Source organism: Monodelphis domestica, chromosome 1 (genome assembly GCF_027887165.1).
Source record: "Monodelphis domestica isolate mMonDom1 chromosome 1, mMonDom1.pri, whole genome shotgun sequence".
In the NCBI taxonomy this organism is placed as follows: domain Eukaryota; kingdom Metazoa; phylum Chordata; class Mammalia; order Didelphimorphia; family Didelphidae; genus Monodelphis; species Monodelphis domestica.
The window spans coordinates 281957030-282207273 of record NC_077227.1 but is presented as its reverse complement, the minus strand read 5'-3'; the positions used below and the strand labels follow the sequence as shown (position 1 = coordinate 282207273).

Below are 250244 nucleotides of genomic sequence, written 5' to 3'. Positions count from 1 at the left end.
ACCAAGCATTATGATAAGATAGGTATATTATAGACAGATGGAAGGTGAAGTAGATAGGATCTGGAATCAAGGAAACCTGAATTCAAATCCAGCCTCAGACAGTAGCTGTATGACCCTGGGCAAGTCATTTAATTTCTATTTGCCTTAGCTCTTTAAAACGAGGATAGTAATAATGCTTTACCTCCTAAAGTTGTTGTGAGAAACAAAAGAGAAAATAATTTTAAATTACTTAGCATATAGTAAGTGCTATATAAATGATAACTATTATGATTTGCTATACCCAGCAAGTATCTGATACATAGTAGTTACTTAACAAATGTAATATTACATGAATATGATGTGGAAATATAACAAGACTGAAAAGGAGGAAGGGGAAAAGTTTGCAAATAGTTTTTAATGCCAAACATAAAGATTTTATGATTTCAAAGGTAGCCACTGAAGTTTATTGAAGGGGTGGGGCAGGAGAGGAGGAGAAATTATATGATCTAACTTGCATTTAGCAACATCACTTGACAACAGAGGGAACGATGAACTGGAGTGAGGACAGATTTGAAGCAGACAGACCCACCAGCAGGCTAATGCAATAACCCAGGCATGAGGTGGTAAAGACCTGTGCCAGAGTGGTGGCAGTGTCAGAGGAGAGAGTTGGCCAAGTGCCAAAGCACTCCTGAACCATCAGGCAAGAGAGAAGAGATGAGCAAGGGGGAAGTCTACTTCAGGCACATCTGATTGGTTTTGATGTCATAAGAAAGCAGTTGCTTCATCCTCGCATTTGCTTCAGTATGGTGAGAGCATAGACTTTTCCAACTGTAGGAGTTAAATTTTGGGTTGAAACTGAATGTAAAATTATTGGTCACCAAGGATTTAATTTCTTAAATCCCAAATGAAACACTCAAGTCAGAATGGAACTTTATGGTAATTTAATTACAATAGGAGGAAGAAATTAAGAAAGAGAGAGAGCACGAGAGGGAAAGAGTTAAATTAAACTACTCCAGCTCAGGCTGAGCCAAGCAGGAGTTCAAGGCTTTGACCAAGGGGGCCTCCCCTGGGAGTCAAGGGAAAAGGGAGTCAATCTTATCACTCACCACGTGACCATCTCAAGGAAGCTGTCTGAGGGAGCTCCTCCAGGCTCGAGTTTCAGGATCGAACTGGCACCCAGTCCTCTCCACGGGAAGTCACAAGAACTCCAAAGGCAGTTCTCTACATCGCTTCCTGTGTCTTACATGTGCCAATGGTGGCTCAAACTTGGCTTAGGACAGCCCAGGGGTCAGTCAGTTGTTTCTGATTTGTCATTTGCTAGCACATGTCAGTGTAGTGTGGGTGTGTACATTCTTGGATGCTAGACTAAGCAAGATGGGGAAAATCTAAAAATCACAATCCTCCCTGATGATGATTGGGGAACTAGTCTCCCCAATTAATCACTAAACATAAGCATCCTGCACCCCCAAAATTTCTAACTGCAGGTGTATACAAAATTTACTTTCTAAGAGGAAAACTACAATAGTTAGAGATAAGAGAGAAATAGAAGAGAGAGAGAGACAGCAAAACCAATGTTTTCCTGGGCGCATTGACAAAAACCAATTAGGGGGAAGTCCCCTTTTGGCATAAGAGTATACATTCAAAATAAATGTTCAATCAACTTTCAGTTCAATCAACTGCACCCCAAGGTTCATTCTGGATCTTCCTGTAGTGTAAGGGTTTTGGTATCTTTCTGCAAACAGTTCATTCTCTGGATTTTAGGAGTTAGCAAACTTCTTCCCTGAAGATCTTTCTCGAACAAAAAATTTAAATATTGGATTTTATGAAAATACAATCCCCCCTGAAGAAGGTATTGAGAAATACCCAGTTCAGTTCAGGATGCAAGGTTTAGTTATGAGGCGTATGAGTCAATTATCAAAAGAATAAACAAAAAAAATGGAAGAAAAATTAAAAAAAATTTTTAAGAAAGAATTCAAAATCAGTATCAAAATATCAAAAATATATGTATACAAAATTTTGAGTAAGCAAGAATAAATTTCTAACAGGCCCTTGAATTAAGGTCCAATTAAAGTATTTTCTAATCCCACAAGTCTGAGGACAGAATGCAGTAATATTTCACTTACCCATTTGCAGCCAAGGCTACAGGAAGTTGCCATACTATAGGAGAGAAAAAAGGACCAGATTTTTATTTTAATATGGAAGTGTCATTCCCTGGTCTGATTTTACCTTCATTCTCAGGGATAGAGGGAACCAGGATGATAGCCAAACTTTGGTACTTGTCTGTAAGTATTTTCACAAAGACTGTGGATACAAGGAAGGCCTACATCTTAACATATGTCAAGTGTCGCAACCTCTAGTCTCACGCTAGGTTCAAGTCCTTTGTATTGACTTAGAAGTGCATTAATCCTACCTGGATTGGTTTCTTTCCTTTTTTGACCTGTGTGCTCTTTTTGGCACTATTCAGGTTAAGTCTATGCTCCTTTTTGATCCCGTTTCCTAGAATTAGACACAAACATTAATCACAGTCACATAACAATTATCAATAAATGGCAGGTTCCCACAGTCTAAAGCTGTTTGGGTATGCATTAATATTATAGCAAGTATATATATTTTTAAAACTTATATTATTGTAGAATAAAAATTAATATTGATTGTATGTACCTTAAGTACAAGAAATGAGAAAAGGGAAAAATCAAATATTCTAGTCAAAATAAAAGAAAAGCAATAATAAAATAAGGAAAAAGAGAAAAGAGAAGGAAAAATATTCAGGAATTCAATGTGTTAAAAAAAAAGGCATCCACTTGTCAATGGATTATTATCTCCAATGCATGTATAGGATACAGTCAGTCAGTTTCAATAGAAGATGCTCTCTTTACATGTGAACAATGAATCTAAGAGTCCTTCTCTCCAATTTTTATATATGTTGGAGTAGTTAACAATATTTGGAATGACCCTTCCCAGGAAGGCTGAGTTGCTCCAGTACGCTGGAAGTTCTTTATATACACCCTGTCTCTTGGGTTCAGATCATGAAGTGAGAAGTCTAGTGGTCCAGCTTCTACTGCAATTCTGCATTCATGGAATTCACACAGTTCCTGTATATAGGAAGCAATAGCAGTATCTCCCCTCAATAGTGATGTATATGCCAGGGAGAAAGGCTTAGCCTGTATAGGCAGATGTCCAAAAAGCATCTCAAATGGTGAGAAGTGTAGGTCTCCCCTGGGCCTGCTTCTAAGATAAAATAGGGCCGGAGGGAGAATTTCAGGCCATTTGAAATGTGTCTTAGTGTATAATTTGCCAATCATACTTTTAAGTTCTCTGTTTATTCTTTCAACTTGGCCTGAGCTCTCGGGATGATATTGAACATGGAATTTGGGAATTATCCCCAAGCAAGAATATATATGATTTAGAACAGAACCAGTAAAATGACTTCCTCTATCTGAATCAATCCGTGCTGGCAGGCCAAAGCAAGGAATTAGTAGTAGTCTCTCAGTAACCGAGGATGACGATTGTCTTTGTGTGCTTTCATCTGTGATGTAGATGAGTGTGCACAAAAAACACTTGTGCGTGAAGGAGATTTAAGTGGAAAAGTCAATGCACAGAGACAGTCCCACTCTCGGCGTTGGAAGCCTGGGTCCATTGGCACAAAAAATCGTTACACCTGGAGACTTTCTCAGCTGCATTGGATGGCCTTGTTGTCTTTTGTGCTCCAACACGCCCTAAGCACTCCACAGTGCTTTGCTGTGTCGCCCTCTTAGCCGTTGAACCTTCTTATTGGTTTCTTCCATCTGTTCGGCCGAAGCAGTCTTCACATGCTGGGTTAGCAAGGCCCTGGTTCACCAGAGGTCTACGACCCGATGGCTACCCTCACAAGGTTTAGCCAGCCTGTCGAAGCCTTTGCCCAGGGTGTGGCTGCTGCCCCATGCTAGGAGCTACTAGGAGCCACAAGTGAGAGCTGGGTGTCAGGTGAGGGTCAGAGGTTGGAGAGCTGCCCTAGAGGGTACAACAAGCCCTCCATACCAGAGATACTACTCCTCCCTGATCACCCCATACACCCCATCCTATATTAGGCTTTACTTTAAGTGCCATTCTGGTGACTGACATTTTTCTGTTGTGTGAGTATGAGAGAGGATCACAAATACCAGTAGCCCTCATTCTATGTGGCCCTCTTGTATTTCTGCAATAATGGTGATCGAGTGATAAAGAAAAGAACAGAGATTGTTAAGAATCTCCATTTCTAGACCATACATAAATGCTAATTTAGCTATTAGTACTTTGAGTGCAAGATCCTTGTATAATAAGAGAATTATGTCAGTCTTAACATTCTTGCTTTAAATGAAACCAGAAGATAATAAAAAAAAGTTGCAGTAAAATGGAAAGATGCCTCAGAGCTTCCCTTTAGAGAATAAATAATTCATTTATCTCCCAAGGAACTGACACAGTTGACCTTATCACTCACTTACCTACAGGCAACAAGAAACATTCCTTCATGAGATGTTTGGTCATCTCTTACTGTAGTGCTAATGAATGGCAAATTATTTGTAAAAGACTTAAATACTGTGAGTGTATGCACTAGTATTAATTTCCATTGCAGAGGAGAAAGAAAATTTCTGTGAAGTTTGATAGACTCTCCAAATTAAATCAACATATACTTTAACATGGTAATTTTACTCAAATATCATGGTAAAAGACATTTAAAATATGTTGGAAAATTTGGTTCAGGAATCCAAATGTCCACAGATTACATAATCCACATCATGAATTTTTAAGAAAATTCTTGGAAGATGCTAGACATTACAAATATTAAATAAGAACAAAAAATTATAATACTAAATTAATTTAATTGTTCAGTGCTCTATCAATCAAAGTACCAAAGGAATATTTTGTAGTTAGAACCAAAAATAGTGAAAATATAGTAAATAGTGGAGAGCAACCAAGAATCTTAAGACCAAGTAAATTAAATTTCACTCTTCTCCCAGTGTTCTCTGGTAACCTTAAGGGAATTGCCAATACCTCTAGCCTCCAGCAATGGTATTCCCTCAGTTGTAAGGGGTGGTATCCTGTGCCCTTGTTACATTTAAGTACTAATAGATTTGCTTTTACAAAGAAATATTTACCTCAAAAGGTATAATCACAATATATAAACTTACTCTCTTCCCCCACCACAGGAGGCACCACCACCAATTGCTGAGGAAAATCTTCAGAGCATTAGATATGATATGCTCCAATATTCTAAATAATACTTCAAAGATACTCCTTAGTATCTGGCTGAGGATTTGTATTTTTGTATTTCATATGATCAAAATTATATTCCTTAGAATCTGGCTAAAAAAATCCTTGTCTTTTCTTGTGGACAAAATAGAAAGGTGTTGAATGAGTAGACCTTAAAAGAGGTAGTCCACGTCAACTTGAAGTGAAGTCTGAAATGGAGTAGCCCTTGGACCTATATTATTTAAAACTGTTGTCAATTGTTATCCAGTGAATAAAGCTACAGATACTACACATGCCTTAACTTAATACTATTGAAGGTCATCTACAATAGATACCTCCCTCCACTTTCACTCCTCTCACTCTCTTAATTCCTTATAATCTGGATTCTGACATTATCATTCCACTGAAAGTGCTTTCTCCAATATTCCTAATGATCTCTTAGTTGCCAAATTATTTTCCTTGGTCTCTCTTTCATACTATTGATCACTCTCTTCTTGATACTCCCTTCTCTCAAAGTTTTCAGAATACATCACTTTCCTGGTTCTCTTCCTACCTACCTGACTACTCTTTCTCTGTCCCTTTGCTGGATCCTCCTCTGCATCATACCATACATGTCCTTCAGGGTTCTGCCCTGGGCCCTTTTTTTCACTTTGGTGATCTTATCAACTCTATGCTGATGATCCTCAATAGATTTGAGGATTTCCTTTCTTTTCTACTTTTCTACCTTTTTATCTGTTGCTTTCCCCTAAGCATTCTGCTCACCTCCAATTTCACATCTTTAGTTGCTTTCCAGACATCTCAAACTGAATATCCAATAGACATCTTAAACTCACTAAGTTCAAAACAGAATCTCTCCCCCTCCTCACTTCCTTGTTACTTCAGAGAACAACTCCATCCTCCTAGTCATTCAGGTTCACAACTTGGGAGTCATCCTGGATTCCCCACTATCTCTCAACTCCTCTTATACAAACTGCCAATTTCATCTTTGCAGCATTTTTCATATATGGCCCCTTGTCTCCTCTGATACTATCAATGCAACTCTCAGTCCTTCACACCTTCATTTTTGCAATAGTCTCCTGGTGGGCCTGTCTACCTCAAATTTCTCCTCACTCCATTCAGCCACTAAAATGATTTTCCTAAAGTGCTGGTCCAATCATGCCACCCCCTCTACTCAGTAAACACCAGTCCCTCCCTATTTCCTCAAGAAGCAAATACAGAATGCTGTTTGGCATTCAGAGCCCTTTATAACCTCCTATCTTTCCATTCTTCTTACACCTTATTGCCCCAAACATACTTTTTGATCTGATGACACTGACTTGACTGTTCCATAAACAGGACACCCAATCTCTCCACTGCAGGTTTGCTCTCTGTCTCCAATTTTTAGAATGCTCTCCCTCCTCTGCTTAGACTACAGATCAATGGACTTCTCTACTAGCAGGACAATTTTGAAGGATTTATGAGAAAGAACAGTCCACATCCAGAGAAAGAACTGTGGGAGTAGAAACCCAGAAGAAAAACAACTGCCTGATCACATGGGCTGATGGGGATATGATTGGGGATGTCAACTCTAAAGGATCATCCTAGTGCAAATATCAGTAATATGGAAATAGGTCTTGATCAATGATACATGTAAAACCCAGTGGAATTGCTTTGGGAGGAGGTTCGGAGGAGGAGAGGGAAAGAACATGAATCTTGTAACCATGGGGAAATATTCTAAATTAATTAAATAAAATTTCCCAAATTAAAAAAAAAAAAAAGACTATAGATCACCCTACCTTCCTTTAAATCCCAACCAAAATCCTATCTTCTACAGAAAGCATTCCTCAGCCCCTCTTAATTACAGTGCTTTCCCTCTACTAATTATTTTTTATTTATTCTGAATATAGCTTGCTTTTTCAATATTTGTGCATGTTTTACTCTTCCATTAGATTGTAAGCTCCTGGAGAGCATCATGGACTGTCTCCCCATCCCCTACTTTTTTTTTTGTATACCCAGCACTTAATCCAATCCCTGACACGTAGTAGATGCTTAATAAATGTTAAATGATTGATTGATTGCTTCTGAATTTGCCTGATTTAGATGACTTCAGAAAAAGCTGAGACATGAGCTGGCAGAGTGAAATAAGCAGAACCAGGAGAAAATTATACATAGTAACTGCAATGTTATAGAATGATCAAATGTGATAGACTTTACTACTAACACAATGATCCAGAACAATTCTAAGGGACTTATGAAAAAGAATGCTATCCACCTCCAGAGAAGGAAGTGTTGGAGTAGAAATGCAGATGAAAACACATGATTTATCACTTGTTTATTTGGTATATTTTTTTGGGGGGGGTTGATCTTATAAGATTATTTACTTACAAAAATGAATAATGTGGAAATGTGTTTTGCATTGATAATACATGTATAACCCAGATTGAATTGCTTGTCAGCTCTGGGAGTGGGGAGGGAAGAAAAGAGGGAGACAATATGGATCATATAACTTTGGAAAACTTAGGTGGAAATTTGTTATTAAAAAATAAATAGATGAATTTGCCTCATTTTTATATAGCTCACCTGATTACCCAGACTCCCTCTGTTCTGGAATTCTGAGTGATGGCCGTTCCATGAGGTTATTTCTTGAATCTTTCCTTGAACCTTAAAGACAATGCTCAAGATATAATTCCCCTACTATCATTAGTATTTAACATTTTGTAAGCACCCTATTCCCCTTATATCCTTATGGTCAGCTAAAAGAGAAGGAATAGGTCCTAGCAAGCAGATAGGATTTCAAGGTGTTGGTGGAGGAGTCCCTATACCAGTGATGGCAAATGTTTTAGAGACTGTATGCCTTGCCCCACCCTACCCCCTCCTTACCCCACACAGGGGTGGGAGAAAGTACTCCCATTGAGCTTCTGGGAAGAGGGGTAGGTAAAGTGAGGAATATCCTCAGCATGGGTGGAGAGGGAAAGGGGAGTATGCCTTTCCATTGAGCTGCTGGGCAGAGGGGCTAGTGATGTGAAAAAATGTTATCAGAGAGCAGCTCCACCAAAGTCCCTCTGCCTTCCTAATAACAAACTCTGGGGTAAGGGGGGGTGCAGCTGTGGGAGGTTTATTCATATGGAAAGCCTACCAGCACTGGAGGGGCATCACCTCAGAAGGAGTAGAGGAGGAGTAAGACAATAATAAAGAATTGGCTCCAATGAAACTATGGCCATCACCATTATCATTGGAACAATGTCCAGTCCTTGGAATTGACTGTGAATGGGTAAGTGACAAAGCATAAAGGAAACAAATAATTCCTACTCTCCATACCCCAAAATTTCCCTTTCTAACTAATTTATTTGGAGAGCAGATGAGTAGAGAATAAGATTAGGGAGAAACTAGCACTGGATTTGTATCAAAATGGGTTTTTAGCACATGCCCATAGAGAGTGCAGAAGAGAAGAGAGGGCAGAACCATGCCATCTTTGGCACATGTGCCATAGGTTCATCAAAATTCCCTAGTCTATGGAAGGATATAAATTAGAAATATTAGGAAAATTAGAGGATACAAATAGATAGTAGTCACTGCACCTTCAACAGCTAGAGCATAAAAGGTTTCTTTGCTAAATGCATAACAGAAAGCTTTGCCCTGAGATATGATCTCTAGTTTCTTCTGAACTTATAAAAAATAGCTATAGACCCAAAGCAAATTCTGGGAGGGTTCTTAGACCTGAGGGATTCTCTACTCCATGCAGCCACTATTTGAGTGTTGTCTCTCTGGAGAAAAAGGGAGACAATAAAATGTCTTAGGACTCAATTCTATTGAATTGCACTGAACCAGACACAAGATATATCCTTGCCATTTGTTTGACAAGTTTATTCTTACAAGGTAAGTAAACCTATTCTTGTATGATCCCATTTCTTCTGTTAGGTTGGTTATATACATCATCCTGGTACTTTAGGTTAGGATGACTGCCAGAAGTCTGAGCAGTAAAATCCTCCATTATTCTTCCCACCTCAGGACAAAAAAGGAAGGTAAAATAACATATTAATGACTTCTATAATAATGGGAAGGAACCAGAAAGACTCAATTTATACAATTTATAAATTGAGGAGGCTAAACAAAGGAACTTTGAGATTCAAAACGGGTCTTAGCACCACCTTGCTATAATTGTTATGTGAAAGACAAATATAGACATAAAACCTACATTTATTCATTTCTATTTAATGGCCATTAATAAATAATGAACTTCAAAGGGATGAAGGCTTTGGACTTTAAACTCTAATACCCTCTGCCACTTTGGGCAAATTATTTTCTTTCTTACCAAATCTACAGAGGAGAACTGGGAATCTGATCTTATCTCCCAAGTTGTGTTAGTGAGTAGCATGTATTAAGCTCCTATCATATGCCAAATACTGTGCTAAGCCCTGTTGATACAAAGAAAAGCAAAAACACAGTTCCCTATTCTCAAGTAACTCAAAGTTTAAGAGGGGGGACAATAGGTATAATTATATGCAAACAAGATATATAGAGGTTAAATTGGAAATAATTAACAGAAGGAAAGCATTCATATTAAGGAAGACTAGGAAATGCTTTTCATAGGAGGGTGGGACTTTAGCTGGTATCTGAGGCAAGCCAAGTTGGCCAGGAGGAAGGAGAACATTCTAGTGTGAGAGACAGCCAGGGAAAATGTTATACATGACATACATGGAAGGGAGTAAAGGCATAAGATTGAAAAGTAGAAAGAAGCCAGATTATGAAGAGTTTAGAAGCAGATATTTGATCCTAAAGATAATAGAAACTGCTCAAATTAACTGAATAAAAGTTATATAATCAGACCTACATTTTAGAAAGATCAATTTGAATGCTGAGTGGAGAATAGATAGGAATGGAGAGAATCTGGAGGCATGAGGACTAACCAGAAGGGTATTGCAGTATTTCAGGCATGAGGAGATGTAGGCCTATGCCAAGATTTTGGCAGTGTCAGAGGAAAGAATAAGGCAAAGAAGAGATATAAAGATTGAAATGATTGTACTTGACTACTGATTGGATTTTAGAGTGAGAAGTTGAGAATGACAGCTAGGTTTTGAGCCTGAAGGTTGTTATTGTTGTTGTTTATCCTTTGCTTTTGAAGAGGACCAGTGATATCACAGGGTCATGTCTTGATATGCACATGAGTTGGATTTAAGTGAGTTGGAGCAGCACAAAATCATCAGCCTTACTTTCTTTTCTAGTCATCAAAATCTAATAGCAAGACCAAAAATCAAGACAACTGGTCTCCTGGAGCACAGTGAATGAATTTTGGCATCTTCAATATCTGACCAAGCTCTAAGCATTCCATGGCACCTGCTTATAGTTGCTTTTGTGACCATTGGAATAAATTGTTCTTATCCATCCATTCCACAAGGAAGGTCTTCACATGCTTAGGGTAGATATGTCCCTAACTCATCAACATCCCTAACTGTTAGCTACCCTCAACCTGGTTTAGCCTGCCTCCTGGGACATTTTTATAAGATGTGGCCTTCTTCATATGCTATGACTACTTGGAGTCATGGGTGAGTGTTGGGTGATAAATGAACAGCAAAAGGTGGATGAGCAGTTGTGAAAAGGGCTCAGCAAGCCCTCATATCAGAGGTGCTAGTCCTCTCTGAAAACTCATATACTTCTGTGGGTACTCTCAATCAGGCAGTACATAAACATTTATAAAGTAGACTATGTGCTAAGTCCTGGGTATACTAAAAAAAGACAAAAGCCAGTCTCTGTTCCCAAGGTGCTCTGGAGAGTGATAGGAAAGTTTGGAAGAAGGGATAGTTTGAGGAAAAGAAAATGGACTCAGCTTAAGACATCCTGAGCCTGAAATGTCTATGGGACATCTAGTTATAAATGTCTTAAAGAACATTGGAGATTTGAGACTGAAATTTAGGGCTAAAAAAGTAGATCTGAGTGATTAGCATAGAAATGATAATTGAAATCCAGGAAACTAATGAGATCTCCAAGTAAAAGAGAAAAGAATAAAGTCCAGGACAGACCTAAGGCCTTGGTATACCCAAAAGAGTGGTTGAAGTTATAGCAAAGGAGAAAGGGGAGCAGTCACGTAGGAAAGAAACCAGGAGGAAATGGTATCACCAAAATCACTATCAAGAAAAGAGAATCATAGAGAAGAAGGTGATCAATAGTCCACAGGTCAAAAAGGATGAGGATCAAGAAAAAGGCAGTAAATTTGGCAATTAAGAGATCATTATGGGGCAGCTAAGTAATACAGTTTAGAGTGCCAGGCCTAGCTGTATGATCCTGGGCAAATAATTTAACACCAATTGCCTCACCCTTACCAATTTTCTGCCTTAGAATCCATATTTAGTATCTATTTTAAGAAGAAAGGTGATGGTTGGGCAGGGTGGAGTAGGGGAAGAAATCTTTACTAAATTTAGAGCAGTTCTCAGAAACTTCCTAGCTGTTTGACCTTGGGCAAGTCACTTAACTCCTGTTTGCCATGTGATAAAGAAATGGCAAACCACTCCAGTATTTTTGCTAAGAAAATCGCCAGAACAGTATGGTCCATGAGGTCATGAAGAGGCAGACAACCGAACAACTTTAGAGAGAGCAATATTAGTTAAATAATAGAATCAGAAGCCAGACAACAGTAAGAGAATGAGAAGAAATTGGAGGCTACTATTGTAGATACCCTTCTTAAGAAGTTTAGCCAGAAGGGAAGCAACAAATTGGGAAACAATCTTCATAACAAAAACCTCTGACAAAGGTTTAATCATTCAAATTTACAAAGAGCTAAATCAATTGTACAAAAAATCGAGACATTCTCCAATTGATAAATGGGCAAGGGACATGAATAGGCAGTTTTCAGTTAAAGAAATCAAAACTATTAATAAGCACATGAAAAAGTATTCTGAATCTCTGATAATCAGAGAGATGCAAATCAAAACAACTCTGAGGTACCACCTCACACCTAGCAGATTGGCTAACATGACAGCAAAGGAAAGTAATGAATGCTGGAGGGGATGTGGCAAAGTTGGGACATTAATTCATTGCTGGTGGAGTTGTGGATTGATCCAAGCATTCTGGAGGGCAATTTGGAACTATGCCCAAAGGGCTCTAAAAGACAGCCTACCTTTTGACCCAGCCATAGCACTGCTGGGTTGGTACCCCAAAGAGATAATAAGGAAAACGACTTGTATAAGAATATTCATAGCTGCACTCTTTGTGGTGGCAAAAAATTGGAAAATGAGGGGATGCCCTTCAATTGGGGAATGGCTGAACAAATTATGGTATATGTTGGTGATGAAATACTATTGTGCTCAAAGGAATAATAAAGTAGATGAATTCCATAGAGATTGGAACAACCTCCAGGAAGTGATACAGAGGGAAAGGAGCAGAACCAGGAAACCATTGTACACAGAGATTGATACACTGTGGTACAATCGAATGTAATGGACTTCCCCATTAGTGTCAATGCATTGTCCCTGAAAGGCAACTGCTTGACTACAGGGGCCAAGGGGATATGATTGGGGATGTAGACTTTAAATGAACATCCCAGTGCAAAAGGACACATGTGATACCCAGTGGAATTGTGCATTGGCTATGGGAGGCGTGGTGGGAGGGGAGGGAGGAAAAGAAAATTATTTTTGTATTCAATGAATAATGTTTGAAATTGACCAAATAAAAATAATGTTTAAAATAAAAAAAAAAGTTTAGCCATAAAAGAGAGGAGAGATAAAGGTAGTGTAGGTAGATAGTGTGTGTAGACAGATGAAGTGAGAGATTTTTGAAAACAGGATAGACATCGGCACATTTGTGGGCTTCATGTAAGCAGCCACCAGAAGAGATTTAAAAATGGGAGAGTAGAGATGATAGAAGGACCAGTTTGCTGGAGAAGATGGGATGGAATGGGATCACTTGTACGTGCAGAAGGTTAGCTTTGGCAAGAAGGGCTTGGTGACAGAAGGATTTGTGTGATGCAAAATGAAGAGAAGTTAGAGGGAACTTTGGGCAAATAGTTTCAGTTCTTTCAGTGAAGTATAAGGCAAGATTCTCAAGTGAGAAGGTGGAAGATTAAGAGATTTGAGGAGGGATAAAAAGATTTAGAAAAGCCTTTGTGGTGAATGAGAGATAGAATTCATTAAAGTGTATGGATTATTTTGCCATAGTGACTAGGGTCCGGTTGAGATTATGTAACATCAATTTGTAATGGCCAAAGTCAGCACACTTTCTTGATTTTCCTCATCTTTATTCAGCAGCATGTGTGTGGGGGAGAAAAGTAGAGCATGGAGGGTATAACCCAAGACAGGGTTTGGAAAGGCAAGGTCTTCAATAGTATTAAGGGGCAAATGAGAGAAGACTGTTATGGTGTTGAACAGGTTGAGCAGAGTGGCATCAAGTTAGGGAAGGGAAGAGAATGTAGCCAGTGCAGGGGTGATGATCTGGGAAAGTACTGAGGGTTGGAATGATTAGAGAGGGTAGTAAAGATGAAGAACAGGTTTTGGAATTGCAAGACAGAGGGAGAGGTAGAATGACAACAGATAATAATCAGATAGTAAATTTCAGAGTTCATGAACGTGTGGAATCCTTGTGGGTGATATCAAGATCAAGGGTATAACCATCTTCATGTGTAACTAAGGTAGAATAAAAGCAACTGTTTTTATAGGGAAATGACTAAGTCGAGGGCTTGGGAGGTTATGTTATTTGAGGGACTGTCAGTCATATGTTGAAGTTCCATAGTAGGAGATCCAGAGTTGGGGCCTGGGGAAAAACTATGAATGAGGCACTAAACTCATTGAGGAAGAAAGATCAGAGTCCTAGAGATCTATCCTGAAGGTGGGGTCTTGAAGACATCAAACACCAGAATCTTATTGGACTTTAAATCTGGATTGAATTAACCTCAAAGGAAGAGTTTAGTGGGTGATGGTGGTAGACAGAAAGCTTAGAAGCAACATTCACATAGTTTAACAACACCCAGTTATAATTAGCTCAGTTTAAGCCTAGGGTTTGATATAATGGCTCCTAATGTCCACAAGGTTCCATCTTCTTTAGGTTTTAGGGAATTTACTTTCGATGAAAAGTTATGAGTTCTGTCAGTCACAATCACTCTGAATTCAAACACTCAGTTCCTAACATTCAGGCATAGTTGAGAATTTTTATCAGTCTTTAAAACTGCCTCAAATTAGCTAGCACCTTTTCTCTGTGGATGAGGCAAAATTATTTCCTGGGAAAATCTGGGTAATGAAAGGGCAGATTACATGATTGTGTCTGAGGATGAATAGGAAAGTTGGGGAAAGAGTCATTTTGGTGTTCTTTGAAATGCTTGTAGGGCCAAAGATTCTCCTTGATACCTCTCTGATAGAGCTCCATCATACCTTTGCTTTCCAGGGGCAGGAGTTGGGGTGCTAGAAAGTCATCCTTGCTCCAACTCTTCAGCTTCCAAATCCTTAGGGTGCTGCTTTGAGAGAGTTCATTTCTTTGATACAGATTCCTAAGAGCATGACTAAGTTTCTCAAACAATGACTTTGATTGATTTAGGAAAGGATTAACCCTTCTCCCCCACCCCCAGGCTCCTACTTTACAAAGTACTTATTTTTAATGTTATTGGGATAATCAATAGAGCCTGAATTTCAAATCTGCCTCAAATACTTATTAGCTGTGTGACCCTGGGCTAGTACTGAACTTCTCTTAGCCCCAGTTTTGTCATCTATAAAGTGGGGATAAGAATAGAACTTCTCTCCTTTGTTACTGGGAGGATCAAATGAAATGATGTTTGTAAGATACTATGTAAGCCTTAATGAGGATAGATTAACTCTACCTCTACCCTGGCATATATGAACATATGTGACTTTTGATTAAGATTTTAAGGTTAGATTTGTGTTTTGGGAATATTACTTTGGCCTTTGTGTGAAGATAAATTGAAGAGGGGAAAAACTGGAGTCAGAGCAACCAATTAAGGGGCCATTGTTCAGGCTAGAGACATTTACATTCATATATTGCATATATGTATATAGACACATAATACAAATCTTAATAGATACACACAAGTATATATTCTGACTGTCACAGCCTCATCTGGTTTTTAAAGGCCACCCCCCTCCCCCATCTGAACACACCTGAGTCTTACTATTCTTTGGAAACTTTTCATTCTATTCAGACTGATAGTGTTTGCCAACTGCTTCTAGTATATGAGATTTCATCTTCTAATTCTGTATCTTTGAACAAATGCACCCTACATTTTAAATATACTTTCTTCTCATCTCTACCTCACAGAATCCCTGGCTTCCTTTAAAGCACAACTCCTACATTAAATTTTTGCTGATTCCCTACAGTTATTGACACTATCTCCCTTTTGAAATTAGTTCACATATATTTTGTATTTACTTGTCTACAGGTAGCATTCCTCCATGAGAATATAGGTTTCTTGAAAGGATTTCTTTTTTGTTTTTATATCCCTAGTGCCTAGTACATTGTCTTGAATACAGTTGGCACTTAATGTTTGTTGAATGGATTGTAATAAAAAATATAAATGCATTTTTAGAAAAGCATTGCACGTTTTTACTGTATAGACACTTTCTGAATATAATTCTTCCCCTTTTACTATAGAGGAAATCATCTCTCTTTACAAAGATTAAAAAAGAAATAGTAAAAAAAAACAATTTGACAAAATATGTAGACTTTTCTAACAAAGTTTTATTGCCATCTTTACTTAGAAGGACAATAGTCCACTAAAAACAGGATCTCTAGGATTTGGTGGGTTTCTGTAAAGTTTAGCCCTTTACATTTGCTGTAATTGCATGCAGAAAGTAGTAGACATTGATGCTGGACCAGTGAGATTATACAAAAGATCTATTATTTGGTACAAAGTGGAATAAACTATGAGAAAACTAGTCAAGACAAACGATTTTGTGAAACAGAGAGGGTATTTTCTATTTTAGTCTTATATTTGTATCATCAGTGTTAGTTATAGTCACCATCAATTAAATAATCTCTTCCAGGATGTAAGCTGTGACTAAATGCTATACAGCAACAGGCTTCCACTGATTCAGAACCTTAATAAGAACTTAAAAAGAGTATCAAACTAAGGGCCCTATCCTAAGGAAGGATAGGTCTTATGGCCTGCAAAAAAACAGCTATTAATTATAAGGAATATATTGTCTATTTTTCAGGAGAGCTTATCTCTGCTTTTGTAGGGTGTTTGATACGTCATTGATTTTATTTTTTATATACCTCTGGGACCACCAGATTCAGAGATTCATTATTGTTTATGATGGATAAATGAAAAGGGGTGAGAGAATTAAGAATATATTTGGGGAAGGCAGGTAGGAGAGAGGTATGTTAATTCACTTAAGTAAAGTTGTAGAGCATCTCTCCCTTGGATCCCAGATTCAAGAAGTTTGAGCAACTTTTATAATTAAAACAATTTTTTTTTTGTCGATATGGAAGTCCACAGGCTGCCCCCAGCTTCATCTACATTCGAAGGGGGGGGAGGGGCCGTGGAGCAGACCCTCTCGGTTCAAATTCTTGAGCCTGGGAATCGGCTTAAGAATCGAACCTGTCATTGTGCTTGATCTTGAGTTTGTAATGCTTTGCTGTTAAACGTATTCTCTCAGGTTCAGAGAGCAAGGCAAGCAAATACTTGGGGGCAGAAAAACCAGAGGACCTTTTATTGTTACGTAAGTCCAACTTCACAAAGTGTGGAGGACCCGCGGCGAGAAGCTGGGAGCAGCAAGATCCAGGGGCATCCTCTGGGTCCAGCTCCTTCGAGTTTGGGGTTTGGGAGGTAGGAGGTGAAATATTAAAAGGCTTTCCTGGAACCCGGATCCCGGAAGGACCTAGATGCTATTTCTTTTCGCTCCAAAACACGTACCAGTTCAGCTAGAAACCTCTCCTTTGACAGAGGCAGACGGAACCCCTCTTCTCTTGCAACCCCGAGAGGCGGCCAATCTAGGGATACAGGAGATATAGAAAAAACCCACAGCCCTAGAAGACTGAGGCAGGAAGGCGTGGACTGAGAACCCGGAAATCCTGGGTTCAAGTTCCCGCTGGATGGCCCCGGGCAAACCACTTGAACCCTCCCAGCACTCTAGGCAACTCTCTCTGGGGTAGTAAGTGGCCGAGAAAGGGGCACTGGGAGGGGGCGCTTCCTCATCCGGGAGATCCCTATCCTGATGAAATCACAGGTCCAGCCTCCAAAGATGGGAGTTTGGGGAAGAAGGGGGGTGGGGTGGGAGGAGTAGAAGTAGGGTGGAAAGAGGGAGAAAAAGGTAAAAGAGGAGGAAGAAGAGACGGAGGGGGAGGGCAAAAGAGGAAGAGGAGAAGGAGGGGAGGGAAGGTAGGTATTGCCGTCACCAAGACGCCACCAGGAAAAGCGGTGTGTTCAGGAAGCCCGGCTGCAGCTGAAGATCAGCTGCTGAAGGAGGCGGGGATCCAAGGAGGGTGGAGCTTGGGCCGGTGGAGGGGGGAGGAGGAGGAGAAGAAGGAGGAGGAGGAGGAGGAGGAGGAGGAGGGAGACAAGATCAGGAAGCAGCGAATGCATCGCAGCGTCCAAACCCCCCTCCCCTCGCTGTCTCTCTGTCTGCCATGGCTGGTTAAGAAAAAGTCATCATAATCATAACCAAGAGAGGGGGAGGTGGGGGTGAGGGCTTGGGTGGAGAAAAACAGAGGAGGCAGCGAGGCCGGGCCAGGCCGGGGCGGCGAGTGGAGGGAGCAGCGGCGGTGGCGGCGGCGGCAGCGGGAGAAGCGGGAGGAGCAGCAGGAGCAGCCGCAGCAGCAGCAGCAGCAGCAGCAGCTTCAGCCTCCTCCGCAGCCGCCGCCGCCGCCGCCGCCGCCGCGGGCAGGAGCAGCGGGGCCGCAGCATGAAGAAGAGAGCTGGCCCAGGGGGCAGCAGCATGAGGTCCGTAGTGGGCTTCTTGTCGCAACGGGGCTTGCAAGGGGACCCGCTGCTCACTCAGGACTTCCAGAGGAGACGCCTGCGGGGCTGCAGAAACCTCTACAAGAAGGACCTGCTCGGCCACTTCGGCTGTGTCAATGCCATTGAGTTCTCCAACAATGGAGGCCAGTGGCTGGTCTCAGGTAAAAGCCGACCTTATCGCTTCCCACCCCCTTCCTCGGGGCTCCCTTTTCCTCTTTCTCCTTCTCTAGCCTGGGCGCGGAGAGGGGAGGGGAGTCCCGCCAAAGCTGGGGCCGGGCTCGGGGAGGGGGGGGGAGCACCCGCGGGGGCGGGGAGGCGATGCCTGGTCAAAAAAAGATCTAAAATGGTTGACAGCTCCCGAGCTCGGCCCCCTTGGGCGCCGGGAGACTGGGGGACGGCGCAGCCGGCAGGACCACGGGACCAGGGCCGCTGTCTGGTCCCTGACAAAGTTTGAAGGGAAACTCTTCCTTTCGCTACTTGCCCAGGTGCACTCGGGGACCCTGCGGCTGTCGAGGCCGGGCAGGCCCGGGGCCCAGGCTGTAGCTAGGGCAGAGGAGGAGGCCGGGTTCAAGGCTCAGCTGGGCCGGACCGGGCCGGACCTGGGCGGCAGCTTGCATCTCTACCCCGCTCCCCTTCCATTCTAGACCCAGGCCCTGCCCCACGCCCCCTCGGTCTCTTCCGTCTCTGTAGGGGTGGAAGGCTGCCATTGCAGGTGGACCCTCTAACCTTACGGGCTTCACTTCCACCCACCCCCAGTTGTGGCTCGCGCTCCCCTCCTTTTCACATCACCCTCCTCTACCACACCCCTTTTCAGCCGGGGGTTACCCCTCGGGTTTAGGGGAAAATGGTGAAATCGAGGCCGGGGAAGTGTAGGCCTCGCTCTCCTGGGGCTCCTAGCGACAGGCTACTGAATCGATAGCCTATTGCACCAGGGAGGCCCCGGCCTGGCTCGCGCTGGACGCCCGCCCGCCTAGTCCTTGATCAGCCCGGGGGTGGGGGGTGGAGAGGTGTCCGTATTTTTATGGGGGGATGGGAGGGAAGGGCTTCACTGTCTCCACCTCTGTCCCTGGTCGCCCCCCACCCCCCACCCCAGGCCAAAGTAGGGGGCAGGTGAGTGGGTGGGGGCACTGGGAGTAAATGAAGGTTGGGGGATCCGGTGTCTTCCGACTGCCAGCCTGCCTTGACCTGGATCAGCCTCTGGAATAGGGGTTGGTGGGGGGGGAGGAGATGCATCGAGCAAGGTGGGTGTTGGACCCAGCCGCCCTTTCTTAATGCCATCTTTCCCTATAAGTGGTATCCGAATCATTGTTTATGGCCTTTATTATGACCAATCCTTGGCAAGAAACTGGCCTGACATGGCAGTCCATGCACGGATGACCAGTGACAGATCTAAATTTGCAGGGAGCCTCTGCCAGGGTCATGTTTGGACACTCCCCACAGTCCAGTGTCAGAACTTAGATCTAGGCGGGGGTGGGGGGGACAGGTTGGAGGGTGGTGAAAGATATTTTGGGGTGTTGCAGAAATAGCCGTTTTTTAAACTTTTGACTCCAGCTGTTTTGAGATGTTCACTAAAAATGGAACTGATCTTACTCTTGTTCTTTGTGAAATATGAGGTGTTAAACTGAGTGGTTTTGTACCTAAACTGAGTGGTCTTGTATCTACCTTACCCAAGAACAACTCCCAGTTTTTCAGATAGATTAGCTGCTTCATTTCATCACCCAACAGTTAAGATTTCTTCTTCACAGACTGAATGAATTTGTGACCTTTCACCTAAGTTTCACACCACAGTGTCTTGCAAGTCCTAGGGTGCTTAATAAATGTTTTGGATTGATTTGAATTCTTTTCCTCACTCTGTCCTTTGCAACCTGGCACAGTTGATTTAAAAGCACTAGTATGAGAGAATTTTAGGATACCAGCCATACTTGTGGGGCAATATTACAAGCATAGCCTTATGTTAATTAACTTAATCAACTTAATTTAAACTTAAAATATTACACTACCTTCCTGATCTTCCCTGTCCTCACTCCCCCTTTTCCGTTTGCAGGCTTGCTGGGGCCCCAGGTTCATCCCTTTTTTGGCTTCTGGTTACAACAGCTGTCTTAGCAGCCACCTGCCTCAACAATTCAGCTAGTATGTTATGCCCATAGGAGAATCTCTGACTTTCTCCTGGTGTTAGTCACTTAGACCCTATTCACATTCCATGATTGGGAAAGGAATTCTCCATCCTTACTTCCTGGGTTTTCTTTTCCTCTTCAGCTGTGTTCTTCCTGTTTTCAGTCAACTCCTCCCCTTGTTCTTAAGTCTTCTCTAGCAGGTTCTTTTGCAGCTCTGCCACTCCTAATTTTAACTGCGTTGATTTTGTTTGTGTAAAAATTGAATACTTTCATCCTGGCACTCATCATTTTTTCCAGACCTGGTGTTTCATTAAAAAGCCTTTTTAGATTTTTGTTGCTTTATTCTGTTGGTCTAGATCTTTCCTTCTGCTAAGGGATTCTGAAAACTTATTACAATGCAGAAGACCAGCTTTTATCTTCATTGATTCTCCTTATACATTTTAAAACATGCAAACCATCTTTTGAAAGAACTTAGTTTGGTGAGAATGCCATTTTTATAATTACATTTTTATCACTTTACAAATAGTAAGGAAGACAGTGCCCTGGTTTAAGGTGGTTGAGAAACTAGCTTTAAGGGATCCATTATGCATTTAGAATTGTATTTTGTGTTAAAGTCTTCTCTTTGCTAGAATCCAGATGCTAATTTGCCATTTTCTGTGCCTGACTTAAGTCATTTGCCACATTCTTTTACAACTTGTTTGGGGGCTTTATCTTGGAATCTAAGAAAATAATTGAATGTTGATTTCCTTTGGCTTAGGTACTGTGCTAAGTAGTGTAAGACTTCTTTAAGAGTTAAGATATTGCCATTCATTTGGGTGAAGAAGTAAAAGGGGTTCTGGACAAAGGGGAGTAGTAGTTAGTAGCTTTGTATATTATCTCAGGAACTGCATGGGGGGGGCAGAGGGAGCATGATAGAGTGGAGGTCAAAGGAGGAAAATTCCAGTGCCTTTTTTTGCCATTAGAGTACCAAACAGCACCTTGGGGGGTGGGGGGTGGGGGGAGGAAATAGATTAGTTAAGGAAACATCACGAGCCTGGCCCTAAACCATAATTATACTTCATCTGTTCCTAAGGTTGGCATTCTTTCTCTTTGTCAAAAGTAAAGCAACTAAAACTTATTGTCTTGCCTTGGTAAAAATTTCATTCTTCAAAAGGTGGAATAATTAATAAAGAGAAATTCTGTACCTGAATGCTGGAGTGTAAATGATAAGAACTTTATAAGGAAGTGACCACTTAATACAGAATTTGTGATAGAGAAAGAGAAGAAATTCAGGCATGTTTTGAAATGTACCTTAGTTTTTTGGAAAGCATATTTCAGAAGGTTCAGAGGAGGGACTGGATCCCATGAAGTAAAATGCTTCAGGGGAAGGCAGGTCAAGAAGGATGGGAGATTGTAAATAGAAAATTTTAGAGCCACAAAGTGAATCAATTCCAGTGAGGAAAAAACATGGAATTGTTCTGAAGATGCCAATATAGTTAGATGCCCGAGGAACTCATCAGCCAAGTCAGATTTTAAAAAGAAATGGTTGGAAGGTGGAAACAAAAGAGAATAAGAACATGGCAGTAGATTCAGGAGTGCCAAAGCTCATAATGAGTTTTAATAATGGGGAGAAAAAGTAGGATTATGAAGGAATAGGACCTTTTCTTGCCCTGATTAAGGGAATGATATCTGCCAAGAGAGAGAAGGCAAGGTTGTTTGTTCTAACTTTGTTTCTGTTTTATCTGCAAAGGAAAATGAGTTTTACATTGGAAATTATAAAATAAAAGTGACTACCAGGCAAGTGATGCTCAATATATATAAGGAGATTTTAAGAGTTTATTTGATTATTTGAACTGCCCTTGATGAAGTTACTTGGCCCCAGGAGAACTATATCCTTGGGTCTTCAAATAATTGGCAAATATGATTGACAGTTATTGACAGTTGAAAGATCATGGAAAACAGGAGATGAGATATCACAAAATTAGAGAAATGCAAGTGTCCTGATTTAAAAAAACACACACAAGTACCCAGAAGAGAACAGTCTGCAAATTATAGATTAGTAAGCTTAATTTGACTCCTGGAGAAATTTTAAAATGAATCATTAAAGAGATGATTGTTGAATATATTGTAAATGGTGATTAGGAAGAGTTAGCATGGCTTCATTAAGAACAAGTCTTGCCAGACCCCATTTATTTTTTTTTTGACAGGATTCTTTAAAAAATAGATAATAATTGATAAAGTAATTTATACTGTTTGAAGAGATGAGGGTTAGATTTCTGTCATTCCATGGTTGAATGTTATACTCAGAGTAGTTAATGATTCCATGTTAACAAGATAAGGGACTTCAGGGGCCTATTCTAGGGATCTTTGCTTGACCTTGGGCTGCTTCCATTTTTTTTTTTAATCAGTGACTTGAATAAAAGCTTAGGTGACATGCTTATCAAATTTTAAGAGAACACAAAGCAGGAAAGGGAGGGTTAGCTAACTCAGATGACACAATCAGGATCCAAAACAATCTTAACAAACTTGAACATTGTTTTGAATCTAATATGAAGAAATTCAGAAGGGATAAATGTCAAGTCTTCAGAAATATCAATTTCACAAATTTAATATGGGGGGGAGAGGGATCATGGATAGACAAGCATTTGTTTAGGAAACAGTCCAGGATTTTAGTGGAGTGCAAGCTTTTAATATGCTTCAATTGCATGATGTGCAGCCAAAAAACCAAATTCAATCTTGGACTATCTGGAAAAAAAGGTGTGGTAGTCACTCTTTACCCACATCGAACCTTATTTGTAGTATTGTGCTTGGTCCTGGATACCATGGTTTAAGGACGCTGATAAATTGGAGAGTATCCAGAGATTGTCAGCAAGGATAGTCTGAAGGGCCTTGACTCTATGTCATATGAAGATCAGTAGAAGGAACTGGAGATACTTAGCATGGAGAGGAGAGAAGAGCAGCTCTCCACAAATATTTGAAGAGTTCTCATGTGGAGGAGAGATTAAGATTCTGTTTGGTTCCCAATGGTAGAAGTTGTGGAGAGATAGATTTAGAATTTATAGCAAGAAAAACTTCCTAAAAATTAGAGCAATACAAAAGTGAAATGAATTACCTTTGGAGAGTGTGGGTCTCTTTTCTTATGTATCGGGTATGTCATAGTGAGGATTCTTTTCATTTATGGGTTGGAATAGTTGGTTGCTATAGTTCTAAGATTAAAATTCCATGATGATGCGTTTTAGTATCTTACCCAGTACTTTAAGGTGCTTAGAGGACTTTATCAAATTTCATTTTCACCTCACAATAATCCTGTGATATATTTATGATCCCTATTTTACAAATGAGGAAATAGGCATAAAGAGGTTAGGTTACTTGCCTGTGGTTGCATAGTAATATGGGAACTAGAATTTGAATCTTAAGTCCTCCTGATTCCAAGTCCCACATGTTTTTTAAAGCTTACAAGGCACTTGTCTCATAATAACCATGTGGGCTAGATATTTCTACATTTTACAAAAAGGAACCTGATGTTAAGAAAGGGTTTACATAGAGCTTCTTAAAGTGGAAACAATTCAAACCCTACTCCCTAATAACAAATGCTCTTTCCATGATACCCTGCTTCCATGCCACCTTCAGTGACAACTGAGAATGTGGACTTAATGGAACATTATACTATTATAATTAGTATCTACAGCTGGAAAATGAAATAGTTGGTGATAGTAACAAGTGGTGATTATTTTGAGACTTTAAAAGTAGGTTAAACTCCTTTATCTTAAAATATTTTCTCAGCTTTAAAAAATATATATTTTATTGATAAATTTTATTTTTGCATCACCTAAATATTTCCTTGTATCTTTCCTTGTTTCTCCTTCCAGAGAGCCATCTCTTAGAAAAAAAAAGTTTTAATTTTCTTTGTGTCATGGATCTCTTTGGCAGTTTGGTGAAACCTATGGGCCCCTTTTCAGATTGAAGTTTTTGAATGTATAAAACACAATACATAGCTTTCAGTGGAAACCAGTTATGTTGAAATACAATTATCAGGTATTTAAAAAGTTTCACATTCTCTAGGTTTAAAACTGTAAGAATTTAAAATTTAGGTTTTATGCTAACTATAAAAGTTCTAAAATAATATTGTGGTTACAGATTTAAAAATATTATAGCTTAAGTCAAAATGACAGCTTTATTTACAAATAGGTGGAAAGAGTGTAATTGGAAAAATGTAAGAAAAAGGTAGAGAATAGTCTTAATTTACCATCCAAAGTGCTGCCCTGGTGTCTGGCTCAGCCTGGGTAATCTTCAACCAGAGGACCTAGTGGTGTTTTCAGCAAGGGTTCCACCAACCTTCACTCGAATATAATAACAATTGAATATTAGACTTCTCTTTTAGTTCCAAGTTATATATTAAAACTTATCGTCCTCCCCCCCTCCCCCTTTCCTTCCCTCTTCCCATGCTGGCAATTTGATTCAATCTGGGTTATACATGTATTATATAAAATATTTCCATATTCATTTTTTAAGAGAATAGTCATAAAATCAAAACCCCAAGATAAAAAACCAAATAAATTAAAGTGAAAAATAGTATGCTTTCTTCTGCATTCTGGCTCCCAGGAGTTCTTTCCGTGGAGATGGATCACATTCTTTGTCATAAGCCCCTTAGGATTGTCCTGGATCATTGTATTGCTGAGAGGAGCTAAGTCTTTCACAGTTGATCATCTGACAATATTGCTCTCACTGTGTACAATGTTCTCCTGGTTCTGTTCATTTTACTCTGCATCAGTTCTTATAGGTATTTACAGTCCTGTTCATCATTTCTTATAGCACAGTATTCCATCCATATACCACAATTTGTTCAGCCATTCTCCAATTGATGCGTATTCCTTTAATTTCCAATTCTTTGTCACCACAAAAAGAGTAGCTATAAATATTTTTGTACAAATAAGACCTTTCTGTGTTTGTTTTTTAAATCTCTCTGGGATGCAGATGTAGTAGTGGTATTACTGCATCAAAAGGTATGCAGTGTTTTGTAGCCCTTTAGGCATAATTCCAAATTGCCCTCCAGAATGTTTCTGGTCTATTTTTTTTTTTTACTAAAAAAAGTTTTGATCGTACATTTCTGAAAAGATATATTTTGCTACATCTTTTCAAAGTTTTTAATTTGTTATGTTATAGCCTATATATCTACAATATGCTTTAATATGATCTCCTATGTGTTACTCATTTAAATTCTGAAGATTGTAGTGTTTCATATCTTGTAGTCTTACTGCAACACAGATATTAAAAAAGGTGGACGTAGGCTTCTGGAAGAAATTTGGGGATAATTAAAGGAGTTGTGCCATTTCCTGAACGCAGGTGTAAATTGTTTTTTGAAAAGAGATTAACTCATGTTTATATAGTACTTTTCAGTTTTGCTAAGCGCTTTTCCTCACAGCAGCCCTGTTAAGTAGGTACTACAAGTATCACCTCCATTTTTCAAATGAGAGAACTGGACTAAAGAGAGAAAGTGTTTTGCTCAGTGACATAATTAGTTGATAGGAGAACCAGAACTAGAAAGATGCTAGTATGGTAAAGCACAAGCCTCTCTAAATATATAGCTCACTCAGTATATGTTGTGACATACTTTGTGTTTTATTTAACACTTTAACATAAAAAATTCATGTCTGAATCCTACAATAAAATGAACTCAGGGTACCAACATAAATGAAGGAGCCAATGGAAGAAACTAAGAAAGGTCCTTATTAAACAAAGATATCTACTCTTAAGTATGCTTAATTAGCTTATCCCCAATATTAGATTTTAGTATTCAGTATCTTTCTGTGTTTCCGTATAATAATTATTAATTAAGGGTTTCTTCCTACTTCATTTTTTGTTGTTTAAGTCATATGCTACTCTTCCATGATCCCATTTGGGGTTTTCTTGGCAAAGATAATGGAATGCTTTGCCAATTCCATCTTCAGATGATTTTACAGATTAGGAAACTGAGGCAAACAGTACATGACTTGCCGAGGTCATATAGCTAGTAAGTGTCTGAGTCAGATTTTAACTCAGGAAGAGGATTCTTGCAGACTCCAGGCCTGGCATTCTCTTCTGCACTCTCTTCTGCACCCATTTGCAAGTCATTTGCAATTTTATGGAATGGGTACTTGGTATGTATAACAACAACTAAATTTTCTATAGGCAAGATATTCTGCTTATATGTAGAAGTCAGCTAGAAACTTCTGGTTAAACCTTGCTAGAAAAGTTTATTAAAATCCCCCAATTCCTTTTGTCTTAATGCCATTTTTTCTTTTAGTTTGTTAATAGAAAATATAACTAAATGGGGGCAATGAAGAGGATCCTGGGTTCAAATGTGGTCTCCTAGCTGTGTGCCCTGGGCAAGTTAATCCCATTTATCTAGACCTAAATGGCAAATAAGGAGTTAATGTAAAAAAAAAAAAAGAAAGCTTAAGGGAACTAAAGAGAAGAGCCAAATCCCTTTTTAAAATTCAAAATATTTAAATTTTTAGGAAAAAAGTGGACCCTGGAAATTGTTTTTTTTGGATACCCTTCTGGGTTTGAGGAAGACATTATATACTTTTTTCTCTTCTGTAATTTTCACTATTATGGGATAATATACTCATAGTTTTCCTTCTTCCCTCAAATGTTTTATAGCGGAATTCTTTATTGGTTAGAAATAATGTAATCTTATTTACAGGTATAAAGGATCCTTGAGGTCATCTATCATTTTACAGATAAGCAGCCCAAACTCAAAGATTGTGGTTGATTTATTTATTTTAAGTGTAGAGTTAAGGTGCAGTTTGCCTTTGTCATTGCTCTTTTAGGAATTTGTGAGAGTTGGGGCAGATCATCATGTTGGAATTCAAGGAAGCCATAAGACTGCTATTGTATATTTGACTTACCTGATCCATTACCCCACAGCTTATTCAAGTCAGCATGTTTTAAAAAATGTAGTTGAAGGTTCAAATGCGACCTCAGACAATTTTCCCAGCTGTGAGATACCCAGCAAGTCACTTAACCCCTAAGGTAAGACTTTAAAAAAAAATGTAGTCCTGCTTCGTAGCTCTCAGATTTCTTAAGGACAAGAAGTTATTGGAACCCAAGAAAGTGATAAATTGTTATTTGTAATTGTTTGATTTTAAAATTTTAGTCTATGAATATTCTCATGTTATCTTTGCTCTCCTGAATTTGTTTCCTAATCTATAAAAATGAAAGGGTTGATCTGAAATGAACCCTTATTACTTTAATACACTATGATTCTGACATGAACCCTCAACACCTTCAACTTCTATTTTCACCCTATAGCTCCTTCTCTTTTATCTGCAACCTATCTTTTAACCTTATAATCTGTGCTATTCCCCAAATACATGACATTATTTAGCCTCTACCTTTTAGACTGCCCAGCCTCATTGCTACTCACTATACTTATTTTCTTTTGCCAGCTGAAATCACATCTTACTTCAAATCCTAGTTCTTTTTTTTTTTTAATTTTATTTATTCAATTTAGAACATCATTCCTTGGTTACAGGAATCATACTCCTTCGCTCCCTCTCCTCCCCCCAACCCTTTCTGCAGCTGACTCGCAATTTTACTGGGTTTTACATGTGTCCCTGATCAGAACCTATTTCCATGTTGTTGATGTTTGCACTAGGATGGTCATTTAGAGTCTATATCTCCAACCATATCCCCTCGACCCATGCAATCAAGCAGTTGCTTTTTTTCCGGTGTTTCTACTCCCACAGTCCTTCCTCTGAATGTGGATAGTGTTCTTTTTCCTAAATCTCTCTGAGTTGTTCAGGATCATTGCATTGCCACTAATGGAGAAGTCCATTACATTCGATTGTACCATAGTGTAATTATCTCTGTATGTAATGTTCTCCTGGTTCTGCTCCTTTCACTTTGCATCGATTCCTGGAGATCATTCCAGTTCCCATGGAATTCCTCCACTTTATTATTCCTTTGAGCACAATAGTATTCCATCAACATATTCCACAATTTGTTCAGTCACTCCCCAATTGAAGGGCATCCCCTCGTTTTCCAATTTTTTTGCTACCACAAAGAATGCAGCTATAAATATTCTTGTGCATGTCTTTTTCCTTATGATCTCTTTGGGGTACAAACCCAGCAGTGCTATGACTGGATCAAAGGGCAGACAGTCTTTTAGTAACCTTTGGGCATAGTTCCAAATTGCCCTCCAGAATGGTTGGATTGATTCACAACTCCACCAGCAATGCATTAATGTTCCAACTTTGCCACATCCCCTCAGCATTCATTACTTTCTTTTGCTGTCATGTTAGCCAGTCTGCTAGGTGTGAGGTGATACCTCAGAGTTGTTTTGATTTGCATCTCTGACTATCAGAGATTTAGAACACTTTTTCATGTGCTTATTAATAGTTTTTATTTCTTTATCTGAAAACTGCCTATCCATGTCCCTTGCCCATTTATCAATTGGAGAATGGCTTGATTTTTTGTACAATTCTCAAATTCTAGTTCTGATGTCAATCATCTATGAAACCTTCACTGAATCACCTGGAATTTTTCATTTCTGTGAACTTTTATCTGATTTTTAAATTTTATTTTATTTTAAAGTTTTATTTAATTAGTCAATGTGGAATATTTTCCCTTCATTACAAGAATCATGTTCTGTCCCTCCCTTCCCTTTCCCTACCCTTCCTGTAGCCGACACACAATTCCACATGTGTCCTTGATCAGAACCTATTTCCATGTTGTTGATGTTTGTACTGGGATGTTCATTTAGAGTCTATATTCCAAATCGTATCCCCTCAACCCATGTAATCAAGCAGTTGTTTTTCTTCAGGGTTTCGACTCCCACAATTTTTCCTCTGAATGTGGATAGTGTTCTTTTTCGTAGATACCTTCGGGTTGTCACTGCATTGGCACTAATGGAGACGTCCATTACATTCAATTGTACAACAGTATATCAGTCTCTGTGTACAATGTTCTCCTGGTTCTGTTCCTTTCACTCTGCATCAATTCCTGGAGGTCATTCCAGTTCCCATGGAATTCCTCCACTTTATTATTCCTTTGAGCACAATAATATTCCATCACCAACATATACCACAATTTGTTCAGCCATTCCCCAATTGAAGGGCATCCCCTCATTTTCCAATTTATTGCCACCACAAAGAACGCAGCTATGAATATTTTTGTATATGTTTTTTCCTTATTATCTTTTTGGGGTACAAACCCAGCAGTACTATGGCTGGATCAAAGGGCAGACAGTCTTTTATTGCCCTTTGGGCATAGTTCCAAATTGTCCTCCAGAATGTTGGATCAATTCACAACTCCATCAACAATGCATTGATGTTCCAACTTTGCCACATCCCCTCCAACATTCATTACTTTTATTTGCTGTCATGTTAGCCAATCTGCTAGGTGTGAGGTGATACCTCAGAGTTGTTTTGATTTTCATTTCTCTGAATATAAGAGATTTAGAACACTTTTTCATGTGCTTATTAATGGTTTTGATTTCCTTAACTGAAAGTTGCCTATTCATGTCCCTTGCCCATTTATCAATTGGAGAATGGCTTGATTTTTTTGTACAATTGGTTTAGTTCTTTATAAATTTGAGTAATTAGACTTTTGTCAGAGGTTTTTGTTATAAAGATTTTTTCCCAATTTGTTGGTTCCCTTCTAATTTTGGATGCATTAGTTTTGTTTGTACAAAAACTTTTTAATTTGATGTAATCAAAATTATTGATTTTACATTTTGTGATTCTTTCTAGCTCTTGTTTGGTTTTAAAGTCTTTCTTTTCCCAAAGATCTACATGTATACTATTCTGTGTTCACATAATTTACTTATAGTTTCCTTCTTTATGTTCAAGTCATTCACCCATTCTGAGTTTATCTTGGCATAGGGTGTGAGGTGTTGATCCAAGCCTAATCTCTCCCATGCTGTCTTTCAATTTTCCCAGCAGTTTTTATCAAATAATGGATTTTTGTCCTAAAAGCTGGGGTCTTTGGGTTTGTCATAAACTGTCTTGCTGAGATCATTTACGCCAAGTCTATTCCACTGATCCTCCTTTCTGTCTCTTAGCCAGTACCAAATTGTTTTGATGACCACTGCTTCATAGTATAGTTTGAGATCTGGGATTGCAAGTCCTCCTTCCTTTGCATTTTTTTTTCATGATTTCCCTGGATATCCTTGGTCTTTTGTTCTTCCAAATGAACTTTGTTATGTTTTTTTTCTAGTTCAATGGGTATGGCGCTAAATAAGTAAATTAACTTGGGCAGAATTGTCATTTTTATTATGTTAGCTTGTCCTACCCATGAGTAATCAATGTTTCTCCAATTGTTTAGATCTAGTTTTAATTGTGTGGAGAGTATTTTGTAGTTGTGTTCATATAGTTCCTCTGTTTGTCTTGGCAGATAGATTCCCAAGTGTTTTATGTTGTCTAGGATGATTTTAAATGGAATTTCTCATTTCTAATTCTTGCTGCTGAGATGTGTTGGAGATATATAGAAATGCTGATGACTTATGTGTGTTTATTTTGTATCCTGCAACTTTGCTAAAGATGTTGATTATTTCTTTTTTTTTTTAAACCCTTACCTTCTGTCTTGGAATCAATACTGTGTATTGGCTCCAAGGTAGAAGAGTGGTAAGGGCTAGGCAATGGGGGTCAAGTGACTTGCCCAGGGTCACACAGCTGGGAAGTGTCTGAGGTCACATTTGAACCTAGGACCTCCCATCTCTAGGGCTGGCTCTCAATCCACTGAGCTACCCAGCTGCCCCCAATGTTGATTATTTCTATAAGCTTTTTGGTTGATTCTCTAGGACTGATTTGTTCTTTAACCAATTTTGGAGAGTCGTATTGTTTAATTTCCAATTAATTTTTGATTTGCTTCTCCATGTACCCTTACTAATTATTATTTTCATTGCATTGTGATCTGAGAAGGTTGCATTTATTATTTCTTCTCTTTTTCACTTGTTTGAAATGTTTTTATGCCTTAGTACATGGTCAATCTTTGTGAATGTACCATATTCTGCTGAAAAGAAGGTGTATTCCTTTTTGTCTCTTATTTATTTTTCTCCACATGTCTACTAACTCTAATTTTTCTAAGATATCATTCCCTTCTCTTACCTCTTATTTATTTTTTGTTTTGATTTATCTAGTTCTGATAGAAGAAGGTTCAGGTCTCCCACTAGTATAGTTTTTCTATCTATTTCATCCTTGAGCTCCACTAGTTTCTCCTTTAGAAATTTGGATGCTATGCCATTTGGTGCATACATGTTGAATACTGATATTTCCTTATTGTCTATGCTGCCTTTTATCAGGATGTAATCATCTTCCCTATCTCTTTTTGACTAGATCTATTTTTACTTTGTCTTTGTCAGATATCATGATTGTAACTCCTGCCTTCTTTTTATCAATTGATGCCCAATAGATTTGGCCCCATCCTCTTACTTTCACCCTATGTGTGTCTACCTTCCTCATGTGTGTTTCTTGTAGACAACATATGATAGGGTTTTGGTTTCTAATACGCTCTGCTATTTGGTTGCATTTTATGGGTGAGTTCATTCCATTCACATTCAGAGTTATGATTACCAGCTGTGTATTTCCCAGCATTTTGATTTCCACTCATAGTCCTGCCCTTTCTTCTTTCACTATATCCTTCTACACCAGTGTTTTGTTTTTAATCGATCCCCCTAATTCCCACCCTTATTTTACTTCCCTTTCTACCCCCCTCCCTTCTTATTCCCCTCTTATTTTCTTTACAATCTTTTTAAACTTCAACCCCACCCTCTCCCTCCCTTGTATTGCTTTCCTCCCTACCAGTTTGTTTGTTACCCTTCTACTTCCCTATAGGGCACAAATCAATTCTCTGCCCCAATGTATTTGATTGTTCTTCCCTCTTTGAGTCAATTTCAATGCACATAAGAGCTGAGTATTTCCTATCTCCAACCTCTTTACCCTTACAGTGTATTGATGTTCTCCCCTCTCCTATCATGCGCTTCTTTGTAATATATAAATTTATCCCATTTTGTTTCTTTTCCCATTTCTCTAAATATTAACCTCTTTTTAAAATCTCTATTTATATATATATATATATATACACACACATATATATTTATGCATACATATATCTATATATTTATGTCTTCCCATTTCATCCTATACAGTTTGTCACTGTTCCTTCTCAGTATAATTCTTCTAGCTTCCCAGGTGATAACAACAATTTTTAAGAGTTATCAATGTCCTCTTTTCTTATTGGGATACATATCATTTTAACTTATTGGGTCTCTTAAAAAAAATGTTGTGGGTTTTTTGTTTTTGTTTTTTTCCCCCTTTCTTAATTATTTACCTTTTGATAATGCTCTTGAGTTCTGTGTTTGGGCATCAAATTTTCTGTTCAGGTCTGGTCTTTTCTTTATAAATGCTTTGAATTCTTCTATTTTATTAGATGATCATACTTTCCCCTATAAGAATATATTCAGTTTTTCTGGGTAGTTGATTCTTAGTTGTAGATCTAGCTCTCTTGCTTTCTGGAATATCATATTCTATGCCTTTCAGTCCTTTAGTGTAGATGCAGCCAGATCCTGTGTTATCCTCACTGTATTTCTATTGTATCTGAATGACTTCTTCTTGGCAGCTTGTAATATTTCAAGGATCTACAGTGATTGTTATGTTGACCCTTTGAGATTGTCCCATAGAAGAGAAATTTGATTTTATTAGATCCCTTTTATTTTTTATTATTTTTGTTATTTTAAGAGCCTTGATACCTTTGGCTATTATATAAATGAAAAGGAACGATTTGATTGGGTCGCTAGGTGGTGAAGTGGATAGAGCATCAGATCTCTGGAGTCAGGCAGACTTGAGTTCAAATCCAACCTCAGACACTAGCTGTGTAATTCTTTTTTTTTTCAGATTTGAATTGGCAGTTTATTTTTATTTTTTTAACATTATTTTATTTGGTCATTTCCAAACATTATTCATTGGAAACAAAGATCATTTTCTTTTCTTCCCTTCCCCCTCCCCCCCACCTCTCTCATAGATGGCGTGCGATTCCACTGGGTATCACATGTGTTCTTTATTCGACCCCATTTCCATGTTGTTGGTATTTGCATTAGAGTGTTCATTTAGAGTCTCTCCAAAGTCATATCCCCTCCACCCCTGTAGTCAAGCAGTTGGTTTTCCTTCGTGTTTTTACTCCCATGGTTTATCCTCTGCTTGTGGATAGTGTTTTTTAGATCTCTGCAGATTGTTCAGGGACATTGCATTGACACTAATGGAGAAGTCCATTACCTTCGATTGTACCACAGTGTATCAGTCTCTGTGTACAATGTTTTCCTGGTTCTGCTCCTCTCATTCTGCATCACTTCCTGGAGGTTGTTCCAGTCCCCATGGAATTCCTCCACTTTATTATTCCTTTTAGCACAATAGTATTCCATCACCAACATATACCACAAATTGTTCAGCCATTCCCCAATTGAAGGGCATCCCCTCATTTTCCATTTTTTTGCCACCAGAGAGAGGGCAGCTATGAATATTCTTGTACAAGTCTTTTTCCTTATTCTCTCTTTGGGGTACAAACCCAGCAGTGCTATGGCTGGATCATAGGGCAGACAGTCTTTTATCACCCTTTGGGCATAGTTCCAAATTGCCCTCCAGAATGGTTGGATCAATTCACAACTCCACCAGCAATGAATTAGTGTCCCTACTTTCCAACTAGCTGTGTAATTCTGAGTAAGTCACTTAACCCTTTTAGTCTTCATTGTCTCCACATGTAAAATGAACTGGAGAAGGAAATGGCAAACCATTCCAGTATCTTTGTCCAAAAAGCCCCAAGTGGAATCACAAAGAGTTAGATATGACTGAAATACTGACCAACAGCAAAATAATTTGATTGAAGAGCAGCTTTGGGGGGGAGTAAGGTATAAGAATACTTGAAAAGGAGGAGAAAGTAAGGTTGTGAAGGCCTTTGAATGCCAAATAAAGCATTTTGTATTTGATCCTGGAGCAGTAGGATTTTATTGAGTTGTGGATTATCTGTGTGTCAAGATCGGATATGTACTTTAGGAAAATCCTTTCAGTGCCTGAATGGAGGATGGATTGAAGTGGAAAGAGACTTGAGGCAGGCTGACCTACTAGTAGACTATTGTAGTAATTCAGGTGTGAGGTGATAATAATTTGCACTAGAATATGAACAGTGTCAGGGGAGAGAAGGGGGCATATTTGAAAGGCAAATTGATAGGCTTCTGCAACAGATTGTTTTTTTTTTTTGGGGGGTGGTGGTGTTGTGAGATAGTGTGGTATTCAGGATGACTCCTAGGTTGTGAGCCTGAACTGAAGGGCTGGGAGAATGATATTGCTTTCTACAGTAATAAGGAAGGTCAGAGTAAGGGAGGATTTAGGGAGAAAGATAATGTGTTCTATTTTGGACATGTTGAATTTAAGATGATACCAATTTGAGATGTCTAAAAGGCAGATATGTAAGTTTAGAGCTGAGCAGAGAGTTTGAGGCAGGGTAGATACATTAGAGAATCATTTGCATAGAGATTATAATTAAATTACTGTGGTCAAGCAGAACAAATCTTTGCATTGACCCATGTCCAGAAATATATGTCTCATTCTCCATCTGGAGTCTGTCACCTCACCATCAGGAGATGATTAGCATGGCATATCATCCAATTTCATTGATTATTTCAGTGATTAGATTTATTTCACTGATTAGAACTCTTAAATTCAAAAGTGCATTCATTTATGTTACTGTTTTTGAATAAATTTTTGGTTCTGCTCTCTTTATTCTACATCAGTTCATATGTATTACCAGTTTTCTTTAAAATTATTCCTTTTTAGTCATTTCTTATAATTATTCCATAATTTTTTAACAATTTCTTGATTGTTAGACATTCCCTGAGTTTCCAGTTATTTGCTTCTACTAAAAAGAACTACTATAAATATTGTATATATGGGTCATTTTTCTATGATCCCTGTGGGAAGGTGTCTAGTATTGGTACAAGGGGGTGTACACATTTTGGTGAGTTTTTGGGCAGAGGCCTAAAATGGTTTTTTAGAATGGTGGGAACAATTCACAGCTCCATCAGCAGTATCTTTTTTTTTTTTAATCCCTTACCTTTCATCTTGGAGTCAATACTGTGTATTGGCTCCAAGGCAGAAGAGTGGTATGAGCTAGGCAATGGGGGTCAAGTGACTTGCCCAGGGTCACACAGCTGGGAAGTGTCTGAGGCCATATTTGAACCCAGGACCTCCCATCTCTAGGCCTGACTCTCAGTCCACTGAGCCACCCAGCTGCCCCCTCCATCAGCAGTATCTTAATGTGCTTGTTTTCCCACAGCCCCTCCAACATTTATCATTTTCCTTTTATTGTCCTTTTTTTAAGCTGATGGGTGTGAGATAGAACCTCAGAGTTACTTTCTCTATTATGCATTTAAATAGAGCATTTTTTTCAAATGACTGTTATTAGTTTGAATTTCTTCTTTAAAACTGCCTTTTCAGGGGCAGCTAGGTAGTTCAGTGGATTGAGAGTCAGGCCCAGAGATAGGAGGTCCCGGGTTCAAATATGGCCTCAGACACTTCCCAGCTGTGTGACCCTGGGCAAGTCACTTGACCCCCATTGCCTAGCCCTTACCACTCTTCTTTCTTGGAATCAATACACAGTATTGACTCGAAGACAGAAGGTAAGGGTTTAAAAAAAAAGCAAAAACAAAAAACTGCCTTTTCATATCCTTTGACCATTTGTTAGTTGGAGAATGATAATTCATTATTTTTCCTTTAACCTCACTGTTCTTCCAAATTTCCTAATTGTGGCAAAGGCACCAGCATTCTCTCAGACTCTGAGGTTTCTAACCTTGTCATCATCCTCAACTTCTTACTCTTCCTTAGCCATGTATGCAGTCATTTGCCAGTCTCAGTACATAACATGTCTTGCTTCTGGTCTTTTTCTACCTTCGTTCAGGTGTTTCCCACCTAAACTGTTGCAACTGTTTGAAGTCCCTTTCTACCTAGGGTACATTATCAAAACTCCTGCTGTAATATTAATAAATATCATTTCCATGGCATTTTTTATCCTCATAAAGACCTTGGGAGGTAGGCTCTAAGATTATCTTCATTTTACAGAAGAGAAATCTGAGGAGACGGAGGTGAAGCGACTTTCCCAGTTACCATGGGAGCTGAGTGGTCTGCTGCCTATTTAAGGTGGCTATCTTAGTAGAAAGTCTGTATTTGTGAATACTCTCTACTTCCTCAGAGTGTGTTGATCTAAGCAAATTTGTTTTGATTCAAATTATAAAAGCAAGTTTCTTGGGGGCTCAGTGGATTGAGAGCCAGGCCTAGAGATGGGAGGTCCTACATTCAAATCTGGCCTCAGACAGTTCCCAGCTATGTGACCCTGGGCAAGTCACTTGACCCCCATTGCCTAACCCTTACTACTCTTCTGCCTTGGAACCAATACACAGTATTGATTCCAAGATGAAAGGTAAAGGTTTTAAGGCTTTAAGATGACTTATGCTTTTTGTTTCAGTATAGGTAATTAAAATTTGGACAGTAAAGTGCCTTGAGCTTTTTCTTTCTTTTCTTTTTTTTTTAAACCTATACTTTCCTTCTTGGAATCAATACTGTGTATTGGTTCCAAGGCAGAAGAGTGGTAAGGGTTAGGCAATGGGGGTTAAATGACTTGTCCAGGGTCACACAGCTGGGGAAGTATCTGAGGTCAGATTTGACCCATCTCAATGCCTGGCTCTCAACCCACTGAGCTACCCAGTTGCCTCCTTGAGCTTTTTCAAAGAAGGTATTAAGTAATACAGTCCTTATAGGGAGATTGTGTTCCAAAAGTTTTTAATTTTACTTTTGAAATTCTGAGAGCATTTTTCTATAGAAGCTTTTATTGTTTAAAGGCAAAACTTTCTAAAGCCTTTTATGATTATTTTTTATTGTATATATGAATATAATTTCCCTTTCAATGGCATCTCATTTTAGGGGTATAAGCTATATTCCAACCAATGAGGTAGATAATCGTGGGCAATATTAACTGAACTTTAACATGTTCTTTATCTACATATAACACATTTAAAGTTATTGAATTTCCTAAGTATTTGGAATTTCCAAATATTTTCCCCTATGGAATCCCAGGCTAGAATTTCTGAAATCAGACTTTTTTCTGCCTTATTTTTCTTTAGGATCATTTATAAATTTAAATATTTGCAATTCTGGGATTGCTTTATTAGATTAAATAAAAGCTTTTTAGATTTCTCTTGAGTTAATGATCCTCTTTATCTAGAACCTCTGTGCAACTAAGAGTTTGCGTTTATAATTCAATTTCCAGAATGTGTGCATTCCAATCAATTTGATCATAAAGTCCTATAAACTGAATTTATTTTCCCATTCCTTAAAAGTTGATACATATAGTCCAGAGGACTGGAATGCATGGTAGCCAAGAGTAAATAGGGTCTGGGTAGAAAAACTAGGATCTGATAGAGTTGAAGTTATAGTAGTGGATATAGAGAGCTTCTGTTTCTTTCATTCTGCCATAGGTGCTTAGTTCATCTCAGTTGCAGTGGTGCCAAGGCAAAGGAGTGTCTCAAGGCAATAGGTATCTCTTAGGGTTAAGTTCATATGCGTCCTTACTACCTTCAAGACCTGACCATGCTGCCCACTTACTCAGGGTAAAAAATGAAAATTGAGTCCCATTTGACCCATTTTTTCTTACTGCTACATTGAAAATTAATATTTCTAATGTTAAAAGTATTCTCTCTAATTTTAATTGACTTGTCAGTTTTAGGCCCATAGATGAGTAGTAGAATTTGTAGGTGTATTATTTGTCTCCATGAAAAGAAAAAGATCTACGTTATCAAGAAAATTTCTAGGACCAAAGTCTATGCCTTCAGAGGTCAAGTATCTTTTCCTTGCTATTTACATCTTCTTACTTTGTTGTGTCCTTCTTCCCCCCTAAAATAAAAAACCAAACAGCTCGGGAATTAATATTGAAGGCTGTCACTTCTAAAGTAATATATCTATATATATATATATAGAGAGAGAGAGAGAGCCTGGCACAGAGTTGGCACTTAATGAATGAATATTGATTAATTTATGTGTTTCTTCCCCTATTCAAGGGTTTTTTTTTTTTAATGAAAAGTAGATATCCAGTTGGTATCAAAATTATGTTCAGCTATTTTGTTACTTAGAGTATCCACATGATACTCAAAATGTATCTAGAATAAAAGAATGTTCAGTGCCACAACAATATTAATTAAGTGCCTACTGTGTAAAAGGCACTGTGATGCTTAGGATCCCTCCTCTCAAGGAGCTTTGGTTTGCCCTGAAAAGGGCTTATAAAAGTTGTGGTTTCCCAAGAGTAAAGCTAGGCTGGATTAGGTCTATAATTTTATTCTATAAAGTGGTGAGACATAATTGCTGGACTGTCTAAATACCTTGATTCCCATTGTTTAATTTTAGACTTCTGACATCCTTGGAAAAATAAGCAAATATTTATATCATGTACTTTGCATAAACACTATACTACTGTTTTGTGGGAGCAGAGAACTAGAAAAAGTAGATGACTATGTTGAAGACTGATGTAATTTTTAAAATTATGAGGCTGTAGCTTAATAACTTTATTGAATCAAAAGTAATAGTAGTAGTAGTAAAGAGAGTAGAAAAGTAGGAGAGAGGAAGAGAGATGATACTTAGCTTTCTAATCTATTGGCTGCCATAATGGTCCTGTAGCTACAATCCAGCCAGGGTCTCCTCTGCTTCTTCATGTGCATACAGACCAAGACTCTCTCCTGGTCTGAACTTAAAAGCTTTTTTCTCCACCCATTAGCTCTCACACATCATATCTCAGGAACCAATCATAGTTTATTAATTTGTCTGGGCTGCCCAGGGGGCCAGTGCCTGTGGAATCAGTTTTCTGTCTCATTTGTTCCTTGGTTCTTTAACTTCCTCTTGTGAGGCTCATCTGTACCTGAATTTACTCAGTGGTATTTGACCTCCAGGTCCCTGAGAAATGATGTCAAAAAAAGCCACATTGGAGAGAGAATTTTGCTTCAGACACTGACTATTGCTGTCTGTAAGAAAGACAGAAATATTGGAAGATTTATATGAACTGATTAATAAAGTAAATAGAACCAGGAAACAATCTATATAATGAATACAACAATAGAAATGAAACTGAAAGTCCTGAAGAAGAGTTGAGAAAATCCATTTCTATCTTTGCATGAGTGTGAAATCCTGTGTACCTTTGTTATTATTGGTAGATATGTCAATTGTTTTTCTTGAACTTTTTTTCTTTTGAATTGTTGTTAAAAGGGAAAACTCAATGGAAGGAAGATAGGGGACATATTTGAAAAGAAAGGTAATATAAAAACAAAAGTATTAATCTAGGAGAATAGTAGTGTTAGGGGCTGTGGTAGAACAAGTTAAGTAAGATATAATAGTTCCTGCTTTCTAAGAAGCTTACATTCTAGTAGGGGAGGTAAGCAATATGTTTCAATGATTATAATAAAAAAAGTTCATAGAAAACAGATGTCATTTCTAGCTGAGGTGACTAGGGGTTGAATGAGATTTTAAAGATAAGCAGGGTTTCAACCAATGAAGGAGCTGGCTCTAGATAGGAGCTGAGGCAGGAGAGCAAACCTAGAAAGTACCATGCCACATATATGTAGAAGAGTATAGGCCAGAAAATTGGGAAGATAGATTCCAAAGAGGAAGAAGTTTTTGTTGAAGTCATAAAAGTTTGAGGATTTGTGTCAAAATTCTGGAAAGTTCATGTTTAGATGGGATCATTTTAGTCCAGTGATAAAAATTTGCCAGATGAAGAAACAGATTCATAGGCAGACATGGATTAGATTTCATATCCTAAAGTCCAGTCATGGTTTTGTTTTAGTTCGTTGAGCCCATCATTAATCTCTTTTTATCTTGGAAAATGAATGAATGGAAAAGCACTTAGTTTTTGCCAAACACTGTTTTAAGCATTTGGTACACAAATAGAAAAATAAAACTTGTCCCTTCCCACAATGGACTTAACATTCTGATTGATTTGGGGTAGGGTGGGGTGGGAGACAACTACATAGAAGAGCCCTTTGGAAGGGAAGTAGACTGATGTACTCTTTCCAAGAACAGTGGAAAAGTTTATTTGACTGTGGTCCAAAATTAGGGATGGGGCGGGGGGAGGATATGAGGTGGTAGGGCTAGGGGTAGGCTGTGCTGAGCTGGCTAACTAGATTGTAAATGAGATGACTGGGGAATAGATGGATGAAGGGAAGCATGGCTTGAATGTTCCTGAAATAACCAGGTGTGGCATTCACTAGTTAGGTCACTGGGGCCCCAGAATGGAAGTATTAGTTAAAAGCTATTGTGAACATGGTCAGAGAGTAGGAAATGAAAATCCGTTCTTCCTGCCAAGAATATCTGGAAGAAGGAATTCTTTGTAGGTCTAAATGCTAGAGACCTAAGTTCCAGTTGTGTACTCTTTAAGTTCTTGTCTACTCTGCCACTTAAGGGCAAGTGATTGCCCAAAGCCTCAGGGATTGTTTGACACTTTATGATTGTCCAATCCAGGTGTCTGTAATCATTTATAAATCTAGACAGTCTGGGGCATATGGTTACTTTAGATTTACTATTGAAAAGTGGCTGAAATCCTGATGATTTGCAGCCAGCTTCAATTCCTTGGGTTCATCTCTCTACAATATGTCCACCTCTGCAGAGATACTAAGTGGCCTAGTATGTGCAATCAGGCATGACATGGATTCCTACCAGAGAAGACAATTTTATATTATTTGACATCTGGAAACAGAGAACTGTGTTGTACTATAGCTTATTTCATGAAACTTTTCAAAACAAGCTATGTATGTCTACACATAGGGGAAATTTATGGCTCAAAGGCCATATTTCCTGCTGTAGAAAGTGTATCCCTTTGTCATATAGGATAAAAGACTGGGGATTAAGATGTTCACCAGTGACGAGACATCTCCTTATTCACTTTACCCATGTTCCTTTTAATGTCTTGCTGCTGTTGGGGATCAGGAAATTGCTTCCTAGTATCCTGTTAATTCTCCCTAGCCCCTATTCAAAATTTCATATTTGAGGTCTTCCTAGTCCCATGATACACCATGTTCAGAAAGTCTATTAATCACATAAACTGCTAGTTGTCATTAGAGGATTCTGTTTTATTACTTCTATAATACTTCCTAAAGGTACTCTGTCTCTTCAGTCCAGATGTCAGTCTACAAGAAGGCAAGAGAAGAAAACTGTCTCTGAAGAGCCAGAACCTCATTCTGTGTGAAAACAAAAAACAAAAAACCAGCCCTTTTTCCTATGAAGGAGAGCAGATAGTTTCAAATTTTAACACGTGGTAAGGTGATTTGTTTTGCCATTTATGGATGGTGTTGGACTACATAATAATAATAGCTAGCTAGCATTTATATTGCCTTTTAAGGTTTGCAAAACTCTTTATGTGTTAATTTATTTGTTATAGACTAGAAGACCATGTGTATTTTCTAAGCATTTCTGATTTTCCCCCAACCTCACTACTTCCCCAGTACAGTCTAGCATAATTCACTGAAGGCTAGCCTTGGAACCAAAAATATCTCAAGCACTACTTCTGATATATACTAGCTGTGTGACTGTAGAGTGCCCTAGGCATCCTTAAGAATCTTGTTCATCTTTATTGTAGAGGGAGTTTCCACACCACAGTTCTCTACATCAGTGAAATAATAGATCTAGGAGAAAAATTATATTCAAGAAGTATAGATGTTTTCTGTTTGAGCACAGTTAAAGGTATTTTAATGGGGTTGTAACAAAGCAAGGCTTCTAACACTCAAAACTGATTAGGGAAGTTTTCTTCAAACATCAGGTCCCTTTGGGTTCATACATTTTTTCTACTTTCTCTTCTCTAATGGATTTTCTACTCTGTCCAGTGTACCAGAGCTTGAATGATGGATTTAATTGTACAACTTTACTACAATACACTGTGAAGGAATTTCAGGGTACAAATGATAGACAGCTGAAATATATCACACAGAGACTTATGTTATTTTAATGCATTAAAGACTCTCTCCCAGATGTCTCTTATTTTTCTCCCTTTTTGTTCTATCAGTTCCATTGTCCAACTTGGGATTTTGAATTTTGCCAATTTATCTTACTTTCTGTTTCCCAAAGCCAAATTTATTTTCCTGATTCTCCTTTTGATCTCTGGAGGAAAAAAGTCCATCCTTTACTGTCTGAGTAGTATTAGATCCTCCTCACTGCTATTTTGGTTTCTACCAAAAACTGTTGTTCTAATAATTGCCTACCTCATCAGTTTAGCCAGTGTTGTAGTCCGTGGGAACATTTGACTAGACCCTTCTGGTGATGGCCACTCACTCATTGTGCCTGAAATTGTGCTAATCAATTCTTACAGATTATAGTGTCACTAGCTATGTTCTTTTTTATCTTATTTTCCCTGTGTTCTGTTCTTGATCTTATGCCTGGAATGAACTCATCTGGATTTTTAACCTCCTTTAACTCAATTTTTCTAAACAGTTCTCTTTATAAATAACTCTGTTCCAAATTGCAGAGCTTTGCTCCCTTACTTAGCATGGCTTTTACTTAATGCCTTAGGTCTGTTTGGCAAACCTATGGCACACATGCCAGAGGTGGGGGGAGCACTCAGAGCCCTCTCTGTGGGCACGCCCACCATTGCCCCTGCACAGAGCCCACCAAAGTTCAATACTAGAAAGCCAGAGGGACATAGGTCGGGGTTGTTCCCTTTCCCTTCTTGCAGTTTGCAGTTCTAAAAGGTTCACCATCACTTTCATAGGCCATCCCTTTATTTAAGATGCTCCAATAACTGCCCTTAGAACAACATATAGACTCCTTTGTTTTGCATTTAAAGCTTCTCACAATCTGGTTCCCATCCATCTTCTAGACTGATTTCACATTTGTTTTCTCCCCTTCATAGACTTCTAACCTATTTGCTTTCTCTCTCTCTGATCTTGAACCTCTTGACTTTATTCTTAAATCACTAGCTTCTTTCAAGAGGTGCTACTTCCATGAGACTTTTCTTGATTCATGCTTTAGGTACTATTACTGTCTTCCCACTCCAACATTATTTTGCATTTATCAATGTTTTATATTTATTGGTGCACATGTTGTTTACCTTCAATAATATGAGTTCCTTGGTGGTAGAAAGTGTTTTCCCAAATTAACAGAATGTTTTTAGTGGATGCCTGTAGTATCATAGAAGATGTATTACATAAAATCCAAGCAAAAAGAGGATTCCTTATTAATTGGCAAGGTTCTCTGAATCTTCATAGTCACAGATGACAAGGCTCTAACAGTATAGAGACCCAGAACACTACATAGACTCCTTGGTGAAATCCACAGGATTGTGAAAAGAGTTGATTTAACCATTATCTTGAAAAAGTACAGTAGACAAAAAGTACATCTTGCTCAGATTGACATGTAGTTGAATGGACAGTGCATCAAATTATTTATTTATTTTCAAATGTGGTTTATTTTTGTGTTTGTGGGGGGGAAAATCCATTTTGTATCCCTTCCACAACCTGGAAAAAGAAAGATAAAAATAAAACTCTTGTAACTAATGCATAGCCAAGTAAAATAAATTATTGTATTGGTCTTGTTCAAAAACTATGTCTCATTCTGCACACTGAGCCCATCACTCTATCAGGAGTTCACTAACATACTTTATCATAAGTCATATGAAATAAATTGATTGCATTGTATTGATCAAAGTTCTTAAGTTTTTCAAAGTTGTTTGCTTTTATGACGGTTTGTGTCACCCTGATTCTGCTCACTTCATTTTGTATCAGTTCATACAAGTCTTTTCAGCTTCAATTTGTTTATCTTGTATAAGCGTTTAGGTTGTTGTGCTTAAGGATGTTGTTTCTGATCCAGAAAAAGGATCTGATAATTTTCATAGACTACTTACTGTTTGAAGCCTCAGCTCAATGTGAAAAACAAATTTTTTTTGACCTCTCTATCAAACTGTGGTAGTCCCATACTTAAGAAGGACAAAAAATTATGTAGAAAATACTAGAACTTGAGAGATGGAAGGGACTTGAATATGAGTAAAAGGATAGATGGTTCTTATAAGAGAAGCAAAAGATCTTTTTTCCCTGTGGTCTAGTAGCTAAAGAATTTGTTCCTCTAGGGCAGTTTTGCATCCAAGTGCTCATTGAAGAGTATAGAGCAAAGCCTTTTTTATTCTATGTGCCTTAGTTTTAATTTTCTGTAAAATGGAGAGGCTGTCTCTTACTAAGAGTAGTATTCCTCAGGACTTTGCTAGCAGTTCTTTTTGGTTTTGAGTCCTTTGATAAATAGAGTTGTAGCAAAAACAATTTTAGAGTGTGTACTTTTTGGCACAAACAAAACCAATATTAATATTAGAAGAGAAACAGTTAAGGTGAGGGAGTGGATCTTTGTAGCAAGTTTCTCTGATGAAGATTTCATATCTAAGATATAGGGGGAACTGATTCAACTTTATATGAATAACATCCATTCCCCCATAGATAAATGGCCAAAGAGTAGAAATAGGCAGTTTTCACAAGAAGAAATCTGAGCTATCAATAACTGTGTGAAAAATGGGTTGGGAGTGGGGGAGGGGTAAGGTGTGAGAAGACTTACAGGAAAGCTAGTATGACAGGCTTTGAATGCCAAACAGAGAATTTCGTATTTGATCTTGAAAGTGATAGGAAACCACTTGGATTTATTGAGGGGAACAGTGTGCTAACATGGTTGGCTCTCCAACTAAGTAAGTGGATGAGTATTTGTGAAAACAAGAACAATATTCCTAGTATTAGAAAATAAACTGAACAAGCAGTTCCCAAAGGTGGGAAAATCCCAGAACTTAATATATTTTCAAGCAAATTCTATCATACATACAAAGAGCAATTAATTCCAATATTACATAAACCATTTATAAAAATAGGAAAGTATGAGACCCATCTAAACTCTTTCTTTGATACAAATGTTCTTAATATCTAAATCAAAATAAAAGGTTCAAAAAGAAAAAGTAGACTATTATTCTTAATGAACATCAACACAAAAGTATTAAATAAAATATTAGCAAAACTTTTACAACATTTAAAAAGATCATACAAAGTTGGATTTATAGTAAGAATTCAGTGTTCAATATAAGGAAAACCATAAATATAACACCATATTAATATCAGAAATAATAAAAAACATCTGGTTATATCAATAGATTGTGAAAATGCTTGTGACCAAATGCAACACTTCCTGTTAAAACTATCAAAAAACACAAGAATAAATGGACTTTTTCTCAGGATGGTAAATAATACTCATTTTAAACCACTAGCTAACATTATATGTAAAGAGGAAAAGCAAAAGACCTTTCCATCAAGATCAGAATAAAGCAAAAATGTGAATTATCACTACTACTATTTATCATGTTGTACAGAAATGACAGTTACAACAATAAGAAAAAAAGAAATTGCAGGAATAGACGTTTACATAGAAAATCCTAAAAAGGCAACTAAAAAGTATTTTTTTCAAAATGAGGGGATCAGCTGGGTGGCTCAGTTGATTGAGAGTCAGATCTGTAGGTTGGAGGTCCTGGGTTCAAATTTGGCCTCGGCTACTTCCTAGATGTATGACCCTGTGCAAGTCACTTAATTCCCATTGCCTCTTCCTTACTGTTCTTCTGCCTTGGGACCAATATACAGAATTGATTCTAATATGGAAGGTAAGAGTGTAAAAAAAAATTCAGCAACATTACAAAATAAATCAAAATAAATTATTAGCATTTTAGTAATAAAAGCCTGCAAGAAGAAATAGAAAAGTTCAATTCATAATAAATATAGAATTTATAAAATATTTATGAATCCTTTACAGAAATATCAAGATACACAAGGAACAATGAGAATATAACTACAAAAACAATCTTTATAGAAATAAGGAGAATTAAAATAATTGAAGAAAAATTAATTGTTCACGGGGGACTGGACCAAATTTAAAAAATTACTGTTAACTAAATTAATTTACTTAGTCTGTACTAGTCAATTTACCAAAGAATTACTTTATATGGTGAGATAAAGATAAGATTCATGTAGAGAAATAAATATTCAAGAATCTTAAGAAAAAAAATTATAGTAAGGAAAAAGGAATCTTATCAGTATCAGATCACAAACTATCCTACAAAGCAATTATAGTCAGAATCTTTTGGTACTAGTTAAAAAATAGAGGTTGATTAGTGGAATAGAATAGGTAGTCAATATACATAAGTAAGGTAACAAAATGTTTATAAACACAAAGACCCAAACTGGTAAGAATGCACTATTTGACAAAAACTTCATGGAGAACAATCTGGCAAAAAATATGTGTAGACCAACATTTCATACCATATGCCAAGATAAACCTCAAATGGATATATTATTAAATGTAAAAGGTCACACCATAAATTAAAGGAGTAAGGAAGAAATTGCTTCCACAAATAGGGAAAGAGTTCATGACAAAATGAGGAATAGAGAAGGTGACAACAGATAAAATGAATGATTTTAATTACATAGCATTATAAGTTTTGGCATAAACAAAACCAATACTATTATCAGAGGAGTAGTTAAAAAAAGAAAAATTCTTTGCAGGAAGTTTCTCTGTTGAAGGTTTCATATCTAAGATATGTAAACCATAAATTCAAATAGCAGTCATTGTTGAATAAATAAATGACTGAAGGATATGAACAGGTAGTCTTCAAAGAAAGGCATCCAAGACATCAAGAATCACATGAAAAAAGCTTCAAATCAATAATAATTAAAGAAACAGTAATGTGAATTATTCTAATGCTTCTGAAAAGTAATGTGAAACTGTTTTTCAAAACTCACTAAATTGTTTATATCTTGTACATCCAGTTTTTTTTTTTGGCATAATTGTCTCCAAAATTAGAAAGTAAACTTTTTAAAAGCCAGGGACCACATTTTTGCCTTACTGTATTCCCTAGTTCTTGGCAGAGTGCCTGGTACATTGTAATCACTCAACAAATGCCTGTTAACCAAATGACTGACTTTATGCCTTTTAACCCAGCAATACTTCTGCTAGGCTTGTACCCCAAAGAGATCACAGAGAGAAACTCACTGTACAACATTATTTATAGTAGCTCTTTGGCAAAGAACTGGCTGTATTATAGGAATTGAAAAATTGTGAAAACTGGGAAGAGTTGTATGAACTAATGTCAAGTAAAATGAGCAGAAACAGGAGAACAATATATTTAACATGTTAAATTTATGGTTGGACTGAATAATATTTTAGTTGGTTGCCAGGGATTTAATTATTAAATTCCAAATGAATTAGTAAAGTCAAAATGGAATTTATGGTAGTTTATTTTACAATAAAGAGTGAAGATATTAAGGAAGAGTGAAAGAAGAAAAAGAGATTCTCTTCAGCCTGGCAGGAGTTCAGAGGTTCCTGCCAAGGGAAAGGACTCTCAAGATGATGGGCCTTTCCGGAGGCTGGTGCCTCCAGAAAGGCCAAGGGAAAGGGAGTCAGCCTTGCACTCACCAGAAAGCCAAGGAAAGGGGATCACCAGGAAACAGGTCCAGCCAGCACTCTTCTGAATGAAGAAATGTAGAACTGCCAGGAGAACTTCAGTAGAACTCTTACTCACAGGAGGTTCTACTCCAAGTGAGAGAACCAAGTTCAGGCCCTTGTCTTTCTTTTAAAGACCTTTTTTCTTGTGTCACTTCCCTTAATCTTTATGTCTACCCATCACAGCTGATGCTCCACTCTAGGACTGCCCAGAAGGCTGTCAGTTGATTCTGATTCGTCACCCACTCTTTCACACATGGGCCACAGACCTCTCACTTAGCGTGTGAGATAGTTGTTTGTACTTTTTTTGGTTAAATCCCAAAATGGGTAGATCTCCATACTTAACTTTTAAGTACTGTGTTTACATTTATGGGGATTAAATCTAAAAATAGATAAGGGATAATAATTTAATCTTCACAATCAGGGAAGAGCCAAGTACCATTATTGTTACAATCAGGGGAGAGCCAACTCCAATCTTCACACATAATAAAGAAAAAAAACCAAACATTGAAAGACTGATCAATGTGGAATGACCAACCATGATTCCAGAGGACTCATGATAAAGCATACTGCCCATTTCTCAACAGAAGGAGTATGATGGACTCTGCAGAATGAGACATATATTTTCCTATTCATCATTCCTTATAGCACAATAATATTCTATCACCATCATATACCACATCTTGTTCAGTCATTCCCCAATTGAGGTACATCTCTTTAGTTTCCAATTCTTTGCCACCATAAAAAGTGTAGCTATAAATATTTGTGTACAAACAGGTCCTTTCATGTTTTTGTTTTTGTTTTTTAAGACCTCTTTGGGATACAGACCTAGTAGTGGTATTGCTGGATCAAAAGGCATGCATTCTTTTAAAGCCCGTTGGGCATAATTCAAAATTGCCTTCTAGAATGGTTGGATCAACTCTCACAACTCCACCAGCAATGCATTAGTGTAAGACACATTGTCAAATATGATCAATGTGGAATTTGTTTGACTCTGCATATTTGTAACTAGAACTTTCCTTTTTCTTTTGACTTTTCAATTTGGGGAAATAGGCAGGGAGCAGAGGGCCACTACAGATAGAGAAGTCAAAAAAAAGAAAAGAATGGCATTGAAACATGTTTTAAAATGCACCGAATTGAGGGAATCTAGGTGGCACGATGTACTGAGAGCTAGGCCTAGAGATGGGGAGATCCTGTGTTCAAATTTGGCCCCAGACACTTCCTAGCTATGTGACCCTGGGCAAGTCACTTACCTCTTGTCACCTAGCCCTTAATACTTTTTGCCTTAGAATCAGTACATGGTATATATATATATATATATATATATATTTGTTTAAAATAAGTAAAAATGCACAGAATGAACAGAAGGCCAGAAAGAATCAGACAAGTAAAACATCTTTGAAAATTACGAGATGAATTTTTTATATATTTAAAAAACTATTTGGGATCCACAGTTCATGCACAAGATTCTTTTTCTGTTCTGTTACATGTATGGAAATATGTGTTTTATTTGGTGTTTGTTATATTCAAAATACAATTAATTTTTTAAAGATATTTTGTTTTCCCAATTAAAATTTTCACATATGTTTTCTGAAATAAGACCCAAATTATCTCCCTTTCCTTCCCTCTCCCTTTCCTGAGATGGTAAGCAATTTGATCTGGGTTATACAAGTATTATCATGCCAAACATACTTCCATATTGGTTATTGTTATAAGAAAATACTCATATAAAGCCAAAACCCTAAAATAAAAACACAAACTAAAGTGAAAAAACAGGATGCTTTGACCTGCATTCTGACTCCTGCAGTTTTTTCTCTGGAGGTGGATAGCGTTCTTTGATGTAAGTCCTACAGAATTGTCCTACATCATTGTATTGCTTTGAGAGTAGCTAAGTCTTTCAAAGTTGATCATCATACATTATTGCTGTTGCTGTGTACAATGTTTTTCTCTTGGTTCTTATTTTACTCTGCATCAGTTCATGTGATCTTTCTTGCTTTTTCTGAAATCATCCTATTCATAATTTCCTATAATACAATAGCATTCCATCATCATTATATACCTCAGTTTGTTCAGTCATTCCCTTGATGGACATCCCCTTAGGTTCCAATTCTTTGCCATCACAAAAGAACTGTTGCCAATATTTTTGTATAAGTTGGTCCTTCCCTTCCCCCCCCCCCTTCTTTTCTTTCTTTTGATGGACTGTTGGTATCATGTAGGAATGCTGATTTTTGTGTTTATTTTTTATCCTACAACTTTGCTAAAGTTATTATTTCAACTAGTTTTTTTTAGTTGATTCTCTAGGATTTTCTAAGTGTATCATCATATCATCTGCAAAGAGTGATAGTTTACTTTCCTCATTGCCTGTTTTAATTCCTTCAATTTCTTTTTCTTCTCAATTCCTAAAGCTAACATTTCTTGGAAAATATTGAATAGTGATGGTGATAATGGGCATTCTTGATCTTATTGGGAAGAGTTCTATTATCCTCATTGTAGATGATATTTGTTGATGGTTTTAGATAGATACTACTTAACATTCTATAAAAATTAACTTTTGAAAAAATATAAGAAAAAATTACTTTTTGAAAACTGTCTAAGATAAAATCAACACAAAAGGCTTAGAATAAATTGGTTTTGCCTTATATTGCTCCCTGAATACTTAGCTACTACCTATAGCTTACTTTGAAAAGGTGATGCAGAGATCTAGTGTTCTAGTGCACACCTAGGAGGCTATCTTGATGAAGTCATATCTTAATCTCTGCCCATTGGGAAATATATATATATATATATATATATATATTCTAGCACAGGCTACAAGCTTTCCCAATTAGACTACCTGTTTGATTGTAGCATTCACTGGAGTTGAATGCTATGGGACAAATAGTTTATCCTTATGCAATTAGAGACTTGAACCTGTTTTGTTCTTTAGTTGCTTCAGTTGTGACTCCATTTGTGATTTTTTTTTGACAGTTACTGGAGTGGTTTGCCATTTCCTTTTCCAGCTCATTTTTTAGATGAGGAACCTGAAGCAAACAGGATTAAGTCATTTGCCCAGGGTCTGAAGTCAAATTTGAACTCAGGTCTTTCTGATTCCACTACACCACCTAGTTGCCTCCTTGAATTCATACTTTAATGAATTTGCTAGCCGAATTGCTGGGGAACAATAGGACTTGGAAATATCCAACCTTCCTCCTGTTTTACAGTTGACCTTTTTAAACTTTGTTCATATTCCTAGATAGTATCGTTCTGTTCCTGCTTCTAGGTTTGAAACAACACAGCATGGAGAACAGCTTTTCACTTCCCTATGAGAATGAGGGTTAGAAAAGTATTTAGGGTTAGGGTTAGGGTTTGGGTTTGGGTTAGGGTTAGAAACGTATTTAGGGTTAGGTCTGACAAGAAAAATTTTGTGTCAGATACTCCTTATATTCATTGCATCCTATTCAAACGTGTTCTACTGAATCAGGCTTTTCCTTCCTTAAGGGAATGTGGAAAAGAAATTATTCTCCTGGTTCTGCTCATTTTATTACACAGTTCACACAACTCTTCCCAGGTTTCACTAAAACAATCCCTTTCATTATTTCCTACAATACATTTCAGTTCTTTGCACTAAAAAAGAGCTGCTATAAATATTATTGTTCAGTGAGCCCTTTTACTCTCTGGTTGTTTTCTTGAGGTATTGGCCTAACAGTGGTGTTGCTGGGTTAAAGGGCATAAAGTCAGTCACTTGATTATCAAGCAATTGTTGAGTGGTTACTCGATGCCTTGGAGGCATAGCAGAAACAGATCCTGCCAGAGGAATACCTGATTCTTCAGGTGTTGTAGTCTTGATCCAGACTGTCTTCAACATGCTCAATATTTACAACTTTTGATTTCCTTCAATTCTAGGACACTTTATGAGACCCTCACTTTGAAAAATTAAATCAACTTAAGAATGAATGGCTAGTATACAAGATAGATGATGCAACCAGGGACTAGGCAAGGCCAGTGCAAGTCTATAGCACATCTATGGAGTTTCCTTTGTTCTAAATTAGACTTTTGCAAAGCTTCCCTTAAACTTCTTTGACTTTCATTCCCCGCCTTTAAATAAAGGTAATACTTGGAATGCTTTCTCAATTGTGAGGAAAGTATTAAGTAAACATGAATAATTATTGTTGTTAGTATCATCTACCTTCATCCTATATTTGTGTTCTGTGTGATTTAGATATTTTACAGGTCAAGGAATTATATTTTAGGCTCTCAGTCATATTGAACCCCCCCCCACCCCCCAATTACTTCACTTTAAATATACATTTTTTTTTGTTCTTGGATATAAATGAAACAAAAACTAGAGTCTTCACTTAGACCTCTTTAGGATTGAAATAGGCCAAAATGCAAATAAAGAAGGAAAAGAAACACTTTAAGGGAAAGATCAAGGTTAGTCTTCTGGACAAATAATTGGAATTTGACAGTGAGAAGCCAAAGAATGAACTAGAGGCTGGACAACATTTTTCTAGATGTGGGGAATAAAGGTCTTCTTCAGTTATATAAGAAGGAAAGAGAGGGTAAAATGTAACCTAGATGTGAAAAGATACATGAAAAATCATTTCCCACTGTATGATGAAGGTTTAAGCAAGAGTGGCCCAATGGACAGATGTCATAGCAAGTATAAATTCTAGTCTCAGCCCTAGGCATAGTCCCTAGCATTGGCAAGCAACTAGGACTTGCTACCTCTGCTCTCTTTATTTCACCAAGAGGCACTTGGAATCTCTAGGAATCTACAAGGGGACTCATTTAGCGTAGTTTTGTTTATCCTATTCATCTTGCATGATGTGTATTCTTACTATAATACTATACCCCTGTTTTTTTCCCCCAGGAGGTGATGACCGCAGGGTTCTGCTGTGGCACATGGAACAAGCCATCCACTCCAGGGTCAAACCTATACAGTTGAAAGGAGAGCATCATTCTAACATCTTCTGCTTGGCTTTCAACAGTGGGAACACAAAAGTGTTTTCTGGAGGTAAGAGGAAGTGCTATTCCTCTTATTGCTATTGTGGCCACGGTCCTGAAGTGGGACAGTTCAGTGAAGACCTTTTTAGCTTCCTGTTACCATGTTAGGAAATTACTAACTGCTTAAAGAATTTCTCCTGAGTAAAGGTGACTGTTATACATTTGTGTTTACTGGAAGAGGTAAATGGAAATCACTCCCATCCTTCCCTGATTATCTCATTCTTAGGTGAATTAGAGTAGTTGATTCAGCTTTGCTTCCTAGTTGCTGCCAATACTAGGGGCCATGACTAGGGTTGAGACCAGAATTTATACTTGCTATAACATCTGTCCATTGGGCCATTCTTGCTTAAACCTTCATCATAGACTGGGAAATGATTTATTATGTTTCTTTTCACATTAATTCTTAATTCTTCAAAAGCTGAATTTCATGCAAAAAAGATTCACTAAATATTTTTATTTTAGTGCAGTATTCTCAGGTCTTTTGATAGAAGGAAGAAATGGAATTTGCAAATGGAAAAACTTAGATCTAATGTTGCCATATATTTAGAAAGAGAAATGTTCTTTTTATTTTTAAAATAAACATTAGATTACATTGAGAACGTTATTTTGTCATTCTTATTTGCCATTGACCTTTTTTTACACAATATAACATTCCTATCCCGCCTCCAAATTTATTTTTTAAAACTTTTCCAGTTAACTATTCTAATTAAGATCAAAGTAGTTGATTTTTACAAGAAATTTTTATTGCGTGCTAACTGAAAATGTGCATGGAGATATCTTCAGTTATTAGCCATTTGTTTTTCTTCCTTATAGGAAATGATGAACAAGTTATCCTCCATGATGTTGAAAGGTAAATAGGTTGTTTGTGTGTGAAGGTGATTGATTGCTTTTATAATGCTGAGGCAGATTTCTTGGGCCAAAATAATGCTCTCTAAAAAAATTAAAGCTACAAAATTCCTCTTCTAAAGAAGGAACATATTATAGTTTTATGATTTTTATATTGTTTTGATCAAAATGATTAACAGTCACCATAATATTCTTTTTAGGAAAAAACTTAAAAGGGTGAAGGAGGAACCATTTGTAAAATCAATTTCTAGCATATTTTTTTTTAAACCCTCAATCACAATCAGATATGACAATTTCAAGGCCTTCCATCCTTATAGGATCCCAGAAAGTAAAAGTCAGATTGGTCTGTTGAATGATTGCTCAATTAATAGGAAATACAAACGAACAATATTATTGTATATTTAAAATGTTGAATTTTTAAGAATTAAAAAAATTTGGGCAGGGGTATTTTGGGGGGAACATCACTGTGACTTGACAGTGATTCTGTACCTTCTCTTTGTTCAACAAATAAATACAAGTAAACAAAACAAATGAGTACATTGTTAAGGTTTGAAATTGTATGCCTCGCTTTGTACCTTTTTGTCCATTATCTCTCTTAAATGGGGCCAGGCACACTTATCTTTGGTTACATCCTTGATCAGCATCCTGGAGTCTTTCAGTGTTCTTTTTGTCATTCTTGTGGTAGTTGTATAAACTGTTCTCCTAGTTCTACTTTGCTCTTCATCAGTTCATTCAGTTTTTTCCAAGTGTACCTGAATCTTCATATTTGTCATTTCTTATTGATAAAATTACATATTTCTTAGAAAAAAGGAGACCAATACTATCTATGTGGCCCCTGGGCAAATCTTACCTCTCAGTATGTCAGATGGCCTTCTGAGACCTTAAAACTGTCAGAGATTTGGATTGATAGTTTACTTTGGGGGAATTTACTCACTAATGAAATAATAAGTGTAGTCCAAAGGAAAAGTGGTTAATTGTCATATAATTACACAATCCCCCACCCCCCAACAAAACATGTATACTCTCAGAAGGGTGGAAGTCTGCGTATGTGTGTGTCTCTCTCTTTCTTCTGCTCTGTCTCTCAGCAGCGAGACCTTGGATGTATTTGCCCATGAAGATGCCGTGTATGGCCTTTCTGTGAGTCCTGTGAATGATAATGTTTTTGCCAGCTCATCGGATGATGGACGAGTTCTCATCTGGGACATACGGGAATCTCCGCATGGAGGTGAGTGTTGTGGCTGAAGACTTTTTAGTTCTTTGAAAACCCTTTTTTTGTCAGTGGTAGACTTCAGAGGTAGTAATGTTGATGACAGAAAGACAAAAGATTTCCTCATGGGGAGTAAGCTAACAAGAGAAGAGTACCAGGCAGTATTTGAGCTGAGAAGTCACAGGGATGAAATGATGGGTAGCCTAGGAACTTACGGTTCCATAAACAATAGCAATACTCCTTTGATTACATTTCCCTGAGCAAAGAGGGAAATGGGAGATGCTAAGCACATATGGCAGCAGGGTGAGCAAAAAGATGACTGGGTGTTCTGGTGATAGCTAAATATTAAAGCCTGCATGAGTTTGACCCGCGCATGTGCTCGTGCACATACACACACACACACACTCGTGCACATCTCCATGGAATATACATGGGGAAGTAGTCAGTTTGAATGACATTCTCTAACAGTCGTTTTGCTCATCTTTTTCTACATATCCACATACCTGCCATATGTAACCTAGCATGTCAGTAAGTCAACAAACATTACTAAGCATGTGTTATGTTTGCCAGGTACTGGGCTAAACGCTGGGGGTACAAAAAAAAAAGGCAGCAGATAACCCTTGCCCTCAAGGAGCTCACAGTCTGTTGGGGGAGACAACAGTCAAACAACGATACAAACAAGATATATACTCAGGACAAACTGGAGATAAAGAAGAGAGAGAAGGCATTAGGATTCAGTGGAATCAGGCAAGGCTTCTTGTAGAAGGTGAGATTTCAGCCAGGCCTTCAGGGAGATCAAGAAGCAGAGAGAAAGGGGGATAGAGTTCTAGGCATTGGGGGATAGCCCCTGAGAATGCATAGAGTCAAGAGATGCATTAGGAATAGCAAGGACAGTGTCCCTAGGCCTCAGGGTGTGCAGGGGTAAGGAGGAGTAGGATGAAAGAAAACTAAGAAGGTAGGAGAGCCAAAATATGAAGAACTTTGAGTCCCAAACACAGAATTTTCTATTTGATCCAAGATATGATGGGGAGCCACTAGAGTTTATTGAATGAAGGATGGGAGTGGGAAGACATGGTCATGACTTTGCTTTAGGAAGATCCTTTTGACAGCAGAGTACAGAGTAGACCCGTGAAGGGGGGAAAGACTTGAAACAAGGAACCAACTAGAAATTATTGTAGTAGGTAAAATGAGGGTATTGAGAGCTTAGAGAAGAGAAGTAAGTCAGTATGAAAGATTCCATAAACATAAAAAGTCAATAGGACTTAACAATATCTTGAATATGAGGGGTAAGAGAAAGTGTGTTCTCTAAATTGTGAGCTTGGGTGACTGAATGATGGTGCCCTTAGCTGCAAAGGGAAGTTTGGAAGAGGGAAAAGATAATGAATTCTAGTTTAGATATGTTGATTTTAAGATGTCTTTTGGACATCTAGTTTAAGATCTCCAGTAAGTAGTTGTAAATGTGAGACTGGAGTTTAGGACTGAATAAATAATAATAGCAATTGCTAGCATTAATATAGTACTTTGAGGATTGCAAAGCACTTTATGAATATTATTTATCTTCACAATAACTCCTGGAGGGAGATGCTATTATCCCCATTTTTATAGGTAAGGAAACTGAAGCAAACAGAAGTTAAGTGATGTGCTCAGAATCACATGAGCTAGGAAATGTTTGAGTCAGAATTTGAACTCACATCTTTCTGAGTCCAGGCCCAAGGTTCTATGTGTATCTAGTAATCATCAGCACAGAAATGATACATTTTAAATAAAAGCATCCTATCACTGAAGTGACAATATTTCTGCCACAGACATTGTGGTGATTCTAATGGGAAAAATCAGTGGCCTCCTCATATCCTAGGTCCGTCTTGGCATACTTATGGCATACATGCCAGAAGGGGCTGCTCCCCTCCCCCTTTCCACAGGCACCTGAGGACATTTCTCACATGACCCACCCCTCTGCCCAGCAGCTCAATGGGAGCACTTCCTCTCTCCCCTGTCTGGGGTAAGGTGCCTGAGGGGGGAGGCGTTCCTATGCTGAGTGAGGGTGTGATGCACACAGAGTGGCTTGTTGAGTCTGTGGTGAAGGTGATTCCTGTGTTGGGGTAGGAGAGGAGCTTGGTTTGAGGGGAGCAGAGCTCACAGTGTGGCCCATAGCTGGAGGGGAGTGGAGTGCTCAGGTCACTCCTCTCCTCTTCTTTACATGTGCCTCTGCCCAGCAGCCCAATGGTAGTGCTTTCTCCCTCCCTTGTTTGGGGTGGGGGGCCCGGAGGCAAGGTATGGAGGGCAGGGCAGGGCATGGCACTTGGTGGAGGAGGGAGGGGCATGGTGTAACACTAAGTCTGGGTGGGGCCTGGCACTCCATCTTTAAAAGGTTTGACATCATTGCCATAGGCCCAAAGGCCTAGATTTTTTGCTTTGCACAAGACCTAGAAGACTTAAGGCTTTTCTGTTTGGAACTTAAAATTTAAAGAGAATTTCAAGGAGTAGCTAGATGGCTCAGTGGATAGAAAGCCAGGCCTTAGAGTCAGAAAAACCTGAGTTCAAATCTGGCTTCATTTCTAAGCTGTGTGATCTTGGGCAAGTCACTTAACCTAATTTGCCTAGCCCTTCTTAGTACTAAGAAAGTAAGGGTTTAATAATAATAATAATAATAACAACAATAATAATAATGAGAATTATTTCTTTTATTGAGATGGATTACATAGGTATGTATTCCTGGAACCTATCCCTGTGTCTGGCACATGGTAGGTATTTATTAAGTATAGACTTAGCCTTGAAAGAGGTCTCAGAGATCATCTAGTCCAATTCCCTGATTTTTACAGATGAGAAAACTGAGGCCATGAGAGAGAATACCCTAGGATCATAGAGTAAATGGAATGACTAGGATTTGAACCCAGGTTCTCTGACACCTAATACAGCATCTTTTCCATTATTTGTCTACACATAAATCTTTTCTCACTATTTGCTAGTTTAGTAGATAGATTAGTGAAATCTAATTTTTTTCTCTATACTTGGTTAATTTTTATCTAGAATTTGAGGCAAAGATCTATTAGTGTAGAGCAGTCTGACTCTCCTGAAGTTCCTTTAACAAGCTTATTCTTCTTGCAGTACCACCATCTTTCTTACCTTTTAATTAAAATTTAAGGCATATATTTCCTTGTTTTGTTAATTTCCTGTTTTTCAATACTTCTCTATCATCTCTGATCAAGTGTCCTTTTGTAATTATTGTGCTTGTCAGATGAAATATCCTAATGTTTTAATTTCCCTGTTAAATTATAAGCTAGTTGCTAACAGATAAACGGATGAAACTAGATCTCTAAGGTTCCTTGCTGCTTTAAAATCCTATGACCCTAAGACTGTATTGAATTGTGTTCCAAAACACCTGTTATCCTCTCTAGGGTCCTCTCTAGACCCTAAAAGTATTCTGATTGATCCCCCTCCTGAGACATTCTCATTGTTAGACAGGCAAAAGCACTATGACATATAGGGTGAATTTCAGCTCTGGAATTGCCTGATAATTATTTAACAGTGCTCTGTACCTGCCTGGAGTCTTGGACAGTGAAATAGCTTTTACATCCTGTCTAATGGGGTAGCATGAAAACTGTGTTCTCTGAGGTAACAATTTTTTTTTCTTTTTTCCCTACAAGGATCATCATATTTTGAGAGCTACAGGGTTTCATCTAGGTGATGCTTATTTGGAATTGGTTAAATTCAAGATTAGGCATTGGGGGCAGCTGGGTGGGTTGCTCAGTGAACTGAGAGCCAGACCTAGATGTAGGAGGTCCTAGGCTCAAATCAGGCCCCAGACACTTCCTAGCTGTGTGACCCTGGGCAAGTCACTTACTGCTCTCCTACCTTGGAACTAATACACAGTATTGATTCTAAGACAGAAGGTAAGGGTTATAAAAAAAAAAAAAAGATTAGACCTCAAATCCTTTTTTTCTTCCTTGTCTTCTACCTAGAAACTAAATTCTAGTATTTCAGTGTGAGATTTTTTTTTTTCTTCACTAAAGTCCCTTTTTGGGTTGGCAAAAAATTTAAATCAGAAAGGAAAACTTATGAGTTCTTTTCAAGTTATTATTTAATTTGTAATTTTAATAACAAGTTCAAAGTATTTAGAGTTGGAAGGGATTTTTGGAGGTCATCTGGTCCAATAACCTTTTTATACAGATGAGAAAATTGAGACCCAACAAAGTGACTTAACTTTAAGGTCACATGGGTAGTAAATAGCAGGGCTGTGCTTCTGTCCCTGGTCTTTGTAACAGTTAAAATTTAGGGGGAGACTGAGGCAGGTAGAAATTAGTTTCTCTCTGCAAGGAGTATTATATTTTTTTAGAGGTTTATTGAAGATTAAGGATTGAAGAAAATACAGGATAAGAAACACGTGGTGCCTAGGCCACAGAGGCCTAGACAAGACCTCACCTACATTATGGAAAGAACCATGTCTGCCCCAAAACGGAAGTCCAAGAGAGAAAAAGACCCCAAAAGCCTTTGCCATCAGCTTAAATCCTTCCTCGATCTTGGCCCACCTCAGAATTGCGTGAGATTACAAAGCCTTCTAGGGAAGTGGAGCAAGGACTTGTGGGGATTGACGTCCAGAGTTCAAATCTCAATTTTACATCTTCTGACTTTAAATCTGATGGTCTTTTCACAATAGTTGGATCTTTGTGATTATGATTTGCACATTTCTCCCCATCCCCTTCCACTGATTATAGACTTTAATTCTACTCACCAAATTATATAATTATTCTTGCCTTTAGCAGTCATTTTTGTTTTTCTGGGTATCTGAAGATTCAATGCATGTGGCTGTCTAATGTAATTGTTTTAAATTTGAAAAGTATTAAAAAATTTACATATTCGAGAAAATAACATTTAATAATTTAAATTAATATTTTGAAGTATACAAGGGTGATATAAAAACCCCAAATCATCCCTAAGATTGTTAGCCTGAGGGAACTAGATACTTCAGTGAATTGAGAGCCAGGCCTAGAGATAGGAGGTCCTAGGCTGGTCCCAGACACTTAGTTGTATGACCTTGGGTAAGTCACTTAATCCCCATTACCTAACTTTTATCACTCTTCTGGCTTAGAACCAATACACAGTATTGATTCTAAGATGGAAGATAAGGGTTAAAAAAAAAAGGTTATTAGCCATGTTGGAATTTTCACTCAGTGAAGAATTTGTTTTGCCATATGTGGTTTTTTATTCACCTTTGCTTATTTGCCCATGTATTGTCCAAAGGTGCACATAAACTAATTGAACAAAATTCTTTTTCTCCTGCAGAGCCCTTCTGCCTGGCAAACTATCCATCAGCCTTTCATAGTGTCATGTTTAACCCTGTGGAACCCAGGTTATTAGCCACAGCCAACTCAAAGGAAGGAGTAGGACTCTGGGATATTCGGAAACCTCAGAGGTAAGCTGCCTGCCTTCATGAGGCATGAAAACTGTCCTTCCTTTTACTTTCTTGGAAGCAAATGATCATCTTCAGCCAGAAAGCATTTGTGTGAAAATCTCACCAGCCATGATCTCTGCATTCTAGGGCAAAATCTTTGTCATTGAAGCCTTTGGAGTTTTTGTTTTTTAGGAAGAGATAGAAAATGACAGAATTTAAGTCCCTACTTATTGAGTAAGAAACTTAATGTTCTAAATATATTTGCATTTTAAAAGCAATACTTAATAATGGAATAAAATACTTCTGGTAGAATTCAAGACCTTATTGGACAAGATATTTTTGTCTGGGGACTTTTTTGATGTTCCTTATATAAATGACCTGTTATTTCACATAAAGTTGTCCTGATATTCATCTGATATTTAACTATGTCTCATTCAAGTCATGGCCTCTATTTTAGCTCTCTCTTTGAGGGTTTTCTGGATTGCCTTTCAGAAAAGATTAGACACACACAAACACACACTTTCTCTTTGTCTCTGTCTCTTTCTCATTCTCTTTGAATTTATTGGGTTAGTTGGGTTTTGGATGAAATGGGTTTTAGAATACAAAGCACTATTAAGAAATCACTATTTCTTAAAATGTGCTAATTTTCACCATCATAGGTCTATTAAAATAAGCACATGCATTCTCATGCAGTGGTCCCTAGTGTTTGGTATGACCCATTGAGAACCTATTGTAGCCATTCCTACTTATGAGGACGGTGGGGATATTTCCCAGTGACATATAAGCTCTTAGTGATTCTTATCAAGGGAGATGGTTGGAATGAGTATTTCTAAATAAAATAATATATTTGATTAAATGATGAAATTTGAAAAATTCAATTCTGAAAAAATTATTTCATTGGTAAGCTTCAGTATTTTATAAAATTTTATCCATGCCTTTTGTCATCTGGTAAGTTTGCTTCTAGGGAAATTTGATTGGCAGAGTAAAATTATTCTGATTAGTTTGAGTTCTCTGATTCTAAAATGAAAATGACAGTTGGCAAATTGACTACTCTTCTGTAGAAATTAACATGGTGTGGTGAAAAAGGATTTGGAGTATGTACCAGATTTCCGTCCTTTCTGTTGATTGGGCCGGTCTTCTTAAGCATGTCCCTTAGCTTTTCTGGACTTGACTTTCTGTATCTGTGAAATGAGAGGATTGAATGAGATGATCTCTAAGGTCTTTCACAATTTTAAATCTTGGATCCTACAGATTCTTATTTTATCACATATATATGTCTTGAAGGGGAAAAGGGAAGGGAATAAATATTTATATAGTTCCTACTATGTGCCAGGCACTGTGCTTAGCAATTTATAGATTTTATCTCATTTCATCTTTGAGACAGGAAGACTCCCCAAATTCCTGTAGGTGAATAGATAGCTCTTGGCATCAGAAGGATGAAATGAGCAATTAGCAGCTTATAAACCTACTGGCTTTTAAGATTAGAGTAAGAGTAGAGGAAATTGTGGTTCTTTCATCCTCCTCAAATGATATTAAGTTTTGACTGTCTCACCCTTTTACTAGTTCCTCACCTGTATATTATTTATTGTCTTTGGTAATCTATCTTGCAGATCATAGAGAGGACTATTCTAATGTAAAAAGTTTGTTGGAAAACATGATAAATTTCTATTTGAAATAAAAGAGAATATATTCTTAGGAGACTAGAATTTTTTGTCAACTTCTTAAGAAACATGAGAAATTAGGAGCCTTTTATATGATGCTCCTAGGTTTTCTAGATTCAGTATAAGGACACCAATGAAATTTATAAGCTGCTTTCTGCTTCCTAGCTTCTTAGGTACATGAAGTTAAATGGAATGACCAAGGAGGACACTATTCTACTTTTTCTTGTAGAGTTCACCACAGAATTCCACCAGACCACTTGATTTCTTTCTCTTTTATTTTAATTTTTTCTTTTTATTGTTATGATCTCAACACAGATGTGAACAAACATATACATTTTCATACACAAAGATCAGAAAAAGAAGCCAGCATAGAAGAACTGTGAATCTTAACTACATATAGTTTGTTTTAACTTTTGTTTTAATATATTTCAAATTTAACTTGATAGTTTTGACATCAAACATTTCTGTGTCCCATTATGAACTTTGTTCTTTCTCTTTAAAAAAAAATAATTATATGGGGGCAGCTGGGTAGCTCAGTGGATTGAGAGCCAGGCCTAGAGATGGGAGGTCCTAGGTTCAAATCTGGCCTCAGACACTTCCCAGCTTGTGTGATCCTGGGCAAGTCACCTGACCCCCATTGCCTAGCCCTTAACACTCTTCTTCCTTGGAGCCAATACACAGTATTGACTCCATGACGGAAGGTGAGGGTTTAAAAAATAATAATAATTATAGATGAATGAGAACAGTGTCCCATAGAGGTTGAGTAATTTGCTAATAATTGACTAAAGATCCAGTTTAGATAGTAAAATGGAAAGCTAGGATTTGAACCCAAGTTATCAGACTTCAAATCTAACATTCTTTCCACTCTATCATCCTGTCTCTAAATGTAATAATGCAGATGAAATACTTTGTAAACCTTAAAGGTCTATATAAAAATTAGCAATTGGAATTCTTTGAACCAAATTAGATTGCTGTGAAGTATAGTGGAAACCTAAAATTGAATTATCTACCTGAAAGGCCTATCTTACATTCAAAAAAGACCCTTCTTCAGCTGATTCTCTTCTAGGTTCCATCCTCCTGGTCTGTGTTGGTATATTTTTTTTCACTGCAAGGGAAGAAAGGCAATTTTAGTCTTGAATGGTTTAGGGACACCTCCCAACCTGGCAGAGTCTGTTGGTACAAACTATGCCATATTAACTACTTTTAAATGTTGCCACCAAAATAACCTGATTAACAAAAAAGTTTAGAACTTTAAAATTTTAACATTAGAAAGAACCCTATAGTTCATATAATTTGATCTAATTGTACAGACCAATCACCAAAAGATTAAGTTATTTTTCTAATACCACATGAGATTAGAAACCAGATCTTCAGACTCCTGGGCTATTATTCTTTTATTCAGCACCATACTGAGTACTGAGTAAGTAGGGGCAAGTATATAACTAGACCTGAGACTAGTGGGAATTGGGGACATATATACCAAGAAAAGCAAAAACTTGATCCCTTGCCCCAAAGGAACTCACATTCTAATGTGACAGCCACTAAAAGGGACAAAGTTGGGAGAGGGGTGTGTGTGTGTGTGTGTGTGTTTGTGTGTGTGTGTGTGAGAGCAAATAAAGCAGTGTAGCTAGATTATAGAGTGTGTTGTAGAAAATCAGTAAGTATTAAGAAGTCTTGGAAGGGTAGGAAGTAACCAGATTATGAAAGGTTTTAAAAGCCAAGTAGAGCATTTTATTATTATTTGATACTAGAGTTTATTGAGGGAAATCAGAACTATACTTTAGGAAAATCACCTTGGCAACTGAATGGAGTTTGGATTGAAGGAGAGACTTGAGGTAGGGAGGTCAACCAGACGATGGTCATAGTGGTGAGTAGTAGAGAGAAGGAGTGTATATGGGAGATTTTATGAAGATGGAAATTATAAAACTGGGCAACAGATTTTATATATGGGGTGAGTGTAAGTAAGGAATTAAAGATGACTCTGGGAATGTGAGCCTGGATGACTGGGAAGATGATGACAAAAATAGGAAAATTGAGATACCTATCAAACATCCAGGTTGAGATGTCCACCAGGCATTTAGTGGTGTGAAACTAGAGCTCAGCAGAGAGTTTAGGGCTGCATAAATAGATCTAGGAGTCATTTCAGTAAGGTTGATAATTAGGCCCATGGGAGCTCATGAGATCACCAAAGGAGACAGAATGGAGGGAGGGGGAAGAGGAACCGAGCCTTGGAGGACTCTTATTTATAGTTAGTAGGTCTGATCTGAATGAAGGACTAACCAGTGAGCAGTCAGACTGGGAGGAGGAGTACTAGGTAATGTCATGAAAACCTAAGGAGGAGAGAATTTCCAGAAAAAAATGGTAATTTTTAGTGTCATCCCTCACTAATGCTTATCTATTTTACATATTTTGTCCCATTAGAAGGGAAATTCTTTTGAGTCAGGGCCTGTTTTACTTGCTTATAAATTATATTCCGAGTGCTTAGCATATAGTAAGTAATTTAAAACTTTTTTCTCTTTCCCTTCTGCTTTTGAATAGCATTGATTATTGTCTCTCTGCAGCTACCTCTTGTTCCTGAGGACCAAGCAGAGCTAGACCTTTCTCCATATCACATGGGGGCCCTTCAGATACTTAAAGGGCAATTCTGAGCTCTCCTAATTTTTTTCCTCAGGCTATATTATCCCCAGTTTCTCCAACTAATTACTTATATAACATTGTCTGCAGGCCTTTTACCATCCATCCTGGTCAACTTTTTAAATATACTTCTCAATGTCCTTCTTAGAACTGAACATAGTACTACGTATGTACGAAATTTCACAAGTCCTGAATAGAATAGGAATCATTTTCCTTTAACCCAGACTTTATATCTTTCAGTACAACTTAAGATATCATTGGAAGGTCACTCTTATCATATTAAAATGCCTACATCTCACTCACAGAAACTGTAAGAGTGATTTTTTTTTTTAACCTGAGTAAGGCTTGAGATTTAAATAGGGATAACCATAATCTAATTAGATCTGGCCACTCATTATAGCCAATCAAGATCTTTTTGGATCCTGACTGTTATCCACCAAGTTAGCTTTCCTTCCCAGCATTATAGTTATGGCTTTATTTAAGCCCTTGATAGAACATAAAACAATACAGGGTCAAGAACAGATACTAGGATATCCACTCAGTGCCTGTATCCAAGTTGACACGAACACATTAATGGCAGTCAGTTCTTTTGGGGTCTAGCCTTTCAACCACTTGCGAATAGGTATGTTTTGTGTAGTCTACATCTCTACTAAATCTATTGGGCCAGTTACCCAGTCTAATAAAAAAAAATAAGGTTAGTCTGCTATAACTAATGCTCATATAAGCAATTCAGCTTCTAAGACTTCCCTTTCTAAATACTCATAGACCATCTATTTAATAATGTGATTCAGAATTTTGCCAAGAATCAAAGAGAAACTTATTGGCCTATAAACCACCTTTCCCCTCTTTTCTGAGAATAGGAATATTTACTCTATATCAGCTTGTTATATTTCTCCAGTTTGCTTCATCTTCTCAGAATTTACCAACAGTTCTCGGAAAAAAATCAATAACAAATATCTGCTTACTTAAAGAGAGAAAGTGTTTTAGGAAATAAAGAGCTGGTCTTGGAACCAGGGAGAATTAGCTTCAAGTCTTTCCTGTGACCCATACTGGCTGTGTGACCCTGGAGAAGTCATTTGAACTAGGAAACTCTCTAAGACATAGATTGCAAAGAAGCTTCAGTGATAGAGGATATTCTGGGAATTCCCTATACCAATTAAGTTGCAGGTACAGTCCTTTTCATTTACTTAATCCTCCCATAACAAATATGATAAATGTTAGGAGTACAAAAAGAAAAATTAAATAGTCCCTCTCCTCAATGGAAGTTATTTTCTGGGAGGAAATGCAAAATTTAACAGCTAAAGGAATTAAAAGATGCTTTACTTCAGTTGTGTTACTGAGCTGACCCTTAAAGGAAGATAACAGAAACTAAAGAGGAGAAGGAAGTATCATTGAGCTGATGGGATTAGATGAGAAAGAGTCTCTGAAGAGAGGAGAGGATCCAAAACAGAGACTTGGGTGATCCCTGGGCATAGGGAACACAAAACAGTTGATCTAGCAAAGGAAACGTGTGAAAACATGGTTGATAGGTAGAGAACCAGATTGAAGCAGTGTCCAGAATCTGAAGGAGGTGAGAGTAAATAGAGGAGGGGAGACCAAAAGCTTCAGATGAATCAAACAAGTAGAATGAAGACTGAGAAAATTTCCCAACATAACTACCATTTTTTTCAGGACCATGGGAGCTAATTTATCCTGGATTGATGACTTAGAAATCATTGAGAGCAGCTACATGCATAATTACTACCTCTTGACTTATTTGTGAGATTCAGTTGTTATTTAATCATTTTTCCTTACAAATATGAAAATCATGATCCTTGGTAAAGAAAACAGAAGCAGAATAGGCCTGCCGTAAAAAAAACCCCAAAAACTCCCCTAACCTTTTGCCTTAGAATCAATACTAAGTATTGGCAGAAGAGTGGTATGGTCTGGGCACCTTTCTATAAACTCTGAACAGTCTCTTCCAGATCATATCTAAACTGTCTTTCAGGGTTCTGTCCTGGGCCTCACCTCTTCTCCTTTCTGATTCACTTTTGATGATTTCAGCAGCTCCCATAGATTTAATTACCATTTCTCTGCTGATAATTCTCAAATCTTCCTTTCCCTCCCCAATCTGTTTACCGACCTTCAACCTTACATTCCAACTGCCTCTCAGACATCTCAGACTGGATTCCCAGTAGTCGTGTTAAACTCAATTATGTCAAAAATAGATCTCATCTTTCCCCCCTGAACCCTCCCAACCTCCGACCTCCCAATTACTGTAGGAAGCATGACTAGTCTCCTAGTTCTTAGGCTTGAAATCTAGGAGTAATTCTGGACTCCTCGCAATCTCTCGCCTCTCATATCCAGGCTGTTGCTCAAGTCTATCTCAATTTCACCAATACTACATCTTTCTTATATGCTCCTTTCTCTCCTCTGACACTGCTATCACTCTAGTCCAGGCCCTCATCACCTCATGCCTTGATTATTTTTTAATTAAACAGTTTCTTTTTATTTTTTATTTTTTTTCCTTTTTTAAAAATTTTTTAAATTAAAAATTTTTTAATTTGTATTTGGTCATTTCCAAACATTATTCATTGGAAACAATATCATTTTCTTTTCTTCCCTCCCCCCTCCCCCCCACCTCTCTCATAGATGGCGCTCGATTCCACTGGGTATCACATGTGTTCTTTATTCGAACCCATTTCCATGTTGTTGGTATTTGCATTAGAGTGTTCATTTAGAGTCTCTCCTCAGTCATATCCCCTCCACCCCTGTAGTCAAGCAGTTGCTTTTCATCGGTGTTTTTACTCCCACAGTTTATCTTCTGCTTGTGGATAGTGTTTTTTAGATCCCTGCAGATTGTTCAGGGACATTGCATTGCCACTAATGGAGAAGTCCATTACCTTTGATTGTACCACAATGTATCAGTCTCTGTGTACAATGTTTTCCTGGTTCTGCTCCTCTCGCTCTGCATCACTTCCTGGAGGTTGTTCCAGTCTCCATGGAATTCCTCTACTTTATTATTCCTTTTAGCACAATAGTATTCCATCACCAACATATACCACAAATTGTTCAGCCATTCCCCAATTGAAGGACATCCCCTCATTTTCCAATTTTTGGCCACCACAAAGAGTGCAGCGATGAATATTCTTGTACAAGTCTTTTTCCTTATTATCTCTTTGGGGTATAAGCCCAGTAGTGCTATGGCTGGATCAAAGGGCAGACAGTCTTTTATCGCCCTTTGGGCATAGTTCCAAATTGCCCTCCAGAATGGTTGGATTAATCCACAACTCCACCAGCAATGAATTAGTGTCCATACTTTGCCACATCCCCTCCAGCATTCATTACTTTCCATAGCTGTTATGTTAGCCAATCTGCTAGGTGTGAGGTGATACCTCAGAGTTGTTTTGATTTGCATCTCTCTGATTATAAGAGATGTAGAACACTTTTTCATGTGCTTATTAATAGTTTTGATTTCTTTGGCTGAGAACTGCCTGTTCATGTCCCTTGCCCATTTATCAATTGGAGAATGGCTTGATTTTTTGTACAATTGATTTAGCTCTTTGTAAATTTGAGTAATTAAACCTTTGTCAGAGGTTTTTATGAAGATTGTTTCCCAATTTGTTGCTACCCTTCTGATTTTAGTTACATTACTTTTTAATTTGATGTAATCAAAATTATTTGTTTTACATTTTGTGACTCTTTCTAAGTCTTGCTTAGTTTTAAAATCTTTCCCTTCCCAAAGGTCTGACATGTGTACTATTCTGTGTTCACCTAATTTACTTATAGTTTCCTTCTTTATGTTCAAGTCATTCACCCATTCTGAATTTATCTTGGTGTGGTGTGTGAGGTGTTGATCCAAATCTAATCTCTCCCACACTGTCTTCCAATTTTCCCAGCAGTTTTTATCAAATAATGGATTTTTGTCCTAAAAGCTGGGGTCTTTGGGTTTGTCATAAACTGTCTTGCTGAGATCATTTATGCCAAGTCTATTCCACTGATCCTCCTTTCTGTCTCTTAGCCAGTACCAAATTGTTTTGATGACCACTGCTTTATAGTATAGTTTGAGATCTGGGACTGCAAGTCCTCCTTCCTTTGCATTTTTTTTCATGATTTCCCTAGATATCCTTGATCTTTTGTTCTTCCAAATGAAGTTAGTTATGGTTTTTTCTAATTCAGTAAAGAAGTTTTTTTGATAGTTCAATGGGTATGGCACTAAATAAGTAAATTAATTTGGGTAGGATTGTCATTTTTATTATGTTAGCTCGTCCCACCCATGAGCAGTCAATGTTTTTCCAATTGTTTAGATCTAGTTTTAATTGTGTGGAAAGTGTTTTGTAGTTGAGTTCATATAGTTCCTGTGTTTGTCTTGGCAGATAGATTCCCAAGTATTTTATATTGTCTAGGGTGATTTTGAATGGTATTTCGCTTTCTAATTCTTGCTGCTGAAAAGGGTTAGAGATATATAGAAATGCTGATGACTTATGCGGGTTTATTTTGTATCCTGCAACTTTGCTAAAGTTGTTGATTATTTCGAGTAACTCTTTGGTTAATTCTCTAGGATTCCTTAAGTAAACCATCATATCATCTGCAAAGAGTGATAGCTTGGTCTCCTCATTGTCAATTTTAATACCTTCAATTTCTTTTTCTTCTCTAATTGCTACTACTAGTGTTTCTACTACAGTGTTAAATAATAGAGGTGATAATGGGCATCCTTGTTTTACTCCTGGTCTTATTGGAAAGGCTTCTAGTTTATCCCCATTGCAGATGATGTTTGCTGATGGTTTTAGATATATACTGTTTATTATTTTTAGGAAAGGCCCTTCTATTCCTATACTTTCTAGTGTTTTCAATAGGAATGGGTGTTGTATTTTATCAAAGGCTTTTTCTGCATCTATTGATATAATCATGTGATTTTTGTCAGTTTGCTTGTTAATATGGTCAATTATATGGATGATTTTCCTAATATTGAACCATCCTTGCATTCCTGGTATGAATCCTACCTGGTCATAGTGGATGACCCTTGTGATGACTTGCTGGAGTCTTTTTGCTAGTATCCTATTTAAGATTTTTGTATCTATATTCATTAGGGAGATTAGTCTATAGTTTTCTTTCTCTGTTTTTGACCTGCCTGGCTTTGGGATCAGTACCATGTTTGTGTCGTAGAATGAATTTGATAGAACTCCTTCTTGGCCTATTCTGTCAAATAGTTTGTTTAATATTGGGATTAGTTGTTCTTTGAATGTTTGATAGAATTCATTTGTGAATCCATCTGGACCTGGGGATTTTTTCCTAGGGAGTTCTTTGATGGCTTGTTCAATTTCTTTTTCTGAAATGGGGTTGTTAAGGTAATTTATTTCTTCCTCTTTTAGGCTTGGCAATTTATATTTTTGTAAGTATTCAAAGTACCAGCTTCTAGTCTTATTCATTAAATCAATAGTTCTTTGACTTTCAATTTTATTAATTTCTCCTTTGAGTTTTAGGATCTCTAATTTAGTCTTCATCTGAGGATTTTTAATTTGTTCACTTTCTAATTTTTTAATTTGCATGCCCAATTCATTCACCTCTGTCCTTCTTAATTTGTTAATATAGGAACTCAAGGATATAAATTTCCTCCTGAGTACTGCTTTGGCTGCATCCCATAGGGTTTGAAAGGATGTCTCATCATTGTCATTTTCTTCTATGAAGTTATTAATTGTTTCTATGATTTGTTCCTTAACTAACTGGTTTTGGAGAATCGTATTGTTTAATTTCCAATTAATTTTTGATTTACCTCTCCATTTTCCCTTACTAATTATTCTTTTCACTGCATTGTGATCTGAGAAAGTTGCATTTATTATTTCTGCTCTTTTGCACTTGTTTGTAATGTTTTTATTCCCTAATACATGGTCAATTTTTGTGAATGTACCATGTGCTGCAGAAAAGAAGGTATATTCCTTTTTGTCCCTATTTATTTTTCTCCACATGTCTACTAACTCTAATTTTTCTAAGATTTCATTCACTTCTCTTACCTCTTTCTTATTTATTTTTTGGTTTGATTTATCTAGTTTGGATAGAGGAAGGTTCAGGTCTCCCACTAGTATAGTTTTTATATCTATTTTGTCCTTGAGTTCCTCTAGTTTCTCCTTTAGAAATTTGGATGCTATGCCATTTGATGCATACATGTTGAGTACAGATATTTCCTCACTGTCTATACTGCCTTTTATCAGGCTGTAATTACCTTCCCTATCTCTTTTAACTAGATTTATTTTTACTTTGGCTTTGTCAGATATCATGATTGCGACTCCTGCCTTCTTTTTGTCAGTTGATGCCCATTAGATTTGGCTCCACCCTCTTACTTTCACCCTATGTATATCTACCTTTCTCATATGTGTTTCTTGTAGACAGCATATGGTAGGGTTTTGGACTCTAATCCACTCTGGTATTTGCTTGCGTTTTATGAGCGAGTTCATTCCATTCACATTCAGAGTTATGATTAACAGCTGTGTATTTCCCAGCATTTTGATTTCTGCTCCTTTCCCTGCCTTTTCTTCTTTCACTATTTCCTTCTATACCAATGTTTGCTTTTGAACAATCCCCCTAGTTCCCACCCTTATTTTACTTCCCTTTCTACCCTCTCCCTTCCTATCTCCCCCCCTTATTTTCCCTGTAGTCTTTCTATAATTAAGCCCCCGCTCCCTCCCTCTCTTGTACTGCTTTCCTCCCCACCAGACCGTTTGTTACCCTTCTACTCCCTATAGGGTGCAAATCTATTCTCTGCCCCCAATGGATTGGATTGTTTTTCCCTCTTTGAGTCACTTTCAAAGCATGTCAAAGTTGAGTATTTCCTGTCTCTGACCTCTTTACCCTTCCAGTGTATTGATGTTCTCCCCCCTCCCACCATGAGCTTCTTCATGACATATAAATTTACCCCCATTTGTTTCTTTTCCCATTTCTTTTAATATTAACCTATTTTAAGCTCTAGTTATATATATATATATATATATATATATTTGCATACTCATGCATATGTATTTTTGCATGCACATATCTATATACCTATTTATGTCTTGTTCTTTCATCCTATACAGTTTGTTGCTGTTCCCTCTAAGTATACTTCTTTTTGCTGCCCAGCTAATAACAACAGTTTTTAAGAGTTACCAATGACCTCTTTTCTTATAGGGATACATATCATTGTAACTTATTGAGTCTCTTAAAAAAATTTTTTTGTTTTTGTTTTTGTTTTTCCCCCTCTTTTTTAATTACCTTTTAATGATTCTCTTGAGTTCTGTGCTTGGACATCAAATTTTCTGTTCAGGTCTGGTCTTTTCTTTACAAATTCTTGCAATTCTTCTATTTTGTTGAATAACCATAGTTTCCCCTGTAAGAATATAGTCAGTTTTGCTGGGTAGTTGATTCTTGGTTGTAGACCTAGTTCCCTTGCTTTCCGGAATATCGTATTCCATTCCTTTCTTTTTTTTCAGTGTGGATGCAGCCAGATCCCAAGTTATCCTCACTGTGGTTCCTTGGTATCTGAATGACTTCTTTTTGGCAGCTTGTAATATCTTTTCTTTGGTCTGATAGCTCTTGAATTTGGCTATAACATTCCTGGGTGTTGTCAGTTGGGGATTAAGTACAGGAAGTGATCTGTGGATTCTATCAATCTCTACTTTTCCCTCTTGTTCAAGGATTTCAGGGTAGTTTTCTTTAATAATTTCCTGTAATATAATGTCCAGGCTTTTTCTTTTGTCATGGTCTTCTGGTAGGCCAATAATTCTTAAATTGTCTCTCATTGAACGATTTTCCAAATCCTCTGTTTGTGAATAAGATGCTTCATATTTTCCTCAATTTTTTCATTCTTTTGGTTTTGTTTTATAGTGTCCTGTTGCCTTGTGAGGTCGCTCGATTCTAGTTGTTGTATTCTGGTTCTAAAAGACTGGATTTCATCCTTAGTTTTTTGGTCATCCTTTTCCTTTTGGTCGGATTTTCTTTGGAGGTCATCTTTCATTTGCTTTGCCTCATCTTTCATCTCCTTTGCCTCATTTTCCAGCTGGTTGATTTTTGCTTTCAAGACACTATTTTCTGTTTCCAGATGACTTATCTTAGTTTTTAAGTTCTTTTCCCAATTGTCTTCAGACTCTCTTAATTGTGTTTTGAATTGCATTTTCAATTCTTCCAAAGCCTGTATCCAATTCGCTGGGATTTCTTATTTTCCCTTTGCTGGGTCCTCCCCCTCTGTTTCATTCACTCTTTGCTCATTACCTGTGCAGAAGCTGTCTATTGTAATTTCTTTCTTCTTTTTCTGTTGTTTGCTCGAGTTTACCCCTTCTTTTCTCCCTGTATTTGGCTGTGCTCTTGCTCCTCTCATTTTGTTTAGGTTTTGGGGCTGTCAGTCTCCCCTCTTGGAGCTTTGTCAGATCTCTTGGTACAGTCTCTAGGGAAGGAATGTTAGCTTCCCTGTTCTCTGGAGGCTTTTGATTGGATTGAGTTCAACTGGGCTGGGCTGTATGTGGTATGAAACTCTGAGGCTCTGAAGACTCCTGGAAGGCTAGGCCACCCAGGCTCTCTCCAGTTCTCTCCAGCTGCTTCTCTGCTATCCACAAGTGCCTTTGTGAGACTCCCTAAACTCTGAGGAGTTCTGATGGGATTAGATTTAACTGGATTAGTCTGGATGTGCCCCAAGGCAGTGGTGAGACTGGAGCCTAATGGAGGGACCCAGCCACAGCCCATTTCTCCCTGGCTTCCTCCCCACTGTCCAAGTTGGATGCTCTGAGCCCGGCGCCCCGGTGCTCCCAAGGTAGACCCTGCAAACCAGCACCTTTGCCCGCTCAGAGGTTCCCGCTGCTGCTGGGGGCTCAGCCCTCTGGGTTATTGGGGACGCGTCCTGGGACCTACCCTCTGCCTTCCCCATAGCCCTGAGTATTCTCGGATTCAGGCTTTTGGGGGGCGTACCTTTTGATTTGAGTCCAGAAGGAGGGTTCCCCGTTCCTGTCCTGTTGTTCAGATTGAATTTCAGTGTTCTAGGAGCATGCAGTCTGTATTGGTTAAGGAAGGGTCTTCCATGAGGTCTGAACTTTTGCTGCTTGCTAAGCTGCCATCTTGACTCTGCCTCTCAACAGTTTCTTTTTAAATTAAATAAAAAAAATTTCCACATAAAGTTTTCTGAAGTTATATGATCCATATTGTCCTCCCCCCGCCCATTCCCAGAGCTGACAAGCAATTCAATGTGGATTATACATTTAAACATATTTCCATATTATTCATTTTTGTACATATCTTATAAAACCCAAACCTCAGAATATATATCCAAATAAACAAGTGATAGATCATGTTTTCATCTGCATTTCTACTCCAATAGTTCTTTCTCTGGAGGTGGGTAGCATTCTTTTTCATAAATTCTTAGAATTGTCCTGATTTATTGTATTGCTGTTAGTAGCAAAGTCTATCATATTTGCTTATTCTACAACATTGTAGTTACTGTGTATAATATTTTACTGATTCTGCTTATTTCACTCTGCATCAGTTCATGTAGGTCTTTCTAGCTCTTTCTGAAATCATCCTGTTCATCATGTTATAGTACAATAGTATTCTATCACCATCACATACCACAATTTGTTCAACTATTTCCCAATTGAATGCTATTTCTTTAGTTTCTCTTTCTACCTCTTGCTCTGCTGAGTTTCGTTAGAAATGTGGGGAATAGAGAAAGAATGGATTCCTCTCAGGGAAGTACATCTTGTTGATGAGAAAAGAAGTGACTTGTAGAAACTAAAACTTAAAAGGATTATATAACCTTCTCTTCTTCTGATTGATTGAAGAAAATATTAAGCAGGTAAGTTGGATTTAAAATGTGCTTTATTCTAATTGACTAGAACCAAATGAATATTTAGTATCATTAGGTATTGCTGGCCTGTGTTTTCATTATCTAGCTTCCATGTATAAATTGTAACTCTAGTTCAGCCAATGGGGAATATGGGGGAAAGAGTTTTCTTGCATATAAAAAGAAGGCTGTCTTCCTCAACACTTGGAACTCTCATTTGCTGACTAACTCTGGCTCATGAGTACCCATTCTCTGGAGGATGAAATAAAAGAGTCTTTGACACACTATGAGTTCAAGATTCTTTTGAGTAGGTGATTGTTCCTCTCAGAAACATGCAGAAATGTTGATGATTTATGTGTTTATTTTGTATACTGCAACTTTGCTAAAGTTATTATTTCAACTACTTTTTTAGTGGATTCTCTAAGATTACCATCATATTCACAAAGAGTTTTTTAAACTTTTTTAATAGTTTAGTTTCCTTATTGCTTACTTTAATTCCTTTGATTTATTTTTCTTCTCTAATTGCTAAGACTAGTATTTCTAGTGTTATATTAAATAATAATGGTGATAATATCCTTACTTCACTCCTGATCTTATTGGGAAGGCTTCTAACTTATGCCCTTTGCAGATGATACTTGCTCATGGTTTTAAATATATATTACTTATTATTTTAAGGAAAGGCCCATTTTATTCCTATGCTTTCAAGTGTTTTCAACAGAAATGAGTGTTGTATTTTGTCAAAGGTTTTTTGTGCACCTAATAAGATTAATCATGTGATTTCTGTTAGTTTGGTTATTGATATGGTCAATTATGCTAATAGTTTTCCTAATGTTAATCCAACCTTGTATTCCTGTTATAAATCCCACCTGGTCATAGAGAATAATTCTTGTGATATATTGCTATAGTCTCTTTGCTAGTATTTTACTTAAGATTTTTGCATCAGTGTTCATTAAGGAAATTGGTCTCTAATTTTCTTTATTTTTGATTTTCCTGGCTTAGGTGTCAGCACTATATTTGTGTCATAAAAAGAATTTGGTAGGATTCCTTCTCATGTCTTGATCATTATAATAACCTGCTGTTGGGTCAGCCTGTTTAAAGTCTCTCCCCACTCCAATCCATCTTCCATTCAGCCACTAAAATTATTTTCTAAAGTGCTGGTCCAATCATGTCCCCAATCCCCCAATAAACTCCAGTGCCTCTGTATTGCCTCCAGGAGCAAATATAAAATGCTGTGTTTGGTATTCAAAGTCCTTCATAATCCTAGCCCCTCCTGTTTTTTTAGTTTTCTTATGTCTAGTGACAGTGGCCTCTTGGCTGTTCCCTGAACAAGACACTCTGGCCACTGGCTTAGAATGCTCTCCCTCCTGGACTACCTGACTTCCTTTGCTTCTGTGCCTTATTTAATTCCCAACTAAAATACTATCTTCTATCTGAAGCCTTTCCCAAACTCTCCTAATTCTATTGCCTTCCCTCTGTTAATTATTTACTGTTTATCCTGTTTTGTTTCTTTTTGTTTGTATGTTGCCTCCTCCCTCCTTTAGATTTTAAACTCCTGGAAGGGCTAGAACTGTCTTTCCCCTCCTTTTTTTGTATCCCCTAGTACTTAGCACAATGCCTGCCATTTAGTAGGTACTTAATAAATATTTATTGATTGAGGGATTGGTCTCTTTCATCCTTCATCATTTTCTGCTTATCTGCTTATTAACTCCCTCTCCTTCTCTTCCCCCCTTTAAGGAGATTTGGTTCTTTTCCCTTTAAAGGCTCTCTAACACTTTTGCTTCTTTAGCCAAATTTGAGAATATTCAATCTTCACCTGTTGAATGTGTTGCATTTTACCTTATGCCCACATATTCCACATTCCACTCTAGGGATAGCAACTTTGAGGGTGTAAAATTTAAAATTATGAGACTTGCCTTAAATCAGTAAAGTTTATTAGAATTGCATGGATACGTAAAAAATGAGAAATAGAGATTTAAAGGGTACTTTCCTTATTGCTTCATTTAGTTCACTAACCTAAGGACACCATTAAGGGCCCCCTAGACACTCTCACAGGCAAGTCTGGTCAACTCCAAATCATCTAAGTGAAGAAGAGCAAAATTCCCTCTTGCCTCAGTTTATCAATTTTTTTCTCTGCCCCCTAACTCTCACATGTCACGTCTCAGGAGCCAGGCATGGCTTTTTATTTTCCCTGGGCCATCTGGGGGGGGGGGCAGTGCAAGGAGGATATTCTTGATTCCATTGCTCTATATTTTGTTGGCTGCTGATCTACCCTCGTGACTCAATTTACCCAATAATTTTCCTTACATAATCCTTGCTTCTGGTCCGAGTTTCAACTTCATGCCAAGTATATGTAGTGGAAAGGGGAAAGGGTAAGTTTCCTTTTGCACAAGGGCATGTGGCATACTGGCATTGTTTGATGAAAGATTTCTATGAAAAAGAAATAGAATTGGAGCAAGTTGGTGGCTTAGGGATCGAGAGCCAGGTTTGGAGATTGGAGGTTCTAGGTTCCAATTGTGGCCTCAGACACTTAGTTGCTGGACCTCAGCCAATTTACTTAACCCCAATTGCCTAGCCCTTACCTTCAACCTTGGAACTATAAGAATTAAATTTAAGAAACTGACTGTGGATGAATAATTTTATTAAATTAAAAGTAGGAGTAGGAAAAAAGGATGGAAAAAGTAGGTACTTAACTGGCTAATCTGTAGCTGCCATTTTGGGCCTTCTTGCTATACTTGCCATAGCATCATCAGCATGCCACTACTCCTCTTCACCTTTATAAAGTCTTTTCTCTGCCTACTAACTCTCACACATCATATCTCAGGAGCCAACTATAATTTTATAATTTGCTTGAGCCGCCCAGGGGACAGTGCCTGAGAAATCGCTCTGCTGTCTCATGATATTCTTGGCTGCCTTGCTTCATTTTTCTGGGGGCTGTTCTGTCCTTGTGACTAAATTTATTCAATGATTTTCCTCACAGTCCTCAATTCTCGCCTGAGTTAAAAACTCACACTCGGTACCCATAGTCAAAAAGGGGAAAAAAATAAATTCCCTTTTTACAGAACCAGTCAATACTTTAGTATTGATTCTAAGACAGAAGATAAGGGTTTAAAGGAAAATAGAACTACTCTAGTTGGGTGTGGGTAGGATGTAAATCTCTTAACTTCATAGACTAGTGTCATTAATATGTTCCCTGAGACTTTTGAAGAAATATGGCTTTGTGACCTTCCTATTACCTTGATTTGATACTTAGAACTTGTCCTCTCTGTCCCTGGCTGAGTTCATCTTCACTTGAATAGGGTGAGGTCATTCTCTTTCTCCCAACCCTATTGTATAATTACCTAACATTTCTTCTAATTAGATTTGAGCTGCTATTTCCATTACAAATGAGAATATTCCTTGTCTACTGTTAGGAAAGTTTGCTAAACTAATTGAACATCTTAACACTTGATGTGTGGACTTGTCTTTGGGGCATTTGAAGGCTGAAAAAAAGATGAAGTCATCCTCAGTCAGATATAGAAGGTGGTTTAAAGTTCCTTTTATGAATTGTGTTCCTTTTTAATCTTTGTTCCAAACACACTAAAAGCACTAAAATGACACACAAGGCTTTCTGCATACACTTTCATAGTGTGCCTATTTGAGTTATATATAGGGAAAGGGGTAAGAACGTGAATGGGTAAAATGGAAATGAAAATACCTTCTAGGCTGTAATGAGAACTTTTTCTTTATATCTCTTAGAAGATCTCTAGATCTCATTTAAGTCCTACCTGTTTGCTCTTGCTTATAATTTGGAACTTTAGTAAATTTTTGCTTCATGTGGATTTGATATGGTGATGGACCTCAGGTCTGAGGAAGGAGCAGTTTGAGAAACAAAATTCTTCCAGGATGATGAGCGGCAAAGAGATTAGGCATTGTCACTCAGCCTGAAGTGCCTGGGTAACTTTATGGGATCTATCCTTATTGAGTTAGACCATTTAACTCTCAATCAATCATCAAGGGCTTATGATGATTTTTATTCTCTGCCTAAGAAGACTGGCTGTTTTTTGTTTCAGTTTTCTGGGAATTGAATAGCTAGGGCCAGCATTCTTATAGTCAATAAATGATTTGTAAGGCATTTTGCTGGATACTGAGTCAAACAACAAGTAGATATATAGATAAATAAAACATGGCCCCTGCCTTCAACGAAGTTATTTTTTATTTAGCATGGAAATAAAAAAATATAATACATATGGAATAAATGGTAGTTTTTTCTCTCTGAATCTTTTTTCCTGCTGTTATTTTTTTTAAAACTCTTACCTTCTGTCTTGGAGCCAATACACAATATTGACTCCAAGGCAGAAGAGTGGTAAGGGCTAGGCAATGGGGGTCAAGTGACTTGCCCAGGGTCACACAGCTGGGAAGTGCCTGAGGTCAGATTTGAACCTAGGACCTCCTGTCTCTAGGCCTGGTTCGCAATCCACTGAGCTACCCAGTTGCCCCCTCTTGCTGTTATTAAAAGCTATTAAGTGACAATACTTTGCTACAAGTTATACCCCAAATTTATGGAGGAGTAGCGAAAATGTAACTTCCTGAGGTTTCTTCTTTCATTTACTTGTCAATGGGAAATAAGGCTGTCATCTTCTCAGCAGCTTCACACAAAAGAAAGATCAGTGCCCTCTTCTGGCAAAACTGGTGCTATGGTTTGGGCTTCCACAGCAGGAAAGAGTACTCAGGGCTGAGGGAGTTAGAAAAAGATAAGGTCAGGAATCACAGGCATAGATCAAGAAATGATAGTTGGTTGGTCTCCACATAGTGTTAACAGAGCAAGACCAGAAGTTCCTGAACCTGTCATGAGGAGCTGGAACAGAAACTCCAGTGTGAAATAAAAACCTGTGCTTGGCTTGGCCACAGGCAATGCTCAATATAACTTGGTAGGGCGCTGGGGAGACTCCTCACTTCTGTTTGTAATAGGGACTCAAAGGGGAGCAGGAAGAAGATGGCAGAAGAGTGTTGCCACACCCAAGCAACTGTGAAATATAGGTGGCTGGGCACTTCATTCACTGCTGGCACTGCCAAACCTAAGACCACTTTGGGACCAGGTTCTCATGTGCTCTTAGGGTCCACACTTCCTGAAAGATGACAGGGACTATAAGAGACAATAATCCAAATCCTTGAGAGTGAGCTCTAATGAGACATTGAGAAGCTGTAGGAAAATCAGAATTAGAATGGGCTCATATTTTGTGGGTGCTTTTTTAGTTATTTTTACATATAGGTTAATTTATATCGGCAGAGTAGGGGAGACTACAAATTAACTACTAAATTAACACTGACTTTGAATTGGGCTTTAGGAGTTTATATCAATAGTAGGATTTCTATAGGAATCTGTTTTTATAGAGGTGGGTAGGGAGGAAAAGTGTATATTTTCATAAATCATAGCATATTTCATAGCTCCTAAACTCTGTGGATGAGTATATTTAACTTAAACAGTTGGTTTTCAGTTCATTATTGAGCCTGTTGAAACTTAGGCTGTACATACATTAGCTAATTTGCAGATTAGCATATTGTTCTTGCCATGACACTTCTTAATAGTTTGTATAATTATAATTATCTTCATTAGGAGTTCTAATAATATTGAGTGCTATTAGCCTTAGGGATTAAGGTATGAGCACAAACATAATTTATCTCATTGCCAGGCTCAGTGATCAATATTTTGATATGCTAACTGTCCCAAGTGGAAACAATAACTGAGTGTTCAAACACTAAGTAGAGAATAATAGTTTCTTTTTTTTTATTTTGAAAATTTTATTTAATGAGAATTTAGAATATTTTTCTTTGGTTACAAGAATTATGTTCTTTCCCTCCCCTCTCCCAATCCCCTCCCATAGCCAATGTGCAATTCCACTGGGGTGATCATTTAGAGTCTATATCTCCATCGACCCATGTGATCAAGCAGTTGCTTTTCTTCTGGGTTTCTACTCTCACAGTTTTTCCTCTGAATGTGGATAGTGTTATTCCTTGTAAATCCCTCCAAATTGTTCTGGATTATTGCATTGCTACTAATAGAGAAGACCATTACATTCTATATGAAAGATGGCAGGGGGACAGGAGTGGGGGTGAGGAGAGACAGCTGGGTAGCTCAGTGGATTGAGAGCCAGGGCTAGAGACGGAAGGTCCTAGGTTCAAATCTGGCCTCAGCCACTTCCCAGCTGTGTGACCCTGGGCAAGTCACTTAACCCCCATTGCCTAGCCCTTACCACTCTTCTGCCTTGGAACCAATACACAGTATTGGTAAAAGACTAAAGGAAGAGAAGCAAGAAACAATATTAAAAGGATAATACATCCTTATATAAGCAAAACACCTTGACAGTAGGATGTGAATAGATAACTAAAGTGAATAGATAAGACCCCCCTCCCCCAGAAGGATTTTGACAAGCCAAAAAACCTCAACACCATTTTGCAAGAAATAATAGAAGAAAAATGTACTGAATTTAAGAGTACAAAAAACAGAGAGAGTATTCAAAGGGATCACCTCCTCCCCACAAAAAAACACCTTTGTTTCAAATTATACACACATAGTGGTTATATTTAGCAATTCCAGCTATTAAGATTAATTCTATCAGCAATCATGAGAAAAGATCTTTAGAGGAAATTTGAATAAGAATTCTTTTCTGTACCCACCAGAAACTGCAGAAAGAAATAGTTCTGAATTCTGAAAAGTAAAGTATTTTTAAGGTACAACTGGAAATGACTTAGCCTGCAAATCTAAGCCTAATTTCCAATGAAAAAAATATATTCAATAAGAAAGGTATTTGAGGCATTCTTCCAAAACAAATACTAGGTAGGATCTGATTAGATTGTTCAATTGCAAATGACCCCAAATTACTAATAACCATAGGAATAAATGGACCTTTTAATTTTTATTTATTTAAAAATGTTTTTCAGTGTTTACATGATTCACTTTCTTTTCCTTCCCTCTTCCCTTCCCCCTCCCAGAGTTGACAAGCAATTCCACTGGGTTGTACAAATGTTGTAAATGGACCTTTTCTTGATAAATAGTGATGTAAATCTAAAACTTATTGAAGAAATGTTTTCCATTAAGAACAACCATAAAGGAAGAAGGCTATCCATTATCAATACTACTGCTTGATATAGTGTTCTAAATGCTAGTTCTAGAAATCAGTCAAGAAACAGAAATTGATGAAGTAAGTATAGTCAAAGAGAAACAAAATTATTGCTTTTTGCAGTATTTTTTTCTTAGAAAACTCTAATGATTAAACCAAAAAATTGAGACTGACTTCACTGAAGTGGAGGAATATAAAATCAGCCCACACAAATCATCAGCTTTTCTGTATACTACCAACAAAATTCATCAGGAAGAGAAAGAGAAATTCTATTCAAAATAAATATAAAAGATACATAGAATATTTGGGTGTCTACCTGCTAGATACACATAAGAACTCTCAAATACCAAATATTCTTTGGAAATAAAGATTGACCTTAAACCATTGGAGAAATGTTAATAAAAATGCCAGTGCTACCTAAAGTTATTTAATTCAACCCAAACCAGTCAAACAAGCAAAAAATTACTTTATTCGGATGAAAAAAAAATCCTAAAATTTATTTGGAAGATAGTCAAAATTCTTAAAGGAAAAAATCTGGGAAGAAGAAGTCCCAACAATGGTAGGTGTTGTTTGTGATACTTTTCATTAAAACTATTTAATACTGATTAAAATTTTTTAAAGAGCAGTGGGCTTTTCAGGGGGAGTCAGAGGGAGTACCTCCTCCTTTTCCCTCCCCACTTGGCTCCCATGCCTGGCCAATCAGCAATTTAAAGCTTGTGAAGCTGCACAAGATATCACAAAGCTGAGCAAAGTGGTACACTTGCCATCAGTACACAAATAAAATGAATATTAGTTTTTAAAGCCTAATTAATTAAAACAATTCCTGGCCCTTCGTTTCTAAAATGTAGCATGAGATTCCAGTCTGTGCTAGAAAATGGAGACTAAACAAGGGTCAGATAAAGGGAGCAAGGGTGAAGAGGCACAACACAGACTAAGACAGACTACCTGGAATAACAGAGTAAAAGCCAATAGCCTAAATGAGAAGACAAACTGAAGACAAAGAAAACATCTAGAAGAGACACCAAAGATGTTGACCAGAAAGATTAAGCTTTAGGACAAAAATGCCCATATCACATGCCGCCTGTGCAATGGATACCTAATGGAATGTTTGCATAACTTCCATAGAAGTTGCCTGGTAAAGTATTTGGAAGAAAATAACACTTGCCCTATGTGTAGAATTATTAGTCATCCACTGCAATACATTGTTTATGACCAGACAGTGGAAGATATTGTTTACAAATTGGTACCAGGCCTCCAAGAAGCAGAAATGAGGAAACAGGATTCTATCACAAATTAGGCATGGAAGTGCCTGGAGACATCAAAGGAGAGACTTACTATGTAAAGCAACACTTAGACTCACATCAGAATGGTGAAACAAAAGCCAATGACAGTTCCAACAAAGAACCATCTTAAGTTAATGACTGTCACAGAAGTGATGAACAGGTAAGCATCTGCTTGGAATGCAATAGCAACAAATTACAATTCAAATAAAAATGAATCTGTTGCTCAGCATCTAAAGAAGTTCATTGCCAAAAAATGTAATCTTTCATCTTTCAGTGAGCTGGATATATTATGCAATGAAGAAATTCTCAGCAAAGAGTTTGTAGTTGTTACTAGATGGAGATTTAAGCTGTGTGACTGGGTAAATCACTTAATCCCACTTATTGCTCTTCTGCCTTGAAACCAATACTGTACATCAGTGCTAAGACAGAAGATAAGGATTTAAAAAAAGAAAAGCGAATGATAATATATGGGCAAATTAAGTGTTGTACAAGTATACAAAAAAATACTAAAAGAATCAGAGAAAGGTCTTGAGTGAATTGGGTAGATCTTTTATTTGGAAATTTTGAAAACATGTACTTAGCATGGATAAAGTTGCATTCTAGATCACTGAACAGGATCTGTTGATATAATAGAGCCTGGCTCATTAACTCTTTGAAAAACCAACTTAAGAGCAAAATAGTATCGTGTGTGTGTGTGTGTGTGTGTGTGTGTGTGTGTGTGTGTGTAATGAAAATAACCCTGATATTCACACTAGCCATTCAGCAAACAGTTAGCACTCGAATATTGAACATGTGTTGGAGGAAGAGACCAAGACAAATCATAGCTCCTGCCCTCATGAAACATAGCATGTAAGTAAACAGGAAAGATGCAAAAGTCTATCCAAAGCCAGAGGAAATAAGTTTCTTTCTAACTGGAGTTACATTAGGGGTGGCTTCATAAAAAAAACTGGCTTTTAATTTGGATGTTGAAAGGTGTGGAGGTTTTCAACAGGAAGAGATAGGGGAGGTGAAGAGGAAGAGGTCATTTTAGACTTCAAGCTGAGGCAAGAAAATAGGCATGTACAAGGGACAGTGAACAGATTATATCTAGGGAGCTGTTCTATGAGAAGGCTAAAACTAATACATGGCACAAGATTATGGAAGAGACAAGGCCCCTCCATAATTCTATTCTACTGAATTTATTCATTCTGGGGCAGATGAACAACATCAGATCTGTGCATAAAGATTAATCTAGTCGTGGTATGAGAGCCTAAATAGGTCTTGGAAAAGGTTTACTCAGATTAATGAGGAACAGTAATTGGAGTAGGAGCAATGGGAATTGAAAGGGAGGGACATTTGTGGGAGATATCTTAAAATTCAGAAGTACTCCCAGAATATGAGAGGTGAAGGAAGGGTTAGTTTAATGACTGGAAGAAGTGGCAACATTGCTAGAAGAGGTGAAAACAATTAGTTTTTTGGGGGTCAAGGGAAACCTGTTTTTGACACATTGAGTTTGAGGTGCTGAAAGCATATGGGGATGGGGGGGGGTAGTAATCTGACCAACAGCAAGTTAGAAATACACATTTGAAGGTTCTAAGACAGGTCAGAGCCAAAGACAGATTTGGCAATCATTTGTATAGAGGAGCAGGTGAGGTACAGAATCTTAAGGGATATCAATCAATTTGCTTATAAAATTAAATAAGGAATAGAAGTAGAAGGGTTTGTGGATTTTTTTTTTAATTAAAAAAAAATTTAAAACAGGATACAGCACTTGAAAGGGTGGACTCACAAACTAAAGGAAGACAGTAATCTGGGGAGGTGGAAATCAGTATCAAAGGTTGTTAGGGAAGCTGGAGATCACCCCTCCAGTTCTCAGTGACAGATCAGAGTAGTATGTAAGCTGTCAAAGTGCTTTGCTGTAGGTTTCAAGTATCTCCCAAGGCTTAACTTATAAGCCTGTGTATTTAAAAGTGCCACCAGGGGGAAGCAGAAAATCAGTTTTGAACACATACTTACTGGGAGTTTGCTGCTCTTTTATGCTTGGTAAATCCAAGACCCTGAGCTGGTCAGAAGGACCTGGGGTTTGACTCAGGAGGATAATGCTGAAGACTCATCTTGCCCCATACATTTAGGGCTGTGGCTTCTAAGCTCGGTACAAATTATGCAGCAAGGTGTAGATGGAAAGACCCAAATTTTCAGTTTATAACTTGATCTCCTTAAGCAAGTCATTTGAGTTCTGAGCCTTATCTGTGCCTCATGTCTAAAAATGGAAATAATACAGTATCTACACTTTTTTCCCCTTAGAATTGTTAGAGAAACAAAGAAAATGTGAATGTAAAGGTATTTTATAAAATATTATACTAGGGTCTGTGAGATTTAAAATGGTTGAGGTCTTAAACTGTAGTGATTAAAATAGTGGAAGATATAAATTGTGTTAGATATAAGAGAGGGTGAGTAAATTTGACGGCAGAAATATGTTTCACTACAGTGTCTTGGGTTTTAAAATCGCCAGGGAAATATCTCAATTGGGTTTTATAGAGATTTTAATTAACAATACAATGAGTAATCAAAGAAAGAGAGAGAGAGTAAGAAAGGAATAAGTATGAAGGGCCTCAAGACAATATGGCCTGGACCTGAGTCTTAAAAGAGAAATCAGTCAGTTTTTTAACACTCACCACAAGGTCTGACTAAACAAGGATTCTAGTAACACCAGGCCAGTTCCATCTCAGCTGGCTTCACCAGAGAGCCTTCCAGCCAGAGACTGTTCCAAAGGGCCTCTCTCCAGAGCCTCCAGAGGGACAGAGTCCCCTTAGAGGAGCTCCAGGGAGACCTCTTTGGAGATTGTCCTCCAAGAGTTTCCCTTCTCCAGAGCCTCTCTCAAGAGATTCTTCCCAAGCGGTCCTCATCAGAGATCCTCCAAAAGGAATATATCTAACAAGAGATTCTGCTTTTTCTTATATAGGGGTTTTTCTCCCATGTCACCTCCCCTAAGTCCCTACATCTACCAATCACTGTAGACGCTTTCCAAAAGACTGCCCATCTGAATTCCTGCTAAGTCGACAAATCTCTTTAGTAAGTCTGAATCAGAAAAAATGCTGCTGTGTAGACCAAGATCCTCAGTAAGTCTGAAGGAGAGAAAACACAGCTGAGTCAACTACTCTCATCAAGAGAAAACTTGCCCCATCCTTTTAGGTACCTAGCATCCCATTGTATCAATTCTAAAAACAGGCCTGGCTCAAAGAACTCCTTGCCCCACCATAAGCAGGGATCCAAGTACTTTCTTTGTTTAGCAATGAGTTTTCTCCCCTAAAGCAGTCTTAAGTACGGGTGGAGTAGAGGTCCTCCCATTTCTGATCCTGGCGAGTTCTCACATCAAAATGGGGAATGTTTCTCAGTAGGGAATTTGTTCCAATTAAGAATTCCCCGATGGGGAAATTTTTAACATTCACAAGTCTGAGAGATTTCAAGATTTATAGGGCAAATAGGTGGATCAGTAGATTGAAAGCCAGACCTACAGACAGGAAGGAGGTCCTGGGTTCAAATTTGGCCTCTCCTAGATTTGTGATTCTAGGCAAATTACTTAACACTCATTCCAGCCCTTATCACTCTTCTGCCTTGGAACCAATACATAGGATTGACTCCAAGATGGAAGGTAGGGGTTTAAAAATATATAATAATGTATGATGGTATTAGTTGTCAAGAAAAAAGTATTATACTTAAGATTGTAATTTCTTGTTCTCTTGAGAAGTTTCTTTTCATGTTTTTAAATTTTTTTAATTATGAATTTTAAAAACATGATCTTTAACATATGTAAAGAACAGAAAAGGGAGTTCACATCATAAAACTTTTAAAATAGTATTTATTCAATTTGGCGCAGGGATACCAACTTTGCCTTGCTTCTCTGTGTCCCCTTCTTTATTTTTATTTTAATCATTCATATTTTTATTTTATTTTTTGAAACCCTTACACAATATTGTGTATTGGTTCTAAGGCAGAAGAGCAGCAAGGGCTAGGCAGTGGGGGTTAAGGACCACACAGTTAAGAAGTTTCTGAGGTCAGCTTTGAACCTAGGACCTGCCATCTCTAGGCTTGGCTCTCAATCCACTGAGCCATCCAGCTGCCCCCAGGTTATGCGTATTTTTAAAATGTCTCCTGGATAACCCATTTAATTCTTACCTTTTTCTTTTTGATGTTACCCCCTACTCCTCCCTCACTCTTCCTTATAACATCTCCCTCTCTACCCCCAATAAAAATTAAAGTCCTTCCTTATAAGAAACAAAACAGGGGGCAGCTAGGTAGCTCGGTGGATTGAGAGCCAGGCCTAGAGATGGGAAGTCCTGGGTTCAAATCTAGACTCAGACACTTCACAACTGTGTGATCCTGGGCAACTCACTTAACCCCCATTGCTTAGCCCTTACCACCCTTCTGCCTTGGAACCAATACATAGTATTGATTCCAAGACTGGGCTTTAAAAAAAAAAAAAGAAAAGAAACAAACAAACAAACAAAACGGACACATTATTGGCCCTGTCTGAAAATGCATGTTCCAATAATCTTCTGGAGTTCTGATGTCTTTTAAAATTGCTTTTATTTACAATTTTATAATCTTTGGATAATTGTTCTCTTGGTTTTGTTCACTTCATTCTGCTTTGCCATACAAATCTGGCCAGGTTTCTTTGAATTGTTCTTTACATTATTTTCATTAATTATTTAAAGGAAGGTGATATTCCATTATATTCATATACCATAATTTTGATATTCTCACTCATGATGCAAATCATAATTCTTCAATATTCCTGCTAGTCGTGTGACTCTCAACCAGGGTCCTTGTAAGTTTTCTACTCAATTTTCAGGGTATTAGCCTAATGCCCTTTTGATATACAGTTAGTATATCAGTGTGTCATGTAGTGTAATGGGTTATCTATTTAATTATCCCTTGCTCTTCCTACCTGAAAACTCTGTCTTCTTTTTTAAAAAGAACTGTTACCTTCCATCTTGGAATCAATACTAAGTTTTGGTTCCAAGGCAGAAGAATGGTATGGGCTAAGCAGTTGGGGTTAAGTAACTTGCCCTGGGTCATACATCTAGGAAGTATCTGAAGTCAGATTTGAACCCAGGACCCCCTGTCTCTAGGCCTGGCTCTATCCAATGCTAGCTCTCCCTTCCCTATCTTCTATTTAATCATAGATTTCTTAGTTAATCAAAATTTCATTTGTAATTCCTTATTTGAAATGAGTTTCAGACTGCTTGTGCCCAAAATGTGTTCCTCTCCTTCACCATATGGATGATCCTTAACTTCAGTACCATAAATAAAGATCCATGATTGATATTTAGCTGCACATCATCACCAGAAGAATAAAATTTTAAAAACCTTTACTTTCTGTTTTAGTATCAGTTACTTGCCCAGTCACAAAGGTAGGAAGTATCTGAAGTCAAATTCAGACGAGTATTAAAGTGTTAAAAAAGAAGGGTATCTGTTTCAGGCTTGAGGTCTTTAAAACCACTTTAGATTTTCCAAATTCTAGTCTCTTGTTCATTTCTAAGGCCCCAAACAATTAAATTTTTTTGCCCAAGAAACATATGTATAAATTTATATAAAATCAATGGGAAGTAAGCATTCTTTAATTTTTTCCTATGTGTGTATTTGTGTAATTTAGCTTAATTTGTAAGTTATCACATTTAGGAGATGTTATAGCATTCTGGGACCTTAAATAATAAACAGTGTCACCCACAAACAGGCAAAAACCACTCTCTTACCTCATGGATAGTTGGCTAGCTTAAATCTGGCAGGGAGATTGTATAACTATCACAACTAGCATTTATGTAGTACTTTAAGGCTTGCAAAGACTTTTACACACAACAACCCTAGGAGGGAGGTGCTGTTATATTCCCATTTATAACTGGAGAAACTGAGGTAAACAGATTAAAAGATTTGCCTATGCTCATAAGCATATGAGTACAGATTTGAGTTCAGGTCTTCTTGACATCAGTCAAGATGCTGTAGTCTTTGCCATCTACCTACTTCTTGAAATGCTAACTGGAGGGAAAGAAGGGGAGGGATATTAATGATTTTAGAGTAAATCTTTTAATCAGAGAATGCAAATTCCATTTTAGGTTGATAAACACTCTGATTTTTTTTTTTTTGGTCTAAATGTGTGTGGAAAATAGTCTTAGACTTTCAAAGTCATGTGTAGGTATAGTTTTAAATGATGTAGCATTATGAAAGAATAGTTTTATATGTAAGGTTTTATTTGTACAACCATAACAAATTCTTTATAGACCAAAGGAAAAAGGAAGCCATTGCACTTAGCAAATTACCAAAGTGTTTCATTTTGGAGCTTTTTAATCAGAATTTTTTATCCGGTAGTTTTATTATCACATCCCACTTGAAAACAGCCAAGATAATTGCCGCTAAAAGATAAAACTTAGACGTTTGCTGTTTACCTAGGTTGGGGACAATCCTAAATGAAAGATATTTTAAAATCATGTCAATAAATGAAAAAAAGAAAAACAAAAAGCAGGTTTAGGTTATTTAGTCAGAATACAGAATTTGTTGTAGCTGTCCATTCTCATCAGATTGCCATTTAATTATTAATTAGATAAATTTTTATTTATTCTAAGCTCTTGCATCTTGGTATTGACTCCTGAGACAATCAGATAAATGTTAATTACAGTGTTGACCTCAGGAAAATTATTCTCTTTAAGTTCTAAAATTTATTTATGTTCTCTAAAGATATTTTCTCAATTGTGGTTCATTCTTGGTGAATTGAGGTCTGTAAGATCAATTTTCAGTTGTTTTCAGTTTCCTCTATTGTTTTATCTGTTAAATAATCCTCCTATCTTCTTTATAGTCCCATTCTTTCTCTTCTTTGGGACTTTTTAATAAAAATTACTATTTTATTTTTAATGCTGTATTATCAACTTTTTTTCTGGCCTTTTTTCTCTTTGGGATTTCTTTACAAGATTTCCTTAGGTTTTGTTCCTGTTGTTGCTTTTTCTTCAGGCATCATTCCCAATTCCTTGTTATCCATTTCTTTGAGTCCTGCTTCTCAATTCCCAGAGTGCCAGTGCACTTATTTTTTCTTTACCCTCTGCTGCTTCTAGTACCTAACCACTTACCTACACTGCTGCCATCTTCCCTTTTTCCTCTCTTCCCAAGCTTTTGCTTTGTTCCTTCTCCATCTGTCCAATTTCTCCTCTTTCCCTTCTGTGCCCAACAGTGATTTTATTTTATTTTATTTTTTAATTTAATTTTTTTTTGGCTCTCATGGATATATCTTTATTTTATTTTATTTTTGGTTACAATACTCACTTTATTTCCCTCCCTCCCCACCACCCACCCTTCCTGCAGCCGATGCGCAATTTCATTGGGTATTACTTGTCCTTGATCAGAACCTATTTCCATGATGTTTGCACTATGATGTTCATTTAGAGTCTACGTCCCCAACTATATCCCTTTGATCCATGTTTTCAAGCAGTTGTTTTTCTTCTGGTTTGTACTCCCACAGTTCTTCCTCTGAATGTGGATAGTGGTTTTTCTCGTAGATTCCTCCAAGTTGTTCAGGATCACTGCATTGCCACTAATAGAGAAGTCCATTACATTCGATTGTACCACAGTGTATCAGTCTCTGTACAATGTTTTCCTGGTTCTGTTCCTCTTACTCTGCATCAATTCCTGGAGGTTGTTCCAGTCCCCATGGAATTCCTCCACTTTATTATTCCTTTGAGCACAGTAGTATTCCATCACCAACATATACCACAATTTGTTCAGCCATTCTCCAATTTGAAGGTCATCACCTCATTTTTTTTTTCAGTTTTTTTGCCACCACAAAGAATGCAGCTATGAATATTCTTGTACAAGTCTTTTTCCTTATGATCTCGTTGGGTACAAACTCAGCAGTACTATGGCTAGATCAAAGGGTAGACAGTCTTTTAGTGCCCTTTGGGCATAGTTCTAGATTGCCATACAGAATGGTTGGATCAATTCACAACTCCACCAGCAATGCATTAATGTTCCAACTTTGCCATATCCCCTCCAACATTCATTACTTTCCTTTGCTGTCATGTTAGCCAATCTGCTAGGTGTGAGTTGTTTCGATTTGCATTTCTCTGATTATTTGAGATTTAAAGCACTTTTTCATGTGCTTATTAATAGTTTTGATTTCTTTAACTGAAAATTGCCTATTCATTTCCCTTGTCATTTTTCAATTGGAGATTGGCTTGATTTTTTTCGTACAATTGGTTTAGCTCTTTATATATTTGAGTAATTAGGCCTTTGTCAGAGGTTTTTGTAATGAAGATTGTTTTCCAATTTGTTGGTTCCCTTCTAATTTTGGATGCATTAGTTTTGTTTGTACAAAAACTTTTTAATTTGATGTAATAAAAATTATTGATTTTATATTTTGTGTTTTTTTTTCTAGCTCTTGCTTGGTTTTAATGTCTTTCCTTTCCAAGATCTGACAAGTATACTATTCTGTGTTCACCTAATTTGCTTATAGTTTCCTTCTTTATATTCAGGTCATTCACCCATTCTGAATTTATCTTGGTGTAGGGCATGAGATGCAAACCTGATTTTTCCCATACCGTCTTCCAATTTTCGCAGCAGTTTTTATCAAAATAGTGGGGTTTGGTCCCAGAAACTGGGATCTTTGGGCTTATCATACTGTCTTGCTGAGGTCATTTACCCCAAGTCTATTCCCCTGATCCTCCTTTCTGTCTCTTAGCCAGTACCAAATTGTTTTGATGACCACTGCTTCATAGTACAGTTTGAGATCTGGGACTACAAGTCCTCCTTCCTTTGCATTTTTTTTCTTCATGATTTCCCTGGATATCCTTGATCTTTTGTTCTTACAAATGAACTTTGTTACGGTTTTTTTCTAGTTCAATGGGTATGGCATTAAATAAGTAAATTAATTTGGGCAGGATTGTCGTTTTTATTATGTTAGCTCACCCAACCATGAGTAATCAATGTTTCTCCAATTGTTTAGATCTAGTTTTAATTGTGTGGAGAGTGTTTTGTATCTGTGTTCATGTAGTTCCTGTGTTTGTCTCGGCAGATAGATTCCTAAGTATTTTATATTGTTTCGGGTGATTTTAAATGGAATTTCTCTTTCTAATTCTTGCTGCTGAAATGGGCTGAAGATATATAGAAATGCTGATGACTTATGTGGGATTATTTTGTATCCTGCAACTTTGCTAAAGTTTTTGATTATTTCGACTAGTTTTTTGGTTGACTTCTTTAGGATTCTTTAAATAGACCATCATATCATCCTCAAAGAGTAATACCTTGGTCTCCTCATTGCCAATTTTAATGCCTTCAATTTCTTTTTCTTCGCTAATTGCTACTGCTAGAGTTTCTAGTACAATGTTAAATAATAGAGGTGAAAATGGGCTTATCATTAATGGACATCCTTGTTTCACTCCTGATATTATTGGGAAGACTTCTAGTTTATCCCCATTGCAGATGATGTTTGCGGTTTTAGATATATACTGTTTATTACTTTTAGGAAAGGCCCTTATATTCCTATACTTTAAAGTGTTTTCAATAGGAATGGGTGTTGTAGTTTATCAAAGGCCTTTTCTGCATCTATTGAGACAATCATGTGATTTTTGTCAGTTTGCTTGTTAATATGGTCAGTTATGTGGATGGTTTTCCTAATATTGAACCATCCTTGCATTCCTGGTATAAATCCCACCTGATCATAGTGAATAACTCTCATGATCTCTTGCTGGAGTCTTTTTGCTAGTATCCTATATAAGATTTTTGCATTTGTGTTCATTAGGGAAATTGGTCTATAGTTTTCTTTCTGTTTTTTACCTGCCTGATTTTGAGATCAGTAGCATATTTGTGTAGTAAAATGAATTTGGTAGAACTCCTTCTTGGCTTATTCTATCAAATAGTTCATATAATATTAGGATTAGTTGTTCTTTGAATGTTTGATTGAATTCATTTGTGAATCCATCTGGACCTGGGCAATTTTTCTTAGGGAGTTCTTTGATGGCTTGTTCAATTTCTTTTTCTGATATGGGGTTTTTTAGGTAATCTATTTCTTCCTCTGTTAGTCTAGGCAATTTATATTTTTTAAGTGTTCATCCATATCACCTATATTTCCATATTTGTTGCCATATACTTGGGCATAGTAGTTTTTAATGACTGCCTTAATTTCCTCTTCATTAGAGGTGAGGTCTCTTTTTTCATCTTGGATACTGTCAATTTGGTTTATTTCTTTCCTTTTTTTAATTATACTGACTAGTACTTTGTCTATTTTATTTGTTCTTTTCAAAGTACCAGCTTCTAATCTTATTTATTAAATCAATAGTTCTTTGACTTTCAATTTTATTAATTTCTCCTTTGAGTTTTAGGATCTCTAATTTGTTCGCTTTCTAGATTTTTAATTTGTATGCCCAATTCATTGATCTCTGCCTTCCCTAATTTGTTAATATATGAACTTAAGGATATAAATTTCCCCCTGAGTACTGCTTTGGCTGCATCCCATAGATTTTGAAAGGATGTCTCATTATTGTTATTTTCTTCAATGAAATTATTAATTGTGTCTACGGTTTGTTCTTTGATTAACTGGTTTTGGAGAATGGTATTGTTTAATTTCTAATTAATTTTTGATTTACTTCTCCATGTGCCCTTACTAATTATTATTTTCATTGCATTGTTATCTGAGAAGGTTGCATTTATTATTTCTGCTCTTTTGCACTTGTGTGCAATGTTTTTTTTGCCCTAATACATGGTCATTTTTTGTGAATGTAACATGTGCTACTGAAAAGAAGGTATATTCCTTTTTTTCCCTATTTATTTTTCTCCACATATCTACTAACTCTTATTTTTCTAAGATTTCATTTACTTTTCTTACCTCTTTCTTATTTATTTTTTGGTTTGATTTATCTAGTTTGGATAGAGGAAGGTTCAGGTCTCCCACTATTATAGTTTTTCTATCTATTTCATCCTTGAGTTCCTCTAGTTTCTCCTTGAGAAATTTGGATGCTATGCCATTTGGTGCATACATGTTGAGTACTGATATTTCCTCATTGTCTATACTGCCTTTTATCAGGATGTAATTGCCTTCCTTATCTCTTTTAACTAGATTTATTTTTACTTTGGCTTTGTCAGATATCATGATTGCTACTCCTGCCTTCTCTTTATCAGTTGATGCCCAATAGATTTGGCTCTGTCTTACACACCCTATGCATATCTAATCAGAGTTATGATTACTAGCTGTGTATATCCTTCTGCACTTTCTGCACTGTGTATTTCCTTCCTTCACTATTTCCTTCTGCACCAATGTTTGTTTTTAATCAGTCCCCCTAGTTCCCACCCTTATTTTACTTCCTTTTCTACCCTCTCCCTTCTTATCCCCCCCCCCCTTATTTTTCCTGTAGTCTTTTTAAAACTACCCCCCCCCCACCCTCTCTCTCCCTTTTACTGCTTCCCTCCCCACCAGTCCATTTATTACCCTTCTACTCCCCTATAGGGTGCAAATCTATTCTCTGCCCCAATGGAATGGATTGTTCTTCCCTCTCAGGTCATTTTAAATGTGCATAAGAGTTAAGTATTTCCTGTCTCCAACCTCTTTACCCTTCCAATGTATTGATTTTCTCCCCCTTCCCACCATGAGCTTCTTTGTGACATATAAACTTACCCCCTTTTGTTTCTTTTCCCAGTTCTTTTAGTATTAACCTCTTTTTTTTAGCTTTAGTTGTATATATCTGTATATATATACACACGTATATGTATTTATGCATACATATATCTATATACCTGTTTATGTCTTGTTATTTCAACCTATACAGCTTGTCACTGTTTCCTCTAAGTGTAATTCTTCTAGATGCCCAGGTGATAACAACAGTTTTTAAGAATTACCGATGATCTCTTTTCTCATAGGGATACATAACATTTTAACTTACAGAGTCTCTTTAAAAAAGGGAGGGGGTTTGTTTGTTTGTTTTGTTTTGTTTTGTTTTTTCCCTTTTTAAAAAAATTACCTTTTGATGATTCTCATGAGTTCTGTGCTTGGGCATTGAATTTTTGTTTAGGTCTTGTCTTTTCTTTACAAATTCTTGGAATTCTTCTATTTTGTTGAATGACCATACTTTCCCCTGTAAGATATTTCTAGTATTTTTTTTAAAACCCTTACCTTGTGTCTTAGAATCACTACTATGTATTGGTTCTAAGGCAGAAGAGTGGTAATGGCTAGGCGATGGGGGTTAAGTGACTTACCCAGGGTCACACAGCTAGGAAGTATTTTGGGCAAGATTTGAACCCAGGACCTTCTCTCTTTAGGCCTGGCTCTCAATCCACTGAGCCACCCAGCTGCCCCCAGTATATAGTGTACTGTGCTGCTGCCTTGTGATGTCACTTAATTTTAGTTGTTATATTCTGGTTCTTAAAGACTGAATTTCATCTCTGGCTTTTTGGTCATCCTTCTTCTTCTGGTCTGATTTTCTTTGGAGGTCATCTTTCATCTCCTTTGCCTCATTTTCAATCTTGTTGATTTTGGCATTCAAGACACTTTTCTTTTTCCATATGACTTCTCTTAGTTTTTAAGTTCTTTTCCCAATTGTCTTCAGTCTCTCTTAATTGTGTTTTGAATTGCATTTGGAGTTCTTCCAGTCTGTATCCAACTTGCTGGGGTTTCTGATTTATTGTTTGCTGATCACTCCCCCTCTGTTCCATTTACTCTTTGCTCATTGCCTGTACAGAAGCTGTGTATTGTAATTTCTTTCTTCTTTTTCTGTTGTTTGCTCATATTTACCCCTTATTTGCTCGACATATTTGTCTGTGCTCTTGCTCCTCTCATTTTTTTTTTGGTTTTGGGGATTTCTGTCAGTCTCTCCTCTTGGAGCTTTTGAGTGATGTCTCCCTGAAGTGGGGGTAGAATGTTGGAGTTTGAGCTTCCCTGTCCTCTAGTGGCTTTTGACTGGATTAAATTAAAGTCCAGCAGTCTGTGAGGGAGGAGTGTTTGGGCTTCCTTGACTTCTGAAGACTTTTGATGGGATTAAGTTCAGCTGGGTTGGGCTGGATGTGTCCTGAGGCCAAACCCTCCTGGAAGGCTGGAGCAATATGGAGGGTCTCAGCCGCTGTGACCAGGCTGTCTGCTCTATGCTCCCTCTCCAGTTCCTTCCCCACTGCCTGTGTTTGACATTCTGAGCTTGGCCCAGCTCTGCCCGCAAGGTACTCTCTTCAGACCAGCACCTTTGCCCCCCCCAGAGGTTTCCGCTACTGCTGCAGGCTTAGAGTTCTAGGTGTTGGGAGGAAGGGGTCTTGGGACCTTCCTCCTACCTTCCCCTTAAAAATCTAAGTGTTTTCAGATTCTGGATTTTGGGGGGTGTTCGTTTTGGATTGAGTTCAGCAGGAGGGTTCGTTGGCTCTGTTGTTAGGTTTGATTTTCAGTCCCCAAGGAGCATTCAGTTTGTGATTGCTAAGGAAGGGTTTTTCAGAGGTCTGAACTTGTGCTGCTTCTACCCCACCATCTTGACTCCCCCCCCCCCCCCGGTGATTTTATTTGCCCTTTCTCCCTATCAATCTGTTTTCATAATGAGGGATTCTGATTCTGATTCATTGTGATCTCTGAATTGAGTCAGGGCCCCATGATACCTTCAAAGGGCAGGACTCATGGTAGTTTTGATAATAGACTTAGTTGACTACTTGTTATGGCTCTCATTTCTCCCCATCACTTCAAACATTTATTATGTGCTTAATAAGACAAAGGCGGAAAAAAGAGCAAAAGTCTATCCATCACTGAGCTTATGTTCTGAGGAAAACAGGTAAATAGATAATTTCAAGATACATACAGAGTATATATTAAGGTAATAGGAAAAGTGAAGGGTATTAGTAACTGGAGGATCTGGGATTTGAGTTGAGCCTTGAGGAAGGAGTCCTGAAAAATTAAAATGTAATTAAAATGACAGTCAGAACATTCTAAGATAGAAGGTAGCCAGTGCAATGAGAGGAGGAGATGGACTGTCCAACAAGTAAACCAGTGTTGCTGATTTTGGTACATGTGAAAGGGAAAAAGATGGAAAGGGATTAGAAATGTAGAAAGGAAGGGAGTTACCTTGGCAGCTGAGTAGAGAATGGTTTGGAGTGTAAAGATACCCAAGGCCGGGAGACCAGTATGAAAGCTATTACAATAGTCTGGGCATGAGAGGATGAGGGCCTGAGGTAGAGTTGTGGCTGTGTGAGTGGAGAAGTGATATATTAGAGAGATGTTCTGATCGTAACAATGACAGTTTTCCAATGAATTATATACGTGAGGTGAGTGAAAGAGATGTGTGGTACCTATAAGGATGGCGGTTTCTGATAGATATAAGAAAGTTCAGAAAAGGACTGGATTTGGAGGAAAGGATTGTGAATTCTCTTTTGGACATAGTGAATTTGAGATACCTGTGGGACATCTAATTTGAGGTGTTAAAGAAGCCATTGGAGAAGTGTGACTGTATCTCAGCAAAAAGTTCAGGGCTGGTTAAATTGTTCTTGAAATCATTTGCATGGAAATGAACTTTGAACCCAAGGGAGTCAATAAGATCCCCAATTAAGATAATATAGAGTGAAAAGAGTCAGGGATCCAGGACAGAGCCTGGGGGATGCCCAGAGTTGGAGAGTGTGCCTGTGAAGAAGACCCAGCAAAAAAGAAAGCAATCAGATAAGTAGCTTTCGAGAATGATTACCTGAGCAGTCAGGACCCATGAACCAAATGTTTATGTCTGTTCAGATAGTCCAACCCTATGGACTAATAATTTTGGTTCTCTGGAATCCACTAGAATACTCAGATCTCAGCTTCGGTTTGTTGTCTCTGCAACAACAGGGAATGTGGGCCAAGGGAGAAGCTCTAGAGTGGATTAAAATAATAACAGTACCTCTAATAATATAATATTTAGATAATTCTCTACAGTTTGTAAAGTGCTTTGCCTATTTTATCTCATTTGACTGTACGAGATTGGTGCTATTATTATTTTTTAAACCCTTCCCTTCCCTCTTGGAACCAATACTATGTATTGGTTCCAAGGCAGAAGAGTGGTAAGGGCTAGGCAATGGGGGTTAAGAGACTTGCCCAGGGTCACACAGCTGGGAGGTGTCTTGAGGCTATATTTGAACCTAGGACCATCTCTTTTGAGAGCCATCTCTAGGCCTGGCTCTCAATACACTGAGCTACCCAGCTGCCCTCCTATTATTTTTAAATAGTAATGATATTTAAATACTTCCTTGTGGTTTACAAAGCTTATCATACACATTTACTTAGTCAACCAAAAATTATTAATTATGTTTCTACTATGTGCCAGGCAATGTGCTAGGCATTGGGGATACTAAGATAAAAATGAAACAGTTCCTGCCTTCAAGGAGCTTGTATTCTACTTTGTATAGGTCAGTAATGCAAGTATCATCCTCATTACTCAGATGAAGAATTCAAAGATTTAAAGTGGTTTAGTGGTTTATCCAGAGTTACATGATTAGTATTTGGCAGGCAAAATTATCTGTGATAAAACTAGGCATGTAGAGGACAGGAATTTCTTTGACAGTAGAATCTATGCTCATCATAAATCCACACAGATTATAGGATCATGGATTTAGAGCTAGAAGGGATCTTTGAGACCATAGAGTTTAGTACTCTCATCTTATAGATGGAGATTTGAGGCATAAAGCAGAGAAATTATTTCTTCAAGGTCATATAACTCCTAAGTGACTGAGGTGGAATTTGAATCCATCTTTTTTTTTTAAACTCTTTACTTTTTGTCTTAGTAACAACTCTAAGTAGAAGAGTAGTAAGGACTAGGCAGTTGGGATTAAGTGATTTGCCCAGGATCACACAACTAGGAAGTGTCTGGGGTGAGATTTGAATCCCAGTCCTCCTGTCTCTAGACCTAACCACTGTGCACTTAGTTGCCTGAATCCCTATCTTCTTGACTCCAACTCCAGTGTCCTACCATCTAGACTGGTGCCATAATCATACCGATATTAACAAGTCATTTCATTTTCCTATGCTTTGGGTTTACTCTGATGGTGAAATAGTTTGAAGATTAATATAAAGTATTAATAGTATCCTGTTAGCCATCAACCTCGTGTGGCTATGCAATGGACTAAGTCACACTAAACTTAAAGATATTTGGATTTCAATTTTATTCAAGCCCTTTAGCTGATTACAGTCAAGTTTAAACAATAAGGATCATAGAATTTTGTTTCTTCTTTTTTTTTTCTCCCTGGGATGGAAAGGAGGTTACCACATAGTCTATGACTGTGATTATAGTTTCAAAGCCAGAGCAGTAAATCATGCCCTGGGGAAAAGACACTGCATCAGGATTCTTGGAATATCACAAGTCTCCAAATGACTTATTTCCCATAAAGTTTCCATTTTAGGCATGAAGTAGACTACTTCTAGAGAAAACTATCCATCCAAAATGTCTTAACAGATAACTTGGGTCCCCCAGACTCCTGCTCCTTGTCCAGCCCAGTTTAGACCAAATAGTCATGGGAAAACAATGATGCCTTGCATACCAGTGATTTTGTAGTGTGACTCCCAGGCCTTCACTTGATTCATCTTTGACCTCATTTTTTTATCCATTAGTGAAAGCTGGTGTCACTAGTAAGTGTTCTTAACATTTTTTTCTATAATAATAATATCCCTTTATATAGCACTTGAAGGTTTTCAGTATTCCTAAAATCCATATTTAGACCTCCCATTCTTTCCTGGAAACAGTTACAAAACAGAAGATTTGGAATTTTGATATCAAGAGATTTCCCCCCTTTTCCCTCTCTTTAATTTTTGTAGTGCAATTTAATTTTAGTGCAATACCACAGTTAGCTGTTTTATTGAATTAGAATGTGCTGATTTCCCCTACTTTTCTATTTCTCTCCTTGATACATGCAAACAAGCACTTAAGCATTTCACAACCCTTTTAATGAGAAAAGTTTAAAGAAATCCATATTATTTCATTTTGTTTAATCCATTTGGCACTCTTGGATAGTTACTGAGTTACTTAGTCAGAGTCATAGGTATGAGAAGCTAAACTAAATCTAATCCTGACTCTTCCAATTGATTCTCTGCATTGTATTAGATGAGTTCATATTCTCAACTTGTCTTTATTACTTTTCTACGAAAGAGAGAAAAGAGTGGGAGGATTGCTAGGGCAAGTACTTATTAAAAATGTTCTTTTAATGTGTTGATTGCATTAAAGAAAAACACAAAACACCATTTCCTTCCTCCCTGTATTTCCCCCAAATATTGTGAAGAAGGAAGAGTATGAGTTTATGTTTTATTCTTTTTTCAATAACTTTTTTCAATGTGTTATAGAAATAACACTTTGAGATTTATCTGTCTTGTTCTGTGTGAATAAAGATCAGCACTGCCAACGGGATTGGGAGCTTTCATTTTCCTGTTTTCTTCAAATGAAAGAAAAGCTCCTGAGGATACATGGAGGCAGTGTTGTTGAATTATTGTATCTAAGAGGAAACCACAGAGTTTCTTCTCTCCCAAAGGGAGTGTTAAGAAGGGCAGAAAAGAAACGAATTTCAGACATTTGAATTCCATTTCTGGAATTTGAATATGATCTTAATAGGAAACTCTAGTATCTTTGCTACTAAATACAATCTTGAAATCACCTAGAGTTATGAATCTAGAGCTGAAAGGAACCCCAGAGGCCAGCTTAGTCCAATCTGCTCTTTTTACTGATGGGAAACTGAGGAACAGAGGACTTGCCTTGTCATCCACCTGAGATTTTCATTGGACTTCTCTAAATCTTGTACCACCACCCACTCCTCCAAGTTTATCATTATCTTCAGTTTATGACCTAAAGAACAAAAATAAGAAACATTCCACGATAGAGTAGTTTGATGCAAATTACCATTATGTCAGCTGTAGCCAGAAATATCAAAGGAATCTGAATTCAGCAACAGATCACCCTCCATGACAGGGAGAAAATAAGATATCTATCTATTTATCTTATTTTGTGCCTAACTCACTTGGTATTAGTAATCTTGGTATATTGTAGGTGCTTAATAAATATTTGTTTGATTTATTAGGTACCTACTCTGACCTTGAATTGTAGGAATAGCAACTGAAGACCATCTGTCAAGAGAAATAGAGAAGATGAATAGGGTACTTCCCTCTGGTGCCCAGCTGCTTTGCTCTGACAGAAATAGATTTCTCAAATCCAAATATTAGAGTGTTGAATTCAAGTGGTGGGGACTACTCTTCTTTTTGAGACAGTGAGACATAGGCTTGCCAAGAAAAAGATTCCTATAAACTATTTCTGCTTGGGAAGTAGTATGAATTCTTTTTCCTTCTGTGTCAGCAGGAAATAAGAAAAATCCAGAGAGGCCCTTGAAAACCTATAGATATTTGCCAGGTGACCATGGCTGAGCTGAAAATAAAAGAAGAGAATATACAAGAATAGACTTGGACTATAACCATATCATTGTCCTGGCCAAATCTTGGCTCCTCTTTACCTTGCTTCGAATTAAAAGTAGAAGTGCTTATTAACAAATGAAAAGAGTGCCAGTTGCCTTGTCTTTCCTGGAAGGTTAGCCCAACTGAGTTTACTTACGCTGTTTCTGAAGCTAAATTTGTTTTTGTTCTCTCTTATTTCTACCCTGTCTTACACTGGAACCACTGATCCATTCACATGTATGTGATTGATATTATATCGAAAAGCTTGCATTTTTCTTGCTAGCCCTGTATTTGAATAATACCACATGCCATTGCAGTATTAGAATACTGGTTCAGAATATGACTTCTCCAACAGCCCTGCTATTTATCCCCTTCCCATGACTACTGACGGAGTTTGGATAGTCTAGACTGTCGACTGGGTCTATTGGCAGAATATATTTCCACCTTTTCTTTTCAGTCATTTGATAAATAAAAGCAAGTTTAGACAGGGAAAGGAATGACTGTTGCAAAGTGTCTTCTGAGCCTTGTTTTTAGAGCTAGATTCAGCATCCGTGTACTCTTGTCTTCTGCCAAGTGTGAGTCCTTTTAAGGAAGAGATATCTTGCTAGAATCTGGCTTAGGAATTAAAGAGTTTATATTAGCCAGTGGACTTAGGGGAAGCCTTGAATATAGGTAAAATATGTAGATTAGGTTCCTTTTTTGTGGTATATTTTCAGTAGCTCCAGAAAAGGTTCCTCCTGCCCATTTTAAAATGCTTTCCTTAGATTGGTTTATATTGGATTATAAGAATTTAAATTTAAGTTTGATGCTAAATATGAGAATTCTTTTTTTTTTAGCTTAAAAAACAAAAAGAGATTTATTAATTTAGAGAGTAATGTTGAGAGTGGCTAGGAGGATAGCAAGGTAGAACAGCAAGGTGGGGGGCAGTTCCTTGGGAGGACAGCATGAAAGGAAAGGCTGTTCCTCCATGGGGACAGCATGGATGGAGAGGCTGTCCCCCAGACAGTTCTGGGGTTTATATACTCTTTAGATGCTAGGTCCTGGTGTGGACAAGACCAGAGTGAGTGTTAGTCCCTCAGGCATTTGGTGGGGTGGGGTGGTCATCTGACTGGGGTCTTCCTGGAGGCATAAAGATTCATTTCTTTGTCCACTTTAAATCTAGAGGATAAAAGAGGGTAAACATCTCAGGACCCTGGGTGGGATCATTGGGTGTTTCTAGGTTAAGAGTCACAAGGATGCAAGGGCAAAGGAGTTTTCCCTGATAATAGTTGGCCTGGGTTTCTGGGGGTACAGTGCCCATGTCATCTTCCCCCCTCTCCTAATATGTAAGGGGAAAAGGAACGGTGATCTGTCTTCTGTAACTTCTTCAGAGCTGAGAATGTGCGTAGAGAGGTCCTTAGGAGAGAGGGGCATTGACTATAGACAGTGTCCAGAGCATCAGGCTGGGATGGTTGCCCGGATTATGGTGGAATCTGGCATCTGGGTGACTCCCATGAGTGCTTTTACCCTAGAAGCAACTAGAGATGACAAGGTTAGAAGTACGACCTCAGGCCTTGGATAAACCTCAGAGGCACTGAGATCTTGGGCTAGAGGCTTAGGGTTCTCTCCACTTTGGGGGTGCTTCATACAAACCCAACAGTTAGAGGGACCCACTTCGGCTAACGCTTCCCCAAGCTGAATCAAAGAATTATAGGTCCGGCTGGCTGGGTATGCATGATTTGAATCATAGAAGACCCAAATTTTAAGGAAAGAAAGTTATGGCCAGGTAGTTAAAGGCTAAAGTAAAAGGGGTTAAGATAGCAGGGATGGAAAGGCTGTGGGTACAGGATCTTAGGGACATGTCCTCAGTGAGTGCCTGGGTCCTAGGTAGCTGGAAACCTGCTTGGAGATGTGAGGGATGTCCAGCGACTACTTTCCCTAATGGGCAGACAGGTCACAAGGGGAGATTCAGTCCCTAAGATAGAAGTATAGAAACCAGGACTAGGGGGATAGAAACAAGGAAAATTACTACAATAACAATTGGCATTACACATTTGCATTTGGGTATCTTAGCCAACAGACTTCTTCAGAAACCATCTTCTGACAGGAATAGATCCCTTTAGGAAATTGGATTCCTGAGTTGTTTGCAGAGTTGGTATGTGATGTTTCTGTTAAAGAATATCCTTTTGCAAAGTACACATAACTATAACATCTGTAAACACTTGAGTAACAATATTTTACAGATGAATTTCTTTACTCCAGATTCTGGGGAAAATTCAGGAAAACTTCACTTAAGGCTGCAAAATACAAGCCATCAATTAATAAACTTCACCTACTTCTCAAAGTATGTTCCCTAACAATTTGAGAACATTCAATTTTTAACCTACTAGGTTGTTTGGGGAAATGGAAACTTTAATTTTCCAATTTGTATTATGTGCTGATTATGGGGATGTCACAAAGGAAGAAGGTCCAGAAAGGGAAAATATTTCCACATGAGACAAAGGACACAGTGAGTGGCTTCGTGTACCAAGCAAGACTGGCACTGCCTTTGTTGTTTCACTCAAGGATTTGCAGTCTAGATGGTCAGGAAAATTCAGTCCAAGGTGAGCCTTGGGCTGCCTTCTCTATAACCATCCTAGGACTTTTTTCTTCTTAGAGCACTTGCCACTGGATGCCAGAGGCCTTCTTTTCCTTAAAGGACAAGTCTCACTCATTAACAGCTCAGAGAAATTCTGCTTATTAGCAGTCCAAAAACAAATTTCCATACCCTCAAACAAGCTTTTCTGACCATTTGCCCTCTCTTATCTAAGGATTCCTTAAAGCCTATGAGTCTACATAGCAATTATTCTTACATATTTTGGCAATAATTAATTTGTCACAATTTAGTCATAAAACCTAAACAGGAATGTTGAATTCATTAGCTCTACAGTAAATACAAATCAAGGCTAGATCATATCCTGACCTTGATTTTCCAAAACTACATACATCAATCTAGAAATGATCCCTAAGTTAAAGATCCAATTATGAGAGCAAAACATCTGTTTTCTTTCACCTTCTCTCTCTCTCTTTCTCTCTTTCTCTTTCTCTTCAAAACCCTCTGCTTAAAAAGGCAGAACACAACTTCCATTCTTCCTTCACAAATCTACATATTCAAGCTTTATGGACTTTAGAGCAAAGTCCCTCTTTTTTTCTGAATTCAAACCCAACATAACTCTTCACCTTCTCTGACTTGCTTTTACCATCATAAATCAAACAAACATTCTGTTGATATCACTTCAATTGCTAATCGGTAACCCAAAGAATTCTGATTCAAAGGATCATTGAAATACTGTAACTTTAGCATAGTACTCATCAGTTATAAATTTTAGTTCATAGAACAAATTGGTAAACTGAGGTAACCACTGAGTATTGAACAAAATCTATGGTAGAGTCTTACAATGAGCTTTTTGTTTACATCCAAACAATACTTAAAATACATATTTCAACAGCAACTCATATAACATTTTAAAAAAATTTCATAAAGCATTTAGTATTACAGGATCTATTTTAAATTTAGAGATTTGAAACCTTTTAAGGACTGTAAACCTTAAAGCAAGCCTTTTGACAAGCAGGCTGATTAACTATTTTCAAGACCAAGAAGTTAAATGCAATAATAAAGTTATTCCAACTTTAATACCCTGGGATGAAAACCATTGAGAAGAAAACCATTTGATAATTTTAAACAAAAACCCATTTTTGGTAAATTTAAACACTTTAATGAATTTTTCCTTTAAACCTCTTATGATGGAAAGGTGGATAAGGATGGAATGCAGTCTTTTCAAGGCTATACTGCTAAAAACATATTTTACAAAACCAATCTGTGGCTTTTCTATACAAACAAATTTCACTGTCTGACAAAATTAAAATTAGGATGTTATTTTTTTTAAACCCATATAAATACACGATCACAATTTTGAAATAAAATACCAATAAATACCTCTAATAGATTTTAAGCATTACTTCCTTTTGGCTAGCAGACAGGGAAAGGAGATTAATCAGGTCTTCTTATCTCTCCCGGTTTACCTCAAAACAGAAGATAATTAATAGGTTGTTCTACAAGTTGAAAAAAAACCTTAGTTTTAAAAGTGTAAGACATTTTAAAAATCCCCAAAATAGGGGTGTCTCACCAGTTTCTCTGTTCAGAATCAATCCTTCTTCCTCTCTGCAGTAGAGGAGGAAGGAAAATCTGATCAGTGAAATGAAAAAGCTTCCCTGTTCCCTTCCCCTCCATCTTCACCTGGGTTTTTTTTTTAGGTGGGCCTTGGCCTCAAAATCCAAGTGAAGAGTAGGGTTTGGAGAACTGGGTGCCTGGTGAGAGAGTAAAGCTAAAAGGTAAGGAGCTTCTGTCCATAAAATATGTCCAATTGCCACCTGGTGTTGGAATTTAGGGTAACAAAAAGTCAATTTTCTCATCATTTTCATTTTTTTTTGATGTTGCTCAGCTGTTTAACATGAGAGAAAACAAACAAATAGAAAAATCCAACTGAATTTTCTCTCAGGCTCTTAGACTTGATCTCTTCCCAACAGGAGAGGCCTGCAAGCATGCTTCTCCCTTTGTCTTAATTGGGTGGGCTAGTCCCTATCTGGCTTGACCTCAGGCTGAAAAAAAAGAAAAAATTTTGCCACTGATAGGCCATGCCTCTTGTGTATCAAAAATGTATCGTGGCCAGTCAACGTTACAAAAAGAAATTGGTTGCTTTTTCTTTAGTGCCAATTTTTTTTCCCAATTTTTAAGTATACACCCCAAAGGGGAATCTTGGGGTACTCTCTGTCTCTGTCCCATGCAGAACTGGCCAATATTACACAGAGGGTCAACAACTATGCGTCCATAGGTTGCCCGACCAAAAGCACTCAGTTCCAGTACTGAGGCGAGCACTCAGTTGAAAACTGAGGCGGCAAGACTTCCCACACAACTTGGAACCGTCTTCCAGTATAGTGGGGAGCCGACAGATAGACCCCAAACTCCAGTGGCCAGACTGATCTGGGGCCGATGGGAGAGAGAGCACGAAAGAGTTCCTACAGAGATATCACCCAAAAGATGGGGGTTTCAGGAGTCAAAGAAAAGGCTCCTTTCCTACCTGAGAAGCCGTGTCCTCGTGGACGATCTGGGGTACAGGCGTAACTTTCAGGAGAGCCAAAAATCACATTGGGCATCAAAATGTTATGGGCATGGAAGGATACCCTTGGGATTCGGGAAGGATACCTTTTGCAAGCACGCAATGACTCCAAAACTTAGCTTAAAAACAAAAAGAGATTTATTAATTTAGAGAGTAATGTTGAGAGTGTCCAGGAGGATAGCAAGATAGAACAGCAAGATGGGGGGGGCAGTTCCTTGGGAGGACAGCATGAAAGGAAAGGCTGTTCCTCCATGGGGACAGCATCGATGGAGAGGCTGTCCCCCTAAATATGAGAATTCTAAAGTAATATTGTGGTTGCCGATTTAAAACAGCTTAAGACAAAATGACCTTTAGCAGCTTTATTTACAAAGAGATGGAAAGAATGAAAGTGGAAAAATGTAGATAAAGAGACAGATACAAAATATCCTAAGTTTAATCCTGATGTCTCCAGAGGGACAAATGTGAATCTGAAAGTGGATCTCACCGGAATCCAAAGTCCTAATTAGGAAACTGAAATCCAAAGCCAGGAGATGCTGAAAAATTCCCCCAAGAACCTTCAGTGCACACTAGGTGAAGACTGCTAAGAATCTCACTAGAACTTATATTGAAGAGAGCCAATGAGCAGAGAGGGTCTCTTCACCAAAGAATCAATGAAGGAATCCCTCCACTCACCACTGCAAGTTGATGCAGGATCCAGGGAAAGAGTCTCCTTCTCCAGGCTGGCTCACCAACACAGAGAGCATGACTGATTTCTCTAGGTGGCCTTTCTAAAAACTAAGTAGGGTGGAGTAAATCTAAAATTCACACAGACCCTTAGCAAAGTCATTACCATGCTGGAGGGTACAGAGGACAGTAGCAAACAGGCAGTGGGGTTTGGTCAGAGGTTTGGAACCTTTGATTCCAAGTCCTGAGTTCAGCACAGGATTAAGAGAAGAAAATGGACTGAATCCTCCAGAGCTCTCAGACTCCTGAGGTCACAGGAGCCTCTCTGGGCCACTGTCCTCAGGGAGCCAAGAATCTTCCCAGACTCCAAGGGCCCCTGGACGGGCCCAGCTTGTTTACTTCAAATATCTCTTGTTGCCATCTTTGATTCCCCCTCCCTTTTTCTTTTCTTTTTTTTTTGCATATCATTTTATAGCACTTATTACCCCAATTTCTTCCTGTGAATGATTCCTCTAATTACTATAATAATGAATATAACTTTTGAGAGTTACAAATAACATTTTCCCCATATACTAATATAAATAATTTGATCTTATTGAAGCCCTTAAAGAAGAAAGTTTGACTAAAAAAAAAAACCTTTTTCCCCCTTTTCCCTCTCTTTCTTATTTACCTTTTCATGTTTCTCTTGATCGTTGTGTCTGGATATCAAACTTTCCACTTAGTTCTGATCTTTTATTTACAAATACTTGGAAATCTTCTTTTTGTTGAATGCCCATACTTTCCCCTGGAAGTATATAGTCAGTTTTGATGGATAGGTGATCCTTGGTTCAAGACTCAATTCTCTTGCCTTTCTGATTAACATATTCCAAGCCTGGTGGTCCTTTAATGTGGAAGCTGCCAGATCTTGTGTAATCCTGATTGGTGCTCTTTTATATCTGAATTGTCTCTTTGGCTTCTTGTAAATTTTTATCCTTAGCTTGGAAGCTCTTGAATTTGGCAATTACATTCCTGGGAGTTGTGTTTTGAGGATTTAGTGTAGAGGGTGTTCTATGAACTTTTTCCCAATGTCTATTTCTCCCCCTTATTCAAGAAGATCAGGGCAGTTTTCATGGATGATTTCTTGTAGTATGATGTCAAGATTTCTGTTTATTTCTGGCTTTTCAGGTAGACCAATGATTCTCCAATTGTCTCTTTGTGCTCTGTTTTTATGATCTGTCACCTCAGTGAGATGTTTTATGTTTTCTTCTATTTTGTCAGTCTTTTGACTTTGCTTTATTAATTCTTGCTCTTTTGCAAGACCATTGGATTACACTTGCCTAATTCTGGTCTTTCTTTAAGGACTGGTTTTCCTTTTCGGTTTGTTCTATCCTGCTTTTTGTGTCTTCCAGCTGTTTCTCCATTTGGGAGTTCTTGTCCTTTAAACTGTTATTTTCTTTTTAAACTATTTCCCACTTTTCTTGCCAGAAGGCTTCCATCTTTTTGATAAGCTCCAATTTAAATTCTTCAAAAGCTTGTGGACAATTTCCATTTTTTTTTTTTTGGAAAGTTTTGGTGCATTTATTTGTATTTCCTCTAGAGCTTGGGTTTTTCCTCCATAAAAATTATCCAGGGTCAACCCCTTTTTGTTTTTCTTGGTGTTGGGAAGTTGTTGTTCCAGGGCACTGTTTGCCATTACTGTGGTGGTTTTTGCTTCCCTTTTCACTTAGAAATCTGAGTGAGATGGTCAGGCTCTCTGTATATGGAGCTAAGGAACAAGGATTTTGGCTGAGGCCAGCTCTTGAGTCTCTGCAGCTTCTACTGTTTGCTGCCCCACTCTGTGCTCTCTCCCTGCCAGTACCCACGGTCTAAGCTCCTCAGCCTGCTGGGTCCTCAGGTCTAGCTTCTCTCAGGGGTAGGTCCTCTGTGATCTCAGTCAGCTGCCAAGGTCCCAGAGGTGCCCCTTGCTCACTCACTGATTCTAGCATGCTCTGGCTCTGGCTCTGGCTCCATAAGGGGAGGGTGGATCATCTCACATTTTGATGGAAGCTTTTTCACCCCCTTATGGGAAATGCCCAAATCCCACGTACCTTCAATGCTGCACCCTACTGTAGAGTCCCTTAGTTCATATGAGTTTGGGTTTTTTTGTTTTTTTTTTGGTCTTTTTGAGGTAGTTGTTATTGGTAGGTGGTGAGGAGAAGAAGAGTTCTGCTTCTAGATTGCCGCCATGTTTGCCCAGAAGTCCGAGCTGGCCTTTTTAAAGCAGTTTTCTTGATGTCACTTCCTGTTGCTCCCCCACTTTATGGGAACCAATGACAGTCTTTCATTTTGCCTAGCACTGCCCAAGGGAGCCACCAGTGACCTTTATATGTGTGAGCTTACTTTAGTAAGTGACTTACGCTAGTCTCTTACTTAATGTCAAGTAGAGGTACTTTAAGTTCTTGGTAAGTTCTTTTGTTTTGCTTAATAGAAAAGGGGTGAGTTAATTCTATCTTCACAGGATACTTTACCAATATATAGATTTTCTTTTGATCTGAGTTTTTGTTGTTCCTTAAAATAAAGTTAACCTTGGAAAGCAGAGCAAACTTAACCTTTTGCTTAAAATTAAATGACTGAAGTTGATTCTGACAGTAGATTTAGATAGGAAGTAAGAGGGAGAGTTTATATATGAGGTAGTTATACCACTTTCCAGGTCTAGGAGGGGAAAGTATAACCTAAGTTTTCTAAAGATAAACTTTTATTGGGCATGGCAGGGATTTAGGGTAGGCACTAAGATGCTTTTTGGTCACATTTCTATGATTAATAACCATAGTGATGGATTTTCATGAGGGATACTTGATTTTTTTAAACTCTTGCTTTCTGTCTTAGTATCAATTCTGTTCTAGTATCAGTTCTAAGACAAAATAGCTGCAAAAGCTAGGCAGTCAGGGTTAAATGACTTTCCCAGGGTCACACATGTAGCTAGGAAGTGTCTGAGGCTGGATTTGAAACCAGATCCTCCTGATTTCAGGCCTAGTACTATATCCAGGTGCTACATAACTGCCCCTACTTGGGAACACATAATTTTTGAGGTAGAATCTTGGTTTAATTATGATTAGTGATGGGTTTAAAAGTTAGTCTTTTTCTTTTTAATTTAATTTAATTTAAAATTTTTTTTAAATTTCATTTTTCGTGCAAGACTACACATGAAAAACAGGAGGCTGGTAAGAACAGAAAAGAAATAGTGATGTCAGAAGTAGTTTGAGACCAGTTCCCAACTAGACATGTTTTCTCTTGTGTACTACTCTGATCACAGTAGACCATTTGTAAATATTCAGTGTTTCACAAACTGATTAAATACCAAATAGATTTTGACATAGATAGATAGATACACACACATATACATATAGAAACTAAATGCAAAAGAAATGCAAGTTAGTTGGAGAATGAAGAACACTAATCCTTCCTTATAGATCCTTATAGTTCCACAGAGACTGTAGTAATATAGTAGAAGGTAGAACTTGATCTGCACCTTGTTTTCCCCTTAAACATTTGTTGATTAATTTTCCCTGCCTCCCATCTCCTTTCCCCACTAAAAGAAAACAAAAACAACCCTTTTTAGCAAATTCTCACATTGACTGTGTTCTCAATTTGCTCTTAAGCTTTTTGCTAAGAGGAAGTATGCTTTGTCATGAGTCCTCTGGTGTCCTGATTAGTCATTACATTGAAAGAAAGTTCTTAAATCATTCAAAGATGTCGTTACGATATTGTTAATCATACACAGTGTTTTCGTGCTTCAGTTCACTTTGCATCAGTTCATACATGTCTTTCCAGGTTTCTCTGAAACTATATACTAAAAATATTTTTGTCGGGGGGTGTGTGTGTGTATGTATGGTCTTTTTTTTTTTTGGTTTTGTTTTGTTTTCTTTAATCACAACTTAAAGGAAAAGAGGGTTTCTGTAGGATGAAGGCATAGAGGAAGGGCATTCCAGGAATGATAGATATTCATCACAGTGGCCTGGACACAAAGGAAATGGACTGCCATCTTGGAATCTTTTGAAGGACTTTAAAAGCCAGTAACAAACATTTTTATTTCATATTCCCTGGAATAGTACTTGACAGAAATCTTTCACTAGGTGCCTACAGGAACTTCAAAATTTTTGCAGATGATGTAGATGAACCAGTCAGGGCTATAAGCAGTTGGCCCTTTTATTTGGCATGTTTACAGGAAAGCCACATTGGCTCAATTCAAAACACTCTGGGAACATAATACTAGCAACACCCCCAGATCCTTTCAGTAGATTTTGGATAGACACCTCCAAACCAAGGCAGCTCATCAACCTCTTCTGCTGTCTTGAGACTAACCAACACCTCCAAAGTGGAAACGCATAGTTCTGTGATTCAGAGTAGTCATTTGTTTTATAGGTATGAGGAGGTCCTGTTATGCAAGTTCTGAAAGCAAACAACCATGTTTTCTCACCCCTGAAGTCACTCTTAGGGAGATACCAACAATTTAGGAAAATTGGTGACTTCCTGCTGTAAAATCAAAAGATTCTAGATAAGGGGACAAGTTATATCAGAGAAGGCACAAGGTAAAGAAGTGGGGCTACTAGGTTGGAGGATGTAGCATATTTAAGGAATAAATGGCATATTAGACAAAGACTAGATCAGAAAAACAAGGAACTTTTCCACATTGCAAGAGAGCCCTTCTCCTTCATGACACCTTCTGTATAGACACAACTGTCCAACTGGTATAGGCTCTTATTCACTTGGACTACGTAAAGTTTAAAATTAATGGTTGGACGATGACTATATGAAATTATGTGGTCATCAGTATTATATCTTGAGTCAGAAATTTATTTACAAATATTTATAAATAGAGAGGAAACGATAAAGAAGAGAGATGGGGGGGGGGCGGGGGATAGAGATTATCTATCCTATCAACTGCTTAATCCAGGAAGATATTAATTAGCTCTCAACCAGGAAATTTGGTAGTGAGTAACCATGTGGCCTCTTCCAAGATGGAAGCTAGTTTCTCCAGAAGCTAGGAAAGAGGTCAGCCTTTTACTTACCCAAGGAAGTAATCCAAGAGTCATAGTTCAAGTAGGAGGCGAACTTCAAGACCAAGATCTAAGTGTAGTCTCCAGGGAAGCTCCCTTGAATATTATCTAAGACTATCTCCACAAGGTAATCTTTTCAGACTATCTGCCCTGAAGGAGTTTGGAGCTTGCTTTTTATGGTGACTTCTTGTCCCTTCCCCTTTTCACAGGGGCCATTTATAGTTTCCAAATTGTCTAGCACTGCCTAGGGGGCAGTGTCTGTAGGATGGACTTCTTGCCTTGTGAAGATTAAGTTCTCACCAAAGATGCACAGATTCTGAGCTATTGAATTTCTAAGGCTGTGAATTCTCCAGGTACCTTGCTAGCTTCTCATCTAGTACTAAATAGAGTGCTTAATCTTTTGTTAATTCAATTCAAAAGTAGACAAGGGGGAGTTAATCTTATCTTCAGTCTAGAAAGGTACTAAGTAGGGGTACTTAATTTGGTGTTAACTCAGGATAGATTATAGAGTAAAGAATTCTCTTTCACAACTATAACAGCCATCTCATGGGTCTGCCAACCTTAAGTCTCTCTCCAACTTCTATCAATTCTTTACTTACTGGCCAAAGTGATTTTCTGAAGCTTGGTCTGATTATGTCTCTTCCCTCCCCACTAAGCCCATCCCTCTGTATTCAATAAATTCCAGTGGCTAATCTCTACCACTTCCAGGATGAAATAATGAACTCCTTTATTTGACTTTTAAAGATCTTCACAACCAGAACACCTTTCCAGAATTCTTGTATTTGCTTCATTTCATTTATATGCAATAATATACCATTCCACCATATTGGCTTACTTGCTGTTCCTTGCACATAACTTCATCTCCACTCTCTATGCTTTTGCAATGTCTGTTGCTTCTCATGCCTTAAGTGTTCTGCCTCTTAGAATCTCTGACTTCCTTTAGTAAATTCCTCAATTTAGGCCAAGAGTGAAGAGCACTTGGGTTCAAATTTGGCCTCAGACACTTCATAGCAGTGTGAACCTGGGCAAGTCACGTAACCCCAATTGCCTAGCCCTGGCTTTTCTTCTGTTTTAGAATTGATACTAAGATACTGGGTTTAAAAAAAAAAAAGATAATTTAAGTATAACCTTTTACAGGAGCCCTTACAAGTGAATCAGGCTGCTATATTCCATCTACTCTATGTATTTTGTTTCTACCTAATTATTTAAAACTTCCCCCTGCCCCAAGACTCCTTTATACTCTTAAAAATAGCTGGTGATCCCAAAGAGCTTTTATGTTGGTTGTATTTATTGCTATTTACCATATTATCAATGAAAATGATTAGTCAAAAAATTATTTCTTAGTACATTTAAAAATAGTAAAAATAGAATAGACACGAACACAAATATAATTTTTATGAAAAATAATGATTTCCCAAATAAAAATAATTGGTGAGAAGAGTAGCATTTTTTCCATGTTTTTGCAAATTTCCTTAATATCTATCTTATTAGAAGATAGTTGGATTATCATATTAATTTCCACATTTAATTTCATGCTGTGTGTTGTTCTTGTTAAACTATATGTAGAAAATTCAGCTTCATAGACAGGTGGGAAAGGAAGGACTATTTTAATAGGCAAATAATACTTTAGTATAATTTTGACCTCACAGATCCCTTTAAAGGGATTCATGGACCCTTAGATTCCTCAGATCTTACTTTGAGAAATGCAGATTTATCTGTCTCCTCCATTAAATATCATTCTTTGATTCCAAGCACTAATTTTTCTAGCCACTGCCTTTGTTCCTGTATTCATGCTGTTGAACAAAGGTGGAAAAATTCTTTCAACTGTTCTGACAGGGTCCACTACAAATTTGTTATGTAATTTCAATTGGGTCCTAATTACTGTTAAGCAATCCTCCTACCCTTCTCTAATTAACTCATAATCCCACTCTCCACAGCAGCTCTTCCAAACTTTTTCATCTCTCAAACCTCCCATGGCTCTTCTTCCCCCAGCCTCCCAATTGAGAACTTTACTTTATATTTCTCTGAGAGCTCTTTTTTTCTTCCTACTTATATCACTCAGATGCCCTTCTACCACTATCTCCTCCTTCTCTCCTGTCTCACATTAAGAGATGGCCCTTTCTTACCAAGCCTAACCCCTTTACATGTACACATGATCCCATTCTGTCTAGCAGAATGCCCTTTCTATTATCCCCACTCTCATTGATCCTTTCTTTCCCTATCTTCTGGCTATTTCCTTATTGCTTCCAAATATGCCTTGGTATCCCCATCCTGAAACAACTTTAACTTGATCCTTCCATCTCTGCTAACCATGGCCCATATCTTTCCTGCCATTTGTGACTAAGATCCTTGAGAAAGCTATCTCTATTAGTAGATGCCCTTAATTCTCCTCTCAATTAACCTCTTTTCTTAATTCTCTTCTCTTTGCTTTTGACATCATTGTTCAACTGAAACTGTCCTCTCCAAAATTGCTAATGACCTTTTAATCATCCTGTCTCCTGGCCTTTTTATAATCCTCATCTCTCTTGGCCTCTCTGCAGTCCTTTAACGCTGTCACTTATCCTTTTTTTCTTGACATCCTTTTCCTTCAGGGTTCTCAGGAAACTACCCTACTGATTCTTCTTCCTATCTAATCATTCCTTTTTATCATCCAATTCCCACCCAATAGATGTCCCATAGGGTTCTGCACCTGGCCTTCTCCTTCTAGACTGTCATTTCATCAGCTCCCATGGATCCAATTACTTCTATGTTAATGATTTTCAAATCTACTTATGCAGCCCTGGCCATTCTGTTGACCTGCAGTTTTGTATTGTCAACTTCCTATTGGACATCCTCAAACTGGGTGTATTAGACACGTCTAAAATTCAGCGTGTTCCAAACTTGAGATCATTATCTTTTCCCCTACACTCTTCCTTCCTTCCAGATTTCCCTATTGACAATACCTGATGATGCCACCAAACTCCCTGCTCTTCTGGCTTACAGCCTAGTATTCATCTGCTCCTCACTCTTTTTCACCTTGCACCACTCCCAATTCAATCTGTTGCCAGGTCAGTTTCATCTTGCAATATTTCCTGAATATACCCTCCTACTCTCTTCTGTTACTGTCACCCTCTGATGCAGGCCTTCATCTGATCTTTTGCAGTAATCTGATTATGGGTCAGCTTGTCACAAGTCTCTACCCACTGAGCTGCCAGAGTCATTTTCAGGTCTGGCCATGTCATTCTCCTCCTTCAGTAAGCTCCAGTGGCTCCTTATTCTGGGATTAAATGTAGGATAATCAAAGCCTTTCACAACCTAACCCTCCTTCCCTTTCTGAATGCACGTTAAACCTCTGCATTCTCATGTAGTCTTTGATCCAGTGACACTGGTTTCCTTACCATTCTTCAGATGAAACACTTATCTCTTATGGCTCTGGCTGTCCCCCATACCTGGCATGCTCTTCCTGAACCTCACTGAGTTTCAACACTTTAGGTCCCAGCTAAAATCTTACCCTCTATAGGAAGCCTTTCCCAACTTCACTTAATTCTAGTTGCCTCTGTAGAATACGTTTTTTTAATCCTCTTTATAGCTTGTTTGTACATAATTATTTGTGCATTGTCTCTCCCGTTAGATTGTGAACTCCTTGAGAGCAAGGGACTACGTTTTGCTTCTTTTTGTATTTTCAATGCTTGGCACATAAATAGGTGCTTTATAAATATTTCTTGATTGACCTTTCTTTGCATCCTCAATGCTTAGTATATAGTATGCATTTAATGAAAGTTTGTTGATATATGTTTGTATATGAAAAAGCATGAGCAAACATGAAAACAATAAAATGTGATTATTTTTAATGGAGAGTATAATATGGCTTGATCATAATATTTGGAGTGAAATAGTATGAGTTGAAAGGACCAAATTTTTTAGTGGATTAGTAAATGTTTGTAGGTTTGGTTATAAAGATAATAAGCTGTTTTGGACTAGATGAGTTTGAGATGTCTCAGAGACATTGACGTTGAAATAGCCAATAGTCACTTGGTGTTGGGGGATAGAAGCTCAGGGGAAAGATTTGGTTTAGATATACTGACCTGTGAATCATCTTTTTAGAGATGACAAGGATACCATTCAACTGATAGTAGAGAACCAGAGGTAATACAGTTAAAACTGCCTTCTATGATTTTGTTACAATCAAATTCTCCCAGGGAACTGGAGATAATGATGCTTTAAAGAAATACCATCTCTACTCACCACCACTATTGCTCTCAAGCCCCACACTGGTGCTCTAAACAAAGCTAGACATTCACAGTGATGTTACCAAGTATTTAATATAAGTAATGCAGAAATTAACCATATGTCACAGTCCACATATAAACTCCCATATTCTCCCCTGCAGAAAATGGACCATCTTTGAGAAGGGTGGATACATTTTATAAAATTGAGATAGAAACATGACTGAGGAAAATCCACATGCTTAGTGCAACTCATAACTGTAAACTAAAAGTCTTGATGTTATTGATTCATTCAGGAATGTTTTGCATCACATGAAGCCACTTTTCTGTTGGACTGTTCACCACTCTACTCCTGAGTAAATCCATTTCTACTCTCAAATTGATGAAACAGAGACAGTTTTTGTCACTTAACTAACAGTTACCCTTAAAAAGTCATTGAGAAAGTTTTATGCTATTAAGTCTGTTAGCAGTTTCCTTTAAGACAAAGAACTGCCAAGGTTATCAGGCTGATTTTCTGGACAACACAAACAAGCCAATCAGCTTCCAATGAGAATTATCCACTCTTTTTTAAAGGGGGGGGGGGGAAGGGCACAAAATAAAATCAAGGGATAAGAAAGAGGAATACATTGGGAAAGGAGATAAATTGGAAGTATATTATCTCACATGATGAGGCACACAAGAACTAATACAATAGATGGGAAGATGGTAGGCAAAGCGTGTACCTTACTCTCATTGGAATAGCAAAAAGTGGGAATAATATATACCTGCACTTGGCTGTAGAAACCTATCTTACCCTATAGGAAAGTAAAAAGGGATAGGATTTGAGGGAAAGGGTGGTCAGATGAACTTGGTAGTCAGAAACAAAAGTATTTGTGAAGAGGGAAAGGTTGAAAGGAGAGGAAGAGAGAGGAATGGGGGAAATAAGGTGGAGGGAAACACATAGTTAATTATAATTGTGAGTGTGAGCAGGATGAATTAACCCATAAAATGTAAAAGGAGAGCATAGTGGATTAAAAACCCAGATTCCTACAATATACTGTCTATAAGAAACACATTTAAAGCAGGAAGGAATGTCCATTACATGAGGAATGGCTGAAAAAGTAGCATATGATTATAATAGAATACTATTGCACCATAAGAAATGAACAAGATGGGAGGCGGAGTCAAGATGGTGGTTTAGGAGCAGGAAGAGTTCAGACCTCTGAAAACCCTTCCTTACACATCACAAACTAAATGCTTCTAGGGAACTGAAAATAAAACCTAACAACAAGACAGAGCAGGGAAATCCTCCTGCTGGACTCAATTCAAAAGGTACGCCCTTCAGAAGCCGGAATCCGAGAACACGGGATTACGGGGAAGGCAGAGTGAAGGTCCCAGAACCCGGTCCTCCCTCCCATCTAGAGCGCTAAGCCTCCAGCAGCAATGGGAACCTCTGCGCAGGCAAAGGCGCTGGTCTGGAGGGTGTACCTTGCAGGCAGGGCAGTGCCAGGATCAGAACGTCAAACATAGGCAGTGGGGAAGCAGTTGGAGAGGGAGCGAAGGGTTGGCAGCCTGGACAGGGTGGGTGACACCCTCCATATTGCTCCAGCCTTCCAGAAGGTTTTGGCCTCTTGCACATCCAGCCCAACCCAGCTGAAGTTAATCCCACCAAAAGTCTTCAGAGCTCAGGGAAGCCAGGACCCCTCCCCCACCCCACCCAGAGTGCTAAACCTCCAGCAGGAGTGGGAACCTCTGGGTGGGCAAAGGCTCTGATCTAGAGGGTGTACCTTGCAGGCAGGGCTGTGCCAGGCTTAGAACATCCGAACACAGGCGGTGGGGAAGCAGCTGGACAGGGAGCAAAGAGCAGAGAGCTTGGTCAGAATGGCTGACAACCCTCCATATTGCTCCAGCCTTCTAGGAGGTTTTGGCCTCAGGGTACAACCAGCCCAAACCAACTGAACTTAATCCCGTCAAAAGTCTTCAGAGCTCAGGGAAGGCCAAATGCCAACATCCCTCCCTCTCTGACTGCTGGACTTTTATTTAATCCAATCAAAAGCCTCCAGAAGACAGGGAAGCTCAAACTCCAACACTCCTCCCCCATAGACTGCACTGAGAGATTTCACAAAGCTCCAAGAGGGGAGAATGACAGTCCCAAAACCAAAAAATTAGATTTGCAAGAGCACAGACAAATATGGGGAGCAAAGAAGGGGTAAATATGAGCAAACAACAGAAAAAGAAGAAAGAAATTACAATTGACAGCTTCTGTACAGGCAAAGAACCAAGAACAAACAATACAAAGGAGGAGGCAAGTAATAAAATAGAAATCCCAGAGAATTGGATACAGGTTTTGGAAGAACTTAAAATGCAATTCAAAACACAATTAAGAGAGGCTGAAGACAATTGGGAAAAGAATTTAAAAACTAAGATAAGTCATCTGGAAACAGAAAAACTATTTTTTTCAACAAGCTTGAAAATGAGTCAGAGGAGATGAAAGATGAGGCAAAGAAAGTGAAAGATGAGGCAAAAGAGATGAGAGATGAGGTAAAGAGAATGAAAGATGACCTCCAAAGAAAATCAGACCATTAGGAGAAGGATGACCAAAAAGGCAGAGATGAAATCCAGTCCTTAACAACCAGAGTACAACAACTAGAATTAAGTGACCTCACAAGGTAGCAGAACACTATAAAACAGAACCAAAAGAATGAAAAAAATTGAGGAAAATATGAAGCATCTCATTCACAAAACAGAGGATTTAGAAAATCATTTGAGGAGAGACAGTTTAAGAATCATTGGTCTACCAGAAGACCATGACAAAAGAAAAAGCCTGGACTTAATACTACAGGAAATTATTCAAGAAAACTGCCCCGATATTCTAGAACAAAAGGGAAAAGTGGAGATTGAAAGAATCCACAGATCACCTCCTATACTTAATCCCCAACTGACAACACCCAGGAATGTTATAGCCAAATTCAAGAACTATCAGACCAACGAAAAAATATTATAAGCTGCCAAGAAGAAGTCATTCAGATACCACGGAACCACAGTGAGGATAACGAAGGATCTGACTACATCCACACTGAAGGACTAAAAGGCATGGAATATGATATTCCAGAAAGCAAAGGAACTAGGTCTACAACCAAGAATCAACTACCCAGCAAAACTGACTATATTCTTACAGGGGGGAAGTATGGTCATTCAATAAAATAGAATTCCAAGAATTTGTAAAGAAAGGACCAGACCTGAACAGAAAATTTGATGTCCAAGCACAGAACTCAAGAGAATCATCAAAAGGTAATTAGAAAAGAGGGAAAAACAAAAGAGAAAGACAAAACAAAACCATTTTTTTAAGAGACTCAAGTTAAAATGATATGTATCCCTATAAGAAAAGAGGTCATTGGTAACTCTTAAAAACTGTTACTATCACCTGAGCAGCTAGAAGAATTACACTTAGAGGGAACAGTCATAAACTGTATAGGATGAAAGGATAAGACTTAAATAGATATGTAGATATATACATGCATAAATACATATACATATATATATATATGTATATAACTAGAGCTAAAAAAAGAGGTAAATACTAAAAGAAATGGGAAAATAAACAAAAGGGGATAAATTTATGTCACAAAGAAGCTCATGGTGGATGGGGGGGAGAATATCAATACACTGGAAGCATAAAGAGGTTGGAGATAGGAAATACTCAACTCTTACATGCATTGAAATTGACCCAAAGAAGGAAGAACAATCCAGTCCATTGGGGCTGAGAATAGATTCGCGCCCTATAGAGAAGTAGAAGGGTAACAAACAGACTGGTGGGGAGGCAAGCAGTTCAAGGGAGGGAGAAGGTGGGGGGTTGTTTTAGAAAGACTGCAAGGCAAATGGCGGGGAGGGATACGAAGGGAAGGGGGATATAAAGGGAAGTAAAATAAGGGTGGGAACTAGGGGGATTGACCAAAAACAAACATTGGTGTAGAAGGAAATAGTGAAAGAAAAAAAGTCAGGACCAGGAGTAGAAATCAAAATGCTGAGAAATACACAACTGGTAATCATAACTCTGAATGTGAATGGAATAAAATCACCCATAAAACGCAAGCGAATAGCAGAGTAGATTAGAATCCAAAGCCCTACCATATACAGATGAGGAAGGTAGATACGTATAAGGTCAAAGTAAGAGGATGGAGCCAGATCTATTGGGCATCCACTGATAAGAAGAAGGCAGGAGTCAGAATCATGATATATGACGAAGCCAAAGTAAAAATAAAAGAGATAGGGAAAGTATCCTGATAAAAGGCAGTATAGACAATGAGGAAATATAAGTACTCAACATGTATGCACTAAATGGTATCCAAATTTCTAAAGGAGAACCTAGGGGGCTTCAAGGATGAAATAGATAGAAAAATTATAGTAGTGGGAGACCTGAACCTTCCTCTATCTGAACTAGATAAATCAAACCAAAAAGTAAATTAGAAAGAGGTAAGAAAAGTAAATGAAATCTTAGAAAAATTAGAGTAAGTAGATATGTGGAGAAAAATACACAGGGACAAAATGGAATACACCTTTTTTTTAGCAGCACATGGTACATTCACAAAAATTGACCATGTATTAGGACATAAAAATATTGCACAGAAGTGCAAAAGAGCAGAAATAATAAATGCAAATTCTCATATCACAATGCAATGAAAATAATAATTAGTAAGGGCACTTGGAAAAGTAAATCAAAAATTAATTGGAAATTAAATAATACAATTCTCCAAAACCTGTTAATCAAAGAACAAATTATAGAAACAATAATTTCATTGAAGAAAATGACAATGATGAGACATCCTTTCAAAACATATAGGATGCAGCCAAAGCAGTACTCAGGGGGAAACTTATATCCTTGGGTTCATATGTTAACAATTTAGAAGGGCAGAAGTCAGTGGATTGGGCATGCAAATTAAAAAACTGGTAAGCGAACAAATTAAAAATCCTCAGATAAAGACTAAATTAGAGATCCTAAAAATCAAAGGATAAATTAATAAAATTGAAACTCAAAGAACTATTGATTTAATAAATAAGACTATAAGCTGGTACTTTGGAAAAACAAATAAAATAGACATAGTACTGGTATTTGTAATTATAATAAGGAAAGAATAAATCCAAATTGATAGTATACAAGATGAAAAGGGAGACCTCACCTCTAATGAAGAGGAAATTAAGGCAATCATTAAAAATTATTATGTCCAATTATATGGCAACAAATATGGCAAAACAGGTGATATGGATGAACACTTAAAAAAATACAAATTGCCTAGACTAACAGAGGAAGAAATAGATTACCTAAACAACCCCATTTCATAAAAAGAAATTGGACAAGCCATCAAAGAACTCCCTAAGAAAAAATTCCCAGGTCCTAATGGATTCACAAATGAATTCTATCAAAACATTCAAAGAATAACTAATCCCAATATCATACAAAGTATTTGACAGAATAAGCAAAAAGGAGTTCTACCAAATTCATTTTACCACACAAATAAGGTACTAATCCCAAAGTCAGGCAGGTCAAAAACAGAGAAAGAAAGATATAGACCAATCTCCTTAATGAACATAGATGCAATAATCTTAAATAGGATACTAGCAAAAAGACTCCAGCAAGTCATCACGAGGGTTATTCACAATGACCAGGTAGCATTTATACCAGGAATGCAAGGATGGTCCAATATTAGGAAATCCATCCACATAATTGACCATATTAAGAAGTAGACTGACAAAAATCACATGATTATCGCAATAGATGCAGGAAAAGCCTGTGATTAAATTTAACACCCATTCCTATTGAAAACACTAGAAAGTATAGGAATAGAAGGGCCTTTCCTAAAAATAATAAACAGTACACATATCAAACCATCAGCAAACATCATCTGCAATGCGGATAAACTAGAAGCCTTCCCAATAAGATCAGGAGTGAAACACAATGCCCATTATCACCTCTATTATTTAACATTGTATTAGAAACACTAGCAGTAGCGATTAGAGAAGAAAAAGAAATTGAAGGTATTAAAATTGGCAATGAGGAGACCAAGCTCTGACTCTTTGTGAATGATATGATGGTTTACTTAAAGAATCCTAGAGAATCAACCAAAAAGCTGCTCGAAATAATCAAAAACTTTAGCAAAGTCGCAGGATACAAAATAAACCCGCATGAGTCATTAGCATTTCTGTATATCTTCAACCCATTTCAGCAGCAAGATTTAGATAGAGAAATTCCATTTAAAGTTACCGTAGACAATATAAAATGCTTACGAATCTATTTGCTGAGATAAACACAGGAACTCTGTAAACACAATTATAAAACACTCTCCACACAATTAAAACTAGATTTAAACAATTGGAAAACCATTGCTCATAGGTGGGATGAGCTATCATAATAAAAATGATAATCCTATCCAAATTAATTAATTTATTTATTGCTATTTTCATTGAAGTACCAAAAATCTTTTTTAGTGAATTAGAAAAAAACATAACAAAGTTCATTTGGAAGAACAAAAAATCAAGGATATCCAGAGAAATTATGAAAAAAAAATGCAAAGGAAGGAGGACTTGCAGTCTCAGATCTCAAACTATACTATAAAGCAGTGGTCATCAAAACAATTTGGTACTGGCTAGGAACAGAAAGGAAGATCAGTGGAATAGACTTGCGGTAAATTACCTCAGCAAGACAGTCTATGATAAGCCCAAAGATCCCAGCTTTTGGGACCAAAACCCACTATTTGATAAAAACTGCTGGGAAAATTGGAAGACAGTGTCGGAGAGGTTAGGTTGGCATCAACATCTCACACCCTACACCAAGATAAACTCAGAATGGGTGAATGACCTGAATATAAAGAAGGAATGTATAAGCAAATTTGGGGAACACACAATAGTATACTTGTCAGATCTTTGGGAAAGGAAAGACTTTAAATCCAAGCAAGAGCTAGAAAAATCACAAAATGAAAAACCAATAATTTTGATTACATCAAATTAAAAAGTTTTTCTATAAACAAAATGCATCCAAAATCAGAAGGGTAGCAACAAGTTAGGAAACAATCTTCATTACAAAACCTTTGATAAAGGTCGAATTACTCAAATTTATAAAGAGCTAAACCAATCGTTCAAAAAATCAAGCCATTCTCCAATTGATAAATGGGCAAGGGACAGGAATAGGCAATTTTCAGTTAAAAAAATCAAAACTATTAATAAGCACATGAAAAAGTGTTCCAAATCTTTTGTAATCAGAGAAATGCAAAATAAAACAACTCTGACATATCACCTCACATCTAGCAGATTGGTTAACATGACAGTAATGGAAAGTAATGAATACTGGAGGGAGTGTGGCAAAGTAGGGACATTAATTCATTGCTGGTGGAGTTGTGAATTGATCCAACGATTCTGGAGGGTAATTTGGAACTATGCCCAAAGGGCGCTAAAAGACTGTCTTCCCTTTGATCCAGCCATAGCACTGCTGGGTTTGTACCCCTAAAGAGATCATAAGGAAAAAGACATGTACAAAAGTATTCATAGCTGCCCTCTTTGTGGTGGCAAAAAATAGGAAAATGAGGGGATGCCCTTCAATTGGGGAATGGCTGAACAAATTCTGGTATATGTTGGTGATGGAATACTATTGTGCTCAAAGGAATCTTAAAATGGAAGAATTCCATTGGGACTGGAATAACCTCTAGGAATTGATTCAGAGTGAGAGGAGCAGAACCAGGAAAACATTATACACAGAGACTGATACAGTGTGGTACAGTCAAATGTAATGGACATCTCCATTAGTGCCAATGCAGTGATCCTGAACAACTAGGAGGAATCTACCAGAAAAACCACTATCCACATTCAGAGGAATCATTATGGGAGTAAAAACACTGAAGAAAAACAACTGCTTGAATATATGGATCGAAGGGATATGGTTGGGACTGTAGACTAAATGAACATCCTAGTGCAAACATCAACAATATGGAAATAGGTTTTGATCAAATACAGAAGTAATACCCATTGAAATTGCCCGTGGACTGTGAGAAGGGTGGGTGGAGGGGAGGGACGAAATAATGTGATTATTGTAACCATGGAATAATGTTCTAAGTTGACTTCTTATCTAATTCAGATGGGAAAAAAATAATAAAACCCCATCTAATAAAAAAAAAAGAAATGAACAAGATGGTCATAAAAAACCTTGAAAAGGCCTTTATAAATTGATGCAAAGTGAAGGAAGCACAACCAGGAAAATGCTGTACCCAGCAATAAAGTAGAATGACCTAACTTTTATGGATCCAGAAATGCAAGGATCCAAAACAAATTAAGGGAACCTGTGATGAAAAAGAATATTCAGTGCCATGGAAAGAACTGAAAAAGTCTTAAATATATATTGAAGGATGTCATTCTTCACTTTTTTTCCTCCATTTCTCTATTTTAAGAAATATGTTTTCTTTCACAGAATAATGAACATGGAAATATTTGTTGTATATATGTGTGTGTATGTGTATATATGAAATATGTCCTACTAGTTTGCCACCTGGGAATGGTTGGAAAGAATATAGAAAAGTAATCTGAAAATTGTACCAACATAGAATCTGGAAAAAAATTAAAAATTTTAATTAAGTAAAAAAAAAGTCAGCCATTCTCCAGCCAGGCAAGAGCTAGCTACTAGACTTTTCTTGTCTGCTGGATCCTTTCTGATGCTTCTTCCTGCTTCTTATTGACCACTACAGCTTTCCCAGGGTCACATCAGTGCCTTCTGGTACTCAATGACTTACTTTTACATTATGATATAAAAAACTAATGAGCTCCCCTTTCCACCAACAGTTCCTATCTAATCACTCTATATTCTTCAACCCTTTGTTGCTATTTTCTTCGTTTTAGTCTCTGAGGCCTTAACCAATTAGCAATAAATATATTAGTTGAGGGACTATTGTCCAATGTATTTTTCAAACTCATTATCTTAACATTTTGTGTCTCTGAAAACTGAGTTTTTTCACTATTACATTTTATAAGTTTTATTAAATAAAAATCCTCTTCCCTTTTTAGCCACTGAACTCTTCATATACCAAAAGGGTAGAAAAAAGGTGTTCTTTGCAAATAAAGTGTTAATTCTTAAGCTTTTGCTGTGCTTTGCCAACTACTGTGCTACATGGTTGAAGCTAACAGAGGAGACAACATGCAAAAATGTTCATGCAGGATATAAATAGTTTAAGTGGAATGTAACCTTTGAAGGAATGTATTGGGGGAGAGAGAGGGTGGGGTGAGGAGGAGGAGGGGGAGAGAGGAAGAAGTTGGGCTGAATTTTGAAGGTAGCCAGGAATTGGAGGGTAAGGAAACATTCCAGGCATGGAAGTCAGGGACACTCATTACATGGAATATGGAAATGAAATGTCATGTTCAATGAATTGTGAGAAGGCCAGTGTACCTAGATTGTAGAGTATATAATTGGCAGTAAGGTGTAAAAGACTGGAAAGACATGAAGCAACCAGATAAAAAGGCCTTTAAATCCTCAAGGTAATAGAGTTACTGGAGCTTATTAGTTGCCTCCATTTAGGCCTGAGTCTTCATTTTGTAGTACCTGAACCAGTTATTTTTTTTATGTCTGTAAGAAATGAATTTATGATTTCTGACTTTCTATAGTTGTTAGCAATATCCCTGTGTGTACACACACACACACACACACACACACACACACACACACACACGTAAGTGTGCATAATTTATATATTGTAATTAATTAAATGGAAATACAAAATGGATCAGCAGAAAAAAGCAAGCAACTTGGAACTTTGGGAAACTGTCAATCAACTAAGATAGGCTACAGTTCCTGAGGAATCTGGAGGAGAGCAGTTAAGAAAGGTCTAGCTGCTTAAACCTCACTCTTCTTTTCTGACTCTTCTGAAGAAGCTGGAGGCCAGATTTGCTCCTAGTCAGTGATCATTTATCTGACTGAGTACTGAGAAGAATTTTTGGAGCTTAGCTCAGAACTCAGTCAGCCTTTGCTGTCAACCTTTCCCCTAGAGAAAATAAGTTTATTTCCTGAATTGAACCTACTCAATTCTAAATCCTGAATTGAACCTACTGTGAAGTCTCTTATCAAGAGGAAATTATAGTCAGTTAGGAAAACCTATTTCCCTCTCTCCCCCTCCCCCTCTTTACCTCCTCTATCTAAAAGAATAAACCCTTTTAGTTAAAAGATCTAAAATTGTGGGATTAGTTATTGAGGAAACTCTTCAAGCTTACCATTTCTGAGAGAAACACTTGGAGAGGGAACCAGAAGTGGTAGGGGGAGGAGTGTAAGATCTAGCCTTTTTCCTAGCTTATTTCCTGGTGTTACCTCTACAACACCTCCTTGTTACCATAAATCTCCTAATAGTGGCATCTATTACAATTTGGAACCCCAAGAAAATTCTTACCCGTCCCAGGCTGAGAGAAATATAGTAAGGGAAGAAGATAATCTCACAAATAGTTTGTGGAGTGTTAGTATTGACTGTGTTTGCCTGTTATTGGATGTACACCATTTTGTACAGTGCTGTCACTGGTATAATAATGGACAATAGTAGTATAGTAGTAGTCTCTCGGTACCCGAGGATGACAATTGTTTTTGTGCGTTTTTGTGCACAAAGAAATATAGTTTCTGATTCTGTTATTCCAAGTATCTCTATTGTTATTGATCAGGAAATAGCTAAATCAGATGTTCTACAGAATGGTCTGATTAGGGTGGAATAGTTTTGAAATTCACACCATGGCATTCATTCCCAACACAGTGGTATGGCAAATTATAACTCAGGCATATGTATTTGCTCATGTTTGCAATCCAGACTATTACATATATCAAGGACATCATTAAATTCATAACACATAAGAAAGCAGTTCAAATGATTGTGGTAGATACCAACCTTTAACAAATAGTCAGGAAAATGTGTGAAGAATATTTGTAGAAACAAGGACAAGGATAGGCTCATGATGGGAATGGGAAAAAAGACAACAGGGCTGGTGGATAAAGGAAACAAAGATAAGGACAAGAAAGGGGCTGAGGGAAAACCTAAGGAAGTTACAGACACTGAAAAGGTCTTGCCTTTAAGGGATATAGCCAAGATTTCTGAATCAGCTAGTGTGGTGCATTCAAAAATACACAAACAATTCTCCACCTAGGAATTGGATTCCATAAAAAGAAGATTCCCAAAAATTTTAAATGAGCCTTACTGAGCTCTAATGGAGCTGAAAAGGACCTTCAAAATATCTGAGCCCGATTTTCAAGATTCAGATTTTCTTTTGTCCAAATTATTTAGCCCACATGACCACAGGCAATTCATAGAAAAGACCAGGAAGGACCAGTTGGCCCACAGAGGAGGAAAGGGAGGGTTTTGATTTTGCCAATCCCACCATTCTGGTATATCTGAGAAAGTGTAGGGAGGATCTTCTGCAAGCAATAAATCCTTTTGTTCCAAGCCAAATGCTTGGAGCAAATTTGAGAGACTAAACCAGAAAGAAGAGCACCCTGCTAGCTTTATAGACAGACTCTCAAGGACAATGGAATCAATCATGGGTATCAACCAGGATTCTGAAGAATCAGTGGCACATGTTAGGAGGCAATTCTTAAGAGGTTCCAACTCTCATTTGAACATTTTCTTTTAAAAACTATTTTCCTAAATATGATATCTCAATAAATGAGCTTAAGAGATGCAGCCAGTTACTTATGGGACAGTCCAAAGAACAGGAGGAGGAAAAGAAAGATTTAAGACAGAAATTGCAAAATACAGAACAATCTCATACAGAAAAGGAGATTGAACAAATTAAGAATTTACAAACAATGAAAACCTACTCTAGACCCTCATACCAGCAGCAATATACACATATTTTAAATAAGTTTCATTTAGATGTCTTTTAGCTATTGTTTCTCTTGCAATCTGTCTAGTTCAATGTTTTCCCTTAGTTTATCTTTCTTATACTTAACTAAAAGTGAAGAAGGGATATTGAAATCTCCCGTCATTATGTCTCAGATAATTTTCATCCATTTGTCTCTAACAGGTTTTTGAAATAAATTATGATTCTTTTCCCCTCTCCTTTAAATTTAATAGTATGTCACTTCAGTTATTTTAGCTTAATCTTTTTTTTTAAACTCTTATCTTCTGCCTTAGTATTGATTCTAAGATAGAAAAGCAAAGGGCTAGGCAATTGGAGTTGAGTAAGTTGCCCACAGTCACACAGCTAGGAAGTATCTCAGGTTAGATTTGAACTCAGATCCTCCTAACTCCAGGTGTGGCTCTCTCTACTGTATTACACAGCTGCCCTGCTGCTGCTGCTTTTCGATAGAGCTAGATCCTAAAGCTTCGTCCTATACTGAAAACTTCACTGTTCACCAGTCTAGTTCTCTGGTGAAGTGACTTCTAAAGGATAGAATAGACTCCTGTTGAATGCTGGATTCTTTCTCTCAGACTTAATGAGTGCTATATAGCCTCACTCACATAGGTCCTATCCCTATACTTTTCCTCAGTGGGCACAGAACATTGCCTTACTGCTAGTACAACCTGAGAAAATTTCTGCAATTTGGAATTCTTCAATTCGGTTCTCCAAAGCACTGGAGGGTGGTAGAGCCAGGGTGAAGAACGAAGTTATTTTGTAATTGCTATTGGTTAACTTATGTAGTCTTTGCTGGGAGCTTGAATGGTTGCTGAGTTTTTGAGCATTCATTAAGAGTTAGTAAATATTGGTTTTATTTGTTAATAGTTCACCACATTTTTACTTTCTTTGGCTTCTTTATGTCTAAGACCCATGTTGGGGAACCTATGGCACAGGTGCTGGAGGGGGCTGCTCCCCTCCTCTTCTCCATGTGCACCTAAGGACATTTTTCATTTCCTCCACCCCTCTGCTCTGCCGCCCAATGGGAGTGCTTCCTTCCTCCCCTGTCTGGGGCGGGGGGCCTCACATGAGGTGTGAGGGTGCAGTTTGGGTCCCTAGACTCTAAAAGGTTCTTCATCACTATACTAGACCATGGAGGCAGCTGAAACTGCTTTATTTCTCACATATAAAAACTGTTTGGGGGAGATTTGAAAGGTTATAAGGATTAGAGAAAATATCTAGGTCAACTACTTAACCCAGAAATTTCCCACTGAAAAAAGAGAAAGGACCAGTATTTGATATGATCAGACATACTTTTGGGTAGAGTATGGAGTAGGGGTGGGAAGAGATTTGAGGCCAACACATTAAGAAGAAGGCCAGGTGAATGTTGATAGCAACTTGCACCAGACTTGATGGTTGTGTGAGTTGAAAGTAGACATATACAAGAGATATTGTGAAGGTAGAAATGTCAAGAAAACAACAGATTGGTTTTTGGAGTAAGTATGGAGTACAAGTTGAGACCAAGGTTTTGAGCCTAGATAACTAGGAAAGGTCATTGTATCTTCTACAGTAATTGGAAGATTGAAAAGAAAGGAGAGTGTGAGACAGAAATACAAGTTGTATTCTAGAGTTTGGATGAAGAGATTGCAAAGTATCTGCATAGAAATAACTTAACCCTTTTTATTGATGCAAAAATTCTTTTGTGCCTTCTTTTGGAAACTAAACTTCTTATATTCCTTCTAAAAAACTGGGTTTCTTATTGATTTAAGAAATTTTTTTTGATGCAAAGTTTTTTTTTTTTTAATGCTTCTTTTAACCACCAACTGTTCACCTAATGAAATGGGGCATTATCTTACATTCTTCCTAAACTGATTTATTTCTTCACAGAGAAGCACCTTTTCTGTCCTTGTGACAATATCAAGTATTTGCTTTTTTCAGTCTTTATGTGCTGAAAAACATTAACTATGACTGTATCCCATCCATCCAAAATAACAATAAATTCTCAGAAATGCAGTTACCACATATACAGAAAGGTCAAATGATCTAAAGGTGGTGGTGTTATAGAATTATACAATAGTAATTCATGTTCCCAACAATGATATTAATCACTGCAAGACAATAAAGATCCCTTCAGAAATCACTGAAAATTAATTTTTTTTAAAGTCCTTACCTTCCATCTTAGAATCTATACTGGTATTGGTTCTAAGGGAGAAGAGTGGTAAAGACTAGGCAATGGAGGATAAGTGACTTGCTCAGGGTCACACAGCTAGAAAGTGTCTGATGCCAGATTTGAACCCAGGACCTTCCATCTCTGGGCCTGGCTCTCAATCAACTGAACAGTATACTGTAAGGGTTAAAATTATGGCTGAGAATGAATGTGATAATAATTTTTGGTCACCAAGGATTTTGTTTATAAAATCCTAATGAACACCCAAGTCAGCTAGAAATTTTATGTTCATTTAATTGATAGTGGAGGAGATTAAGGAGAAGGAAGAAGGTAAGGAGTAGGTTTTCTCCCCCTGCCTGGCTGGTACCTAGTGAGGAGATTAGGAGATAAGGTTTTTGAGTATGAAGGAGGAAGGAGTCAGGCTTGAACTCCAAAAGGGAAAGGGCTAAGCCAAGATGCCCAAACCTGAAATCAGCTCCCGGGGAAAACTCACCATCAAACCCAGACAATAGCTGCCACCAAGCCAAGATGTCGGAACTCTTAGCACACTGCCAGCCAGTGTCGTCTCTCCAGGGAAAGAGGAAGAGAGGGGAAGTGACATGCCTTATATAGACAATTTTACATCACTTCTCTGCATCTCATCTGTACCAATGATGGCTTAGCTTGACTTAGGACAGCCCAGGAGTCTGTTCTTTTTTCTGCACATGTCTGTTGCCTTTTTCTCAGATACTTACTCTTGGAGTTTGGTGCAGACCTTCCTAATCTTGTTAAACTAAGGAGGGTGGGGAAAATGTGGACTTCCCAAGACCTGATTCTATTATTCCAAGTATCTCTATTGTTATTGACCAGGAAATATCTAAATCAAATCTTCTAAAGAATGGTCTGATTAGGGTGGAATAGTTTTAAAATTCACACTACCTAGCTGCCCCCTGGCAATTAAATTTGTAACAGTTTTCATGTTAATTATATTTTAAAAATGTAAATGCTTACAAAAATAAATAACCTGTATTTTGTATATATGTATGATGTTTATTTATTTAGAACTATAATATATTAACAATCATAAACTTAAAATAATTTGGAATTTATAGAGGCTAATTCTTTTTCATTCAGACTAAATAAGCACTTTGCATAAAAATATAAAGATACACTATGTAACTTAGTATTTTCAAATCTGTTTTGTTCTTAAAATATTAGTGCTTGAAGGGACCTTAGAGGTCACATGTTATGAGCCCCATTGTAAGCAATGCCCTTTACTTCTTTTTTTTTTTAAACCTTTACCTCCCATCTTGGAATCAATACTGTGTATTGACTCCAAGGCAGAAGAGTGGTGAGTGTTTGGTAATGGGGGGTAAGTGACTTGCCCAGGGTCACACAGCTGGGAAAGTGTCTGAGGCCAGATTTGAATCTAGAACCTCCTGTCTCTAGGCCTGACTCTCAATCCACTGAGCCACCCAGCTGCCTCCCCCCCTTTTTTCTGCCCTTTACTTCTAAATCCCATACTCCCCTTTACCTGCTACTCTACCTCAGGATGATGTTCTGAACTTCATTCCCTCATCACCAATTGCCTATTGGATATTTAAAACTAGATATCCTGAAGACATCTCAAAACTCAACACTTCCAAAACTGATCTTTTATCTTTCTTTGAAACCATCCCTCTCCCAAATATATCTATTTCTGCCACAGGTGCCACCATTTTTCTAGTCATCCAGGTACATAATCTTAGCATTGTCCTTAACGCCACACTTTCTCTCACCTCATATCCAGTTACTTGACAAAATCTTGATGTTTCTCTCTCTACGTTTCCCTCATTTGTGACCTTTTTTGGGTAACCTTTGTCACAACTGGCACATTGTTAGTTGAAGCTCTTTCACCTCTCATCTGTAGTATTATAGCAGCCTCTTCATTGATTTCACTACCTGAATTCTCTCACCACTCCGGGGAATCTTCTACCTTCCTGCCAAAATTATTTCCATTAAGTATCCATCTAACCATGTTAATCCTCTATTCATAAAAAGCTCCAGTAGCTTCTTGTTACCTTCAGGATCAAATATAATTTCTGTTTTGCTTTTTTTTTTCAACCCTTACCTTCTGACTTAGAATCAAGAGTGGTTAGGCCTAGGCAATGGGGGGGGGGTGAGGTGAATTGCCCAAGTTCACACAGCTAGGCGTGAGGCCAGATTTGAACCTAGGACCTCCCATCTTTCGGCCTGGCTCTCATTCCACTGAGCCATCTAGCTGCCCCTGGTTTGGTTTTTGAAACCTTTGAAAACCTTGCCCTAACCTGCTTCCTGTCATGATTTTATTCTCCCTCCTGAAATCTGCCTTTCTATTCCTTCTTCCCAGCAGTATATCTCCTGTCTCTGTGCCTTCTCTTGGACTGTGCCCTATGCCTAGAAATGCTCTTCCTGCTTACCTCTTCCTTCGTGAATTCTCCCCCTGTTTCTTTACACAGCTCAAGCACCATCTTCTCCTTGGTCTTCCTTGATCTTTTCTTCTCCAAACTACTTTCCCCCTGCCCCCATGGCTCCTTTGTAGTTAACTTCTTTGCATTTAAAAAAAAAAAAAAATATATATATATATATATATATATATATAAATACTTGAGTTGTTGTTTCTGATTGAAATAGAAACTTGTATAGGAATTGTTTCATTCTTTATCTGTGTTCCCAGGGCCTGAAATTTAGTGTTTAGTAGGCTCTTAATAAATGAATATTGATTAATTGATTCCGTTTTTTAATTTTACTTTTGGTTGAGACCTATGATTTCATCAGCATGGGGAACTCTTCCATATGAAAACTGCTTCCACTGACGAAAATTGGCAACTCTTCTGTAACTCATAGTTCCCTGGGAGCATTGAGAGGGTTAAGGACATCCAGCTATTACAGAACTAGTATATGGAAAAGAGGCAACTTGAACCCAGGGTTCCCAATCCTGAGGTCTCTATTTTTCTTCCATAACAAATATGTTGTTTTCATTTGATAGAGTAAAGGGTATTGTTTTTCAATGATGTTGAATTTCTAATGGCGAGAAAACAAATATATCCATTATTATTAACCAATTAAATTGGACATTGATTATCCCAGTGTCTTTACAAGTATATTCTTTTAGTTAGCTTCAGTAAGTGAGCCTGATCACAAGAGAATTCCTATTCTTCCTGGATGCCAAATTTCCATTTATGTTATTCAGCCCCCAAATATAAAGTGGGAGTTAAGAAGCAAGGCACAGAGCAGTCAGATAGGAATCTAAATTTGGATACCTTGAAGGTCATCTAGCCCAATTCTATAATTTATAGAGTAGGAATCTGGCCCCCTGGAAGGTAAAGTGACTTGCTTAGGGTATTGAGTATCATAGCTGGGATTTGACACCAGTTCTTTTGACTTCAAATCCAGCACTCATTCCACAATGCCACAGTGACTCCCCAAATTTACCAAGGGCAATACAGGAGATATTTTCAACTTCTCCCTAGTCCATCCTATAGAAATAACAATTTTTTATTGAATTTCTTCTTAAGGGTTTCACAAAAAATTATTAGGCATTTGCCATATAGAAGTAATCATGGGTTCTTCCTTAGGCTCCGTTCAACAATGATGAACTCTTTTCCTGTTTTGTTTTCTGTGTTTCAGCTCCCTCTTACGCTACGGTGGCAACCTGTCTCTCCAAAGTGCCATGAGTGTCCGGTTCAACAGCAATGGGACCCAGCTGCTAGCCCTTCGGCGGCGCCTGCCTCCTGTACTATATGATATCCATTCCCGCTTACCTGTGTTCCAGTTTGACAACCAGGGCTACTTCAACTCATGCACCATGAAAAGCTGCTGTTTTGCAGGAGATCGTGACCAGGTAAAGGAAATGCATTTTGTCTCATCAGTCCTAATTCTTTATATTCTCCTGCTTATACATAGGATTGTGGCTGTTTTAGCATCCTGTCTCATCCTGGTTAAGAACACTTTTGAAGAGGGTCCTCTGGGTGGCTCAGTGAGTGGATTGAGAGCCAGGCCTAGAGACAGGAGGCCCTGGGTTCAAATCTGACCTCAGACACTTCCCAGCTGTGTGACCCTGAGCAAGTCACTTAACCCCCATTGCCTAGCCCTTACCACTCTTCTGCTTTGGAACCAATACACAGTATTGATTCTAAGATGGAAGGTAAGGATTAAAAAAAAATAACAACCACTTTTGAAGGAAGAGAAAAAAGTGTGCTCCAGGTATGGTTGGTAGTACCATTGAACATTCTTATTTCACATCATTGTGGACTAGATTATATTCTAAACACAAGAGTGTGCAAGCGCCCTGTTATTAAAATGATTCTGAAGAGATGTAGTTCCAAATTAAAGATAGAAATTGGTATAAAAAATAGCCCACCAACAAGACATTTCTTGAATTAGACAGAAAATGAAATTATGAAATACCCCAAATGCAATCCAAAAAATGTATAACACATGTTAGTGTCCAGTTATTCCATATTAATTTCATTTTCAGGTAATAGATCATCAATTTTTAAAATATAAGAATCCAATAAAAGAATTGACAATAAAAATAAGCTTGAGGGGGCAGCTGGGTGGCTCAGTGGATTGAGAGCCAGGCCTAGAGATGGGAGGTCCAAGGTTCAAATCTGGCCTCAGGCACTTCCCAGCTGTGTGACCCTGGGCAAGTCACTTGACCCCCTGGCCTTTACCACTCTTTTGCCTTGGAGCCAATACACAGTATTGACTCCAAGACAGAAGGTAAGGGTTTAAAAAAAAAACAAACAAAAAACTTGAGTGGTTCTTCAGTCTAAGCAATGTGAATATTCCAGTAGGGCAGATCACAATCCATCCAGGCCTTCTTCTGTGACAAGGAAATCACTTTAAAAGACTGATATATATTAATTTAAGGTCGCCAAGGAATTCAGCTATGTAATTCCTTAATGAAAACTCAAGTCAGCAGTCAACCTTTTATGGAGTTTAATTACAAACAGGAGGAAGAAAGGTATTAGAGAGAGAGAGAGAGAGAGAGAGAGAGAGAGAGAGAGAGAGAGAGAGAGAGAGAGAGAGAGAGAGAGAGAAGGGAATAGGGCTTAAATACCCCCTCTGTTTAGGCTGGGCCAAAAGGCCCAAGCCCTTAGATAGCTGAGGCAAAGAAAAGAGATCAGTTCCTATCACTCACGTGACCAAAATGGAGAAACAGTCTCAGGGGCCTCCACCTCCAGCTTCCTTCAGAGCAAGCTTCTCAGAGCACAACCTCTCAGAGCAAAACCTCTCCGAACAAAACCTCCCCAACCACCTCAGTCCTCAGACCCCGTTATCTTTAAGGAAACCATCCAAGTTCCCTCCCCTCAGTTCTCACATCTACCAATCACTGTCCATGTCTTCCCTGTGCCAATGGTTGCTCTAGCTTAACCCAGGACCGCCCAGAGGTCTGTGGCTTTGCACATGTCTGTTGAAGGTCATATTCTCAAATAATTAAGTCTTGATCCTTTGCTGCAACCCTTCCTAAATCCTGTTACCCTGAGCAGGGTGGAGATTGGAAGTTCCAAGACCTGGTTCTGTCATTCCAAGTATCTCTATTGTATCAATTCTAAAATCAATCATGACTCAAAGAACTTCCTGTTCTGTGCTTAAACATAGGTCCAAGCCCTTTCCATTGTTCAGCAAAAGGTTTCTGTCCTAAAGAAATCTTAAGTAGGGAGGAGAAAGACCCTCCCATGCCAAGGGGGTTAACATTCCAATAGACTATCAGTAGGAAATTTTTCAAGTATGAAATTTCCCAATGGTGAAATTTCCAACATTTTTAAGAAATTTTAAGGTTTACACTTCTCTAGTTGTTTTTGTCTATTTCCTCTCATAATTCCTTTATAAAGGACCTCCCCCCCCCCCCCCGACCCGTGACATAAACTATGAGCACCTTTGATTCAGAATTAATTAGAAACAGGTTCTTCTCTTTACCTGCCAGGAGAAGAATAGAGAACCCCAGCCTGTGAGCTGAGTTGCCAGTTTTGTTAAAAATGAACTGGATGTTCTTTCATTTTTTTTTGACCCTGCCAGTGCCCTACTTTGTGATTTCAGATCATGAAACACACTATAACCTCACAAAGAAACAGAATTACACATAACTCAAAGTAGTGGAAAGACAAATGATTTATATATAGGTTGCACTGGCATCTATACAAGAATTGTTCTAAAATTATACATCTAGGAAATGTTTGCTATAAAAAGAGGTGTTATTGGTCACATAAGATGGATAGCCTCAGTGTGTTAAAAGACTTAGAAAATTTTTTAAAAGTTGCATAGGTCCTTTATCAAGGAATTATGAGAGGACATAGACAAAAACAACATAGTGAAGAAGGCGTGGATGGATTGTGATCTGCCCTACTGGAATATTCACATTGCTTAGACTGAAGAACCACTCAAGCATATTTTTTATTGTCAATTCTTTTATTGGATTCTTATATTTTAAAAATTGATGATCTATTACCTGAAAATGAAATTAATATGGAATAACTGGAACCCAGGACACAAGGTATAAAGCAAGCAAAGCCTCCATTTAGAAGAGGTTTTTAGATACCATATAAACTTATCTAACTAATTAAACAAATGAGAAAAGTGACCGATGTCACAAAACTAGGTATTGTGGTGGAATGAGGATCAGAACTCAGTTCTCCAGACTCTTCCCATTCCATATTCTTTCTGGACTACCAGGGACAGCTTTTTCTTGTTTTTTAATCTGTTCTTCCTATTATGCTTCAATTTTTCTCAGTAAGGGAGTAAGAAAATATGATTTGCTGTAGAGTAGTTTCCTTTCAAGATTCTCCCATGTGACATTACAAGTAGTGATGTTTCATCTGGAGCAGACTTTCTTATTATTGCTTTAAATACGCAATCCCAGAATTGTTCCTATTAGAATTCTTTAATTATTCCAAATTTAATAGCTCTCACCTTCAGATCATTTGATATAAGCAAACTTTTGCTATTGTTCTGGCTCTTCAAGCCAGTGACACTGAACTCTTATGGCTCTTCAGGTAAAAAAAGAAAATATATTACTCTATAAAACTGTATATGACTGTGTGCTCCAAGACACACTTTATTTGTGCTATATAGAGCATTCTTGTTGCTTGTTAAATTTTTTAAAATTGCATTTTTATTGGTGTCTTGTTTTTTAAAATTCTTTAAAAAAATTTATTAGTTTAAAAAATATTTTTCCATGTTTACATGATTCGTTTTTTCCCCTTCCCCTTTCCTCCCTCCCAGAACCAACAAGTTATTCCACTGGGTTGTAAAAACGTTATTATTTGATACCTATTTCCCTATTTTTCCTTTTTGCAATAGACCAATCTTTTAAAGCCCAAACCCCGTCATTTACCCATATAAATTAGTGATAAGTCATATATTTTTCTTTTGCATTTCTACTCCCATAGTTCTTTCTCTCAATGTGAATAGTCCTTCAGGAATGTCCTGGATTATTGTATTGCTACTAGTAGTAAAGTCGATTACATTGGATATTTCCACAGTGTTTCAGTTTCTGTATAGAATGTTTCCTTGGTTCTGCTCATTTCACTCTGCATTAGTTCCTTGAGCTTCTTCCAGTTCATATAGAAATCCTCCAGATCATCATTCCTCATAGCACAATAGTATTCCATCACCATGATACACCACAATTTGTTCAGCCATTCCCCTATTGAGGGATACCCCTTCCATTTTAAATTTTTTTTGCCCCCACAAAGAGTGCAGCTATGAATATTTTTGTATAAATATTTTTCATTATTATCTCTTTGGGATGCAAACCTAGTAGTGGTATTGCTAGATCAAAGTGCATGCAATACCGATATCTTTCGTTATATTTTTTATAATACATTTCCCTTGGTGTCTTTTTTTCCATCCCCTCCCAGGGAAAGGGAGAAAAAATTCAGCAAAACTAACTAAAATTTTTTTCATAAAAATCTATTATTTGTAGTGTATCACACCTATAGCCTAACTCTTCAATGAAATGGGGGAATCGGAGTGGCTGTCATCTTACATCTCTTCTTTGGGGCTAAGCATTGTTATCATAATTTTGTAGTTTTTAGTTTTGATGATGTCGTTATGGTCATTGTATTTCTGGCCTTGCCTACTTCAATTTGTTCACCTTTTCCTTTATCATTCTGTTCTCCATCTCTTAGAGTATAGTAGTAAATCTATTATGAATGTTCTGATCCCCTGTTAGGTCTTCGTCCAAACCTCTTTCCCCATCCCTTACTATCCTATTCCTTATCCCCTTCAACTCACCAACTCCAAAATTCCAACCTATCACCCACCCCTTCCATTATGCCCTCTGGAATGCCTCTTCTATAGATAACAAATTTTCCTTCATCCTAAGTCTTTTTTTCTCCCAGTCTTTCCATCATCTAGCTATTATTGAAGCCAGATCTTTCCCCTAATGACACAGCCTCCCTGGCCACCGTTTCTAGTACAAGCTATACCCTAACTCATTCCCCTTGGCTCATTGGTCAAGGCAGAGGAGTTGGAATTCCCCTTATTTTCTATTGGTACCTCTGCTTGTATCACTCAGTAACTTCTCCTAAGGTTTATGCAATTTATATCTATTACCCAATCAAAATCCTGGTAGCTATTGCCTATAGACCTCCAGGTGTTAGGATAGGAATTTTGATAAGGGAAACAAACACAAAAGGAAAAAAACATATAAAAATCTACTTTATTGTTTTGAAAGGGAAAGGAATAAGGGCTTAGGGATTTACTTATGCTTATTCTTATTTAAAAAACTTACTATGCTTAACTAGGTTACTAAACCAAAACTTAACCAAGTTCCCAAATCTTACTCAGCAGGGGTCCAAAAAACAGTTAGAGCCAACATCTGTTGTTGTTAGATGTCCAAGCAAGTCCTAATGTCCAAGTGAGACTGAATGCTGCCAGCAGCTAGATACAGGAACCTTCCTCAGTTCAACACAGGGAAAATCCTCTTCAGACCTTCCTCTTGACTTCCTCAGGAGACCAGAAGAAAAAGTCCGTTGTCCCAGATCCTCCAGCTCAGGCTCCCATGTGGTCACATGCTACTGTCAGTCATACCGAGGTTTGCACTTTTCAGTTCTTGCACAGTTTTGTAAATTGCAAACCATTCCATCCTTCATCACAATCCCCCCCTATTGCACGAATCAAAATTAGTGTTAGAAACACTATTTTTGAATTTGTACACAATCTAAAATATTTACTAGTTACCTAACCCAAGAAATCTACCCAAAATAACAAGCAACCTACACTCAACTATCTTACTCTAACTTATACTAACCTATTCTGAGGAATTGTAACAAGGGAAAAAGGAAAAGGAAAACAAATTAAATAATGAACAAGAACAAAAGTCAAATAGAAGCCAAATCAGAACAGCAAATAACATCAAACAATTGAACATAACTTCCATGCAAATATCAAACTTAAAACATTCTTAGCTAAAACAGAACAAAGTACTAGAATTGCAGTACATTAACATCAAACTTAGAGAAAAAAATTTGAAAATCACAATAAACACATTGCATAAGTTTTACAATGAAAATTAAACCAAATAATAAACTCACTTCTGCAAATACATGTAACAATGAGCTATGTACATAATTTACATATATAGTACAGATATATAATATATACATGTATGCTATACATATGCACGTGTATACACTTATGTACACTTAATATTTACGCATAGTTTACATATCTACATACACTATAATACAATTAATTTACAATCCTATTATACCCTTTATTTACATATCTATTTACAATTTTGTTTAATATGTGATGTCATATGTTGTTTGTGTTGTGTAATGTATGATGCAGTGTAAATCAGTATCTAATTTTCTTACCTTATCTTACTTAATTTTACCTAACTTCAAAATACTTCTAACTAAATTCCTATACCTAAACTAAATCTAAGTATGTAACTACATTTTGTTAGTAAATAACATATCTATAGCTAATCATAACACTGTTAGTACCCTAACTATATGTTGTTTCACTCATTTAAGTAGTGATTCAGTATAACCTAACCATGTTTATTTTTTGTGTTTATGTTTTATTATGTTGTTACTTTTACTATGTCATGTTGTTTTGCTATTTAAATGTCAATGTTACTGTTATATAAGAGTTATGTTACTGTTGTATGCCACATACTTACCCTACTTCCTCTTGAATATCTTTCTGGCATTCCATAGTAGGAAATATATTTGTGTTTGTATGTGAATAAATACTATGTTATTATTTACTATAATACATTACCCAAAGTATAAAATCATTAGTCCATTTATCTTGTAATCCTCTTTGTTGCAAATTTCATAAAGTCTTTTAAATTTTTAAGTTCTCAGTCTTTCATCAATGTCCATTAATTCTTGAATTCTCCTCTTCTTCTGCATTGTCCTCTTCTATCCTCTTTCGCAGGAATGGTCCTCTCCTTACTAAACTTTTTGACTGCAGACTCAAATTGACTGAAGATTCTATCTTTCTGCAATCTCTTAATTTCCTTCTTCTTTAATGATTTGTACATTTTCATTATTTATACCATGCACTAATTTTATATGTGAACAATGATACCAAGAATCTCTACCCAAAACTTTTACTGAAGATGGAGAAACCAACACAATATTGTAACTTTCCTGTGTTGTTGATTTTTTAGCAAAATTTTTTACATATACCCCATCTCCTGGTTCATAATTATGAAGAGAATAATCCAATGGACCAGTTTGAATTAATACTCCCATTTCATGTAATTCTTTTAGTCTTTGTTGTAAAGCACTTAAGAAGCAAGTTGACAATCTCCTCCTAAGAGAGATGCATAGACTGTCTTACAAGTTTTTGCTTGTAGTGGAGCATGTCCAAAGAGCATTTCATAGCATGATATATGCAAATCTGCTCTTGGCCTCATATGTAAGTAAAACAAAGCTATGGGAGGAATCTGGCCATTTGAGATGCGTTTCAGCACAGATCTTCCCCACCATAGTCTTTATTTCCTTATTCACATGCTGAACTTTGGGCATGATAATGGCGCATGATATTTTGGTGTTATTCATAGATTTTCATAGACTCTTTTCAGGATATCTTGAGGAAAATGGGATCCTTTATCGGTCTATTGTTAATGGTACTCCAAATCTAGGTATAATTTCCTTAATCACTACAAAACTAGCTGAATTTGAACTTGATGGAAAAGGTTCAGGCCATTTAGTTAATCTATCAACAATTACCAGGCAAAACTTGTTTTTATCTTTCAGCTTTTGGCATGCTGATATAATCAATCTGCAGACTCTCAAATGGACAATATGTTAAAGATCTACCACCTAAACCTTTTTGTCTGAATGCTCCTTGATTTAATTTTTGGCAAATAGAACAGCTTGAGCAGATCTTATTTGCTACAGTACTTACTCCCGGAGCAACCCATTGTCTCTTTACAGTGTCAATTACAGCTTGACTACCAAAATGACCTTTTGTGTGAATGGCTTGACACTAATAGGTATACAGGCCTTTTGGTAACAGAGGCTTTCCTGTATCTATTAACCATATACTATGTTCTTTTCTAGCTCCAAACTTCTCTTTCCGTTTTTGTATTTCTGAGTCTACATAAGCTTTTTCTAGACCATCAGATTCTATAGTTGATAAGTACATATACCCTGGAGCATTTCTGGCCTTATATTTTGCCGTTATGTCAGCTCTATGATTTCCTTTAGAAATAGAATCTCATCTATTAGTATGACTTCTACAATGGATTACCGCTAGCTGTTTAGGCTTCAGGATAGCATCCAACAACTCAGTTATTATATCTGCATAAGCAGTTGGTTTTACTGATGCAGTAATAAAACCTCGTTGTTTCCAGATCTTTCCCGTCATATGACAAACAGAAAAAGCATAATGAGAGTCTGTGCAAACATTTACATTTTGCTAGCTGCCAGAAGAAATGCTTGCTTTAAAGTGATTAACTCTGCAGTTTGAGCGCTAAGGTTACTAAGTAATGATCCATACCACAGCATCTCAAATTCTGTGACAACTGCAGCACCTGTATATCTAATTCCATTACACAAATATGAATATCCATCTGTGAATAAAAACAAATCTGAATTTTTGATCAAAGTGTCTTTTAAATCCGTCCTTGGCATATCCACTAGATTTATTACTTCTAAGCATTCATGTAATGGTTCACTGTTCTTTGGCAAATCAGGAAGAAGTATAGCTGGGTTTAATACACTACACCTTTTCAATGTGGTGTTTTCACTACCTAGAAGTATAATTTTATACTTAGATATTCGTTGGTCTGAATATGCTTGAATACTAAATTTCCTCATTAGCGCTTCTATTTGATGCGAACAAAATACTGTCAATGGACACACACACGTATATGCATTTATGCGCACACACATATATGCATTTATGCATGCATAAATCCATATACCTATTTATGTCTTGTCCTTTCATCCTATACAGTTTGTTACTGTTTCCTCTAAGTGTAATTCTTCTAGCTGCCCAGGTGATAACAACAGTTTTTAAGTTACCAATGACCTCTTTTATTTTAGGGATACATAACATTTTAACTTATTGAGTCTCTTTTTTTAAAAAGTGGGGGGTTTGTTTTGTTTTTCTTTTTTCCCTTTTTTTAAAATTACCTTTTGATGATTCTCTTGAGTTTTGTGCATGGGCATTGAATTTTCTGTTCAGGTCTGTTCTTTTCTTTACAAATTCTTGTAATTCTTCTATTTTGTTGAATGACCATACTTTCCCCTGTAAGAATATAGTCACTTTTGCTGGGTAGTTGGTTCTTGGGTGTAGACCTAGTTCCTTTGCTTTCCGGAATATCATATTCCATGCCTTTCGTCCTTCAATGTTGTTGCAGTTAGATCCTGCGTTATCCTCACTGTGGTTCCATGGTATCTGAACAACTTCTTCTTGGCAGCTTATAATATTTTCTTTGGTCTGATAGTTCTTGAATTTGGCTATAACATTCCTGGGTGTTGTCAGTTGGGGATTAAGTACAGGAGGTGATCCATGGATTCTTTCAATCTCTACTCTTCCCTCTTGTTCTAGAATATAGGGGCATTTTTCTTGAATAATTTCCTGTAGTATTGTGTCTAGGATTTTTCTTTTGTCATGGTCTTCTGGTAGACCAATGATTCTTAAACTGTCTCTCCTCAAACGATTTTCTAAATCCTCTGTTTTGTGAATGAGATGCTTCATGTTTTCCTCAATTTTTTCATTCTTTTGGTTCTGTTTTATAGTGTCCTGCTGCCTTGTGAGGTCACTTAATTCTAGTTGTTGTATTCTGGTTCTTAAAGACTGGATTTCATCCCTGGCTTTTTGGTCATCCTTCTTTCTGGTCTGATTTTATGTGGAGGTCATCTTTAATTTTCTTTACCTCATCTTTCATCTCCTTTGCCTCATTTTCCATCTGGTTGACTTTGGCTTTCAATACACTGTTTTCTCATTTTAGTTCAAGTGCCTGTGTTTCCTGATGACGTAACTTAGTTTTTAAGTCCTTTTCCCAATTGTCTTCAGCCTCTCTTAATTATGTTCTTCCAAAGCCTGTATCCAATTTGCTGGAATTTCTGAATTATCATTTGCTGATCCCTCCCCCTCTGTTCCATTTGCTGTATAGAAGCTGCCTACTATAATTTCTTCTTTTTCTGTTGTTTGCTCATATTCACCCCTTCTTTGCTCCCCGTATTTGTCTGTGCTCTTGCTCCTCTAATTTTTTTGGTTTTGGGAGCTTTGACAGAAGATCTCTTGGTGCAATCTGTAGGGGAGGGTTGTTGGGGTTTGAGCTTCCCTGTCCTATGGAGGTTTTTGATTGGATTAAAGTCCAGCAGTCAATGAGGGAGGGGGTGTGGAGCCTGGGCTTTCCTGAATTCTGAAGACTTTTCATGGGATTAAGTTCATTTGGGTTGGGCTGGATGTGTTTATCCTGAGGCCAAAACCTCCAGGAAGGTAGGTGCAAATATGGTGGATCTCCACAGCTCTGGCCAGGCTGTCAACTCTATGCCCCCCCTCTCCAGCTCCTTCCCTGCCATCTGTGTTCATCTCTATGAGCTTGGCATAGCCCTGCCCACATGGTACACCCTCCGGACAAGCACCTTTGCCTGCCCAGAGGAAGTTCCCGCTGCCACTTGTAGGCTCAGTACTCTAGGTGGGTGGGGGAGGTGTCCTGGGACCTTCCTCCTGCCTTCCCTTTAAAACCGAGTGTTCTCAGATTCCGGCTTTGGGGGGGGGGTGTACCTTTTGAATTGAGACCAGCAGGAGGGTTCCTTGGTTCTCTCTTGTTAGGTTTGATTTTCAGACCCCTAAGAGCATTCAATTTGTGATCAGTAAGGAAGGGTATTCAGAGGTCTGTACTTCTGCTCCTTCTAGGCCACCATCTTGACTTCACCTCTTCATGCACAAATAATTGAAAAGGTTTAGTATAGTCTGGGAATCCAAGAGCTGGTGTAGATAAAATCGCTTCCATAAGCTTCCTTAAGGCTTGTAAATGTTCAGGTTTGAGTTTCAGAGGTTCTGGTTCTGTATTCCTAGTTAGATCTGTTAAACATTTAGTAATTTCACTGTATACAGGTATCCATTGTCGACAAAACCTAGATATCCTAAGCTCTGAGTTGCTTCTTGATCTTAGGTGCACTCAGTTTTTGGATATCAGCTATTCTTTTCTTAGTGATACTTCTGGAACCTTCCATGAACACAAAACCAAGATATTCAACCCGTGACAAAACCCACTGATGTTTTGCTTTAGAGATTTTATGTCCACGCTTATATAATTCAATCAAAATATTCTTGCTATCTCTCAAACACACTTTAGCAGATGGAGATGCTAGGAGGATATCATCTACAAAATGCATTACTTTCCTTAAAAGATATTGTTTTAAGATCTCTGTTCAAAATTTGAGAGAATTGACTCAGGCTGTCACAGAATCCCTGTGGACGACGAGTCAACATCTACTGGGCACTGTCCCACATGAAAGCAAAGATCTTTTGAGAATCCTCGTGATTTGGTATCAAGAAAATGCTGAACATAAATCTATCACCATGAAATATCTTGCTTGACTTGGAGTGGAAGATGTTATAGTACCTGGGTTTGGTACTATAGGATGAGTCTTAATTACATGATCATTTACAGCTCTTAAATCCAGTATGAATCTATACATAACTTTGCCATCTTGATCGAGCTTTTGTTTCTTTATTGGCAGTATGGGAGTATTGTAATTTGAAAAACACGGTATTATGATCCTTTGTTGTATTGGGGACTCGATAATCTGTCTTATTCTGTCTATATAGCTTCTTTACTCAAAGGATATTCGGGAACACAAGGAACTGGTCCTTCCTTGGTTCTCACTATCACTTGATCAGCTGATTTCAATAGGCCAACATCTGTGGAAGCCTTTGCCCATAAAACCTTCTGGTATATCTCAGGAATAGGATAGATGGAATTCAACTCATTCTCTGCACTGACTGAATCTAAGAATAGCAATGGAAAGGGTTTCAGAGTTTCTTCTGGGAGTTGTAATGATATATCCCCAGTGTCAGTACATTGAATGGTTGCTCATAATTTACAAAGGAAGTCCTTCCTGAGAAGGTTCATTGGGCATCCAGGCATACATAGAAATGCCTGTTCCACGCTTAATGGACCAAGGGTAATCATTTTAGGTTGTAATTTAGCTACTCTCTCTGGTTTTCCAATAGCTCCAGTCACTTCCATAGTACCACCAGCTCTACAATTTTTAGGAAGACTTTGCAAAACTCATTTACTGGCTCCAGTATCCACCAAAAGATCATATATCTGATCCCCTATAGTTACTGAAACATAGGGTTTAGTGCTATTTGGGGGTTGGAAGGTTTCAAGAATTGGTGCAAGCACAGTAGCATCAGTACAAAGCTCAGTCATTTCTTGTCCATCCAAATCAACATCTGCATGAATTACACGACCTTCCCAGGATTTTGCATCATCAGCTTTTATATTACTCTCATTGGTCTTTAAATTCTCATTGTTCCCATTTACAATTTCCTTATTATTATTTAGATTATATTAATTAATTTCTCTTATCATACATTCATTAGGATTATTTTACAATGTTCTTTCTCTGTACAGTTATTTACACCAACTATATCCTCCTTTGATTCAATTAATTCATTTGTATTACCACCTATATTATTTTCATTACTCCCATTTTCATTTATCCTCAATTCACTTGCATTTATATCACACTCATTCCTTGATTCATTCTCATGTGTTTCCTGGGCAAACCTTCATAAGACAGTATTCTTACTTTGTTCACCCTTTACAACCTGGCTATATTTAGGCCTTGCTCCAGCATTTACCCAAGACTGCATAGTATTTAAATCAGGTACTTGTTGTCCCTGACAACAGGCAATTTTGACATTGATTGGTATACCTTGTTTGATTGTTTTTATTATTTGCATTCCATATATTATTATTATAACTATTACTATTCCAGTTATTGTTTCTATTATACCTATTACTTAATTGTCTCCTAACCTGATTCCCAAAGCGCAGTCTCTGAACAGGTGTCCAATTTGATCACACAGGAACATCTCCTAGGGCCTAATCTCATTACATTTGGTTTGTAAGTATTTTTAGTATACCTTGGCTGTATAGATCTTAATGTAGCCACAGCTTTTATTTTTTTAATTTCACTCTCTCTGGCCTTTGATTCAGCTTCCTTCAATTTTCTCTTTCAAGTCCTCAACCTGTCATCATTCCTTTCTTGTGAGTCTGTAATCAAATATGTTAGGATAGGAATTTGGATAAGGGAAACACAAGAGGAAAAAACATATAAAAATCTACTTTATTGTTTTGGAAGGGAAAGGAATAAGGGCTTAGGGATTTACTTATGCTTATTCTTATTTAAAAAACTTACTAACTATGCTAACTAGGTTATTAAACTAAAACTTAACCAAGTACCCAAATCCTACTCAGCAGGGGTCCAAAAAACAGAGCCAAGATCTGTTGTTGTTAGATGTCCAAGCAAGTCCTGATGTCCAAGTGAGACTGAATGCTTCCAGCAGCTAGCTACAGAAACCCTTCCTCAATTCAACACAGGGAAAATCCTCTTCAGACCTTCCTCTTGACTTCCTCAGGAGACCAGAAGAAAAAGTCCATTGGGACAAGATGGAATCTTCCCAGATCCTCCAGCTCAGTCTCCCATGTGACCCTTGGTCATATGCCATTGTCAGTCATACCTAGGTTTACACTTTTCAGTTCTTCTACAGTATTGCAAATTGCAAGTCTTTTTCTTTCCTTCCTTAATTCCTGTCTCATACTCAGAGATATCAGCATACATAGTGACTCTGCCTCAAATATCCCAAGTCTGTGTTAATGAATCTGTGCCCTGCATGCCAAATGGGGCTGCTACCTTCTCCCTCTCCTTGTGCACCTGAGGACACCCTCCCCTCTGCCCAGCAGCCCAGTAGGAGAACCTCCTCCTTCCCTTGTCTGGCGTAAGCCAGGGGGCTCACATGCAGTGTGAGGTTTGTGGTTTGGGTACTTGGTCTCTAAAAGGTTTACCATCACTGCCCTAAGGCTACTCATTTGCCATGACTTATTCCTCTTATCATCCAAAAAGAAATGGTTAGACCCCTTGACCTTGCCATTATCCACAAATACATCACACTTCATGTTCAAGAATTGACCATAATCTATTGGTTTTCTACTGTTCTCTCTGCCTTTCCTTACTGAAGGCTGCTCTTTGTCCACACTATGGCCTCCTTCGACTCCTTAGTTTTCTCTCAGACCCTTACCCTTACACTAACCACTCTTTTCCTTATTCCAATTAGTAAATCATTTGAACTCCATCCTGTCCTACACCATTCCCTTTTCTTCTCCTTACACTGCCACCTCTATGGTTCAGACCCCCATCCTCTTAGTCCTTTACTATTACAGTAATGTTCCCTCTCTTCCCTCTTCATTCATCTGCCAAAGTCACTTTTCTAAAACTCATGTCACCTCCCTCCTCAATAAACTCCCATGACTCCCTCTTTATAGCCTATAGGATCAAATACAAGATCTTGTTTGGCATTCAGATCCCTTCATAAACTGTCAAACTATCTCTCCAATCCCTTCCAGACTGAGGGAAGATGACAATGCTTAAAATTTAAAAAAGGAGCTGAGAAGTGATAGTCATATGATCAAATCCAGAAAACAAAGATTGACTGTTCCGGCCTTTCTTCAAAATGGGGGATCCTGGAAAAATTCACTGATGGAAAAAGGGGCCTGGTGGAGCCAGTGGTGGAGGCATAATTCACTTTGAACAATTCCAAACTGCTTTTTAGAGTGGACTGACCAGATGACAGCTTTATTAACCATGTATGATTGTCTTCACTTAGTTCTTTGACATTTTCTATTTAACATCTTTTATTATCTTTGACAAAAGAAGTGAAACCTCTGGGTTGTTTTGATTTCTATGTAATTATTAGTGATTTGAAAGGTTCTTTCATGTGATTTTTAATAGTGTATAGTTCTGTTGAGAACTATTTGTCCTATATTCTTTGACTGGTTGTCAGGATATACTGCCTTTGGTCTTTTATAACACACATGTGCATGCACAGATGTAATTATATATGTATTTTTTTACTCAATTGACCATTATTTGACCAAATATCCATCATTTTATCTCTTATAAGTACTTTTCACTTGCTTTGTTAGGAATTCATTCCCTGCCCAGAGCTACAAAAAATTTATGGCTTGCTTCTCTTCTAATTTATTTGTATTATATCTAATATTTTGGTTAGGTATCCATTTTTATTTATTATGGTATATGATGTAAGATACTGGTCTATGCCTAATTTCTTCCAAGACCAACAATTCTTGGAATAATTGGATTAATTGGAATAATTTGTGTCTTAGATTTATTACATATGGAGTTATTGAACTCAGTTATTTCTGATTAAACTTTATCTAGTTTGATCCAGAGGATTCATTTTTCTATTTTGTTGTTGTTGTTGTCTAACTGACTCTTCATGACCCCATTTGGGGTTTTCTGACCCCATTTGGGGTTTTCTTGGCAAAGATTCTAGAGTGGTTTTTCTATTTCTTTCTCAGCTCATTTTAAAGATGAGGAAACTGAGGCAAATAGGGTTAAATGACTTGCCATGGGGTCACAAAGGTACCAAGTCTATGAAGTAGAAGTTGAACTTAGGTCTTCCTGATTCTAAGCCTGGTATTCTATCAACTGTGCCATATAGCTCCCTTTTTCAATTTTTTGACCAGTACTAAATAGTAAAAAGATAGTTATTGCTTATAATAGTATCTACTGAAATCTAGAAATAGTTTCCCCCTGCATTGAGAGAAAGGAATTGAAAAAGCATTTATATAATGCCTATGTGCCAAGTTCTTTTTACAAATATTAATTCATTTGATCCTCACAACACCCTTGAGAGATAGTGCTATTGTTATCTTTATTTTATAGTTGAGGCAACTGCGGAAGGGAGAGTAAATGCCTTGCTCAGAGTCACATAGCTAAGCAAGTGTCTGAGTGGATTTAAATACAAATCTTCCTGATTCCAAACTCTGAGCTGAATCTACTGTGCTGCTAGTTGTATCACTACTGTTTTTTAAGTTATTTCTCTGATATTCTAGATCTCCAAATGAATTTTATTATTATTTTGCCTATCTCTGTCTAGCATATCTTTAGTAGTTTGGTGTAGTATCGAATCTAAATTTTTTTTTATTATAATGACTTTGCCTAGTCACAAACACTGAATATTCCCTCCAGTTATTTAAGTTTTAAAAGTAATAATTTAATTGTATCTGTGAAGGTATTAAGCATGCATTGATAGAAATAAACAAAAAGAATAATTATCCAAATTAGCCAAAGGGTTGACAAGTTATAGTGGATATTATGAGTGGAGGAAAAGAGCCTATGAGAATTAGGGTTGCATCATTGTAGTTGGAAGCAATGTATTGATTTAAAAGAAGATGGGAATATTTAAAAAATCCTTAAAATAGAATGCTAGAGAAATATATGAAAATACAAACATTTCTTGTGACTTTATATGTGAATAAACTAAAAATTGCATTCTTAAAAATATTAACAAATTATGAGTATTAAACTGGAAATGCAGTTTGAAGAATTAGAAAGCAAAAAGCAGATCTTGAAAATTAGAACTAGAGAAATTGTAAATTAAGAGTATAAGTACTGATTTTTAAAAATCTAATTTAGAAATACTAAAATTTGATGTTTCAAAAAGAATAAACAATTCTCTTTTTAAAAATTAGATTGGCTAATGGTTTATAAAGAAGAGACAAGAATAAAATGAACAAAATAAAAAATAAACATATTAAGATTAGAACAGAAAAACAGTAAAAAAAAAATTCTTAGAACCTGTTGTTAAAAACAATCACTACCAATGTCCTTTTAAAAAACAATTATAATCCTAATATTTATTCTGGGAAATTAAAGAAAGAATGATTGACCCATCTATATCATTAATAACTGTTAATTCAAAAAATTTGAAAATCTCATGAAAATGACAGAAATTGTTCTAAAAATGATTCAACTTTGGATGTGTACCAGGAATGAAAATATTGTTCAACATTAATAAAACATTTAGCATTATTAATCATATTAGAAACAAAACCCAAGTTATATCAATAGATGTAGAATAAGCCTTTGATAAGTATAACTCATTTGTAGTATTAAAAAAACTTCCAAATGCAGTCATAGGACATTTTTAAAAATATGATAGAAAATATCTAAAATAAAAAGCGAGCATTAAATTCAATGGAAAACACTAGACACTTTCCCAGATTTATAGGAATAAAACAGGTTCTCTTCTTTCCCTGGTTCTTGATATAGTTATTATTAGTTATTAATATTTCTGTTTCTACCTCTTAGAGGCAATAAGAAGAGACAGACATTAAAGACACCAATATCCAAAGAAAATATAAAACTGTGCCTATTTACTTAGAAATTTCTATGGAATCAACTACGAAACTACTTAAGACAATAAATAGCCTCCTGTTGACTGCACGGTAATTTTTCTAAGGCATAAGTTTGATCGTTTCACTCCCTATTTAACAAGTTCCTTTGATTGCCTATTATCTCCAGGATCAAATAAAGAATCTTGTTTTTAAAACATTTAAAACCCTTCATAAACAAGTCCCTTCCTACCTTTCCATTCTTCTCTTATTACTCTCCATCCACTCTGATCCAGCTACATTGGCCTCATAGTTTCTTGAGCATGATACTCCATCACCCATGTCCATTCTTTTGCATTGGCTGTCCCTCCATTCTCCACTGCCCTAGGCCTTCATTTTCTAGTTTCCTGGCTTCCCTAAAATCTCAGCTCAAATCCCACCTTTTATAGAGGACCTTTACCCATTCCTCCAGATACTAGTTTTTCCTCTTTCAGATTACTTTCTATTTTGTACATGTCTTGTGTATGCTTAGTTATTTATATCTCTTCCATGATAGTTTTCTATCCCATGAGAATTAGCATATGATCCTGGAGGGGAGGGGAACTGTCTTTGCCATTCTTTGTATCATTAGCAATTAACAAAGTGCTTAGCACATAGTAAAAACTTTAAATGCTTGTTTACTAAACTTGCAGGCTATGAAATAAACTCACAAAAATTAGTAGTTTTTCTTTATAGCAGTAACAATCTAGAAGGTAGTAATAGAAAGGGAAGTTCATTGGTACTTAATGTCCCTTGACTCCTGGGCAAGGAGCTGTTATTTTTAAGGATCTGTTTGTTCTTTCTCTTTAATATGTCTGTCATTCTTTATGTCTCCCTGAATCACAAGGTATTCTTTCTCCTTAAACTTTGGAAATTTAATCTGTATTGCCTCTAATAGTCCTTCTCTCAGGCCAAATAACTGCAACTTGGTGCACTAGAAAAGAATGTAGGTTTTTCTAGTATACATCTTTAAGTATGCTCCATGATTTCCCCCTTTATTAGAAGTCAGGAGATCTGACTGTAACTAATTTTTTTTTTAAACCCTTACCTTCTGTCTTGGAATCAATACTGTGTATTGGTTCCAAGGCAGAAGAGTAATAAGGGCTAGGCTATGGGGGGTCAAGTGACTTGTCCAGGGTTACACAGCTGGGAAGTGTCTAAGGCAAGATTTGAACCTAGGACCTCCCTTCTCTAGGCTTGACTTTCAATCCACTGAGCTACCCAGCTGCCCCCTATTTTGTTTTTTTAAACCCTTACTTTTTGTCTTAAAATCACAATCATAGTGGACTAGGAAATTGGGGTTAAGTGACTTGCCCAGGGTCACATAGCTAAGAAGTGTTTGAGGCCAGATTTGAGCCTAGGTCCTCCCATCTTCAGGCCTGACTCTCAATTCACTGTACCTCCTAATCACTTTGTGGTCTTGGGCAAGTCCTTTGGTCTCTCAGGGGCTCTGTTTTTCTGTAAATGAGAGGATTGGATGCTCTTAGGTGATCTTCTAAGGTTTCTTCTTGTTCTAGCATTCTCAGCTCCTCAAAACCTTTGCTTTAGTGGTGTGAAAAGCCAGCAGATAGACTCCTCTGCTCCTGTGAAATGTCTTTTCATCAACAGATAGGAGAGGAAATTTTATTTTTGATGAGAAGAAATTCATAGCTCAATTATTCTGATATCGCCTTTCATTTAGAATCTGTTTTAATGTAGTTTCTACATCTTATTCAAAGTAATTAATTTCACAATATCATTTCCCAAATCAGTAAATTCTGATGATTTCCTGTTGTCTATAGAGTAAAATATATTTGCCTTTTCACAACCTGTCCTCATCCAATCTTTCCAATCTTTGTGTGCATTATTCCCCTTCCCTATACTAATGTGGGCCAGCCAGATTAGTCTCTCTATTCCTCATTTTGTTTTATGCTCTCCTGTCCCATATTCTTTTCTCTCTTTGCCTTTATACTGAAATGCTCTCCTCACCTTCTCATTCAGTTTCTTTCTTGCTTCAAGACAAACCTCAAACACCACATGAAGCCTTTTTCCAGATCCCCTTCCTTCATCTGCTCTCAACTACTTTTTCTTTATTTATTTTGTTGATACTTTTGTAAGTACAAGCTTTCTGCCCCACAGTGAATATAAACTCCTTCAGTAAAGACAGTGTCTCATTTTTTTTTGTATTTTTAGTCCAAGCACCTAGCACAGTGCCGAGAATATAGTAAGTGCTTAATATGTACTTGATGATTGAAGCTTTCTATGTTAAAAGATTGATTATTGGAATGCCTCTGACCTGTTTGAAGTACACACAATGCTTTTTCTTTTAAGCCTGTTCAGTATTTGGATACCAGGGATACCAGTAGACAAATCTGCTAGGTTAACCCTACCTCACAAAAGGGTTAATTGTATCCTGTGAGTCATATAAAAATGGCCTTGAAACTATGGCACAGCCTCAGACATTACATCAGTATCCAACCTTTTTCTGTTGATATTACATGGGTACAGCCAGGAGCTCAGGAATTCACCACCCACTGCTCTTAAGACTGTTGAAGCTTCCTAATAAAATTGCCTTTCTTTGGTGTATTGCCTTACCATGTGATATATTACTGGTTAAGAATTAGCTCAGTTTGTGGGGCCTAGAATTTAAAATTCAACACTCCTCCTCCCTGTTCTCCCTCTTGCCCCAAATTTACCACACACACGCACTGTCAGAACTAAGGTAAGTCTGTCAACTGAACCAGCTTCAGATCATGGGCTGTTCTTAATTTGCATCTATGTATGCAGGCTTTTGTTACTTTTCAAAGTTCTTTCACATTTTTTTTATCTCATTTGATTCTTATAACACCATACACTATGATATGGAGTAGCACAATTACTTACCTTTTTTGACAGCTGAAGAAAGCAAGGCACAAAGTAGATATGTGACTTGCTTTAAGACCCTTTTTTCTTGCCTTTCCTTCTGATAGTCTGATTATGTAAAAACTATGTTTTGGTGGCTTTGGTCTCTCAAGTGAGTGTTGAATACTTGAAGTGATAGTGATATTTTATGAGCTATGTGAGATTATCAGGTATTTCTCTTTTCTGCACAAGTATTTGAATAGTAATGTTAAAATACATAGGGTCTTGATTTTTGAAAGCGGAAAAAGAACTACCTGTTGTCACATCAGTTCATTGCTCTCAGAATACTAAGAGCTGAATGAAGTATGAAATGTTTATAGGTTGTATGGAGAGGACTTGCTTGGTTGGGTCAGATTTAGAATTGTTTGGAATCACCACTGAAAATAAATGGAATTAACTGGCCAGTTAAATAGCATAGGCAAAAAATTCATAAAGTGTTTCAATCTTTTCAAAGCACTTTACAAATATTATCTTATTTCTCTTCATTGCCATCCTGGAGATAAGTGCTACTACTATTATCCCCATTTTATAGATGGGGAAACTGAGGTCGAGAAAGGTGAAGTGACTTGCCAGGGTCATATAATAAATGTCAGAGGCTATATTTTAAACTCAGATCTTCTTGACTCTAGGCCCAGTGCTTTATTACTTGGCCACCTGGCTACAATCAGCAGATTACCTCTGCCATTTACTTCAACTATCCCTGTTCTTTACCTTTCATCCTCCTTCACACTTCCACAATTCTATTTTTTCTTGTCATTGGAATTCCCAGTGCTGAATATTAGCAGAGCAGTCTTGTACACTTTCTCGACTCTTCTCCAAAATTTACCTCTCTGAAAACTGCCTCCCCATCATGATCTTAAACCTTTAAAAGTACCTCCTGATGAAAGATAAAGACCTCCTCATTGAATTCACATTGCTAGTTCTAGTCCTTAACATTGAAAGGGGGTAAAATGCTTCCTTTTCTCTGTAGTTTTAGAGGCCTGGTGAGAAAAAGTTGTAAATCCCTAACCTGCCCCAGATTTCAAATGGAGTTTTGACAAATACAGATTCACTTTGAAGGCAATGTATACCATCTGGTTAGCAGCTCTTAGGATATGAAAACATTCTTGGGCTTTGTCCATCTCTTGACATTAAAGACTACTAGATATCCATTATGGAACTTTTATTATTAACAGTAGAACTTTTCCTACTTTGTACCCCTAGAGATCATTGATTCCATAGTATATTGGTTATTAGTGGTGCTATTTTCAGCTCCTTTCTCCCTCCTGGAAAGGGCAGACTTGAATTCTGCTCGGGCCTCTGTTTTTTGTACACTATCTGCTTTCATTTTTCCAGTGGAAGGAGGAGGTTGAATAAGCTATATCCTGTTATAGTTAGCTTACTTTTAGCCTTGGGAGATTATGATGGCCCTCAGGTCCCTGTGGCTCTTTCTCTATTATTTTATGACATTTATGTCAGAAAGTTATTAATATAACAGCTCAGAGCCCCTAGTTTGGAAAATTCCTAACATTCTAACAGTTTTTGGCTCTCTGCCAAAACTAAATTTTTTGTACTTCCAGCTAACTCCAAGCCTTCTTTATATTTGGGACAAAGTCAGGATAACAGGATTAGGTAAATGAAATGAACAGAGTGTATATAACAGTGCCCATTACTGAAAAGACACAAAGAGGAGAAACTGAGGAAAGAATCTACTTTTTTTTAAGGAACTTTCCATTCCTTAAAGAAGTGAGTACAACCAGTACCTTTGGTTTTAGTACTCTATTCCAAGACACTTAAAGATTCCTGTAGTCCTATTAGGTGTTCCTGTTTTCCTTTCACCTCTTGCCCCTCATCACTGATTCAAGCTTTAAGTTCTGGGAAGAGCTTGGGACTCTTCTCCTTATCCCACAGACAGTGGATATTTCTTTTTAAACTCCCAGATGTGACTCAAGTCTCACTTTTGGATCAAAGTTCTCCATATTCCAAGTTGTTCTTAGGGGCAGGAAGGGACATTGGGAAGTCATTTAAATTATTTGACTTAATAAGTGAAAGAATTCCAGTAGCTTGATTAAACCAAGTTGGTGTTGGGGTTGAAGGAGCCTTAACATGGTCAAGCCAAAAAGAAATAACACTCCATGTGGATATGGATGTGCACTTGATCACAATCTAACAAACCTTTAGATATGCTTTGTATTGGAAAGCAATAGAATTTTTTCCCTCACAATAAAAAATCTGCCTTCTTCAAATGTTTCTGCTGCCTCTGTTTTACATTACTCAAAGATGCTTCCTCATAATTGTTTTTTTTGGGGGGGAGGTTGGTGATGTAAGTTGATCATTTTAAATTGATTGTGATTTACATGACATTTAGCAAGCCTTCATCTTATACAAGTGACCTTCCAGATAAATACATCACAAGTTTTCGGTTTTAATGTATTTTCTTTTCCTTCTGAGAAAAGATCAAGGGGGTGGGAGCAGGGTGATGATGAATAGAAGAACTCTAATTTGAATTTTATGGCATAGACTACTATTCCTAGAGCCTCAGCTTCAGAGCTATCAGGCTTTTATTTTCTAATCTAAACAATTAATTAGGCATGTCACTGGAAGATAATTAGTTATTATAGAAAGGGCCTTTTGAAAGCTGTTTGGCAGTGAACAGTAATTGAACAATAATTAATAGATTTCCTTCTCTGTCAGCTACTATTGAACCACTGTGTAAACATTTATGCAGAGAGAAGTAGACAAGAATTCCCATCTGTAATGATGGATTTGTAAAGAGACTTGAAGGTAAAGAGCTATCATCCATAGATTCACAGGATTCTTGAGTATTGTACAACATAGACACAATATAGTTACAGAGTAAATGGGAGATGATCTGAAAATGGAAAGTATGAACATCTGTGGAGACCTAGGAAGGTCTCCTCTTACAGAAGGTGGGATGTGAATTGAAAATTGAAGAAGGAAGTTAGAAAACCCAAAAGGTAGAAGTGAAGGGGCAGAGCATTCTAAGGCATGAAGGATAACAGTATAAAGCCAAGAGATGAAGTGTCATGTTTATGGAATTGCCAGTGTAGCTAGTTCATTAAACTAAAATATCAGACAACTAGAAAGGTAAGAAGAACCTGGGTATAAAGAATTTTAAATGCCAAGCATCTTCTCTTTGAATCCTGGAGCTCCATGAGCAGGGCATGACAGGCTCAGACCTATGCTTCAGGAAGACCACTTGACAGCTCAGTGCAGGATGGATTGCAATGGTTAGAGACCTGAGACATAGCTACTGGTTATGAGCTGTTGGTGAAGTCTTAGGCAACAAGTGATGAAGGTTTAAACAGAGTTATGTGTGGAGAAAAAAGGACCAACAACAATGAATGTTATAAAGCAAAATAGCAAGCAAAAAAAAATAGCAAGAATTGCCAACTGTTTGGATAGAATGGTGGTGGCCTTAACAGTAATAGGAAGTTTTGGAAGAGAGGGAGCTTTGGGGTGAGAGTAGGGAGTGAAGATAATGAGTTTGGTTTGGACAGGTTGAATTTGAGATGCCTTTAGGACAGCTAGTTCAAGATAGAGAGAACATTGGAGACCGCAAGGATATTTTAACAGTGTCAACTTTTTTTTTTTTAAACCCTTACCTTCCATCTTGGGAGTCAATACTGTGTATTGGATCCAAGGCAGAAGAGTGGTAAGGGCTAGGCAATGGGGGTCAAGTGACTTGCCCAGGGTCACACACCTGGGAAGTATCTGAGGCCAGATTTGAACCTAGGACCTCCCATCCATAGGCTTAGCTCTCAATCCACTGTGCTACCCAGCTGCCCCTGATAGTGTCAACTTTTGCAGAGATATCAAAAAAGATGAGGATTGAGTAAAGGGCCTATTGAGCAATTGTAGACATTTTTTGTTATTTAAGACTTGTTACATGTAGACATTTAAGATTTAGGGACAATAGATATAGTTGGCTTGCTCAGGAATGTTGATGGATATAAATTCTCAGTCCACTAGAGTTATCCAGAAGTAGCAGCTTGTATGTGTTCCAATGGCAATTGTGACAAGGGAATCACTTTAAAAGACTGATATATATTAATTTAAGGTCGCCAAGGAATTCAGCTATGTAATTCCTAAATGAAAACTCAAGTTGCAGTCAATCTTTTATGGAGTTTAATTACAATAGGAGGAAGAAAGGAATTAGAGATAGAGAGAGAAAAAAAGGGAGAGAAAGGAATAGGGCTTAAATACCCCTTCTGTTTAGGCTGGGCCAAAAGGCCCAAGCCCTTAGATAGCTGGGGCAAAGAAAAGAGATCAGTCCCTATTACTCACGTGACCAAAATGGAGAAACAGTCTCAGAGGCCCCCACCTTCCGCTTCCTTCAGAGCAAGCTTCTCAGAGTACACTGCCACCACTCCGATCAACTCCTCAATCACCTCGAGTCTTCAGACCCCCCTGATCTTTAAGGAAACCATCCAAGTTGCCTCCCCTCAGTTCTCACATCTACCAATCACTGTCCATCAATTTCCCTGTGCCAATGGAGGCTCTAGCTTAACCCAGGACCGCCCAGAGGCTTTGCACATGTCTGTTGAAGGTCATATTTTCAAATGATTAAATCTTTGCTCCTTTGCTACAGCCCTTTCTAAATCCTGTTAACCTGAGTAGGGTAGAGATTGGAATAATTCAATTTTGATCTATGCTGCAGCCCTTCCTCAATCCTGTTAGGACTGAGTAGGGTGGAGATTGATTACAAGTATCTCCATTGTATCAATTCTAAAATCAATCATGACTCAAAGAAATTCCTGTTCTATGCTTAAGTATAGGTCAAAGTCCTTTCCATTGTTCAGCAAAAGGTTTCTGTCCTAAAGTAATCTTAAGAAGGTAGGAGAAGGAACCTCCCATGCCAATGGGGTTCCCATTCCAATAGACTATCAGTAAGAAATTTTCCAAGTATGAAATATCCCAATGGTGAAATTTCCAACATTTATAAGTCTAAGGAATTTTAAGGTTTACACAATGACTAGTGACAGTTACATGTGGCATAAAAGGCTCAGCTTTGCATGAACATTCAACCAGCAACAGATCTTTGCTAATGGACTAGCCTTCCCAAAGAGACTGGGTAACTTGAGATGGGTAAGGAATAAAGGCAGTAAGTAGCAATTTAGAGTTAGGGATATGGAATATTAGACAAAGGTGTCAACTAGGAGGATAGACGTATATTTAGTGGGGTGACTGTTTGTTAGAAAGCTTAATGATTGAGAGAATTACTTAGTTTAGAAAAAGGAGAAAATGTCTCCGTCCTGCCCCACTTCTCTCCCTCCCCCCCAATTTGGTTGCACTAGCTTCATAACCAGACCTCAGCTGTGTTGGAGCTCTCCTGGGCAACCCTAAGTAAGCTTCCTGAAGCTTGCCCATACTGGCATTCTCCGAGCCTCCCGCTCTTCTGTAACAAATAAAAGAGCTACTTCCTTTTCTTTCATCTCACTTATGCTCATCATCACATTACTTTTCTGAGTCCTTCTGACTTAGCGAATTCCTGCCTGGGTCTGAATCAGAGACAGGGCTTCTGACTGCCAGGAGTCACCTAGTAGATCTTAAAACAGCCACAGAACACCAAAGCAGCATCTCCCAGCTTTGTAGGGAGGACTCTACCCATTGCCTCAGAGAGATACAGTTCAGAAGCAAGATCCTTTGCTTTGAAAACCAAAGTTGTCTTAACCAAGTTAGTGTTAAATTTTCACATTGTTGACTCCCTCTTGAAATATGTCTCAGTTCTTCCTGTTGAAGTTGATATCTGAACAGATTAGATGGCTGCAGGACAGCAGTGTTTGCTCTCTTCTAGTACTTGGACAAATTGGCATCATTACATAGCCAGCTGTATTAGATAGAAGGAAAAGTTGCCTTGTTGGCCAAGTAATTGGTTTCTTTCTGTACATGTCAGTAAAGTATTTTGGCTTGTGTAACTACAGAATATTCTGAAATGGAATGTGCAAAGTCCAAAATATGGCTTCACTCTTGATCTTCCATTGCTAATGAAAGGAGCATATTGCATATACACAGATGTGCATCTGAACCCTTGTCTTAGACATTACATTCAGTGATTTACCAAGTTATAATCACACTATGTTCCAGTCTCTCCAAAAACTGTATGTGATGCTTATTTCTAAAAGGATGAGATGAAGAAATCCTTTAGAAAGAAGTTAAGAAAGGTTTACAGAAAAGCAGAGAAGTTTTGTTAATTTCATATTACATTTTAGTGTGCACTTAAAAAATGCATATAGGAAAAATTATTTTTATAAGACCTTTTTTGCCTGTTGTATGTTTATTTTAAACTCATAATAAAAAGTATTTTTAGAAAAAGAAATGCTTCCTTCATCATCCATTGCAAATACCAGATGCTTACTAAATACTTAAATTGATTTTTAATTTACTGGTAAGGCTTATGTAGAATCTAAAACTTTTTTTTCTGTTCCTTTAAAAATCCTGACCTATTTCTTCTAGTTAAACTATAACAGCTTAGATTCTTCACTGGCTGTCAGTTGGTGGTTTACCTCCCATTATTAAAAATTAGGCCAGGCTCAGGAACCAAAAGCCTGAAATTCTTTACATTCTTATCTCCTCTTTATGAAGATTTGATGTCAGCTTTCCTGGTTTTTACCTAATATTAAAAGAAAAACAGTAATAATAGCCTTCTCCAAAGGAGTGGCTATTTAGAATTCTAAAGCAATTTTGGTTGTGAACCTTTTATAGCACAGATTTATAAAAATGCTAAATATAGAAGAAATCCCTACTCTAGATAACCTTTTTTCTTGATATTTTGTGAGGAAGTATTGGGTGGGAGGAATGACAAAGAAATGGTGTCTTTCCTAACTTAAAAGGACTATTAAAAAAAAAAAAAAGCCTGACCTTTTCTGTTATCTTGAGGAGAAGACTTCTCTATAGACCCAGGGTCAGTATTTTGGGTCAACTATAGAAACTCCTTACTAAATCTGGATTTGCACAAATAGGTCAAGATTGCATTTGTGGTAGAAGCTATGATACCATTTGTCATTGATTATCTGAGTAATTGGCCAGATAGTGGAGGTCCTTGGATATTTGGGGAAGGAAATCCTGTCATCCAGAAAATTTCAATATGTGAGTCATACTGTGTTTGAGTTTGAATACTATTAGTGATGATCTACTTCCAACTATTGACATGTATTGGAAAAGTTGGATCAGCCTATCCATTTTTTTAAACTGAAAAACTTTATTTAATTAATTAATTTAGAATATTTTTCCATGGTTACATAATTCATGTTCTCCTGTCCTTCCACCCCCCCATCCCCCGACCCCCATAGCTGACATACAATTCTGCTGGGTTTTACTTGTGTCATTAATCGAGACCTATTTCCATATTATTGATAATTGCACTAGGGTGATCATTTAGAGTCTATATCCCCAGTCATATCCCCATTGACCCATGTGATCAAACAGTTGTTATTCTTCTGTGTTTCTACTCCCACAGTTTTTCCTCTGAATGTGGATAGTGTTCTTTCTTGTAAATCCCTCAGAATTGTTCTGGATCATTGCATTACTGCTAGTAGAGAAGTCTATTACATTTTATAGTATCACAGTGTATCAGTCTTTGTGTATAATATTCTCCTGCTTCTGTTCCTTTCACTCTGCATCAATTCCTGGAGGTCATTCCAGTTCACATGGAATTTCTCCAGTTCATTATTACTTTGAGCACAATGGTATTTGATCACCAACAGGTACCACAATTTGTTCAGCCATTCCCCAATTGAAGGGTATCCCCTCATTTTCTAAATTATTGCCACCACAAAGATCATGGCTATAAATATTTTTGTACAAATTTTTTTCCCTATGATCTCTTTGGGGTATAAACCCAGCAGTGGTATGGCTGGATCAAAGGACAGATAGTCTTTTAGAGTCCTTTGGGCATAGTTCCAAATTGCCATCCAGAATGGTTGGATCAATTCACAACTCCATCAGCATTAATGTCCCAAATATTTATTACTTTCCTTTGCTGTCATATTAGCCAATCTGATAGGTGTGAGAGGTATCTCAGAGTTGTTCTGATTTGCATTTCTCTAATTATAAGAGATTGAGAACATTTCTTCATGTGTTTATTGATAGTTTTTGTTTCTTTATCTGAAAAGTGCCTATGAAACCATCTGGTCCTGGGGATTTTTTCTTAGGGAGTTCTTTGATGGCTTGTTCAATTTCTTTTCCTGATATAAGATTATTTAAGTGTTCTATTTCTTCTTCTGTTATTGTAGGCAATTTATATTTTTGTAAATATTCATCCACATCACCTAGATTGCCATATTTATTGCCACATAATTGGATAATTGGGCAAAATAGTTTTTAATGATTGCCTTAATTTCCTCTTCATTAGAGGTGATATCTCTTTTCATCTTTGATACTGTTAATTTGGTTTTCTTCTTTCCTTTTTTTATTAGATTGACCAGTACTTTGTCTATTTTTCAATGTACCATCTTCTTGTATTATTTATTAATTCAATAATTCTTTTACTTTCAATTTGATTAATTTATCCTTTGATTTTTAGGATCTCTAATTTAGTTTTCATCTGGGGATTTTTAATTTGTTCTCTTTCTAGTTTTTTAATTTGCATGCCCAATTCATTGATCTTTGCCTTCTCTAATTTGTTAATATATGCACTCAAGAATATATAAATTTCCCTGAATACTACTTTGGCTACATCCCATAGATTTTGAAAGGATGTCTCATTATTGTCATTTTCTTCAATTAACTTATTAATTGTTTCTATGATTTGTTCTTTAATCAATTTTAGAGAATCATATTATTTAATTTCCAATTAATTTTTTATTTGCCTCTCCATGTACCCTTACCAATTATTATTTTAATTGCATTGTGATCTGAAAAGATTGCATTTATTATTTCTGCTCTTTTGCACTTATTTGCCATGATTCTATGCCCTAGTATATGGTCAGTCTTTGTGAATATACCATGTGCTGCTGAACAGAAGGTATATTCCTTTTTTGCCCCTATTTATTTTTCTCCTCATATCTATTAACTCTAATTTTTCTAAGATTTAATTCACATCTTTTACAGCTTATTTATTTTTCGGTTTGGTTCATCTAGATCTGATAGAGGAAGGTTCAGGTCTCCCAGTAGTATAGTTTTATTATCGGTTTTGTCCTTGAGCTCCACTAGTTTCTCCTTTAGAAATTTGGATGTTGTACCATTTGGTGCATACATGTTGAGTACTGATATTTCCTCATTGTCTATACTGCCTTTTATCAGGATGTAATCATCTTCCCTATCTCTTTTTGACTAGATCTATTTTTACTTTGGCTTTGTCAGATATCATGATTGTGACTCCTGCCTTCTTTTTCTCAGTTGAAGTCCAATAGATTTTGCTCCATTCTTTTACCTTTACCCTGTGTGTCTACCTGTCTCATGTGTTTCTTGAAGACAGAATATGGTAGGATTTTGGTTTCTAATTTACTCTGTTATTTGCTTCTGTTTTATAGGTGACTTCATCCCATTCAAATTCAGGGTTATGATTACCACCTGTGTATTCCCAACATTTTGATTTTCTCTTCTAGTTCTGCCCTTTCTTCTTTCACTATTTCCTTTTAAACCAGTGATTTGCTTTTAATCAGTCCCCCTAATCCCCACCCTTATTTTACTTCCCTTTCTGCACCCTCCCTTTTTGTTTCCCTCTTATTATTTTTAGGGCCTATTAAATTCCCTCTTCCCTCTCTTTCCTTCCCTTTTTTTACTCCCTCCACACCCCTTAGTTGTCCCTTTCTCACTTTCCCTGTAGGGTAAGATAGAATTTGAAACCCCAATGGATCTAGATGCTCTTCCCTCTCAGAATTGATTCCACTGTGTGTATGGTTTAAGTATTACTTATTAACACTCTCTTCTTCTCCTTCTTTTAATAGTATTCTTTCCCTCCCCTTCCTATGAGCCTCTTTGTGTGGAATAGATTATCCTATTTTTCTTATTCCTTCAAGTTTCTCTTGGTGCCATCTTCTATTCCCCACCTTTTTTTTTTTGCATGCCATCTTAGACCACTTAGTACCCCAACCTCTACCTATGAGTAATTCTTCTAATTACTATAATAGTGAATAATTTTTTTTTCTTTTCCCCCATCTTATTTGCTTTTTCATGTTTCTCTTGATTTTTGCTTGGATATCAAACTTTCCACTTAGTTCTGGTCTTTCCTTTAGAAATACTTGGAAATCTTCTTTTTTGTTGAATGCCCATTCTTTCCCCTGGAAGTATATAGTCAATTTTGATGGGTAGGTGATCCTTGGTTGTAGATCCAATTCTCTTGCCTTTCTGAATATCATATTCCCAACCTTGAGGTCCTTTAGTGAAGATGCTGCCAGATCCTGATTGATGTTCCTTGATATATGAATTGTCTTTCGGTTCTTGCAATATTTTCTCCTTAGATTGGAAGCTCTTGAATTTGGCAATTACATTTCTGGGGGTTGTCTTCTGAGGCTTTAGTGTACAGAGTGTTCCATAGGTTCTTTCAATATCTATTTTACCCTGTTGTTCAAGAACATCAGGGCAGTTGTCTTGGATAATTTCTTGTTGTATGATGTCCAAGTTTCTGTTTATTTCTGGGTTTTGTGGTAGACCAGTGATTCTCAAATTGTTTCTTTTGGACTGGTTTTCTGTCATTGAGATATTTCGTGTTTCCTTCTATTTTGTCAGTCATTTGACTTTGCTTTATTAATTCTTGTTGTCTTGTGAGATCATTAGCTTCTACTGTCCAATTGTAGTCTTTAAAGACTGGTTTTCCACTATGATCTTTTGATTTTCCTTTTCGGTTTGGTCTATCCTGCTTTTCATGACTTCCAGCAGGTCATTTCTTGCCTTCAATTTGCTTATCATTTCATTTGATTTCTGGACATATTTTTCCAAGATTGAGATTCTGTCTTTTAAACCATTATTTTCTTTTTTAACTATTTCCCACTTTTCTTGCCAAGTCTCTTTGCTCTTTTAAACTTGGTTCTCACATTCCAGCCTGATTTCTTAGAGAGATTGTGACGAATTTCCCTTTTTTTTTTTCTGGAAAGTTTGGATGTTTTTCTTCCTCTGCAGTCTTCTCTCTAATCTGGATTTTTTTCTCCCTAAAAATTATCCAGGGTCAATGTCTTTCTCTTGTTCTTTTTGTTTGTTGATTATTCTGTTTCTTGGGCATTGCTTTCCATTGCTGGGTTGGTTTTTCCTTTCCTTAACAGCCAGAAGTCTGAATGAGAAGGGCAGGTTCTCTGTGTATGGAGCTATGGAGCGAGATTTTTGCCTGAAGCTACTTTTCGAGTCTCTGCAGCTTCTACTGTGTGCCACTCTCCCCCCCCCCCCCCCGCCCTGTCTCAGCACCCAAAGTCTGTACTCTTCAGCATCCTGGGGTCCCCAGTCTAGCTGCTCTCAGGAGTAGGTCCCTGGTTATCTTAGTTAGCTCTGAAAAAACTAGAGTTGCCCCTTGCTCAGTGAGCTGACTCTGACTCTGGCTGGCACTGTAGGTGGGATGGAGGAGGCTTGATCAGCTCACACTTTGGTGGGAGATACCTCACCCACTTAGAGTGCAGAAATGCTCAAATCCCAGGTACCTTCAATGCTGCGTCCTACTGTGGGGTTCCTTAGTTCATCTGAACTTGGCTTTTTGTCCTTTTGAGGGATTCTATTGTGAAATTTAGATTATTCTACCCTACTTAGGTCTTACTTTTTGGAGAATATGAAATTGTAATCTCGTGATTTTAGAATGAAGGTATTTATTTCTTACTTACAGTGAAGCTAGAACGTTAATTAGCTAATGCTATTTTAATATCTTAATACAAAAAGGTGTTAAGTAACTATAAAGGATAAATTAATCACAATCAAGTTAAGTAACCTACAAAAGACGAACTTAAAAAAGAAGTATTAAGTAACTCATAAAGATATAATCTAATCAAAGAAGATGAGAACTAAAGAAGGGCAGTTCTGGAGAAAAGCCTTTGGTATGATTAGTTTACATGAAAATTTAGACAAGGGGACACTAGAGTAAAAGGTCTACATATTTTGCGTCACTTCCTCTCTCTGGTACCTTTTGGCGGCAGAGAGTTGGCTGGTGGCACCGTACGGGGACTTTCGGCATCTTGGTGTGGCTACAGCTATTTGTCTGGTTCAGTGGTGAGTTTCTGTCTGAGTTTTTCCTCCTTTACTTTCCAAACTTTATCCTCTTAGAAGCCTCAAATCTCCTTCAGAGATCTAGAGGCGGAGATCTTGAACTCCCCCTGGCACAGGCCAGGCTGGAGAAATCCTATACCTCTTCCCTCTTTCTCCTTAAAATCCTTCCCTCTGGGGGAAGCTGGGTAGCTCAGTGGATTGAGAGCTAAGCCTATAGACGGGAGGTCCTAGGTTCAAATCTGGCCTCAGATACTTCCCAGGTGTGTGACCCTGGGCAAGTCACTTGACCCCCATTGCCTAGCCCTTACCACTCTTCTGCCTTGGATCCAATACACAGTATTGACTCCAAGATGGAAGGTAAGGGTTTAAAAAAAAAATCCTTCCCATTATATTAATTAAAATTATCATAAATTTCCAGACTGACTTGGTTATTTTATTTGGGATTTTTTCCCTGGTGACCAATTAATTTAGATTTTAAGCCACAACCCTAAAATTATCTCCACACTATGTCAGTCAGTGATGAGGAGAGGAAGAGTCCTGCTTCTACACAGCAGTCATCTTAACCTGGAAGTCTCAGGTCTCTCCACTTTGTTTGATCTATTCTTTGTGACCCACAGCAGGCCAGGGTGCATTTGGCCTATGGCCAGATGGAATTCATGACAGACATCAGCCTCATTGCTCCAAGGTCCTAACATAGGTCACTGTGTTGGCTGTTTTCTATGAGATTGATTGAAAGTTTAAAATAAACCCTGTTACTCTGCATTTTTATTTTTATTTATTTTTTTATTTTTGCATTTGGGGTTAAGTGACTTGTCCAAGGTCATTCGGCTAGGAAGTGTCTGAGGCTAGATTTGGACCCAGGTTTTCCCAACTCCAGGTCTGGTGTTTTACTTTTAACTAAATAATAAATATTATGGTACTTCCATTTATTTAGCTTCAGGTTTACACATTTTATGTTTAAATGTATCAAGCAGCACAACACAATTTTTATATCATAAGCATAATCTCCTAATGGATTTTGGCAGATCATACCCATAGACAGCACATCAAATTTTACCTCATTTGGGTACATTGAATTAAGTAATTGGTACCGTATTATTCATTGACAAAATGAATTCATTTTATTAGTGTTTTTTTCACTGATTTCAATTTGAAATTTTTCATGGAAAAAGTAGGTATATTTATGCAAAGCTTATACTTTAGGGGGCAACTGGGTAGCTCAGTGGATTGAGGGCCAGGCCTAGAGAAAGGAGGTCCTAGGTTCAAATCTGGCCTCAGACACTTCCCAGCCGTGTGACCCTGGGCAAGTCACTTAACCCCCATTGCCTAGCCTTTACCAATTCTTTACAATTCTTTCTCTGGATTGTCCTGGGTCATTGCAATGCTGTTAGCAGAAAAGTCTATTGCATTCGATTGTGCCATAATGTATGAATCTCTATGTTGTTACAAGGGAATCACTTTAAAAGACTGATATATATTAATTTAAGGTCGCCAAGGAATCAGCTATGTAATTCCTAAATGAAAAACTCAAGTCAGCCGTCAGCCTTTTTTTGGAGTTTAATTACAATAGGAGCAAGAAAGGAATTAGAGATATATATAGAGAGAGCAAGGGGAGAGAAGGGAATAGGGCTTAAATACCCCTTCTGTTTAGGCTGGGCCAAAAGGCCCAAGCCCTTAGATAGCTGGGGCAAAGAAAGGAGATCAGTCCCTATTACTCACGTGACCAAAATGGAGAAACAGTCTCAGAGGCCCCCACCTTCAGCTTCCTTCAGAGCAAGCTTTCTCAGAGCCCAGGAACCACCACGACCAAAAAACTCAACCTCCCCTTCAGTCTCCAGACCCTCCTATCTTTAAGGACACCATCCAAGTTGCCTCCCCTCAGTCCTCACATCTACCAATCACTCTTCATCAATTTCCCTGTCAATGGAGGCTCTCGCTTAACCCAGGACCGCCCAGAGGTTTTTGGCTTTTTGCACATGTCTGTTGAAGGTCATATTTTCCAATGATTAAATCTATACTCCTTTGCTACAGCCCTTTCTAAATCCTGTTAACTTGAGTATGGTAGAGATTGGAATAATTAAATTTTGATCTAGGCTGCAGCCCTTACTCAATCCTATTAGGACTGAATAGGGTGGAGATTTATTCCAAGTATCTCCATTGTATCAATTCTAAATCAATCAAGACTCAAAGAAATTCCTGTTCTATGCTTAAGCATAGGTCAAAGTCCTTTCCATTGTTCAGCAAAGGGTTTCTGTCCTAAAGTAATCTTAAGAAGGGAAGAGAAGGAACCTCCCATGCCAATGGAGTTCCCATTCCAATAGACTATCAGTAAGAAATTTTCCAAGTATGAAATATCCCAATGGTGAAATTTCCAACATTTATAAGTCTAAGGAATTTTGAGGTTTACAATCCCCCCTGATGATCATTGGGAGACTAGTCTCCCCATTGATCATTTAACATAATCATTTTGTAGTTCTAAATTCACTTCTAACTAAAGATATACACAATATTCAATTTTCTAAGAGAAATTAGAATAGTGAGAGAGGAAATAGAAAAGAAAAGAAAGCAAAACCAATGTTTGCTAGGCGCATTGACAGAAAGCCAAATTAGGGGCAGTCCCTTTTGGCATAAATGTTACAATAAATGTTCAATCAAAAGTTCAGTCCAATCAATCACATCCAAAGTTCATTCTTGATCTTCTTGATGAAGTGTAGGTTTTTGGCATCTTTCTGCAACAGTTCATTCTCTGGATATAAAAGTTTCAAGCTTCTTTCTTGAAGATCTTTTCTTGAACAAAATCAAAATCTTTGAATTTTTTATAAAAGTAAAATCTTAAACAAAAGTCTTGGATTTTTATAAAAATAAAATCTCAAACAAAAAAAATTCAAAAATTCTTAGATTTTAAATTAAAATACAATCCCCCCTGAAGTAAGTATTTAAAAAAAAATATCAAGTTTAGCTCAGAATGCAATGTTCAGTTATGGGGGTGTATGTGTCAATTATCAAAAGAATAGAAAAATAATCAAAAACATAAGAAAAATTTCAAAATAGACCTTGTATAGGTCCAGTTTAAAGTAATTTCTATCCCACAAGTATGTAGGACAGAATGCAGTAATATTTCACTTAGCCATTTGTAGCCAAGACTACAGGAAGTTGCCATAATATAAGAAGAAAAGAATTAGAATTCTATTTTGATGGGGAAATGTCATTCCCTTGTCTGATTTTTTTCCTTCAGAGATATAGGGAGCCAGCATGATAGTCAAGCTTTGTACTTGTTTGAGTACTTCGAAAGGAGTGTAGATACAAGGAAGTCCTACGACTTAAACATAAGTTAAGCGTCGCAACCTTGAGTCTCACTTTAATATTTCATGTGTGCTCTATTGGCACTATTCAGGTTTAGTCTGTGCTCCTTGTTTTTATCCCTTTTCCTGGAATCAGACACAAACATTAATCACAGTCCTATAATATTTTATCAATAAATGGCAGGTTCCAATAGTTTAAAGCTTTTAGGCATATATTGATATTATAGCAAGAGTATATATATTAACTTGTATTACTGCAGGGAAAAAAAATTAATATTAATTATGTGTACCTTCAGTACAAAAATGAAAAAAAATCAAATATTCTGATAAAAAAATAAAAGAAAAGAAATAAGAAAAAATAAGAAAAAAAATCAGTAATTCAATATATTCTTGAGAGAAAAAAAACCAGCATCCATTTGTCTATGGATTATTATCTCCAATTCTTATGATAAGATAGAGTCACAATTCATATGATAAGATAGAGTTAATCAGTCTCAGCAGAAGATGCTTTCTTCACATGTGAGCAGTGAATCCAAGAGTCTCTTTCTCCAATCTTTATAGATGTTGGAGTAGTTAATAATATTTGGAATGGTCCTTCCCATGAAGGTTCAGTTGCTCCAGTTCGCTTGAAATTCTTGATATAAACTTTATCTCCTGGGTTCAGGTCATGCAGAGAAAAGTCTAATGGTCCAGCTTGTACTGCAGCTCCAGATTCATGAAGTTCACGTAATTTGTGCTGTAACTCCTGTATATAGGAAGCAATAGTAATATCTCCCCCTAATAGCGATGTATAAGCCGGGGAGAAAGGCTTAGCCTGTATAGGCGGATGTCCAAAAAGCATCTCAAATGGTGAAATATGTAAGTCTCCTCTAGGCCTGCTTCTAAGATAAAATAGGGCCAGAGGGAGAATTTCAGGCCATTTTAAATGGGTCTCAGTGCATAATTTGCCAATCATAGTCTTAAGTTCTTTATTCATCCTCTCCACTTGGCCTGAGCTCTGGGGGTGATATGGAACATGGAATTTTGGAGTTATCCCCAAGCAAGAATATATTTGATTTAAGACAGAATCGGTAAAATGACTCCCTCTATCGGAGTCAATACGTGCTGGTAGGCCAAAACGAGGAATAATTTCTTTTAAAAGTATCTTTGCAACAAAATCTGCTGTGGCTCGGGTCGTAGGAAATGCTTCCGGCCATCTGGTTAGTTGATCTACAATTACTAGACAAAATTTATAACGTCCAGCTTTTGGCATTGTAATGAAATCTATCTGTAGATGTTCAAAAGGTGTGTAAGCCAGAGGACGTCCCCCAAAGGCTTTTCCACGATATGCATGTTGGTTATATGCCTGGCAAATAGGGCAGGCTGAACATACTTTAGAGGCTACAGTAGTTATACCAGGGGCTATCCATACTCTCTTGACAGAGTCCACGATGCCCTGGGTGCCAAAATGACCATTTTTATGAATAGATTGGCAAATTTGGTTATAGAAACTTCTAGGGAGCAGGGGTTTTCCTTCAGGTGACACCCATACTCCATTAATTTGTTTTGCTTTAAATTTTTGTTTCCATTTTTCCACTTCCTTTTCATTATAGGAGAGTGATAAATTTAAATTATCAGTGGTTGTTAATGTTAAAATTAATCCAGGTCCTTCTATGGCTGCTAGTTTTGCAGCGGCATCTGCTCGGTCATTTCCTCTAGAGACAGGGTCAGAGCCACCTGTATGGGCAGAGCAATGAACTACAGCTAGGGCTTTAGGCAGTTTGAGAGCAGAAAGAACTTCATTAATAATTTCTGCATTAGCTATGGATTTTCCAGCTGAGGTTAAAAATCCTCTTTGGAGCCATAGCATCCCGACTGAGTGACAAATGCCGAAAGCATATCTAGAATCTGTATAAATTGTTGCCTTTTTATCCTTGGCAATTATACAAGCTTGTTTTAGAGCTATGAGTTCTGCTCCTTGAGCGCTAATGTTAGAAGGTAGTGAAGCTGACCATTCAGTGGCAAATTCTGAGACTACGGCAGCTCCAGTGTAACGTATGCCATCCCTCATAAAAGAGGAACCATCGGTAAATAAAATCAGATCTGCATTGTCTAAGGGAGTGTCCAAGAGATTATCTCGAGGCTTTTCTGCCATGGACACTAATGTTTCACAGTTATGTAGTGGTTCTCCTGAAGTAGGTAAATCTGGAAGCAAGGTGGCAGGGTTAAGAGTTGAACAGCGTTTCAAGGTAATATTTTCACTATTTAATAAGGTTATTTCATACCTTGTAATTCTCTGATCCGAGAATGCCTGTGTTCTATGTTTTACCAATAATGCTTCAATCTCATGTGGGCACATTATTGTTAATGGACATCCCAATACTAAATCAACGGTTTTTGTTACTAGTAAGGCTGTAGCAGCTACTCCTCTAAGGCATGGTGGTGCTCCTGCTGCTACTGGGTCTAGTTGGGCAGAATAATAAGCAATTGGGCGCTGAGAAGGTCCCAAAGTCTGAGTTAACACACCAGAGGCTACTCCTCTTCGCTCATGCACATATAAAGTAAATGGCTTGTTGTAATCTGGGATGCCTAGAGCAGGGGCAGACATGATAGCCTTTTTCAGATCTGTTAGAGCTGACAAGTGTTCAGGCTCTAATTTGAGGGGTTCAGGAACTGAATCCTTTGTTAATGCTATAAGGGGTTTAGTGATTTCCCCATAGCAAGGAATCCATTGTCTACAAAACCCTGTTGCTCCTAAAATTGCTCTCAGCTGTTTCTTAGTGGTAGGAGCACTCAATTTTTGAATGTTCTCAATTCGTTTTGGAGAAATATAACGAGCACCCGCAGTCAAGATGAATCCCAAATATTCTACTTTTTGGAGACACCATTGAACTTTATCCTTAGAGATTTTATGTCCTCTTTTGTGCAATTCCAAAAGAAGGTGTTTGCTATCTTCTTGACGTGTTTCTGCATCTGTTGAAGCCAAGAGTAGATCATCTACATATTTGATTAATTTGCTATTTTTAAATGTTATATTGTCTGTGTCTTGGCTCAAAATTTGCTCAAATAAGCTCGGACTTTCGACATAACCCTGTGGCAGCCGACACCAGGTATATTGTGAGCCCTTCCAGGTGAAAGCAAAAATATGCCTGGAGTTTTCATGTATTGGTATGGAAAAGAAAGCTGAACACAAGTCTACTACTGTAAAGTATGTAGCTGTGCTAGGAATAGATGAAATAATAGTATGTATGTTAGAAACTACGGAGTGTCTCTTTATAACATGATTATTCACTGCCCTTAGATCCTGTACGAATCTATAGATGTGCTTGCCATTGGGTCCTTTTTTTGGTTTTTTAATTGGCAGGATGGGCGTGTTGTATTCAGATTTGCAAGGGATTATTATTCCCTGTTCTATTAATGAGTTAATAACTGGTGTAATACCCTCAATTGCCTCCTTTGAGAGGGGATACTGAGGGATAGAAGGAGGTGGGCTAGATTTAGTTTTTATCTGCACAGGAACAGCAGATTTAAGTAAGCCTACATCAGAAGAAGATGTGGCCCAAAGGGACTCCGGTATATCTTTAGGTATTTCAAAAATGGAAGGTTCTTTTGCCTCCTGGTTTTCCGAGAGAAGTACAGGGAGTAAATTTAAAGATTCCTCTGGTACTTCTAATGATAATGAGCCATCTGGGGAGCAGGTTATTGTGGCTCTGAGTTTGCATAGAAGGTCCCTCCCCAGCAAATTTAAAGGGGAGTCAGGCATCAAAAGGAAGGAGTGTTGTACCTCTAGGGGTCCTACAGACACCATTCTAGGAGGAAGTCTTTTAACTCTTTGGGTTATTCCTGATACTCCCATTACATTCTCTGAGCCAATAGAATAACATTGTAAATCAGGTGTTCTCTTTAATACAGACCAGGAAGCTCCGGTGTCTAATAGACAATCATAATAGGTGTTACCCACTTTTAAGGTAACATGGGGTTCATTAGTATGAGGAGGGCAGTGGATAGGGACAACGGGTAGTAGGACATCAGGGTCTGGGAAATCAAAGGTTGTATCCTCTGAAACCTGTGCCCCAGCCCCCCCCGGGCACCATCATTGTGTTTGGGATATTCCTTGGGCACCCCCCTGAAGGGCACCTCTCTGAGGGTCATTAGTACCTCGAGTAATTTTTGGACGAGCGCCATTTCTCATATATTGTTGAGTATTATCATTAAAATTTTCTTCAATTTGAGCATTGTCATTAAATTCCCAATTCCTATTTCTATAATTCTGGTTTCTAAAATTCTTATTTCTATATTCATTATAGTTATTTCCATAGTCATTATTATAATTTCTAGAATTCTGGTTTCTATAACCATTATCATAATTTCTATAGTTATTATTTCTAAAACCATTATTAAACTGTGTATTCCTTCCAAACATCTTAAGAAAGGTTCTACATTCCATCATTTTGTGGCCCTTCTTCTCACAGAAGTGGCAAGTAATGGATTGATAATTGGATTTCTGGAGAGGGGCAATTGTCGTTGGTTCATTATCATGCCCACTTTCTAATTTAGTTATCCTATCTATTACACATCTCATTTTTTTCTTCATTTCCTCCATGTCATCATTATTCTCTTTCTCCTTTTCTTCGTTTCCCTTAAAAACATATATAGCTGTTTTTCGCAATTCTTCAAGGTCCATATCTGACCATCTTGGGCATTGTGTTTTGAAATAATTTTTAATTACTTTGCAACAATTATTTACAAAGATTCTTCTAACTTGTCTTAAACTATTCTCTTTATTTAAGTCCCAATCTAAGTATCTGTCCCCAAACTCGATAATTCTGTCCATAAATCTGGAGGGTGTTTCGTTTTCCTTTTGCTTAATTTTTTCCAGTTCCATCCACTTATCTGTACTGTCCGCACATTCCTTCATGGCCGTGAGGATGGCCTCTCTACAACGGTATAGTTGTAGATAGTCCTCAGGATTATTATAGTCCCATTCGGGATCCTGAGATGGCCAATGTGCTGCATTACGCCCCCGGGTTTTGTTGACATGAGCAATTATTTTATTTTTTTCACGTTCACTTAAAAAAGCCTGTAGTAAGCTCTCAACGTCCTTGTAAGACGGATTATACTGAAAAAATATGTCTCCCATCTTTTTTGTTACTAGAAAAGGATCTTGTTCATATGTGGGGATATTTCGTGTAAATTCATTTATTTCTTGGGGAGTAAACGGTATCCTATGTCTTAAAGTCACCACATCCCCATTTCGTCCTATTTCAGGTACTTCTCTTAGAGGAAACAGGCCTCTAGTTGGATTTTGCACCTGTGGGTCAGTTTGACAAGGACAGGTTTCTCTAGGAGGACAAGATCTCCCTTGCATTGGAATTTGGTTTTCTGTAGGAGAAGGAACATGAGAAGCTGGGATTGCAGGGGAAGGGTTTTGGGGATTAAATTCAGACAAGATTTGCACTACACGAGAGAAGCAGTCTGTTAACTGGGCTATAGGGAAGGTGTTTTCCATCTCTATTTCAGGGAAGGAAATTTCCTCATTCAAAGGTTCAGAAACAGGTCTGTTTCTGGTAGAGTGGTTGTTTGTCAATTGATCCTGTAAGAAACTTTTTAGATCTTCTAATTGGGCTTGCATTTTATCCTCAATTTTTCCTATTTTATCTTCCATATTTCCCATTTTATCCTCAATATTTCCTATTTTATTCTCAATATTTCCTATTTTATCCTCAAGTTTTTCTATTTTATTCTCAATATTTCCTATTTTATCCTCAAGTTTTTCTATTGTATCCTCAATTTTTTCTATTTTATCCTCAATATTTTCTATTTTATCCTCAATATTTTCTATTTTATCCTCATTTTTTTCTATTTTATCCTCAACATTTTCTATTTTATCCTCAATATTTTCTATTTTATCCTCATTTTGTTTTATTTTATCCTCATTTTGTTTTATTTTATCCTCATTTTGTTTTATTTTTTCATCTCTAAATATAGTATTGAGGAGTACAAAAATGACAGTACCTATTAATATAAAAATTTGGAGGTATCCTTCATTCCTCAATGCCCCTACTTCTTCAGCTGCCATATAATTGTCAAAGAATGTAGTACCCATTTTTATATATATATTTTGTAATTTCACAAAACACGTGGGGAGCAGGGCAAAGCAACAAACTTTTCACAGGGTTTTTTTTTCTAATCCAGGAAGTTGTTCCTTAAGGGAAAGGATATTTAGAAACAGTTCTTCTAGCCAGGACTTTAGAGTCCTGTTGCTGAGATTTAAAAACAGCTGTTTTCTGTCTATCAGAGTCACACAGCTGGGAAGTATCTGAGGTCCGATTTGAACCCAGGACCTTCTGTCTCTAGGCCTGGCTCTCAATCCGCTGAGCTACCCAGCTGTCCCTTAAGATTAAAGGGAAGAAAAAGAAAAAACTGCTGATTCCAATTTAACTTAAGGAGAAAAGAGAAAAAGTTTTTTATACTCACGTGTTCTAGCAGCTGTGTCTTTAAGCCGAGTTTTTTTTTGTTAAAAAAAAGGACTAAGTGGTGAAACAGTATAGTAAAAAGGCAAGGAAAAAGTTTTATTGAGAGGATTCTTTAGACTCCCGTGTGGTCAGCCACAATGTTACAAGGGAATCACTTTAAAAGACTGATATATATTAATTTAAGGTCGCCAAGGAATCAGCTATGTAATTCCTAAATGAAAAACTCAAGTCAGCCGTCAGCCTTTTTTTGGAGTTTAATTACAATAGGAGCAAGAAAGGAATTAGAGATATATATAGAGAGAGCAAGGGGAGAGAAGGGAATAGGGCTTAAATACCCCTTCTGTTTAGGCTGGGCCAAAAGGCCCAAGCCCTTAGATAGCTGGGGCAAAGAAAGGAGATCAGTCCCTATTACTCACGTGACCAAAATGGAGAAACAGTCTCAGAGGCCCCCACCTTCAGCTTCCTTCAGAGCAAGCTTTCTCAGAGCCCAGGAACCACCACGACCAAAAAACTCAACCTCCCCTTCAGTCTCCAGACCCTCCTATCTTTAAGGACACCATCCAAGTTGCCTCCCCTCAGTCCTCACATCTACCAATCACTCTTCATCAATTTCCCTGTCAATGGAGGCTCTCGCTTAACCCAGGACCGCCCAGAGGTTTTTGGCTTTTTGCACATGTCTGTTGAAGGTCATATTTTCCAATGATTAAATCTATACTCCTTTGCTACAGCCCTTTCTAAATCCTGTTAACTTGAGTATGGTAGAGATTGGAATAATTAAATTTTGATCTAGGCTGCAGCCCTTACTCAATCCTATTAGGACTGAATAGGGTGGAGATTTATTCCAAGTATCTCCATTGTATCAATTCTAAATCAATCAAGACTCAAAGAAATTCCTGTTCTATGCTTAAGCATAGGTCAAAGTCCTTTCCATTGTTCAGCAAAGGGTTTCTGTCCTAAAGTAATCTTAAGAAGGGAAGAGAAGGAACCTCCCATGCCAATGGAGTTCCCATTCCAATAGACTATCAGTAAGAAATTTTCCAAGTATGAAATATCCCAATGGTGAAATTTCCAACATTTATAAGTCTAAGGAATTTTGAGGTTTACAATGTACAGTGTTCTCCTAGTTCTGCTCCTTTCACTCTGTATCAGTTCCTGGAGGTCTTTCCAGTTCACATGGAATTCCTCCAGTTCATTATTTCTTTCAACACTATAGTATTCTATCACCATCAGATACCACAATTTATTCAGCCAATCCCCAATCAATGAACATCCCTTCATTTTCCAAATTCCTAATAATAGAAATATTATATCTTATGGAGGTTCATTAAAAATCATTAGAAATCAAGGAATAAAGAAGATACAAAATAAAGACCACTGGCCCATGACTAATCAGCCAGTTCAAACATCTGCCTTATCACCACCAAGCTTGGGACCAGAAATAAAGAGGTGGGACCCTTCACGTCCTTGCCTAATATCCCCTGTCTACAGGAAGTACACAAGAACAGGAAGTCAGTGGGCTCTTGGGAAATGTAGGTCTTTTTTTAGGGTAACATTTTCAATTATACAGGGTACACACCCATCAGTGGGATGGCTGTATCAAAGGGCAGGCATTCTTTTAAAGCCCTTCCAGCATAATTCCAAATTGCCCTCCAGAATGGTTGGACCAATTCACAACTCTACAAGCACTGTATTATTAGTGTCCCAATTTTGCCACATCCCCTACAGCATTTATCACTTTCCTTTGCTGTCATATTAGCCAGTCTGCTTGGTATAAGGTGGTAAGGTATTCATTTCAATTTAGCTAATTCATATATTTTATAGATTATCATGGCTAGGTAACTGGTCGCAATGCCAAATTGCTGTTTGATATAATTGAACATAAAATGGGAAAATGTGAAGTTAAATAAACCTTAATGGAAATACCATAATATATTTTATATAATTAAAAATACTATAATAGTATCTATTATAATTCTCAATGCCATTTACTTGGATAAGTCCAATATAATAAGGCTCAGTTCACTCAGACATTGTGTTCCAGGAACTGTGCTAGGCACTGGGAGTAGAGAGACAAAAACAAAAAGAATGTAGTCCTGAGTTAAGGAACTTTCATTCTATTACATTTCTGTCTCAGTTCTAGAATACATTTCATGCCTCTTGTACAGGATAGGTAAATGAAGGTAATTAAAATAAAAGCCAGTGCTGATTTGGTTATATATTGTTGTATTATATTGTTTCCCAAAATTTTTGGCAATAAATATGTTACGACAGTTGCATTTTGTGACAGTAATGTCTGTTCATGTTCAGTATCCAGAAATTAAATTTTGTGAGCATATATCCTAAGGATATCACTCCCCATAAAACTCTGAGATCTTCTAATAAAATCCTCTTTTTAATTAGCCTTCCTACTCAGAATTTTGATTGTTTACACTCTTTTATTTTATTTGCAGACAAATGAAACAAACAAAATTTGGATGAGGATCAATTTTGGTCCTTCTATTCCTCTTATTTACATATCTGATCTTACATTTTAGTCATAATGATAAGCCATACAAAAAAGTGGCCTAGAAAACGGCTTAATGAAGGATCAGGGATTTCACATTGCTGCTCTCCTCTACCTTTTCCTTACTCTATTTTCTTATAATTTAGTAGTTTTGAAGAATTTTCTTACTTTGTATTTTATAGATTCATCTATTGACTTTTTATATTTGTTTTTGCAAAGCTTATGCTACTTTGTTTTCTTCTAACAGTACATCCTTTCAGGATCTGATGACTTCAATCTATATATGTGGAGAATTCCTCCAGATCCAGAAGCAGGTAAGCCTGACCTCAACATATAATAGCTGGTCCTACTTAGAATGGGAACTATGTATGTAAAGTTCTTAGAATTAGGACCAAATGTAAAGTTCTGATCACTTTTTCCTTGTTATCTTGAATTCATAGTTTTGGGACAACAGGGAGTAAGGCAAGGATGTTATCACAAAATTTTATCAAGTGCTCATGGTTTTGTAGATGTGGGAGTGTGCTATTAAACTGAAGAAAAGATAGTTGCCAAATGTTTGTATTACAAAATGTTTTTCAGAATTGTCTTAGGCTCAGGTTTAAGGGCAGCCATACAGTTGCTACAGTTTAGTTAGTAAACAAATTACAAAAAGACTTCTAGAGTTTACTCCCACATAAAACCTTTATATTGTTGTTTTGGAACTTAAATATAAGTGAAGCAGTTACCTTTGAAGTATAACCACATGTGATAGCATCACATTACACTTTTCAAAGTGATGATTCACGTTAACTTTTTTCTAAAACTACAAGTTGCAGAGAAAGTGCCAGCTGAAACTGGTAGAAGGAGTTTTTTCATACTGGAGTTCTTCCTACCAAAGAAATCACAGTCATAGTACCTATACCAATACCTATGTTTTAGCTGTGACCACAGGCACTTTAACTAACCATTGCATTGTCCCAAGGCAACTCTTGAGTCTTAAGTGTTCTTGGAGTTTACAGTCTGATATAGTCAAAAGACAGTCTTAGCTGTGTCATGAAGAAAATCACTGCCTTCCACATTTTGATTTTTGTTTAGGCACAAGCTCTAGGATAAAGACGTTACAGATTCCAGCCCAAGAAAGATGAGGCAAAATATTTCATCTTGATTACCCATTTCTTTTGATCGGTAAAATCAGACAGCCAATCAATAATCTCTTATTAGTTACCTACTATGTGTAAGACACTATCTACTACTACTAAATCCTACCTACCATCACTTAATACAGGAGTTTCAGAAGTATTATCATGGAATAGCGTAAAGGAAGAATTTTTTAGCTCTCTCAAACTCTGTGAAATCATTTGGATAGTACGTCATTTGTATTGCTGATTGTTTAACTCTAGTCACAAGCAAATAAATTAGAGAAATCTCTTTTCCTCTGTCTTGTAGGCAGGTCTATAGCCTCTAGCTGGTAAAGTACTCCAGGGTTCTCATGATCAGCACTCAGTGTTCTACTAGGATGATGTCATATTATATGTTATGTTATATTTTAGGGTCTAAAACTTTTTATTCTAAATTTTTAAAAGCATATTTCCATATACCTGTTAAAATGGAGGAAAGCGATTATTTGTAACATATCCATTGTATTCAGCTTCTTTTTTAAAAGTATATATACATTTATAATACAACTTTCAAAGCTGGGCTGCTTGTTGTGTTTCCTTTTGAACTTTTTTCTGTTATTTTATACAATTAAAAAAATGCTTTAATAAACTCTTTTCTTCTGTTTTTAGGGAGCTATTGCTAGCTTCCTTCTCTACTTTCTCTGCCAAATTCTACTTCTTGAAAAGAAGGCAACCAGATAATTAGTTTTTAATGAGCAATTACTAAATTAGTAAGATTAGTTGGTACAAACTATAAGTACTTACATAGAAATGAATAAATTCAGTTTAGGATTAGCTATTGATTAGGAACTGTTAGTGATCTGATTTTGTAGTTAGAAGTAGTCCCATCCATTGATAGATTTTAATAAGCCAAATCAAGTCAACTTTGAATTTTAGGATTAATGGTAACCTGGTCATTTAGATATAAAAATATATATAACTAGTTATCAAGATTCTCCTTCTCTCCCCTTTTGAAATTTGTTACAAGTTAACTACAAATTAACCAAAAGGATGAAAGAGATTAGATCCTCTTTTCAAGGGGGCTGTGAAAACCTTCACTTTCGAAATAGAATAACCAAATGATGGACATATACTCTAATCCAATCCAGTGTTAGAATTGTCAGAAATCTCACCTTAGATACACCCTGGATCCTCCTGTTAGGTTTAGGAGTGAAATATTACAAATCACTTAATACTGGAATACCACCCCCTATGTACCCACACCTCAATTCATTTTACCTTTCTTTTTTTAAGTTTCCTTGATATAATAATCCTTGTCTTTGTTCTCCTTTCCTATAATAAAAATCCTTTTGATGCTGATAATCCCTATGTCTCTGACCAAATTGGATGCATCTTTACACCCATTGACTTTGTATGACCTACCTTTCTCATTAAAGCCAATGGACTTAATATGTTAAAAAAAAAAGTGAGAGGGGAGGAAGAACTAGAGCAGGGAGAGACTTGAGGCAGGGATCAATCAGAAGGCTATTTGCAAGGGGCAGCTAGGTGACTCAGTAGATAAATACTGAGCCTGGAGTCAGAAGGACCTGATTCAAATCTGGCCTTAGATACTTCCTAGCTGTGTCCCTGAGCAAGTCATAATTCAATTGTCTAGTCCTTGACTCTCTTCTGTCCTAGAATTGATACTAAGACAGAAGGCAGGGAGTTTTTTTAAAAAGGCTATTGCAGTGGTCCAAATGTGAAGTGATAAACCATACCAGGGTGATGGCATTGTTAGAGGACAGAAGGAGGCATGTGTGAGAGATGTTATGATGGTAGAATCAACAGGTCTTAGCAACTAATTGGCTACAGGATGTAAGAGAGAGCGGGTAATCGAAGATGATGGTATAAGCCTAGATGACAGAGAAGTTAGAAGAGGGGAAGGTTTGGGGAAGAAAAATAATCAAGTGAAGTAGTTTGGAATAGTGGTATTAGATTCAAATAGCTGTATGTGCCCCTACTGTATATCAGAATCCCTGCAAAGCTCCATTTTTGCTAAATATTTCCCACTTAAATTTTAATCTGGTTTAGGCTGCGTCTGGGAATGTTGCAGTCCACATGCAATCTATATTGTGAGTGTTTCACACCTCTGGCTTAGAAGGAGAAGAGAAGAAGGCCCAGGAGAGAGCCCTGTGCCAGGCCTAGAAAGATGCAATCAGATAGATCAGAGGAGACTAGAGTTAAAGTAGTATCCTAAGAACTAAAAAGAAAAGAATATCATCAAGATGATCATCATTGTTAGAGGCAGTGATCAAGAAGGATGAGGACTAAGAAAAGGCTATTAGATTTGGTATTTAATTAAGAGATCATTTTGGTAACTTTTGAAAGAAAAGTTTCAGTTGAATATTGAAATAAGAAGGCAGGCTATAGACAGTTAAGAGAGAAAGGGAAGTGGAGGCATTGATTTACTTTTGTTAATTTAGTTTTCCTTTTTTTTCAGATTATTGAATAATGTATATATTTTATTAGATCTATTCTCCTTAGAAACAACTCAAGTTTTGTTTATCACTTCAGTGGGGTTTTTCTTTTAGTTTTACTTCTCTATTTAGATATACCAAGCCTAAGAAAGGATTGTCAGTATTGAAGATAATTTTTACATCATAATTCAATAATCATTTAACAGTTATAGCTACTAAATACAGGGAACAAAATAGTACAGATGTTTATACTTTTTCCTTGTAAACAAGGTCTTTGTGAACAATAGTAATGAGTTTACTGCAAAGCACTACATTAATGAAGAAAAACCTTTTTAAAACACTAAGCTTTATAAGTAAATTAATTTTTTTAGTATACATCTACAGATCTGATAATAAAAAACTAATACATATACTCTTATTAAAAAAAGAAAAGATCAAAAGCTGTATCACTATGGGGAAAGTTCACCTAAGGAAAGGGAATAAGAAGCAAACACTGGATTAATAGAGTAAGAAGTATAGGCATACTTCAGCATAGTTTCTCTTCATGTACACCAGCACTAGGATTTGTTTGTCAGAGTTAAAGATCATTTTTACTTGAATTCAAGTAGATTATATTTAGTTTTGTAGTACACATAGGGATGATGTTCCTAATAACTGAGGTTTAAGCCTGAAGCATTAATAATAGTTGCTGTCCAGATGTTTGTATAAATCATATAATACTTCATGGATTTTTTGTTGGGTTGAAGTAGCATTGCCTGAAAGTTCAGTAGCAATCCATATCTTATTTTTGTGTTTAGTTTTGATTTTATTTTCTGGTTTTTAAGTTGTCTACCTCAAGGATCAGTATTTTTGTCTTATTATTTGTTGAACATGTTTAATGATATGAATTATTTTTCTAAGGATTGCTTTGATTCCATCCCAAAAGTTTTAAAAATTGTTTCATTGTTGCTATTTTCCTTGATGAAATTATGTATTGTTTCTGTGATTTCTTCATTGGGCCACTAATTCCTTATTTGTTCTCTTTAACGTTGAATCTTTTTCAGTAATCCTTGATTATTATTTTATTCCAGTATAATCAGTAAATGATATCTTCAGCATTTCTGCATGTTTGAGATTTTCATGTCATAATATATAATAATGTAACATTATATATTATATATAATATTATAATATACATAATATATATTTTTAAATGACATCATACATAATTGGGAAATATGCCTATTCATTTTTTCTCATTTAGTAAACACCAGAGATTTTTATATCTAGCTTTTCAAGCTCTTAACTTTTCTTTGTTCTGTTGTATTTATCCAGTTGTGAAAGTGACGCATTGGAGTTCTCAACTATTATACTTTTGATATCTGTTTATTATTTCTGTATTTTGATTAAACTTTAAACACTTAGATGCTATTTGGTACATACATTCATATGATTTGATAAAGTATTGATTTTATTATTTTACTCTTGTGGATGATTTATTTTCTTAGGTTTCTCTTTAAACTATATATATTTTTTTCTGTTGCCTTGTCACTATTTCTATACTTGCTTTTAAATTTTTTTCCTGAGACATAATGGATTTTGCCTTGGTCCTTTATTTTAACTCTGCATTTTCATATTTCAAGTATGTTTTTCATGGACACATTGTTGGATATATTTTCTAATCAATTGTGCTACCTTCCTGCATTATATGAGTGAATTTATCCTCTTCACATTCATGGTTTTGGTTGCTGATTGTTTCCTTCCATCATATCATCTCAAATTATTTTTATCTTTTCCCCCTCCACTCTCCCCTCTGCAAAAAAAAGGAGAAAGTATAGAAAGAGAAGGAACCTAATTTTGGGCTAGCCCAAGATTGCCATTTTCACCTCCCCTTACTAAGCTCAGGTGTTAAACACCTGAATATGAAGTTTGTTTTGTTTATGAATATTCTTTCCCTCCAAAACCTCCCTCTTCACCTTTTGTTTTATATTTCTTTCTGTGTTTGGGTTAAATGGATTGATAAACCAAACTCTTTCTGTGTGTTACACCCTCTTTTGTCAATTTTATATGCATCAGGTTGAGAAGATGCCTGCTTCATCCATGCAAGTCTCTTCCCACTCCAGGCCATCCTCCACACAACACAACAGCCAAATTGATTTTCCTTTCGGATAGGTCTGTCCATATCACCTCCTGCTCATTTAATTCCAGTTATTACCCTATTGCCTATTAGTAGGACTGACTATTTGGTTGACATTTGACATCTTCATAACCTGACTTCTTCCCACCTTTCTATTCTTATATTCTCCTCAGTGTTCTCTGTGATCAACTACACTGACCTATTTGTAGTTCCTCACACATGTCACTCTAACACTCATCTCTGTTTCTCTATGACTTTCCCCTGCCTGTCACCCATTTGTGGAGCATTCTGCCTCTTTGCCTCCTCCCCTTAATTGTTCAGGCTTTCTTCAAAGCTCAAGGCTTAAATTATACCTTCTCTGGGTGGTCTCTCCCCCATCCGTTCTCATCAAATAGAGCTTTAACCTATCAGGCAGGAGCCTGCTAGCAGGTTTTCTTACCGCAGATCTCACCTCACTCCAATCCATTCTCCATTCTGCTGCTAAAGTGATTTTCCTAAAACATAGGACTGATCATGTCACACACACATACATACACATACTTCATTAAACACTAAAGGCTCTTTATTGCTTCCAAGAGCAAATATAAATTGTTCTGTTTAGCAGTCAAAGCCTTTCATTACTAACTTCTTCCTACTTTCAACCTTATTCCCCAACATATACTCTTATTTTAAAATGAGAAAACTAAGCCTCGGGAAAATAAAAATGAGTTGCCTGAGGTCACAAAGATAGTTAGAAATATAAACACAATCCGAACCTAGGTTTTCTGGGTTTGAAATAATGTTCCTCTCACTATATTGTACTATTCCCTTAGCTTTGGTTCAGTGAAGATATACTTTACAACTTCATATTTACTTACTGATTGATTTAGGGGGAAGGGAGAACCTAATATTAGAATTCCTGTGACAAGATTGTACCTTTAAGAATACAGAAGAACTAGACACAGTAATAATAATAGCTAACACTTATATCGTGCTTACTATGTGCCAAGCACTGTGCTACGTGCTGTTACAATTATTTTCTTATTTGATTCTCACAACAACCCTGAAAACATAGGTGCTATGTTATCCCAATTTTACAGGAAACTGAAGCAAGCAGGCTAAGAGACTTGGTCACGCCAGCTAGTAAGAGTCTGAGGTCAGAATTAAAGAGCAATTAAAACAGGTTTTTATCCCCTCACCACTCCACCCCGGGCCTGTTGTCTGAATTTCTAGGCAGTGATACTCACCAGCTATTCTCAAGACAGAAAATGTGTTGCTTTTATATTAGCAACAAATATAATAGATTGTCCTATGATAGCCAAGAGTTACCAGTTTTTGAGATTAGAAATTTTCTACCTGTTGCCTTTTTGTGGTATTGTTCTATTAAAATGCTCTCTTTCTCAAAGCATTCTGGTACTGTGGTGATAGTTACTATAGATACCTAGACCTTGTATGTGAAATATTATTGGATTGGATAACATCACTTTTTAATGTTAAGGCCTTCCAAAGATCAATCATCTTTTTGCTATCCTCGGGCAAAATTTAGAAGCTGATAAGTAATTCTTCAGAAAACTACAGTTGTGTTTTCCATCCAAGAGGAGAATATAGCTATAGCTATTCATTCTAGCAGTAAAGGGATGGGAGGTAGAAATTAGACATTAGTATCCAGGTTAATCTGATTATTTTCTTCCCCCCTCATTAACCCCTCCATTAACCAATAAATATTTATTAAGTGTATATGTGTTTGTATTATATATATATATATATGTGTGTGTATATATGTGTGTGTGTATGTGAGCATGGTATGTGGGAAGGACACTGAGAATTAAAACACAAATAATGAAATAGTTCCTACTGTCAAAGGTCTTGGGGAACCAAGTACATATAAGTATTATGTATTAATGTAAAGTGAATAAATACAAAATAATTAAATGCAAGATAACTTAAGAGAACACTAGCAATGGGGACATCAGGAAAGACTTTGTGTAAAAAGTGATGTTTGAGCAGCATCTTAAGATAGAGATGGATTCTATGAAGTAGAAATGAGGAGGGAGTTACATTCCAAGTATGTGAGCAGTCATTGAAAAGGCCAGAAGACACAAATGAAGTATCTCATATTGGGAACAAACAGAATTCAATTTGGCTTGATCTTAGAGTGAGTGAGTGTGGGAGCCTAGAAAAATAGTTTGAGACCTTGCTGTGAGGGTTTTAAAAGCTAAACAGAGGAATTCATATTTTGTCTTGAGAGACAATGAGTAACCATTTGAATTGACTGAACAGTGACACGGTCACATCTGTTTTTAGGGGAAATTGCTCTCATGACTGTTTTGGTGATAGACTGAGTGGTAAGAGATTGCTGAAATAATAGGGAAAGAAGTGGTGAGGTCAACCAAGGTCACCTCTATGTGCATGGAGAGGAAAGAGTCACATATTAGAAATGATACAGAGGTAGAAGTGTCAAGATTTGGTGTCTGATTGATAGGGTAACAAAGAGGATAGAAACTAGAGAGATTGGAAGGGTAGTGGTGCCTTTGACAGAAACAGAGAATTGGGGTGAAGGGTAGGGTAATTTGGGGAAGATAATGAGTCACTTTGGACATATTGAACTTGAGATGTCTCTGGGTCATTGAGTTTGAAATGTTGATGTAGGACTGAAATTCAGAGGTTTGTTTCATCTGTATATTTGTCCATATAATTATCTGTATAGAGAGGATAGTTAAATCCATAGGAACTGATGGAATTACTTGAAGAGGAGAGTATAAAGGAAGAAGATAAGAGATCTGGACCTTTGAGAACACCCACAGTTAGGGGTTGTAATATGGATGACAAGACTTTGGAGAAAACAGGTTTAATTGAATAACATTGATCCTGGATTTCAAAGGGTTGAGGAATGAGAAGGGAGGAAGTGGAGACATCTGGTATAAGTAATTTTTTCAAGGAATTTGACTAAGAAAGGGAGGAGATATATTGGGCATTATCTTGAAAAAATTATAATGTCTATTATAGGATATTTTTTAAGGATAAGTGATGCCTCCAGTCAGTAGAGAAGGAACCAAATAGAGAGGTTGAAGATTTGAGAGAGTGCTAGGGGGATTTCTTAATTAGGAAAGCAGAACACCTATAGTTAATGAAGAGATCTAGTGTGTGACCATCTCTGTCTGTTGCTGAGGTGACAAAACAAGTCACTGGATTTAAGGAGACCAAGTAATTAGGAGATTAGAGAGTATGAGGCACATCTGGAGGGAGAGCTAGGAGTAGGAAGTGGTTCAGTTGCATAATTTCTTCCAGGCCTTCGGCTGCTCTCTAGTTTAGTGTCCTGCTCATTTACTCCCCAAGAAAACATAGGCCATAAAACAGAGAGGTCTTGTAGGAAAATGAGTATCCAAGTTTTAAAAGAATAGATTTAAGTCTCTGCTTCACTTCTTCCTCTTTCTCACTGGAACAATCTAAACAAGCTTCATGAGAACATAGGGAGATTGGCCCTGCCTAGAAGCTGGAGACACCCTTCAATAAATGATGAAGGCGGCTTATGCTCTGGCTTCCCCTTTCCTTCCTGTGCTCCCACTTTCTCCCTGAGTGAGAGTATTGATGGTAATGGGTTAGTATTAGAGAGTGTACTCTGTGTGTTTATATGGGAATGTTCCATATTAGTATAAGACTCAAAAAAATGTATCTTATGAGAAATGTTGACTATAACTGGCCTATATGCATAGTCATGTATCTTTTTTTTAAGTATTGGTTCTTTGGGTTGGGGAAATGGCAAGTAATATGAGGGTAATCTAAGTAAAATAAAAACAAAAGCTATCAAAGTATGTTTTTAAAATATATTATAAGCACCCGGAGAGAGACAGCTGATATACTGAACCTGAAATGACATGATCTTTTTCTTTCATTTTTTGCTACAAGTTTTTGACCATTAATACATATATAAAAATACATATCAATACATTAATATCCTCTGAGAAATACCTCTCGGTTATTTACATCTGCCTCTAATTCAGATCTACAGTTAGTTCGTGTGCATTCTGTTGTCAAACTGGTCAGTTTCATTTTTTTTCAGCACAATTCTAAGCCAAGTGCAGAAACGAAAATCTTTTTAAAAAAGTTTTAAATGGCCTTCCCTTAACAATGGAATTATAGTGGGTAGGCATGGGAAGTATTTAAAAACTATATAAAAGCACTGGGTAAGAGCACATATGCTGAGAAGTGTTTCTTCTTCATTCTTTCCACAGCAACTTTTATCTTCAAGATAAAATATTTTGCTAGTATTATATTTTTCATATTATATGTCAGGTCCAAAGCTAGTTCTTAACAATACCTGGACCAACTATCTATCTCCTTGTTTGATTTTTCTTCCTCTTTTTTCCCAGGTGGCATTGGCAGAGTGGTAAATGGAGCCTTCATGGTGTTGAAAGGCCATAGATCAATTGTCAACCAGGTCCGATTTAATCCCCACACCTACATGATCTGCTCTTCAGGTGTGGAAAAGATTATCAAGGTGAGAACTCTACCCTATTCTTGCCCTTTAGAAAAAATTGTCATGTATCATGGACTTGAGTTAAATGAAATCTGACAGAATCTCAGATAAGGTTCACAACCCAAGTTTTAAATCAAGAATGATTTTAGAAATGACTGGGTTTGGGGGGGGAAGCTAGGTGACTCAGTGGATTTAGATCCAGGCCTAGAGATGAAAAGTCCTGGATTCAAAACTGGCCTCAAAATACTTCCTAGCTGGGTGACCCTGGGCATGTCACTTAACTCCCATTGCCTAGTCCTTTCTACTCTTCTGCCTTGGAACAACCACATAGTAGTGATTCTAATATGGAAGGTAAAAGTTTTTAAAAAACAAAAAAAGAAACAATGTTGGAAAATAGATAAGTGATTTTCCTTTTTTTTATTTTTCTTTTATTTTTTTGGATACAATACTCACTTTATTTCCCTCCCTCCCCTACACCCACCCTTCCCACAGCCAACTCACAATGTCATTGGGTATTATTTGTGTCCTTGATCAGAACCTATTTCCATGATGATGTTTGTACTAGTATGTTCATTTAGAGTCTACATCCCCAACCATATCCCTTCCACCCATGTATTCAAGCAGTTGTTTTTCTTTGGTGTTTTTACTCCTACAGTGTCTCCTCTGAATGTGGATAGTGGTTTTTCTCATACATTCCTCCAAGTTGTTCAGGATCACTGCATTACCACTAATGGAGAAGTCCATTACATTTGATTATACCACAGTGTATCAGTCTCTGTGTACAATGTTTTCCTGGTTCTGCTCCTCTCACTCTGCATCAGTTCCTGCTGGTTGTTCCAATCCCCATGGAATTCCTCCACTTTATTATTCCTTTTAGCACAATAGTATTCCATCACCAACATATACCACAATTTGTTCGGCTATTCCCCAATTGAAGCGCATCCTCTCATTTCCCAGTTTTTTGCCACCACAAAGAGCGCAGCTATAAATACTTTTATACATTTTTTTTCTTATGTTCTCTTTGCGGTACAAACCCAGCAGTGCTATGGCTGGACCAAAGGGCAGGCAGTCTTTTAGTGCCCTTTGGGCATAGTTCCAAATTGTCCTCCAGAATGGTTGGATCAATTCACAACTCCACCAGCAATGAATTAATGTCCCAACTTTGCCATACCCCATCCAGCATTCATTACTTTCCTTTGCTGTCATGTTAGCCAATCTGCTAGGTGTGAGGTGATACCTCAGAGTTATTTTGATTTGCATCTGTCTGAGTATAACAGATTTAGAACATTTTTTCATGTGCTTATTATTAGTTTTGATTTCTTTATCTAAAAATTGCCTATTCATGTCCCTTGCCCATTTATCAATTGGGGAATGGCTTGATTTTTGTACAATTGGTTTAGTTCTTTATAAACTTGAGTAATTAGACCTTTGTCAGAGGTTTTTGTAATGAAGATTGTTTCCCAATTTGTTGCTTCACTTTGAATTTTGGATGCATTAATTTTGTTGGAACAAAAACTTTTTAATTTGATGTAATCAAAATTATTGATTTTACATTTTGTGATTTTTTTTCTAGCTCTTGCTTGGTTTTAAAATCTTTCCTTTCCCAAAGATCTGACAAGCATACTATTCTGTGTTCACCTAATTTGTTTATAGTTTCCTTCTTTATATTCAGGTCATTCACCCATTTTGAGTTTATCTTGGTGTAGGGTGTGAGATATTGATCGAATCCTAATCTCTCTCATACTGTCTTCCAATTTTCCCAGCAGTTTTTATCAAATAGTGGGGTTTGGTCCCCAAAACTGGGATCTTTGGGCTTATCATAGACTGTCTTGCTGAGGTCATTTACCCCAAGTCTATTCCACTGATCCTCCTTTCTGTCTCTTAGCCAGTACCAAATTGTTTTGATGAACAGTTCTTTATTCGTATAGTTTGAGATCTGTGACTGCAAGTCCTCCTTCCTTTGCATTTTTTTCATGATTTCCCTGGATATCCTTGATCTTTTGTTCTTCCAAATGAACTTTGTTATGTTTTTTTCTAATTCAGTAAAAAAGTTTTTTGGTAGTTCAATGGGTATGGCACTAAATAAGTAAATTAATTTTGGCAGGATTGTCATTTTTATTATGTTAGCTCGTCTTACCCAGGAGCAATCAATGTTTCTCCAATTGTTTAGATATAGTTTTAATTGTGTGGAGAATGTTTGGTAGTTGTCTTCATATAGTTCCTGTGTTTGTCTCAGCTGATAGATTCATAAGTATTTTATATAGTCTCGGGTGATTTTAAATGGAATTTCTCTTTCTAATTCTTGCTGCTGAGATGTTTTAGAGATATCTAGAAATGCTGATGACTTATGTGAGTTTATTTTGTATCCTGAGAGTTTGCTGAAAAGAAGGTATATTCCTTTTTGTCCCTATTTATTTTTCTCCACATATCTGTATCATGATTAGGACTCCTGCCTTCTTTTTATCAGTTGATGCCCAATAGATTTGGCTCCATCCTCTTAATTTCACCCTATGCATATCTACCTTCCTCATGTGTGTTTCTTGTAGACAGCATATGGTAGGGCTTTGGATTCTAATCTACTCTACTATTCGCTTGTGTTTTATGGGTGAGTTCATTCCATTCACATTCAGAGTTATGATTACCAGCTGTGTATTTCCCAGCATTTTGATTTCTACTCCTAGTCCTGCCTTTTCTTCTTTCAGTATTTCCTTCTACACCAATGTTTGTTTTTAATCAGTCCCCCTAGTTCCCACCCTTATTTTATTTCCCTTTCTACCCCGCCTCCTTTCTTATTCCCACCCTTATTTTCTTTGCAGTCTTTTTAAAACTATCCCCCTCCCCCACCATTTCTCTCCCTTATACTGCTTCCCTCCCCACCAGTCCGTTTGTTACCCTTCTACTCCCCTATAGGGCTTGAATCTATTCTCTGCCCCAATGGATTGGATTGTTCTTCCCTCTTTGGGTCAATTTCAAGGCACAAGGGTTGAGAATTTCCTGTCTCCGACCTCTTTACCTTTCCATTTTTGAACTTGGAAATTACTCCACCCTAATTAGACATACTTTAGGGGAAGTTAAAATTGTAAACTCCTGATTGAACAATGAAGGTACTTAATCATACCTTATAGTGAAGCTAAAACTGAAACTAAGTCTATTTTTAGATATAAAAAGGTGTTAATTACCTATAAAAGTTAAATTAATTAAAAAAAAAAGGTCAAGTAACTCACAAAAGGTAAGCTTAACAAAGAAGTGTAAAGTGCCTCACAAGATATAATCTAACCAGAGAAGGTGAGAACTAAAGAGTGGATAGTCCTGGAGAAAGCGTCTACTGTGATTGGTAGACATGAAGATTATGGGGAGGTGACATAGGAGGAAAATTCTGTAAAAGGAGGCTAAAAAAGTTAGTTCAAGCAATTGAATTCAGTTTGGAGTACAATTAGATTTGGAGTTCAGTTCAGTGAGGACTGGAACTCAGCCTGGAGGATTTCTCTCAGACAGCTTCCTGGAGACTCGTGGTGAGTGATAAGACTAACTTCCTTTCCCTTAGGCTCTGGAGGCCACTTCAGCCAAGGCTTTTAACTACTGCCTGGCTGAGCCTGAGCCAGAGCAGTTTAAATTAATTCTTTCTCTCTCTCTTTTCCTTAATTCCTTCTCTCTATATTAATTAAAATCACCATAATTCCTTGTGACTTGGGTATTTTATTATTTGGGAATTTTCCCTGGCAACCAATTATTTAGATTTTCCAAGTCACAAAGCTAAAATTATCCTTTACACGGTGTATTAATGTTCTCCCATCTCCTGCCATGAGCTTCTTTGTGACATAAATTTACTGCCTTTTGTTTCTTTTCCCATTTCTTTTAGTATTAACCTCTTTTTTAGCTCTAGTTTTGTATATATATATGTATATATACACACACACACACATGTATATGTATTTATGCATACATATACCTATATTTCTATTAATGATTTGTCATTTCATCCTATGCAGCTTTTCACTGTTCCCTCTAAGTGTAATTCTTCTAGCTGCCAAGGTGATAACAACAGTTTTTAAGTTACCAATGAACTCTTTTCTCATAGGGATACTTATCATTTTAATTTAATGCGTCTCTTAAAAAAAGGGAGGGGTGTGTGTGTTGTTTTGCTTTGTTATTCTTTTCCCCCTCTTTTTTAATTACCTTTTGATGATTCTCTTGAGTTCTGTCCTTGGACATCAAATTTTCTGTTCAGGTCAGGTCTTTTCTTTACAAATTCTTGGAATTCTTCTATTGTGTTGAATGACCATACTTTCCCCTGTAAGAATATAGTCAGTTTTGCTGGGTAGTTGATTCTTGGTTGTAGACCTAGTTCCCTTGCTTTCCAGAATATCATATTCACTGCCTTTCAGTCCTTTAGTGTAGATGCAGCCAGATCCTGTGTTATCCTCACTGTGGTTCTGTGGTATCTGAATGACTTCTTCTTGTAATATTTTTTCGTTGGTCTGATAGTTCTTGAATTTGGCTATAACATTCCTGGGTGTTGTCAGTTGGGGATTAAGTACAGCAGGTGATCTGTGGATTCTTTCAATCTCCACTTTTCCCTCTTGGGCAGTTTTCTTAAATAATTTCCTGTAGTAGTAAGTCCAGGCTTTTTCTTTTGTCATGGTCTTCTGGTAGACCAATGATTCTTAAATTGTCTCTCCTCAAACGATTTTCTAAATCCTCTGTTTTGTGAATGAAGTGTTTCATATTTTCCTCAATTTTTTCATTTGTTTGGTTTTATTTTATAGTGTCCTGCTGCCTTATACTGTCACTTAATTCTAGTTGTATTCTGGTTCTTAAAGACTGGATTTCATCCCTGGCTTTTTGGTCATCCTCCTTCTGGTCTGATTTTCTTTGGAGGTCATCTTTCATCCTCTTTGCCTCATCTTTCATCTCTTCTGTCTCATTTTCCGTCTGGTTGATTTTGGCTTTCAAGACACTATTTTCCGTTTCCAGATGACTTCTTTTAGTTTTTCGGTTCTTTTCCCAATTGTCTTCAGCCTCTCTTAATTGTGTTTTGAATTGCATTTTGAGTTCTTCCGAAGCCTGTATCCAATTTGCTGGGATTTCTGATTTATTGTTTGCTGATCCCTCTCTATTCCGTTTGCTTTTTGCTTGTTGCCTGTACAGAAGCTGTCTATTGTAATTTCTTTCTTCTTTTACTGTTGTTTGCTCATATTTACCCCTTCTTTGTTCCCTGTATTTGTCTGTGCTCTTGCTCCTCTGAATTTTTTTGGTTTGGTGGGTTTCTGTCAGTCTTCTCTCTTGGAGCTTTGACAGAACATCCCTCCCTACAGTCTGTGGGGGAGGTGTTTTAGAGTTCGAGCTTTCCTGCCCTCTGGAGGCTTTTGATTGTATTAAATTAAAGTCCAGTAGTCTGTAAGGGAGGGGTGTTGGAGTTTGGGCTTCCCTGATCTCTGAAGACTTTTGATGGGATTAAGTTCAGCTGGGTTGGGCTGGATGTGCCCTGAGACCAAAACCTCCTGGAAGGCTGGAGCAATATATGGAGGGTCTCAGCCACTGTGACCAGGCTGCATGCTCTTCACTCACTCACCAGCTCCTTCCCCGCTGCCTGTGTTTGACTTTGAGCCTGGCCCAGCTCTGCCCGCAAGGTACTCCCTCCAGAGCAGCGCCTTTGCCCGCCCAGAGGTTCCCGCTGCTGCTGGAGGCTTAGAACTCTAGGTGGGGGGTGGGGGGAGGGGTCTTGGGACCTTCCTTCTGCCTTCCCCTTAAACCTGAGTTTCTTGGATTCCGGCTTTTGGGAAGGCATACCTTTTGGATTGAGTCCAGCAGGAGGGTTCCTTGGCTCTGTCCTGTTGTTAGGTTTGAATTTAAGTCCCCTAGGAGCATTCAGTTTGTGATCCTTAAGGAAGGGTTTTCAGAGGTCTGAACTTCTGCTGCTTCTAAGCCACCATCTTGATCTACCCCAGATAAGTGATTTTCTAAAAAATGTGTTTTTATAATATTTGTAAAGAAAAAATCTATATACAATAGAGATTTACATATAATCCTCTTTTCTGTTCTACTATACATGTAGCATATATTTGAAAATGCTCATTTTATTTTGTGTTTAAATTTACAATGAAGAAGTAAAGCAAAAATAAATCACATTTTGACCACTATTTTAATCAGTAAAGTGTCTTCCAGATGCTGCCTCATATTGCTACCATGTTTCCAGCTTTTTCTTTGGCCTTAAGTCTGATCAATTTTGCCTGTCAAATTTCATGTTGAAGTTAAGGGGATATGCTATCACAGTTTTCCATTTCCCATTTATTGCTGTCACAATTTGCCAAGTTTCTAACCAACGAACTTTGAGAACTAGTGGCCAACATACACTGAAAAACAAACCAAAGATTTGCATGCAGTTGTGTTTGAGACCATTTTATAAAAATGAAATGACTTTAGTCAATTATAAATTAAATCATTCCCTACCAAGATACATTTTTGTTGTATGAAAGTAAGACACCCAATCCAATATATTCATGATAAAATGGCCTAATGCCTGTTCCTCACATTCCAGATGCTAGGAACCTTGACAACTTTACCCTTTTTGTCTTTGCCATTGACTTGGACTCACCCTTCATGTTGACTATTATCTTATCATTTAGGGATATTTGATCATTTAGCTACTGAGAAATCCTCCATGACATTGCAGGTCTCATGTGTGTGTGTGTGTGTGTGTTGTTCTAAAAACATTTAGAAAGGAAGATGAGCATTTGCTAGGCAGGATTTTTAAAGGCCAGTATTATCAGGGGCAGCTGTGTAGCTCAGTGGATTGAGAGCCAGGCCTATAGAAGGGAGGTCCTAGGTTTAAATCTGACCTCAGATACTTCCCAGCTGTGTGACCCTGGGCAAGTCACTTAACCCCCATTGCCTAGCCCTTACCACTCTTCTGCCTTGGAATCAATACACAGTATTGATTCCAAGATGGAAGTTAAGGGTTTTTTTTTTTAAAAGCCAGTATCATCATAGGTATCTAGAATCTGATAATAAACAGTAACTCACATAGGTACAATGCAAGAGGTAGAAATCATAATTCATAAAGCTCATAACTTTAACTTCCTTCAAGCTCAACGTATTTCTGCCTTAGGCTTGGGCGTCATTGCTAATTTCTATAACTTTACTTATTGCCCTGAGGAATTTTTTCTCAGATGGCCTGGTTTTTCAAATCTCTGGTCCCAAACATGATATCTCTCATAGACTTCTGACATCGTTTATGCCTTTGGAATCTGGACACCTTTCCCAGATCATTGCTAAATGGATTTTGGGTAAATTTTTGTTTTGTGACAGTCTTTTGTTAACCCAATGGCTTATTTGGTTGATTTCTCTGTAATAACTAGTTTTCCCTTTAGATTAATACTTGTTTTTTAGATTTTTTTTTAAAATATGTGAATTAAGACATGTTGGTACTATTTTTGGTTTTGTTAGATTCTTCTCACTCAAAATTCTTAGCAGTTTACTTGATTTTGCTCAGACTCCTGAATTGCTTTGAACCTTCCTTTTGACTAATTGAGCAAGGTTTTGGCATAGGAACATGCTCTGTCCAGACATAAATGACATAATTCTTTATTCCAGGGAAGCTCTACTTGGGCAATTCCTATAGAATAGAGCTTCCTGTTTGGCCCTCTTTATGTGCTGAATCCCACAGACTACTGTTGACTCAACTGAAGTCCTTAAACTTAAGATCACTATTGGGAAGCTAGCCAGAATCTCAGAAAAGGAAAAAAAAAGAAAATGTTTTCTGCATGAGGCTAACCACACTGAGCTGGGGAGATCACTACTCCAGAAGATGGGCATTTAGAGCTCAGTTGTTAACTTCTAAACCAAGGGGATTAGGATCACTGCACCAAGGTATGGTGAATCTGAATTCAATCTGAATTTTTAATAGAGTATAATATATATGTCTTAAGGGAAGGGCAAGCAAGGCAGAAGTTAGAACCGAGCTTAGTTTTATCTCAGATGTGTCTGCTTTAGTGGCAGTCCAACCAGAAATTGTATCTCTTCAAGGGTTAGACATAGTAGAGATAATGTTTAACCCAGTGCCTAGCACAGAGTAGGCATTTGGTAAATGCCAGATGACTGATTGCTAGGCAATGAGATGAGTCTGTCCAAGCCAGAAATCACCTCATTTTGAGAGGTGTCTTTGGGCATGCTTTAGGCCTGGCTCCTATTGTAAAGGGGGATTCACTGGTGACTCACCTGTCAGGAATTGTGGGGATTGACTGGTACGAGCTATTTAATAGCCCAGTGATTATTTCTAGAGGGCTAACAGACTGCATTGAGCCAAATTCCATTCTCACCACAGAAGTGTTTTTTTTTTTAACCTACTTAGCTCCACCTACCCCTCTCTTTTCCTGATCTTTCCAAGGGTACTGTTTTCTGACCCAAATGGGAAATAGTCTGTACTCCTAAAAGATCTCCCCTCCTTAGCACCTACCACCACCATCACCTCTGAAACTGTATTTTGTAGTTAACAAATGTAGAGGTAACAAGGAATGGCCTGAACAGAGAACTAGCCTAGAAGCTTCAGTTCCTGCCTCCGACACATCATAGCCATGTGAGTGTGGCCAAGTTACTTCTCTGTTCCAAGGCAGTGCTCTAAGATTGTCAGCTGCAAGGGTAAAAAACAGCTCTCTTTTTATCCCTGTCTCTAACATTTGGGAAAGGGAAATTCTTTCTGACACCTGAGTTCAAAAAGAGCCTTCAACACTTTCCTTCTCAGATGTAACTTCTAAACAATTTAAATTAGATAAATAAGTTACTATACTGTAAGAAATGTATAATAGTCTCATATCATATCAGTTCATTGTTTGCTTGATTATACTTCTAATTTAGTGTTTGAGCATACAATCAGACTCTCTACCTACCTATAAATCTAAACTCTTCCCCCCAAAGAGTATTTTTTTACCCCTCTTTTTCCTCAGGAAGCCAGCATATTATTAATCAATTAGTAAATAAACACTTATTAAGCACCCATTCTGTGCCAAACACTGTCATAAGTACTGGTGGTGCAAAAAGAGGCAAAAGACAGTGCCTGCCCTCAAGGAGATTACAATCTAATGAGGGAGACAGCATGCACACAAATATAGACAAAGCATGTGTACAGGATAAATAGGAAATGATTAAAAGCCAAAAATCGCTGGGTTTAAGAGAAGTTGGGGAAAGTTTCCTGTAGGAGGTAGGATTTGAGTTAGGTAGTTGAGTTAGGCCAAGGAGGTCATCAGTCGGAGTGGAGGGGAGGGGTAATCCTATGTATTTTTATGCATTTAAAGATATATTTCTAAGAAGAGGACTATAGGCTGAATTTAACAGCCTGTCAAAGGGATTGATGATACATGCAAAAATTAGGAACCCCTACTTGTTTAGCAGACTGTATGTCCAGTCTGCACATACAGTTCAAATGGTTTTTAAAAAAAAATTGGACCTAGGGTAACAGTAGATTGGACAATGCAGAGTTCCTTCTAAATGACACAAAATTTCCCACAAACTCAAAGACCTTTATTTTTAATGCCAGCATTCTATTGCTCTTGCCAAATAGTAGCAAAACATGGAATATGGCAGTATCTAAGATTTAAAAATGAGTATCACACAAAGGAGAGGCACAATATCCCACCAATGAGGAATTTAAAAGAAGAATAGGAATAAAAGATATCAAGACTATTCCACTGGAAGCCTTGCAATATCAGAAGAAAGTGAGGGAGGCCTTTGCAAGTTGAGCTAAGCATTTTTAGAAGGCAGATTCATTTCTTTTCTGGTACTGTCTTAACCCTAAATAAAAGTGTCACAGCCTTTCAGTTAGCTATTTGGTGAATGGGGTTGGAAAAGAATTCACTTTCATGAGTTAAGTATGGAAACTGAGAAGAAAATTTGGAACTTAATCTTTTTTGCCCCAGGGGTTCTGTTTCCAGACAATTTTTTCTACCTTAACTACTTCCAAAAAGTCTATTCTAGGACTAGATCTCTAGGGTTATAAAAAATTAATTAATACTTTGAAACTACCATTTGAACTTTTTTCCCAAGGCAATGTCTGATTAGGCAGAAATGAAAGACTTTTAAAAGTTAATATCAGCTAGGTGGTTCAGTGGATAGAAAGAAAGCACAACCTAGAAGCACGAGGTCTTGAGTTTAGATCTGACCTCAGACACTTCCTAGATGTGTGATCCTGAACAACTCACTTAATCCCACTGTCTAGATGTTGCCACACCTCTGCCTTGGAACCAATACATAGTGTTAATTCTAAGACAGAAGGTCAATATATTTTTTTTTTTTAGTTAGTATGGAAAACTGTAGTCTTTGATTAAGTGAGCTTCTTAAAGAATTTCACAAAAGTGTTTTAGTGCAAAAATTTTTTGTGCAGCTATTTTCATGGCAGTGAACCCAAATCCTTTTGAGATGACCCTATGAAGCAAAAGAAGATAAAGTCAACTAATCAAATGAAGAACTTAAAGGCTGAAGAATTGAATTGCATTGATGAAGCAGTTGTAGAAAAATATTTCAAAACCCAGAACTGGTATCTTTTGGTATCTTTTGAGTGATGAAAGGGAACAAGAGGAAGCTGTGGCAAGCTTCTGTGGAGTTTTCATAAGGAGGAAAAGAATTTGTAATTGCTTGATTTGGGGGAAAGCATTGTTCTTAACAGTCTTTCAAGTTGGAAAGGTTCAAGAAGCTTGTATTGGATGCTTTCTAAAGATAGTCACCCTGTCAGGCAAGAAAATCTCCTTGAATTTCATCAGTATTGCCATGGCTACATGCTAATGTATGTGAGCTTATCTAGGCCACTTTGTGGTCTAACCTGTCATAGTCAGGTGGATCTAATAATTCTCATTTGCAGTGACAGCTTAATTACTGTTAAAGTGGGTTTTTTTCCATAACATCTGCCATGTGCAGTGTTTTCTGTATCTCCTCCCCAACACTAGCCCCTCCTGGGAAGAAGCTGGCTGTTTTAAACACCTGTATAGCTCCAACTTTAAAGATATAGTAGGGCTTATTTGGATAGAGTCCTAATGTGGGTGTCAGAAAACCTTGGTTCTTGTTGCAGCTTCTGATCCTGATAGAGTGAATAGCACAGACCTTAGTTTCAAAGAACCTGGGTTTAAATCCCATTTCTTTCTTTTTTTCTTCCTTTCTTTTTAACCCATACCTTTTCTTTTAGATCTGATATCAGAAGAGTAAGGGCTAGGCAATTGAGGTTAAATGACTTGCCTAGAGTTGGATAACTAGGAAATATTTGAGGCCAGATTTGAACCCAAGACCTCCCATCTCCAGGCTTGGCTCTTTATCTACTAAGTCACCTAGTTGCCCCTTTAAATCCCATTTCTAAGGTCAATTCACCTCCTTTCTCTATCTGTAAAATAAGGAGATATAGATGACATCTGAAGTTTCTTCTAGTCCTAGGTCTGTGAAGCTTAGATAAATTCATTCATAGCATCCTATGGTTCCCTGTCTTTCTTTTCCCCCACTTAGTACATTCTCTGTACCATTAAGTTGTGGATAATATTTGTATTTTTTAAAGGTATAGGAGAAAGGATACAGGTATTTTGATAGTTCATGGTGTTACCAGAAAACTCACAAGCTCACCTATGTTCCTGACTGTGATTATATATGGAAAAATCCCACACATTGTCAACAGTTTTCTTCCTAATTCCATTGAATACAGTAGTGTAGAAGAGCTGAACCTGTCTCTTGTTTCACATGTTTCCAGATACAATAGGGGATAAGCAGAAAACTGAAGAAATCCTCACATAGATTGATAAGGCTTATAGATGGTTTCTTTTTCCTGGGGCTTGTGACTAGCCTTAACCAAAAAGCTGGACCAAATGTTGGAGGACTTGATACTCTTTGCTTGTTAAGCTGGTTTCCTGGGTAACAGATGCTTCCTTCCCAGAAATGAAACTGTAGTGTAGGCTGTTGGCTATTCTTGCTAAAGCAACTGTAAGCAATACCTATTAGTTAAAAATAGCAAAACTTCAGTTGGGGAATATAGATGAACAGACTCTTATTAACTCTCTCAGAGAGCTGTGGTGTGGGAGCTGTTTATAGTTCCAAAGAGCTTTGTAATACCATTTCTTGGCAAGATCTTGTCTCTCAGAGCATGTTATCCTGATTCCAACCCTGCCTTACTTCTCCAGCAAATTGCACACACAGCCAACATTCCCCATCTCTATACTTCCATTGATCTTTTACAGACATGCCCATCTCCTCTATTCTCTAAAAAATCCTTACACACTCCTTTCTGTCATTCTGTTCTCCTTCCATTCTCAACCAAACTCCTTGAGAGAAGTGCCTTTGTTTCCTCTCCTCTTCTTCTCTTCTTACCACTCGACATCCTGGCTTCCTATCTCATCATTAAATCAAAACTTGTCTCTTATGTGATTTCTTAACTGGCAAATTAATGTCCATTTCTCAGTCATCATTTTTGGCCTTGTCACAGCATGTGACACTGTTAATGACCCCCTCCTGGGTACTGTCTCTTGGTTTTTGTGACCCTGCTCTTTCCTGGTTCTCCCATCATCTGATTGTTCCTCGTTCTCATCTTCTAGATTCTTATCTATATCATGCTGATTAACGATGGATGTCTTCCCAAGGTCTGTCCTGGACCCGCTTCTTTTTTCCCTCTATACTTTCTCTTGATAATATTATCAGCTTCCATGGGTTCATTTAGCATATCTATGCCGACGATCCCCATATTTACCAATCTAGCCCCATTCTCTCTCACATCACCATCTGCCTTTTAGACATTTCAAACTGGGTGATCCCATAGGCATCTCAAAATCTCCCAACATCCTTATTACCCTTAAGGGCACCAACATCTTCCCAGTCATCCAGACTCACTTCAGCACCTCCCACTCACAACATATCCATACTCAATTCATTGCCAAGTCTCATTCTTGTTGTATATCTCTCTTCTATATCCTCTTCTCTCCATTCACTCTGCCATAACCCTGGTTTTGAACATCATTATATCTCACCTCTGCCTGGCCTTCCAATTGGTCTCTTAGCTTTGAGCCTCTGTCCCCTCCTATACATCCTTTCCTCACCTGCTGGAGCTATTTTTTTGAAACATAGATGCAACCATGGCACACATACATCCCACCCTCATCCCCATCCCCTCTCTCCCTCTTCCTTCAAAGATCAAATATAAAGTGTTCTATTTAACATTTAAAATCTTTCCTATCCTAGTGCCTTCCTATCTTGTTTTCATATGTTACCACACTCTGTACACTTGGAGATCCAGCAGCACTGGCCTACTTGCTTTTCCTTCCTTGACACTATCTCCTTTCTCTGTAATCTTTGCCTTTCCCTGTATTTCCAGCACAATGCTAGGCAACACAAGCAATGCTTAATAAATGTTTATGGACTGATTGACTTCTACCTCAACTTACAGTATGATTTAAGTTAGAGTCAGGGTAAAAAATTCAGAAATCATCTTGTTCAGTCCCTTCATTTGTCAGGAACAGAAACTAAGGCTCAAAAAAATGAGGTAGTTTACTCAGCAAAGCTAGGATTTGAACCCTATATAGCAGCGGTTCTCAACCTCTCAATTTGTAGCAATGAGAATACATAATGCATATCAGGTGTTTTGAAGTAGCCACCAAAATAATTTTTTGATTTGGGGTCACCGCAACATGAGGAACTGTATTGCGGGGTCAGGGCATTAGAAAGGTTGAGAACCACTGCTATATAGCAATCCCAGATTCATTGCTTTTTCTACAATACCATGCTCTTTTCCTCATGCTGTTCCTGAAGGTTTGGGGGTGGGGGGAAGGAGAGAGAAATGTCATCCATCTGTCTTGCTCTCACACAGAGTAATGGGAAACTGAGGCACATAGTGAGGCCATATGATTTGCCAAATGACACAGAAATGGAAGTGGCAACGACCTGAGATTTAAAGTTCTTAAGAGGACCATAGATATTGCCTGTAGGCTAATCCTCTCATTTTTTTGTAAAAGAGCAAACTCATGACTTCCCCAGAGTTACACAGTGAGTAGCAGAGTAGGATATATTCAGAAATGACCACGATGTTAAAAAAGATAAAAGGCATCAATAAGATGTTCTTTTTTTTTTTTTAACATAGCAGGAGTGAAGTAAAAGAGGGGGGAAAGTCTTATGTTTGTGTCCTATCTTGTCATCCACTTTCAAATATTTTCAAATCTGATTCTTTTTCTTTTTAGATATGGAGTCCTTACAAGCAGCCAGGCTGTACTGGAGATCTTGACGGTCGAATTGAAGATGATTCCCGCTGTCTCTATACCCATGAAGAATATATTAGCCTAGTATTGAACAGTGGTAGTGGTTTATCCCATGACTATGCTAACCAGTCAGTCCAAGAAGACCCACGGATGATGGCTTTCTTTGACTCTCTAGTGCGCCGGGAGATTGAGGGCTGGAGCTCAGATTCAGACAGTGACCTCAGCGAGAGTACCATCCTACAGCTCCATGCAGGGGTGAGTGAGCGTTCAGGCTATAGTGACTCTGAATCCTCAGCTTCGCTGCATCACTCTCCGCCACCTATGGCAGATGAGTCCACTGATACTGCCTTCCACCTGGGACCCCTTCGAGCTACTGCAGTAGCTTCCCCCCCACCTTCTTCATGTGAAGATGTGGCCTCCCGACAGCAGCGTCTGTCTGCCTTGCGGAGGTACCAAGACAAGCGGCTTTTGGCCCTCTCTAATGAGTCTGATTCAGATGAGAATGCTTGTGAGGCTGAATTGGACACTGACCTCTTCCCTCGACCCAGATCACCCAGCCCAGAAGAGAATGAATCTAGTAGTTCAAGTAGCAGCAGCAGCACTGAGGATGAGGAGGAGCTCAATGAGCGACGTACTTCTACCCGTCAAAGGAATGCTATGAGGCGGCGGCAAAAGCCACCACGAGATGAAAGGTCTGGTGCCCCAGCAAAGCATGCTGGTACCTACATTGGAGAAGATAACTATGACTACCCACAGATCAAAGTGGATGATCTCTCTTCCTCACCAGCTTCCTCACCGGAACGCAGTTCCTCCAACATGGACGTTCACCCAGGAAGGGCCTCCCCAGCTTCTGACATGGAGTCAGTTGAGCGCAAAATCTACAAAGCTTACAAATGGCTCCACTACTCCTACATCTCATATTCAACTGGCAAAGATGAAGAAACTTCCTTAGGAGCTGGGGAGACAGATGAGGGAAAACCTGGGACAAGCGAGAAGAGCAACCCTACCCCATCTTCCAGTAAAAGTGGTTTGAGCATAGCTGCTTCCCAAAGCAACCAGGATCTCCCCTCTGAAAGCCAAGGCAGGGAAGCTTTGAAAGAAGGCAGTCCTACCACAAATCCTATCAATGGCCCAGGCTGTGATATTGACAGCCATCCATGTGCAGAGGAACAAGAAGGCACATCCCAGGGCACCAATAACAGCAGCTCTGTAGAACACAATTTTGAGACCAAGAAGCTCAATGGAAAAGCCCTCTGCAAAGCCTTGAGTGACAGGGCTGAGGAGCAGCCCTTATCCACAACTCCCAAAGGATCCAGTAACTGTCCTAGGACCCAGTCTGATGACAGTGAGGAGAGAAACCTTGAAACCGTCTGCCCCAACCACAACAATGGACACTTCCACTCTCGACCCCTTCACCTCCACAACAATGGACAGAACTTTGGGGAGTCAGAGGCAGTCACCCACTCTTCCCCAGGACACTCAGATGCTGACAATGACAATGTGCTTCTACCTGGGGCACTCTTGCACAAAGACTGCCATCTGTCTGAAATGGACTGTGAGGACCACAGCACTGGTACGAAAGAAGACCCAACTGAACCTCACTTGGCAGACAGCAGGGGAACCCATGGACGAAGTGGACTCAAAAGGCACCGAGGGGAATTGGAAGACACAGATTCAGAGAATTCCTGCTCAGAGAAGAAATTAAAAACATGATAAATATAAGAGGTGGAAAAAGAGCTTACAGAGAAAGAACCTTATTAAAAAACAAACAAGAAATAACCCTGTTTAGTAAACACAGAGGAAAAGGAAAAAAGTATTAAAGGCACATAGAGCCAGGGTCTAAAATATTGTGTCTATGATGCTGCTCCATTCCATTCGGCGATGGGTCTAAGTGTTTGGCCAATGGCTTGTGCTGTATAAAGAAAAAAATCCAAGTGACTCCTTTATTAGTGAGACTTGAGCATAGTGTACCTGTGCAAGGTTCTGTTAAAGTAAATCCTTGTTGAGACATTTGACTTGTTCTTGTGTGTGTGTGCGTGTGCGTGCGCGCGCGCGTGTGTGTGTATGTGTGTGTACCTGCACACATGTATGTGTGTGTTCATCCTCATCTATCTGGCTGTTGAGTAAGATTTTTCTTTTAGTTCTCCACTTGAAAGAATATATAGATGTATATTTTTCTGCCACCTCACTGTTTACACATCATAGGTATTCTGGTCTTAATGAGGGGTAACTGCTACATGTAATCCTGTTTCAGGCAGATGTGGCTCTTGGGTGGGCAGACTAGAGAGCTAATGAAAACAGTCCTTTAGCCCATTGACTGTGCTGATGAGAAGAGCATGGTTGCTTTCTTGAAAGTTGTGAAGCCTTCCATGTTTTCTTTTTGTAGCATTTTTTCATAAAGCACTTAATGTGGATGTACTACATTAAAACATTCTTAATGCTAATGGGAGGTTATGGGAAAGATTGGCCTTTAGGTTCAGGGAGAGTACATGTTTCTAATAAATTTCATTATTTTTAAGTTTGTAACACTGTATAACCTTTATGAAGACATTAAATTGGAAGTCTATGTGGGTCATGTGCTGTAACCAATTTGGTGCTAGTTCCTAGATCCCACTTGAACAAAAACTAGCAGGTGCTTCCTTGCCCCAAGACATTGAGGGCTAGATTTACAGGGGAAGAAGGATAGCTTTTAAGAGCTTTTGCACTTTTACTACTAATATGAACTCTCATTGGTGAATAACTCAGAACCATACAAATGAAGGAGTGTATATCTAGTTGGAAGAGAAAAGAGTGGTATTGTATACAACTAATTCGTCTGAATCCCTTTGGTCATAACTGGTCTGATTTGAAACTCCTTAAGACAGGGACCATGATCCAGGCCCTGCATCCTGAAGAATCAAGTCCCTGTTAACTTGGATATTACAAAGCAGAGAATGTAAGGAGATGGGTTGGTCATAAACTAATATTTCATAGATAAAACTAAACTGTTTTTGAAGTTTATGAAAGGGGAAGGAAAAAGACCAAAAGACAAACTTAGTGCTATGTGTAATGATTAGAGTCACCTGAGCACAGTCACTATTGAGTATGCATTGAAACTATAAAGCATGGTTTTATAGGTCCAAAGGTCAGCTGGATTTCCTACACAAAGATTCATAAGAAGGCAAGATAATCTAGAGTGAACAAAGAAATGGAGGAAGAAAAGCAATATGGTTTCCATTTGTCAAAGGGTGCTAAAAACTAGGTCTGCAAATTAGAAGTCGACACACAAACTGATGTCTTATTAGTGTGCAAAAAAGCATATTCCTTTTGCAAGGAGGCTTTAGATCAAAATCTCACTAAAACATAGATTTGTGAAGGGGGTGATAGTGAGAGAAAGGAGGTTCAAAATGTGTAGAAGAAAGAGACTTGACTATTTCTAGGCATTGAGGGAACTACAGAAAGGAAAGAAAAGATGGTAAGCCAAAAGGGAACATGGTCTTGCTGAGCTTTCTGTAAAACTAAAGATATATTTGGCATAGTATACTATAACTTAGGTATGAAAATACTCTTGGGAGAATTAGAGGGGAGGAAATATTTCATATTAACAGTGTGAATAGCAGTGAGGAGGGCTCAATATTCAGTAACTATTAACTTATTTATTTGAAGGAGAAAAGAAAAGTTATGTGACCACCATTAGAATTTTTCAGATTTGTAATCAAGATGGCTTTATAATTTGTCTTCTTTGAGGATCACTGTAAATTCTAGTTTTATAAGCCCAAGTAATTTTAAGAATTCTGCTTTTGCAAAGTTTATTAAATTGAAAGGTTTTTTATCCTTCATATGCAAAAGATATTCAGTGTATGTTTTTCTGCTTCCTCTCAGGTTTTTTATTTTTGGTTTTTCTGTGTAGCAAGTTAGAAGTGACTTTATCCAAGGAAGTCATCCATCCTGAAGAAGGAGAAGTAGGTTTATGTTTCTTTGAAGGTAGCCAGTTTGGTTGTTCCAGTTTTTAAACACAGAACATTGTCTTCCATTTTCAGAGTCTTTGACCTTGCTCTAGTCACCTTTCCAAGTCTCTGAAAGGAGAAAGAGAAATTCATCCTACTTAGTTTTTTTAGTATACAATCAAGAGAGATGAATTTTAATGGAAATTAATTTTAGTGATCATGATCCAATCTAGAACTCACTTCTTCTGCATCCCAGATTTCAGTTTCTAAAAAGACATTATTCTTGAAATGATTGGTATATTTTATTTTGACATAACAAACACTTCCCAACAAATATACCCAAAACAAACCCTCCCTTCCAAAGTATATTCCTTAAAAAAAAAAAATCCAACAACCATTATTTGATTCTTCAAAGAAAAAAGGACTGATGCACATTAACTTTGACAGTACAGTTTTATTGGCTCTCATTGTCCTATGTGTTGTAACAGAGAGAGAGAGAGAGAGTTCTTTTGCTTTAGCTTTGTTCTCTGCATTACTTGCTAGGAATCATTCTGAAAGAGATCCTGCACTACTGTCAGTTTTGATTCCTCAAGAAGGCAAACCTAAAAATTTAAGGTTATTTCCAGAAATCTTTTTCCAAAATCATTGAAGATTCAGGGCATAGGAGATTACTCTGGAGAAGATATTAAGACCACATTTACTCCCCAAAACATCTTGGTGATAATAAATATTTTTGATGGCTGAGTAGAAGGCACAAAACAAGATTGAAGAGCTATTACTCTTAGGTTTATAACTTTGTTTTCTCCAAAACTTTTGCAAATTGAATCCTGTGAATTCACTTAAGTGGCTAAAGCCAATATCACTAAAAAAAAATTTCTTAAGCCTTACCTTCTGTCTTAGAATCAATACTATACATTGGTTCTAAGGCAGTGGAGCAGTAAGGGCTAGGCAATGGGGGTTAAGTGACTTGCCCAGGGTCACACAGCTAGGAAGTGTCTGAGGCCACATTTGAACCCAGGACCTCCCATCTCTAGGCCTGGCTCTTAATCCGCTGCCCCCTGAAAACTTTTTTTTTTTACCACAATTCTTTTCTGCTGGTATTGCCAATGATGATGCCTGTAGTAGAGTAGGTAAATGAGATGCTAGATAGGAGTGGATGGTAATTGCAACTGGTTTTGATTTAACATGCTCAAAGATTCTCCTGTTTTTGTATGGCAAAGTACTTTGCCTTCCTTTCTTGAAGCCCTGCCTCTTCTCAACCAGTAAGAAATCCTCCTCATTATATAGGCAAAAATAAATCTATTATTTATCCCTTAGTAACCGCTCATGTATTCCTCTTCCTGGAAATCAAAGTGCCCAAACACTCTTTTCTTCCTGTTTTAACTCTTCAAGGAAGAAAGGAAGTAGTTCCAACCAGGTGAAAGCTATCCAATTCAGTAGCAGACTAGGTTGACAATTAATGGTTAAGTACTGAGGGAAAAAAAATATCCTTCCACTCCATGTTGCAAATTTAACTATAATTTCTAGTCCTGAGGCAAAAATAATCAAGAAAGAAAAATGTGGGGAGGGTGGTATATCAACTTGATGTCCATTACTATTAAGACATAGGCAGTATCACATCAGGAAAAATATGAAATCAAAAGACCTGAATTCAAATCTAAATCTTCAATCACTTCAATCACAAGCTCCTTCTTGTTCACCTTGGGAAAATGTTAAATAAACCAAGATTTGACTTTAGACATTTTTAACTTTATCGAAAGAAAAGTGAAAAGAATAATAAGAGCCTTCAGTGTAAGAGAAAGAAAAGAGAAATGAAGCATCTGTGGGGATTCATAGAAAGCAGAAATGAATTTGCTTTTTTTGCCCCTTTAAAGCTAAAATAGATGGGAATAAGCCACATGTAGGACTTAATTGTGCCATAGAAATGGCTTCAGGAATAGAAAATAGTTTCAGGAAAGCAATAAAAAAATGAGGTACTAGATTTTTACTCTAGAAGACAATGGTTTACTGTACAGTTAGGCCTATAATACTTAAGTAATGTGTAGCTATTTCTTCATAAAAATATCTTAATTCTAGTCACTTGGGTGCCTCCCTTTATTGCCCCTATACCATGGAAACACCTGTAATGAAAATAAAGAGGAAAAAACAGGTTAGAACTAGTAGAAATTTCCTTTCTAGCCAACTTTGCAAGAATTCACTAGTTCCATTCAGTATGGGATATTTGTTAAATTAATCTACTCAAAATGTACCTGTTGCTGATTGATGTGTGATTCATACTTCAAGGACTCATGATTTCAGGGGTATATTGAATCTCTTCCACTAGTGAAGTCCTGAAGTCATCCTGGTGATAGCATTTCCAAACTTAACTAAATTGGTCCTCAGCACACCTACAATCCACCAGTGCTTCTGCACCCAAAATCTAGCCTTTCCAACTGCCAGCAATTACATTCTACTAGCCAGATTTCAGTGTTAAAAGATTTTTTTTAATGTTGATGCATTTTAATTTGATACAACTGCTCCCTCAAGAATTGCCCAGGCAAATCTTCCTTACAGTTTACATTCCTTCAAAACAATGTATTGATCCTTCAAGAAAGGATTATGTGCATTAATTTTGACAATATAGTACCAGCACTGATTTATTAGAACTGAGTGTTGCATTTGTGTGTGTGCGTGTTTTGTTTTGGTTTGGTTTGGTTTTACCTCTCATCTTTTTTTTTATTTGATTAATTTAGAATTATTTTCCCATGGTTACAAGATTCATGTTCTTTCCCTGTCCTCCCTCATACCCCCTCCCATAGCTGATGTGCAATTCCTCTGGGTTTTACATCTCATCTACTTAAGATTTGGCTTATTGTTGTAATATGTAGAGGTAGCTAGATGTCTCAGTGAACAGAATATGGGTGGGGCCGACAGTCAGGAACCTGATTTCAAATCTAGCCTCAGACACTAGCTGTGTGACCCTGAGCAAGTCACTTCACCTCTGCCTTAATCCACTGAAGAAGAAAATAGCAAGCTACTCCGGGATCTTTGCCAAGAAAACCCCATAGACATTATGGTCCATTGCATCATAAAGAGTCAGACACAACAATGTTTTCTTTGTACTTTTTTTCCCCCCTTAAATAGTTTGCTAGAATTTGCTAGAACTCAGTATCACCTCAAAGCCATGGAGAGATCTTAAAGTAGAATGGGAGTGTAGGTACGATTGCTAACAAGCTATATACCCTTTTATTCATTTTATTCACAGGTTCACCTGTGAAAATTATTTTGACCAAGCACTCTTTCTCACTTCATCGTTTTTGTTTTTTAAAAGTGATTTTTCTTATCAGGTTTGTGAATTCTCTAAGCTTTCTCCCTAGCCTTGCCATATTCTGGAAAGCAGTGATCTTTCATTCTTTTTTCCCCCTTTAACCTTTTTTCCCTTGTTCTTAAAGTACAGAGTAGCAGGAGAACTGCACCAAGAATTAGAAAACACAGGCTTTTGTCCAAGCTCTTTCACCAAAGGTTATCTTGATCTTTCTGGCCTTGTTTCTTAATCTGTGAAATGAAGGAATACTATCTCTAAAATTTTATGATTCATCCAGTTTCCACTTTTCTTTCCTCTTAAGCTGCTATCATTTGCTTCTTAAATCTCAAACTGATACTTGACCTTGAGGAATAAAAGAACTATCTGGATATTGAGTCCCTAGAATGTAAAAAGCACCATATAAGGTTGATGAGTGTAGGAGTCAGCAAAAGAAGGCAGGACCCATAAAACTAGAAAATATGGACCTGTTCACAACTAGTTTTACTTGCAGTTAGGCCCAACTCAATATAGGTGGCCCTTCTGCCATCATTATCTCTCTTTTTAACCCATAGCTTCTGTCCTACTATCAACTCTAGGACAGAAGGGCAAGGGTTAGGCAAATAGGGGGTTAAGTGACTTGCCTGGGGTCACACAGAAGGATTTGAGGCCAGATTTGAGCCCAGGTTCTCCTAACTAGACCTGGAGTTCTATCCACTGTGCTACCCAACTGCCCCAACCCCATCATCATCTCTTATTTTTGAGAGCTATACCTTTTTTTTAGTTTACATAGAAAGTAACTTTCACATATGATATCAAGTCTAAAGGGGTGATAGTGCCAAGTTTTGGTTCTTTTTTAAAAACACTATAGTCAAATATGGTTATGTTGGCAATAAATCACACTTTGGGAGCTGTGGTAGCTGTGGCTTTAGTATTTGGATTCTTGGATAACAGCAGTAAGCCACGTGAAACCAAGAGAAGTAAGTAAGAGGCTATGGAAGTTCTCTACATCTTGATTTGCCCAGAAATGTTCTGTGTAGAATAGTTTCAAAGAGACCATAGGGCTTTTCTTGGTTTAGGTTTTTTTCTTTTTAACCTCCATGTTAAGAGTAAGAAGTAGCTGAACAATGAAACAAGGTAACACCTTGTAATAACTATGGGAACGATGCTGGGAAAGGTTGGGTCCTACTGCTTATTGCTGATCTATAGGAGAAAACAAAGAGTATATTTGACTCTTGTAGAGAATGATTAATGAACATAAATAACTGACAAAGGTTTTAAAGTTTGGGTGTGAAAGAAACCAGAGAGAAAATGGACTTTTCAAATGAAACATTGTATTAACATAAGCTGCCTAAGTCAAGAATAAGAGAAGCTGAGAACATAGGACTTGAGTGGAAATGGAAAAATCACTAATAGCACCTGTGCTAATGTGATCTACATGCTTCTTCATAGTTCTCTCAGATGACTACAAGATTGTTAAATGTAGTCCTGAGGTTTCAGGTCCATGAAGAAAGAAAGTCCTTGTTTGGGTGAAATCCATAGAAGGGCAATCATGCTGTGCATGGGATTTAGTAGGGAAAAGAGAAGTGAGGCAGGTATTTGGAGATAATGTGTTTTGGATTTTTAGCTAAACAAAAGAAAGAGAATGTAGGTTGTTATAGAATCCTAGAACTGAGTTATAAGGCACCTCAGCAGTAATCTAATCCAGCGCATTCACCAAAGAAATCTTACTTTAGCACACTGGACTGATAATTATGCAGACCCTGTTTGAAGACCCTTCCCCCCCCACCCCCACCAAGGAAGGGAAACCCATCACTTTTAAAGAAATCCCTTCTACTTTTTTTTTTAACCCTTACCTTCCATCTTGGAATCAAAAGGGCTAGGCAATGGGCATTAAGTAACTTGCCCAGGGTTACACAGCTGGGAAGTGTCTAAGGTCAGATTTGAACCTAGGGTCTCCTGTCTCTAGGTGTGACTCAATCCACTGAGCTACCCAGCTGTCCCCCCACACACACACTTTTGAATAGCTCTCATTGAAATTTTTCCTGACATCAAACCTAAATTTTCTTCTTTAGAACTCCTCTCACCCCTACCACTATTTCTGTGCTTTGGGGCCAAGCAGAACAAATCTAGTCTCCACATGATAGCCCATCAAATGCTTGAAGACAACTATTGTGTCCCCTTTGGGTCCTCTTTGTTGATTTTGAGTTCTTATATTTAATCCTCATGGACTCAAGACCTTCCACCATCTTGATTGCCCCTTCCTTATAAATTCTCCAGTTTATTAGTGTCCGTTGTTTAAATGGTTCTCAGAACTGAGCATAATACTCTAGATACTAAAGTCTGAAAGTCAAGGTCCAGTGTGATCACCTCCCTATTCTTGGAAACTATGATCGTCTTAATGCAGTCCAAGATTGCTTTAACTTTTTTGGTTGCCATCCACATTATTAAATCCTTTAGCTTGTAGTCCACTAAAACCTTAAAATGTTTTTCTGATCCACTTATCTGTCTATGCCTTCCCCATCTTATAGTTGCAAAGTTAAATTTTTTTAATCCAATTGTATATTTTCCATGTATGTCTATTGAATTTTATCTTAGATTTTGGCCAGTGCTCTAACCTTTCAAGATCCTTTTGGATCTTGACTCTATCAAACAGTATTTTAGCTATCCTTCACAGCTTTGTGTTATCTAAGAATATGATAAGCATGCCACTTTTACCTTTATCCAGATCATTGATAAAATGTTAAACACACTAGGTCAAGTACACATTCCTGGAAACCAATCATATTGACACCAAAATATTGACAACTACTCTTTGTGTGACCATCCAACAAGTTTTGAATCTGTTTGATTGCATTATTTACATCTCCATCTTTTCTATAAGAATAATATGAAATAATTTTAAAAAACTTTACTAAAACATAGGAAAATTATGTCCACAGTATTCCTCTCACTGATTTAGTAATTATTTCCAAAAAGTTCCATAAATATAGGAGTAGGAAGGAGGGGGGAATCAGTAGGTTTCAAATAGGCTTTGCCTGTTTTCAATCTGGAGAGTTATTTTATTTTTATCTCTTTGCAATTTAACCCACCTTAGCTGTAATGGTCTTAAACGATTTCATTTTTTCAATTAGTTATGGTGGGCAGAAGGACGAATAGCTCATATGACAAGTAGCCCATATTCCTTTCTGTTTATTACAACCAAAATATTCTGCACTAAATTAGGTTTAAATCCTAATTTAGATTTAAATCCCTTGGGGGCAGCTGGGTGGCTCAGTGGATTGAGAGTCAGAGGTTCAAATCTGACCTCAGACACTTCCCAGCTGTGTGACCCTGGGCAAGTCACTTGACCCCCATTGCCTAGCCCTTATCACTCTTCTGCTTTGGAGCCAATAAACAGTATTGACTCCAAGACGGAAGGTAAGGGTTTAAAAAAAAAAAAAAGATTTAACTCCCTTGTGACTAAAGTGACTTGTTTATTAGACCATTTTGCTCATAGCATAGTCCACTGTGGTCAATCAATAGTCAATAAATGTTTCTTATGTGCACTTTGCTAAGTACTGGGAATACAAATAAAAACAAAGTCAGTCCCTGCTCATAAGGAACTAATAATCTAATAGAAGATAAAATAAAAGGAAGTTGAAAAGCTAGGGTGGGTTGGGGGGTGCCCAGAGGAATATGATGGAACATTCCAAAGTCCCAAAGCAGCATATCTGATGGGAAATAGGGAAGAAAACTATACTAAACCCGCTATCCCAGAAGCCCCTGGCCCTGCCCCTGCCCTTCAGGCAAAGGATCTAATCAGAGGGCAGAGGTTGATGATGAGATGTGAATATCAAGTGAGAGTTTAAGAAATGGACCACAAAAGGGGAAGTAACTTCATTTAGGACTGACCCAGAGATTATGGTGGTGTTAGAGTTAAGAAAAATTAGAGAGGGTCTAGTAATCATCCTCATACTCAAGTCACAGGACTCCCCCATACTTTCTTTAGCCTCATGTTTTTATATGTGCTTGGAATGATTTTGGGGATGATTGTCAAAGTATTGGGTATGCAAACTCAAGTTGCTTACATAAATGTGAATTATAATGTATTTGTGACTGTATTCTCTTAACAGTGAAATATGCACCAGAATAGAGATCAGCCAGCCTAGGTGAGTATTATTGAGTTAAGATGCCTGTGGAGGAAGTCATGCGTTTTGGATCCAGAGTACTTTGGGGTGCTCCTTAGAGAACCTGGAAAAGTCAGCCAAAATGGGTACTGGATTAGTCTTCCCATCCCCTTGAAGTCTTATATGAGCCCCCAGTAGTCATTGTTATTTCCTATATTTTACCTTAGGCAGTTATCTGAATGAATAGCTATTGCATGATAGCTCTCAAGGGCCTATTTTAGAATTGAACATGGAGGTGAGGAGGAAAAAGAGAATTGTTTGAGGTAACAATTCTAGGAGCATTATCAAAATGATAAAAATTATATGCTTTGAGATAAAATGAAATGGAAAGTGCTTACACCAATACAACTAGGCAAACATTCTTGTGACCTGCGATTTTTGTGCCCGTTTTTGCTTTTACCCTCTTTTAAAGTACTGTGGTGTTGTTCCTACCTCTAAATTGTTCATAGACCTATTCCTGATGGGATTGGGCTAGTATCCTGGACAATGAAGAGTTCAGGAAATGGCAGAACTGTTGGATACTACCCAAACAGGAAGGAAATGACTGGCTGAAATAATTATAATGTCAATGTCCTGGAAGAAAGAGGAGTGAGGAGAAAACAGGGGGAAGGGATTGGAGACAAAAGAAACCTAATTATATTAAAATAAACATCCCAATAATTTTCTGTGAAAAGGATATACTATCTTAAAATGTACTGGAATTTTTGAAACATCTGAAGTAAGAACACTAATGTTGAATCTACACGTGACAGGATCAATAACAATGTCAAATTTATTTAAAAAGCTAATTTAGAGAGTATTTTTTAAAATTGGATCATTAGTCATAATGGCTAATCTAGGTATGGACTAAGAATTCTCTAACCTCAACTTGCTTAGAGGCAGGGAGAGAGATAGAAGGGGTTAGGATACCTAAAGAAAATTATTTGATTCTGGCATTCTCCATAGCATTTAAATGTAGGACAATTCTATTTCCTTATTCCTTGCATACTAAAAAGTTTTTCATCAAGGGCCAAATTTTTGTAATTCTGAAATTTAGGTTCAATGAGATGTCCCTTTAAAATCTGGGGCAGCTAAACCTCCAATACTGAACCGGGTCCTCCACTCATTCGTTCTCTTATTGTCTTATCCTCATTTGATCTAGCCCTGAACTTGTTCTGGTGAGGAATTCTACCTCTGCCATCTTGTAGTTTCCTATTTTATGTCCCTTCCTGCCAGAGTTCTGCTCACCAGTCACCAAAGGTAGTTCAACTGGAGTGCCACCTGAGTATATGAGCTGCCAAGTTTCTCTGGTTACATACTCACTTATTCTCCCTTGACTCTGCTCTCTCCTCCATAGGCAACCTTGGCATACATGAGAAGGAAAGATCCTTGGCATTTATGACAGGGTAAACTATAGGATCCATCGAGGAGTTATAGCATTGAACAAACACCAATCTTTAGTCTCAACTTGTAATATGAAACCCAAGTTGGGGACTCCATTATTTCACTAGGATTAAGAAGGGATCATCCTGTGGGAGAGTTTAAATCATGAACTTCCAAGTCAAACAATAAATTGTCTATGTCCCCAGATATACTTTCAGTTTATATCCTAAGGCTCACTTTGATTCTACAGGCCCCCCAAACACTCCAAGGCTAGACCTGTGGTCACTATCCAAGGAGATGATAAAATTATTGAAGACTTAAATTTTAGACCTAGTTCTCTCTCTCTAATAAACTGAGACATTGAATAAATGCTTGAACTTTCCTCAGCCTCAATTTCTTGATCTGAAAAATTATAGGATTAGAATATATGACCTCCAACGTTCTTTCTAGTTAGCATTCTATTTTATCCCCAGCTAAGCTTAGTGGTAGACTAGAAGCCTTATCAAAGTCAAAGTGGGGGTCTTGCATACTCAATCTTCTATTTCCATAGGTGTGTTGACTTCCCCTTCTAACCTTCCCTTCACTACCAAGCTCTTCTAGCCACAACAGACTGGACTTCTCCTGTCCTCCCAAGGGCACCTGAATCCTGATCTCTATTGATACTTCTTTATATTGATGGGTGATTCTATACCGGGGAAGTTAGGAAATAAGACTATACTGAATACCCCCCCTCCATGCTTGACAAACAGAAATTGTGATCCTGTTTAAATTGTCACTTTTCTCTGCCCTCTATAAACATTAAGGGCTGCTAGATGATGCAATGGATAGAGTGCTGGATCTGAAGTCAGGAAAACCTGCGTTCAAATCTGGCCTCATACACTTAACTATGTGACTCTGGGCAAGTCACTTAACATCTTTTAAAATGTTTAACTTCAAAGTTTTTAAAATTAAATTTGAAATTTTAATATTTTAAATAATTATTTTACATTTTTTAACTTTAAAAGTTACTCTATTTACCTCAGTTTCTTCATCTATAAAATGGGGATAATAATAGCACCTTATTTCCCAGGGTTGTTATAAGGATCAAATAAGATAATCATTATGAAGTGCTTAGCACATTTCTTGGCACATATTAAGTGCTATATAATTAAGAGCTGTTTTAACAGTGATCCAAAAGGAACAGTTGCCTCCTTTTAGTAAGATACACTATGTCTGTCAACTAATCAATATCAAAATGTCACTTTGTGTAACTTGTAGTTGTCCTTTTTACTCAAAGAGGACCAAAATGACATCATTGGTAATGTGTTTTGACTAGTACATGATTTGAATTTAAGTGAGGCAGAGTTGCACAAAGTTGTCAGCCTCATTCTCCCTTCTAGAGTCATCAAAGTCCAATGAATGGCAAGGCAAAAGTCATAATGACTGGTGATGCCTCCCGACACAGTGGATGACTTTGGCTTCTTTGACGTTTAACCAAGCTCTTAGCACTCTACAGCACCTGCTTCTGCCTTTGGTTTCTAACAAGGAGAGGAGGGAAGGCTTTGAAATTGTCAAATCTGATTATGATGGAGGGTTTAAAAAAATGAATATACTAGGAAGTGATTTTACTTATGCTTCTTCCTTCAGCCTTTTAAGTTTTCTCCTAAAAAAGAATGTTATGGTGACTCTGTTAATCCTTTTTGTGAAAACAATATAAAGTTCTTTCTTTAGAAGAGGAATTTTGAGCATTTTGGTTTTTTAGAGAGAATTATTTTGGCCCAAGAAGAAATCTGCCTCAGCTTTAGAGAAACAATCAGTCACCTTCACACAGGAACAACTGATTTACCTTTCAACATTGTGGAGGATAACTTGTTCATCATTTCCTCCAGAAAACACTTTTGTGTTCTCACTGTTGAAAGCCAAGCAGAAGGTGTTAGAATGATGCTCTCCTTTCAACTGGTCAGGTTTGACCCTGGAGTGGATGGCTTGTTCCATGTGCCACAGCAGAACCCTGCAGTCATCACCTCCTGAGACCAGCCAAGGAGAAGAAGATATTTGATAGCAGAGGCACCATTTTCTCCCCTCATTTTTAAAAATCAAATTTTACGACAACAACAACAACAACAACAGACACTTAAATTTATAGGCACCAATGAAACTTATCGATGACTTGCTCTGTAACTCCTACCAGTTCTTGAGTGTACATTCAAAAGGATACAATTTCCTTTTATAAAGTTGTAATCAGTGTGTACAAAGTTCCCCTTCTTTCTGCCTTTTACCTTTATTTCATAGTTTTCCATGTCTCTATTATTCTCAGTGTTGTTATGGCAGTGAATAAAATACTTCCATCACTTATATCCATGACTGATGAACATTATTAGGTCCTACTTTGTTGTTACATATAATATATATGATTGTTCTTTTAAAAAATAGATTTTATTGGCATGTTTTTATGTCATTGACCAGATTTCCCTCATTTTTTTCCTCTCCCCATTCCAGAGAGGCATCCCTTATAACAAAGAATTTTTTAAAAAGAAAGAAAACAAGGAAGAAAAAGTCAGTAAAATTGATCAAGATGTTAAAAAAATCTAACATTATACACAATGTTCCACACAGGTAAACCCCAACAACTGCAAAGGAACAGGGGGACATATCCTCTCCATCTCTTCTTTGAGACTAAACATAATTTGGCAGCATTCACTTTTGTTGTTTTATGCTTCTTGTTCCTTCCACTCACAATGTGGTCATTGCGTACGTTGTTTGTGTGGTTCCGTTTGCTTCACTTTGTATCAATTTGTATAAGTCTTAACATGCTTCTCTGTTTTCATCATGCTTGTCATTTTGTATAGCACAAAAATATTCAGTACATTTTGTTGTTGTTCAATCATTTCCCCACCATGTCCAATTTCTTGTGACCCCATTTGGGTTTTTCTTGGCAAACTTACTAGAGTGGTTTGCCATTTCCTTTTCCAGCTTATTTTTAAGGTGAGGAAACTGATGCAAACAGGACTAAGTAATTTAAATGGCTAATGCTGGATTTGAACTCAGATCCTCCTGACTCCAGACCCAGTGTTTTACCCACTGTACCACCTAGCTATTCCTGTCACATTTTTGTACCACAATTTGGTTAATCTTTCTCCTGTCGGTGTGTAGCCACTTTGTAGCTGGTACTTTGCTACTATTCAAAGTGTTTCTATAAATATTTTGTTGCATATGGAGCCTTTTTTTTTGTCAATAATCTCCTGGGAATATTTTCCCATTTGCGATTATATTTTAAATAGCTATAAATATCATTTTGCAAATAGAACTTTATTCTTTGTAAATTATTTTCTTAGGGTACATCCCCAGAGATTGATTACCATGTGAAAAGTTATGCCCATTTTTATAGTTCTTGGTGCACACTGCCAAAATTGCTTTCCAAAAGGGGGGAAACTATATCAATACCTCGGGGACTATGAACATACTTCCTATAGTGTAGCAACTCCAGATTTTTAAGTTTTCACTTATTTTTGCCAAATTTATGGATATGAAATAGTACTTGCCATTTGCTCAATTTGCACTATTCAATTATTAATAAAGTTGAACCCCTTCAAAGTGTTTTTTTTTTTAATTTGTGTTTGCTCTTTTGTGAATGACCTGTTTATTTCCTTTGATTGTTTGTTTATCCATTGGAGAGAGAATGTTGCCCTTATCGGTTTGTAGTCAGGTCTTTTTCTAACATTTATTATATAAAACCAAAAGAAATCATTTCCTAATTCATTGTTTCTTTTTATCATGGTTTTATTTTGCTTTCAATGAGGTACTTTTTGATAAGGTAATGTACTATAGGGAGCTAATCAGGGAAGTTCTTGATTGATTGGATATGTCTCAATGAATTCTCAGTGCCTTCACAGACCCACACCATGAAATCATATCTAGTTTTTTGGAAGATTGATCATGGTATTTTAATTAATAAACTATTATTGTCATAAAAATTTTAACTGAAGAATTCAGAGAAACTTAGGAAGCATTAAATGAACTAGTGCAGAATGAAGTAATCATAACCATGAGAATAATAAATATAATTACAACACTGAAAGACATTAGAACTATGATCAGTCAGTATAACTTCAAAAGATTCAGGGAGAATCATAATTTCTTCCTCTTGATGGAAAGGTGATAGTGTAAAAATGTGAAATTGGGCAAACATTTTCAGACTTAGCAAATGTATTCATTATTTATTTTGCTTGACTATATTTATTTATTTATTAGAACCCTTACTTTCTGTCTTGGAATCAATACTGTGTATTGGTTCCAAGGCAGAAGAGTGGTAAGGGCTAGGCAATGGGCATCAAGTGACTTGCCCAGGGTCACACAGCTAGGAAGTGTCTGAGGCCAGATTTGAACCTAGGACCTCCCGTCTCTAGGCCTGGTTCTCAATCCACTGAGCTACCCAGCTGCCCCCTTGACTATATTTATTATAGGAAAGGTTTATTGGAGGTGGAGATAGAAGTCCATGATAAATAATTACTATTTAAATAGGAACTTTGTGATTTAATGTTTAGAACCTTTAAGGTTTTAATACTTTCAGTTCTAACTGCACATGACTCAAAGCTGTTAGGGAAAGCTATCACACTAAATGATACTCAGGATCCCAAAAGATCTTGAGAAACTAGAACACTAGGTTAAATCTAGTAAGATGAAATTTAATAGGAATAAACAAAGTCTTACACTTGAGTCAAAAAAAAATGAACTTCAGAACTACAAGATACATCATTTATCTGAAATATAGCCAGAGACTGAACTGGTTGTTAGATGGTTTCTAGGAATAAGGAGGTGATAGTCCTGCCTGGAGGCAGCTCACGGTGGCTCAGTGGATAGACCCGAGTTCAAATCCAGTTTCAGACAGTTACTAACTGGATGATCCTGGATAAGTCACTTGACCTCTGTTTGCTTAAATCCATTGGAGAAAGAAATGGCAAGTTTTGGTATCTTTGCCAAGAAAACCTCATGGACATTATTGATGTGCTATGGTTTACAGAGTCACAAAGGGTCAGGCATTACTGAACTACCCTGATCATAGCATATCTTGAATATTATCTACTCTGGGCACCACATTTAGAAAAGAAAGATAAACAGCCAGAGAAAAGAAATCAGGATTTTAAAAGATGTGTCCATTACTTATAAGAACTGACTAGAAAAGAGTGTGCCATATAAAAGGGCAATTAGCCTTGCACTGTGGCCTCAGAGGGAAGAGCCAAGTGTAAAAGGTACAAGTTAAAGGGAGGCAAATATAGAATTAATGTTGAAAAAAGTTAGTTTAAGGGTAAACAACTGCATTATAGTCCCTCACACAGAGTATATCCATTCATTCTCTTCCTTGGGGCTTGCATACCCATTTCAACCTGCTCTCACAGGTCTGGGTTCTCAGAAAAGGACCACCACTATATAGCTAGAATTCAAACTTTCTCAGGTTCTTAGAGTAACTATTATGGAGAGAATACACTCCCTCTTCCCTCATTTGCCTAAACTCCCAAGCAGTGAAGTTTCTATTCTCACAAAACAAGTCAGACTATTGATACCATTAACTCTGAAACATAAAACATAAATAAGATCGAAACAGTAACGATTATAACATCACAGAACTCAATAAAGGAAAATGTAAGAATACTCCATAAATCATAGTTCACATCGACACCTAGATCACATTCTCCTATCAACAGCCATTATTCGTGGGGGAGAGAAGACAAAGAAACCTGGCAAGGAGATACATGATTTAGGATAACACAAGTGCTAGCACATCATAACTCTAGAGTGGACAGCTTGGCATCTTTGATCCTTTCAAAATCAATCTATATCTTATACAATGTCTGCTCCTTGCTGTTTTCTTCCTGGGAACTCTTGAACTGATAAAGCAGAAGAAATAAGCTCTTTTAACTCCTAATCTTCCTTAAAGGGGTGGTGAGGAAGTATTATGCTATTGAAATGATAATTTGTTCCTTTAAGCCAGAGAACTGCAAAAAACAAACAAAAACAACAAAAACTCCTAATAGTGATTGCCTGGGCAATGTAGATAAATTCAGACAGCTCCTCATGCAACATGATACTGATTTTTCAAACCTTTTTTTCAACCTCTGCCTACAGCAAAGCAGAGCTCCTTATGTTGTCATTCTAGGCAGTGCAGACAAAGACTAGACAGTGCAGACAGTCCTTTATTCACCCAAATGCTGGTTTGTCTAATGTTTTTATGTGTTCTAGCAGCAAAGTACACATACAGAACCTCCTTACCCTTTTGTTTTTCCCTATCAAACCAGAGATGTTAGAGAACAACTAGCACCTCTCATAAGATTCAACTCTTAGTGGCATCAAACTCAGAAACAAGACGCTTAATCCATAGCTGAGGATCTCTGCAGGCCTCATGTTGACTTAATTTTAAAATGAAACATCACTATGTTTCATTTGTTTTATTTTCATTTATTTATTTGTTTGTTTATTTTTATTTATTTATTTATTTATTTTGTTAAATGTTTCCCAATTAATTTTTTTACAAAACCCTTGCCTTTTGTCCTAATCAATTCTAAGACAGAAGAGTGGCAAAGGCTAGGCAATTGGGCTTAAGCGACTTCCCAGGGTCATAGAACTAGAAAGTGTCTATGGCAGATTTGAACCTAGATCTTCTAGACTCCAGACCTGGAACTCTGCCCATTGTGCAACTTTGCTGCCCCTCCCAATTACATTTTAATCTGCTTCCAGCCAAATTTTTTTTCTTTTTTCTCTTGGTTCTTTCTGATCATTGTACTCTGCATCAGTTCATATAAATCTTCCTAAGTTTCCTGTGGACAGGTTCAATTTCTTTCTTGTCAATTAATACATTCCAGCAAATCAGTTGAAATATTTTCTTATCTGTAATAAAAGATGTAAACTGAGAGAAATTATTTCTTCTTGAAATAGTGAAGGTAAACTGAGGGGAAACTGTTACTACAGCAATGACTGTTGTTTTCTGGCCACCTGTGGCTAGAGTGGGCTGCCTATAGGAACCTGAGATGGCTTATTGGTAATGGAGGTAGGAATGAGAAATGCTGGGGGATGCCATCATACAGGGATGCTGATACACAGGGGACTACTTATAAAGGAATGCCCTGGGGTTTACTCTGGGGTTTGCCTATTGATCCCTACTCATTGTTGATGGATCAATCTATTTCCTAAACCCCTTCCTCCCTCACTCCCTCCCTTAACCAACCTCTCCCTTTTGCCTCCCTCACCTCCCAAATCTTCCTGAAGCCTTTGCTTCTTCCCTCCCTCTTGCGTGAACTTTAAAGATACTCTAGTTGCTTTTTCAGTCAAGGGGTTTATTGGGATAACAGGATGGGAAACTGAGGTAAGAGGGATGAAGATTTCCCTAATCTAAATGAGATAAATTGAGGGTTTGGGGAGTCACAAGTGTGACTCTTAGGGAGATGGAGGACAACTGTTTTGAATCTTCTTTCTTCTTCACCAAGAAAATCTCTTCCTCAACTGCTCAGAACCAGAAAAACCCAAAAAACCAAATCAGCTTCACAAAGGTCTTTCAGCCAGGTTCAAACCTCCAGGGAGAGAGAGAGGGTGTGACTCCCAGTCAGAGACAGAAACCAAAAAGCCCAGTTTCTCCTCTCAGTGTGGCCAGCAAAAGCCCCCAACTGCCCCTCCTGGGAATATTCCATTAGAATCTTTTCTTGACTGACATATAGAGCTAGATCCTGCATCTTGGTACACAAGTCCTGCAAAATCTCTCTCTTCATCTCTCTATCACATATCAGATGATTCTCCTATTTTCTTAAGTCACCTGAAATTGGTTCTTTCACTTTCCTCCTCCTGGTTTCTTCACCTCCTCGTTGGGTTCCTTACTACCTCTACTGACTCACTCAAGTCAGAGCCTCCTGATGGTCACTGACTCATATTTTTCTTCCTTGATAAATTGACAAAGCCTATTTTTTTTTCAGTTCTCAAACCAATAGTCTTCATTTAGTCATTCCATGGTGTTCAAATGATGATCTGATTTCTCATTTTGTAAGTTTTCTAGTCTCTCAAATTCTAAAAACACTGGCATGGAAATGAGTTGAGGGAACACAGTGCCCTGCAGCCTGTCTTTTTTCTGTCCTCAAACAGATCCTTACAGTTTTTGATTCATTTCTTCTAACAACCTGTTTTATGTGTGTGTGTGATATATATTTATCTGAAAAATGGATTTCTTACACTCAAATTTTATCAATTTTCTACAAAAGTTCTTTTTTATTTGCCTCTCATACAACCAAACTGTTTACCTACAAAAGGGATAATACCTTACAACCTTTACAAGTTGATTTAATTATTTTTCTTTAGGTAAAAGTTTATTTTCTGCCTCTTTTAATAAGCCATACTGTTCCCATAAGAAAAAGGAAGTACCTTATATAAAAATTAGAGTCCTTCAAAAGTGGAGAATTGCTTAGGGGGCAAGATATTAGGTTCCTCCTTATTGAAGGTCTTCAAGATGGATTTTTGTTAGGTATATTGTAGTGGGCATTCTCTTAGAGTATAGGCTGAACTAGGTGTCTAAATCTAAATTCACTTTCTCCCATCTGATGCTTTGTGTGTGTGTGTGTGTGTGTGTGTGTGTGTGTGTGTGTGTGTGTGTGTGAGTGAGTGCTATTAGCAGATTTAGAAGGAATAAAGAGATTTCCCTATTAAATACCACAAAGTCCTTGGATTAAAAGATTTGTATGTATAATCTCATACCAATGCTTCTGCAAGTGGCCCTTTCTTATCATTAACTTGGGGACTATATGAATTAAGCTTTAGCTTCATCAGGCTGGTATGATCTATTCATTTCAATCCCTAATTGTTCTGAAGAAAACATCCATAGAAGGGGAGCAGCTAGATGGTACAGTGAATAGAGTGCCAGACTTGGAATCCAGAAGACCTAGGTTCAAATCTTCCCTCAGATGCTTTCTAGTTGTTTAAACCTGGGCAAGTCATTTAACTCCATTTGCTTAACCCTGGATCTTCTATTTTAGAGTTGTTACTAAGACAGAAAGTAAAGTTTTTTTGAAAAGAAAAGAAAATACTCATAGAGGTTTTGAAGGAATTCTTTTTTTCCTTCCTACTCAGAACTATTAGATAATATAGAATGATTAGAAGCCTGGAAATGCAGGGCTCCTCCATGTCATAGCCAGGGATTAGGACAGATGGAGAAAAGTAGTAAGGTTGGGATTATCAGAGCTTTCATTTATTTTATTCAGAGATTTGGCAGTTAGAAACTGTGAAACAGAGGTGAATGAGAAGTCCCTTAATAAGCTGCTGTTTCCTTAACTTTAAAATGGATATAATAAAATTTTCCTACTAACCTCAGGGGGATGTTGTGAGCAATATGCTTTGTGAATTTTTTTTTTTAGAAAATTTTATTCAGTCAATTTAGAACATTATTCCATGGTTACAAGAATCATATTCGTTCCCTCCCTCCCCTGCCCCACTTCTTCCCATAACTGATGCACAATTCCACTGGGTTTTACATGTGTCCGTGATCAGAATCTATTTCCCTGTTGTTGATGTTTGCACTAGGATGCTTTGTGAATTTTGAAGAGCTACATAAACATAAAATATTTCAAAATTAGGAACTCTCCATCTAATTTTAAGTATTCTAAGCTTAAACACCCTTATGTAATAAGGCTCACTCTTGGAATTAAGTCAAGGAAAGGTGAAGGTCTAGTAATGTTAAATTGTTTTCAGTTGTGTCCAATTCTTCATGTTCCCCTTTCTGAAGTTTTCTTGGCAGAGATACTAGAGTCCTTTGCCATTTCCTTCTCCAACTCATTTTATAGATGGAGACACTGAGGCAAACAGGGTTATTTGCCTGGGGTCACACAGCTAATAAGTATCTGAAAAAGATTTTCCATTTCTATTTCAAATTTAATTTCAATTAAAAAATTCAAGTCTTCCTGACTCTAGACCCATACTCTATTCACTGTGCCATTCCTTCCATGCTGCCCAATAATATTCTGCCTTTCTATAATTTAACCTATAAAGCTCTGATCATTTTAAGATAGGAAAAAAATCTATATTTACAAAGAAAATAGGAAGTACTGATTCATATTTTGGATAATTTCATAGAAAGACTTACAATATATACTGTCAAAAGTCCAATTCCCAATGCTTCAGTGTGGTATAAATGATCCTATATTTGATAAGGATAAACACAAGCTCTGGGCAATTTCTTTTTTGTAAGGGTAACTTTTGATCAAGTTGAATTCACTAATCAACCTAATGAGATTACAAAAAGTAGACCTTTGTTGATAGGGCACCTTTAATTTTGGGTCTGTGAGAATTAAAATTAATATACAATAACCTGAGTATTATATTTATAAGATTTATTAAAATAAAGACTAGAGTTAAAAGGGAGCTAACTCAAGCCATGGTCTCTATAAAGAAGAGAAAGAGGGAGGAGTCCCAGAAAGTAATATATAATTCACATAAAGACACATGCAAACAAAGGGGAAAAGATACTGGGAAATACAAAAGGAATTCTGGGGAATGTAGTCCTGGGGTTCAAGATTTTCCAACTATACATTTCTCCCCTGTGATCCTTTGAGAGAACAGTCTCCCCAAAAGGATCATGGAAACATAACTAACTTATAAATTCCAATAATTTGTGGATAAAAGGAAAAGAGAACAAAACCTATGATTGTTAGGTTGACAAAAAGTCAATTAGGGGGCAGTCCCTTTTGGCATAAGAGTATACATTCAAAACAAATGGATTCAACCCCCCAAAATTCAATTTATCACATCCTAAAGTTCACTCTGGATCCTCTGGTGCAGTGTGTGGTCTCTGTAGGCATCTTCATGGTGCCTTCTTTGAAAAGTTTCACCTTCTGGATTCTGGGAGGTAGTCTCATTCTAAATTAGGCTCAAATTCAAATCAAAGTTCACAACAATAACATAGTCCCCCTTGAGGAAGATAATTACAAACATAGGAATCACTCATGGATGCATGAGTTATGAGATATGTGAATCAATTGGCAAAAGAAATCAAAAACATCAAAAAATCCAAATAAAAGAGAAAAAATAACTTGTGAATGAAATATAAAATATCAGTCTTATGTTTAAAAAATATAAGTAAAGGAAAAACAAACATAAAACAGGTCCTTGAATCAGGGCCCAATTAAAGTGACTTAAGCAATTATGCACTTATCCAGTCAGTAGCTAGGACTACAAAAAGTCTGCCACACTATGAAAGACAGAAAAGGGACTAGATTATGGGAGTCAGGAAGGCAGCCAGAGTGAAGTGCTTGTTATAATGTAGGATGAGGAAGACCTGCCTGTGACATATGTCAAATAGCCAAAACCTCAAACCCCAAACAAGTTCAAGTTCTCTTGTCTTGGTTCAAATTTTCATCTTTGACCTTGTGTTCTATTGGCACTATACAGGTAGCTTTGTGCTTCTTTGGCATTGTGCAGTAGCTCTTTCTGTATTCCCTTCTCCTGGAATCAGACAGAATCATTAAGTAAAGTTCCATAATTTTTTAAATAATCAATGGCATCATTTTTATAGTCTAAAGCTTTTGGGGTATTCATTGACCTTAGGGCAAATGTATTTTAAACTTTTATTATTGCAAAATCAAAAAAAGTTAAAGACAATCTCAATACTGGTGAATGAGAAAAAACAAAACTCAGATACTATGTTGCACATGCAAGGAAAAGCAATAATAAAAAAGTTTTTTAAATAAAAAATATATAGCTTAAAATCAGTGACACACTGTATCAGTCAAAGAGAGTTAGAATACAAGGGTTTCTCACCCAAAAATGAGATCCATTTCCTTTTTTTACCTTGGCCATGAATAACTGTGTGAGTAAAAATGATTTTCACAAAGTAATAGACTTATAAAGCAGTAGTACAGTAGATAATGCACAATTAAATAATGTACCCAAATCCTCCAAATTCACAATAGCCCAGTTAGAGAAAATAGCAAACAAAAACACTATCATATAGGATTCACATAAGTTGCTGTATATAGCCACTTGCTGTATGCCATTTAAAAAAAAACCTATGAACTGATGGATACTTGTCACAAGTTTTAAAGATGTAGCAAATCTTTCAACCATGGCAAAGATTTTTAACAAAGTCTATTACTGTCATTATTCCAAAATTTGACAGAAGAGCCTAGAAAAAACATAAACGTCTATACTGCTGATGAAAATCTTTTGGAGTCTAAGACATCACCAAGAATTCTAGATCATTCTGGTGGGATTAGATTAAACTGAAGAGTTAAAAAAACATGCAGAAGCTTACTTTGGCTTCACGCTTTATATAAACCTTTTATGACAGAACTTCTATTTTGTTCTCTACCTTTAATTCAACATTCCTTTATATATATATATATATATATATATGTATGCATGCATGTATGTATGTATGTATACATACATGTATAAACATATAAACCATCCATTTAGAACCTTATTAGTCATCTAAAATTATTTTTGAAGACCCCTTAAAATTAATTTAAATTCTTAGCTCATTATAGTCTACAAAAGTTGTATACAGGTTGTAACCAGTTTTTTGATGAAGTCCATCCATCATCCTCTATTTATGTGACAATTTAACAAAGGCAAAAAAGGAAGAAAAGGCTGTTTAGGAAACATGTGACCTCTATGGATAGGGTAACAAGGTTTGGGCAGGTTGACTATGGGCTTGTACAATGTTCAGTACAGTCAAAGGGGAAAGGTACAAATCAAAATCATGAAACAGAATATATTTATTAGATTAATATATGAACTTAAAAGAAACAAAATTAAAACTTAAAGTAATCAGAAAAATGCAATAACCTTTGACAGGGTACAAGCAGTGAATTCCTTTTCTCCAATTCCAATAGATGTCTTCATTATTATGGAGGGGAATAAACTCAAAATGGCTAGTAAGCAATAAACTTCCATATGTCTTTAAGAGTCCTTCTCCTCCCCAGTATTTATCATCCATTTGCATTTCTTCTGTGACCGCTCTGGAGTTCCTCATAGTGAGGGAGAATTCTGCAGTGAACATAGTATGAAGGAATCTCAAAGCGGATATATTTTAGAGACTGGACAAGCCAGAAGAGCAAAGGAGTATAAGATGAACCTTACATCTGAATCTTAAGATTAGTCAAGCTCTCAACTGCAAGGTATGCAATCAACACAAAAACTCCCAGGATCAGAAGTAAGAAAACACATTCTAAAAGCTGTAATGAGTAAGCTGTATGTAATGTAAGCTGCATGAGCTCTATAAGACTTTGTGGAAATGGAAGCTGTTTAAACATAATTCCTCAAAAAACAAGCTGAATGGATTTTATTTACAGAGTAAACAAAAAGGGCAAAACTTCCATAGTAGCATATTTGCATATGAAGGACTGGCTTACCCCTGCTGTTTGAGTAGGAGGGAAAAAAAAATCTCAACTCTACTGATTTGGGCTAACTGCCCTTCCTGTTATGTTGGGTTGTAGAATGGAAAGGGGGAAAAAATGGCAGGGGAGTCCTCTTCCTGTGAAAAAATCCTGAGTTGCAAGCCAGGGTCAGCTTAAGAAATCCACCTAGAAACTAGAAAGGGAGTGGGGCTGAATAGTGCAGTTTTTTTCTATTTCACACTGTGTTCCCCTTCTGAAAATGGCTAGGAAAGGCTGGAAAACCTGTGTGGGGTGGGAGGGGGTGGCCAAAGGGATTGGGGTTGGAAGTTTTTTTTTTTTTAATACATCACCCTTTGTGGGAAAAAGCAGCTTGGAATGGCAGTCTCATGTGGAGGGTCTGGTCTTGGCAAGCGGTAGCTGCAGGCTGGGCAGCAGAAGAAAATGCAGCTGCAAAATTTATCTATTCTAACTTTAAAAGATTTGAGAACTCTATCCCTTTGTGGTTGGATAAATTGTGAGAATAAAAATTAATATACAATAACTCATGGATTATATTTATAAGATTTATTAAAATAAAGTCCAGAATTAAAAGAGAGCTAACTAACTCAAGCCGATAAAGAAGAGAAAGAGGGAAGAGTCCCAGAAGGTTATATATAAATTATGTAAAGACACATGTAAACAAAGGGAAAAGGATACTGGGAAATACAAAAGGAATTCTAGGGAATGTAGTCTTGGGGTTCAAGATTTTCCACTATACAGGTCTATGTTGGTTCATGGTCCCAGGGGCCAATGGAAGGAAACATTCTGAACATACATCTTTAGGACTCATCTGGTATGTGAGAAGTTGATTCCTAATTGACCCCAAGTATCTAATTTATTTGGGGGGAGTCCCACAACTTTCAGCTTTCCATGGCATAAACTGGGACAACTCATCTAGACCTCTATTTGGATTTCTTAATTGCAGAGTTCTACTGGAGGCATCTTGTTTCAACTTCATTTTGGATTCACATGTAGGAAATTATTAGAGAAATTTTTATCTAGCTTCTCCATTTAGGTTGCCTTATGGGCTAGAGTTCTCAAAAGGAGAAATTACTCTAATTGGAATTTCTCTATTAGAGATATTGATGAGAATGCAGGTTGTATAACTTTGTCAAAATGGTACATCCCATGGAGGTATTATGCACCTTAGCAACTTCATAAGATAACAAAGGAAATTATTTGCTTATTGATGAAATGGGGATTAGGCAAATATAGTTACAACTAGCTGCCTCTCCACATGGATGACATTAGGAAGAAGGTTTCCAGAAGAAACATGGAATGTGAGCATTCTGTAACTGGTTGTGGTTGACTAATCACAAGACTTTCAGGAGCCTAATTTGAATGGTTCTGGCTGGCTCTGCTACATTCACATTTGGCCTAGATTGGTGGCTCTTTCTCTCATAGCATCTTGTGGGAAATTACGTCATAAGGGGAAGAATCTTTGGACCTTCTTTCCCTTCTTAGACTATATGGTACCCAAGAAGCAGGAGCTCCTTAGCCTTTTTATTCATCCTTTCCCATTATATGTATAGGAAGTAGAATCTCCAACCACAAGAAAGAGCCACAGGACTGTGGAAGTTGGAATCTGATGGGTATTGCAGCCAAACCAGCACTGATGTCCTGAGCAACAAGGAGATCTAATATTCAGAGTGGCCTACTGGATTCATGCTAGTAAAAACAAGTGAGGCTGCCTTTGGATACAAACTTGGTGAGATAAATGTTAAATAGGAACTGAAGGTTGAAGAAGGAAGAGAATGCCCCAGAGCTACTGGGGAAGGCAGATATGTCTGTATGATTATTCTTGCCATATCTATCCTTTGTAAAACTTATTCATTGTTTAAAAAAAAAAGGTGACTAGAGAGCCAGGCCTATAGATAGGAAATCTTGGGTTCAAAATGTGACCTCAGATACATCCTAGGTGTTCACACACCCTGGGCTAGTTACTTAAAACCAATTGCCCAATCCTTATCATTTTTTCAGTACAGTATTGATTTTAAGATGGTTAGTTACCCAATGTTAAATGGATTGGGGACATTAGTCATGGGCCTCTAAAAGTTAAGTTTGAGCCAAATAACAGTTGAAAACAGGGGTGCTCTAAAAATTTGAAAGGTTCTGTAGCTGCCCTGGCCTTGGGGAAATAATATCAGAACGTATATATATTACAGCAATAACTAGGGATGGCTCCAAGATGACTGGCAACCAAGACAGAAGGAAATAAGGATGGGGTCTTATAATAAAAAAAGGGTCATTTTTCCTTGTCTCTAAAAAATAAGCTGTGAGTTGGCTTGCCATTTTTTTCTTTTTGTACATTTTTTCTGTCTTAGACTTGCACTGGAAGGTAGCATGGAGGTGGAGAGGGACTCTCTGCTTCCCATCATCCCAGCAGGAGTGGAAAAAAGGCAACTTGTAAGAGAAACAGGTGGCCAGTGGTGTGTGCTTGCCCAGGTGAACCTGAGAGTGGACCATACCAGCCTTCTTGTAATTCTAAATGTGAATTACTAAATTATGGAATTTTGAAGAGAGAAAGAGACTTTTCAAGTTGAATATTAGTCTTCTTGGATGAGAAGATATATTCTCAGCATCTTGTTAAAGAAAGAGGACCAGGGAGCAGCTAGGTAGCTCAGTGGATCAAGAACCAGGCCTGGAGATGGGAGGTCCTGGGTTCAAATGTGACCTCAGATACTTCCTACCTGTGTGACCCTGAGCAAGTCACTTAACCTCCATTGCCTAGGCCTTAACATTCTTTTGTCTTGGAACCAATACAGAATATTGACTATAGGATGAAAGGTGTGTGTGTGTGTGTGTGTGTGTGTGAGAGAGAGAGAGAGAGAGAGAGAGAGAGAGAGAGAGAGAAAGAGAGTTGTTAACAGAGCCTTAAAGCTCAAAGTTTGAAACATGTAGATCTGAAATCTGAACTTTATTAACTCTACTATTGCTGTGAACTATTCAGACAGTACAGGTCCAATTTAAAGGGGAATTTGGTTTTTATTTTTATTTATTTATTTTTAAAAGCCCTTACTGTCCATCTTAGAATCAATACTGTGTTTTGGTCCCAAGGCAGAAGAGTGGTAAGGGCTAGGCAATGGGGGTTAAGTGACTTGCTCAGGGTCACACAGCTGGGAAGTGTCTGAGGTCAAATTTGAACCTAGGACCTCCCTTCTCTAGGCCTGGCTCTCAATCCACTGAGCTACCCAGCTGCCCCCTGGAATTTGGTTTTTAGTAACACCCCAAAATGTGTTTTATCTTCCAGTGTAAACTAAGTGAGTACTTTCTGTCTCCAAATTCATCTGTGGGTTGCTTTGTGTCAAGCATTTTCTCAGATTAGAGAGGTAAAAAATCCCCGAACCAAATACCCTTTTGTGTATTGAGTGCCAAAGCAAGAAGTTGGAATCACATTTCTCACTTTTTAAGAAAGGATAGGGGCCAGCTAAGTGGCTCAGTGAATTTAGATCCAGGCCTAGAGATGGGAGGTCCTGGGTTCAAATGTAGCCTCAGACGCTTCCTAGCTGTGGGACTCTGGGAAAGCCACTTAGACCCTATTGCCTACCCTTTATTACTCTTTTGCCTTGAAACTGATATTTAGTATCCATTCTAAAACAGAAAGTAAGAGTTTTAAGAAAGAGAGATCCTTCTGGGTAAACATGGCTGCAATCTAGACGCGAATCGCTTCCTCTCCCTGGCACCGAATGAAATAGACTACCTCAAAAGAGCATAAAAATCACCTTTGGAAGAATGGAGGGACTCTCCAGTACCCCACAGAAATGAAGGTATGTGGGTTTGAACATTTCCACACTATAAGAAGGAGGAAAAGCTTGCACAAAAACATGATCTGAGCCGCCCTCCCCCCTACCTCCCCCACCAAACCAGAGTAAGGTATCAGAGCACTCACTGGGACAGCGAGTGAGTGAAGAACGTCTCTGTCGGGGGGGGGGGGGGGCACACCAGGGTCCTGGGATCTAAAGACTGCTAGGAAACGACCTCTCAGGGAGGTTTCACGGGAGAATCCTGCACTGAGTACAGGGGTGGCCGCGCTGAACACAGGAGAGGTTGCACTGAGCACAGGGGTGGCCACACGAGAAGAGGGGAGGCCGCACTGAACACAGAGACGGTTTCTCTGAGCACAGGGGCCTGCGCTCTAAGAAACCTCGGAAGCTGGGAAGAACTAGTCTGAGGCAACCTAAATTCATAGAAAACCCGCCCATACCACCCAGACCCCAGACCAAAAAGGAAAGGGGAATAAAACCACCAAAGGAATGGCTCACACGACCCAAAATCAAGCCACCAAGAAGAAAGGGGAAAAAGTGACTATTGAAAACTTTTATGGCGGGAGTACCCAAGGAAAAGAAGAGAAAGAGGATGAAATCCAAACAAAATCAAATCATGCCTCCCAAAATGGAAACTATCCACAAGCTCTGGAAGAACTCAAATTGGAGCTTATCCAAAACATGGAAACCTTCTGGAAAGAAAAGTGGGAGAAAGAGATCAGCAGTCTGATAGACAAGACTTCACAATTGAAGAAAGAGCTGGAAGCATCTAATAGAAGGGCAGACAAAGCTGAAAAGCAAAACCAGTCCCTAATGACCAGAATTAAGCAACTAGAAGACAGTGAGCTTGCAAAACAGCAAGAATTAATAAAGCAAAGCCAAAAACTTAATGAATTAGAAGAAAACATAAAATATCTCACTGAAAAGGTCACAGACCAAGAAAACAGAGGAAGAAGAGACAACATGAGAATTATTGGTCTGCCCAAAAAAACCAGAGATAAACAAAAACCTAGATGCTATACTACAGGAGATCATAGAAGAACATTGCCCACATGTTCTGGAGCAAGGGGGCAAAATAGAAAAAGAAAGGGTTCATAGAACACCCTCTATACTAAATCCCCAAAAGACAACCCCCAGGAATGTAATCACCAAATTCAAGAGCTTCCAAGAAAAGGAGAAAATCTTACAAGAAGCCAAGAAGAGGAGCTTCAGATATAGGGGGGCTCCCATAAGGATCACACATGACTTAGCGGCTAACACACTAAGAGACTGCAAAGCATGGAACACGATATTTAGAAAGGCAAGAGAGCTGGGTCTCGAACCAAGAATCAACTACCCATCAAAACTGACTAAATACTTCCAGGGGAAACTATGGGCATTCAACAGCATTTGCTAAGAAAAGACCAGAACTTAGAGGAAAATTTGATTTCCAATCACAGAAAGCAAGAGAAGCATGAAAAGGTAAATATGAAAGAAAGGGAAAAGGAGATAAATCTTATCTTTTTCTTTAAGTCAAACTCTCTTCTATAAGGACTACATTTACATCAAATTATATATATATATATATATTAATATGTGGGGGAAATGTATTGTGTAACTCTCAAAAATTGTATGCATCATAAGAGTAGTTAGAAGAATCATGCATTGGGAAAGATTGAGGCATTAAGAAGATTTGGTGAAAGGGGGGGCAAAGTAAGAAAAAGGGAGAGGGGATTCATCGATAATACTAAGATTTACTTCAAGAAATGGGGGGGGGAACTAAATAGAGTAATCTTTCCCATACAAAGATACACATGGGAAGGGGAGGGGAGGAACTCTCATATGAAAAGGAGAGGAAGAGAGAGTGAAGTGGTATTACTTAAACCTTACTCTCAGTGAAATCAACTCTGAGAGGGAAGAACATCTAGATCCAGTGGGATCCTGAATTCTATCTTATACAACAGGGTAAGAAAGAAAGGAAAATTAAGGAGGGGGTGGGGGGAGGGAGTATAAAAAGGGAGGGAAGGAGAGGGGGGAGGGGAAGGGAGCATAAGAAGGGAGGGGCTAGAAAGGAAAGTCTATCAAGGGAGAGGACTAGGGGGACTGACCTAAAGTAAATCACTGGTTCAAAAGGATATAGCTAAAGAAGAAAGGTCAGAACTAGGGGAAGATATCAAAATGCCAGGGAATCCACAAGTGACAATCATAACTTTGAATGTGAATGGGAAGAACTCACCCATAAAACGTACACAAATAGCACATTGGATTAGAACCCCAAACCCTACCATATGTTGTCTTCAAGAAACACATATGAGGCGGGTTGATACTCACAAGGTTAGAATTAAAGGATGGAGTAAGACCTTTTGGGCTTCAACTGATAGAAAGAAGGCAGGAGTTGCAATCATGATATCTGACAAAGCCAAAGCACAAACAGACCTGATGAAAAGGGATAGGGAAGTTAAATATATGTTGTTAAAAGGGACTACAGACAATGAGGAAATATCACTAATCAACATGTATGCACCAAATGGTATAGCACCCAAATTTCTAATGAAGAAACTAGGAGAATTGAAGGAAGAAATAGACAGTAATACCATATTAGGGGGAGACTTGAACCAACCACTATCAAATGTAGATAAATCAAACCAAAAAATAAATAAGAAAGAGGTAAAAGAGGTGAATGAAATCTTTAAAAAATTAGAGTTAATAGACATATGGAGAAAAATAAATAGGGACAAAAAGGAATACACCTTCTTCTCAGTGCCACATGGCACATTCACAAAAATAGATCATACACTAGGTCACAGAAACATGGCACTCAAATGCAGAAAAGCAGAAATAATAAATGCAACCTTTTCAGATAATAAAGCAATAAAAATATTGATCAGTAAGGGTACATGGAGAGCCAAATCAAAAATTAATTGGAAATTAAATAATATGATACTCCAAAATCGGTTAGTTAGAGAAGGAATCATAGAAACAATGAATAATTTCATTGTGGAAAATGACAACGGTGAGACATCCTTTCAAACCTTATGGGATGCAGCCAAAGCAGTACTTAGAGGAAAATTCATATCCATGAGTGCATATATTAACAAATTAGGGAGGGTAGAGATCAATGAATTGGAAATGCAAATCAAAAAACTTGAGAACGAACAAATTAAAACCCCCCCAGAAGAAAACCAAACTAGAGATCCTAAAAATTAAGGGAGAAATTAATAAAATTGAAAGTGATAGAACTATTGAACTAATAAACAAGACTAGAAGCTGGTACTTTGAAAAAACAGACAAAATAGACAAAGTACTGATCAATCTAATTAATAAAAGGAAAGAAGAAAGGCAAATTAACAGCATCAAGGATGAAAAGGGGGACCTCACCTCCAATGAAGAGGAAATTAGGGCAATCATTAAAAACTACTTTGCCCAACTATATGGCAATAAATATACCAACCTAGGTGATATGGATGAATATTTACAAAAATATAAACTGCCTAGACTAACAGAAGAAATAGATTTCTTTTCTTTTTCTTTTTTTTTCTTTAGGCAATGGGGGTCAAGTGACTTGCCCAGGGTCACACAGCTGGGAAGTGTCTGAGGCCAGATTTGAACCTAAGACCTCCCGTCTCTAGGGCTAGCTCTCAATCCACTGAGCTACCCAGCTGCCCCCAAGAAATAGATTTCTTAAATAATCCCATATCAGAAAAAGAAATCCAACAGGCCATCAAAGAACTTCCTAAGAAAAAATCCCCAGGGCCTGATGGATTCACCAATGAATTCTATCAAACATTCAAAGAACAGCTAACCCAGATACTATAAAAACTATTTGACATAATAAGCAAAGAGGGAGTTCTACCAAATTCCTTTTATGACAGAAACATGGTACTGCTTCCAAAGCCAGGCAGGCCAAAAACAGAGAAAGAAAATTATAGACCAATCTCCCTAATGAATATAGATGCAAAAATCTTAAATAGGATACTAGCAAAAAGACTCCAGCAAATGATCAGAAGAGTCATTCACCATGATCAAGTAGGATTTATACCAGGGATGCAGGGCTGGCTCAATATTAGGAAAACCATCCACATAATTGACCACATCAACAATCAAAACAACAAAAATCACATGATTATTTCAATAGACACAGAAAAAGCCTTTGATAAAATACAACACCCATTCCTATTAAAAACACTAGAAAGCATAGGAATAGAAGGGTCATTCCTAAAAATAATAAATGGTATATATCTAAAACCATCAACTAATATCATCTGCAATAGGGATAAACTAGATGCATTCCCAATAAGATCTGGAGTGAAACAAGGAGGCCCATTATCACTTCTATTATTTGACATTGTACTAGAAACACTAGCAGTACCAATTAGAGAAGAAAAAGAAATTGAAGGCATTAAAATAGGCAAGGAGGAGACCAAGTTATCACTCTTTGTGGATGACATAATGGTCTACTTAAAGAATCCTAGAGATTCAACCAAAAAGCTAATCAAAATAATCAACAACCTTAGCAAAGTTTCAGGATACAAAATAAACCCACATAAGTCATCAGCATTTCTATATATTTCCAACACAGCTCAGCAGCAGGAAATAGAAAGAGAAATCCCATTCAAAATCACCTTAGACAAAATAAAATACCTAGGAATCTATCTCCCAAGACAAACACAGGAACTATAAGAACACAACTACAAAACACTCTCCACACAACTAAAACTAGACCTGAACAATTTGAAAAACATTAACTGCTCATGGGTAGGATGAGCCAATACAATAAAAATGACCATCTTACCCAAACTCACTTATTTATTTAATGCCATACCCATTGAACTTCCAAAAAATGTTTTTACTGATTTAGAAAAAAACATAACAAAGTTCATTTGGAGATCAAGGATATCCAGGGAAATAATGGAAAAAAAATACACAGGAGGGGGGCCTTGCAGTCCCAGATCTCAGACAATATTATAAAGCAGTGGTCATCAAAACAATTTGGTACTGGCTAAGAGACAGAAAGGAGGATAAGTGGAATAGACTCGGGGTAAGTGACCTCAGCAGGATAGTATATGTCAAACCCAGAGAACCCAGCTTTTGGGACAAAAATCTGCTATTTCATAAAAACTGCTGGGAAAATTGGAGGACAGTGTGGGAAAGATTAGGTTTAGATCAACACCTCACACCCTACACCAAGATAAATTCAAAATGGGTGAATGAGTTGAACATAAAGAAGGAAACTATAAGAAAATTAGGCAAACACAGAATAGTATACATGTCAGACCTTTGGGCAAGGCAAGGGAAAGATTTTAAAACCAACCAAGACATAGAAAGAGGCACAAAATGCAAAATAAATAATTTGGAATACATCAAATTAAAAAGTTTTGGTACAAACAAAACCAATGTAACTAAAACCAGAAGGAAAGCAACAAATTGGGAAGCAATCTTCATAAAAACCTCTGACAAAGGTTTAATTACTCAAATTTACAAAGAGTTAAATCAATTGTACAAAAAATCAAGCCATTCTCCAATTGATAAATGGGCAAGGGACATGGATAGGCAGTTCTCAGATAAAGAAATCAAAACTATTAATAAGCATTTGAAAAAGTGCTCTACATCTCTTATAATCAGAGAGATGCAAATCAAAACAACTCTGAGGTATCACCTCACACCTAGCAGATTGGCTAACATGACAGCAAAAGAAAGTAATGAATGCTGGAGGGGATGTGGCAAAGTAGGGACACTAATTCATTGCTGGTGGAGTTGTGAATTGATCCAACCATTCTGGAGGGCAATTTGGAACTATGCCCAAAGGGCGCTAAAAGACTGTCTGCCCTTTGATCCAGCCATAACACTGCTGGGTTTGTACCCCAAAGACATAATAAGGAAAAAGACTTGTACAAGAATATTCATAGCTGCACTCTTTGTGGTGGCCAAAAATTGGAAAATGAGGGGATGCCCTTCAATTGGGGAATGGCTGACCAAATTGTGGTATATGTTGGTGATGGAATACTATTGTGCTAAAAGGAATAATAAAGTGGAGGAATTCCATGGAGTCTGGAACCACCTCCAGGAAGTGATGCAGAGCGAAAGGAGCAGAACCAGGAAAACATTGTACACAGAGACTGATACACTGTGGTACAATCGAAGGTAATGGACTTCTCCATTAGTGTCAATGCAATGTCCCTGAACAATCTGCAGGGATCTAAAAAACACTATCCACAAGCAGAGGATAAACTGTGGGAGTAAAAACACCAAGGAAAAGCAACTGCTTGACTACAGAGGTTGAGGGGATATGACTGAGGAGAGACTCTAAATGAACACTCTAATGCAAATACCAACAACATGGAAATGGGTTCAAATCAAGAACACATGTGATACCCAGTGGAATCATGCGTCAGCTATTGGGGAGGGGGGTAAGGAAAAGAAAATGATCTTTGTTTCCAATGAATAATGTTTGGAAATGACCAAATAAAATAATGTTTAAAGAAAAAAGAAAAGAGAGAAAGCGAAAGCATAGCTATGACCCATATCTAAGCTTTGTTTGAGAGATAATTGTGAATTAACTCCAGGTGGGGGCAATGAGCAGAAGAGAGATAATGACCCCTTTGGGTCAATCCCAGACCTGGTCTGTGTGAGCCCAGAGTCTTTTGGAGGCAAGGGAGGTATAATTATTTTTTGTCTGGACCTATAATTTTGTGTGTTGGGAATTCTTGGTGTGGAATTTCTTTCCACAATTGCAAACAGGATAGCAACTCATCTGTAATTTATGTTTTAAAATGCCTAAAGCATTGGAACATTGAGATTAAGTGATTTGCCTGAAGTCACATAACCAGTATGTGTCAGAGGCAGGACTTGAACCTACATCTTTCAACTCTTGAGCCAGTAACTGTCTTTTTGATTCACCATACTGCTTTTCCTAATAGGTTCTCCCAAACTAGAAAAGCTTGGTAAAAGGGCGGATAATGGATTACATTGGGCGGCTAGGTAGCACCATGCCTGAACTCAGAGACTCATCTTCCTAAATTCAAATCTGTCCTCAGTCACTTATTCTGGCTGTATGGCCCTGGCAAATCACTTAACACAGCTTGGCCTGAGTTTCCTCATCTGTAAAATGAGAATGGAGAAGGAAACGGCAATGCACTCCAATATCTATACCAAGAAAACTTCAAATGGTGCCAAAGAACTCACAAAGACAAACTAAGTTATTGGAGAGGAAGAAAAAAATTATGACAAAGTAGGGAGCACCCATACCAAGGAAATCACAGATCTTTGAAAGATTTAAAGTAAATTCCTTTATATAGCCAACATCTGTTATGTACAGCTTCTACATGTTTTATTTTAATGAATTGTGAATGATTTGTAACTTGTTGCATTATATACAATCTTTTTGGTTGTTCTTTATTTGATAGTGTTAATGGTTACCAAATTTAGAATTTTAGAAGCATGAATGAGGTATATCTAGAATATTAGGAAGGATCCTAGGCAAGTAAACTATTTTTAGGAGGAAAAAACTACTCTTAAAAATTATTTGATTCCTTTAGAGGGCCCCAAATGGAATGAATGAAATTTACCTGATACTCTAAAAAAGTTACTTCAAGGGAGCTAGTTAGGTAGATCAGTAGATTGATAACCAGGCCTAGAGATGGGAGGTCCTAGGTTCAAATCTGTCTTCAGACACTAATAATTGTGTGACCTTAGGCAAGTCACTTAACCCCCATTGCCTAGCTTTTACCTCTTTTCTGCCTTGGGACAAATACACAGTACTGATTCCAAGATGGAAGTTAAGGTTTTTTTTTTTTTAAGTAACTTCTAAAAGTTAGGAATTTTTTTCCAGGAAAGAATTCATTCAACCGTTTGATCAAGCATTTAACCCCCATAAGACTTTTATAAAATAATAAAAAATGTTTTATGGAATTTCTCCTAATTATAACTTATTATTTCTTTAAAAGCATTTTTAATAAGGAAAGCATAGTGCTAGAAGCTTGAGGTACAAAGAGAAGGGACATTGCCTGCCCTCAAGTTGCTTACAAACTCATGATTACTCCCACTCTCTGCTTCCAGCAGTCCTTCTGGTGCCCAATAACTATTTTGTCCTGCAACAATGGGACTCAAAATCTCAAGACAGAGGGGGCAAAGGAGCAGCATATATCTGTAACATATGCACCCCTCAAATCTTCCTTCTATTCTTCCTCCCACATTGCCCAAGATGGGAATCTAGTATTCTCTCCCCAGAAACCTCTAAATCCAAGTTTATAAATTTTGTGGCTTACAAAGCATTTTCCTTATAACGACCTGGTGGAGTGGATCAGATCAGTATTACTCTCCTCATTTTACAGATGAGAAAAAGGTGACTCATCCAACCTAGTTCATTCCTCTTTCCATCATACCACATTGCCTTAAGGACAACAATATGTACATAAATATTTACAATCTAGAATCAAATGAAATAAGCACACAAGAATGGTGTGAATATTATACTATGGGTATGTATAGAAGGCAAAGATCACTTTTATTTGGGGACTACAGGAAAGGTTTCAAAAAGGAAGTACCATTTGGAACTTGAAGGATAGCAAAGATTAGAGGAGGGCATTCTAAGTACAGAGTGAGAAAAGGAACAAAAAAGGAAAAACAGAGCGTGTCAGAAGAATTATTTGTGTGGTTTTGATGGGTGAGCCACATGTAAGATATATTAGAAGGTAACATGACTTCCCTATGGAAAAGCTTCAATACATATTAGTACTAGAATTATTGTCTCATGGAATATAGCTACCTTACCAGGCATGGGGATAGAGTCATTGTGACTCTCTGATTAAAGGTTCTCCTATTTATGAAAGCTTTGACTTCATCTTGGGGTAAATTGTTATGGCTTTCTTGATTGTATATTATTCAAACAGTATCAGTGTGTCCCCTTGCCTCCATGGTAAAGTAACAATATCTCCTGTCTTTTAAAGGCATCAAAAACTCTTGGTGGTCCTCTATGTTATCAAGAGCACATGAGACAAATATTATCAGCTGCCACATTTTCATTCTATCAAAGGGAATGAAATAATGATGATAAGAGGACAGTTAGCAATATGTCTGTGCAGAGGGTTTAGTTCATTTGGATAGAAAGAAGCCAGTGGCTCATCCAGCTTGGCAGAAGCTGATTCAGATTCTCCTCTCCTCACTTTAACTCCTTTCACTCACTGCAAGGGAGAAGAGACAGAACACAGGTGAGCTTTACAGTTAATAAAGGGCTACTTCCTCACCAAAAATGAAGATACTTGGAAAGGAAGGTTTCTAGGGTTAGAATGAGATGTGTCCACATATGTATCATCTCATCCTCTGATAACTCAGTTTTCTCAGGGGTCCCACAACTGTGTTTGCTCTATCCTTTAACAACAGAATACCAAAGTCTCATATGGAGAGTGCAGAGAAGCAGCAGGTTTCTGTATCTTATATATCACAATCCTATTTATAATTCTTCATCCCTTATGACCCAATATTTATAAGGTTTTCTCTTCCCAGAAGCACCTAAAATCAAATTCAAAAGGACTTCACTATTTTCTGTGCCTGACATTTCCATAGCAAAGCTCATCAGGCAGAGAACACAAACTCCTAGGTGGCATTTCTCCCCAGGGATAGAAATTTTATAATCTCTTTAAAATTGGCTCAGGTATACTTAGAATCTAATTATATAGCATAAGCACCAAAAGAAGTAACCAGGGGCAGCTGAGTGGCTCAGTGGATTGAGTGTCAGGCTTAGAGATGGGAGGTCCTAGGTTTAAATCTGGCCTCAGATACTTCCTAGCTGTGTGGCCCTGGGCAAGTCACTTAACCCCCATTGCATAGCCCTTATCACTCTTCTGCCTTGGAACCAATACACAATTTGATTCTAAGATGAACGGTAAGGGTTTAAAAAAACAACAACAAAGAACCATACTTTAAAATCATGAAAATATTAACCTCAACATCTCAACTATTAGACTCAGATTCATTCAGAGATTGACTGACTGAATGAATGAAAAGTAATTTATCCAGTGCTTTTTCTAAACCAGCCACCATACTAAGACTTGGAGCTACATATACAATAGAGGTTCTTATTGTTTCTCCCACATGACACCTCATCTCCCCACACCATAACTTTTCACTGGTTGTGGGATAGAGACAATGTAAATGCAAAATGAATACATCTCTCAGATGAGAGAGAAGTTAAAAGAAAGTTTGGGCTGAAAAGAACTCTGAGAAAAATAAACAAGTCAGTTGTCAAGATCTCCAGTTCTCTCAAGTAGAAACAAAAGGGAACCAAGATGGCGGCTTAGTAGTAGGAAAGCCAAAACTGCTCTGACAATTCTTCCAAACCAATCTTTTAAAAGTGCCTCAAAATGACAGGAGTCAAAAATCAATAGTAAGATGGAGTGAGGGAGCTCTCCCACTGAACACAACTTGAAAGGTAAGCAAAGAGAGATGACTTTTACAGGATAAAGTGGAACCAGAAGCAAAACTGCACCCAGAGGAGTGCTGGATGACCACACCCCTGCCCCCCAACCACTACATCAGATTCCATGGCTGGGCATAGGCTAATTTCAAAATCCTGGAACACAGGCTATCCCAACAAAAGAGTACCTCAGACCCACCCCTTGAAGTCCCAGGCCCTGACACCAGCCCATAGTGAAGCCTAGAAGTCTGTAGTGCTAGGCCTTTTCAAGTCTGACCTACTGCAGTTCAGACCTAACCCCAGGGCAAAATAGCTCACAGTGCTAAGCTCTGTAAGGCAGCAGCAGAGGAGACAGAATCAGCAGGCAATTTTCAGTATTTCCAGTCCATAGGCAAAAAAAAAAGACAGGGAAAATGAGCAAATAGCAAAAACAAAAACAAAAAAAAATTTTAATCCTTGAAAATTTCTATGAGGACAAAGAGCAAAGCATAGAACCAGTAGAGGATGGTGAGATCCAAGTTACCATATGCAAAACTCCAAAGAAAACCAAAAATAGGAAATTGGTCTCAGGCTCTGGAAGAACTCAAAAAGGAATTAAAAAATCAAATAATGCAGTTCAAAGAAAAATGGGGAAAAGAAATTAAACTAATGCAAAAAGAAAATAATAGCTTAAAAAGCAAATTTGGTCAACTTGAAAAAAAAAGGCAAAAAAATTCAATGAAGAAAAAAGTTCTATGAATAGTAGAATAGACCAAATGGAAAAGGAGGGCCAAAAGATAAGGGAAGAAATTCAATCTTTAAAAATTAGAATTAGCCAAATAGAAGCTGATGACTTCACAAGACATCAAGAAACAATAAAACAAAATTTAAAAAAATGAAAAAAATATGAAAATATGAAATATCTCTTTGAAAATACAACTGAGAGGGCAGCTGGGTCGCTCAATAGATTGAGAGCCAGGCCTAGAGATGGGAGGTCCTACATTCAAATCTGGCCTTCCTAGCTGTGTGACCTTGGTTCACCCCCATTGCCTAGCCCTTACCACTCTTTTGCCTTGGAACCAATACACAGCATTGATTCTAAGACAGAGGTAAGGGTTTAAGAAAGAAGAAAAAACTACTGACCAGGAAAATAGATCCAGGAAAGACAATTCAAGAATTATTGGACTACCTGAAAGTCATGTCCCAAAATATCCTAGACATCATATTATAATAAATTATCCAAGAAAATTGCCAGGATATTTTTGAATATGAAGGTAAAATAGAAATTGAAAAAAAATCCATAGATCACCTCCTACAATAAATCCCCAAATCACAACTCCTAGGAATATTATAGCCAAGTTCAAGACCTCTCAGGCCAAGGAGAAAATACTGAAAATAGCCAGAAAGAAACAATTCAAATATCATGGAGCCTCAGTCAGGATTATACAGGATCGGGCAGCTTCCACATTGAAGGACTGGAAGACTTGGAATATGATATTCCAAAAGGCAATGGAATGGGGTTTACAACCAAGAATCACCTACCCATCAAAACTAACTATATTCTTTCAGGGGAAAGCATGGTACTTTAATAAAATAGAAGATTTCTAAGCATTCCTAAAAAAAAAAAAAAGACCAGACTAAAAACAGAAAATTTGATATTCAAATACAAAATTCAAGAGAACCATAAAAAGCTAAATAAAAACAAGAAAAAAACATAAGGGCTTCAATAAGGTCAAATTGTTTATATTCCTATATGGAAAGATAATATCTGTAACTCTTAAAAATGTTATCATTACTATAAAAGTTAGAAGAACTGCACATAGACAGGGGGTGTGGTAGTAAACTGTTTAGGGTAATATATAAAAAAACAAGGAGAGAAAAAGATTATTGTACTAAGAGAAATGGGAAGAGAAATAAAATGAGGTAAATAATATCTCGTAAAGAGGCATGGGGGAAAGTACCATTATAATGGAAGGAAAGATGAGGGTGGTAATGGGTAATACTTAAATTTACTCTCATTGGAATTGTCCCAGAGAGGAAAGGACAGCAAGATTCATTGGGGTATAGAATCCTATACCTTATAAAAAAAGTAGAAGGGGAATAAGAAAGGGGGTGGTAGAGAGGGGAAACATAAGGGACGGAGAAGTTGAAGGGGGGGGACGTGATTAAAAATACCCCATAGAGAAGTAGGAGAATAAGAAGAGTGATGGTGAGAAGATGAACAATATCAAGTAGAAAAAAAAACTCTACTCAGAAAACTTAGTGTTAAAAGCCATCCAAGTTAGCAGAGGGTTGGAATATTAACCCATTCCAAAATGTTGAGAAACTGGAAAGCTTGCCTATTTACTTGTCTTCCCTAGCTAGAAGGGTAAGATGTGTTCATAGCTGGCTAGTGCTATCATCCATCCCTAACATGCAGTATATAACTTGGCACTGGTCAAAATATATCAGCATGCTGCTGTTCGTCTGCACTTAGAATTACAGACATAATCTTTGAACTTTTCAGTGTCAACCCACTTCAAAGCCCAAAGCACCAATTTGTGAATGGGGTAACAAACCACACTGTCAGTCCTTTGTTGGCAAATGCAATTGGTTTCAGAAGTACTTCTGAAGTACAAATGCAATTGCTTTCTTGGTACAGAACAACTCCCAAGCTGTCCCAAGATGGCATCCGTGCACAAGACCAAAGGCTGATTTAGGCTGACAGAGTAGGACACTAATATCAGTCAACCAATTCTTTGAAAGATTGTTCACCTTTGTCTTTCAGTGGTCTCCAAAGAACTGTGAGTTTTTAGACAATTTAGTTTTTCTTGTCATTCTGCTTCTGGGCTCTTCAGTCATATATTCATGACAGATGTTGTCCTTTGTTTTAGCAACAGCAGCATTTTTCTTAATACATTTATCAGAACCACCAAATCCTAGAAAAGTCTTTAGATCTTACACTTTATGAGGACATCAAGGAATGTTTCTCCCTATACTCGGTTGCTTCTCATACTTTGCTGAAATAACTATGTGATCCACATTTTTAATAGAGGATCTGAAAAACTGACATTTGTCAATCAATAGCTTTAAACTAGCATTCTCTAGTTGATTCAACACTTTCCTTAATGTCCTCATGTTCCTCTAATATCTTTCCAAAGATAATGAAGTATAGTAATAACTAGCATGTATAATATTATATATAATTATGTAATACATTAAGCATATAATAATGAGTAATTTCTTATTTATGTTCATAATAACCCTGGAAAGTAGGTGCCATTTTTATCCCTATTTTACAGATAAGGAAACTGAAGCAAACAGGTTAAGTGCCCAAGGTCACACAACTAATAACATGTCTGAGGCAGGATTTGCATTCATGTTGTCCTGACTCCAAGTCCAGGGCTCTATCCATTGTGCTACCTAGCTGTGCCTCCTTTAGATATACCTCCACTTTTAGATAATTCACACCTTTCACTACTATCTCCCTCAGCCACTAGGAAGTGAGAGATGCTGTGGTGATTTCTTGGGACATGTACTCAATTGGTCAAACCCAATTGGGCAGATATACTGTCTTTTATTTTTTAATGTGGTTAAAGGTATCTGATAGTATCTCCTGTGTAAATCCAAGACTGAGAATTCACTGGCTGCCTTGCAGTCAGTCCAGGGCATCTTGAATCCATGCCTGTGCTGCCTCCTATGCCAGAGCCAGTTGGATGTTTCCTTTACTGAGATCTGCCCTTGCGATAAGGTCTCAGGGATAATACAAGTGCTAGTATTGTCCTCTGTTCTGGAGTCAGAATATTGCTACTAGCATTGCCACTGTCCCTACTCTGACCTGCTAAGCTTTCAGATTCATAGAAATGTCCATCTCAGGATCACTGTTTGCTTACCTTTGTTCTGAGAAAGAGACACAGGGCAAAAGAGGGGACCAAACACTCATCTAGGCCAGTACATATGCTCTAGCCATCATGTGGGAGTAGCCATCAATTTTTGCTACTGTTGGGGAGGACAACCAGGCCTATGGAATCCACCCACCTCTCAATAGAAGCCTCAGACAGAGAGTTGCAATTTATAGTTCTGTAGCAAGAGCTAAAGCTCTCTCTTTTTTTAAACTGATACTCCACTCACCCAGCAAATTAAACAGGTCATATTTGGCACATTTGTCAACTATCTTCAATTCCAAAAAATGTCTCTGGGGTCCTGGGAAGGATCAAACATTGTCTTTTAAACACCATCCCCTATTACCTTGCACAAGAAGGTCCCAACAAAGTTCCATGGAGCACACAGTTCTCAGTGTCTCCCAAGCATCATTCAGAAAGTCCTAAAGTAGTTCATTAAGGAAAAAATTCTTAGGGCAAGTAAGTGGCATAGAAGATAGAGCACCAAGACTGGAGCTGGAGCTGGCTGGGTTGAAATCTGACCTCAGATGCTTCCTAGCTATGTGACCCTGAACAAATCACTTAACCCCATTTGCTTACCACATTGCTGTTTTCTCCTAGAGTTGTTTCTAAGACAAAAAGTAATGATTTAAGAAGAAGAAAAAGAAGCAATTCTTAGTTCCAAAATTCTAATCTTTAGGGAAGGCCAATGTCTTCTACAGACAATGGGTCTAGATCTCCCCACACATCCCCAAACAAAAGATTTGCAAATTCAACAAGAAATATATGATATTTAGCATCTTTAGGACATATTTACATCTCTGTCTAGTAAATGAATACCCAGACAGTTTATTCTCTAATCCTCCTGAAGCAATGGGGCTTGCCTCATAGTATGTGGCTAGTACCATCAAAACCACAGTGGAATAGGGTACAGGATGTTTGCATCAGATTCTTTGATCTCACTTTTTGACATTCCTCACTAGCACTAGTGACCCCAACTTCCCCTAAGCCATTCTGATCTAATCCTGTCAACTAATATCACTGCTATGTTTTGAGTAAACTGGAATCCATCCCCATCAGTGTCAGCATTTCAGTAGCAGTTGATGGATCTGGACATACCAGAGCCATGATATCCCCACCTTCCTGTTGATGCTGCCCATTTCCTTGAGAAACTTCAAGCTCATTCTTTGATAAGTTTATTACTCAGGCCATGAAGTTCAAGCCCTCTAATGGACTAAAAAGTGCTTATCTCATTTTTTTTCCTGTATATAAATGTATATAATGTATATATTTCTGTATATAAATTACTTTAAAATTTTTTCTCTTTTGTTACTATGAACTTGTTAAGCATTAACAAACATGAATATTTCCACATTCAAAGAACAGGAAAAAGGAACACATATGAAATTGTGGTTCTTTGTTATATCCAATATATATATATATATGTATATTTCAAATTTGACACAGTTGTTCCAACACTGCTTTACTAGTCTGAATCCCATTCTACATTTTCTTTTGTTCTCTTATTTGTATTTTTTAAAAATCCTTACCTTCATAAATCACATAATCAGGAGATAGCAAAGAGAAGAAAGTATCAAGGAGAAATGGGTGATCCATAGTGTCAAAGGCTACAGAGAAGCATGAGGACTTGAGGCAGCTAGGTGAGTCAGTGTGGTCTTAGACACTTCCTAGCCGTGTGACCCTGGGCAAGTTATTTAACCCCAATTGCCTAGCCATTTATCTCTTTTTGGTCTTGCAACCCATACTAAGGATTGATTCTAAGACAAAAGGTAAAGGCTTAAGAAAGAAAAAGAGGAGAGAAAGGAATGAAAGAAGTTAGGAAGGAATTTAGGAAGGAAGGAAGGAAGGAAGGAAGGAAGGAAGAAAGAAAGAAAGAAAGAAAGAAAGAAAGAAAGAAAGAAAGAAAGAAAGAAAGAAAGAAAGAAAGAAAGAAAGAAAGAAAGAAAGAAAGAAAGAAAGAAAGAAAGAAAGAAAGAAAGAAAGAAAGAAAGAAAGAAAGAAAGAAAGAAAGAAAGAAAGAAAGAAAGAAAGAAAGAAAAGAAAGAAAGAAAGAAAGAAAGAAAGAAAAGAGGGAGGGAGGGAGGAAGAAATAAAGAAAGGGAGGAAGGGAGGAAGGAGGGAAGATAGAGAGAGGGAAGAGGGGGGAATATGAGGATTAAGAAAAGATTTTAGATAACAGTAATTAAGAGGTCATTGAAGTAGCAACTAAGTGGCACAATGGATAGAGCATCAGACCTGGATAGAGCACTAGACCTGGAGTAGGGAAGACCTGGGTTTCAATCTGTCCTGAGATACTTCCTAGCTATGTGATTCTGGGCAAGTCACTTAATTCTGTTTGCCTAGCCCTTGCCTATCTGTCTTATAGTTATTACTAGGACAGAAATTAAGGGTTTAAGAGAGAGACAGAGAGATCACTGGTAACTATAGAGAACACATTCAGTTGAAGAATGAAGACAGAAGACAGACTGCAGAGAATAAAGAAGAGAATAAGAAGGGAAGGAAATTAACTATCATGAACAGCCTTCTCAAGGAAGTCAGCTACAAAAGGGAGGAGAGATATAGGACAATAACTATCAAGGATACATTTTGAAGGCAGAAATCAGTCAATAGGTAGGAAGGGATTGAAGATTAGTCAGAGTATAGACAATAGGGGGGCAACTAGATGACACAGTGAATAAGGCACTGGACCTGGAGGCAGCAAGACCTGAGTTCAAATCCACACTAGCTGTATGCCCCTGGGAAAATCACTCAACCCTGTTTGCCTCACTTTCCTCATCTTTAAAATGAGCAGGAGAGGTAAATAGCAAACCACTCTAGTATCTTTGCAGGGAAAACTCCAAATGGGGTCACAAAGAGTCATATAAGATAGAGTCAACTGAACAACAGGGTTGATAGAGGAGGGCAATCTGATGGAGAAAATGGCATCTCCTGAACAAATATAGGGGTTATCTTTGGTAAGGAAAAGAGCTACCTCTTCATGTGAGACAAGTGTGAAGGAGGAGCTAGTAGTAGAAGTCATCTGAGTGATATGACATGAGGAAGAGGGGGGAAATGATCTCTCAGAGAATGGCCTTAATTTTTTCAGTAAAATATAAGGAAAATTCTCAGTTGGGAGGCTGGAGAGGGGGAGCCATGCAAGACTTAAGGAGGGATGGAAAAAGTTTGGAAGAGTTTTTGTGGTGAGTGTGATATTGAGTTAATTAGAGAGGTGTAGGAGAATTACCTAGAAGCAATAAGGACACTATTGAGGTTATATAATTTCAAAAGGGTATTCTTTATTCTCTTTGTCTATTTTGAGTTAATCAATCAAGAAATTCCTACTTAACATTTTGTTAACCATCAAGTAAGAGAATTCACAAGTCACTTACTTAGAGAGCTCCATTTTTTTAACTCAATCAGTCAGAAACTTGTGAATCCTTTGATAAGAGTTTATACTCTCAGAGAATGAGAGGTGGGCAGTGCTAGGCAATTTAGAAGCTGTAATTGGTCCCTGTGAAGAGGGGAAGGGACAGGAAGTGACATGGAAAAAGGACTATAAAAAGTCCAGAACTTCCTGTCCTGGAGGCTTCTTTGGATTTCTTTTTTGGAGGATAGCTCCTTGGGCTCTTCTCTTTTGGACTTCTCCTTGGGACTTCTGGGTTGGAGAGATTCCTGCCTTGGTGGCTCTTCAAGGAGACTCTCTTGGCTCATTGGCACTTTGGTGGGACACT

The 250244-nt window shown here is 37.6% G+C and overlaps 1 protein-coding gene, 1 long non-coding RNA gene and 1 pseudogene across 5 annotated transcripts; 2 read left to right on the top strand and 1 right to left on the bottom strand.

Annotated features, from left to right (window-relative positions):
- The first annotated feature begins 17624 nt into the window (after window positions 1–17624).
- DCAF5 (DDB1 and CUL4 associated factor 5) lies at window positions 17625–217472 on the top strand. Of its 4 annotated transcripts, none has more exons than XM_016423271.2 (9): window positions 17625–18219; window positions 52507–52650; window positions 53454–53490; window positions 54572–54711; window positions 59974–60103; window positions 133535–133748; window positions 178317–178383; window positions 188088–188215; window positions 202384–217472. In XM_016423271.2, the coding sequence occupies exons 1-9, from the start codon at window positions 18003–18005 to the stop codon at window positions 204112–204114; spliced, it is 2808 nt and encodes a 935-aa protein (XP_016278757.2). In that variant the 5' UTR covers window positions 17625–18002; the 3' UTR covers window positions 204115–217472. The 4 variants fall into 4 exon arrangements, with proteins under 4 accessions (XP_016278757.2, XP_016278759.2, XP_007473159.2 ...); XM_016423273.2 differs by lacking the exon at window positions 17625–18219 and adding an exon at window positions 18407–18543; XM_007473097.3 differs by lacking the exon at window positions 17625–18219 and adding an exon at window positions 40919–41469.
- Window positions 22819–23318, bottom strand: LOC103093475 (uncharacterized). Its single transcript, XR_457459.2, has 2 exons — window positions 23264–23318; window positions 22819–23160 (listed from the first exon to the last, which is right to left on the bottom strand). It is a non-coding gene; the product is annotated as an uncharacterized LOC103093475 (long non-coding RNA).
- Window positions 71418–93879, top strand: LOC130456328 (polycomb group RING finger protein 3-like; annotated as a pseudogene).
- Window positions 217473–250244: the final 32772 nt, after the last annotated feature.

Coding starts and splice junctions, on each gene's coding strand:
- DCAF5 (XM_016423271.2), top strand. CDS start 18,003: ATGAAGAAGAGAGCTGGCCCAGGGGGCAGCAGCATGAGGTCCGTAGTG. Junction 60,104..133,534: donor GATATTCGGAAACCTCAGAG/GTAAGCTGCCTG, acceptor TCTGTGTTTCAG/CTCCCTCTTACGCTACGGTG. Junction 178,384..188,087: donor TCCTCCAGATCCAGAAGCAG/GTAAGCCTGACC, acceptor CTTTTTTCCCAG/GTGGCATTGGCAGAGTGGTA.